Source organism: Tachypleus tridentatus, chromosome 13 (assembly GCF_004210375.1).
Source record: "Tachypleus tridentatus isolate NWPU-2018 chromosome 13, ASM421037v1, whole genome shotgun sequence".
NCBI classification, from domain to species: domain Eukaryota; kingdom Metazoa; phylum Arthropoda; class Merostomata; order Xiphosura; family Limulidae; genus Tachypleus; species Tachypleus tridentatus.
The window spans coordinates 106,695,704-106,984,061 of NC_134837.1; the positions used below are offsets into that span (position 1 = coordinate 106,695,704).

General features: G+C 33.4%; 6 protein-coding genes and 1 pseudogene across 9 annotated transcripts; 5 read left to right on the forward strand and 2 right to left on the reverse strand.

Moving 5' to 3' along the window:
• Positions 1–3,748: 3,748 nt before the first annotated feature.
• On the forward strand, positions 3,749–27,248 carry LOC143238811 (uncharacterized). Its single transcript, XM_076479360.1, has 3 exons — positions 3,749–4,290; positions 15,551–16,134; positions 24,376–27,248. Exons 2-3 carry the CDS (start codon positions 15,590–15,592, stop codon positions 24,473–24,475), a joined length of 645 nt encoding a protein of 214 aa, XP_076335475.1. The 5' UTR covers positions 3,749–4,290; positions 15,551–15,589; the 3' UTR covers positions 24,476–27,248.
• A 3,894-nt stretch (positions 27,249–31,142) lies between these two features.
• On the forward strand, positions 31,143–45,081 carry LOC143239537 (uncharacterized). Its single transcript, XM_076480700.1, has 2 exons — positions 31,143–31,633; positions 43,458–45,081. The coding sequence occupies exon 2, from the start codon at positions 43,656–43,658 to the stop codon at positions 44,394–44,396; it is 741 nt and encodes a 246-aa protein (XP_076336815.1). The 5' UTR covers positions 31,143–31,633; positions 43,458–43,655; the 3' UTR covers positions 44,397–45,081.
• Positions 45,082–71,998: 26,917 nt separating this feature from the next.
• On the forward strand, positions 71,999–110,414 carry LOC143239237 (uncharacterized). The gene is made up of 2 exons (XM_076480146.1): positions 71,999–72,299; positions 106,140–110,414. Exon 2 carries the CDS (start codon positions 106,152–106,154, stop codon positions 106,800–106,802), a length of 651 nt encoding a protein of 216 aa, XP_076336261.1. The 5' UTR covers positions 71,999–72,299; positions 106,140–106,151; the 3' UTR covers positions 106,803–110,414.
• Positions 110,415–117,523: 7,109 nt separating this feature from the next.
• Positions 117,524–176,899, forward strand: LOC143236058 (aconitate hydratase, mitochondrial-like; annotated as a pseudogene). The gene is made up of 22 exons (XR_013019435.1): positions 117,524–117,575; positions 118,940–119,014; positions 133,856–133,935; positions 141,117–141,255; positions 141,798–141,836; positions 144,007–144,087; positions 149,209–149,301; positions 153,996–154,065; positions 154,272–154,412; positions 154,837–154,935; positions 157,126–157,230; positions 157,509–157,600; positions 158,102–158,207; positions 158,793–158,950; positions 159,529–159,602; positions 159,872–160,055; positions 160,197–160,402; positions 167,728–167,825; positions 171,721–171,814; positions 173,123–173,255; positions 175,501–175,622; positions 176,441–176,899. The product of XR_013019435.1 is annotated as an aconitate hydratase, mitochondrial-like (transcript).
• A 53-nt stretch (positions 176,900–176,952) lies between these two features.
• Positions 176,953–179,073, reverse strand: LOC143236238 (hexosaminidase D-like). The gene is made up of 3 exons (XM_076474517.1): positions 179,045–179,073; positions 178,861–178,938; positions 176,953–177,275 (listed from the first exon to the last, which is right to left on the reverse strand). Exons 1-3 carry the CDS (start codon positions 179,071–179,073, stop codon positions 177,092–177,094), a joined length of 291 nt encoding a protein of 96 aa, XP_076330632.1. The 3' UTR covers positions 176,953–177,091.
• Positions 179,074–179,107: 34 nt separating this feature from the next.
• Positions 179,108–228,705, reverse strand: LOC143236059 (hexosaminidase D-like). Of its 3 annotated transcripts, XR_013019436.1 has the most exons (14): positions 228,566–228,705; positions 219,785–219,846; positions 213,215–213,269; positions 208,416–208,525; positions 208,080–208,167; positions 202,691–202,769; positions 195,601–195,686; positions 193,497–193,680; positions 190,155–190,229; positions 186,481–186,679; positions 183,469–183,551; positions 182,227–182,308; positions 179,831–179,905; positions 179,225–179,289 (listed from the first exon to the last, which is right to left on the reverse strand). XR_013019436.1 is itself a non-coding variant. In XM_076474315.1 (13 exons), exons 2-13 carry the CDS (start codon positions 219,820–219,822, stop codon positions 179,166–179,168), a joined length of 1,203 nt encoding a protein of 400 aa, XP_076330430.1. In that variant the 5' UTR covers positions 219,823–219,846; positions 228,566–228,705; the 3' UTR covers positions 179,108–179,165. The 3 variants fall into 3 exon arrangements, 2 of the variants coding, with proteins under 2 accessions (XP_076330430.1, XP_076330431.1); XM_076474315.1 differs by lacking the exon at positions 179,831–179,905 and having other exon boundaries at positions 179,108–179,289; XM_076474316.1 differs by lacking the exons at positions 179,831–179,905; positions 219,785–219,846 and having other exon boundaries at positions 179,108–179,289; positions 228,566–228,615.
• Positions 228,706–240,072: 11,367 nt separating this feature from the next.
• On the forward strand, positions 240,073–266,451 carry LOC143237499 (cytochrome b-245 chaperone 1-like). Its single transcript, XM_076476835.1, has 5 exons — positions 240,073–240,353; positions 251,045–251,086; positions 252,104–252,177; positions 252,513–252,739; positions 262,916–266,451. The coding sequence occupies exons 1-5, from the start codon at positions 240,266–240,268 to the stop codon at positions 263,142–263,144; spliced, it is 660 nt and encodes a 219-aa protein (XP_076332950.1). The 5' UTR covers positions 240,073–240,265; the 3' UTR covers positions 263,145–266,451.
• The last annotated feature ends 21,907 nt before the right edge of the window (positions 266,452–288,358 follow it).

A 288,358-nucleotide genomic window follows, 5' to 3' on the forward strand; every position in this document is an offset into this window, starting at 1 on the left:
GCGTAATAAAAATGTTTTTCTTAGTATCATATAAGCAAGAGTTCTATTATAGTATGATATACATGTACTCCAGAAAAAAATTCTACTTCAAATATACTCGAATATACAAGCAACACAATGGGCTGTTTTCGTATATCGAGCCTCAGTTTTTAACGTTAAAAGCATTCAAGCTTAACATTGAACCACAAGGGACGGACAAGATATTATATATAAATAATAATTTGATTACTGGTGAAATGAGATATATTATTAAATACTGTTAAAAAGTTAATTAATTATAACAGTTCTCGAACTATGTAATGTTGGTTTTATGTCACAATTTCGTTGTTTAACTTTACTGGGAGTACGTTGTGGTATATTCAACTATAATTATTTTTATTATTAAAAAGTGTCAGTAAAAATTGCTTATTATTATGTGAAGTTATTTAATCATTAAAAATTAACATATCATCAAATTTCTTCAGTCTTTTTCGTCATTGATAAAAGAAAAAGAAAAAACATGAAGTGTTGCTTTTATGATTTTTTTTTATAATTGATCAAAATTGTCAACTTTAATTTGAATAATAAGTTTAAAGATAAATATCTATCTATAGCACTAGATGTAATAGAGAGGATGGTTAGGGCCTAATTCAGGTGTATTTTATAATCAAGATTGTCGGTTGCGTGTTGTGCTGCCAAAACAACCCGCTGCAGGACACATTGTGTGTTATTAACAGAATTAATAGTTTAACGGTATTAATCTTCTGTATCTCGGAGTGTAGTAAACCAAACTCTCCCATATTTTCTTTGGATATGCTATACGGAACTGTTACTTCACATACCAAATTTCAAAGCAATCAACTAAGAAATACCTCAGATATAGCATCTTCAATTCTAATTGAGTTTCTTTCTAATTTTTCTTTGCGCCAAAAGTACGGAAACTTTATTTGATAAAAAAATATACTTAACTTTTACGGATTTTTCTCTAAATTTACTACACTGATAAATATTTTCAAATTATAATTAGGAGTCTCCTTTGGTGTAAAAATAAAGTACAGGCGCAAAGTTTTCCAACAAAAATCGCTCTAACGTGATGAAAAATTTTGCACACACCTATGCAAAACGTCACAAGAGCTATCGAAATAACATTTTTACTACAGCTTAATCTAGGAATAGAAGTGGGCCGTTTATAGTTTTTTTTCCATTCTGATTAAAGACGGCTGATTTAGAGCAGCAAAACCATAAGGTGAAAGAACGTGCAGATGAACAGGTAATGGTTAAGCCAAGCAAACTAGATTAGCAGAGTCTGAGTCAAGTTTTCCAAAGAATTATACTAGTGGACGGTTATTATTCATTATTCATTACCAGCCCTCAATCAGAAATTTACTATAATTTTACGAAATTATCCTAATTAAAGATCGTTTAGTGTCAGATGATATTAACTTAAGCAATTAACGTATATAACGATCATTCCCAGTATTCGTTGGTAAAAGTGTAGCCCAAGAGTTGGCGGTGGGTGGTGATGACTAGCTGCCTTCCCTCTAATCTTACACTGCTAAATTAGGAACGACTAGCGCAGATAGCTCTCATGTAGCTTTTCGCGAAATTCAAAACAAGCCAAACCTAACCATAAATAACGATGCTTGATACGGCTGTACCGATTGCGTGGGAGTAATGAAAAGAAACTGTAAATCTAAATTTTATGACGTTACTATAAAGTACGTTTTAACACTGTTTTTCGTCTGAACATATTGACAGATATTTTTTTGATAACATGTAAATGAGTATTCCTCTTGTTACTCTGAGAAACCTTTATATTTTGATATTTTACACGACTTGTTTCAGTATTAGGCCTACGTCGATACCAACTGAGAATCGCTTGTCACTTTGCTGTTAATTGGTGTTGTTCTAAAGTTATTATTTATATCTGGCCCTATTGGTCTTGTGTTTCACGTATTGATCTTGAGAAGTGGTATTCCCAAACATGCTTTGCACTCTTAACTTTAAGTGCTTTATTGAAGTGAAAATCAATACTACTGTTCGATTAAGATTAACAGTTTCGAGAGATAGGCAGTGCCATCTGGTTGGATTTAACAAGTTTATGTGTGTGTTTTCTTATAGCAAAGCCACATCGGGCTGTATGCTGAGTCCACCGAGGGGAATCGTACTCCTGATTTTAGCGTTGTAAATCCGTAGACTTACCGCTGTACCAGCGAAGGACTAACAAGTTTAACGACATATGTAAAGACTAATATTGTAGTAGCAGTGTTGAAGAAACAATTGATATAAATCTGACGTCTATTTTTTAATAGTCGTAGAATTGTAGAAAAAACTTTGTGATATTTAAGAAATTGTTCAATTAATTAAAAAACAAAATCTAAATCTTCATCCTCTTTTGAATTTTGAGTTTTGGTACAAACAGATAATTAATATGTATATTTCAATTTAAAACAAATCATAATTTCTTCAGAGAAGGGAGAGGGGTTAATTCTGACTGTGCTTTTTGTGTGGATCGACAACAGGTTTTACTTGAACAGAGGGACGGTTTTCTTTATGGAATTTGATTAAATTAAAAAAGGGAGGAAGGGGGAAAAGGGGGAAGGGAATTTACGATTTTCAGGTATTTTAAAGATTCATTAAATCAGATTTTTGTTGTTGCTGTTTTTCTATTGAGCGATTAATCCTGAGGAGTAGAAAGCAAGTCTCGACTGTTTGAAATAAAATGAACTTATTTAATGGTTTTATTCCCAAAAAAATTTCTTTTTGCTTTAACTGACTAATTTTCTACCATGAAGAATTTTGTGTAAGTTTCAAACTCTATTATTTAACAAAAAGTGTCTATATAGGCTTGTAATAATTTGAAAAACAGGGTCAAAGTTCAAGGTTACAAAGTTATAGTTTTGCAACGATTTCAAAGCTTGTATTTGCCTTATTTTGCAACTATTCCAAAGCCGAAGTATTTTCCAAGGTTCTACATGGGTAAATATCCATGATATAACAGTCGTTGTTAGCTTTCGAAGTGTGTTGTTGTTGTTTTTTACTTAGAAAAACTAACTAACAACAAAATTCCAAAAAAAACTACTCAAATAAATTACTTTTGTGGAGTACAAAGTAACCGCTACTGTTCTCTTTCTATCCGAACATTTTTCTTTCTTTCTTTTTTAAATAAGTTCATTCACACAGTCTTAACGTGAAGTAGCCCAGATCTCAATAATCGTTGAGTAGTAAAAAGTGAAGATTTCTTTTTTCTCCTAACCGGAACGATAATGTTTTTTTCTTTTGGAAACATAGATTTTCCTGGACTTTTATGTCTTTGCCATAAGAGACTCCATGAGCTCTGTATAAATGTTTAATGTAATGCTGAGATTTGCACTTTTCATTGAAGTCATTGTAAACCCACAAAAATTTTCCTCCTTCTAACAAAGGAACAATATGTTATTTAACGTAATAATTTTGTTATCGTCTCTTAAAGAACACATGAGGTGAAACTATCTTTAACAAGAAAATGGAACACAATCAAACGAATATCTAGATAGACAGAAGAGAGGACAAATGAGCAGACACTGCTTGATTACTCACTACAAGGATGGATTGACAAAAAATTACTTTTCACCCTAGTTACTCATAGATAATTTTTAATATAATCGCGTGTGTGTGTATATATATATATATATATTTAAATGTATATATATACTATCAGATTAATGTGTGAGTCAGTTGGACAAGAGGGGAATTACACACACATGCTGCTTAATGTTTTGTTCTACTACCGACTAGCGTCGATTCGCAGCATAGGTTACCCAGAAGAATCAATAAGAGTCACGTGATGAAACTGAGGTACAGGGGGAGAGAAGGAAGAATGTTTACTGGGGAAGAAGAGAGGGACCGTTGATATTATTCTTCAAAATCACTTCTTCTACTGGTCTTGTTTCCCGCGCTTTCATTGGAAATTACTGAAAGGTATCACTATTGAATCAGAAAAGAATTATTATAATCAAACAAGAGTCGGTAGGAAAGATTCAACTCAACTGTCACAGTCTAGTATGCACGAGCGCGAATGTGTGTCTAGAAATAGAAATGAAGCAGCTGAAGCAGTTCCATCAGATATTGGGAAATAGGAAACTACTTTGAGTATTTTTTGTACGCGAAGTTCTTCGAGAAAACGTATAAGGTGTTAATCCTAGCTTGGACAAATTGCAAATGTAATGGTTAAAGAGATTTCTGACACTTCCTCACGAAACTAATGAAATTGATAAGAGCGCAGTAGCACGCACGAGACCGTCTGAGCAGCTTGTGTGGCATGGTGTAAACGTAAGTCTCTGAATCACATTTAATATATCACCAAGGTATGTTTAGTGGTAACACAATGGAGTTGAATTATGGTAGCTTATTGACAGTATTATGAATTTTTAAATGTGAGAGTGTTTATTCTAAGACTTTTCATCGGAGTGGTTTTATTGATAAAAAATGGAGTTTAGTGTTTAGTTGATGAACTAATGAATATTTAAAAGTACTAAAGCGTTAATCTCAGTTTATCATCGAGATATCAATAACACTGAGTTTGAAAATTAATGTCGGAGTCTCCATCTCCTTGTTACAGAATGGAATTTGAAAAACAGTTAGAATTGAAATCCAGTTTACCTGAAGGGCAAGTTTATTAACTGGAAAAGGGAAATGAGAGAACATTAAGTAAACTTATTATTAGTAAAACAATTACAATGATGTGTCAAAGGAACTTAGAAGTAGAAGATATGCTCTTACAAGAGTGCTTTTTATCCAATGAAGTATCCTCTACTTATTCTGAGACAGGTTTGTGAAATTAGAATAAAAATAATCATTTGTAGTATGCATCAAAACAGTACTCACTACTATGTAACATTAAAATGATGTGTGTTGGTTTTATATCATACATTATGACAACATGGAGAATATGATAAGTGTGTTATTTTTTATTGTTAGATGTTAATAAATTTGTTAGCTTTAGTATACCAGATGTTAATAAGTGTGTTACTTTGATGTGTTCTCTACTAATCCATGGTTAATAGCTACACCGGTCTCTCACAAGAAAACCATATGCAGCCTTCCTCGGGGCTTACTAGAAGAAGGCAGTGGATAAGCAGCCGATGCTAATTATAATTAGTGTCTAGTAATATAAGAGCTAAGATTAAACATAAGGAAGAATGTGAGGTAAAATATCTAAAAACTAATAACGTTTTCCCACATTTACCTTATATGTAAGTACATTTATATCAACGTTTTGAGTAATAAACAATTGAATAATTTGATTAGATTTGTTTTTGTTGATTTTAAGGTGATTGAATGCTTTCGTTATTTTCAGCACACTTTAGACGTTGATATGAAAATTATAATTAACATTGTTTCATTATTCATGTACGAATATTCAAAGTATTATGCTTTTTTTCCCATAATTTAGCTTTCTGTTTGTAGCTTTGTTGATTTACAGAACGGTTTTTAATTTACGCTTCCATTTGAAGGCCTAGCACGAAGTAGTGTAAATTTTAATTTGAAAAAAAAGTTATTTTTGGTTTTGATGTTGGATGGCGTTTTGGTTGTTGAGGCTCAAGTTATTATTTTAGTTCTGTTACTACTGTGTTAATTTCATTTACTGTGTATGTATGCTACATATTAATAATAGTTACTTTTAAAAGTACAACCTGTAAACAACAGTGAAGCTTATAATTTCTATCACATTGCTGTTTACAGGTTGTACTTTTAAAAGTAACTATTAGTAATGTGTAGCATATGTACACTGTACTGTTAAAATTTAAATTAATTGTTAGTGATAAGTATTAATTTTTAAATATGTTTGTTGTTCTTTGTTATTAAGCACAAAGCTACACAAAGGACTATCTGTGCTCTGCTCACTACTGGTATCGCTACCCGGTTTCTAATGGTATAAGTTTGCATACTCATTGCTGTGCCACTGGGTGCTTAAAGATATTCAAGTAACCAGAAGAACTCATTAGTTCAAATGAGATTGTATGTAGCTTATAGATTAAACAATACGTTTAGTGGGATATCAAAATATAAAGAAAAATAATTTTTATTTTTTACTTGTGATTCTTTTGTTTCAAGCTACAAATACACAACGTCTACTTATGTTTAACAAATCGGAAATACAGAGTACTAGCACTCTCTTAGCCCAGTCATGTCTCGCATATTTTCGTCACGTCACTATATCAAAAATGTGCTCATGATAGGTATGCAAAGTGTACTATGAATCTGAAGCATTACACATTACTTTGATGTATTTTATACGAAAAACGTAGATTAGTTTCACATATTTTACACAGAATGCAGTACAATAGTTTGACGTATTTCATACACAATACTGTTGATTAGTTTCTTGAATTTTATCAGGCAGCCAGTAGCTCTGCCTATGCATAGATTGCTCGAACTGTTAAATAGAAATGATATTTTAAATATATCTTCAATATATCATCAGAACTTTACAATACTACACAGTGTTTCCTTTTACAATAATGTTTATTTAATGATTGAGTCACCATTCCTGTGAATATCTGTAAATATGATAACAATAAGTTTGAATTTCTTGCTCTTCTTCTAAATCAGAAACCAAAACAATGGTATCAACCAGTTTCACTGATGTAACATACTTTCAAACGGAGTATCTGCTTATATAAGTATTGTTAACTAATAATACGTTTAAAAAAATCATAATTCTAGGATAAACGATATTACAATTATCCCTTAAAGTAAGCTATCTTATAGAAATTTGGTGTTCCTTAAAAAGCTCAAGTACAGAAATTATCAGCCAATAATAGATGAATAATAAATATTACAGTTGGAATCTCATTGTATTTAGAATTTAGTTATAAATACAACATTCATATTCCTGCATAAAAACAAACAGACAAGAAAAAACTTTTCAAAAATCAAAAAAATATAGGAATGGCTAATATCAATCGTGCAGTAATAATGCAAGCAGATTAGTAAGGATGGCATTGTCATCATCTTTACCAAATTAGTAAGGATGGCATTGTCATCATCCTTACCAGATTAGTAAGGATGGCATTGCCATCATCCTTACCAAATTAGTAAGGATGGCATTGTCATCATCTTTACCAAATTAGTAAAGATGGCATTGCCATCATCCGTACCAGATTAGTAAGGATGGCAGTGTCATCATCTTTACCAAATTAGTAAGGATGGCATTGTCATAATCTTTACCAAATTAGTAAGGATGGCATTGTCATCATCCTTACCAGATTAGTAAGGATGGCATTGCCATCATCCTTACCAGATTAGTAAGGATGGCATTGCCATCATCCGTACCAGATTAGTAAGGATGGCATTGTCATCATCCTTACCAAATTAGTAAAGATGGCATTGTCATCATCCTTCCCAGATTAGTAAGGATGGCAGTGTCATCATCTTTACCAAATTAGTAAGGATGGCATTGTCATCATCCGTACTAGATTAGTAAGGATGGCATTGTCATCATCCTTACATAATAGCACAGGCACGAATTAACATATAGCAATATATATACATACATATATATATAAAAAACTATCTAATCTCAACTGAGTTTAATTTATCCTATTTTTGTCTATTAACATCTTATTACCGTGTGTTTCTGTGCTATTACGTACAGATGATGCATATCTCATTCTTACTATATCTTTTTTTTTTGCATTGTTTTGAAGGATTGATGTTAGCTATTTTACATTTACTTCCTTTTTTGAAAAGTTATTTCTTTACTAAAAACCGGGTCAGAATATCTGTAACGGGCGGAGCACAAATAGTCCATTCTGTAACTTTGTGTTTAATTCCAAACAAACAAATTTCACATGTCCACAATACAGTGCTGTAGTTTGGCGTATTTTGTACACAAAAGTTGTACATTAGTTTTGTATCTATCTACTTACATTGCACTGAATTACTTTTAGTCACCATCCTCGAATTATATAGAAAATATACATAAAGATACGATTACAGTTTTACTTTATTCGGTTACCGTAACTACTGACGTATGTTGTTAATTGTGTTATGAACGGATGAGTAGCCAAACTGTCTTTTTCTTTTCAAATATATATTATGAAGAAAATACTGTATAAACGATGTATTAGAACACAAGGCTTAACTTATAGCATACACATAAGAGGAAAAAGTGATAAAATATTAATAATGAATAAACAAATCTGATCCAAGACTTAAAATAAGTTAGTACCAAAATGTATAAAATTTGTTTTGTGTTAGTTTGTGAAAGAAAATGGGCTAATAATAAAAAAGTTTGTATCTGCATTTCATGAAAGAAAATGGACTAATCCTGAGAAAGTCTGTATTTGCATTTCATGAAAGAAGATGGGCTAGTTCTAAGAAGGTCTGTATTTGCATTTCATGAAAGAAAATGGGCTAACTCTAAGAAGGTCTGTTTATGTTTGCATTTCATGAAAGAAAATGGACTAATCCTAAGAAGGTCTGTATCTACATTTCATGAAAGAAAATGTGCTAATTCTGAGAAGGTCTGTATTTGCATTTCATGAAAGAAGATGGGCTAGTTCTAAGAAGGTCTGTATTTGCATTTCATGAAAGAAAATGGGTAATTACAATAAACATATTATGTACATGTTAAAGAAAAGATTTTTGCACAACATAAGCAGGAATAAAAATTAAAAAAATCCGTGAAACAAAATCATTTAAAGCTAAAGAAATTGTTCCTGTGCAACGTGAAAACAACAACATCTAATGCTTGAGAATTGCATGTAGAACATTAATAAAACAAATAATTCTGAGGAATGTGTTCCTCTACGCGAAAAGAAAAACTGTTATTTCGAAAAAATTCATTGCTGTATAATATGAATGGAAATATTTAATTCCAAGGAAATAACTTTTGTACACGTATACATACATATAATTTTTAGATACAAAAGGTTCTGCTGGCCCATTTAGACCATTTTTTACAGCATAATCAGCCATAAAGTAAGAATAAAACAAACGTTAAAAGCTAGTCGTTAATTTTTATATATTTGCCAATTATTCACTTGGGCTCCTTTCATTAACTGCATCTACCACATCTAAAGGCAACTCATTCCATATAGGTTCAACCATCTAGCTAGAAAAATAAAGCTGTCTTAATAAAGATCAATCTTTCTCTACCACAAAATTTATATACGTGTTTCCTAAATTTACACTTTTTACCATTAAGTATGAAAAAACGTGTTGCATCAATGGTATCAATTATTTTATCAATCTTAAACATCTCGGTTAGATTCTCTTAACTCTTATCTTTCTTCAAGAGAAAATAATATCAGAGATCTTAATCTTTTCTCTTATGACAATCTTTGCATTCCAGGTATCATCTTAGTAGCCCTCCTTTGAATCATTTCTAACAATTCAATGCCATTTCTAAGATAACGAGACCAAAGCTAAACACAATACCCTAAATGCGGCCTAACCACTGACATATATTTTTTAGCCTCTTTAGACTTCTATTCAATATTTACGTAGCTACAATCTAAAATCATGTTTGCTTGGATTGCTTAACAGACAAATCAATAGAACACCAAGACTCTTTTCTTCCATAAAATTGTTAAGATTATTATCCATTAAAATTATATAATTTATACCCTTAATTCATATCGTTTTATCCTACTTGCGTCATCTTGCATTTATTATGATTAAAAGCGATCTGCAATTTATTCACTTACTCATCTAATGATCCAAATCCTTTTGTAAAGCAACAACAGCGTTCTCGTAATCAGCAACATCCAAAACTCTAACATTAACAATAAATTATAATATCTTTACAAGTCTTTTACGTGTCACCTTATAAAACCTGGAAATCGAGATACACCAAATTCGCACCCGTACTATTACCTAAATAATCATTGACCTCTTCGAAGAATGTTAACAAAGTTATTAGTAAAGTAAGGCTTTCTCCTACTGAAACCATGCTAACTGTCCAACAAAATATTGAACTTTGTTAAATGACTTTGTAATGCATCTTTTCTCAGGCTTTCAAAAACCTTTTTCACCACTGATATAAAACTAATAGGTTTGTAATTACTAGATCAGTTTATCACTTCCACCGAAGAGTACTAACATTAATCAACTTCAAATCTTCCGGCCCACTATTCAAGAGCTTAGAAAAATAGGAGCTTTGTTTGTTAGTTAGTTTTGAATTTCGCTCAAAGCTGCTCGAGGGCTATCTGCGCTAGCCGTTCCTAATTTAGCAGTGTAAGACTAGAGGGAATGCAGCTAGTCATCACCACCCACCGCCAACTTTTAAACTACTCTTTTACCAACGAGTAGTGGGATTGACCTTCACGTTATAACGCTCCCACGGCTGAAAGGGCGAGCATGTTTGGCGCGACGGGGATCCAAATCCGCGACTTCCAGATTATGAGTCTCACGCCATGCCGGGCCAAAAATAGGAGCATATAGTTTACATATTCAATATTTAAGCTCTTTCGAAACCCTTAGGTAAATATTATCTAACCAAGTAGCTTTATCATTGTTTAACTTCTCAATTTTTTATTAAAAAGCTCAAAATTAATGTGATTCGTCTTGTTTAATTTTGTTTCTATCTGGAAAATGCTCAAAATGAGGAATATTGCTTAAATATTCATTAGTTAAAATTAAAACAAATTCTAGTCATCTCATAATCATCAGACACGAACTTCCCTTTAATATCTTTTATCCATTTCCTTTAATCAATCCTAACATTTTGTTTGCCCTTATTGTGTCTAAAGAAGTCATTCGTACTAAGTTTAATATTTTCAACCAGACTTTTTTTTCATACAGATTAATATTTATTTCTAATTTTCCGTTTAATCAACTTTGATGATCTTCTATAATTTTCCAATCTCTGAACTTTAGTTTGTTTTGAATTTCACGCAAAGCTACAACAGAGATATCTGCGCTAGCCGTCCCTAATTTAGAAGTGTAAGACTAGAGGGAGGGCAGCTAGTCCTCACAACTTACCGCCAACTCTTGGGCTACTCTTTTACCAATGAAGAGTGGAATTGACTGTAACATTATAACACCCTCACGGCAGAAAGGGCGAGAATGTTTGGTGCGACAGGGATCCGAACCTGCGACTTTCGGATTTGAGTCGAGTGTCTTAACTACTTGGCCTTCTCAATTTTACAGTCAATTTTACCTTTCAAAATTCATAATGCTTGTTTTTAACTTTATTTTTCTAAAATGACCATGCCTTTCTTGAATATTTAAATTATTTATTTTTAATTGGTTTCTAGATTTGATCAGTATTTCCAATTAGTTCAGCAAATAATTAATGTCTTATCTCTTTAAAATCTGTTTGTTTTCGAAATTAGGAAGCAAGATATCACTGTATCTTCTTTCGAAACGACGCAAAACAAAAATTTAATAATAATAGAGTGATGACTTGCACCCATATTCTTTCCAGTCTCCACCCTATCAACCATTTCTATATTACAAGTTAACAATGAATTTTAAATATCATTGTTCCTAATATTTTTCCTAACCAATAAAAAAGAAAGCCACCCTGAAACGTTTTTAAACCCTGACTCTTTCATAATTTATATGCTTGAAATTGAAAACTCCCACAATTATAATTTAACAAACGGTTACATTTTTCGTTTTACTGTTGATTTTCTTATTAATCTCGTCGATTTCTTCTGGTGATCTGTAACAAGTTCTAACTAAACGTCTCGTCCACTTATATTCATTAACAGAAACTCAAAGAGATTGAACTTCATTGCTATTAGCTTTTAACTTTGATATCCTCAACTTGAACAGGCAGTGACTCATATTTAATGTATAAAGTCACTTCTCCCCATTTATAGTGCTTTACCCCTATTAAACAACCTACAACAGTGCATTTCAAAGAAATTAATGTCATGAAATGTGTGTAATTTTAACAAATTTTCAGTTTTTCCCATTACCTGAAATTCTTTCTTTTGAAGCTAGAATTTCAAAGTCATCATTTTATTTCTGACACTTCCAGCATTACAATAATAGCAGTTTAACCCTATCGTAAAATTACTTTGTCACTAAATTATTCAGGTCTTCTCTTGGTATATAGATGCCCTTGCTGTTGAATTAATAAAAAAGAAACGACTGATTTTAAATAATTCACTTCTACAAACAAAGAACGAATACATCGACTTCTGCAGTCCATGAATTCTAAGGCGTTTCAATACAGTGTGAAAGGAGCGATTAGTAATAAAAACTCACATTCTTCGTAACATCAAAGACAAGATTAATTGTAAGAACATTGTTGTGTAGCAGGAAGAAAAGATTCATTGTAAAGAAGCTGTTACTGTTTTTATATGAAATAGAAAAGTTAATTACAGTACAACTCTGTATTTCTATGACAAATGGGAAAATGATTAATTCTAAAACCAACCGTTGCCTTTGTTCATTTTACATATGATTTATAAAACATTTTCAGTAAATCCTAAAATTACACGGTGTCACAACTTTGAAATAGCGTAAACTTGGAAGTATTCTTACCATAAAAAAGGCTTGGCAGTTAGGGCGTTCGATTCGCAATCTGACCATCGCAGCCTCGATTACCCGTCACTAAACATGCTCGCTCTTTTACCCGTGGGAAAGTTATAAATAACCATAACCACGTATTTCAAATATACGGAACCATGTAAATAAAGTAAGTACCTGTTCATTTTTATTGCTGCAAAGCAAGCAGAGGTTTCCGTTATCAAGTGAAGTTTTGTTTGCTTTTGAAAAGCGGCTCGAGGGCTGTCTGCGCTACCCGTTCATACTTTAGCAGTGTAAGACTAGAGGGAAGGCAGCTAGTCACCATCACCCACTGCCAACTCTTGGGCTACTCTTTTACCAACAAATAGTGGGAATGACTGTGGCTGAAAGAGCGAGCATGTTTGGTGCACAGGGGATTCGAACCCGCGACCCTCAAATTACGAGTCGAGCGCCTTAACCACCTGGCCATGCCGGGCCCGATTAGTGAAGCAAAATAAAGATGAGATTAAAAATAGTAAAAAGAAGTCGATGAAGTTAAAACAAAAATAAATAATTATACACAATGATGTAACATTTGGAAAAAAAAAAACGTATCCATCAGACTTACCAGAAGAGAATTAATACATATACAAATAATTTAAACAAAATACATTATTATTATGACACAGCATTTTCAATAGGAATCAAACATATTATCATTAAACAAGAGACATAACGTTTCCAAATGTAAACAAAACAAGATAATTAATTTTGTAGTTCTGCCAACTTTCTTCAATCTAAATCTCTGGTTTATCGTGTTTGGCAGCTTGCACGACTGCCAAAATTTAGTTGCTAATTAGTTACTGTTTTTTATCTTAAAGTTGAATACTAATTATTAATTACGTTATCACATATCGATGATAACCTAATCATGATAAGGAGTGTATGTGGTGGTGAGAGTTGATACTCCGTCAGGGTTTTTCTTGAGAAAAAGCAAGTACAAATACACTCTTCAAGCTTTCGTCCTTTGGAATATTACTCAACTTATTATCTGGATGACTTTAAGAAAGATATCCAAGTTTACTAGTTTCTAGTAGGTTAGAGAAACGGTTTGTCAGTTACGCTGTTGCAGAAACATTGGTATTATGGAGCCTTACACGTTTCTGAATTCTGAGGCTGGTGGTTTTCTGTTTCTCCAATGTGTTGGAGTCCACATTCGCAGTGAATGCTGTGAATGATGTTTTTGCTTTCCATTAGGTTTTCAGGTGATTTGGTATCTACTTACTGCAATCATATTGTGTTGAGGATTCTGAATGCTGTTTTAAACCTATCCTTTGAAAGTGTTCAGATAAAACGTTAACATAGGAAAATATGGCTGCGTATTTGTAATTGTCTTTTTCTTGCCCTACGTTATGTGTTTTCTTTAGTTTCTTTTTTTGCTGAATATTAAGGTTATCTATTCTCTATCTATGATTTTGTTCAATTCTCTTATATGTATTACAAATCTCGTTCATTCTAGAGCTTAAGCAGTCTATGATGCCTGCCTTTTCACTAATAGAGTGTTGTCAGCTGTAGTTCATGGTTTCCTGTTAGCTACTATGTGTGATATGTGAATAAGGTGTATTAGTAATCTACGAACAAGAGTACCTTCTGTGATATATGGATAAGCTATATTAATAGCCATCACTTCTAGGAACGAGAGTTTCTTGTAGTTTTTCGTTTATATCGTGTCGTCAGTAACTTCGCTGGATATTGTCTGTTCAGGCTGTTAATAAATTATGGAATATTATCTGTTGTGTTATATAATCACGTTACAAATATATCGTTAACACATGCGAGCCCACTTCTGGGTTTCAGAGCTACTGTTTTGAAGACATTATCTTCGAAATGTTCTATGCAGAGATTACAAAATACTAGTGAAAGGGCGTACGCATGGCTTGGCCTTCTTTTCGAAATAGTATTTTTTTCTCGTTTAAATGAGTTTCGTTGGTAAGAAAAACTGTGTATACTGCTATCGTATGGACTGTAATAAGACATAAGCAAGCGTATAAAGTACGATATACGACCGTCACAATCTTATATTTCGTAACTCCCTATTCTGGTATGTTGTTGCAATAATCGTTTTCATCTTTGTTCTGGAGAAATCAGACAATAGAATGTAACAAAACAAACTTATTTGATTTGAGCCTGTGTAACAAAATTAGCTTATTCTATTTGACCTTATGTTACAAAATAACTTCTTCTACATCAATTTTATGTAACGAAATTAGTTTATTTTCCATGACCTTATGTAACAAAACTAGCTTAGCTTATTTTGTGCCTTCAAGTGGCAAAGCAGTATGTATGCAGACTTACAACGCTAGAAACCGGATTTCAATACCCATGTTGGGCAGAGCTTCATGTAGCTTTGTGGTGAACTTCAAACAAAAATTTAATTAATTAGCCAGCTTATTTTGTACGACTTTATGTAACAAAACTAACTTATTATATTTGAGCTTAGTTAACAAAATGAGGTTATTTCACATGACTCTTTGTAACAAAACTAGCTTATCTTGTATGGCCAAATGTAACGAAACTAGTGTATTTCATGTGACCTTATGTAACAAAACTAAATTGTTTTATGTGACCTCATATAACAAAACTAGCTTATTCTATATTAACTTATGTAACAAAACTAGTTTATTTTATGTGACTTTAGTTAATAAACTAGATTATTACTTATAACACTATGTAACAAAATTATCTTATTTTATGTGACCTTATGTAACAAAAGTAGTGTATTTTATACGACTCTATGTTACAAAACTTGGCTTATTTTATATGACTCTACGTAACAGAACTAGCTTATTCTATTTGACCTTAAGTAAAAATATTAACTTATTTTATGTAAGCTTATGCTAAAAACTATCTTATTGTATATTACCTTAAGCAACAAAACTAACGTACACATATTATGTGACCAGAGAAATTTCCTTTCGTTTGATTTATTAAAAATAATATAAAACACCCAATCTCTCATTCCAGAAATGCTCAAAGGCTGAGCCAGTGGCAGTAAAGAGAGCAAGAGCTTCACAATAAGTTATAGCTTTTATCTTTTGTCTAATTGTCAATGTTTTTGTAGGTTCATTTCTCCTTCGTGGGTTTCTTTAAATAAAAAAAAATGAATGACAGAGAAACAGAGGAATACCAACAATCTAATGTATCTTGCAAGACTCCTGTTGGGAAAACTCAGCAAAAACCTCTTGGTATGAGAGTACTTTTGACGACGTGGCTGGTGATTGCGGTCTTTTTATTCGCTGCAGGAATCGTTTTACTCATTTTTGGGGCCATTTACTGGAAGAATAGTGTAGGAATTTTCCTAGGAGGCGCCCTGTGCCTGGTCTTAGCTGTGCCTGTTACAGCATTTTACTTTTGGTACACTCGTTGCTACGGTGATAATCAGAAAACTCCACAACATGTGGAAAGCAAGCAACCATCAATGGAGAAGGATGTATCGACGGTTGGAACTCCTGATCTCTACAAACAACAGAGCTCAACAGCACCGAAGACTGAATCTCCCTCGATACCTCATGTCATTATGACTCCTCTTATGTCACTTCAAAAAGCCGATGAAAATGGACGAATTTCTAGAGACACCAGCACATCACGTGAACCAGAGAGCAACAAAAGTAGTCTTACATCAACTCCTGACATTTTAGGTAGAAGGTAAGAATATTCTTTTAGTTTCAATTTTAAGTAGAAATGAATAATATAGTGTAAGTGTCTGTTTTAGATAAAAGGTAGAAATATGGTGTTTCTATTTGAAGTAGAAGGGACGGATATGCTGTTAGTTTCTGTTTAGATAGAAGGGAGAAATATGCTTTTAATTACTACTTTGAGCAGAAGAAAATAATACGAAATCAAGATACGATCCAAAAGTATACAGAGCATGTTGTTCAGAACATTATCTATCTCAGTGTTCCTCTGTCAAAGGTCAAATGCAACCTTACTACTGTTCATTGTCCCCACACATATAAAAGTGATTGTTTATTTCATTTTTCAAGTAGTGATAGTGAAAGCGCATTTTTTTATTGAAATGGCAATCCCAGATTATTAATAATATATACAGGTGTGTAATCAGTAGAAACGAGGAAAGAAAGTCAGAGCAAAAGAAATGTAGAACTTATAGACCTACTGGATCCATAACTAGTATGGCGTGAGCTTAAATAAAACTGATTAGCTGTGGCCGCTTACGATTCACTCACGTGTCAGCGTCAGTATTTTCATATTGAATTGTGTGGTCTTCATACAAAGCAGGCCCGGCATGGCCACGCGTGTTAAGGCGTGCGACTCGTAATCTGAGGGTCGCGGGTTCGCATCCCCGTCGAGCCAAACATGCTCGCCCTTTCAGCCGTGAGGGCGTTATGATAGGACGGTCAATCCCACTATTCGTTGGTAAAAGAGTAGTCCAAGAGTTGGCGGTGGGCGGTGATGACTAGCTGTCTTTTCTTTAGTTTTACACTGCTAAATTAGGGACGGCTAGCGCAGATAGCCCTCGAGTAGCTTTGCGCGAAATTCAAAAACAAACGTTACAACTTCTTGTGCGAGACGAGGAACCGAGTACAAGCTTACCTGCTTCTAGTGGAAACTTTGTACTACTATACGGTACAATAAAATATAAGTTATTGTTCATATTTAACAATGTATTCTTTTGTTAGCAGTGTGGTAAACTCAGATGCCATGTTATTGTCAAAAATCACTTTAATTCAAATTAAACGAATGTTACTAATAAACATGATAATGTTTTTGGTCAAAAGCTCGACAGTAAAATTACAAAAAAAATTGTTTTCTGCAAAAATATATATATATAAATACATAATATATGCATACATACATATGTGACTTGTTAACAAACACAAAACAAGTGAATTATATTTGGACATTCTTTAGTTATTGGATTTTCTCAATCAAAAATATTACAGACTGTTTAACAGAAACGTACAAGAAAGTCAGTATTTCTTGTATCGTTATTTGTTTGTTTGTTTGATATATATCTGTACAAATTTATGAAAAGGAGTTCAGTATAACGCATATAGTTTTAAGTTTGATGTCACAGTAAACCACATTGAACAATAAACTTCATGATATTGTCTCAATACATGTATTTTTGCCTGTATTGTATAAAGAAAGAGGAACATCCACGCAATATTCTACTTTTTCAGAATATTTTCAATATATCGCATTATATCCATATTTACAAATATCTATTCTTTAATCGAATTAACGTTTGGCTAATTGAGTAAGAATTGTAATAATGGTATTTGAAGGAAAATATCTTAAAACTTTATCATGTTTTAATACCCCTATTAAGTTTCGTACGTTCACTAATTGACTACACCGAAGTTTGTGACTTTGTTTACTCTGTCTTTAATATCATATTAAGAGCAGTAAGTTAAAACTGTACAACCACGCAATAGATTGGATAGCTATCTTCATACTAAACAAAGTAAGAAACTGAGCAAAGTTTCACAGACCATTACATTTACGTTTTAGAAACATCCAGTGTTTCAGTTCATTTCAATGAGCAACACCCGTGCAATACCTCAGTTGATAGGAATATGTAGCTCCCAAACCATACACCAGTTTATTTGAATATGTAGTTCCCAAACCATACGTCAGTTTATTTGACATTTAATGTTCAAACTACACTTCAGTTCGTTTGAGCATATGCATTCAAAGTTTAAGAGGTCCTCAAGCTATTCAACAAGTTTTAAAATGTCAACCATAAATGGGTTATTTACAAAAATATTGGTTCGTTATTAACTAAGACAACAATACATACATATATTTATCAACATGATATTCCAGGCTAGTAGATAAAGTACAAATAAACCTCATAAGCCCCTCAGACTTACATATAAATCACATACGCAACAGTGCCGTTTATATATTAGAGTGTTACAGACAAGTGAGTTCTTTCAGCTAAGGCTTCCCACAAACAATCTTGTCTCATGTGGCTGAGCGATCGCTTGTATTTCAAATAGCACGAGACTCGTGGGACTGAAGATTGCATCTGCGCTGTCTTTACCGCATGGCATCCTGAAAAAGCACAAATTTCTCATTATCATGTGACATAAACACTGGTCTACATGAGACTTATCAGTGTATTAGATTAGCTTAACCGGCACTTTAGAGTTTGCTTAATATTCTCATAGTATATATATTTTATTTTATTATTATATTATATTATATTACAAAATCTTAGGTTTACCACCTAGAAAACAACGAGAAATATGGCTTAATAGATGAAAAAGTCTTAATAAATTAATTGCTGTATCATCATTTCATGATGATTTCTCCAAAGAAGTTTTAAAATAGCAATTATACAAAGATAGGAAGTGATAATTACACACTTGATCCTTGGACAGCAATATGTCCGTAGACTTAAATCGCTAGAATCTGAATTTCGACACCCGTGGTGGGCAGAACACCGATAGCCTATTGTTTACTTTTGTGCTTAGCTGCAAACAAACAAACACTTTAAGAGAGAGCGTGTGTGTGTTTCTCTTATAGCAAAGCCACATCGGGCTATCTGCTGTATCCACCGAGGGGAATCGAACCCTTAAACTATTCTGGAGTTTCAGCGCAATCTTGAACTGTGCAGAAAACTAAAAAGAAAATAAGTGTCTTAATTTTATTTATATTTTTTACTCTAAAATGTTAAATTTACTGAAGATCATCTTAGTTTAAACGGGGATCATCAAATAAAGACAACTTAATTAGGTCATGTTATTTGTATGTGTGTTGCCCCATAGTGGTACAGCGGCATGTCTGGGGACCTACATTGCTAAAAGCCAACTTTTCATATTTGTGATGGGTAGACCGCAGATATACCATTGTGTAGATTTGTGCTTAGTTACAAACAAACAGTTAATTAATTAATCAGCAGATTTTGTACAACCTTATGTAAGAAAACTAACTTATTCTATATGAGCTTAGTTAACAAAACTAGGTTATTTCGTATGCCTCTGCGTGCCAGATTAAGAAGGGATTTCACTATACTATCAATAAGTTAATTATTTTAAGTTAGAAGATTGGAACATCTCAGAATTAAAAATCTAGACGTGTTCAAGGATTTTCCAGAAAAAAAAAATCATTAGTTTCTGTCCTTACAAGCCTCTTGTGAAAAGCGAGAGCAATGTACCAATAAACCACACAAGCAACTCAGTTATGGCGCATAGGCTTAGATGCGATTTCATTGTCTGACACCTATATTTTCCTTCATAGGAAATGCGTTCCCTAAAACACTGGTAAAAGACACACAACAGCTGGAATATTATATACAGATGAGTGGTTTTCAGGGTTTTTAGGCTCAACATACCAATTTTTTTAATGCAAAAACCCACGCCTAGTTAAAGAAAACGAAAAACCTAGTAGCAAATGTTAATACTTTTAACATTTACCCGCTAATGAGAAGGATTATATTGTTTTTCTGGCACAACATAAAAAATTGGGTGCGATTTTCGTATATTTGGAGAGAATAAAACAGGGCCAGTCTAAAAATGAGGAGAGTAGTGTGTGTGTGTGTATATTTCCTTATGGTAAAGTCACATCGGCCTATCTGCTGTGTCCACCGAAGGGAATCGAACCCCTGATTTTAGAGTTGTAAATCCGTAGACTTATCGCTGTGGAGAGTAGTGTGTGTGTATATATATATATATATATATATATATATATGAATAATTGTGAAGTTGTACTGCTAATAACAGAAGATTGTGGTACAAGTTGTACGGTATGCGGATTTATAACGCTAAAATCAGAAGATTGTGGTACATTACTATTAAAATGGGATAAACTATATATTGGAAAACAAAATATTTTCTTTTATCAAAAATATTTAGATTGATGTCATTATCACTTATTTTAATTTATAAATGTAAATAATGTGCCTTAATTTTCAATTTCTAATTCTACTGGATAAATAGTATTAATAACAATATTTATTTCCGGATTTTTCATAGTAATTAAATCATTTATGTATCTCTAAATTAAAGCAAAAATACCTGAGATTATGTAATTTTCAATAAATCTATACTCCTAAAATAAAGATACAAATTTGCAATACGAGTAAAATAGTTAGTTCCCATTGGTACTTCTATTACTTGTTTAAAAACCTGGTTATTGAAAAATATATAATTATTATAAATGTAGAATCTTAATGTATACTTTCTGTTCTCTTTCTTCCAGTTCTTTGAAAAGAAAACAGGACGATTGTATTAATGAATTTATACCAAAAATAAAATATTTTAATTGAATTGTGATGTACAGTATGGCGAAATCAAATATTTGAATATTATTTATTTGCTCACAATTTCTTAGATATTCTGAAATAGATAGATTGTTTATTATCCAAAAAAGTATATTTCTTATCTTTAACATTAATATTTTTTAAAATTTTATCAAACCAAATATTAATTAATTAATTTAATAAAATAGCCAGTTTAATAACTGTTCTTATTAAACTAGAAATAAATTTAAATTTAATGGAGATTTATGGAATTTATAATAGCATATAGAAAAGGTAAATTTGGTTTATAATAAAGTTTTTATAAGCTGTAATGAAATTATTAATTACTGCATCTTTAGATTGGTTAATAAGTTTAAATGTTTGTGTATTATTGTTTTATATATTTATCATAATTAATGCATAAAACTTTTTACAAAAATTAGAGTTAATTTTATCAGTAGGAACTATAACATATTTTTCTTGTATTTCTTGTATCTTATTTTTTAAAAGATGGAAAGATAAATCTATATATATTTTTTAATTTTATAAGGGATAATTTAAATTTTATTTTTAAGTACACAAAACTTTGAATCCAAAAACCACCTAGGTTGATAATATATAATATTATATATTATATTTCAAAATATATTCATCAATATTTTTTCAATTGATTTATAAATATTATTACATTTTATGTCTATTCACTATTCAGTGTTTAGATCCTTTTTTGAGTATTTCACTTAATAATTTATTTTTTATAGTTTTAAAGTTACCAGTAATAATATGCTTATGAAAAGTATCAATAAATAAATTGTTTTCGTACTTACAAGGTAAGTTATTAACTTCATCTACATTTTAATTAGTTTAAAAAATTTATAGCTATACAACAGTGGACCATTTGGAACTCCGTATTTATAATCAACGATAAGCTTTAAGTTTTTACAAAGAAAAATATTATTTTTATAGACTGATGAATAATTTTTAAAATATGTTTAAAATTAATTACCAGATATGAAGGTTTAATTTGCAGTTTCTCGTTTTTAAACCTTAATAAATCATTGACTGTTAATCGATAATTTATAACATCTACAAATAAGTGCTTTGCATGAGCGTTTCAAAAATCAACTTTTTTATTATATCAATTAATACTCTTATTTTAGGAAGATTACGTTGATAAGTATTTTACACAAGTAATTTACTTACATTAATACTAGAATAACAATATTATCTAAATTGCTACAAAATTCTGAAAAATCAATTTCTTTTTTTTTCCTCTTATTTTTGAAAGTTATCTATAAGAAATTAGCAATATTAATCATTACTAAAATTTAAAGCAGTTAAACTATTAGAATTTTGGTTTAATCCGTAAGGATATAATGTTCTTAATTTCAAAATATAAAATTTCTTTCGCTGAAGTCAACTGGTATCTTTATTAACAATTTCTAATATGGTTATCTTAAAAGAAGTAAAAAATGGAATTCATTAAATTGTTTTCAACTTGAGATCTATACAAATTTATACGTATATGTAATGGATTTGAAGTCTGCCCTACATATTCCTTATTACATTTAGTACAAGCTAATAAATAAATTACATTTTTTATATTACAGAATGAATTTGTATAAGTAATAGGATGAAAAGTGCTTATATAGGACATGTAAGATATCTTTTGCAATTATATCTTATAAAATTAGCAGCAATATAATCGCTATAATCAGCTCGCTAGACTAAATTATAGTTTACACAATTTGTCTATTAATTAAGGCAATGACACTTGACTGCATAAAAGTCAAACCCATGCAATGGAAGAGTGCGACATAATCAACAACAAATCACATTCATTGAATATATACACATAGAATATTAATACTGAACAGTGAAGTAAAATAAAAAAATCAAAAGAAAGGACGACATTAAAAACAACAAATCAACCATCTGACTAATGATAATTTGTAATAAATGAAACAAGCACAAAAATAAAAAGCGCTGCACCAATCGAAATGATCCTCAAAGTATAGGCTTTGAGGGTATGGGGGGTGGCTTAAAAACGTACGATATGTAATTTGCTAAGCTAGTTTTTCTTTGTAAAACACTTGCATTCAAAGCCTTCCCTTTTGCTTTTAGTTTCAGTTGGTTTTGTTATATATATTTTAGTTTCAGTTGGTTTTGTTACATATATTTTAGTTTCAGTTGGTTTTGTTATATATATTTTAGTTTCAGTGGTTTTGTTATATATATTTTAGTTTCACTTGGTTTTGTTATATATATTTTAGTTTCAGTGGTTTTGTTATGTATACTTTAGTTTCAGATGGTTTTGTTATATATATTTTAGTTTCAGTTGGTTTTGTTACATATATTTTAGTTTCAGTTGGTTTTGTTACATATATTTTAGTTTCGGTTGGTTTTGTTATATATATTTTAGTTTCAGTGGTTTTGTTATGTATACTTTATATATATTTTAGTTTCATTTTGATTTTGTTATATATATTTTAGTTTCAGTGGTTTTGTTATGTATACTTTAGTTTCAGATGGTTTTGTTATATATATTTTAGTTTCAGTGGTTTTGTTATATATATTTTAGTTTCAGTTCGTTTTGTTATATATATTTTAGTTTCAGATGGTTTTGTTATATATATTTTCGATATCACCAAATCTTCATATTATAAATATTGTTTTTTCACTGATTCCTCAGAATAGAGATGATTAATCTAAAAACAAAAATTCCAGATATAAGTGTTTTAGTGCTAATTTTGTACGGTGGATAGCAATAATGTAATTTATTTGTTGTTAAGCACTAAGTTACAGGGTTATCTATGCTGTGCTCGCCACGAGTCCGCCTGGCATGGCCAGATAATTATTGCGCTCGATTCGTAATCTGAGGGCCGCGAGCTGGAATCCTTGTTACACCAAACATGCTCACCCTTTCAGCCGTGGAAGCGTTCTAAAGACACAATTACTCCCACTATTCGTTGGTAAAAGAGTACCCCAAGTATTGGCAGTGGATGTAGTGATGACTAGCTGCCTTCTGTTTAATTTATACTGTTAACTTAGGGACGGCTAGCACAGATAGCCCTCGTGTAGCTTTACACAAAATGAACAAAAAACACTAATAGTATTAAAACTCGATTTGGCGGTGCAAGCTGTTAGACGTACTGCTAAGCCACCGAGGAACAGTAATGTAATTAATCCACTGAAAAAACTAAAATTTCTTTTCAGATAACTTGTGAATAATGTTGATATTTTATGTGTTCGGAAAATTAAAATATTTCTTCGTATACTTTTATTTTTGTATCACGTTTGAGATTGTAAAATAATAATTTAACCACGTTAATAACGTTGTTTTACTTTTTCTAATGTAGATGTGATATTTGTATGTGTTGTAATGCTATGTTTGCGCCCTCCGCTAGTACAGCGGTATATCTACGGATTTACATCGCTACAATCAGAGGTTCGATTCCCCCTCGGTGTGCTCAGCAGATAGCCTGATGTGGCTTTGCTATGAGAAAACACACACACGTTATGTTTGTATATTTTGCATCGTTGGTTTTAAAAAAGAAGTCTAGGCTAAAAACACAGTGCAATTAATCATGTTAACAAAAGTTTAGAATTATCGAACTGTATTAATATTTTGGAACAATATCAACAGCTGTGTTTTTTCAAAATTTTTATTTCTTTTCCAGGTTTCTCTTGAACAAAAACAATCTTGCTCCTCTAGCAAGTGCCGAAACTCTTACCCCATCGCTGAGGTCATCCTTTGCAAGTATTAGTAACGCCATCTAGGGTAGAAAAACAATTTCTTGGTAATTCCCACTCCTCACCCGACTGGATGTTGAGCAGCACATGTGTAAAAGTTTAAATTGTATTGTCAGCGTAAATATTCATACTTTGACAGACCACCTGACCGATACTTTAGAAAATTAGCGATGTTCAAACAGTTCAAGAATTGCCAAACCTTCATTTAGGAAACAACGACAAAAAAACTGTCGTAACTTATTGAATATGAAAACATCAATATTATCATCTTTGTAAATTGTGCAAAGCTCTAAGATATTTTACACTGCTGTTTCGATATCCAAAAATATTTTCTGGAAACAATCCTCATTGGAATTTTTATTTCTTACTGAGCAAACTGAACAAAAAATTTGTAATACTTCCAGAAGTTCATAATGTTTATTATAAGCTAGCTTGTCTGTTGTAAAGGAAAAATTGGGAAAGACGTTTTGTAAATTATCAGACCAAGATTTTGCTGCTTCACATTCATTGAAATTTGCCTGTTAATCGTATTCTATTGAGCAGTTGTGAAATAACAACGTAAAACTTATACATAAATGTAGATCAAATGAGTGAGTAAGATGAATTGTCATGTGTATGTTATTGATTGAGAGCTCACACACAACCGATCAAACGGAAATCTTGGACCAAAACTTTAAATATGATATGTTTATATACATACATATATATACACACACATATAAAAAGCTTTCATGGGTTTCTTGTCTGTTTATTTACTTATTTAGTAAAGAGAAAAATTGTTTGAATTATATGAGTTATTTCGTTTTATCATTAAAATATGAGAGGGAGGTAATTTTCTACCATCTTATAAACCGTCATTTTGTTTGGAGTTATTCAGAATTGCTATGTATATTTATTATTTTTACCTTAATAAGTCTGATAGAAACAGGCTAACTATAATGCTTCTGGAAAAATTAATTGATTTCGTTAATTTGTTATCGTCACAATGATTGTTTACTGTTAAACACAAGCCTGCAAAGTGGGCCTTTTACCACTTCTCACTGCAAGAAAGAAATCACAAAATTTGGCGTTATAAGCGTTGAAGCTTGCGGATGAACTAGCAAAATTTTTATTTTATGAGAACTCACATAAGAAATAAAAGAATACACAAGTTAATATTGTTTCAAAATTATAACTGTGATTCCCCTGCAAATTAATGCTGATTTTTAAGGGATTTCATTTAATATTATTAAAGGATTTCTGGCCTGTCTGGAAAACAATGTATTAAAATATCTGCTATATGTTGAGCCATCAACAAGGATTTTGAGTACCACAAACTGTTTAAAGTAATCTCATTGCTGTGGTTGACAAATAAAATAGGGTTGTAATAAAATAGACTCGTGTATATAAACTCTTGACTGTAATATAGTTTATAACGAACAATGTAAAGCCACGTGATAACATGTGCCAATGTGTAATTTATGACTGTCAGAAAACTCAATTGTAAGTGTTCTCCCTTTGATACCATTATCTCCCAAATTAACCGTAATATATACTTTTTGAAAGTTAGAATCATTATATATATATATGTATGTGTATGTGTGTGTGTGAGTGCATAATGTTGACTAAGAAATATTATATTAACAAAATTCCATTTGATATGATTCAGCTAGTAAGGAGTAAAAATGAACTGTGTTGGTTTTCACTTCTGTAAACTCAAATGATGCAGTAAATATTGAACTGAATGTGGATTGATCTTGTAAATTCAACTACTTAGAGGTAAAATAATGAACTTCGTGGGTTTCGATTTCAGCAAACTCAAGTGGTATGGTAAAAATGAAGCTGAATTTGGTTTGTTTTTAGTTTGTTTTTAAGCGCAAAGCTAAACAATGGACTACTCGTATTGTGTTCACCACTAGTATCGAAACCTGGATTTTAGCGTAATATATCTTCAGACATTCCTGATGCACTGGTGAAGGCTTGATTTTAATAAATTCAAGTCGTTAACGATGGGAATTGAACTATACTTTGGTTGAATTTAGTAAAACGAAGTACGAGACACTTAGTGGAAGAAATGTAATTGTGTTAACTTGATTTCAGTAAACTGACTAGTCACTGGTAAAACCCAATTTTATTTGGCTTTATTTCAATACACTCAGCTGATTTCTTGTAAAACTTCAACTGTGTTATTTTATTTTCAGTGAACTCATATTGGATGTTGGTAAACGTTGAATGTTGCTTGATTTCAGTAAATACAATTAGCGGTAGTAATGAAGCTGTGTTAGGCTTAACTATAAGTAAATTCATGATTATCAGTAGAAATTAAATTGTGTTAGTTTTGTTTTAGTAAACGTAACTATACAGCTGCAGCAGCTGACTTGTGTTTGTCTGGATTCATTAAACTTGTTTTGTAACAAGTATGAATAGTGCTAAAATTAGTTTTTGTACGTAACAAGCTGATTAGCTGTAAGATTTAACCTGTGTATTAGGGGATTAAAATGAAAATATTTACAATAATATATTTCAAAATTTTCACAAGTGAAATGAAATGAGAAACCTCTAAAACAAGTGTAAAAGTTTTGTTATTTATATAAATTATTTTGTTGTCCGTAGAAATAGATATAGTAAAATACATGTCTTACTCGCTTTAATTGAACGTGCATTTTGTAGAGCTAATACGAACAAATAAACAATTTGTAGGAATACTTTTTGTATAAAATGTTGTGTCAATAAATATGTGTTTTTTTGTGTGAATTATATTCTGTAAATCTAGCTATTACAGCAAACAAATCCAAATATCTTCCACGTGTTGAAAATAAAGCATTTGTGTATCGATTTTATATCTGTACGTGTGATATTTTTCTGTTTTTTAACATTTGTCTTTGAAATCTTTTGTTCTAAAACTTTAAGCACGATATAACGACAGTACAAAAAATGAAATAATGTAATAATATATGAGATACATTGTATTAATAACGAAAACAAAAGGGACACTTTGGGCTTTGTTTCAGGAATACGTTTGGAAACTACCACAGAGACATTGCTTTTGGATTAAAGTTATTTGATAGTGAAAAGTTTGGACAAGGTTTTGATTTTAAGTTCACAACATAAAAACGATTCAGTTAGAAGACAGAAACATACTTCTCACCTCATATTTCTAAGAGCTATCCAACTTCACTTATTTCGCACTCATTGTTGGAATACACACTTGGATTTGTCATTGTTGCTAGGGCTTAAGCTACAGTTGCAATAGTCATTGTTACTGGAACGTTTATTTAAAATCAACATTACTGCTTGAAGATGACTTTATGCGAAATTTTCAATCATCAAAGACGACAAGAAAAATAACAGTGAAAGTGGTATTTTACTGGGACTTAGCACTTGACTCGTAATCTGTGAATAGCGGGTTCGAATCCCTCTTACACCAGATACATCTTACCCTTTTGATCGTGAAGGCGTTGTAAGATAATGGTCAATGCAACACTGAAAGACTACCCCAAGAAACCGGGGTCAGTGGTGATGACTAACTGCCTTTTTCCTTGTCTTTCAACGAAAAATATGGATTGACATATAGTCCTCGCGTAGCGTTGTGCGGATTAAAATATTGTACTTTATAACCACTAACATACATTTTACACTGTAATAATTGTTGTATCGAAAAAGTCTCCAATTTCTAATTTCACCTAGTTTACATATTGCTATTTCAAATGACCGAAAAATTTAATTTTAAATTACAAGTAATTAAATGTTAACATGTATCAAATTTATATTTGCCAGCAAAATTGATACACACAATTTTCTTTCTTAACACAAATATATTTTAATATACAAAAAAACAAAAACAATACAACGTTTAATAACGGTTATTACAAATAATAATTTATATACAAGAGTCTAACAGACAATACTGACTCTTATATCTGGTCTACTACTGAATCTTTTATCAATGTTTACAGAAAGCTAATTAATTATTTATTTATACAGCATCATATTTCTCTTGACGGCTAGCTAGCTTGAAACACACGTAAGCTTTCACCGAGGACATGTAATGTACTCGTAGAAAACCTAATCTCCGAAGTTAATTCACTGAAGTTAAATGGTCTGTAATGCTCGAAATCTATAGAAGTTCCTGATTAAATATTGTAAGTACTAAGCGTTACTCACATTTATAGACTCAGAGCCTTATAGTTTACTGACGGTAGTAACCAAACAATATTCTATTACTGTGTCTTGGCACATCAATTTATAATATTCAGGTGAGCTTCTCGAAATTTTACTTGACAACAACGTAAAACATATATTGTTGATTCTTAACTCGAGAATCTTCTACAAATTTGGAGAGCAAGGCGTGACTTGCGCAATGCGCATTTAACAATATACGTTACATGCATTAAACTGAAACGTACGTAGATATTAAAATAAATAATAACAGTAAATCCTTTAACGAATGTAATAACAAGTGTAATTCGGTTGATAGTGGTTTGAAAAACAAGGAGAATGACAACAACGACAAATATAATGGAGCAAATAATTGTTTGTTTTTTCAGTTATTCGCGCACTATTACTCAAGGCTTCTCTGCACTAGCCTCACGTAATTTTGTACTAAGGAACTAAAGGGAAGACAGCCAGCCAACAGCGTTCTCTAGCAACTCGTGGCTACTCTTGTATGACTGAATAACGTAATTTACCCATTTCGTTTGTAATGAACTCACGGTCTTCAAAGTATGGATCGCTTTGTTTTTCTTCTTTTCATTATTATTATTACTATTCTGTAATCACAGGAAGCATACGTAAAACATGTAATACCTCAGACCGGTATGCTAACCACTGCTACGTTCAGCTCACTAAAGAAATTGAACACGCCATGTTAAAGGTAATTCCGTAAATATGAAACATAGCGAAAAACATTTGAACAGTGTTACTTTTGATAGAATTCAGTTGATGGAAGTTAAATCGAATAAGTAATTTAATTTTAAACAATGTTTGCGATACATTTAAAGTGATAAATGATGAAGTTTAATACGAAAAGTATATTGTTATTTTAAGCAAACCATGGTTGTTGTTTATCAGGGACAACCAACAAAATATAAGCGCTTTCAATCAATATGAAAATTGTTGAAACTTTCAATGCCTGTATTATTCGATAATTTGCTTAACAAACTATTGCGTACTTGGAGGCCCAGCATCGCCAGGTGGCACTCGACTCGTAATCCGGGGATCGCGGTTTCGAATCCTGCTTACACCAAACATGCTTACCATTTCAGCCATGGGAGCGTTACATGTGACGATCACGGTGAATCTCACTATTCGTTGTAAAAGAGTAGCCCAAGAGTTGGCGGTGGGTGGTAACGACTAGCTACCTTTCCTCTAGCCTTACTGTGCTAAATTAGGTACGGCTAGTGCAGATAGCCCTCGTGTGGCTTTGCGCGAAATTCTAAACAAACCACATACTTGAAAACATATATTTCTCTAATTACCAACCTCTCTTCTGTTTTTTACAAAGCTTAACATCTATTCACCCAATTACCTTATTACTAGACTAAACTAAACTAAACTAACGTGGCAGGGGTTCAGTTTAGAGAGAGAGAAATCAGAAGAGTTCTATCTCCAACTGGGGTGTTCAGGAACTTTGTAGTTCCTCTTCGTCCCCTTACGTGAGAAATGTTTTAAAATATCCGTGGAATTTTTACTTTATTTTTAACATTTCAAAAAATGGAGTTGTGTATTTGTGAGTGAGAGGAAGGACGGGAGAACTGGACGAAAGCAGCGAAAGTGAAGTGAGCCAGACCTTGGCTCGAGGATGGAGTACCCTGGCGGCTGGCGAATTGGTTTTTAAAATTTACTGTAATTGATTAGATACCCTTGACTGGGTAAACGGCCCTTTTCAGAATGAGGCTGGGACCTACAGGTCCGATGCCAGAGATTTTGCTGTGGGGGGAAACGGGAGTACCCCGAGAAAACCCACTTTCACGGTCTGGGCGCTAACGCCCAGACTATTACTAGACGACGCGTAAAATGTAATATATACACCTTCCGGGGCTATAAGTAAGCAAGATTTCAGTTGTATTTTATGGTAACCCTGTAAATATCGAATAAAACGTAAATACCTTGCACGTTTTCCTGTGTACGACGTAGCAAGAAAAAAGGTGCACAGTAAATTATATTAATATCTTTCATAGGTAAGTACTTCAAAAATATTTTGATTTTCCCTGGCCTACTTGAGAAAGTAATTATAATTAGTTAAACATTACTTGAAAAATTAAATCTTGAGACAACAAGATATTAGCTATTCTTTAACAAAGGCTTAAGAAAATGTTGCATGGAGTTTGTTGCCAAAAACATTACAATTCTAGTCCATGACGTTGTTACAACCAATCTATACTATGATATACTGATAAAAGGTATGCTGATATATTTTAAATATGAAAATTAACCACGTGTTTGATGCGATGAATAAAAATATTGAAACAATGAAATTGTGGTTATCCTAACGTTATATATTTTATGTACCTACAGTACACGACTAAAGACCACTTGTAGAGTCTATTCGGCTTCCTATCTGATTTACGTTAACTGCACAGAAAGTCGCTTCAGTTTCCACGATATGGAGAATACCTGGAATACAGCACTAAAGTACCGTCTTTTTTAGTATTTCCTGGAAAGCGTGAGTCTCGTTATGTTACTGTCTGATTACGTTATGCTGTGACAGTTTCACTGAGAAACACGAACATGATCATGCGCAGCTGACACACTGAGGTATGTGTCAAACATGCGTCCATTACAATCATACTTGGGAAGCAAATAAATTGAGTCTAACAACAGCAGAGGGCAGGAGAGTCTCATACAGTTTCTAAACATAAATCCTGAGTTAACGTTTTCCATGTGTTAATAATCAATAGAAAACGCTAAAGAAATAGTAAATAGAAATTTAAACACGTTCCAATATATATCGCCAAGAGAACAGTTCATCAAGTAACATCCTGGAGGTGTTAAATGGACACCTGCTGAACGTCATGACCTTGATAATGCATCAAGCGCGACCTCCTTTTTTAAGTTAACTCTTTTACGCTTCAATATAAAATTACAAAGGTGCGACTGAAACAACACATTGGACAGGAGTTTCAAACAAGGAACAACAACACATTAGACAGAAGTTTCAAACAAGAAAGAACAACACATTAGACAGGAGTTTCAAACAAGATACAGGTAAGTAGTAAACTGTGCTCGTCCTTTCAATAAGTTTTATTATTATTATTTGGAGAAGTTTATAATAATTGATTAAGAAATATTTTTCAAAAAGTTTATTTAACAAATGAAAATATAAATCGACATATAAATCGGCATTAGGCCAAATAAATATGATAAAAAGCTTGTTTGTTTTTGAATTTCGCGCAAAGATACACGAGAGCTATCTGCGCTAGCCGCCCCTAATTTAGCAGTATAAGACTAGAGGGAAGGCAGCTAGTCATCACCACCCACCGACAACTCTTGGGCTACTCTTTACCAACGAATAGTGAGGTTGACCGTCACATTATAACGCCTCCACGGCTGAAAGGGCGAGCATGTTTGGTGCGACTGGGATTCGAACCCGCGACCCTCAGATTACGAGTCGAACGTAGTAACCCACCTGGCCATGCTGGGCCTAAAGTTTATGCGACAGCCGGGAACCGAACCCTGATAAAAAGCACATACAGTGAGACATAATGCTTCATTACACTTATTAGACCCAAATCTAAACTATATTTCATTGAATTAAAGAATTAAAGAAAAATAAAATAATTGATAAATTAGTTAAATGTATTTTATACATTTTTATGGTAAACGAGTAGGAAATATTACAGAGAAAAAAGCATCTTACGAAATCCAAAAATAATCAAAAAGTTTATCATGATTCAACAACCACCATTGTTGAATGAAACAGCAATTTCAGGATCTGTTTGTTTGTTTGTTTGAATTTCGCACAAAGCTACTCGAGGGCTATCTGTGCTAGCCGTCCATAATTTAGTAGTGTAAGACTATAGGGAAGGCAGCTAGTCATCACCACCCACCGCCAACTCTTGGGATACTATTTTACCAACAAATAGTGGGATTGACCGTCACATTATAACGCCCCCACGGCTGAAAGGACGAGCATATTTGGCACGACGGGGATGCGAACCCGCCACTCTGTCTTATATTTAGCAACTCAGAGACAGTAAAGTGAAAACAAAAAGTTCACGGTGCCTAAATTCTTAATTAAGAATCTCATTGTAAAAATGTAACAAACATCAGGTAATTAGGTTATGCTATTGTCATCCTTCTTGAAACTGAAAAACAAAACTATTTATTAAAAGTACAGTTACCACAAACCATTGTATATCTCTTTGATTTTAACTCATTAGCTGAAAATGAAATTTAATCGTACAAATTAAAAAAAATTGATTAAAACTTAAGTGATCAATTTATTCCCAACTTGTGCTTGTTATATGATCATAAAATTGTCATGTAAACTACTTGTTGGTTGAATCTTGCGAAAAGCTACTCGAGAGTTACTTGTACCAGACGTTCCTAATTTAGAAGTGATAGAGGGAAGGCAGTTAGTCACAATACGCAAATTTAACTTCTAGGCTACTCTTTACCAACGGAAAATGGGATTGGCCGTATCATCATAACCCCTCCACGACGTAAGGGTAAGCATATTCGGTAGCAGGACTCGAACCCACGACTCGCATACACTGAATAGAGCACCGTAATCATTAAACCGTTTATTCAGTGAAGTCTAAGAAAACTGTAAATATATTTTGGCGACTTTTATTAATATCCTATTTTTGAAGTAATAATATAAAAATGTTTAATATAAAGTCTCTTTCCGTAAATACGTATAAAACATTTATTATTTGGAATTAAGCAGAAAGTTATACAATGGGCTATCTGTGCTGTGCCCACCACGGATATCGAAACCTGTTTTTTCCGTGCTAGTGGAAGGTGTATAAAATATTTGTCATTGTAATAAAGAAAGTAACAGAAACTATGCAACATTTTAATGTAAAACGGTCGCATAAATTCAATTACCCTATTTTCCCTCTTATAATGGAAGTTTATAAAGAAGATGTTGATTCTTAAGAAGAAAAGTTATAAGTAAATAATTTCAAGAAATGAAATGGCTGTCTTTTTGAAGAATACTGTTTACAGTTGGAAACATGTAATGCAAAAACAAATACACTGTAATACCTGAAAACATCTGATAAAATGTGGAAAAATAAAACCTACAATACGGAAAAAAACCACTGAAACTAAAAATAAAGCCACTTTTCTGACTGGTGCAGTCCCCCCGTTGGTAAAGTGCTAAGTCTACGGATATATGACGTCAAAATCAGTAGTTCGACACCTCTCGATGGACACAGGAGATAGGCCGATGTGTCCTTGCTATAAGAAAACACACACTCTTAATGGTGCAAAAATATATAATTATTTTTTAAAATATATGAAAAATTAATTTCCTCAAGAAACTATGGACATGTAGTTTTCTTAAGCACACTAAACGAATAATCAATCTGTTGTTCTGTTTTATTTACTTTAATAAATAAGGCTCTGTACAATCATTTTTTGTGTTAAAAGTACTAGTTAAGAGCATTAAAGTAATCATTTTCTAATTCTGATGCTCTCGAGGCTAGTTCAGTGAAATCCTAATAATGTAAGTCGGTTATCTAGACGTAAAGTAAATTTCCAAACGATATTCTTAGTTCTATTTTACTTTTCATACTCGATAACAAAAACAATAAATAAACTCTTTAAAAAAAGAAACGCAAAAGGCAAAATTTGAGACATATTGTTTACAAGTTTATTCCGGGTAGTTCTGTATGACATGTGTGAAACTTTGCACATTTACTGCTGAACATCCAAAGTCTGCAAAGGCGAAGTCCACGCTCACTAGTTGACGTTTAACGTCACTCAACGTCAATAACGAGTATGCCCCCTGTGAGCATCAATAACTGCTTGGCATCTCCTGCCCATGGAAGCGATGAGATGACGAATCACATCCTGTGGAATGGCTGTTTACTCAGCCTGCAAAGCTGCTGCAAGCTGAGGTAGAGTCTCCGGTTGAGGTTGTCATCGTCGCAGACGTCGGTCCAACTCGTCCCAAAGATGTTCGATGGGGTTTAAATCTGGTGATCTGGAGGGCCAGGGAAGAACGTTGATGTTGTGGTGTCTTAAGAAGACAGTGGTGAGTCGGACTGTGCGAGGATGGGCGTTGTCATGTTGAAAAACGTCGTTGACGTTCACCATGATGGGTTGCACATGGGGCCTAAGAATCTCGTCGACGGTTGCGTACGGTCTGATCGAAAATCCTACGCAGCCCTGGTATGGTTGAGGTAGTAGACGTCGCAGTGGTGGTCCTATCCCGAAGGTGACGTAACCGGATGTAGCGATCTTGTGCGGGCGTGGTCACACGAGGTCTGCCAGATCGTGAACGGTCACAAGTTGATCCATGTTGTTGGTGACGATTCCATAGCCTTGTGATGGTGCTTGGGTTGACATTCACAACTCTGGCAACATCTGATCGAGATTCGCCTGCTTCCAAGTGACCAATGGCGTTGTTGCGTTGTGCTTCAGTCAGTCTTGGCGTAACTGTATTGCGTGTCGGTGGCTTAACACTGAGCTATGGAAACCGAGAACCAGTCACTTTTATAGGGATTTTGCACATGTTGCACTTGCAGAACATGCAGATCTCTCAAACAAATTTATTGGACACGCATTCGTTTTGGCGAAAAATCCGATGTTTTCCTCCGTTTTCAAAGTGCACAACTTTTATTGTCATTTTGGTCTGAAAATCAGTGCCTTAACACGTGTAACATCACATACTCTGAGCTTGTAACGTTATTACATATATTTCTCTTTAAAATAACAAAAATATCCCTTTTGCGTTTCTTTTTTTGAAGAGTATATATACATTGTGTTCAAACGTTAGTTTCGTATTATTCATTACATGGTATACGTCTTGAAACTAATATATTTTAATTTTCTGGTATTCGTAATAAGTTTTTGTTTCGTTGGAGAAACTAGAAACATTTTGGTTTTGCTTAAAGTAAGACATGAAGGCGTTAACTAAATTGTACTGGTTTTAGACGTAATGTAAAGAAACGTAAGAGGAAAATTTATAAGAAAAAGAAACTTTTAAATGAATTTTTACTGAAATTAAATATAAGACTGCAGTTATCTGTATTTATTTTATGGAAAATGTTAGAACTAGAATCAGGCAAGATAATGAAAATCGATCGTTTCCTGAATGGAATTATAAACAGTTTGATATTTTTCTTCGTCCTTGAAATGTGAAAATTTAATCAGGATAATATAAGTGATCTCTTTGTAAATTACATAACATATTTATAAAGGTTGAAACTACCGAGAAACGTGATTGACGTGATGATACACTACTAACTAGAGTTAGTACCTGTCACACCCATACCTGACTAGATGACAGAACCAACTGTATTTCGTGTTGCATTCAGAAATATTTAAAGACACGAACTCTCTCTATGCAAACAGTTCCAGAAATATTTATCTTGTAATTGCTGGCATATATGTTGTGAAACGCGTCAGAAACACAGTAGTTGAGAGAATCATTTCTAGAATTCGCATTACTTGTATTGAATAGGAAATTGTTGGAGTAATGTGACCGAAGAAGTTTCAGTTTTATTGTTTATGACGCATATACACACTCTGACGAAGACAGTCACATAGTCTCCTGATACATATACGCATATAATACGTATGATTTATACATAGGTGTGTTTTCTTAAGTACATATTGACTTTCATATTTAACCACGTAATAATGGTTTTAAATAGGTACATATAAGCATCCATGCGTACATTTAATAAAAAGTGAAAGGGATTTGTGACCATTTTAAAATTCGATTTTTATAGAAATATGCATGCACACATATCTATATAAATATAACAGTACTATCTGTTGTATGTTGTATATCCATGTAACTACTTTGCAGATTGTTGATTGAGCTTCAATAGAATTGGTATAGGGGTTCATTAGGTCCATGTGGGGTACGTACAAATTTCCAGTTTTACGGGGTTTCTGGACGTGTTTTTCGTTTTTTACAATTACATTTTAGGAAAGGGACTTTTAAAGTACGAAGATAACCGTTCATTAATCATGAACTTACGTTACTTCCGTCTAGGGGGCGGATAATCAGCTAGTATGTAATAAAACCTTTCAGGGATTTGTGACGACTGTAAAAACATTGTATTCATAGAAAATATACGTACACACGTATATCTAACATAAACTGAAAGGAGTTGGTTACGACTGAGGAAATTTGATACTTATAGAAAATATATATACGTATATATGTATGTGTAATAAAAATGTAAGAGGATTGTGACCACTGTAATAATTTATTCTTTATGGAAAATATTATGTCAGCGATTTTCTGTATCTTACTCAGTTTTCAACCAAGCTTTTCAACTTTTCACAAAGTTTTTTACTAAAGTGTTCTTAAAAACTTGCGATAGTAAACACACATGGTGGGTTTAGTCTAAAAGCAATACTTTTATGTGTTTTTGATATGGCATTTAGAAAATTAATGTTAAAAATAAACATCTAAAATATATTCAAAATATCTCATGAAGTAACAAGTTTAATAGTTGAATAAAGAATATTAAAAAAAAACGTTGTCGTGCGAATTTATCGTAGGTATTTGTAATCCCAAAAATACAGTGATTTACCTGACAAATGATTGTTATTATCACATTATTAGAAATAAAGTTAAATATTTCACAGCCAGGTATTCGATGATTATGACAGACAACGAAAAGTTCAGTATGATATTTTATAGGACATACCGTAGTTGCAGTCATAATAAACATTAACGAAATTACAAACTATATTTCATATTCATTAAACTTTGTACAATTACATATACACAAGCTAGTAAAATCACTTAACGATACACCGGCTTTGATAACTAGTAATTTACCCAGAATAAGATTAGTTCCTGTAAGAAAAATGGTCTTGTATATTAAAAATTTATAACATTGGTTTTCACACAACTGAACTGTTCTAGTTCTAGAAATGTTACGCAACAGTGGATTAATCGATATTATTCGAACAGCCAATAAAAGTCTCAGTTTAATTTCAATGGAGGTAAAGTTTCTATGCTGGTCTAACGTTCTGCTTTATACATACATACATTTGAACCACAACTGTATTATTATTTTGTCGAACTTAAGTATTCAAACTCTAAACAAAACTCAAGTTCATATAAGATAGAATTAGTTTTCCTGCTTTGTTTCGAACTGTGTAGTGGGTAATAAAATCCTCGAGAGAAGGCTGATGTAGTTATCATTAGATAGAGAAGAGTCGATTTTTTTAACCCAATAACTGTAGCACTTTTTTTAAAGTTTCAACTGATATTAAAAACTTTACTATCAAATTTGACAAAAAAGAACAATAAATAATAAACTTGTAAGTATTATAAACAATTTGAGAACCAAATCAACATTATAGAACTGTTAGGACTTGATATTAAACATTGGGTCTGAGAAATTTTATGAAATTGTTCTAGCCCTGCGATTTTTGATAGTTTAATTACTTCTATGGTTTATTGATTTCTAATCTCATGTTTACAGAGATGTTTGTTCTAATCTCATGCTTACAAAGTAAGTTATTTTCCCTTCAATCTTTGAATTGCAGTTCATATCAAAAAATTACTTATTCTACTAACCCGAATTTTGAGTAACTTTTAACCATTCTTCTGTTTTTTATTGTTCATGATTCGTTAGATGTTGTTTTCACATTCAACATAAAACCATCACACATAATTTTAGAATAATGAAAACAAACAAAACAAGATAATTAGATAAACCATATCTATCATTTAATGGAAAAGAAAGGACTTGTTAACTTTCTTCTTCAAATAATTCTTATACAAGAAATGATGCGAAATATTCTATTTTGTGTACGTGTGGACTGCACGACTGATATTATAAAATATTTTATTTTGTGTACGTGTGGATTGCACGACTGATATTATAAAATATTTTCTTTTGTGTACGTGTGGATTGCACGACTGATATCATAAAATATTTTCTTTCGTGCACGTGTGGATTGCACGACTGATATTATAAAATATTTTTTTTCGTGCACGTGCGGATTGCACGACTGATATTATACAACATTCTTATACCATCGATAAGATCCATTAGTTATATGAACTAAATAATATAATGTTTATGAATTTACGATACTCATCCTGAAGACATGATCAAATGTGAATGAACTCACATTTTATGAGTACAATATATAACAAGTTTAGAAAAATGTCTTTTAAAAAGACGATGGTGTCCAGTGGTAATTCTAGTTTGTTTTATATATCTGGATTGGGTTAGGAAATCAGTAGAGAAATGAACAGTAATTTTGTGATATTTAATGAAATTCTAGACAGTCTATGACTGGTTAAACATGACAGCAGGGGGTAAGTAAGATGTTTATGAGTGTTTCACCATGATGATAGGAGTGTAAACAGATCTGTATAGGAGTATTTGTTAGGGGAATATGTGTATCTAATTTATTATATGTAACTTCTAACTAGCTACAAGTTGGAGAAATTTAATCATTTTAGGTGTTTTGGAGTTTGGTAAACACTTTTCCTGCCTTATTTATAAATATGACATTTGACAAAACTGTATCTAAGCACAGAACTTGGGGTCACCTGGTTGAACCGCAATAATCTTCAGATTCTTGTCAGTGGATACAGCAGAACGCCAAAACAAAAACAAAAACTAACAAATCCAGACAAAATAACAAAACTTTGGAACAAACCAAACATCAACAGAGCGATAATTCCATGAACTTGTTAAATCCTAACTATATGTACGTATGTGTGTGTTCTAATATCCACGAAAACTATAATTAATTTAAAAACATTAGAAGAAATTCACCAACGATATCACGAAAATGACGCATTTTTGCTCAGATGAATAATGTTGCTATGGTAACATCACAATGTTAAAGTTACCTCGAACCGTTACGTGTTCGTACTTCAGAAACATGGTAGTAATAGCCCCTTTTAAAATTTATCGATTCCGAGTTTGGTGATAAAACTAGAAAAATTCAAAAATTTCGGAGAACGAATCTCTAGTACTAACAGCAAGTGACGTTGTTGTCAACAGATGGAAATGAGACTGTTAAGTTTACAGCACTGTAACCATAGTTACTATTGTTTGTAAAGTATATTACTTGTTTCTCTCAACAACACTTTACACATACCAGTTCTAAAATTTTAAAGCATTTTATTGAAAGAAAATAGTATCATGTATTTTAGTGTTATATTTATATTTAATTTACTTTCTGTTAATTTGTACCAATACGTTTAGGGCTTTAGGCTAAACAAAACATTAAAGTTTTGTAACTCTTTTTAATATATTTCTTTTTAAAGTTTTTTCAACTTATTTATTCTGTTACTGTTTCTAAAACACTAAATTTGACTCTAATCAATGTTTTATTTTTAGAGGTAAACCTCTAAAATTACTGATCGTAATTCACGAATAAATAACTTCTCTATTTAATAAAATACCTATTTAAACGCTTTCGTAAGAAAATTAAAGGAACTTATCGCAACTCACTGCCTGTCGTTTATTCAATAACAATACGAATATTCCAACACCAAAAACAATATAAGTTCATATTAATACTTATTATATTTATTGTTTAGTAGTCTCGGTGGTTGAGCGCTAATCTGAAGGCTTATAACACTAAAAATTTGGTTTCGGGCAGAACACGGTTAGCCTATTGTGTTGCTTTGCTGTTAAAATAAATAAACAAGAAGTAATTTAGTTCCATGTATTTGTGTCTAAAACATGGTTTCCTTAAAAAGAAAATAAATACAAATGATTAAAAACATTCAGCGTGAAAAACTGATTGATTATCGAGTGACTTCGGAGAAAAAACAAACTGTTCTGTAGTTAGACGGTTAATTTGTATTTTATAATGTCTTTGTCTGCCCTAGGTTCCTGGTGGGTCAGTAAAAGTTTGTCTATTAATAAGTAACTTTATTTAAACATTCACTGCAAAGTTACATGGATGCTTCGTACAATGTGTTTATGTGATGTCTCACCCGTTGTTTCGTCTCACGCATCTGTTTTTACTATAGATGTCCGCTTGTAATATTTCAAACACTGGCCGTACTGTACATGTTTCCGTATGATACCTCACAAACGTCTAATAACACTATGTAACACAAATTTTGTTCCTGGATAGTATGTGTTATTTCTTAATTGCTTATGTTCTAAAAGTACAGAAAATGGCCATTATTCCATTCAAACTTTGCTTTTGTGACCTGGATAATGAAATTTCGAAATTAACCTATTTTCTATGTAAAAACGGGCAAATTTGCACATTTTCATTTACATATAAAAACAACATATGAATCAAGATTTACATGTATTTATACTAAAGTTATAAAAAATGTTTAGAAGTGAGTAGTTTCTCGATATTTGCGACTGTAATGTAAATCACTTTCACGTATCAGCCCCCAAATATAGTCTTCCATCATGTTTTCCGTTATACGCTCCCAGGTCACAAAAGCAAAGTTTGAAGAAAAAATAGATTTTTTCCATTTACTTTAAACATAAACAACTGGGAAATAACACTTTTTGCTCAGGAACAAGAAAAAGTAAAAATTTTGTTGCATAGTGTAACGTAAATGAAAGCTTAATAACATACATGAGAAAGATATTAATGTGCAAGAAGACGTAATACATTTGTTGCCGTGTGATATCTCAAACACTTGTTTATACTGTATCTTTTTATGTGATATCATACACACACGATTAGTTCGTACTATAACTGTTGCCGCGTGATAGCTCACACATTATTTCCTAGTATATCTGTTTACGTGTGATATTTCACAAACTATTCATATAGTATAGTAATACCTTTACCGTGTAATATTTTACACACTTTATTATACTATACTTACTCACGTCTTAAATTTCAGGAACCTGTTCTGACAACTTCCGTTAAGATATCTCGCATATCTGTTTACACTATGCGTGTTCATGCGTAATACCTCACCTGTTCGTAATGTACTTGTTCGCGTGTGATATCTTCGAAGCATATTCACACACACACACACCCATTCGTACTAAGCTCTTTAACTTGTAATATACCACACTAGTGTTCGTAATGTCTCTTGGTGGGACAGCGGTAAGTCTACGGATTTACAACTGTGAAAGCAGGGGTCTTATTACCCTCTGTGGACGCAGCAAATAGCCCGAAGGGTCCCCGTGTGATATCTCATTAACTCTTCCAATTTTTTAAATATTCAAAAGTTAAGTTTTATTCACAAACAACCTTTTCCTCAACCTGAATTTAAAACTTGAACATATATTTAAATTTTATCTTCAAAGATCGAATCCCTGTCACACCAACCATGTTCGCCCTTTCAGCCGTGGGGGCGTTATAATGTAACAGTCAATCCCACTATTCGTTAGTAAAAGAGTAGCCCAAGATTTGGCGGTGAGTGGTGATGACTAGCTGCCTTCCCTCTAATCTTACACTGTTAAATCAGGGACGGCTAGCACAGATAGCTCTCGTGTAGCTTTGCGAGAAATTCAAAACAAACCAATCACTTCAAAGTTGTAAATCTAACTAAATCTTTTATGGGTACTCTCTTTTAGTAACGTCTGTAATTTACCTCATTTGCTTATTATTATATTAGACAATTTTCACTTCGCAAGCCAAAACATTACATCTAGTCGTATGTTGGGACATTGAAAATCTCTTCAAAAGCTGTGTGATGCAAAAGTTAAAAGATTATTCTTGCATCATATACTGCGTCAGACTATCTGTATAGGAAATATGCTTCCTCTAAAGATGTTGAGGATATATTACCGTCCACTGCAATGGAAGACTTTCTTTAAAGTAATTATATCCATAAAGTCAAAATTTACTCTGGCTTTTCCTAGGCTGGTAATTAAATGTGCATTCATTTAGTGTCTCAAAACGATTTTCCACTGCAATAGTATGACGGTATCACAAAATTCTACTCAGCGTTTACCTGCGTAAATGTAATATAGATAGAACTGGGGCTGAATACACTAATTTTAAATGTGAAGAAACTAAAAAATCTCACTTGTGGGAGAAAGTACGATATTTTCCACATATTCATAGTGTTTAAACGTTCATAACTGTTGATGTAATGATATGTGTAAATATTTTGGTTTTCGTTCATCCTGCAAACCTGTGTTCTGTGGTCTTGTTATGAACCCAAAACAAACTGTATTGGAGCTTCGACAATATGAATATAAAAAGAGTTTTAATGACTAACATAAACGCTGTGTAATAAGATACATTAGATATGTACATTATTAAATGAAAGCGTAATAATACACATGAAGAAGGTAATAATGTAAATAAATAAGGTGTAATAACGGACACGAACAAATTGTGATAGTGGACATGATGATATGAAATTGTACGTGAAGGTTTACTAATGGGCATGAACGATATGATGGGCACAATATAATAAATAAACAGCGTGTGATAGTAATTGAACAGAACAGGTTGTAAATTCCTTTTAGGTACAAACTTTAGCAGGGAAAAAAATTAGTGATATGAATATTACTTCAAATTGTATTTTCAGATAATTTCTATTCTACTGTATTCCATCTTTTAAACTTATCCTTGGTTTTGAATTTGTGAATAACGTATATATAGTACAATATACTTTAGTGAAATTGTTCATTTAAGAATGTAATATAGGTTGACATAATATGTTTGGATAACATTAGTTGAATAACATTCAATGTTTTATGTAATCATTCTATAAATGCTTGTTTAGCCTTTCTCGGGAAAATATTTTTATAGTACTGCTTATTTATAAAAAATCCTATTGATTGTGTTTTGTTCTATATGTGATTGTAGGTTTATTTAACTATTACGACTCCAAAATCTAATATTAAAATAGCTGAAGATTAAGCCTTGTTCTAGTTCTTTGCGTCCCAGGTTTCATGAAGAATGTTTTATTTTCCAGGTGAAAGTACCTTACTGGACAGTCAAGCCTTACCGCTTGATACTGAGGTCAATCACCCCTGAGTACTTACTCACGCAGCCAGGTTTGTTCATAACGCCATTTGTGATAACAATGACTCAACATCTTAGCGTAAAAGTTTGGAATAAGATCAACAATAGCCAATCAGTAGCTTGCAGGTAAATTCAACATTGAGTCAAAATGCCACAAAATAGCCAAGTCTCCGATGTAAACCAAGGAACGAGTTCTCCGATTGGTCGATGTTCGTTCAAACGAGTAAATATCGGTTCCAACATTCTTATTATTGTCGGCTTGACCTTGACCTTGATTGGTATAGCGATAACGCTAGCAGGAGTTTTCGCCGAGTTTGAACACCCCGAAACTAGACCGATAGTTTTGGGAATTGGACCTTCACTTATTGGCATAGGATTCTTCTTTTTCATTCTTAGACTATTGTTTTGGCGTCCGAGTTTCTGCCAATGCTGTCAAAAAACAAAACGAACGTTTTCCTCAGAGAATGTAACGAGTACTAACACTAACACTAAAGACAGAGACGCCACCTTGGGGACAACTGTCAATGAAGAAGTTACCGCAGTTGGGGCATCATCACCTGAAAATGCAGATGTAAAAGTGAAACCAGCCTTACGTTCAGCCAGTAAAACTGGAACGTCTGGAAAAGTTAATTTTCTTCCGACAGCAGTGACGAATGATGTTAAAACCTCCAAAGATAAAACAAATCACCCAGCAGACGAAATTAATAGCAGCGAACAATCCTCTAATGAACATTTCCAAACTACTGCTGATGACAAGTTTGGTCAAGTTGACAGTACTAACTCTACACAGGGAGTAGAAAAAGAAAATCAGCCTAAGACGACAAGGTCCAGTTCAATGGATTTTGTAGCAGGTTTCAACAACACCATACTTGAGCTGGGATTGAAATGAATAGCATGATTTCATTTTGCTGTGTTGTGTTGACCAATAACCCTAAATTGTCATATTTGTTTATTGCAAGTATTTTCAGGCTTAACTTAATGTACTATGGGTTAAAGTGTTTTACCTTGAACAATACGATTAGGTATTTGTTTTTTGAACAACTGATCTCATGTAATATATTTTTATTTGAATTAGCGTAATGAGATAGTATTATCTCTTTATGTGTCTTTGTAACGGTTATTTCAAAATGTCTATGGTATTTTGAATTTATTACTATAATATAATCTGAGAAAAGCTATCACCTTGAAAAAGTGTTATTGTAGTTATTTTTCACACCTTTAATAACTGTGGATACCTGTCTTTGTGCTTCTTGTCAATAAATATTTGCCTATTAGAACGTTCAGATCCAGTCAGTACTCATCCCATTTGTCAATTAACAACCGATTATCTGCACTATTCTTGTCATTTAATTATTATATATGTGACCCATGTCAACTGACACTTGTCTATTTCTAAGACCTTTGTCAATTACTACTCTCTTGTCCGTACGACCCAGTTAATACATGTCTATCTACGATCTTGGTAAATTAAGACTTGCTTAAATGTACAAACCTTGTCAGCTAAAACTTGTCTATTCGACCTTTGTCATTTAATACCCTCAAGAAATACAATAAATCGATATTTTTAAACCATATCAGTTTCATGAACATGCTCAAAGCTCGTATATAAGACATTTACTAAAACTCGTTTTCAAATGCTTGGATACTATAGAGAAATGGCAAAGTGATCTCATGTTAAAAGATCAGAAAATATTACATGAATCAACTCCTATTGTCGTCTGTGTTGCAAAACAAATACACAGGTTTTTACAAACGTGTGTCTAAGTATCTCTAAACAACTAATAAATCTACTCCTAAGGAAAGACTATACGTGCCTTAAAACGTTTCCAAATCGAATTGTTCGTAGTCAGTCTGAAAATGGCGTTATAGAATTCAAAAGAAAACTCGAGTACTAAAAATATGTATAAATGTAAACCTTAATTCAAAAAATAAGAACAAAGAATAATACATATAAATGCGACCTTATGCTAAATAACTAAAGTGAACTGTCTCTCTTGAAAGGAATATCAACCCTAACGAATACACGTCAGTTCAATGTTGAGAAAAATAAAATGAAACTCAGTGATACTTACATATCTTTCTTATGATATCATTGTGACAATGATATGTTTCTAAATCCATTCAAAATGTTGAATGCCTTCAGCCCAAAAGGTAAATATAACCAAGGAGACGTTTCGTATCGTAAAATCAGTTTCGTTTAATATCTTTTAATCTGACTGCAAACAGTTGTCAAAAGTAATGATCTTAGCAGTATCCTTTAACGTAATATCTCATAGCAATAAATAACTGCGAATGTTTAGTACAAACTGTAAAACATCGTTATAAACTCGTGATTTCACGTTATAGTCTGTATAAAAACACGTTGTAAACATCTGATATGACGTTATAGCATCAAAACAAAAGGAACTTTCAACACAAATTTTATAAAACTAAACGGTTTAAGTATAACTCTTTTGCTCAGCAAAAATTCATTTTTTATTGAAAGGAAATGTTATTAGAATAACATGATGATATAGTACTAACTTTAAAAAAATCACGGTTAAGACAAGACCATCTAGCTCATCAAAACAACGTAAAGAAAGTTAAAAGTATAATCGGTTATAGTCAACCAGAAATTCATTTCTGAATTTCAGTCCACAGCATGACAATAAAAAAAAAGTCACTACAAACTTCATGAGAAAACGGTTTTGATTATGTCTAGCTTAATTAAACATTTGTTTGTCACTTAATCATAACATTAGATTAACACTTGTGTTCAATACACACTTAATTATAACTTTAGAATAACACACTTGTTTAACATAAACTTCCGTGATTTTTGGAGACATTTAAATCATATTACAAAACAAAATTAATAATTTAATTTCAGACCAGAAATAATTATTTACTCAGGAGACCAGAAATAAAACGTACAAAACAAGTATATATATATATCACAGATTACTCACTACTTCTACGTTTCTGATCCCACACAGTTTACAGGTTGATTTGGAGAAACGAGAAGAGTTCTAACATATGTAATCTATAATGATCACATTTCTCTTTAAAACATTTTAAAATAAATATAATACAATATTTACTGATTACACAAATGATTTAATATACCGCTTTTCTAATTTTCTGCTTTACAGAGTGAAGCGTTTTACCTGAGCCATTCAAAACTGATTGTTCAAACTAATATATGATAGCTGATAACATTAGCAACCGTATCATTCAGTTGATATACTGAATACATTGTAGTTAATGGTAAAGCTACTATCAACACCTAGGTTTTAATTTTTTTCGAATATTCTTCGTTCGACTAATCGTTCGGTCCAAATTAGGTGACTACACATACGTGAGCTGTTAAAATTGTTGCGTGTACTTGGATAATTTCAATACACAAAAAACACAATGATAGTTTGGAAGACATTATAAGCCAAGTATATTGTACAAAATTTGATCGTTTTATGAATGACATCTTTCTTGAGTGTGAAAATGGAACGTTGTTCTAGTCTAAATAACGAAACTTAATCACAGAGATTGAAACGACGTCCACTTGTAAGTGCTTCAGGCAGTAAATAAAATCTGAAATTAAGGTAATAAAAACAATCACAGAATGATAAACTTCTGTAGACTTGTTACGCCTAAATACTTTATTAACATTCATCTATCGTTACAACACTTAGCAGGAGTAACTGTCGAGAAAATCGAGTAAAATTACTACTTTTCTAAGTACAATATACACAAGGTTTTCCCAACCGTATTACTAGTAGCAGTATTCATGGTCATTTCGTTCACTCTTTTTATCATTAGAAGGAACACTATAACGAATAAAGTCGAAGACCTGCAAGCATTTCCAGAGTTACGTTAAATTAGCTCCACCATATTTCAGTGTAAACAATAAGTTATTACTATTGGAAAAAATTTGACACCCACCACTTTTGGATACGCGATTGTGATAATGAAAGACATTTTTCTTTGATGCGCAAGACTGCTTGCCTGGATTGCCTATTATTATAAAATAAAGAGGCAAACATAATAATTTATTGATACAATTAGGTCAGTTCTTAAAACAGAAAATTCATAAGAATAAAGATGATAATTCTTCAAATTTTTGAATGGTGATGTTAAATTTAAGTCAACAAAAATTAATTTAATTGTGAATGAAAATGACTTCTTATAAGGTAAATTAACTAAAATTGCACGGGATTAACTAAGTCTTTTTATTTATATATTTGTTACTAACATATTATGATTTTAACATAATCTAAAATAGATCTTTCTTGTATATATTACAAGCTGAATTACTTGTTCTCTAAACAAGTGTCCAAATTACTTCAAACACATTTTTAAAAGCATAATGAAATTAATTTTAAGAACATCTATTTAATAAAAACGTAACTTTTCGTAACTTGTGCTATTGTATAATTTTGGAGGACCATGATCTCTCAACAATATTGTTCTAACTCAATCTTGGTTTCAGAATGTGACTTAACATTCTGGAATAGTAATGCAGTTGTTTGATTGATTGGAAACTTTCCAACAATAAGTTAAGAAGAAGTTACTGAATTAAATGTTTTGCTTTTATATCACCAAAGTTATTAAAAACAGGGAAAATAAAAATAAACCACAAATTAACATGTACATTAGTGGGTTCAACATGAACAACATTGTTGACCTAGCAACAATGTTGTGATAGTTTTGTTGCTAAGCGACGATGTACAGTGCTGAGTATTATCAAGAAGTTTGTATTTTTAAGGTTAAGCACAAAGCTATACAATGGGCTATCTGTGCTCTCCCCACCACGAGTGTCGAAACCCAGTTTCTAGTGTTGTAAGTTCGCAGACATATAGCTCTGCCATGGGGGGGGGGACATTACCAAAATTAACGTGATATGAAGACAGAAACTGAGCTAAAAGCGAAATATTAGTTTTTCAGAAACCTGGTGGAAGTTTTGCTTCTTCACGTTACTTCTGGTATGAGTCATGTTTGTTGATCAAATAGAGTGCAATGAGTTAGCAGGCAGACAAGCATACAATGTCGCTTTTATATATATAGAAATATTATTGTTATCAGGCGAAGATTTAGTCTAACTAACAGGGCGTGCTTTGGCTCTGTGATAGAATCTGGGTATCAGAGTTGATGAGCAAGACTCGAATCTTTGTGATTGCACAAAACACCCTTCGCATTTTAATCTGTGGGTGTGTTATAAGAATAATAGTCAATCTCTGGCAACCCACACTCGGACCAGTAGTTCAAAATGAGATTTGGCAGCAGAGTGCTTCACTAACTTTACCAAAAACAAAAATATAACTTCTAAATAGGAAAACCTGAAAATGAATTGCAGATTTTAACCTGTTGACTGCCAAGTATTTCAGCTGCTACAATACAATTGTAATGCTTCTTCATTTTGTAACTTTCTTTGTGACGCGATTCTGGATTGAAAGTGAAACATTTTGTAAGTAGGTCAAATGCATGTATGGTGCTGACATCTAGCGTTGAAGTTAGGTATTATTGAGAACGAATTAACTCGTCCGTGGCACTGTGTCACCGATCGGCTTGGACGAGTTATCTCGTCTACGGCACTGAACAGATTAAAGTCATTACTTAGACTGTCATTTCAATGATTAATACATTTGATGCCAAACACGAGAGTTTTTAGTCTGTTTGTTTACCGAAAAAGCTACTAAGACTATGTATCATAGAGCCCTAAATTTTGAACTGGTTATCATAGGGAAGGCAATCGAGTAGAATCAACTATCGCCAACTGTTTATCAACAAATAGTGGAATTGATCGTACGTTATAACATTCCCGCAGCTGAGAGAGCAAGTATGTTTAGTGCAGGGTAGATCTGAATCGACAACATAAATTTAATTACTTATAACTTTCAAGAAGGGTACCTTGTTTTGGCAAGGACAGGTGTAATATAAAGATAATATCTCTTTCTATGACGATTCAAATAAAAACATTATTTCGCATTTTTATTACAATATAATGATCTTACAACTAAAAATTAAATTTCCTGTGACATGTATAAAGACTGCAACTAAACATTAATTTCTAAGAAATATGTGTATCTGTACTACTTAGAGTACCCGTCCCTTGGACAGAAGTTGTGTAAATTCGTGATTTATGAAAGGTGATATATTAGGGTTAGGGTGTGTGTTTAAGCACAAAGCTACATAATGGGCTATCTGTGCTCTGTCCATCATACGGTATTGAAACCACGATAGTTGGCGGTGGGTGATGATGACTAGCTGCCTTCTCTCTAATCTTACACTGCAAAATTAGAGACAGCTATCGCAGATAGCCCTCGTGCAGCTTTGCGGGAAATTAAAAAAAAACCAAAACAGATCACCTTTTGTGTAGTAGTTACGTTCAAAAATATGCCACTGTGAATGACAACAGCACAGTAATTCACTGACACTAGTACCATCTAGTAGCAAGTTTATAACTAAATAAGAAACAAATTTCGTTGTTACCGATTTACACTGAAGATAATTTTTATAAAGATTTAGCATTTTCAGTTATTTTGCTCTATATTTTCACATTTAATTCAACAGCTTCAATGAAACGTATAGGCCTTTAGAAGATATTTTGGTTTGAATTGTGTTTGTATCTCAAATAATAAAATTGTTTTTCAAAAATTATATATATTAACATACAAATGAGCACATCTTCACAGGTAACGGTTATTTCGTTCCTACAGCAGGCGGTACGCAGAAATCGACTGAGGAATTGAGGAATTAGGATCAACAGGAAACTAAATCATGACTATACTCTGAATGAGTTTAATTCTCCAGACAGTGGATATACTAGCCTCGAAGTTGTACGTGTATTGCTTGTTCTCTCACACGAAGGGTAATGGCAGACCCAGAATCAGGGGATGATGGATTCGCTTTCAAAGATTTGCTGTCACAGTCAGAATCGATGGATTTAATATTTGTGAGGTTAGTTTAACTCATACTACAAACTTGCAGCTATATGTATTCCACAATAGTACATTTTGGTTTATTCTTTCAGGTTCTTAACCTTATGTGGTTATTTCACGCTATATAGAGCAACTGCTTATATGAATACAGTAGTTTGAGATTACATAAAGCACGATACTTTAATGTCATTTATTGTTTATGTGTATTATGAAGAAGACTGTACCAATCCTTTTTCATACTACCGATAGGTGGCAACAGGCTGACCCCAGTTACACTGTATAAGAGGTTACGGTCAGTTACCTCTTTCTTTGTGAACCTGACGATGACCGAAGAAGGTCGAAACGTTGTTCGCTCTTATATGTAAAATATTTTCTCAACCCAAACGAGCCGTTTTTGCATATAAACATATATTTATTGTTAAAATATCACTCTCTGTAAGCATATTAAATCTGAATCAACTTAATCATAAATCCTTAATGGCCAGTTTCGATGTTATATCCCTCTTTACAGAAGTTCCAACCACTGAAGCCTGCAAGATAGCCTTAGAACTCTATCCCAGACCCTAACCCAACTATAGAAATTCCCAGTAACCAGTTAGCAACCCTCATAGAATTCACCACGATAAAGACAAACTTCATGTTCAACAACCAAAACTATATACAAACAAATGGCCTAAGCATGGGCAACCCAGTATCACCAGTTCTAGCCAATATTTTTATGACACAAGTTGAAACACAAGCAATTAACACAGCATTACATCCACCACTATACTGGTACAGATATGTAGATGACACGGTTGCGGGATTCAAATCTACAGAACACATACTTAATTTTTTCAATCACATTAGCTCTATAGATCCCAACATTAACTTCACATGTGAACAGGAAAAAAGCAATCAAATATCATTTCTTAACCTCAAAATTACAAGAACTGACACACAATTCAAAACAGAAATCCACCAAAAAATCACCCATACTGGACTATACATTCCTTGGGACTCAGCACATGAAACAAAACAAAAACTCAACATACTAAGAAACCAAATAAACACAGCCATAAAACTATGCTCACCAGATAAAATTAACGATTAATTAGACAAAACTCAGCATACTAAGAAACCAAATAAACACAGCCATAAAACTATGCTCACCAGATAAAATTAACGATTAATTAGACAAAATAAAACAATACTTCATCAACATCAATAAGTTTCCTCCACAAACCGTAGAAAACATTATACGCACACACCTAGACAGAAAGCAAAATCAACCAACTAAAGTAAATACAGCTCACGAATCAAAAAACCACGAAACCATATACTGCTGTATACCATATATTCCTGACATCAGCAAACAAATAACCAACATTTGGCAAAAATTAGTAACAAAATATGACATTCCAGTTAATACCAAATTTATTCAAAAACCCGGCACAAAACTGAGGTCTATACTATGTAAAAACTACACTGACAAACACCACACCAACATTATTTATAAAATACAATGTGATAACTGTCACGACTTCTATATTGGAGAAACAAGTAGAAATATGGAAACCAGATTCAAAGAACATAAAAAGTCACCTTCACACGTTTTCGAACACTGCAAGTCAAATAAACACAACATAACCATAGAAAACACTCAAATACTAAATAAAGAAACAAACATAAACAAACGCAAAATTAAAGAAGCCTTACTTATACAACAACTTAAACCCAAAATAAACCAATATAAAGGAACGCCTTTATACCTACATTAATATAATAAAATAAATAAAATTATATATTCAAACATCTAATACCGCCCTCTACATTTCGACACACAGTTACACAACCCCTTTCAAACATGTGGTCAGCTTCAGGTCAGTTACCTCTTTCTTTGTGAACCTGACGATGACCGAAGAAGGTCGAAACGTTGTTCGCTCTTATATGTAAAATATTTTCTCAACCCAAACGAGCCGTTTTTGCATATAAACATATATTTATTGTTAAAATATCACTCTCTGTAAGCATATTAGAAAGTTATAAGCAAAAAGGAATTAATTATTTGGGGATCATATTAATGAATTCCAATTAGTTTCAGTGTATTTTTACCAGGGTTTTTAGAGTATTTAAACTATTTAATCAAAGTAGATCTCTGTACATTAAACTTATTTGTAAATATTCTATGGATTACACACTATTTACAGTAACTTAATGCAAGTAATTTCCCTTTTTCCCACGAATAACAGCATTAAAGATTACAATTTGTTTTGTAATTTTTTCTTACATAATTTTTATTTTTCAGTTATTTTTATACCAATATATTAAGTAACTGTTTTTTCTCTTGAAATCAGTCATCTGGTAGTTTTAAATAGGGATTTATTTTTAAATATAGTTGCTCTTATTGCTACTAGATGGAAAGGCAGCTTTGAGCAACAAATCGATATATAGATCGATTTGTGTGGTAATGTGTGTTTGTGTTATTCTTATAGTAAAGCCACATCGGGCTATCTGCTCAGCCCACCGAGGGGAATCGAACCCCTGATTTTAGCATTGTAAATCCGGAGACATACCGCTGTACTAGCGGGGGGCTTGTGTGGTAAACAACGTCTTTGTTGCACGCATAATCAATGTTACACCACATGAAGTAAGTTTTTATTTAGAAATGCTTGTAATAAGCAGTGCTTTAACAGCGTGTAACTTGATATTTTTATTTAATGTTATCTACAAAGTTCCTAATTGAGCTATCCGAGATTAAAGCACGGATTTTAGCGATATAAGCTTACCGCAAAGCTATCAGATCAATTGAGACGAAATTTCAGAGCTTTATATTTTTGAACATAGTTAATCATTTTTAAACTATCTCTTGTGAAAAGGATTATCAAATAATATCTAGTTAATTATGCATATGTGTGAGTGAGAGAGAATGATTTAAACACAAGAGCCCCCAGTGACTCAGCGGCACGTCTACGGACTTACAGCGCTAAAAACCGGGTTTCGATACCCGTGATGAGCAGAGCACAGATAGCCCATTGTGTGGCTTTGTGTTTAATTCAAAAACAACAACAAAACACAGGAAATAAAAGTAATATGAAATATAATTAATACATCGTTAACAGCCTTCTGATAGTGTTAGCAAAAGAATCAACAAATGAGTATTCCGTGATTATAGTTCATGTTGGAAACATAATATAACAAAAGAAATGTGCTTAGGCAGTTTAAGTTTCTCTGTTCGAACACCTAGAGAAATTAAAACCCTCAAACTGAACTTAGAATTAAAGTTTAGTAATGCTTATAATGTATAATTAGTGTAAGAGTAAACATTTTTAAACCTAAGCTATGACACTCTTAGACATTATATAATTATTCTTCGCCTAGAACAAACGTAGAAATATGTCTACTTACTTATTTGTTAGTTTTAGAGTTGAGCCACGTGGTTCCACCTGCTCTTTCCACCGCGTGGGATTAAGACCCGAATTTTAGAGTTGATAGTCCATTGGCTTGCCCCTGTCTCACGAAAGGACATGTCTACTTAAAAATCGCAAGTATTTGTGCACGCGCTTGTGTATTATCGTTTTATATATGGTTTGTTTTGTGTAACTATCAATTACTTGCTTTTACCATGGAGTGGAAACGATACACGCCAGTGAAAAGTATCATAAGGCATAGATCTCGATAAAACCCTTTCTTCACGGAAATAAGTGACGTTTGCCAATCTTCCTTTTACTTTTATCATGAGAAGTTCATCGCCAAAGTTTTATCTTTACTTTAATGTTCACGTATCGTCCCTATGAGCAACCTGAAGACCACCCTCTACAGCTAAAAGTGCAGCTGTATTTCGTACAAGCAGCCTCTGTATGGAAGTGTTAACCACGTTATGGTAGTAACGAGCATATTGCACTTCGTTATCTGATTCAAGCTCTGTAGGTTTTCACATCATTGCTGACTAATGTCAAGTTACCTAGGGCGTTTTTTGCACCAATAGCATTTAATACAACTCGTTTTGCTTGAAATTCAGGAGCTTCTTGTTATATCGTGCACTTCAAATATATTCACAATATCGTAGTAACCTATCTTGTAGTTTTATATGCGTTTTTTGAGATTCGCTTGCAAAAACGATTTTTTTCACACCATGACACCACAAGTTTATTTTGTTGAGCATCTACTGAGAGTTAAGAGTTAATAGTATATATTTTACAATCATATTTGTAAAATATTTTGTAACACATACTGGTAAGCCTTCCATCACCACTGGCCAGCAGTAGTTATTGGCAAGTCACATAGCTTAAAACGTTAAAAATTAGATCTCAATACCTGTGTAGTTTTTTATTTATTAGTAATAAACTAATAAATCTGTTTTCACCCAGTGGTATCCACCAGAGATTAATGAAAGCTCTATTACCTTAACTATTACTTTGACATAATCACACAATGTTCATTAATGAGACAATTAAGGTAAGCTCTATTACCTTAGCTATTACTTTGACATAATCACACAATGTTCATTAATGAGACAAGATATAAAACTAATACGTACCAGATTTCATCCCTGTCTCTATATCTTCAGTTAGAATGAAGTCTTTACTCTTAAGGTAGGGTTGAATCCAAAACGATTGCATATTTTGAAGATTTAAATCAACTTGCTTTTAATATAAAATGCAAGGAATGTTAGAAAATTCGATAGCTTGTTCATTTGGGTGATTATAACCAAATAAACAACTGTAAAGGTAAAAGTGGGTGTGAATCAGTGGTGGGGAACTAAGGAATACCAGCCGATTACCCGTGGTGCCATTGCTCACTTGGGGTGCCAGCAATTGGTAAGGATGACAGTGCATGATGACTGTGAACGATTTTCATTCTTGTATAGTAATCTTTGTTGAGTTTTTTTTTTTCTTGTCCATATACAAAAATATGCCAAAGATAAAACAGTTTGCTTAGCTATTGGTAAGCAAAGTGCATAGGCAATGTGCTAATTAATGGTAATGACGCTATTCATTGCTTTGTAACTCTGTAATTCGTGAAAATCAATTAGATCCGCGTGTGACGTATTCATGACCTAATATCTGCACACTGCTTGTTTGTAAACAAATAGTACCGCTTCGAGAATACTTTTCTAAGTTGTTTTTTTTTTCAATTTCTGGCCACAAATGGCAGTTTTTCACTTGAATATTCGGTAAATACTTGAAAAACTGATAATACAAAACTGTTACTGACGCTAATCATCGGTTTATAACTCCATAAACGTCGAATCTGAGAGTGACCTCCTCATCTTTTGCTCCACTACGCGCAGCAGATTCAGCTGCCCAGTTTTTTCTGTACATTCGAATGGAGAAAAGTAACGTTATCCGTGACGGTAAAAGGAGGCAAAACGGGAAATTTGTGACCCCTATTGCAAATCTACACACACACAGGATAAAAATTTCGCCAAATTGGGGATTGCACTTGGCGTGATAAAAATGTTTTTTCCAATATCATATCAGCAAGCAGTTTAGTTATAGTGTGATAATGATGTTATCGATAATACTGTTCAACAGCTGCCTCTGAAAATTGATCTATTGATTTCAATAAAGGAAACACATTCTACCTTGACTTTTTAAAATGTTCTATGTCGATATTTTTTACCGACCAAACATTTATGAGAACTAGAAGCTAATAATGCCCGATCATCAGCCTCCTCAGTAATGGATATGGCAGATGTAGTGTAGTTAACATATGATAACTTATTTTTATTTGCTTTCACACATAACTTATTAGAATATATCAGTGAGACCGTTCCACATTTTTGTACATAATAAATATAATGTTACTAGTTTATTTTTGGAACTTGTAACTCTGTACCAAACTATACCATCCTCATCTCATTGTAATTTCGTAAGAAAACCCGTGTTTTCTTATCAACGATCAAAAACCATTTAAATAAACAAAATCTTACACACACACACACACACACACACATGTACTTATAAGTGATTACTTTCTTAAATGGCCCTACATGGCCAGGTGGGTTAAGGCGTTCGACTCATAATCTGAGGGTCGCTATTTCTAATCCTTGTCGCACCAAACATGTTTGCCCTTTCAACCGTGTGGGTATTATAATGTAATGCTCAATCCCACTATTCGTTGGTAAAAGAGTAGCCCAAGGGTTAGCGGTGGATGGTGATGACTAGCTGCCTTCCATTTAGTCTTACACTGCTAAATTAAGGACGGCTAGCGCAGATAGCACTCGTGTAGCTTTGCGCGAAATTCAAAAGAAACTAAACTTTCTTAAATGCAAATATATACGTATGTGTGCGTGCGTTTCTAAGTGCTTCAATAATCAACGAAAATATCTTTCTTCTAGCTTTCAGTGTAAACTTCGCACTTAATTTTACAGTCTGCATCATTTAAAACGTTTTCTTTTTTCACAGCTTTATGTTTCTTCCATGAGTAACTTCAGTACAAATCTCACGTGTTGCAATAGATCAAAGTTCACGCGAGGTCATTGCAGTTTCATCCAACCATCATTTCGATGTTAGACCTTTTACATGTCTTTCATCGGAACTCAGTACAAGTTTTTCTCATGTTTGATTTTCTTTCCAAAACTTAATTTTTCTTGAAAGAAAAAACCAAAAGTTTCTCGAACGCTATTGATGCTGGTGTTTGGTTCTCAAATGTGTCTTAAAACGCTTGGTGTTTGGTTCTCAGATGTATGACTTAAAACGCTTGGTGTTTGTTTCTCAGATGTATATCTTAAAACTCTTGGTGTTTGGTTCTGAGATGTATGTCTTAAACCTATTGGTGTTTGGTTCTCAGATGTGTTTTTTTGAAACTCAGTATTGTTTATCTCTGTCTACTTCATCTTTTCTTTGAAAACAATACCATCGAATGACTTTTTCATCTTAAATACATTTCGACATGACTTATAGTGAACGATATCAGGGATATCAACACAATGTTTTTATGTTTTATATTTACTGGGTTCAACAAAGTATTCCTGGAGCGTATGAGCCTCAGTAAAATAAGATTTTGTGGTGGATCTACCAGACTTTTTTTAAATTTTATGCAGTTTTTAACAGCTTTGCAGTGGCACAACATTACGCTCAAAACTGGGTTTCAATACCTGTAGTTGGTAGAGCACAGAGAGAAACAAAAAAGGAATATTTCATCACCGTCGTCTCTAGTGGTTTGGATTTGTAACGTTTTAATTAACTTGAAGACAATATATCTTTGAAATATGATTACAAAACAAACCGAATAACTCATGATGAAATTGAAGATTACAGAAGATGGTGGGCAATGTGGTGCCGTTTTAAATAATTTGAAACTTTATTAATGAAATTTCAATTGTATACGACGTAAATAAAATATTAAAATAAACTTTTAATGCAGGACGATAAACAATCAGATATCTCTATTGGCAAATATGTAGACACATGGATTAAATACTACATATCTGGTTGGACTCGTACATAAACAAAACAAAAACGATAACTATTAAAACTAGATTAACTTTTATATAATATCGAGGAATAGCAATGATTCAAAGCTGTATTAAAAGAAATATGATTTGTTGTTATTCTTTTCGGTACGTCTTCGGACTTACAACGCTTGAAATCGAGTTTTGATACCCGTAGTAGGAAGAGTGCAGAAAAGCCATTGTGTAGCTTTGTGCTTAATTGAAAACAAACATCTTAACTTTTCTCTCAATTTTTTACACATCAATAAAATTACATTTACATTCTCTAAAATAAAACAAACACGTGATTATTTGATATCATGAAGGCATGATGAATCTGTTGTAACTTGTAGTTGACTCCTGAGTTTTACAAAAATAGCACATTCAAAACTACTTCCAATTTGGAAGTTGTCGGTTGCACAGAACTCCACATCCAATTTTCAACATAAAAGCTACTCATTAGTGAGTATGTCTGCCCTAATGAGATGTATAGTCTTCAAATGATGCCCAAAACAAAAAGCATTTGTTAAGAATTCGCCATCTGAGATAGTAACAGTCATGCATTCAGGTTCCTGGACTATAGTTTTGTCCTCAATGGCACGCGATAGATATTTTCAAATGGAAAGCCACGCCTCAATTACTAGGTCTTTCGTAGTTCTTAGAGATGTTTGTTTGTTTTTTAACTTTGCGTAAAGCTACTCGCGGGATATCTGTGCCAGCCGTCCCTAATTTAGCAGTGTAAGATCAGAGGGAAAGCAGTTAGTCATCACCACCCACCGACAACTCTTGGGCTCCTCTTTTACCAATGAATAGTGGAATTGACCGTCAAATTATAACGCCTCCATGACTGAAAGGGCGAGCATATTTGGTGCGACGAGAATTCGAATCCGCGACCCTCAGATTACGAGTCGAACACATTAACCCACCTGACCATGACGGGCCATGCTCTTAGAGACAGCCTCTGTTAAAGCTGGTTTCGATAATCGCTTTGCGCACAGCACAGATAGCTCTTTACGTAGCTTGGAGCTTAATACAAACAAGCAAAAATGTCTCATTGCAGAAAAAATATAAACTGCAAAGGTGAATAACTATCATCCTAACTTCACTTTTTCCCTTGTGTCATCACAGATATTTGATCACACTATTTAACAAAAGTTTTTCTTTTTTTTTTTTTGTTTCTGGGTAGTAAGTGTTATTTCCCAATTGCTTATGCCTAATAAAGTAAATGGAAAAAAAACCTATGTTTCTCTTCAAACAATGCTTTTGTGACCAGGAAGCGTATAACGAAAACATGATGGGAGACTATACATAAAAGTGATTTACATTACAGTCCCAAATCTCGAAAAAACTACTCACTTCTAAACATTTTGTTCATTTGTATATAACTTTAGTTTAAATACATGTAAATCTTGATTCATATGCTGTTTTATTCAGACCTTATGTGAATGAAAATGTGCAAATTTGCCCGTTATTACATAGAAAATAGGTCAACTTCTAGATTTCATTATCCATGTCACAAAAGCAACATTTGAAAGGAATAATGACCATTTTCTGTACTTTTACAACATAAGCGATTAATATGTAAAACATATTATCCAGAAACAAAATTTGTGTTACATAGTGTTATTCATCAGGTAATTCTAGCTTTGTTGTGTTTTCATGCTATGTCTATTCTCATTAAATACATCGCCCTCTGCTTGCTTACAATGAGTCAGCATATTTTGGTTACTGCCCTAGAGCCAACAGAAATAGAAACTGTCTTCTGTTTAAGACCCGAAGAAACGAAATGTTTCTCATATGCAAGAAAAACATACAAAAAAGTACGGAGGAATAACTTATATCTATACATAGTGATATAATCAACGTGTGAAAGGTATGTTTGTTTTAAGTATAAGGTTACACAATAGACTATCTGTGAGGCCCGGCATGGCCAAGCGTGATAAGGCATTCGACTCGTAATTCGAGGGTCGCGGGTTCGAATCCCGGTCGCACCAAAACATGCTTGTCCTCCCAGCTGTGGGGGCGTTATAATGTTACAGGCAATCCCACTATTCGTTGGTAAAAGAGTAGCCCAAGAGTTAGCGGTGGGTGATGATGACTAGCTGCCTTCCCTCTACCCTTACACTGCTATATTAGGGACGGCTAGCGCAGATAGCCCTCGAGTAGCTTTGCGCGGAATTCAAAAAACAAGACTATCTAAGGCTCACCACATGTATCGAATCCTGATTTTTAGAGCTACAAGCCTTGATACCTGTTGCTGAACCACCTAAGGGCTAAGAAGTATAAGGAAATAAAAATGTATTCAATGACCTTTTAAACATATCATTAAATAAACGTGCATCTACAAACATCGAAGAGAGTCAGATTAAAGGAAATTGCGGAGGTAAACTTACTTCACTCTCATTTTTCAACTGGAACTGGACTATCGCTACTAACTAATTCATCTGAAATTAATATATTAGCGTGCCCGTAGTTCAGCCACAAAAATATCTGTGGCTAGTCCACTGAAATATCTTCACTTAATGTTGTAAGATCAATATATTCTTTTTATAAATTATTTAGGCAAAGCATTCACGATGAATAAATAAAGGTACAATAGACAACAACTGCCTAGTTGATAATGACATTGCATAGAAGATATTGGAAGACTAATCTACCAACGTAACTCAGGTAAAAATACGACATATTGAAAGCCTTCAGGTAGACTTGAATAGGTTTTACAGGATCCTATGTGATATCGGGTTGGATTGAAATGTTAAAATGTTTTTTTTTTTAATTTCTCGCAAAGCTACTCGAGAGATATCTGCGCTAGCCGTTCCTAATTTAGCAGTGTAATACTAGAGGGAGGATTGAAATGGACGTGACCTGATTGTTTGACGGCTTTTGTAATATGGTCGATGGAATGAGTGGTGATTTGACCAATGGTAGCCACAAACAACTATTTTCCAGGCCCGAGCATCTAGTTAGCAATAGTTCCATTGTGTTTTGTTGTTACTTTTAGAGCAAAGCTATACAATGGGTTTGTTTACAGCAACAGAGTGTTCCATAAATGGCGTTTTTATGTTTATAGTCAGTTGTTCTTTGTTTATATTTGAAAAAAAGTTTATCCGAATTGGTGTTTTTTTTTAATATTTCCAGTAGACGTTAGTGTTGAGTATATTTTTAGTTACGTGTTTGATTTTCTCACCTTTTATATATACGGAAGGTAAAGAATATTGGACTTATTTTCTCGTCTGTTGTATCAGTTTGTATTTTTGTATTCTTCAACATATTGGTTGTGAAACTGTATAGGTACCCTATCTGTTTAAAACGATATATAATGTGTCGGTTTGTGGACTTAGCAGATGTTTCTAACTCTGTTATTCAAGCACATGATTATTCTGTGGTTAACAAAATATGAGTAATAAGACTATAAATGTATTTACTAGTATGAGCTGGTGTCTTCTATATGTTATTCAAGCACTTGATAATTCTGTGGTTAACAAAATATGAGTAATAAGACTATAAATGTATTTACTAGTATGAGTTGGTTTCTTCTATATGCTATTCAAGCACTTAATAATTCTGTGGTTAACAAAGTATGAATAATAAGACTATAAATGTATTTACTAGTATGAGCTGGTGTCTTCTATATGTTATTCAAGCACTTGATAATTTTGTGGTTAACAAAATATGAATAATAAGACTATAAATGTATTTACTAGTATGAGTTGGTTTCTTCTATATGTTATTCAAGCACTTGATAATTCTTTGGTTAACAAAATATAAATAATAAGACTATAAATATATTTACTAGTATGAGCTGGTGTCTTCTATATGTTATTCAAGCACTTAATAAATCTGTGGTTAACAAAATATGAATAATAAGACTATAAATGTATTTACTAGTATGAGCTGGTGTCTTCTATATGTTATTCAAGCACTTGATAATTCTGTGTTCAACAAAATATGAATAATAAGACTATAAATATATTTACTAGTATGAGTTGGTTTCTTCTATATGTTATTCAAGCACTTGATAATTCTTTGGTTAACAAAATATAAATAATAAGACTATAAATATATTTACTAGTATGAGCTGGTGTCTTCTATATGTTATTCAAGCACTTAATAAATCTGTGGTTAACAAAATATGAATAATAAGACTATAAATGTATTTATTAGTATGAGCTGGTGTCTTCTATATGTTATCCAAGCACTTGATAATTCTGTGTTTAACAAAATATGAATAATAAGACTATAAATATATTTACTAGTATGAGTTGGTTTCTTCTATATGTTATTCAAGCACTTGATAATTCTGTGGTTAACAAAATATGAGTAATAAGACTATAAATGTATTTACTAGTATGAGCTGGTGTCTTCTATATGTTATTCAAGCACTTGATAATTTTGTGGTTAACAAAATATGAATAATAAGACTATAAATGTATTTACTAGTATGAGTTGGTTTCTTCTATATGTTATTCAAGCACTTGATAATTCTTTGGTTAACAAAATATAAATAATAAGACTATAAATGTATTTACTAGTATGAGTTGGTTTCTTCTATATGCTATTCAAGCACTTAATAATTCTGTGGTTAACAAAATATGAATAATAAGACTATAAATGTATTTACTAGTATGAGCTGGTGTCTTCTATATGTTATTCAAGCACTTGATAATTCTGTGTTTAACAAAATATGAATAATAAGACTATAAATTTATTTACTAGTATGAGTTGGTTTCTTCTATATGTTATTCAAGCACTTGATAATTCTGTGGTTAACAAAATATGAATAATAAGACTATAAATGTATTTAGTAGTATAAGCTGGTGTCTTCTATATGTTATTCAAGCACTTAATAAATCTGTGGTTAACAAAATATGAATAATAAGACTATAAATGTATTTACTAGTATGAGCTGGTGTCTTCTATATGTTATTCAAGCACTTGATAATTCTGTGTTTAACAAAATATGAATAATAAGACTATAAATTTATTTACTAGTATGAGTTGGTTTCTTCTATATGTTATTCAAGCACTTGATAATTCTGTGGTTAACAAAATATGAATAATAAGACTATAAATGTATTTAGTAGTATAAGCTGGTGTCTTCTATATGTTATTCAAGCACTTAATAAATCTGTGGTTAACAAAATATGAATAATAAGACTATAAATGTATTTATTAGTATGAGCTGGTGTCTTCTATATGTTATTCAAGCACTTAATAAATCTGTGGTTAACAAAATATGAATAATAAGACTAATAAATGTATTTACTAGTATGAGCTGGTGTCTTCTATATGTTATTCAAGCACTTAATAAATCTGTGGTTAACAAAATATGAATAATAAGACTATAAATGTATTTACTAGTATGAGTTGGTTTCTTCTATATGTTATTCAAGCACTTGATAATTCTGTGGTTAACAAAATATGAGTAATAAGACTATAAATGTATTTACTAGTATGAGCTGGTGTCTTCTATATGTTATTCAAGCACTTGATAATTCTGTGGTTAACAAAATATGAATAATAAGACTATAAATGTATCTACTAGTATGAGTTGGTTTCTTCTATATGTTATTCAAGCACTTGATAATTCTGTGTTTAACAAAATATGAATAATAAGACTATAAATTTATTTACCAGTATGAGTTGGTTTCTTCTATATGTTATTCAAGCACTTGATAATTCTGTGGTTAACAAAATATGAGTAATAAGACTATAAATGTATTTACTAGTATGAGTTGGTTTCTTCTATGTGCTATTCAAGCACTTAATAATTCTGTGGTTAACAAAATATGAATAATAAGACTATAAATGTATTTACTAGTATGAGCTGGTGTCTTCTATATGTTATTCAAGCACTTGATAATTCTGTGTTTAACAAAATATGAATAATAAGACTATAAATGTATTTACTAGTATGAGTTGGTTTCTTCTATATGTTATTCAAGCACTTGATAATTATTTGGTTAACAAAATATGAATAATAAGACTATAAATGTATTTACTAGTATGAGTTGTTTTTTTCTATATGGTTGTAATGTGTTTGTTATTGTGTCTACTGTAAACATGTTGAGAAACCATAGACTATTGTCATTCCATGGTGAAGTGGGATCTGTTGTCAATGAAGGTTAAAGCGTTGTGAGAGTTTGATGACAATGCAGCCGGCTGGATGACAAATGTGTCATCAATGTAGCGTCTCAAAGAACTGGGCTTCTTATCTGACCATATAAAAAGACAGAAAGACTCGTTAATAGAATATTAAACTCAGAAACCGAAAACTAATCGAAATACAACCAAGAATCTCAAAATCTAGTACAGGTGTTCTCCAAAATTTTACAAACTGCCTAAGATCCACAAATTCTATACACTGTTCAAACCTATTGTTAGTTTCAAAACATCACCTTGCTACCACTTAGATGATTCTTTTTTCTTTGAACCTATTTTATCACCACTGCGGGTTAATACTGAAAATCATGTCTAAAACTCAAAACTTTCACTGAGCAACCCAGAGGTCTACGTATCAGATCCTAGGATGAACCCTTTAATTTTGATATTACAGACCCGTTCAACAATGTTCCAACTGAAGAAACCATCCGAATCACCAAACAATGTCTATAGAATGATAATTATCTTACATACAGTACTGACATGAAGGTGGAAGCTATTGTTGAATTAACTATAGCATGTCTACAATCCAGCAACGATTTCTTTGAACAAATAGATAACTCTGTTATGAGATCGCCCCCCAGTGGCTCAGCGGTATGTCTGAGGACTTACAACGCTAAAAACCGGGTTTCGATACCCGTGGTGGGCAGAGCACAGATAGCCTATTGTGTAGCTTTGTGCTTAATTCAAAACAACAACAACTGTTATGAGATCATTATGTTCTCCAGTTTCAGGAAGGTTTTGAACAACAAGACCTCTGTCCTATAGACAAGAAATCCAGCTTTTAAAGATGTTCTGTTGACAATACATTTATAATTTGACCCCAGAGCCATGAAACTTACTAGATTCTTATAACTCCTTAACTCCATAAACAACAAAATCCGCTTCACGACGCAAATTACAATTAACCAAGCCCTGTTGATTTTATAAAACTTGAACGGGACGAAGTACGAATTTCTCAGCTTTTGCATAATTGAGACGAATAGAAAGGATATACAGTCAACCAATCAAAATAAAATAATATAGCGCCTAGCAACGACCTTCTGGGAAGAAGTAAATTTCTTCAGATGTATACGTTTGTGTAGTATTTTTATAACTTTCTTGGCCCGTATTAAACTAGGAGATTTAATAGTAATTTATTTTTATTCATTCGTACTTAATTATTAAACATTAGGTCAAAACTAACCAAACACATTCTAAAAATAGTCCGTGTCTTAGTGATTAACATATTCAGTCTGTGAACCTATAATTAACGTTTCGCGCCCTGATACCACAGCGAAAACGTGTTCTGCCCTTTGGAACAACAACGACGAATATAATCGTTCTTTCTAAGCGGCCCGGCATGGCCAAGCGTGTTAAGACGTGCGACTTGTAATCTGAGGGTCGCGGGTTCGCATCTCCGTAGCGCCAAACATGCTCGCCCTTTCAGCCGTGGGGACGTTATAATGTGACGGTCAATCCCACTATTCGTTGGTAAAAGAGTAACCCAAGAGTTGGCAGTGGGTGGTAATGACTAGCTGTCTTCCCTCAAGTCTTACACTGCTAAATTAGGGACGGCTAGCACAGATAGCTCTCGAGTAGCTTTGTGCGAAATTCTAAAAACAAACAAACAATCCTATCTGAGCCTGCAACGTCCGATCGTAAACATTCTGGAAAACTCATCGACTATTTATCAATCTTGCCTTTTCTCCTGCCAACTTCTTATTTGTTCTGGAGTTTTTCTCGGACACTGCCCAGTCATACTTCATCGACGACTGGGTGGTGATTGTGGTTTCTCTCAGGGCACTTCCATTTCTCTACACAGTAAACTTCTCCAGCTTTGAATTTATAGATCCCCGCTGTCCTGAAAAAAAAAAATCCATGTCTCACAGGTGCCCTGTTGGGTTCAAGGCTCTCTGGACTTCTCGTGATTGCCTAAGGCATCTTCAAATTTGTACTCTCACATAAAACTTCAAGTACAACCCACATCATCATGACGAGAGGGGTAAAGAGAAGCTAAAGTCTCTGATCACCCTCAGTAATTCTCCAAGTTTCACCTCGGAAATTATCGTAGCGAAATTCCTGTTACGTATTCATTGATTCACTGAATTTGCGGTCAGACAAAAGTAGTGAAAGTCTTAGTGGCGGTTACTGTTAATATCTGATCTACTAGTTCAAAATTGTGGACGGGTGCTTGTGCACAAATATCTCAAGTGTAGCTTTTGCAAAAAATTCTTAACACGAAAAAAATCAAACTTAATTATGTAATTAAATATTAATATTCAGTGTCAAAATTTTAATTATCTGTTTTTTAAGAATAAATAGCTTAAATATTTCATTGTTTAGAATTAAGCACGACGCTACACAATAGGCTAACTATGCTCTTCCCACCAGGGGTATAGAAACCCGGTTTTAGCAACATGAGTCCGCATACATACAGCTGTGTCACTGGGGGCTAGTTTCAGTAATGTCGCTTTCAAGCTCTAAGATAAAAAAAAAATCAAATAGAATTCTAAAATATATAAACAAATAAGATGTCTTCGAGGAACTGTTTTTAATTCAAAATATAAGTAGTTGTTCCAGTTTTGCTTTTATCATTTATTTTTAGCCTCAGTGGCATAGCAGTAAGTTTGATAGCTTATAAACCTAGCAACCGGTTTTCGATACTCGTGATGGACACAGCACAGATAGCTTGTTGTGAAGCTTTGTGCTTAACTACAAACATACTTTGACATTATTTCTTGTGTGATTAAAAAATAATTACCAAACAGATGTATTCATAAGCCTCAGTTAAAACATGTTTTGACCGGTATTCTAGGTTAAAATGTCTTCTCAACCTTAAAGACAAGTAATAACTATTAAATACTTTGCTATTGATATATACTTTCACGTGTCCGAGATGCAATGGAGTATATACTGAATCAACCACTTGAAGGCTCTGTATCATAGTAAAAAAAAAAAAAAAAAACACTATGCTGCTAAAACCTAAATTCAGGTTAACTAGTTAGCACACGAGATCACCTACAAAAGTTGTAACATTTTCAAAACAAAACCCAAAACTAGAGAGCTTTCTAATAGTTTACTATTCGTCTTCAGGAAAATAAAGGGCTATGTTTAACGAACGTGACTTGTTTGTTTGTTTTTTAATTTCGCCCAAAGCTAATCTGAGGGTCGCGAATTCGAATCCCCGTCGCATCAAACATGCTCGCACTTTCAGCCGTGGGGGCGTTATAATGTGACGGTCAATCCCACTTTTCGTTGGTAAAAGAGTAGCCCAAGAGTCGAACGCCTTAGCCCACCTGGCCATGCCGGGCCATCACTGAATATGGATGCACCAAAAACTTAGATAACTTTCTTAAATTGAGAGCTGTATTTTGTGTATATATTGTATCCACATAACAAGTTAACCTAAAACGTCGTTAAGTTCCTTTTGCTTCAGTTACCTACTGTTCTGTGTCAGTCACCTAGAGTAGCAGCATTTTTTTTTTGGAGTGGGGAAGTACTAATCTTTCCCCGGGCTCTACTTATTGTACATTAACAAAAGTTTGTCTTGTTGCATATTAATTAAAATATTATCACATTGTGTAATATTTTAAATTTTACATTAAACGTCAGTATCAATATACTTCAAAAATCATTAATTTATTTGTAATAAGTTGACAAGTTTGAAGTGTTAACATATTCTTTAAGATTGAATAAACACATTTTATATTAATGTCATAAAATGGTTTACTGGAAACTGAGCGAATAAAAATTGTGATGACTTGTCTCAAATATGTAGATTAATTTACGCTTAGGCACCTTGATTAATTTAAAGGTTTCATTCACTTATTAAACTTTTCAAATTATCGCATATCTTGAGTATCTGGCTGACTGCACAAAAGAACTTATACACCTGGATGACAGGCATTCTATTGCACCGTTTTTACATTTTAGTATTAGCTATAATAATAAAAAATAACAACCTTTGATTATCTCAATTTAATGAAGTCAGTTAGTAGCAAAAATTTTAATACCGTATTAATTACACAGAACCTGAAGTTTTATCAAACCTGGTTTAAAATTTTCTACGATGTCATAACGTAAAGTGTTTGCAATAAACAAAAACACTTATAAATTATTTACTTCCCGATAAAACAAGGTGACCTAAGACAATGGACAAGATTTTCAAATTTGTTTTTTTTTTAAATGACTTCTAAGAAAAAATATTTAAATATGAAACTTGCAAAGTTATAGACAGAAAATGCATCTAACTTTCTCATTTAATTTATTCTTACATCAAACTTTCTTACCATTTGTGTTGAAGAGGTAAGATAATTATATACGTAAAAACTGCTCGTTTGGATTGAAAAAATATTATACGTAAAGGAACTAACTCCATATAAAATTATTTTCTCAACCCAAACGAGCCGTTTTTACATACATATTTTTCTCTACAAGTGGGTTTTCTCGACATCACTGAGGTAAGATAATTGTTTATAATTAATTCAAATGCAATCAGTAGTAACAAGCAATTAGAACTGCACAACTGATACATTTATTCAACAATAAAAACATAAGATAACATAGCACTTCCCACAGACAAACTAAAAACTAACTGCACTGTGACAACAACAGTTGTGCCTAAACATGGAACGAGCAGCTGTTTGCCTCTTTTACCGAATTCCATTAAATATTATTGATTATAGTGTTTAGAATAATTTCGACTAATTGTTGTTATTATAGTTATACATATAAAGATTATTTTGCCTTGTTGACTCACTACATGGACTAACTAACCTAAACTTCCGAAAAAAAGCCGAAATTTGTGCGAAACCATTAAGGTTTCCGGCAATATGGCATCATTAATTCAAAACATGTCCAGATAATCATTCAATGCAGCACGACAATTGCAGGTTTTGGGTTTCTGTAGTACCGATTTACAACATTAAGCTCCTTGTCAGTTTGTACTGCAGAATAATCTTATTAATGTAATTATTACTTTTAAAGTAGTTTCTTTCATATCTGTTTAGTTAGCTTATTTTTAACCTCAAGAAATGGTTTATTGGAAACGGAGCGCATTAAAGATTGTGATGACTTTTCAAAACTTGTAGCTTAGTCACTTTCATTACCTTGAAGTTTTCCATTCAGTTATAACATTTATTAGCCCTTTTTTTAAATAATCGGATATATTTAGTATGAAACAAACTGAATTAAAGAACTTATACATTGTGATAGTTATTTAGCATTTTAACATTAGCTGTAACAACCTCTTCACTTAGGCTAAAGTTTAACATCTCAACATTAGCTGCCATAGTCTCTTCACTAAGGCTAGGCCCAACATGGCCAAGTGGGTTAAGACGTTGGACTTGTAATCTTAAGAGTCGCGGGTTCGAATCCCAGTCGCACTAAACATGCTCGTCATTTCAGCTGTGGGGACGTTATAATGTGACAGTCAATCCCACTATTCGTTAGTAAAAGAGTAGTCCAAGAGTTGGCGGTAGGTGGTGATGACTAGCTGCCTTCTCTCTAGTCTTACACTGCTAAATTAAGAACGGCTAGGGCAGATATTTTTTGAGTAGCTTTGCGAGAAATCCAAAAACAAACAAACACTTAGGCTAAAGTAACTTCAATGATTATCTCAACCTAATGTTTACTTCTGATCTATCTGTTTATTTTAGTTAACCAGAAGATTTTTAAGAAAGTCGTTAGTGTACCTTTAAAGTTTAAGATTTCGTTTCAACACCTTCAAGTTTTTTGTCACTTAACAATACTTTTCAGTTTGTTTCCTTAATATACTTTAAGTATTTCGTAAGTTATCAACAACATTTTTGATTTATCTGTATTTAATAAATGTAATATTCGTTTTGTATAGCAAAGAAAACGATATACTATTGGGTGGTTGTCAAAATACATTAAAAACAATGTTTTAATCAAAAACGTTTTCTGTACAGATAATAAAAACGTGGACAAAAGTTTTGTCTAAATCAATAAAAAATAAAAACGAACGAATAGTGGGATTGACCGTGACATTGTAACGCCCCCACGGCTGAAAGGGCGAGGATGTTTGGTGTAACAGGAATTTGAACCCGCGACCACAGATTACAAATCGAGTGTCTTAACCATCTGTACTAGATATTGATTTGTTATTCTGTGCGATGAAAAATGTTTCCATTGTTCTTTCTTGTTTGATTGGCTGTGATAATTTCTAGTATTTGTGATAAAGGAGAATTTTGAGAATGAAAAAAGTAATTAATTAGTAGAAAGTTCAGTTTTAAAAATAAACCCAACATCTGTTTATTTCTATCAGGATTGAATTCTACGCTGTTGTTGTTTTTTTCTTATTGTTTTGGACTTCTAATCTTAACTCAAACATTTATGGTTTATTTGTTGATAGTTCATTGAAAACGTCAGATAGTGACAAGCTGTGTTTCATTCACAATACTTACCCACATATGATTCAACATAATGAAGAATATATCACGAACTCAAGGGAAACTGCACACAAAATATTAAGGCCACGTGCAATAAAGAACAAGCGAATAGTTTCAGATAAAGCAACCACAGCGGATGTTAAAAACTTATCTGTATTTATTATTGTAGCCCAAGTAATCATTCAAATATATACATTTTTCTTAGTAAATTAACGAAAGTTAATTAGCTTAAAATTAACGCTTTTGTCGCTATTGAGTCTGGAAGTAATGTTTGAGCCTCTGAAAAAGTGTTTTGAATTTCGCACAAAGCAACAAGAAGGTTATCTGCGCTAGCCGTTCCTAGTTTATCAGTGTAAGACTAGAAGGAAGGCAGCTAGTCATCACCATCCATCGCCAACTCTTGGGCTACTCTTTTACCAACGAATAGTGGGATTGATGACTGTGACATTATAACGCTCCCATGGCTGAAAGGGCGAGCATGTTTGGTGTGATGGGATTAGTAATTGAAACCTGGCATACATAAGCACAAAGAATTAGCTTCTTCACATAGTATCAGAAATGCTAACAGCTGGTAACAGAACAATGTGAAATACTCGAACTCCGTGAACACATTTTGCTAATTGGGTTTTGCAGTCTCAATCAATTAATCACATTGTACTTCAAAATTCTGAGGGTTGACCATGGATCTCCATTGTTCTTTATTCTACGTTCCTTCCTCCATGTTTCCTAATTCATACTTTTCGTCTCCAGTTTATTTTCTAATGTTATCGAGCCATTTGAATCTCTTTCTGTTTTTTGCTCTTCTTTCTGTGAGTTTACCCATTAGAATAGCTGCCAACCTTCCCTCGAGCTATTAAAACGTAAAGCAAAAAAATCATTACTCAACTATGAACGCTCTATATAATATTTTGCAGAAGTTTCAACATTTCTTTTGTTCTTTCCAAAAGTTTTCTCATTGTTAAAATAACTACGTCACCTCACTGGTTAATTAATTAAACTGGAACCAATAAATATTGTTTTTGGTAAAAAATAAAGTTCTAAGTTGTTATCGTATGTTAAACATTTTACCCAAGAAGGTAATCGTTTCTCCAGTTCTAACGAACAAAATGTGGACTTTATCATTGTAGGTAAACAAGTTATTATATTAAGTTTGTTTTTAATTTAATCCTATGTTTTATTTGTTGTGATGTGTTTGAGTGGTCTGTACGTCTCTAAACAACATATCACTGTATGGCCTTTAAACACGTACACTAAAAACGTTGGATTTGGCGATAGCACCCTCCCCTCGAAGCATATTTCCAGAGGGATTTTGATCGATGAATTTTCTCAGTGCTTGAAATATCAAATCAACCTTCATGATATGTTATTTATATTTTTTTTATATTTTCTCTTCTTCTTCACCCATAACAACAGCGACATTCAACCAATCATCACTCATTTTGTTATGACATCGGAAAGTTATTATGGCACTGATGCACAGAATTCCCGCCAAGCTATCACGTGAAACAGATAAGATGTAGTTGCTAGGATACGGCCTCATGGACCGTTAAGTTTCGCACCGCGCATGCGATTTTCGTGCCGAGAGCTGAACCTAGTAAGTGCACTGTATGTGTATGCTATACTGAGCTTCTAAGCTAGTAGTTGAATGTTTTGAATACATATTTGCCTAAGGATTAAGAAACGTTAAGTGAGTATAATGAAAGAGGAATGGAACATGCTCAAGCACTCTCTATCTAATTATCAAGTCGTTCACAAGTATTAAAAATGTGCTAAACTTTAAAACTAAACAATATCACATCAATACTCTTCTACTGTGGTTTACAGTGCCATGACTTTTCCAACCACTCCCAAGTAGCTGACAACTTTACTCCTGTTATTTCTTCCAGAATCTAATAAGTTAAAACCAGGTAAGATATTGTTTTCTGGTCCTTTTACAGCTGGCGATTCCTTCTCTCCTGTAATGCAACATCACAAGAAATATTAAAACATAAAGCTATTAAATATATGCGCAAATATACTTTATTTTCAGAATTACATTTCTATTAATGTTTAATACGATATTTTACAGATTTTAAACTTTACAATGACGGTGGTAACTGTTCAAAAATGCACTGGCACGATTACCTGCTGTATTATGACTGTTTTGTTAAGTTGCTGACCAATTTACCTTGGTAACAATTTAGTTATTTTATTACATATAGATTGGTTTATATTTTAGAATTCTGTTAATATCAAGAGTTCATTCCATTTACTTTCATTACGAATAATTCTAATTGATCGTTTTATGATACTATACCAATAGAGGAGTAACGTTAATGTTTACGTTGTTAGTTTGTGGAAAGATAACCTATGGAGAAAACTAGATGTTTACAACTATTGTTTCGCGAAGCGTACTGACGTAGGAGCTTGTTCACTATTGAGAACCGTCTTTGTATCTTTATGGATCGATCCACCTGGGACTCGCATTGTTTTCAACTTTTCCTTCACTAGTTAAAGCTAAACTAGTACTACGGGCTCCAAGGATTCGTACAGAAACTCTTAAGTGTTTTTTTTTTTAATATATTTAGCCGCAGATTGACTCTGAAATCTTTTTGTTCTACTTATTTTCGCGAAATAGCTTTATCACGAGTAGGACTTCATCACTATGACGTATCATGTACAACATTACAAAACCATAACTGTAGAGTAAAAATAAAAACAGTGTAATGTGTGCTGCTATTTGTTACAAAAGAGCATCACTCAAGAGAAATATAGAGCAACAATAAAAACATTTATATATCAAAGATGTACATTTTACAATCACATTTACAGGGTGATAATAGATTTAATGTGATGTATTTTATTATACACCACAGAAAATTATACTCAAGAGAAATATAGGATAACAATAAAATCATTTATGTATCAAAGACCATACACAAGCATAGTTACATGGTGACAAGAACATTCTTATATGTGTGTTTATGCACTATAAGGTAGCAATAAAAGTATTGTTAGATGTATTGGTAATATCGATAAATATTATACAACTCTAGATGAAGGATAACAGCAATGAATATTTTTATATATATTATTTTATATCCATGGCAGAACACAGTTCTAGTTATAGTGTAACAATAAATACAATGAAATACGTGTTGTTATACGTTGTGGATAGACATAACAAAACACAGCTACAGATCACATTAAATACAGAGTTATGTACATTGTTATATATTGTAAATTTTTTATATTTCTATATGACATTATATAAAGTTCAGTATAGAAGACCTTTACTATGCAGAAAGGAAAGTAAAACTTTGATTTTTTTCTATAAGTTTATTTACATGAATTTAGTATTTTGAATTTACTGGAATCGTGAAGGAACAATACAATTTTAACAGTTCTTGTGCTTGTCCTGGTGAAACCGTAATGGCGAAACGCTGGCTGAAATAAACTTTATTATTACTGTTATTATCTGTGTGATAAAATACTTTTTGTCTTATCTTATTGTCAAAGTGTTTAAATCTCTCCAGTATGTACTATAATTTAAAAAAAAAATTCTTTCTCATACTTTATTCAGCTGGCATAGGCGATGACTTAGCGGGAAGAATACTTTTTATTTTGCTCCGTGAGTGTTGAAACTGTCTCCAATAATATTTTAGAAATTATATTACACATTCTATACACACACACACACACACACACATTATCTTTTCCGAAAGGAGATCCAAGACCGCCTGAAGGGATAACCTGTTTTAACCTCTCGCCACCACTATGCACTAATATGATATCTGTCTGACAGTCAGTAGACATTAAAATGATGTCACAAAAGGGATACTTAACGTTGCAATTTGTAGTATCGAGACGTCAGTAAACCACGTGCAATCTGTGAATCACGAGAAGAATGATGCTCTCTGTAAGCTACAACACAGCATGACACGTGAGTTTCGAAAAGAAGAAATAAAAATAGTTTTTTCTTTTAATTTTCATCTTATTTATTTACTGTAGAAACAGAACACTTTCAGGGACCCTGAGAAAGTACGTGTTGCTTAATACAGGGAAATGCAGAAGAAAACACAAGAATGTTTGTTACAAATGAAAATGTTTGCTTTTTAAAAGTTTTACTGGATTGTATTTGTAGCCACATGAATTCAAAATGTACGGTAGCAAACACAGGAATACTTTTGTGATAAACAAATAAGCATCACGTGGATCGCTTCTCAGCAACATGTGAATATCAGTTTCTTCTCCCCAAAAAAACAACAACAATTATTCCATCAAGTCGACGCCTATCGCAGCCAATCAAACTCATAATTTCTTTATCGTTTAGATACAAATAAAATAACCATATAAATAAGTTGCTATATTAGGGATGCTGAAATGCATAATGTTTAGTGCATACCGCTTATATTTGGATAACAATAGTCTAGAAAGCTTTGTCCCTCAGTGAGAGAGCGGTAAATTTATAAACTTACAATGCTAAAATCTGAGGTTCGCTTCCCAGCGATGGACACAGCAGATAGCCCAATATAGTTGCCCTCCAAAGCAAACACTAGAAAGTGTTAATTGTCAGCACAAAAGTTATCACTAATACATAATAGTTGTGAGACATTCTAAAACTTACAAACTATGCAACGCAACCCGGTTAAAATGTTCGTATAATTTACAATCTCAGCATTTTATCTATATGCCGTGTTGTTACCTTGTGAAAGAACAGAAACAGCTGAATTGGTCAAATCCGAAACTTCCAGAATGTAATGTATTAATGTGACTTATTAGTTTGTTTTTGAATTTCGTGCAAAGCTCCCGCGACTGAAAGGGCGATCACGTGTGATGCGACGGGGATTCGAACTCGCGACCCTCGGATTACGAGTCGAGTGCCTTAACCATCTTTTTGTTTATCCCAAAACATGCACGTGCGAAGTCAATCTCTATGGTAGAGACTGCAAGTAATTTTATGAAAAATACTGTATATTATTTCGAACTGTGTCAGAATAATTGGAACATTCGTATGCAAACCCTCTGAAGTTCATTATAATTAAATATCATTTCATTGTAAATTTATATCATATCAACTGTCATTCACGGTATTCTACTGGTTTTTCTATTTATAACTTCGCTATATTTTCTGTACTATAACTGTTATACCTTGCATAATCTCCATCCTTCCTAAGAGCTCTAATAACTGTTCTTTGCGCAGTCTCCACTTCTACTATAAGCTTAACTAACTGTTACTTGCACGATCTCCACCAATCTAAAAGCTCTTCTAACTGTCCCTTACACAGTCTCCACTTCTACTATAAGCTTAACTAACTGTTCCTTGCATGATCTCCACCCATCTAAAAGCTCTTCTAACTGTCTCTCACACAGTCTCCACCTATACTATAAGCTTTACTAACTGTTCCTTGCACGATCTCCACCCATCTACAAGCTCTTCTAACTGTCCCTTACACAGTCTCCACTTCTACTATAAGCTTAACTAACTGTTCCTTGCACGATCTCCACCCATCTACAAGCTCTTCTAACTGTTCCTTACACAGTCTCCACTTCTACTATAAGCTTAACTAACTGTTCCTTGCAGATCTCCACCCATCTAAAAGCTCTTCTAACTGTCTCTCACACAGTCTCCACCTCTACTATAAGCTTTACTAACTGTTCCTTGCACGATCTCCACCCATCTACAAGCTCTTCTAACTGTCCCTTACACAGTCTCCACCTCTACTATAAGCTTTACTAACTGTTCCTTGCACAATCTCCACCCATCTACAAGCTCTTCTAACTGTCTCTCACACAGTCTCCACCTCTACTATAAGCTTTACTAACTGTTCCTTGCACGATCTCCACCCATCTACAAGCTCTAAACTGTCACTTGCAGAATCTTTACACAGCTACAAGCTCTACTAGAGAATATACATCTACTATGATATGGCCTCATGGACAATCAAGTCTTGCTCTGCGCATGCGGTTCCCATTCAGAAGCTGAAACTAGTAAATGTATTATACATGTATATCATAATGAACTTCTAAGTTGGTAGTTGAATGTCTTCAATAATATTGTCTCATATACAAGTTGCACTCTCACTATAAGCTCTAGTAAATGTTCCTTGCACAATCTCCAGTCTTGTTATAAGATTTACTAGCTATTCCTACCATAAACTCCATGAATAGTTATTGTTTTCAAAAGCATTCCTACTTCAAACCCTACTAGTTGCCCCTCTACTAACTTTTCTTTTACTAACAGCCATATCATTCGGCCATCACATAAACTATATTCATACTACAAGCCTCACTGGCTATCCTTTACATAAATTCTACTCCTAGTGCAAAACTTGTTTTGTTAACCCTAATTCAAATCTATTTGGTATACAAAGTACCTCTTTAATTAGAATCCTTGTGACTACCCTTTCCATGAACTTCACTCTGACTGCAAATCTTACCTAGTTTCTTTCTTCCTGCTCCACGGTAGCACAACACCATGTCTGCGGACTTACAGCGCTAAAAAACAGGTTTCGATTCCTGCGGTGGGCAAAGCACAAATAGCCCATTGTGTTGCTTTGTGCTTCACTATTAACTACAAGTCTTTCTTATTTTCACCTCCAACTGCAATGTATCTGTCAACCGTCCCTTGTATTACCTTACTTGTATCGAACTTGCTGTGCATTTAACTTCTGCACGACCTATTTAAGCCTACTGGCAGCGCCATCCGTTATACTCTTTCATTCGGAAGTTTCAATGAAACCGTCTCCTATTATAGCATAAATAGTTAGTAGCAGATCACAAGCTGGAAAAAAATCAACTGATATGCATTTTTCATTGTGATTTAATAATTAGAAGTTGTTAAAAAATCTGTTAATCATAATTTCACTTGTTTGTTTGTGAAGAGCAAAACCACTAAAGGGCATTTTCTGTGGTTATCGCGTGAAATCAAACCCCAGATATTAGCGTTGTAGCTCAGTAGACTTATCACTGTCCCACCAAGGGATTCACAATATCGTAATGGAATATATACTCTTCAAAAAAAGAAACGCAAAAGCTCAGAGTATGTGAAGTTACGCGTGTTAAGGCACTGATTGTCAGACCAAAATGACAATGAAAGTTGTGCACTTTGAAAACGGAGGAAAACATCGGATTTTTCGCCAAAACGCATGCGTGTCCAATAAATTTGTTTGAGAGATATGCATGTTCTGCAAGTGCAACATGTGCAAAATCCCTATAAAAGTGACGGGTTCTCGGTTTCCATAGCTCAGTGTTAAGCCACCGACACGCAATACAGTTACGCCAAGACTGACTGAAGCACAACGCAACAACGCCATTGGTCGCTTGGAAGCAGGCGAATCTCGATCAGATGTTGCCAGAGCTGTGAATGTCCACTCAAGCACCATCACAAGACTATGGAATCGTCACCAACAACATGGATCAACTTGTGACCGTCCACGATCTGGCAGACCTCGTATGACCACGCCCGCACAAGATCGCTACATCCGGTTACGTCACCTTCGGGATAGTACCACCACTGCGACGTCTACTGCCTCAACCATACCAGGGCTGCGTAGGATTTCCGATCAGACCGTACGTAACCATCGACGAGATTCTTAGGCCCCATGTGCAACCCATCATGGTGAACGTCATCGACGTTTTTCAACATGACAACGCCCGTCCTCACACAGCCCGACTCACCACTGTCTTCTTGAGACGCCACAACATCAACGTTTTTCCATGGCCCTCCAGATCACCACATTTAAACCCCATCAAACATCTTTGGGACGAGTTGGACCGACGTCTGCGACGGCGACAACCTCAACTGCAGACTCTACCTCAGCTTGCAGCAGCTTTGCAGGCTGAGTGGACAGCCATTCTACAGGATGTGATTCGTTATCTCATCGCTTCCATGGGCAGGAGATGCCAAGCAGTTATTGATGCTCACGGGGGGCATACTCGTTATTGACGTTGAGCGACGTTAAACGTCAACTAGTGAGCGTGGACTTCGCCTTTGCAGACTTTGGATGTTCAGCAGTGAATGTGCAAAGTTTCACACATGTCATACAGAACTACCCGGAATAAACTTGTTAACAATATGTCTCAAATTTTGCCTTTTGCGTTTCTTTTTTTGAAAAGTATATATGTTAACATATGAGTTTTTGCACACACAAATCCCAATAACATGAATGCTGTGTATTAAACATAATGGACCCAGCACGGCCAGATGGGTGGGGCTATCGACTCATAATCTGAGAGTCAGGGGGATCAAATTTCCATCACACCAAAATATGCTTGCCCTTTCAATCGTTGGGGAGCTATTACGTAGCGGTCAATCCCACGATTAGTTGATAATAGAGTAGCCCAAGAGTTGGAGCTGGGTGATGATGACTAGCTGCCTCATCTCTAGTCTTGCACTGTTAAAGTAGGGAGAGCTAGCGCAGGTAGCCTTCGCGTAGCTTAGCGAGAAATTAAAAAACAAACGAAGAAACAAATATTAAGCAATATGACACACAGAGACACGTGCGAGACTGAAAAGAATAAACCAAATTCAAAAATATTGGAAAATTTATCTATTAAGAGTTTAAGGCTAACAAACTATTTGAGAGTAGCAGACAAACTGTTTAAGTAGTGCAAGAGCATCCTTCTAACATTCTCTTTTTGGTGCAGGAAATAATAGATAAAATAAAGATTGGCTGTAAAAAAACTTGTTTATATTTATTTGCAGTTAAGAACAAAGCTACACAATGGGCTATCTGTGCTCTGCCCAACACGGGTATCGAAACCCAAATTCTAGCATTGTAATTCCGCAGCCATGCCGCTGTGCCACTGGAGGGATATTCGTTAACTGCCTAAGAAATCAAATCATTCAGTATGGCCTATCTTGATTTTCATATATGACTTTGTCAATTTTCTGATTTTTTTCAAGATAGTTCCAGATATTAAAGTAACACCTACAACCCTACGTTAAACTTTTTTCCAGCTCATTAACAAGAGCAATTTTGAGAAACTTCCAAATTAACAACAGGATTCTCTCTCTTGGTTATTAAGTTTCATGAATCCCTCCTCTATGTAAAGAAAACAAATACAAGTTCAGCTTCTATAATTAGCAATAAAGTAACTCTTAACAATTTACAACATCAGTGTTTATAAATCTAAAAATTGCAATAATTAAACCATCACAAAAATTTAGAACATTTTAAATATAATCACAATATTTGCTAAAATACAATTTTTTTTTTCATTTTTACTTACTTGTTGTCAGTAAACTGTTCAGTCAGCAAATAATTTTGATGTTTTCATTTTCTATGCTTTATTAGTACAATGAGATAGATGTTCGGATAGCTGGTGAGAGAATCAAACGGTGATACATTGGTAGCAACTTAAAAGTGGGCTCAGACTCTTTAGAAGATAACTTAGAGCTAAAAATATTTTACTTGAAATTAATTCGTTAGTCTTTCTCATTTTATTGTAGTTCCAAAATTATCCCTGTGGATAATTAGACCAGTTTGAACTATCTGTCTCTATGGTGTCTACACTACTGCACTTAAGAATGGTTGTTTTTATTATATAGTGTTTCCATCCTTGTTGTCACTGAAAGATCAGTTCCTAATGTTATACTTGTATAGTGTACAGGGATTATCTGATCATAAACTATGAAAATGTTTCAAGCAAATTTTGGGCAACAATAAAAACATTATTATCAAGATGACCATTATACAACTATATTTACAGGGTGATAGTAGAATTAGTGTTATGTATTTTATTATATACTACAAAAAATCATACTCAAAAAATATAGTATAACAATAAAATCATTTATGTATCAAAGACCATACGCAACCATAGTTACATGGTGACGAGAACATTCTGATGTGTAAATTGTTTGTATATCGTGTTATGTAATACAGCTTCTCTCAGTGAGGGTGTTTGTGTATCATGTTATGTAATACAATTTCTCTCAGCAAGGGTGTTTGTGTATCATGTTATGTAATACAGCTTCTCTCAGTGAGGGTGTTTGTATATTATGTTATGTAATACAGCTTCTCTCAGTGAGGGTGTTTGTATATCATGTAATGTAATACCACTTCTCTCAGTGAGGGTGTTTGTATATCATGTTATGTAATACAGCTTCTCTCAATAAGGGTGTTTGTATGTCATGTTATGTAATACAGCTTCTCTCAGTGAGGGTGTCTGTGTATCATGTTACGTAATACAGCTTCTCTGAGTGATGGTGTTTGTGTATCATGTTATGTAATACCGCTTCTGTGAGTGAGGGTGTTTGTGTATCATGTTATGTAATACAGCTTCTCTGAGTGAGTGTTTGTGTATCATATTATGTAATACTGCTTCTCTCAGTGAGGGTGTTTGTATGTCATGTTATGTAATACAGCTTCTCTCAGTGAGGGTGTTTGTATATCATGTTATGTAATAGAGCTTATCTCAGTGAGGGTGATTTCTAACTTTATAACTACTAGTTGTTAATCCATCTTTTTCTTCTGTATCTGGAGGGAATTTTTCAACCTTAATTACCATAACAGATCGAACAGTTGGATCTGTAGAATCAGTGTAATTAAGACGCTGGAAGACTTCTTACTAAATCAATGCTTTCTATACGTATAGAAGTTTGCTTTTCCGGTCATAATTTAGCAACAGTTGCTATTTCCTAAAGGCTTTTGGCAGTTCCTAGTAATGCATCCTTTTAAGTTGCAACTGAAACGTTTATATCATGTAGTTTATTTTCTCCATTCTAAATCATTAATTGTCTCATTAATAATGTGAGCTTTTCTACACTTCTTGTGAGGAATACCCTACAAACATTATTACGACAGTTTTATAGACACTTTGAATGTTTTGGTGGCGGATATCTTGCAGACTTTAGTGTAACTGCACTTCTTACACTATCTCATAATTCTATACGGTACATTTAACTGTTTTTTGTGATTTTAATGGATTATAGTTCCACCATCAGCTGATCAGCTTCCATTACAAATGTGTACTTTCTTTTTTTAGTTTAATATAAATATATTAATCATTTAAAATATTTATAAATTGATTACATGCCAATAAATTCATGATTCCATGTAAAAACCCAGAATAAGGTAATATGGCAACTGTTTTAAAGTCTTCATCAAGTTTGGCCAACGTGTCATCCTTTCATCTTACATTTATTCTAAACGTAGTTTTAGTAAATTTCCGTCTGAAGTTATGCTCTAAATAATGTAGTATTAACGCTTAAAATGTATTGCATTTGTCTGTTGGTAAACTCCTCTATGTTGTTAAAACCGGTACTTCAAAATGAATAGCTTAATGTCTGTCATTCCATCCATCCACTTTAGAAATTATTTGATATTGCACCTTATATGCCTCTCATTGTACCTTCCGTCAAAGTCTGTGTGTTTCTTGATTAGCCATGCCGTTGAATTAATCTGCAAAAATCCCTAACGTTGTGAGACAGTAGTCGGAAAAAGATCCTGCTGCAATAGATGGAAAAACAATAATAAAGATAGTTGGATAGTTTATGAATGTTTGAGGTTACAATTCTCAACAGTTGCAGAGGAAACTTTGACTGGTTTTATCCTTGTATTTATCAGTTCAGTGTCCATATTATTTTTTTAATGTTGTTCTTTTACGTCATTGATATTTTTTAACTATAATTTTTGTGTATTATACATTTTATAATTCTTGATTTACTTGGTATATCTTCATGAAATTTGGTAAACATCTAACTAACATTACACGTCTTTTGTGTAGAGGAATAAGATTTTTTTTTAAATTAAGTATTTGCACTAGAGATTTGGCTTTAAAAATTGGAGCCAGTTTAAGTCCAGGATGATTTTCACTCTTAGGTTAAAAATACTCTTTTCACCTTCAGTTTTTGATTTACATTTTCATAACCTCTGGGACCTCTTGAATGAATATTAAACTGTGTTGTTTTTCTCAGTAAAACTTTATATATTTTATCTGTTATTTATTCTACCCTAACACTACATAGGTTCGGTCTATCTTACCAACCTAGTAACCACAAAAAGAAAATAAAAAACGAAATAAATTTAAATTACCTCTTATTAACGTCTGGATTGATTGCAGATTGTAACAGAGAATTACAATAGTTCATTATGTATGGTCACTATGGAGATGTAATATCCTAGTAGAAAAAGGCAATGGTACAGTCATAGAATGCATAGTATTTACACTGCAAAAGCTCATTGAATAACTTTTATTGTAAGTAATGCTACTGAGGCTTAAATGGAGTACTTGAAGAAAATTCTGTGACCAGTCTTAAACATTTTTCTATCTTTTCAATCCTATTTACTGGATAGCATTCTTACTGATCATTGGTAGTGCATTTCCTAGGATAAAGTTAATGGGATTGGGTGTAGCATAACTGGGTGGCATTATTTTCTCTGTAGCTTTCAGTGCATTGATGCATTTTCCTGCTCTGGCTATCATAGTGTTTATGTGGCTGGTGAAGTTGAGTTGCCTGTAAAAGGTTACTCCGAGGTAATTCAATGTGTTTCTTTTTATCTTAACTTTCTTCTCTTCCATTTTGGTTATTGAATTCTTTGTAACATTTTTTTGTGCTTCTTTAAATTCTCTATCACTTTTTTCTGATCTTATTTCCTTTCTTTCATTATTTTCATAATGTTTTGGTTTCAGTTTAATTTTAAGCATGCGTCATCGCCTCCCTGATGTTCAGCCTGGATTTTATGTTATTTTTGCTTAAATACTTATTTTCTTTTCAACAATAAAATGTTTTTTTTGTTGGGTGTTTTTTTATTATTATCATTCAATAGAAAAAATAAAATAAGGTCCAATTTGTTTAACTATAACATAAATATGTTATAGATATATAGTTATATATAAATATGTAACTTCAGATGTCGTTATTAATGTAATCAAGGTTCCCTGACGAGTCTAACTTTCCCAATAAAACAATATGGAATAGAAATTACATTTTCTCATCAATTTTCTCGTATATAGGACACTTTGTTGTGCCTACAATAACTACAAAACTCAAACTCATAATTCACAGCCCTAAACTAACTTATTAACTAACAGACAAACTGAATATATAATGAAATTAATAGAAAAATGGCTGAAACACTCAATCATTTAATATGGTATTTCACAAAATTTAGAGCCATAAGCAGCGAAACATATCTGAAGTTAGAAGAGAACACCAATGATTGAAGGTATCTTAGTTGCTATGATAACCCAAACCAGTAAATTCAAAACTAAAACAAGGACTTTTCCCGATAAGTGTATACAGTCCTATTCTCTATTCAAAGAGGCACTTCTCTACCGGGTCTAAAGTGGTAGAATGTGTCTCAAATCCATTCCCAGGCACTTCTCTATCGGGTTTAAAGAGGTAGAATATGTCCCAAATCCATTCCCAATTCTACCGCCTACGCCTTGAGTTGAAAAGCTTTCTTCATTACTGCAAAATGTCACTGAAAACCTCAGAAATAACTAGTATATCGTTAAAATCTGGCTGCATGCAATACTCTTGATAAGAAACAGATAGATGTGTTTTTAGTGTAGTTGATAGGTGTGTCTTTCTCTCAAGTCTGTGGATTATAATTTTTTATTGTCGCTCTATCATCTGTAGATGCAACTATTATTAACTTTGCTCTGAAACAGAGAAATTTATTTTAGCGTATTTGTTAAATGTGGCACTCTTTCAATGCTATGGAGAAAGAGTTTCTATTGCTGCTTTGTTATCTGTAGATTGTCGTCTTCGCACAAAACATACTCTCCCTTTCAGCCGTGAGGGCGTTATAATGTAACGGTCAATCCCAATAGTCGTTGGTAAAAGAGTAGTCCAAGAGTTGGCGGTGAGTGGTGATGACTAGCTGCCTTCCCTCTAGTCTTACACTGATAAATTAGGGACGGCTAGCACAGATAATCCTCGAGTAGCTTTGGGCGAAATTAACAAACAAATAAATGTCGTCTCTTTTCAAACTGAAGGAGGTATTAACCTACAAATTTGTTCAGTAGTGATAACAGTTCAATTAAAAAGTTGTCTGTGTTTCTTCCAATGAGTAGGTCCAATTTTGTAAAATAGAATTTGACGCGAAATGCGTCCTTTGAACTTAAAACAGTATCATTTGGCTACGCATGATCCAATAAGTTAAAGATGACCAATAGCAGCATCAAAATTCTCTCATGTTAAGAAAAAGGGTTTATACTGGATAAGAGACGTAATTCTGAGAGGGTATTCAAAAAGCAGAATGGCATCCATTAACAAAATAGACGTTTGGTACATAAATAAATAAAAATACCCATGAAGCAGCAAATGGCCTTTGCCGACACAAAAGTCCGTGCATAAGGGGCCATTACTTAATGGAATTTTGTTGGAAAGAAGTGAGGAATCATTTCAAAGCGTAAGTAATAATAACTAATAAGTTGGATATCTTTTGTTTTTTTTTTATTATTAGACTTATGTCGTTCTTCTAGTTGAATTATTAATTTCCAATACAGAGAAATACATGGATATTGTATTTTCGAAAGTCTGTGGAAACCATTTTGGAAAGGTACCCATCTGTGGCCTATAGGCACTACGCCATAGCAGAGGCTAAAATATTTGTTTGTTCACAAATACAATGTATTCACCATGACAGCACGTTATTCGAAGTGTCCCTAGATATTTATCTGATAAGAAAAACTGGTGAAACTCTGACTACGCTAAAATGGAAATAAGTTGATAGTACTTTTGCCGTATTATGAACAGTTGAACAGCCAAACAAGTATTTAAAAAATCAGTTGTTTATGACGTATATTTTTATTACAAGACAATAAGTAGTGTCATCCAATAATGTAAACAAAGTTTTCTATATCTGCATATGTATACTTAAACGACAGTAGGTATGCATATGTGTGTATTTAATGAAGTATTTAGTGTATTACTCCCTGCTGATACATCGGCAAATCTACCGATTTACAACGCTAAAATTTGGGGTTTAATTCCCCTCGGTTGTCTCATCAGATAGCTCGATGTGGTTTTGCTATAAGAAAACACACACATTTAGTATATTTTCATCGAAATTGATTTTTTTACGTAAAATAATACAGTTATATAATTAATTCTCAAGCTGACATGTATTTTCTATAATGATTAGTTGTGGATTTGGACTACGTCCAATTTGATATTCAAGTACTTAATAACGTTATTCTTTCATCAACTGTAACGACGAACTTCCTACGACTGAAGAATTGCGTCATGACAGTTTGAAGCTTAGAAGTCACAAAATAATATAGTAAGTAATTAATTTCGATTTTAAAAACTTATCCAAGACGTTCAGAATTATCCATCTTCATAACTGAGAACAGGATTTATAATAAAGCCTAAACCAGCCAAAAAAAATATATTTACCAAAAATGGTTTAACCTTCTCCGTCCTTTTCCATGTTTTCGGCACAGCGGATATCTTGTGAATTGCAGCGCTAGAAACCGAGTTTCGAAATCCGCGAGAGATATAGCCCTTTGTGTAGCTTTGTGCTTAACTAACAAACAAATGTCCATCTTTTGTTAGTTATAATTGTAGATTTTCCACATTATCTTACTTTATAGGATGTATTATTGTTTGCTTAAGTAAAATATGTTGAATGGAATAAACAAAAATAACATGTTCGATAAAAACATGTTTGATAAAAAATAACATGTTCGATAAAAATATGTTTGATAAAAATAACATATTCCATAAAAATTAACATGTTCGATAAAAATAACATATTCCATAAAAATTAACATGTTCGATAAAAAATAACATGTTCGATAAAAAATAAAATGTTCAATAAAAATAAGGGAGAAACATAAAAAAATCAATCTTATTTTTTATTCACAGTTTCTGTTAATAATTCATTAAAAACTGTGGAGAAACTTTGTAAAACGCCTTTTAACCTAAGGCGAAACACAGTCCATAGGATAGCGTATTGGGCTTCGGAGCTGATAGTCCGACATTCGTATCGTATTACCAAACACACACAAATTTTGCTCCCCTCTTTGTGAGGGCGCATTGTAAAAGTAATGGTTAAATTAAACTATGTAATCTGACCCAAGTAGCTCAAGAGTTGACGATAGGTGATGTTGATATAGGGGCATGGAACAAACGAGATATTATTTCTTAAAGCAATCAAATCCTTCTTTATCCGAATTATCCTCTCTTTCTTCCTCCTCCTTATTTCTTATCACTTTCACAACTCATCACTGTCTTATATATTAACAGATAATACAGCACCTGGATCGTTTTTTCTTTTTGAGAAAACTACATAAATTTAATTTTAAAATACTGTCATTAAGAATTCATTTTTGGATATATTTTCATTCACAATGTTTTTGTTTACTCTACTATAATTATATTGTTTTACTATCCATATTGCAATCTTTTATTGTACTCAATAGTTGCCTCATGCCACACTAACTTAACTTTTTTTTTGTTTAGAATAGTTCAAAAGGTTCCCAGAGATCTGTTAACCAAAGCAAAATGAGTGGACAAATTTTCATTTCAGCACCAAATGATTTTGGCATTAATTCAGATTACTTAATGTCTAAAGCCTGTATTATCTACAATGATTTTTACTCTGACAAAATTTAAAGCATGTAAATTTGATTTTGCAAGTAAAAAATTTAAAACTAGAATGTTGGGGTTAGTTAGTTTGTTTGTTTCTTTAAATTAGAAATGATAATATTTCTTTCTAGCATTTCTGTTGTCTAAGCCTATATGCCGCCATTTCCACTCACATTATGATCAATTTCGTACCTTCACATCACTAGGCACGTAAGAGGATCAGGCTCTTAAACTCTTCTAGTCAATTTAGGTTTCGATCGATAAAAGTATGCTCAACCGATAGAGAAGCCTCATGTCAATTATGGAGCTTGTAAAAGCAAGCATTTCCCGGGTGCTCCGTTATCATAATTCATTATCATTTTCTATGATTACGAGCTGCAGACAAATGAACACCTACTTCGAAAATTTGGGACATCATCTACGTGAGCACTTTAGAAATACTGTCAAATTCCTTGCCTCGAGTTTAGAAGTGGATGAATTTTTGCTTGTTTGTTTTTTGAATTTTGCACAAAGCTACGCGAGTGCTATCTGTGCTAACCGTCCCTAATTTAGCAGTGTAAGGCAAGAGAAAAGGCAGTTAGTCATCAACACCCACCGCCAACTCTTAGGCTACTCTTTTACCAACGAGTAGTGGATAGATCGTAATATTATAACGCCCCCAAGGTTTAAAGAGCGATCATGTTTAGTGTGACGGGAATTCAAACCCGCGACCCTCAGATTTATAGTCGAGCGCCTTAACCACCTGGCCATGTAGGGCCGAAGTTTTTGCTTCTTTGCATAAGCCTTCGTTAGATTTTTTTTTTTTTATTTCACGCAAAGCTACACGAGAGCTACCTGCGCTGGCCGTCCCTAATTTAGCAGTGTAAGACTAGAGGGAAGGCAACTAGTCATCATCACCCACCGCCAACTCTTGGGCAACTCTTTTACCAACAAATAATGGGACTGATCATCACATTATAACGACCCCACGGCTGAAAGAGCGAGCATGTTTGGTGCGACTATAATTCGAACCCGTGACCCTCAGATTACGAGTCGAACGCCTTAACCCACCTGGCCATAACGGGCCTCTTCGTTAGATAACGAAGACTTTTTAAAAAGATGCCTGTGAAACGTCGTCCACTTTTTCAGTCCAACGAACTGTTGTCCTTAAGAACCGCAACTCTATACAACCTAGTTTGTGCCAAAGTGTTCCAAAATAAATAAACAAAATCTCTTAATATTACTTAAACTCGCAATTCGCAAAAGTCGACTTTATACGTTGTTTATATTCTATTTAATCTTGAGTTAGGACAAGAGCATTATAAAGGATTCTAATAAACAATATAAATATATCTGATAATACAGGTTTACATATCAACCTGGTGGTTAAAAAGGAAACAGAGAGTACTATAATGACATACTGTGTACTTCCTTTCATGTTACATTTATTTACTTTAAGTAGCCAACCTGACAAAACAGGATTTTGCCAGCATGACTTGTTTAATCTAGTTGGCAATCAAGACAAACATTTATATCTGTCAACTTATCAGTAAGTACGAATTGAGAATAAGGTCTTACCTTACGGAAAGGTATTCAACCACCATGAAGAATGAAAAGTGAACTTATGTCGGCTTTTTCTCAGTAAATTATTCGAAAGAATAAGATTAGAAAGTATTGGTCAACTGACATCCTGTATAGTAGTCCAGTTTTTAAAGTTTTGAGCAGCATAGAGGCAAGAAAGGGTGTTAACAGTAAAAGAGTTAATTTGCTTATTCTTAAGCGCAAAGCTATACAATGAGATATATCAGAACGACTGGTATGGGTATTAACGCTTTTACTAATAAAGCACAGAACAACCTTCCTCGGTCATCATCAGGTAAACAAAAAGAGTTTCCAATTGACTTTTGCCGGGCACATATGGTGGAGATGAGAGTATAAATGGGTATGGGATCATAGGGGGCGTTGTAATTAGATGCTAGGCTATTAATTAGTATAGGTGTTCCTTTATATGATTTTATTTTTATTTTAATTGTTGTATGAGTAGGGCATCTTTGATTTTGCGTTTGATTATATTTAAACTAATAAACACAAATCCAACAAAAACACACAAAAACCAATGAAATAAAATACTACTGCAAATGAAAAAACAATACAATCTCAGAAAACCTCTATTTCTATCTACGAAAGACCGACTCACGCACACCACAACTATACGGCACCCCCAAACCTCAGAAAGTCGATTGTACACTATAACCCATAATGTCGACCTATGAATAATTTAACTACGACCTCGATAAGTATATAGCGTAGACATTTTCTAAATATGTAACATCAGCCGGGTCTTTTTAAAGACTCTTTTAACTTTAAATCTATTCTTAATCAACTAAATTATCAAGTCTACATGACCAGTTTTGATGTAATCTCCCTCTTCACAGATGTCCCAACGACTGAAGCCTGCAAGATAGCTTTAGAACTTTATATCCAAGACTCGTTAATACACATCCCCAGCAACCAATTAGCAACACTTATAGAATTCACCACCATCAAAACTAACTTTGTGTTCAATAACCAAAACTAACTACAAATAAATGATCTAAGTATGGGGAATCCCATATCACCAGTTCTAGCCAACATTTTTATGACACAGATTGGATCTTAAGCGATCAATTCAGCCTTACACCAACCACTATACTGGTACAGGTATGTTGATGATACAATTGCTGGATTCACATTTACAGAATACACACTTAGTTTTTTCAATCACGTTAACACTATACAACCTAACATTAAGTTCACCTGTGAACAGGAAAAAAACTAACCAAGTAGGCTTTCTTAACCTCAAGTTCACTAGAACCGATACAAAATTCAAAACAAAAATTCACAGAAAAATCACCCATACTGGATTATACATTCCATGGGATTCAGCACATGAAGCAAAACAAAAACTCAACATATTAAGAAACCAAATAAACATAGCCACAAAACTATGGTTATCAGATAAAATTAACGATGAAATCAACAAAATGAAACAACACTTCATCAACATCAACAAATTTCCTCCAAAAACCGTGGAAAAAATTATAACCACACACCTAGATCAACAACAAACAAACAATAATAAACCCCAAGATACAACAAACTAGAAAACCTTACACTACTACATACTATATGTTCCCAACATCAGCGAAAAAATAACCAATATTTGGAAGAAAAAAACTTAAAACACAACATTCCAGTAAACACCAAATTTATTCAAAAACCAGGTACAAAATTAAGCATCTAACTGCAATGCTCCCTACAATTCCATACCCGTTTATACTCTCGTTCTTAGGACAAGTGCTGGGCAAACAATCTTTTTTAATCTGAAGATGACCTAGGGAGGTCGAAACGTTATTCTCTGTTTTATTCATAAAAGTGTTAACACCCGTACCAGCCGTTCTGAGATACATTTTTATTTCAAGTGGGTTTCTCGTCATCAAGAATGAGATATTTGTATTCTGCCCATCGTGAGTATCGAAACCCGATTTTCAGAGGGATATAAACCCTCAACGTACTGCTAAGCCACCGGGTTTAATTAATTAACAAAATAATTAGATAATACGCTTAGAGCGGATTCATCTTAATAAATCTGGAGGGTGAAAAAATGTTAAATGTGTGGTAAATAAAATGGTTGTATTAGGTCATTCTGTAGTATCAAAAATCAAACTTTTATTGGATTGTTTAGCACTTATTTGAACGTCAAACATTATTAAAGTTATATATTTTTAGTTTTCTATAAGCAGCGTGGAATTAGCATTAAAAATATATTGTGATAGAGTGCACTGATCAGTATTTTGTTTTTTAAAATGCAATTTTCCATTTCTTTGAGCATTTAATCTCAAATGTTTCGAACTAGGCCATATGAACTTTTACGAAGCTAGGAAGTTGACTTGCTTTCTCTCCTAACCGCCACTTCATCAGTCGCTATAGAATTAATTAGAAGATTCGAGATGTTAGCGTGTTCGAAATATCTTGTAAACAACTGATTTATAGATAAATAATGATAGAAAAAGTGAAATGTAACAAATACGCCAGGTATAGAAGTTGCCAGTATAAAAGGAAAATATAAACTGCTATTTTTGGTTATATTAGTGTATTATGAATTTAAGGAAAACACATCTACTCTCGAACCTGTAACCGTCTTGAACGTATCCTATAGTTACGAAACTAGTTGGCATAACGAGTATATGTTTGTTACGTTTGAAATAATAGATATTCCTACTTCTAGTCTGAGCGTGACCCAGTGGAAGATAGCGTATCAAACTGGTAATTCGAAGTTTTTAAGGCTTAAGAGGTGATGTTATCGTATACGTCTTGCACTTTCTGCTGTGGGTGCGTTATAAGAGTTGCCAATCAATCATTCTACTTTGTTAAGAATAGCTTAGGCGATGGGTGCTTTTGACTGATTACACAGGCCTGCGAATTTAAACCTTATAGAAGTTGTTTTGGTTTTAATAACGGATTTTCAATAATTCACCTACGCAGATTTCTAAAATAATATTCATATGACTTAGGAATTTGCTTTAGAAATCGAGAAGAGAAAAATGCTCTTGTTTAGATCAAAGTATTATTTCGTTTACTACAATGAACATTTTTTGTTATTACGTTTGGTAACAAAAACACAAACAAACTGAAGAAAAGGGAAGAAAAATGATGTCAAACGAATAATGTATCCTCATTCATCCTCTCCTTTTGTGTGAAATCTGCGTCTTCCAGTCGTAAACTACGTGTTGTGGTCTTTTGTTTTATGTATTACGTTATGATGGTTTGTGAAAAATCTGCACGTGATGGAAAAAAAATGGATATCATTTTCGGATTCAGTGTACAAGAATTACTGTAGAACAACTAAAAATCCAAAGTCAATAAACCGATTTCGGGTCTGCATTATCTTCTTTCTGGTCCCGACTTTTCCCGACTATTTATCACTTTGTGTGTCAATTATGTGTCTTGCAGGTAAACGAACATGAAAGTTCTTACTTCTTATTGCATCCTCAACGAGAGTATTTTGTTTTATTTGCAACCACACTCTGGTTTCAGGTCTTTCCCTATGCGAACCTTCAGGTTACTTGCTTCAACTCATACACCGTCTTCATTGATAACCAGCGGGGGACTCAGCGAACAGTAAAAATCATGGTTTGGTTTTCATAACTGAATAATAAATCATATTTGGTAGTTTCGTTTATGAAATGCCAGCTAACTCGATTACGCACACAGATGTTCATAGCGTCAAAAATAACTACTATATATATTAACGGATGAGACCATATTTATAGGTTTGTAAAATTACATGAACACAATTATTATTCTCAGAAATGTAAAAGGAATTAACACACAAACACGTCTTTTCTTGTTTATGTTTTGCAACTTATATTAAATTTGTTTTTTTTTTTAATTTTGCACAAAGTACCACAAGGCTATCTGCGCTAGTTGTCCATAATTTATTAGTATAAGACTAGAGGGTATGCAGCTAGTCATTACTACCCATCGACAACTCTTTGGCTTCTATTTTACCAACGAATAGTGGGATTGACCGCCATATTTTAACGACCCCACGGCTGAAAGGGTGAGTATATTTGGTGTGACGGGGATTCGAAACCATGACCCTCGGATTACGAGTCGGGTGTCCTAACCACCTGGCCATGCCGGTCACTATGTTCAATATCGGAATGAATAGAATGCGATCCAGGAAAACCAAATTGTAGAACAATATGTTATAACCGTTTTTACAACTGTCGTACAAACCAAACGGTGAGACTTCTCTAATTTTATTTTCACTGTTTTCCCTTTCTTGTCCTAAACATTAGCTCGAAAAGTAAACATTTAATAGCTAACATTGTATGGTGACAAGAGCTAGCAACTGTTTTAACATTTCTTTACAGGATAATGTTAAACTATTTGATATGGTTTACAGAGTCGTTTTCGCTCACTAAGACTTGATTTGTTGGTCGTGTCTATTACTCATCAATAACGTAAGAGTAATCATTATAAACTTTCACACTATTTTGTCATCTTTTGTTTGCTCAGACTTTGTGTGTTAAAGGATAAAATACCTTAAAAATTTGCATAAGAAGAAATGTTACAGGTAATGCAAACATTCGTGAATTCACCTTTAATAATAATTAAGTAATCTACTTCCCACTGTTTGCTTAGATATTCAACGATTATTAAAGATATCATAAGACTTCATCGTAAAGGACAACTGCATTTTTATTTCTAATAAATAATGTTACACACACACACACACATATATATATTGCAGTGTTCGACTAAACAAAGGTAGCATACATGAAAAAAATACCGTAAATACTTGCGTATAGTGTGCAGTATATTATTTTGGCCTTACATCTTAGTTACAAATTAGTTCGCCCACATATATAGTGCGTGGAACAATTCTCACCGCTGATCAACGTTCGTGTAGCGAGTGATGTATTATTGTGTTGATTAGTACACGTCCGCGTGTGAGTATCATGACCAACTAATTAACCTTATTAATGACTGAACAAACAAAGACTGAACTTATAGTCACTTACAAATTGTGTAAACTTGTTTTTAAACATTGGTCTGTACATAAAGCATAGAAGAATAACTTCACTTGAATGTTAATGTGAATGTATTACAACATACGACAGTAAAATCATAGAAGAATAACTTCACTTGAATGTTAATGTGAATGTATTACAACATACGACAGTAAAATCATAGAAGAATAACTTCACTTGAATGTTAATGTGAATGTATTACAACATACGACAGTAAAATCATACAAGAATTACTTCACTTGAATGTTAATGTGAATGTATTACAGCATACGACAGTAAAATCACAGAAGAATGACTTCACTTGAATGTTAATGTGAATGTATTTCAACATACGATAGTAAAATCATACAAGAATGACTTCACTTGAATGTTAATGTGAATGTATTACAACATACGACAGTAAAATCATACAAGAATTACTTCACTTGAATGTTAATGTGAATGTATTACAGCATACGACAGTAAAATCACAGAAGAATGACTTCACTTGAATGTTAATGTGAATGTATTTCAACATACGATAGTAAAATCATACAAGAATGACTTCACTTCAATGTTAATGTGCATGTATTACAATATACGACAGTAAAATCATAAAAGAATGACTTCACTTGAATGTTAATGTGAATGTATTTCAACATACGATAGTAAAATCATAGAAGAATGACTTCACATGAATGTTAATGTGAATGTATTTCAACATACGACAGTAAAATCATACAAGAATGACTTTACATGAATGTTAATGTGAATGTATTTCAACATACGACAGTAAAATCATACAAGAATGACTTTACATGAATGTTAATGTGAATGTATTTCAACATACGACAGTAAAATCATACAAGAATGACTTCACTTGAATGTTAATGTGCATGTATTACAACATACGATAGTAAAATCATCTTACGATCCAGCGCAGAAAAACTTCCGAAGATCGAAAATCTTTTTTTCCGATCATATTTTAACTGTTCATTATTAGCAGGTACCAGCATATAAATCATTATGTTTTCATGGTTCACAAAATTAATCCACTATACTAAACCTAAAAGATGAATGTCGAGTGGTCGGCCTCTTTGTCACTGTTGTTCCTTTTTTGACTTCCGGTGATTTGGTAGCAACAAAGGATGATTACGTTAGAATATAAGATGTGTTCAGGCAATATTCGAACTTAAAATTTCACCTGGTAAATACTGGAAAAGGCCTGTTCCCGAGTATTGTGGGCACTTCATATTTAAGCCCAGAATTTTGGGCAAAAGTGTGCATTATATGACGGTATTTACTGTAAAAGTACTAAAAGAAGAAACAAAATGAAAGGTCGATATGCAAAATAATGTAATAAAACAAACAGTAAAAACTGTTGTTCCATAACTGTTTAAGCCAGAGCTAACTATAACTTAATATTCATATCAAATGAATGTTATATATATATTGTATATAAACTAATATCTCGAACACTATACAGTATACATCATACCATCAAGTTATAAGTGAGCGAATCGTTGTCGATAGTTTGTTTTTTCTGAGGTACTTGCTCAAAGCTACACAAATGCTAAATGTCTCTTCTTTTTTTAACTCTTACACACATAATCTGACAAACTAAACACTTGGCAATGCCTCGTTCCTGACATCAGTTTCAAAATAACTTACAAGTGATACAGCGATATGTCTGCGGGTTTTTAATACCAACCTGTAAGTGGGTTTTGAGACTCGTGGTGGGCAAAACACACATAGCCCTTCGTATAGTTTTGTGCTTCACTACAACTTACAAAAGCGTTATTACCAAACACGTGACCAACAAACGTGGAGTTCGTGAATGCTGTAATTTCGAATACGAATATCGTGATTCTAAGTATTGCTAGTACATTTTTGGATAGACAATGGAAATAAGCACTTTTAATAGGAAAATTAAAACCAAACATCTATCGTAATAAAATTACATTTTACTATCGTAGATAATGCTGACACTAGGCTTCGAAAGACTACGCAATATAACAAAATTTTTACTTTTTCTTGTTCCTGAACAGAAAGTGTTATTTCCCAATTGCTATGTCAAAATTAAATGGAAAAAAACACCTATTTTTCTCTTCAAACTTTGCTTTTGTGACCTGGGAGCGTATAATGTGTGTGTTTTTGTTATAGCAAAGCCACATCGGGCTATCTGCTGAGCTCATTTATCATTTCAACCGTTTCTTGCACTCATCGTCCAACTTATCTTTGACACTCGTAATGTGTCAAGGAAACTCAAATTTCTCAGAAAAAATAATTGTATTAAATATATTTTTGTTCTAAAACCCTTCTTTGTATTACAGCTATAACCATACCACCAGCAGATTTATCCAGCGATTAGCTTGGAGACTTATAACGCTATAATTCGCAGCTCGATCTCCGCAGTTGGCACAACACGTACAGTCCATTGTGTATCTTTGCGCTTAATAAAAATACATATATGTTGGTTCCAAACATAAATAAATTATTTATGAAGTTTTAGGTCTACATACATATATACAAACACACCCGTTTTCCATGAACTTCATAAATTTATAAATTACTTTCTATAAAGTAATCGTTAAATACGATAATACAGAAAATCTAAAAGTTCAATAAAACCGCTAACTAAAAATTTTACTGGTCAACAACTTTCTCTGCTACAAGATAAAACGTAACTGTTTCTAAGTAATTTAACGAAGCTGATTTTAACAATTATGTACAGAATTACTGATCGCCTCTAGTTTTCGAATTATGACAGATTTATTTGAACTATTTTTATATATCATGAAAATAACAATATTTCTTTAATAGTTTTATTTATTCATTGAAAATTACACTTAAGAATGCAATTTGCATGCATTGATAAGTTTCTGTCAGTATCACAATATGAACAACAGTAATTTATGGGTTAATGTTCCCTTTGTGTAAAAGTTACAACATTCACACTAACTTTAGATAAAAATATCCATTCTTGAGGAGATGTTCAGTTAATAATATTTACATTAGTATATGAACATTTGAACAGAAACATGAAGTATCTTGTTTTCTGTAGCTCAACATTTGTATAGAAACACAAAGTATCTTGTGTGCTGTAATTCAACATTTGTACAAACATACACAGTATCTTATGTGCTGTAGTTCCACATTTGTACAGAAACACAAAGTATCTTGTGTACTGTAGCTCAACATTTGTACAAACACACAAAGTATCTTGTGTGCTGTAGTTCAACATTTGTACAGAAACACAAAGTATCTTGTGTACTGTAGCTCAACATTTGTACAAACACACAAAGTATCTTGTGTGCTGTAGTTCAACATTTGTACAGAAACACAAAGCATTTTGTGTGCTGTAGTTCAACATTTGTAGACACACAGAGTATCTTGTGTGCTGTAGCAAGACTTTAATGGTAACTTCTGGAACTAATAAATTCCCTTGCTGTAAACAAGAATCAACAAATTCTCTATACTGCTTTGATAGAGACAAGTCACGAATCAGATCATTTAGCTCTTCTTGTGTGATCAGATGAGGCAGTTTATGTTGAGGTACCACAAAAGTAGAATTACTAGATGAAGAGGATAAAGATGATTCATTGCAATTGTTGTACGATAACTTGTATGTTTTTCAATTTGCTGATGCATGTGACATTAGTAGACCATCCCCATGAGGTACTGGTTTCATTTCAAATTAGATATCTGAATATTTAGTGTACTGTATAATTTTTGCCGAATATCCAGAACCACTAGTTATGCAAAACTATCAGTCAGTTAGATGAGCTTTGGGCTCACGCCATATCTTAGGAACTGTAAATGGCATATCTATAATCTTCCAATTCAGACACAGTGTCAAACCATATACGCCAACTGTACAATAGAAATGTGGAGCGTAGTATGTTTATAGGTTACTTTTTTACACCTAAAGTAATGGTATTAAGTTACATTTACCTTCTGTGTGAAACTGTAAAATATTTCCCACAACTATAGTAATAAACTGCTTGGGTGATTTTTTTTTTACTTTTGGACTTTATTTGAACCGAAGGACACCAGCATTTCAAATGATTTTCTAAAAAAAATGTAAACGAATTTATGTTTACAGAACCAAAGTTTAAAATATTTTTAAAAACAATGTTTTGCAAAATTTGATTTTATTATGGGTATGATGGTAGGAAGAAGATTGGACTTTGTTCTAACTGTGTATGGAGTGACGCGAAGTGGCCAACTGAGTGAGTGAAAGGCAACTGAAAAAGAGTCGTCTGACTACGCCTCTTTTGTGCTCTGTCGGAGAACTTCTGAAATGTTCTAGGAAACTGAACATGTGAGAAATTTGTGTTTCCTGGGCAGAGCACTTGAACAAGGAATGAAGCAAACGTGGTGCAATTCGCTGCAATTATATCGAGAAAAATAACATATGAACACATGAATATATTTGGAATTTTACACCAATACAATACAGTCAAGGTTTGAAGTATTCAAAAATTTATGTCTTTTACCCATTAAGTTGTTCAAGTAAACTTAATTTCACAACATAAATCTATTCTAATGAGTTGATTACATGGTCCTTTGCATAGTATAACAAAATATTACAATAACTCAAATCTAGAGACGAAAGATAAAGTCTGACTACACTTCTGAAATCAGAACCACCAAATTACCATGAAACACTTTAATTTTATCCATGTATCTCAGGACGGCTGGTAAGGGTATTAACACTTTTACCAATAAAGCAGAAAACAACGTTTCAACTTTCTTAAGGGAGGCTTAACCTGAAGATGATATAAGAAGGACGACACGTTGTTCTCTACATTATTAACAAAAGTGTTAATACCCTTACGAGCCGTCCTGAAATACATTTTTAATTCAAGTAAGTTTCTCGTCATCACGAGTTTTATTCAGTAGTATGTTGTTTGCTGTCTAGTTTTATCTGTAAACGCAATGCCTTTAGAATGAACTTTATTATTATAATAACATAATACAAATTTTTATTAAAATTCATATTATTTCTATAGTTTCGAAAAATAGACAATAGGATGACCTTATTTTCTCTTCCATCGTTTAGAAGGTTTCACTGGTAAAACAATGTAATTAAAATTTATCGTTTAAGTAAATGTGGAATCTGAAGATAACAACGAACAACTGTCAGACTTTTTGTTTCGCGTAATTTAAAGGATGTTGATATTCATATTATCACTTTATCTTACTGTGTGGGAAGAGAAAGCATTTCTAATTCAACCAAATGGTCCTAGAATTTCTTAAGAAGCGGTACTTTCCGTTTTAACATGCTGAGCTCTTCTATTGCGTTTCTCAACAGCCCAAATTAAAACCGTGACTGAAAGGTAATTAGTAAGGAAATATAAGTAAAATTATACAGACAAAAATCAAGGTTTTTGAATGTAATGTATGCATAATATGTGAAGTTGGAGACGTCAGTCCCTCGCGTTAATAGATAACCCAATATATAACTTTGAGCTGGAAAATAACAAGACCGACGGTCTATCTTTAATAGGCCCGGCATGGCCAAGCGTGTTAAGCGTTCGACTCGTTATCCGAGGGTCGCGAATTCGAATTTCGGTCGCACCAAACATGCTCGCCCTTCCAGCCGTGGGGGCGTTATAATTTTACGGTCAATCCCACTTATCGTTGGTAAAAGAGTAGCCCGAGAGTTGGCGGTGGGTGATGATGACTAGCTGCCTTCCCTCTTGTCTTACACTGCTAAATTAGGGACGGCTAGCACAGATAGCTCTCGAGTAGCTTTGTGCGAAATTCCAAAAACCAAAACAAACTATCTTTAATAGGTAGACTCAGCAGACAGCCCAATGTGGCTTTGCCATAAGAAAACACACACGCACACTATCTTTAGTAACGCAATAGATGATTAAAGCTAAATTTTATAAACATGAACTAAAAATAATAGAAAACAAAATAAACCCAGTTGCACAGCGGTATGTCTGCGGACTTACAATGCTAGAAACCAGGCTTCAGTACATGTGGTGGGCAGACAGCCCATCGTGTAGCTTTGTGCTTAACTACAAATAAACAGAAAAATAAAACAACGATTGACTGAAATAATAATTTTTTAATAAACAGCAGAAAAGTAATATTAGAGATGCAATGTTCGAAACGTAATACTACTAAACACGATTCACCTTTCATTTGTTACCATGTTACTAAATATCAGACTATTCCGTTATGCAGTTCAGGGCTGAAAGAGCCGAAAAATAAAGCCTTGTGGCAGGGGATGCTGTTTGCTAGTTACCCTCATTCTTGTCAGTAGTTTGAAACCTACGAGGATGTGTTCCTTGGAGTTGGCCTGTTAAGCGCACATATGTTTAAAGGTTGAGATATTCAACTGTAAAATTACCCATGTGTTTCACAGAACAAAAACTCTCAGCTATTGATAGTGCGTTATTTGCAAATTTTACCATGTGTCATTAAATATAAAAATAACCAGCACACACCGCTCGTGAATTTTATAAAACGAAATAAGCCAATACTTACAGGAATACACATGAAAGTTTTTTTTTCTTATCAGTACTGAGTTATCTTATGTTAAAATTATTTCTTTGTCGTTAATCTCGAAGCTACATATATAGGCTATCTATGATTTTCTCACCACAGGTATTGAAAGTCTACTTTTTGTCATATAAGCCTACAAACTAACCGCTGAGCCACTGTAGGTAGATTGATAAATAGATCCACGTTTCAGTTTCAGCTAAAGTCTTATTAAAGTGATGTTATGTTTACTTTGGAGGCCAGTCGACGTCTCATTGTTTAAATTGTCTAGAGTGTAAACCCGACAATTTATGGTGTGTGACTCTATGCTGCAAAAATTTAAAAACTCTTTTTCACAATTTGCAACCAAAAGAGCACTGCAAGAATGTAACAAATTCAGCTGTTTGATTGGACAAATCAAATTCAGCTGTTCGATTGGATAAGAGTAGCCCAAGAGATGGCTGTGAGCGATGTTCACTAGTTGCTTTCCTTTTGTTCTATCAGTTCAAAATTATGGACAGATATTAAATATAGCTCTCTGTTTAGCATTGCGTGAAAATTATAAGGGAAACAAATAAATATTGTTCAGATTTAGAGTAAGCTAGAGCCAAATGAAGAGTTTTTTTTTTTTGTTCTATCTGTTTTTGGTTTTTCTCATGAAAACCGTGTAAAATGGAGTAATATACAAGGAGTACTCTTTAACAGATGTCCTTAGAAACAATTTTTTGTAAAAGGTATGATTAGTAAGACTAATTATACATACACTTTATTATACATCAGTATTAATACTTTTGTTCGTGTACCCAGTAGAGATCGTAAACAAAGAGTTTCGAGAGCAACTAGACTCTAAGCTTATTTTTGTTTTAGATTTTATTAGAGTTATCTTTCGATATTTCCTGACTTTTGCAGATATCTTTGCTACAGTATTTCTTCCACCTAGTCAGACGGACAGCCTTTCTTTTAACTGGGTTAACGGTTAAGAGTTGTTTCGCATATCCAACATTATTGTTTTAACCTTATCTTTATTCTAACAGTAATGTTCTCTCTGCTGAGACGAAGACTTTTCAAAGTTACCAACACAAGATTTTAGTTAGTTATTAGCCTATGTTTTTATCCATCAGAAACAGATGCAGGTTGATCACGTGAAATGAGAACGGTGTGTTACTTGGCAACTCATAGAGTGTGCTCGTAATCATATAATATGGCTGCTAGTGTATTGTTAACTCGTTAGTTATGCTGCAAAATGGTTGTTTTTATTACCAAAGTTATAAGTAAATCTGAGAAAGATAATTTTAGCGAAGAGCGTAATTCAAACATATGCATAAGGATTTACATAAAATGAACATTAGTCTGTCAATCAGTCTGATAGACGAATTTATGTTTTTTCTTAATTTTTGTTTTCATTCTACTGGCTTTCTCGAGTTATTGGGAGCTTGTTACTCTGAAGTTAGTTTGTTTACTACTAAACAATTAGTGTAAAGTGCTTATAGTGTTGTTGTTTTATTATGTTGTTTATAATACTATTGCCATCTATTGACAACTTTGTTAAATATTGATCATATATTGATGAAATGTAAAAAAGACGTGTATAAGTGATAGAATAGTAATTGTTCAGCTGACAAAGCTCCCTCGATGGGCTATCGTTAAATTTAAGGACTTTCAACGCTAAAATCCAGTGTTTGATTTCTCGCAGTGGACGGGGTACAGAAAGCCCGTTGTATAATTTTGTGCTGAAAGCAACACTAAATAAAGCATATATTTCAGTACTTTTTAAACTTGGGATGTTGTTTGAAAAAATGTAAAAACACCATTATTTAAGTTTTGAATATTGTAAAAAAAGAATTTTGCGGAAACGAAGGTAGACGTTAACTTTAATAACGAACCAATAGTTCGTGCAAACAGAAAACATATACAAGCCTTTTTTACTTCAATTACATTTTAATATGCATAGAGGTCCCAAATTTATGTAAGTTTTATGGAAAAAGACTTTTAATAAAAAAACCTCATTTAATGAATTTTAGCAAGCATTATTAATGTGGTACAAGCCTCTGAATGTTCGCTTCCTTAATTAAGACTTCTTTTTTATCTGGAACATCACGAGAAGTAGCCATTTGGTTTATTTCAAGAAAAATAATCGATATGAAAGTACATTTCCTAGCATTCTCGATATTTGTCTTTTAAAGTAATCAGTGAAGACAATAAGGAAGGTTCGAAAACTTGTTAATTAATGTTAATAAATTATCAGTTCAAAGACACACTCATTCGGAGACGCATTGCAGATTGTAATTCTATGTTTTTACGTCTTTCCTACAAACATCGCGAACAGTCTAAGTTGTGATCATGTCAGGACTGTGAATTCGAGAATTCATGGTTCGCATCTCGCTATCGTAAAGGCACGCCCGCACTTTGAATTCATGGGCTCGCTAAAAGAATAACAGGAAAACCCGACTATTCGGCCAGACAAGAGTAACTGAGGAATTGGATGTGGGTGCTGTTTTTTTTTTTTTGTTTGTAGTTAAGCACAAAGCTACACAAGCAAAGAAAAACAGGGCCTAGCATGGCCAGGTGGTTAGAGCACTCGACTCGTAATCCGAGGGTCGCGGGTTCAAATCACCGTCACACCAAACATGCTCGCCCTTTCAGTCGTGGGAGCTTTATAATGTGACAGTTTGTAAAAAAGTAGCCCAAGTGTTAGCGCTGTGTGTTGATGAATAGCTGCCTTCCATCTAGTCACACACTGCTAAATTAGGGACGGCTAGCGTAGATAGCCCTCGTGTAGCTTTGCGCGAAATTCAAAATACCTTCCCCCAAAAAAAAAAAACAGCGCTCACCACGGGTATCAAAGCTCGGTCTCTAGCATTGTACGTCTGATGTGCCATTATAGGCAGGGTACTGTTAATTAACTTTTTCACTCTAGTCTACCAACTAAAACGTAAGGATGATTATACTCAGATAGCCCTTGTGTAGCTATATCAAAGATCGGGAATAAACAAACAAACCTACCTAGTGATGATACAAATTACCAATAGATCTGTTTTACGTTTTTGGAGGGAAAAAATGGTATTCAGTGCTTTTACATGAACAACATATACGAGTACCAAATAAATATTTTTTACAGAAACAATATTAAAACGTCAGTATTAAATTCTGAAAAGTTTATCTATAAATGTAATGAATGATTTTTTTTTTTCAGAAAATCTCTAGCACTTGAAAAGCATGCAGCTGTTCAAATATACTAGTTATTTTCAAACTGCCTCACATTACATTTTATGGTGTAACTATTCAAATATAATTTACAAACACTTATACACTTACTTAAATAAAATATCAATAACTTGTTAAAGAGTTTTGAAGCTATAAAAAGTTACAGGACTGTAAAAGGTTTGTGTATATCATTTGAAGCACTTTTTACTTAACTAAATAATATACTTTAGTAACTGGAGAAAGAAAGGGTTTAGAAGCAATTATATAATTAGATAAAGCGTAAGACTTACAAAAGAATGTAAAGAGGTAAGTGGTGCGCAATTTTTGTAATTAACAGCTTTGTTGTTGAGTAAAAGGCTTCACAATGGGATGTGTTGTGTCTGCTTTTTCAGATTTTCTGACACGAAGTTTTCACTGATGAAGTTTTTGATATGAAGTGTTCAGTGATGGTATTTTCACGTGCTTGACAAACTGAAGTCGTCATCACTAAATATTTATCAGATATCCGTTTGATAACTTTTGTTTATGACTCAACCTAAAAATAAGGTTTCTTTTATGAACGCCATATATTTGAGTAATACAACACATCACGTGATAAATAAAGCTCGTTCAGGCTTCTCTGATGTATCTTTACAAGTAAAGGTGAGAAGTTCTCGAAACGTGTAATTTCCTGTTAGTGTAGCTACAACGTGATCGCACTTTTGACGATAACAGAAGGGAAGATCTCAGGCTGATTTTACTTAGTAGAACATAAGGCAGAAAATAGCCATTGTATATTATACAAGACGTAAAAAAATCACGCGTGCACGTGCACCCTCTCAAATCCGCACGCGACTGAGGTATAAGAGAAAAATTATTATTGCTACATTGTCTTCACTCAGGCTTACATGTTTCATAAATTATACACAACCTTTGATACTTCGAAACATAGAAAACAAAAAAATATTTTTTCATAAAAAGTAGTGTTATTTATCAAGAATATAAATGTTTTCCGAGACATATTAATCTTAAAATATTGGAACGATTGAAACGTGTGTTTTTTTAACGATTTTAGGCTTATAATCTCATTATACGATATAGATATATGAGGGGGTTTCTGTTTATCAACTGTATATGTATAATTAATATACATGAACGGAGAGAAAAGAGGATGTTGAATGTAAGGCTGGGAACCGATCTTATAGGCTCCCAAATATTGTAATGTTGTCTTTTGCAAAGCTAGTCAGTTCTTCTAAAAATGTTAAGTTGATGGTAATGGTATTTCTTCCAGTAAACACATTACAATCAGTGTAATGGTCTAACCTTGAACTGAAATTGAATACGTAACTAAAACGTCAGTAACATAAAATGCGTTTAAATCTTTGTCTCACACACGTTTACCTGGTAGACATAAGAAAACAAAATAGTGTATTATTAATCTAGTGTTAACGCTGCAGGGCGAGTGTGGTCAAACGAAGTACACAGCTTCTTCATTAGCTTATAGCATTGATACAACGGGAGAAAACTTTCTTTGATGACAAATTGGACTTTTAACAATAAATATATAATTAACTTTAGACTGTAGCGTTTCAGTACATAGTTTATGTGTAGTTTTTCATGCATAGTGGTATTTGTGGACTGTATGTAGAATTACCTTTAATCGGGTATTAATACAGATTTATATTCAGATACTCGTTTGAGCTATATGTCCGTATTTCATCAGGGATGGGGTGACGTAATAAATTGTGAATCCAAAGTTTCGTCCTGTTACTGCAAAAAAAAACAACAAACAAACAAGTATTTAATCAGGGAAAAGTGTAACTGAAAAGTTACTGATGTATACTGTTGACTAGCTGCCTTCCTCCAATCTTTTAATTCATAATTAGAGACTATTATTCATACATGGATTTTAGGTAGCATTGTGCGAAATTCTAAAACATACAGACGTATAATACAGAGTCCATTCGATTTTTATTTTTAGTGTTAACAAATTGTTTAGTGTTCGTTATTATCTTACTAATGTAATGCTGATCTGTGTGTGAACAAACCATGTTTTGGAAATTGAATCCTAATTATAATGTATTTTACACTCTATCTCACTTGGAATTAAATTATACTTGTAAAACATGTTTATGAATTTTTGGTTAGTCGGTAGTTTAAACATTTCGTTATTTCTATATTTTGGAATGTTATCAAGTAATCAGTCGTTATAGATGGTATAAATATGTTTGTTTGACAAAATAGAAGCATGGAATGAAAATTTGAAATGTGCCTCAGAAACATAAATATGACTTTATTACAATTTATGTCATACCAAATGTCATGTAAAATATATTACAATGGTTTACAACAAGATGCAAGCAGTAGAAAAAAATTAAGTATACTTTAATTAGGTTGTCACTTATGAATATTAAAATACATTATTTCATCAGTTAGATATACTATCGCCGTTAGCGATATTTTCAGCCATATGACAAATAATTATAATTATTCTATTCCAAATGTGAAAGGCCTTGTGGATTGCTTGGGACAGGACATAGCTCTCGTAGAAAACAGGATTGCTCTTAATGTTTCTATTCTAAACGTTCAAGCAACATCGTTAATCGTTTAGATAGAATACGTAGATTCTAAAAAACATTAACATTGTTTTCCCCTCCTGTATCGTAAGAAAGAGAATGAATTTGTTGTGTCATCGAATACATTTCTGTTTAAACGAGTAATTTTCGTAAGTTTTTGTTTTTACTATATTTGTTATATATCTGAGTTATTTATAAAGGACTGATACTTTGTTGTTTGTGTCCTTACACATAACAAGTTTACTTTAAAAGCAACCTTTAAAACTATAGTTCGAAATGCTTTCGTATTTTTAGCTGGTATGCACACTACGTCATGGACTAGCCCTTAAGCTGAAAAATTATCTCAGGGTTTTCAAATAATATTCATAAGGTGTAACTTTCTTGTTTAAAAATCTAAACCATTGTTGTTTATCTCTTTCAAATTAGCAAAGTTTCAAGATGATCTCTGCTATGCCAGCTGTTGCTGTTCGTCGGGAGAGGAAGAAAATCAAAGCCATGAGTTCTCACAGCAGTGTTGCCTCCTCGCCCCGGGGACGTCGGTTCACCAAACGTTCACGTACGCAAAGCATTAGCACTGTATCCAGTTTGGCAGGAAACCATTTCGATATGAAGTACCGAAAGTCTCGAGGTAATGTGTGTGAAAACAACCAACAAAAACTGAGATTACTTATCTATGTCGGGACCGTATTGTTAGTAGCAGGGATAATCCTAGTTTTCATGGGAGTTGGCGCTGGAGTAAGCTCTGTTCAAACAATAGGCCTGGTGTTCATCGGAATGGGTGCCCTGCTTTGTTTTGTGAAGGTGTTTGTCTCTGACCAACAGGGAACGCATGTCAAACGACCTAATATGGCGAGTGCTTCAAAAGACTCCCTCTGCAACATGGCTGTGTCTGCCGAACCTACACCACCTGGTGATCAATCAACAGAATTTGAATCACTACCAGTACAGAGGCCACCTCTGTCACCAGAAGAGGAAAGTGGTGTCACCACTCAGAGCAACCAGAGCAGTAGCTTGACTCCGACAAGCCTCAACAGCATTCCTGAAACCCAGGTTTTGATCGTGAACGAAGAAAAGAAAATCAAGTTTTGAAACACTTATACTATACATTTTAATTCAAGTTAGCGTTGAGAAATAGAACGTTTCGGAGTGTCGTTTGAGTTACCTGTCAGTAAACTAACTATAGGCGCCTGTTGGATCTGAGCCATCCTAAAGTCCAGAATTGAAGCCTTTTAAAATGTGATACTATTTGATGGTACTAAATCGTTCTTGTCAATAAAAAAGGTAAGAATAACAAATATGATTCAGACTTGTGGTTATCTCCGACGTCGGATGCTATAATTAGCTGAGAAGTGAAAGATAGCGATTCTCTATGCATGTTATATTTCTACAAGGCACAAATGCACTATTTTACCAAGAGTTTTTTTAAAGATTTACATGAATTACTATTTTAATTTTAGCAATATATATTTCTCAATGAAACACTGTTAGAAGCTTTAGTAACGTGTAATTTTAATTTTTTGCTCATTTATCATAACCATTGCACATGCTATTTAAGTTTTCTTTGGTTTTCAGTTTTGTGTTCTGTAAATTTTATCGTCTTCTCTGACAAACTTAATCTTCTTAGTCTAGAATAATAACCCATTGTTGTTATCTGATCTTTGTAATTTCAATATACGTTTATCAAATAAGCGTTTGAGAATTAATTGTATCGTGTAACTTTCATGTCAGTGTTTTCTTTAGAAATGTGTATCTGTATAGATATTCCACAAAGAATGATAATTTTGAAAAGCTTTTGTTAATTAATCAACATGCACTTTTGAATAGCTTTAATAAAAACTTCAACTCACTTCGCACATTGTCACCAAACGGTTAATTATTCTTGATGTTTCCACGGTATTTGTATAATAAAATATGCATTTAACGTCTTTTAATTACCGAATTCAATTTAAATGTTTCATTTTTCCCTTGCTGACAGCATTGATAAAGACTGCTACTTTGCATTGTATGTAAAGTTTCGATACAATACTTATAAACCATCAAATCCTTCAAACTAAGTTGAAAACCACACACATTGAAAGAAGAAACTTATTAGATGAGTTCATTAAAATTTATCATTTCTGCTAAACGTGCCCATTGAGACATTTTGTTGAACAAACTTAAAGCAGTATATATATATAATAACATATGTCATTCAAGCCCAGAAAAATAACTTATACAAAAAAAAAAAAACAGTTTCGTATGATAATTTAATGTTAAATTACAATACTCCCAAATGAACTGTAGTCCTGATTTTATATTTACGAAAAGCATTAGTTGCACATTATTTAGAACAATATCTCAAAAACGTGGGTTGAGCAATGAAGCACATTGCGTCTCAATCCTATAACCGATATACATTTCTTCAGTGTGACGTAAGATGGTTCCACAAAGTGGAATGGTGGTCATTTTGCCTTATGCCACTTAAGAGTAAAGCAATCGGGCGTTATATAAAACTTAGCGATCTTGAACTGTATTTCTTTCACGGCATATTTGACTGTTTATAATTCCTCATTATTTGAAATCAGTGAGATGAAATTCATTGAAATATCTACTCTGTAGACGCAAAAAAAAATAGTTCTTATTTCAAATCAAAATCGTTCAAAAGCTAACACTCAATGCTGCATTTTGATCATTCTGATTCACGCTAGTGTGCCAGTGTGCACGGGGACACATAAATAATAGTTACATACAGTTTACACAATATGGCGGCATATTTTACCTGGTAAAACTCAAAAGTGGTTGTTTTAAAACAGGTGGCCGTCTTACCTCACATACCACCACGTGTAGTATAGCGCCTCCAATTACATATTCTGGTAAAATATGTGAGTATCTAGTCACCACCAACCAGATATCCCTTTTAGTTGAAATAAAATCAAAATGTAAAGAATACGGACAATTATAGGTTTTAGTCAATCTCTTGAAAAAATGCAAAATTTGCTTCAGTGTATGTTCGAATATTATTGTGAAATCTATTTAAATATTTAAAACATAATGCTAACTCGAAGACTGAGTGAGTCTGAGAAAATGTTTAAGCGCTTGAAAACAACAGTTATTGAGATGTGAAATATTTTGATTTTTTATTAATAACAAAAAATAACACAAAAAGTAAAATATATTACTGAGGTACAGTTTGATGAAACTATTTCACGCAAATTCATTCACGGTGTTAGTAAAATACAAATATTTAAAAAATCAATTTAAGACAACACTGCAAAATTCTACAGGTCACAATGCTTTGTAATTTTGTCTCAAGACAAATGTTAATTAACTTTATGAAATTCTTTCCAATAATTTTTTTCAAAAGTTGAGCATGTTATAGAAGTTGAAAAATACTGGGTTAAAGAAAAGTAATTGCTTTAATCACCTTTGGTAAGTGTTTCAAAATTGAAAACGGCTACAGTTCAGATTAAAAATACCAGTACTACTTATTTTAACTCTTTTTTTTTAATCTACTAAAATCTAAGACAAGAAATAAGCATATATATATAAATATAGAGTACTTCTAGAATGCTAAGAAGTTATACAGAATTAAATTTATATGAATCATAAAAGAAAGCCGATACCCAAAGAGTTTTTCGAAATATAAGCTTTGTTTGTGGAGTAACGATTTGTAATTTACAAAGTACTAAAGGTGTGCTACCTATTTAAAACACAATCTTAGACTGTGCTACTTGTTTAAAACAGTTCATTCTTGCTTAGCTAATTTTAAAACCGTTACTGTATCAACTTCAATAAGTGATTTTTTCTTCAGTTTTTCTTCTTTACTTAGTACTTAGGGTTAGTTAATACGCAAAAAACAGTAAATCATAACTTAGTTAAGTAATCCTAATTATAAAAATAGTTTTTAAGTGTTTGTTGTTTTGTACGTCATATTCAAAATAAATAACTTTTGAGGGTTATTTTGGGCATTTAAATGGTAATTTATCTTATGTTGAACTAACTGCAAATTTTGTGAAACCTCTGATTACATTGTATTCTATCTTTCGAGTATGAAAATAGTTCTCTTTATTTTAGCTAGGGTATTTTATTGTACAAACATTTCTATTTCTAATATTGATCTAACTATTGACCTTCAGTGAAATACTTGTTAATGTAAATTCAAGTTATGACACTATAATACCATTTAATATAGATGGATTAATTAATAATATCAAAACTATCTACCAGGTTTTGTTGAAATAACTGCTGTTTTTAAAACACATAATTATTAAACAACCATGGATAGCTTTAGTCTGTAGAGTTGACCTTACGCCATTACTAATTTATACTATTATATACGTACTGGAAATTAACTAACACTTTATAAACATTACGAATCATTACAAGCTACCTGACCGTTTTATCGTAATATAGAAAATCTAGACATTAACAGACGATATTTTCTCCTAAGAGTCTAAGTAAATTAAATGCTGGTTTATTTCTTTGGAGTTATAAAGTTTGAATGGATAAATAACACTTTGTTACTAACTTAATATAGTGACAAATGTACAACGGTTCAACAGGTCATCTTCAAACTTTATACTTTCAAAGTGAGCTTTTGTCATAATTTCTTTAACAATTTATTTAAGAAAAAATATAAGATTTTCTTTCCAGTTGTTTACCTTAATCGAAATGTAATATTCAATGTGCAACTCGACTCTATTTATTCGTTGTACTGTTCTTCCCTGCAAAAATAAAATTTTATAACTAAAACATTGTATTTTTCTTTATGTGTCATTGAGTAGTGTTTATCTTACTCATTTTTGAACAACAAAAGAGTCGAAAACGGATGATTTTTCTACAATTTGAACTTAAAATAACGTGCTAAGCCTAGTATACTACCACATGGCCACGAAATATACTGAGGGTACTAATTTAGACATTTGTTATAATATATCATCCTAGGCACAAAAATTACATACATTGGTCTCTAAATGAATAAGAAATTATTAAAGAAAAAAGGCAATTACATATACCAGTATCATCAGACAACAAGACAAGTGGAAACACCTGAGAAGGTATTATATTTTAGAAATAAAATTTTGGATTTTTTCCCGATCTCTGAAGCCTCTGGTACTCTGCTCACTGCGTAAATAGAGAACGTACGTTTTAATCATCTCACAACGCCACCTTATTCTGCTTTTTGTTTTCTATAAACGGCAACAGCATGAAAAAAAATCACATTTATTATTTTTCTATCTCTCATGATTTTGATACATTATTCTTTCTGTTTGGGGCCCGGCATGGCCAAGCGCGTTAAGGCGTGCGACTCGTAATCCGAGGGTCGCGGGTTCGCATCCCCGTCGCGCCAACATGCTCGCCCTCCCAGCCGTGGGGGCGTTATAATGTGACGGTCAATCCTACTATTCGTTGGTAAAAGAGTAGCTCAAGAGTTGGCGGTTGATTTTTCTACAATTTGAACTTAAAATAACGTGCTAAGCCTAGTATACTACCACATGGCCACGAAATATACTGAGGGTACTAATTTAGACATTTCCGCCCTAGGCACCAGCCGTGGTCTCGTTATAATGTGACGGTCAATCCTACTATTCGTTGGTAAAAGAGTAGCTCAAGAGTTGGCGGTTGGTGGTGATGAGTAGCTGCCTTCCCTCTAGTCTTACACTGCTAAGTTAGGGACGGCTAGCACAGATAGCTCTCGAGTAGCTTTGTGCGAAATTTAAAAACAAACAATCTTTCTGTTTTGTTACAGAACACGTGATATCGCAAATCTCTCCCATATAGAGTATTATAATAAAATTGTACTATGTTTTAAAGTTTTTGAAATAACCAGTTTTTTAATTATTACGGGTTTAGTTTATAGTCAGTTTTCTAGTAGAAGTAGATTTTAAAATACATTAATTATTAAACAACTATGGATAGCTTTGGTGTGTGTGTGTTTTCTTACAGAAAGCCACATCAGGCTATCTGCTAAGTCCACCGAGGGATAGCTTTGGAGTCTGAAGAGTGGACCCTGCGCCATTACTAGTTTAACTAATACACTTTGTGTTACACTGAAACTTTACTATTCATACAAAACAATAATATAAATTTTAACTAATAGCTCAGAAACAATAACAATAATCATCTTAGTGAATAAGAGTACAAGTTTCTTCTTAATCAGATGTGGGAATCAATACAAGTAGTATTGGGAATTTCTCGTAAAGCTACATGAGGGCTATCTGCGCTAGCTGTCCCTAATTTATCAGTGTAAGACTAAAGGAAAGGCAGCCAGCCATTACCACCCACCGCTAACTTTTGGACTACTCTTTCACCAACGAATAGTGGAATTGACCGTCACTTATAACGTTTTCACGGCTGAAAGGCCAAGCATGTTTGGTGTGACGGAGATTCAAGCCTACGACCTTAACCACCTGGCCATGCCGGGTATCAGCAGTCTTTCTAAAATAAAATGAATATAAGAACAACTATTTAAACCTTTTATCAAGCATATAAAGTTTCTAATTTATTTTGTTCCCTTAGAAAACCGTAAACATTTACTTAAATCTTTTAAAATGAAGCAGAAGAATGATTTGTTTCGCGGTCCGGCTCGACTCGTAATCTGAGGGTCGCGGGTTCGAATCCCCGTCGCACCAAGCATGCTCGCCCTTTCAGCTGTGTGGGCGTTATAATTTGGCAGTCAATCCAACTGTTCGTTGTGTCAGATCAGAATTTATGCATTTTTCCTACCGTTTTGTTTGCATTACAAGAAGTTCTTGTTAGACAATTGTAGAAATATTACTAATACGGAAATGAATATACTTCAGTCACAAAACTCAAATAAAGTAAGAAAAACAAATTTCCACGAAACTTAATAAATCTCAACGAGAAACAGTTTTCCATACACAAAATACAAATCATTTACAAATGTGTTTTACCTTTTAAATGGAAAAAGAATGCTACATATATGATTTGCTATATATATGCTACCTATATGATTTTTATATCTGATGACGTTTCAGTAAATGTTGGTTATTAAAATAAGAAACGTGGGTGGTTCTTCTAACATAAATTCAAATTAAAGGTAAGGACACCTTTAACAAAGAAACCATCGTATTCAACATCATCGATCATTTTAGCTTCCATTGTTTCTGTTATTTTATATGATACATAAGTTGTTATTTTCTGGATGCTTTTTACAGTGGATTTAGAGTGAAGATATTCAAAGAATTCAAGAGAAATCTATAAATTTACGCTTTATATAATCCTGATTTGAAGTTATTTCAGGGATAGAGATATGAAATACTATAAAGTTTCTTTAAATGCTCCAGAATCTTCCTGTAACCATAGAAACGTGCTGTATCATAATTTAAAACTTTTAGGCTTGTTTTGTAACCATACAAACTGCTATATCAGAAACAACAGTAACCACAGAACCGTGATGTGGCAGAAGCTACACCCTTCTGGTATGCTTATAAGTCTTAATATTTGTTGACTGCATATTTAAACATAATGCATGTTTAAATTTCATAGTTCGTTTCATGTTTTTTTCATGAGCAAACAAACAAAAAATTAAAAGAAATGTAATATATTGAGACACATTTTGTATTTCACTAAAATGAATTATGGCAACAAAAAACATTTTTTGTCTTTCTGAAAAATGTATTGGACTAAAACGTCGTCTAGGTATAAAGGATTTTCTGGTATAATTGAGTTAATTCTGTCCTATAAAGAAATATTGGAGAGCAAGTTGTTCTGCTTTATTTGTGACATTGGAGAAAGTGGATTCGATTTTGTGTACAAACCTGCCGTCCAGTTTATTAAAGCAGAATAACTAAAAAGGAGACTTGGTTCATTTTATTTTAAACGCCTTCGAAGTTAATAATATAATAAAGCCATTTAAAAATAAATAAATCTATCGTCTGTAAAATAAATCACTAGTCCCATGCTGTTCAAAACTGCATCTGCCCACATCTACCTTGATAATTGTGAAATAGCTAGGCCCATACGTACGCCATTTTGTATATTTAACAAAATCTCGACTATATAATTCCTATGAGTGTTAAGGCATGCGACTCGTAATCTGAGGGTCGCGGGTTCGCATCCCGGTGGCGCCAAATATGCTCGCCCTTTCAGCCGTGGGGGCGTTATAATGTGACGGTCAGTCCCACTATTCGTTGGTAAAAGAGTAGCCCAAGAGTTGGCGGTGGGTGGTGATGACTAGCTGTCTTCCCTCTAGTCTTACACTGCTAAATTAGGAACGGCTAGCACAGATAGCCCTCGAGTAGCTTTGTGCGAATTTCAAAAACAAAACAAAAAACATATTTCCTCTGAAAATGTTAAGTTAGCTTTTCTTATGTACATCATGCAGTCATGTCATTATATCACATTAATGTTTCACATATCTTGTATATGATGGTAAAACTTTACTTTTTATTTTATTCTATTGTTGGGGTCAAATTAAAGACTACTACTGGTAATCAACCCCAAAATTTTAGCACTGTATAAAGTGCATAGGGATTTCCTAGTCATAGACTGTGAACCTAGTTGAATCTAAACTCGCATCCATTTCTCCACATGTGTTTAATTCCCAATATGTACTCTTGTTTGATGTAAATTACCCACACATAATGAGATATAAAGAAACTTTACCCGAAGGACAACTTCCAACTTTACTCTTGCTAGAAATTGTCCACTTGTTGTTAGCATCAATCTTTTTATTTTCATCTCTGGAGGCAACTTACAATGCTCCATTGTCATATCGGGTTGAAACATTGTATATATAGAACCAGTGTTACTCATCATACTTAGGTCTTCCCATCAATATACTCTTTGACTCGTGAAATAGTTTCATTAAGTAATTAGCTTATTATCGTATTCTAGGCAGATAAACTATTTTCAACTGAACTTTGACCTGTAAGTCCAGCTAATTCATTTTTTTTGTGTTGTTTCTTACATTTGATTAGCTCCTTTTGTTGTCCTTTGATCTGGTCAAAAAACGAGACTCATTCTTAATGTGTTTTCCTTGACTGATAAACAGTTGTTGAGTATTCACACTTTTAGTTTTAATGGCCACGGCTCTTACATTTACAACAGTTCCAATTTTTGACAACCTTTGGAAGATTTTTAATTCCCAACATACTTTTGTCAACAGTTCCTGGCCAATTACACTTGAAAAACTTAATGCCTTCTTGCTTATTTCCTACATTATGTGCAAATAATTGTCTGATTAAACATTTCATTTTTTCTAGACTGTTGACAGGTGGAACTAATGTTTCAATACTATTTGATCTGATAGTGCAGTAACTTGTAGATGGCGCCTTTAATTGTTTATGCGCAACTTATTGATTCAAGTGCCATCAACAACTGGAACACTTCCTTTAAACATACAGTCCTACTTTGTTCCAGTTTAATTCTCATACACTCATCTATTATATCATCTATATTGATAATGTACTATAGAATCCATTACGTAATTTAGAACATCTAGATAATACAAATGGAGAACATTTTCCAATCTTCCGCTATTTCAGGTCTTTCATTTTCTCCATACATTGCTTCAGGACTCCGCTTTGGATACTTACTTCTAGTTATCACTTAAAACCTACTGTATAAGGCTGCTACCAGTGTTTAATAGTTTGTCATTTCCCTCAGCTGGAAGGTTACGTAATATCATTATAGCTTGTTATTTTAAATGAGCAGCAAGATAAATATCTAGTTGTTCACTATTCCACCCTGGAAATTATTTCACACCAAACAAGATATGCCTTGAATGTTATCTTTTCTTCACAGTCCATTGATTTCTTGATGGTTGATGTTGTTGAACCGGTCAAATAAATTCTGAAACTGGATTTTGTAGTTACAGAAAGCTTTTGTAGCCATAGATACATCAGTAGTTATAACATGTGTACACATTAACTGTTTTAACACCTAAGAGGAATATATCGTAACATCCCTTTTGGCTGAATGGACACTATTTGCCATAGAGAACAAAGAGACGAAGCAAACTTCAACGGTTGAAACCAAATAAACAAAACATCTTGCTTTTTGAATTCCTATATTACTAAAAGCAAATATAAATACATATTATTATATGCTGTTGTTCAAACTCATACAAACAACTAATTTATCAACATTTTTCCCTTCGTTAATTTACCTGTTTTTATAACATTCTGACAGATTACCATCTACACTGTTTAATTCAACAATACGAAAATTTTAAACAGGCAATAATAGATGAAGAAGACCAGATCATTCTGTGTTTGTATTAAATGAGTACCAGAAAAGATGTTATTTTCTCTCGAACCGTTTTAGAATAATGACAAAAAAATAAAAATCTAATGTAAAAAATATATTACAATAAAAACTGTACTCCTTATACTTAAAGTTATTTCATTCTCAAATAATATTTCTATCAAAATACAAATTAACATAAGTCACATATTTTACTTTGTTTTTTTTCAGTCATCGAAAAATATCAAAATTTCTAGTTTTGTTGCTGTGCTAATATGGTAAATGAAAATAACAACGTTTCTAGCTATTATAATTTGCTGTTGAATTAAAAGACTGGCTTACAGCTACTACAAAATCAAGAAAAAATTCCAGCTAGGTGAGATGAAAATAAATAAAAACGTTAATTGAAAACTGATTTGATTAATTCATATTTTTCTTTTAATAAAGTGTCTTCCTATTAAAGATTTGCTCATAAACATTATTTGGAATTAATAATATATATATATATATATATATATGGTACCATCTGTTCCTTTCGGAGGACTATATTGATTACAACATGTATCCGGACTGCTGAAAACTAATATTATACGATGACTAAATGTGTTTTAGTTTTTACATTTACTAATTTTATCACGAACATACACATACATATATCATATGATTCTTACAGGTAATCCATTTTTGACATTTTCCATATGTTGGTCAAAGAGTTTGGTTTGCTTTGAATTTTGCGCAAAGCTACACGAGGACTATTTGCGGTAGCCGTCCCTAATTTATCAGTGTAAGACTAGAGGGAAGGCAGATGTATCTCACAACGGCTGTTATGGGTATTAACACTGTTACTGATAAGGAGAAAACACGTTTCGACCTTCCTAGGTCATCTTCAGCAGTATAAGACTAGAGGGAAGGCAGCTAGTCATCACCACCCACTGCCAACTCTTGGGCTACTCTTTTACTAAAGAATAGTGAGATTGACCGTCACATTATAACGCTTTCACGGCTGAAAGGGCGAGTATGTTTTGTGTGATGGGAATTCGAACCCGCGACCCTCGGATTAAGAGTCGAGTACTTTAACCACCTGGCCATGCCGGGCCACAAACAAACGCTCTTTATCACTATCAAGAAACAATTTTTATACTTTTGAAGTATAATATTTGCTCTACGTTTAAGTGCTTTCTTATAGCAAAACCACATCTGGCCATGTGCTGTATCCACCAAGGGGAATCAAACCGCTGATTTTAGCGTTGCAAATCGGTAGAATTACTGTTGTCTCAGCGGAATATCTCGACATTTAAATAAACCTCCTAGTATTAATTGATAGTTATTTTGAAAAAAAGTATCACCGTTGATACGATAACTCTTATTTTATATTAAAAACACAGCAATAAGAAAACCAGTATGTTATTTCTTTTGTTTTTCAGTAATTTTGGCGGTGGTTGTTTGTACACCTATCACTATCTTTTGAAGTAGTTCAATTTGAATCTTACTATTATAATTTCATGAGAAAATTTAAGATGTTTTATTTTTGTGAACATTGATTTTACAATCTATCATTCAGCAAGAGACTTACTACATGCTGAATTTCGGAGTTTCCAAGTAAGTTTGTTGTACGCATGCGCTTTACTTTTTTTTTGTAAGATGGCGTTAGTAAGTCGTGTAGTATTTTGCCGGGTAAGAGTATTGTTTGAATTAATTGTTCGAATATACAACAGTTTGAATAAAATGTAATAATATGTAGTGTATAATTTAAGTAAAATTAAAATGTTTATATAGAAGCTTTATGAGGCAAAATAAATAAAGAAAACGAAGTGGCCTTGGGTAATTCATAATGTTAAATAATGGTTTGTTATTTATAGATTACACGTTTCACTTTATCGTGGCACGTGCTTTGTCATAAGCCCGAGGTCTTTCACATCAGGCGTTCGCAACATATTGGATTAATATAAATTTAGTATAAAACGTTACTGTTGAGTAATTCAGCTGCGACTAGATTATTTATTAATTCCAGAAAATAATAATCAATCTCCGAAAGTACACGTTATATTTTTTATTACTTTAGAAAAAAAGCCTTACATTTTCAGTTGTAATTATGTGCCTTTGTTTTTAAAAATAAAGCTTGTACAATTTACACTCGTAAGTGATAGAGTACTATATGCTTGTGTACTTCCATATAATTATAAAAATTATAATTATTGATTGCTCTGTAGTGTAACCAATTTTTATATAATAGTGTTGAATACATTGCGCTTATGAATGTGACATTGAGTTATCAAAATGGATGTGGATGACATAAAACGTAATTATTTAATCATCAGCTTACTATTTAAGATATAATGAAATGTAGTATGTGTAGTTTTAAATATAAAAACTAAACATTGGAAAGTGCTCATAAAATCAAACTACTATTTTTTTCACAACTTGAAAACCTGATGAAAAGATAAGTTTTTAAGCATTCGTGTAGCACAGTTACACAACAGAAGAATCACAGTTATTGTGTGATAAATGGATAGTATGAAAAATCAAATTTCACACTAGTGTTCATGGCCCATATCTGTGACAACATATCATTGCATTAGTATGTTCAAGGCATTTTTACAATGTGTCATTAATCTTATGTATTATGATTATGAAAAATATATTTTAAGGAAAACTGTATGTGTGACTGTTTTAGTTATAATGAATAAAATATCTCAAACGTTAAATTGAACTAGTTAGGTGTTTTTCTGTTTTTGGAATCTTAATTCACAATATAAGGAATTATTATTGAGCAGATTACAGCTTAACTAAAAATATAGTGGATCATTGTTAAAAAACAGTGTGCAACTAAGAATATGGAAAAATATTGAAGAATTGTGTAGCTAAGGCTAATGAGAAGTAAGATAACAGAGTGCTGTTGATTAATGTGAAACTAAAGAAATGGAGCTTTTTTTCTTTAAGCTAAATAAATTATTGAATGTTAACTTTACGATAGAATCTGCTAACATTATATAACAAGTTCTGTCCTTGGTTTTAATTTGTGATATTATATGTTTTAGGGAGAGAAGATTATTAGTGTTCGATCCCAATTTCGACTCTTTCATGTTACTCCAACAAGTACAGCTCTTAATAAGGTGAGTTTGGTATATATAGTACTTATTAAACACATTAGCATGTTTCTCCTTTTCTGATCTGTCACAGACCTACAAGTTGAGTTTCTGCTTCTGAACACACTAACCCCTCCTCTATGTACACCCCCACGTGCACACACACATATTCATTAGTTTTGAAATAAAATTAGGCTAATTTTGATTGTGACCTTAACTAAAATTTTTAGTCTGTTTTTGTTCTTATATTATGGAAGTCAGTTATATTCAAATATATTTCTTTATGCTATTTTTCTGTTTATGCTTTCATTTTGAAATATTTCTTTCATTCAGTTGATGGAGAAAGTTCAATGTTTTTGTAAAATTCTTTCACAAAAGAAACTTTTTGTTCTTAATAATTTTTTTTCTCAGATTCACCATCAGCACATATGAAGACTGATGGGTGGATGTTGATATTGAATTTTAGGAAGTGCAAAAAATGAATAATTTTTCTGCAATGTACTCTTGACAGAAGAGTTTATCCCTACAATTAATATTTCAGAAGATACAGAACATGACAGACATTTCACTATTATGTATATATATGTTTGTCTGTGTAGATAAGGTTGCAACAGTTACAATTACATTAAGAATTTACAAGCATCAACACACATACTTTTACTTATATCTATTTTTTCTAGAAAATCCAACAGTAACTGCATGTAGAAGTACAAATAATTGCCTAATTTTTTATTTGTTCCAATAAATGGGGGACACAATCTGTGTTTCTATTGCATTTGAAGAGCATAAGCTCTTCATACCTAACATCTCAAAGATCCAAAGTCCTTTCCAGCAATTAAAAAGATATACTCACTGAGCCAGGTGAAGGGAATATTGCATAATATTTGTTGGCCAAGTGAGCAAGCTGGGAAAAAGTGATTTAATATTCTTGTCAGAAGATTAATGGGTCTGCATCCTCAAGGATATTTTACTGTCTAGTGTATCTTCAGAAATGAGATGTAGGAGTTGTTTGAAGCTGAAGCTGTGGAATGTTGAATCTATGAGCTGGACAACTTTGTCTGCCTTTTTCAGAGGTGGAGAACACTTATGTATTATTCCTGGCTCTAATGAAGCCAAAGCTATGATTTCTTAGGTAAGCACCTACTTGATTTTTTAGCTTCTGCATGGATTCAGTGCTGCAGCCAAGGTGAAGGCTTCTTCATTCTTTGCTAAGCAGTTGATGGTGGATTAGTTTAGTGCTGAGACCATTTAAGGCTTTTAGCTGTTTGATAATTGAGTCCAAAAATGCAAGGCAGGATGCAACTAGTAGTGATCTGGAAATTGTCTCCAGTTTGGTTAGTGACTAAGAATTACAATAAGTCCTTTTACAATGTTTAAATAATATTTCGAAAGCTTACCAGGGAAGTTGCATTGTTTCATGTTGGTGTGTTTTACCTTGAGGATTAACTTTAGCATCTTCACTTGGGTGTTTTATCTAGTAGTATTGGGAACTTGTAGATCATCACCTTTTTTTTCCAAGTTTGAATGGTGTCTATGACTGCAATTTTCTGACTGATGATGGTTGAAAAACTATCCTGCATCCTATGCTACCAGCTGGAGAGAGTGGACAGAGCAGGTAAAATGGCAAAGGAGATAGTTGAGGTCATATATATAACCACAGTACTCATGTTTTCATCCTCACTATGAACCTCAGACCCACTGTATAGGTGCAGGTCAGAAAGAGTAATAAAAACCTTCAGGATATCAGCAGCACTGGGAGTTACTGTGGTTACAACTGTACCCTCCAGTCTAAGCCAGGAGGTGATCTCCTTGTGGTAGGAAAGGATGTTACATATATCATACGACCCTTTGAATTTACAAGCCAGTATGACACACTTTGTTTTGGAGTTTTGGATATATTAATGAGAGATACTAATGAATAAGCATGTATCACTACTTACTTACTAGATCATATGTCCACAGTAAAACAATGATCAGTTGGTTGAGAAACCTCTAGGAATAAGCTATGTTAAATGTATTATTAACTTCTGATACACCCTTCTGTGTGGATTCCTGTACGTGGTTAGGGGACCTCCCAGGGAAGGTTCTGTTCTTTCACTTTACCTCCTCTGGGATCTAAATATCTATCCACGTGTTTGCCATACATGGTAACCCATGAAGGGGAGGAAGAGGATCCTGGTGGTTGAGTGGTCCAATCCTAACACACCTCTTTGGCCTTGAATTCCTATAGATGGGTGCCCCCCTAGGGTCAATCTGCTGGTCCACTTGGGCTAGGGTCAACCAAGTACCAGTACTGGATGTTCTCAACAGGAATTCTGCACATTGTATCCTGATCCTGGTGTTTGGATATAGTGCTCATGAAACCTTGGCATTGCTGCAGTGTCCTTGTTTGGCATTGTAGTGTGTCCCCTCATAGGGCTCCATGTTGGATGGGGTTAATGGGTACTGAAATATTCTTTTTTTTATCATGGTTCCTCCAAATAAAAACTTGAATAAAATAGTGAAAAAACAGTCCATAGGTAAATGACTACAACTTGAATATTTTGAGCAGCAATCTTCAACATCTGTAACACCTGAACCTCATTTTATTATACTACATTTTCTTTCAGACAAACCTTTAGGGCAGATGTGTCCCTTTTTCATTCAGAAGGGACAAAAGGGACTAGTTGGCTCTCCAAAGTCAGTAAAAAAGCTTCGACCTTGTGATATATTGGTGGAGACATCCACATCTCAACATAGTGAACTCCTCTTGCATTCAAAGGCAGTTGGGAATATACCTATTAAGGTTATGCCTCATGCTATTTTGAATTTGTTATGAGGAGTTATTGTTGATAGGAATTTGAAGAACATCCCCGAATCAGAGATTCTTGCTGGTTTCTCCACCCAAGGGGTTTCTGCACTGAGGCATATCTCCACTCACAAAGATGGAATTATGATGCTGACCAGTGTCCTCATTCTGACATTTACATCATCGCATCTACTTGCCACCATCAAGGTAGGTTATTGTAATTGCTAGGTATGGTCATACATTCCAAACCCTCTCAGCAGTTTGCTCACTTGAAGACATCATATCATGGTTCCTTTATGTGTGCTTGTAGTGGTGGCAAGGACCACAATGCCTATAAGTGTGAAATGGACCCTCATTGCATTAGCTGTAATGGCTCTCACCAATCCTACTTTTGTTCTTGCCTTAAATGGTTGGAAGAAAAAGAGGTGCAGCATTTGAAGAAAACTTAAAACATTACTTACTCTGAGGCTTGAAAGTTGCTGTCCACCACTTCCTCTTGGACTTATGCTGCTGCACTTCATTCCACTACTATAGTGGGAGTGCAGACAGATCTCTCTCTGCCTCCAAAAGAATAGTTCTCAAACCAAATGAAAAGTCTTTTGACCTTCATGGTTAAAAAACGTTGATGAATCAACATCAACACCCATCTCTGTCCCTTCTGTCCCTAACATACATTCCAACAAACCCCAAGGTCCACTACCTTTGGTTCTGGGTACAGGCATTTTGTCAGGTACATCTTCTTCTCCCACCTCAAGATGCACAACAATCATTCATTCACACCCTTAGTTGCTGGAATCCTCTTCCAAAAACAAAGACCTGCCCAATTGACCTAGGTCGACAGATTTCCCTTGAATAAAGACAATAAAGAAAAAAAGACATGGTTGTAAACAGAAGGGTTCTCCACTCAATTCACCTACACACAAATAAAAATGGCCACCATGATACAAGGAACTATGACCTTCTTAAGGTAGCCAAATGCCTCGTTATTTAATTAGTGACACACATGAATGGATTAACGAGATTTCCACTGTCTTTATCTACTATCTAGTGAAACCACAGCCAATACAAGCCAATTGAAACTGGCAAGAAATGATAGACTGTGTGATGGACGAGTGCATAGAGGGGTGGCACTGTTGACTGATCAGCATGTGCCCACCCTGTTTTTACCACTTGACACACCCTTGGAGGTCATAGCCATTTGTGTTTCCTTTGGTTGTACCATCACTGTTTGTTCTCTCTACCTGTTACCTGGAGAGACCTATGATCAATCAGACCTTTACGCCCTCATTGATTACTTACCATCTCCCTTTTTATTTCTGGGGAACTTTAATGGACATCATCCTCTCTGGGCAAGTGCTGATATGTATCCCACACTCTCGCACTGCATTGCTTTTGAGCAGGACCGTGCACATACTCAGTGGGTAAGACGTCAAAGCCAGTCGGACTCTTGGATTAAGTTCACAACCCACACATCTTCTACCACTAGTTCCAAAGTTGATTTGAAATAAGAAAATGGATATAACATCAAATAACTCAAAACCAGGGCTGGAGAGGCCAACTTCAGGTGACTGATGCTGCTGTTTGAACTACCTGCTAGTCATCCTTTTGAGTTATTATTAAAATTTTGCTACAAATCTTTTAAAACTTGTATTACTTTACCTGCTGAAAATGCCCATAACATCAAATAACTTGAAACCAGGATTGGAAAAGCCAACTTTGGGTGACTAATAGTGGTTTTTGAACTTAACTGTTAGTCTTCCTGGCGAGTTATGATAATTACAATTGTGCTACAGAAAGCCCTTTACAACTTGTATTACTGTAGTTTTTTCTGTTACTGCTGTAGACTAGATGTAAAAATTGGATTTAATGCTATTTATGTTTTTAATTCAAAAATTAAACTTTGTTTTGTTTTACCTTGATTTCCTTTTATGAATTTTAATAATTTTACTTTAACTTTTTACTGTTACAAGTAATCATTATTCAATAAGGTTTGATGTTTTGCTGCAAACAGAAGAATAATTAAATTTTGGTTCCAAATTTCAAAAAAGCAAATTTTGTATAAATGAGATAGGAAGTATCTGCTGTGAAGTGGGCAACTTATTTAGTTGAAGATATTATTCAAATGTGGAAAAATATTAGAAATAATTCTTAAATATTAAAGATAGGCTGCAAATTTAAAAAAAATGAGGTTAACTCACAAAGGGTATAAAGGATTGACTGCAATGATAGAGATTTGGAAGATTTTAGATTAAAAGGATTGGTAAAATAAGAAATTAGAAAATTAAAAGGTATATGCAGAATGTTGGCTGAAAATGTAAAAATTAATGGTAAGGATTTCTTAGACTACATTAAAGGTAAGCAAAATTCTAAGATAGAACTAGGGCCTTTGAGAGATGATAAAGGAAAGTAAATATCTGATGAATACAGGATGCTTGCATTTTAGAATTCAACAATTTCGTCAATTTTTAAAAATTAAGATATAAGCAACATTCCTCATTCTGAATAATTGTTAGATGGAAACAAGATGGGCACATTAATTTTGAGTGTATTAAGAAGAAACTGAAAGTTTAAAGATAAAGAATGATAAAGGTTATGGACCAGATAATATTCACCCAAGAGATTTGAAGAAGGTTAAGGATTTGACATGTGAGCCACTTTCTACTATTTTATTTCAAGTTATTAAGTGAGCAAATGCTAGAAGATTCAAAGTTGGCTTAAGTTATTTCACTTTTCAAGTAAGGTAATAAACATTGTTCCAGTAATTATAGGCTTACTAAGTCTTACATCAATACTGGAAATGTTTTTTGAAAAGTCTGGTGAAAGATGCTTTGTTAAGTCATTGAACAAAGTTTAAAACTTTATTAGAAAATCAGCATTGTTTCTGTAGGGGAAAATTTTCCCTTACTAATCTTTTAGCCATTTTATGAAAAGGTACTACTTATGTAAATGAGGGCATAGATGTAATTTGCTCTATCTAGGTTTCCAGAGTTTACAAGGTGTCATATGAAAGGTTTGTTAAAAGTTATCTCTGTAGCTATGAGTGAAAGGTTGGCTCATTGAATATAAAACTGACTGGATAGTGGAAAGCAAAAGGTTGTTATAAATAGAGTTCAATCAAATGTGATTAATATTATGAATTAGTTACCTCAGGGTTCAGTCTTAGGACCTTTGTTCTTTTTGATTTACATCAATGACAAAGATGAATGAATGGTCAATAAATAACTTAAATTTGCAAATGATGTTAAGGTCTTGGGTTTTACTGGCTGTGAATAGGATACCTATGCTTTACAGTAGGATTTAAATTTTTGGTGAGTTGGGCAAATAAATGATAGATGGCTTATATTTATAATAAATGCAAAGTAATGCATGCGAGATATCACAACATGAATTATATTGTATACTTTTGATGGGAGTGACCTTAACAGCACTGTAGAAGGTAAGGATTTTGGTGTTTTGATTGGTCAGTCTTTTAAGCAACCCAAGCATTGTACTGTTGCTAGTAGCAAGGCAAATATGATTTCAGTTTTATCTACAGAGTTATCAAATCCTAAAGTAAAGAGGGTATAATGTCACTATATGGATCATTGGCCATGTCACTTTTAGAGTACTATGTTTAGTCTTGGGCTTCTTACTTTAGAAAGGACCTAACATTATTGAAACTGATTCAGAGGAGAGCTACTAAGATGATACCTGGTATGAAAAGTTGTTATTTGAAGATAGGTTAAGACCACTGAATTTGTGTTCTCCTGATAAAAGAAGAATTACATGTAATCTGATTGAGATGGTTTGCTATGATTTGGTGGTTGCACACAGGGTCCCCTCTTTAGCTTCTGTGTTCACTGCCAATTCAATGTTTGTATGGGGAGTAGATCGATGTTCTATGCTCAAGATCTATAGTGCCCTAAATCAGTTGAAACTGGACTATGATTCTGTGGTCTATAGCTCTGCCTTAACTTTGGCCTTGAAGATGTTGGACCTTATTCACTGTCTGGGGCTTTCCACACTTCTCCAGTCCAGAGTTTGTACACTGAGCCTCATGAACCTCCTCTACACCTTCACTGTATGCAGTTGTCTTTACTGCATGCTTAAGAACTTTGATTCTTACCAAAGCATCTTACCAGGGGTTGTGTTTCCCTTCCTCATTGGGCCATGTTTTTTACAGAATAGATGGTCTACAATTGTTCCTTTTGACCTTCTTATCCAGGTGTGGTTGGTTGAATTGTTTGTCTTTGAATGACATTGCTGTCTCCACCATTCAGTCCACCCCACCATGGCTTATTACCATCCCCAAATGTGACCTTTTGTTGAGTCATCTGAAGAAGGCAGATACTCCTGATTGGAAGTACAGTCTTCTATTTGCTGAATATCTTTCAAATCATCATTCCATTCCCATTTATATGTATGATTCAAAATTAGGTGACTCTGTGAGCTCTGCCATGGTTTGTTGTGATTTGGTGGTTGCACACAGGATCCCCTATACAATTTCCGTGTTTACTGCTGAATATTATGCCATTTCTCTTGCTATGTATCACGTAGAAGCTTTTCAGTACATGAACTGTACTATTCATACTAATTTGCTTAGCTCTCTGCTGGCCCTGGAATTGCTTCACTTTAGTTCTCACTGTATTCTCATCGATATATCAAAACCAAGTGGCCCATTTCTCTTTATCATCTACATTTATCCAGTTTTTCTGGATACCAGGCCACGTTGGTATTCAAAGGAATGAGCTCGCTGACACTACAGCTATATGTGTCTGCTTTGGTGCTGTGATTGCCATGCCTATTCCATACATGCACTATGGCCCTGTATTTAAGGCTTGGCTTGATGAAAGATGGCAGGCAACTTGGAGTGAGCAACATGATAACAAGCTTTTCTAGATAAAACTTTCTGTTGGACTTTGGTCATCTTGCTTCTGCAAGAATTGAAAGGAGGAAATTGTTCTAACTAGGCTATGCATTGGTCACAGTATTTAACTCATCATTTTTGTTTATCTGGAACTGATGCACCAATGTGTGGTCTGCATGACAGTCAAGTCACAATAGCCAACATTTTATTGTCATGCCGTCATTATGACTGCAAGTGATGGTGCCATTTTAGACATGATTTTACCATGGGTTTACCCCTGTCTTTGGACACTGTCATTGGCAATGGTGATACTATCCACCCTACAAATTGGACTTTTTAATTCTATTTAAGTTTTTATCCAATGTTTGGCCACTATTTTTGTTTTAACTTAATTTCCTTGTACCTTTTATAATACTTTCACTATTATTTTATTTTTTTACCAAATGTTTGGTGCTGATAGCCTTGTTGCTTTGTACCATAAAATGTCAAATAACAAAAACAACATCTTTTGACAAGGTGCCATGTAAAAGACTTGTAAAACAATTTGTTCTTCAGGTGTGAGGGATAAGTTAGCAAATTGGATAGAAGAGTGAGTTGAAGAAAGCACAGAGTTGCTATAAATGGAGTTCAGTCAAACTGAATTAATGTCTCAAGTGGGGTTCCTTAAGGTCCAATCATACGACTTTTGCTCATTTTGATTTAAAACATGAGCAGTAAATCACAAATCTGCAGATGATATTAAGTTCTTGTATGTTGTTAGATGTGAAAAGGATACTATTGTTTTACAAAGAATTTAGATCATTTAGTGACTTCAGCACATTGATGATCAAGGTGTTTCATGATGATGAGAAACCCACTGGAAGTAAAAACATATTTCAAGACAGCTGGTATGAGTATTAAAAGTTTTATTAAAATAAAGTAAAGAACAATGTTTCGACCTTCTTAGGTAAAGAAAAAGAGAGTTTGCAACTGACCGTTGCCAGGCACATCTTAGGAATTAGAGTGTAAATATGTACAGGATTGTAAGTTAGATATTAGGTTATTAATTAGTATAGGTGTAAAGGTGTTCCTTTATGTTGGTTTAATTTTGGTTTTAGTTGTTGTATAAGTAGAACTTCTTTGATTTTCTGTTCGTTTATGTTTGTTTCCCTTATCTGGGTGTTTTCTATGGTTATGCTGTGTTTATTTGATTTGCAGTGTTCAAAAACGTGAAGGTGTTTTTTTGTGTTCTTTGAATCTGGTTTCAATTTTTCTACTTGTTGCTTCAATAAAGAAGTCATCGCAGTTGTTGCATTGTATTTTATAAATAATGTTGGTGTTGTGTTTGTCAGTGTAGTATGGACTTTAGCTTTATATCTAGTTTTTAAATAAATTTGGTGTTTGCTGGAATGTTGTGTTAAAGTGTTTTCCAAATGTTGGCTATTTTTTCACTGATGTGTATTGTTCTTTCAATGGTTTTTTGGAGGAAATTTGTTGATGTTGATGAAGTGTTGTTTTCATCGTTAATTTTATCAGGTGAACACAGTTTTGTGGCTGTGTTTATTTGGTTTCTTAGTATGTTGAGGTTTTGTTTTGTTTCATGTGCTGAGTCCCAGGAAATGTATAGTTCAGTATGGGTGATATTTCTGTGGATTTCTATTTTGAATTGTGTATTGATTCTTGTGATATTGAGGTTAAGAAATGCTATTTGGTTAGTTTTTTTCCTGTTTACATGTGAACTTAATATTGGGGTGTATATAATTCACTTGGTTGCAAAGAAAACTGTGTGTGTGTTCTGTAGATGTAAATCCAGCAATTTTATCATCAACATACCTGTACAAGTATAGTGGTGGGTATAAGGCTGAATTGACTGCTTGAGATTCAATCTGTGTCATAAGAATGTTGGCTGGAACTGATGGCATGGGTTTGCTCATACTTAGGCCATTTATTTATAGGTAGTTTTTGTCATTGAACATAAAGTCAGTTTTGTTGGTAGTGAATTCTATAAGGGTTTCTAATTGGTTGCTGGGGATGGGTATCAATGGGTTGGAGTCTTGTCTACATGTATTATACCGACCTGTGATCAGGTTGTTTAATTATAATAACTACAAGGTAATTTATTTAGGTTATAATAATTTAGATGGGAATAACTTTAACAGTGTTATGATAGAAAGTAACCTTTGTGTAAAAGTTGATCAGTCTCTAAAGTCATCAAAGCAGTGTGCTGTTGCTAGTGGTAGGGCAAGTAGAATTTTAGTTGAGGGGGAGTTGCTCATAGTTGAGGCTGTCTGTGACCTTATCAGTAGTGAGATGGAGATGTATATAGTATATTCAGTCTGGCAATGTTTCTCCAGGGGACTCTGTGGCTAAGTTTGTGGGTAGTCCTGGACATTTCTGTAGAGAATTTAGATTTGCTTCTTCCAGAGGTTTTCGTTATTCTGTTGGGATCAGCTGCCTCTGGCTCCTTTATTCATTTGGTAAATCAAGCATGTGATGTTTTAGAACTTTTTCCAACTGCTTTTGAGACTTAACCTTTCTTGATGGCAGAAAGGTCTGAAGGTAAATACTTAGTTCTTCCTCTATTCCCTGATATTGCATTTAATTTAGAGAGGTTTACTGCTAAGTTACATGAAGGGATAACTATCCCTTGTTTGCCACATTTGTCAGAACAACATGATTTAGCCTATCACCACTCCTGGAAATTTTTGGAAACAGAACAGGATCACAGTCAACCTGAATATTTGGCAGTTTTCTAGGATTTTTCTGACCCTAACTGAGGTATTAAAATAGTTATCAACCTTCAGAAGCATCTCAATGATCACCACATCAATTTGACAACAAGTTTAGACTAGTGTTAGCATTTATCTGGGTTAGATAGTCAGTTTCTGCACTTTCACTTCTCTTAATAAGTACAACAATGGAATTTATTGGGTAGAGAGGCATTTTTGGAAGGCATTCACCTACTGGCTGCCACTCTCTGTGAGTTGCTTTGACTCTTGATTTTTATGACAGTTCCAATGTCTTTGGAATCAAGGGTTGATATTGCCCATCTGTATTCATCCTTGTCATCATTAGCTTCTCAGCTTTCCTCAGCTCCTATAGGGGGTCATGGTTCTGCACCTGTTTCAGGGTTTTGACCTCCAAAATCATTCCCTCTTTTCACTTGTATCCAGAATAGATCCTTTCCCTATCCACAAGATTCTTCTTCTCAGTTGTAATGACACCAGTAGTAGTGATGACTACTGTATGCCTTTGGGATCTTGGCTCCAAGAATTTTTGGGCATGTAGAAAACCTTTACCATAGGCCAATGAGTATTAAAAGTCCTTACATTAGGATTAGTCATTCATTTCACATCTTCACCACCATTATCCACCCAACCTGTAGTGTTTCTGCCTCCTGCAGACCCTCTGATTTTGGAACTTCATTCCAGGACTATCAGAGATTTGTTAGTCAAGGAATAGTGCAGAGTTTTTCCACTTCTTATTTTTGTGCACAAGAAGACAGGGGATTACTGTCCAGTCATCAATATTTTTGTCTAAATCAGTTCCTAGATCTTCCAAGGTTCACATTGAAGTCATTTGTCATTCCATTTTGGCATCATTTATCATAACTGCAGAAAAGACAGATAATGGTTAGATGACTCCACTACAGGAATGTGCAGACTGGCATCAGCAACATTGAATATGGGCATCTGCAGTTGAGAGCTTTTCCTATCAGAATGGCATTGGCATCTGTGTTCTGCTGAATTGTATGAGCTTTTACTCATCACATCCATTCCATAAGCCTGTGCACACACACCATTATATGGATGGCTGGTTGTTGCTGGCACCATCTCATCAGTTGGCAAAATGTCACAACCAGATTATGCTTTCAGAAGCAATAAAGGCAGACTATTATCAGAGCTAAGAAATCTGTTCTCACTTCAACACAATATATGGTCCATCTGGGTGTCTTTTTCAGTATGTTTATCAGCTGACTTTCATCTGGCTCTATGCTATGGTACAGGCAGTCTGACTCTTACTTATTTCCCCAATGGATCATGAATGCAGATTCACTGGATGATGTCATTTTTGTGGCAGGCAAGATTGTAACCTGTATGTTGCACTGCATTATAGCCAATGACTGTTAAAATTTATGTTAACTTACAGTTTCATATTTTTTGTCACACAGCACTTTTTTATTGTTTGTTGTAAATACAAAAAAATAATGTTTTTAAATGATATACTTGTGTATGCCAACACTTAAGTGCATTTAACTGTAATATAATGGTGAATTTTCAATGGCATCAAGTTTTTAACAGTCATTTTTTTAAAATGCCCATGTTGGTAAGATAGGCTTTTTTCATGATGGTTCCATTTCTAAAAACATCTTCTGAGCCATTTTCTACAACTACACCAAATTTTATGATTGTGTGTATAAGCCCACAATTCTTTGATTATGTTGCACATATTTGCTGGATTATCTGTCTCGTTAGCTAACTTAAACCAATTCAACCCAGTATCTTACCTCCTCTCATAAAAAGCTTTATCAACTTATGCTGCTTTCTCTATGTGCAAATTTACTTGCCACTAGGCTTGTTACTGTCACTTATTACTGCATACTACATTGCACTCATGCAGCAAACCTCCATTAACAGGAGTGTAAAACTACCCCTATCTTAATTAACACCTGCACTAATCGTGCATATGTTGATACTTTCTCAATTGGTATTCTTACTGATTAGATGTGCTTTTCATTTGTGGTTTAATTGACCTATCCAAATGTTTTTACTTTTGTGAATTTCTCCTTCAGTTAATTTGTTATTTTACATTTTCATTCTGTTTCTTGGAGAGTTATAAATTAATTTATTTACCCCTATTTTCTTTTAATTTCAGGAGCTGTAGACTCACAGTTTTGGGTGTTTATGACTATAGCTGCTCTTATTGCCACAAAATAATTTGTGAACACATGTAACAGGTCAACACTTCATTTCTTAGCCCGATGAAATGATTGCTCAAGAACATTGGCAAATGACCACTTTCATGCTACAATCAGAACACACTGATAACTATCCATACAAGGGTTTCAGTGATCTTTTAGTTTTGGATTTGGATAGCCTTCTATGCTACCCCCTGAATATGCCTCTTGATCAAGTGTCATTTAAGGGGAGTGTTTTACAGTTATGTCATATTCTGTACTTTTCTCACATTTCCAGTGTTCCACCATTGCCCTTCTAAAATATTGTGATCACTCCACCTCTTTTGTCAGGTCAGGGCTCTCCAAAGGTACGTAGCAAGTACTGCTTTTTTCCATGGTTCTTGAGCCAATGTGTTTCTTTCATGAAATATTTACCTTCCCATGACCTTTTCCTGTCAGTTCCATCATGCCTTGCTTGGGGGACAGTATAAGAGCTGTAACTGTTTATCTAATGTTATAAGTATTCCATTTTTCTTTGCAGGGGTTTTGCTGGACTTGGTATACTTAGTCTTAAATTGACACTGTATTACCTCTGAATATGTTACATAACTGTGATGTTGAGAATCTTCCTGCCATGGACATTACGTACCATTCCAAATTCCACAAAGTATTGTTTGATTAACTTCATCCAATATGTTCTCTTTGCATCACTATCAAATGTAGAAAAAAGCAGAAGCAAAATCACATGTCACAGTTCATAGGTGTACCTTGCAATCATTTGCTTCATAAATGTTTTTTCTGGACCATATGTGATCACTCTGCTTTTCATTATAGGGTATCACGATCAGCCTTTGCACTGTCTCTGATACTGTTGTCCTCTACTGGGCTCTCCAGCTCATTTTATTTCCCTTCTCCTTTTAGTAAAGTATGTGAGTTCTTGCCACTTACCAGTTGCTAGTCATTAGAGTGGTGGACTATGGAGGTCTGTTCTCTTGAATGTGCACTCTCAGTTTGACAGTAGAATAATGACATTTTGCAGGTGTCAGTAGTATGATGCACTTCTTATTGCAGACCTGATGTACAATTCCAGATACTGCCAGGTATTGGATGTAGCATTACACCATATGTGTGTGTGTGTGTTTATAAATGAAAAACTAACCAAAGAAAAACAAAAATGCAATTTGTTCCTCAAGCTGAGACATTTCTCCTTCCCACCATCTTCTGGATGTCAGTTCCTGGGGATCGGGTGTTGGTCAGAGATGGTTCAGCCACATGAGTTATGTGTGTGGCTGGTACCCTTCTACTATGGACTGGATGGGCAAATTCCTAATGCCACCAGGTTTGGACCTGAGATGGATACTCATCTGGGCTCTCCTTCTTCCTGCCATCTGCTGGATGTTGGTTCCTGGTGGATCTAGTATTGGTTGTGTTGGAGATATGCACATGCAGAGATGGGTTCTGGGTACAGAATCTTCTCTTCCCGGATGGTATCCATTTTAGAGGTGAAATTAAAAGAAAATATCTTCCTACTACAGACCCTATGTACAATTCCAAATGCCACCAGTTGTGGTTGGGAATGGACTTCTATTTACACTTTGTTACACCCTATCCAATAAACATCAGGTGTCCCATTAATTTTGTATTTTTGAGAGTACACTACTAAAGGCCAAAGAGTCTACTTGGTTCAGAAGGGGTGTAGTCGTCCACTGGTATGCTTTTTGTTTTTATTTCTTATCGTACTTCATTGATTTTCCTTTGGGCACTTCCTAAAGTGGGATCATCTTGTTGCTGGCTGTCCACCAGTTCAATGTATAATTCTAGCTTTTTGTGAAAGGATGCAAGATATTGCATCAGAAGTTAGCATTTTCCTAAACTGAAAATTTGTTTTCAATAGATACTAACCTCCACTCACATTTCCCACTTGCCAACTGGTGTGACTTGTTTTAATTAGTTATGATCAATCTTGAAGTGATTAATGTGCATGATCAAAGAGGGTGCTAATAACAATAGGGGTAGTTTCATGCTCCTATTCATGGAGGGTTGTTATGTGATCATTTATATTTTAATATGCTGTAATAAGTGGAAGTAACTAGGCAAGTGGCAAACAAAATTTTATGCCAACAGAGGGCAGTACAAGTAGAGAAAGTTTTTTTGTAAGAGGAAGTATCTATCAGAAATTCATCTTCAGTTTAAGAAAATGTTAACTTCATTTCAGTAGTTTTTATATCAATACATCTGTAAGTAATTCATATAATATTTTACTGGCTGTGTGTAATATTCTGTTCTTTGATGTAATGATTATTACTTTAAAAAGTTATTTTTTCTAACAAATACTAAGGTACTTTTGTCACTTTTCAGGTTGCTATGAGTAAATTTGATAAAGAAAATTTCATTCCATATGAAGGACTAGCCAAAAATCTAGATATTGTCAAAAGCAGGTTTGTGGCAGTTTCTTAACATTTTTAACCTTGTTATCTTCTGTAAAATATTCTTTTCCTTTGAAAATAGAACACATATGTGAAACACCTAGTATTTCATTATAACCAAATATTTAATTTTTGTATTACTTTTTAAACCTATTTAAAATGGTAAAAATATTTTAAAATCATTTCTTTACCACTGGAATACTGATGACTTTCCTTATAGAGTGTACTCTCATTCTAAGAATAATCATATGACTTTTAAATGTTCTTGACATAATGCAACTCGTGTATCAACTTAACCAGAGATGTCCCCTCTCTTACCTCTCATGAGACTTATTGCACATATATCAAGATAATGTTAATACTTTGCTCTTTTGCCATAATGTAGCTGCATTGTTGGATCTTGTTGGTTAAAATATTCAGACTATTAATTTCAAATTGTTTGCTGGTTTCCCTGCCATATATCATATACATATTACCATGATATTACTAAACACATTAAGAGTAAATGTTTTGCATCTCAAATTCACTATTTTGCTATATCTTTAATATCCTGGTCACAGTATCCTCCACTTGAGGTGTATTCCTGTATGTGGTTAGGGGACCTCCCAGAGAAGGTTCTATACTTTCAATTTACCTCATCTGTGATCTAAACATCCACCCACGTTTGCCATGCGTGACGACTTGTGAAGGGGAGGAGAGGATCCTGGTGGTTGAAAGGTCCAACTCCAACACACCATTTTGGCTTTTAATTCCTGTAGATAGGTGACCTTGGGATAGGGTCAACTGAGCAACAGAGTTGGATGTTCTCAGTGGGCATTGTGGACATTGTGTCTGATACTGGTGTTTGGGTAAAGTGCTCATGAAACTCTGACGTTGCTGCAGTGTCCTTTTTTGGCATTGTAATGCATCCCCTTGTAGGGCTACATGGTGGGTGGTGTCAATGGGCACTGAAATGTATCATCTTTATTATGGATACCCCCATTTGTGAAAAAAATAGATAAAAATGAAAAAATAGAAAAAAAAATTATTTGAAAACAACAATGCATGGATGACTCTGTTGTACAGTCAATGTCACAATCAGATTCTGTACCTTGATTTCTAATCATATATTCCTTATCCAAAAAAATCCTTAGGGTAGATGTCCCCATTTTTTATTCAGAAGGGATTAAAGGGGCTTGCTGACTCTGCTAAGTCAGTAAAGACGTTGTGCTCTGGAGACATTTTGGTGGAAACATCTTCACCACAACATGCCTTACTTCTCTTGAAATCAAAGGCCATTGGGGATATACTTATTGAGGTTACTCCCCATGCAACTTTGAATTCTTCCAGAGAAGTTATAGTTGAGAAGGATTTAAAGAACATTTCTGAGTCAGAGAACCTTGCTGGGTTTCCACCTGAGGTGTTTTTGCAGTGCACCAAATTTCTAACGTTCTGATATTGACATTTACACCACCACGTCCTCCTACCACAGTCAAAGCAGGTTATCTGAACTGTAAGGTACAGTCATACATTCCAACCCTCTCAGATGTTTCCAGTGTCAATGGTTTGGTTACTCAGAAACATCATGTTGTGGTTCTTTAACATGTGCTTGTTGTGTTGGTAAAGCCCATGACACTTACAAATGCAAACTAGAACTACTCTTTGTTATCTGTAGTAGTCCACACCCCTCTTACTCTATTTCTTGCCCCAAATGGGTGAAGGGGAAAGAGGTGCAACTCTTGAAGATTATAAATATCTCCTACCCAGAGGCTCAGCAATTATTGTCCCTAACTCCATCTCAGACATAGCTGCTGCATTTCATTCCACTGTCACAGAAGGAGTGTAGACAAATCTCTGTGGGCCTCCAGCAGAGTTGTTTGCAAAACATCTGAAGAATCTTTTGCCCTCCATGATTAAAAGAAGTAACAAATCTATACTTACTTCCATCTCTGTCCCTGCCACTCTTTCCAGTATCTGCTCAGTTTCACTTCCTTTGACTTCAGGTTCAGGTGTTTCCTCCGGTCCATCCTCTTCTACAGCTTCAAGAAGTAAAATGACCATTCATTCATATCCTTAGTCTCTGGACTCTTTGTTCCCATACAGAAACCTGCCTACTCGACTCAGGGCAGGATCCATGAAGGTTGATAGACCTTCATCCAATAAAAAAAAATGTTGAAAACAGAAGGGATCCCCACCATATTTTTTTACATGTGGATAAAAATGGCCACTCTGATCCAGTGGACCTGTCAGTGTTTTTGTTCAAATATAGATGACATTAATGATTTGATTGATTCTTACCATCCTGTATGCATGTCTTTTTACAGGAAACATTTCTGAAACCTACAGATACAGTCACCTTTCAACAATTTTTTTGTACAGAAATGACAGGTTGTGTGATGGACGAGTGCATGGTGAAGTGGCATTGCTGGTTGATCAGCATGTGCCCACCCTGTTTTTGCCACTTGTCACACTCTTGGAGAGCTGTAACCATCCGTGCTTCCTTAGGTTGTACCCTCACTATTTGTTCACTTTACTTGGCTCCTGAAGAGACCTATGATCAGTCAAACCTTGATGCCCTCATTGAGCAGTTACCATCTCCCTTCTTAATCTGGGGGAATTTTAATGTACATAATCACCTCTGGGGCAGTGCTGATATTGATGGGAGGGGTTGTGCTATAGAGCATGTGCTCTTGGACCACAACCTATTTCTCTTCAATACTGGTTCTTATACCTATTTTCATGCACCTAGTCAGTCTTTTACTGCTATTGATCTTTCTATCTGCTCCCCTTCACTTTTCTCTTACTCTTTTTGGAGAGTTGACAGTAACCCATGGAGGGTCATTTTCCTGTCATTTTGAGAGAGATTGGCTGTGCCATCCGACTCATGTGCTTTGATGATAGTTGGACCAAGCCAACTTGCCCTCTTTCACTGCTATCTCAGAACTTGATTCTGCCATCTTCTGTAAGTCACCAATAGACGACTGCGTGGCAGCAGTGATTGACTGTATTGTCCAAGCAGTTGCTCAATGTATACCTAAAACCTCAATATGTTTCTCACAGTATCCTTGCCCTTGATGGAATCTTGCCAGCCACATGGCAGGGAAAGCTCAAAAATGGGCTTGGGATACCTTATGTAGGTATCCCACACTTTTAAATCACATTGCATTTCTGTAGGTTCATGCACATGCTCATCAAGTCAAAAGTCAAAGCCAGAAGGAATCTTGAAATAAATATACCTCTGACATCTCTCCTACCACCAGTTACAAATTCATATAGGACAATATTTGAAAGGTCAGTGGACGGTATACCTCTGCCCTCCTTTCAGTCTTGCTTCTGATGGTCAGGAGGTTGCTGATGCCCAGAACATCCCCAGTATTCTTGGTAAAAGCTTTTCTCATGCATCTAGCACTTCTGTTTTATCCTCCACCTTCTTAGCCATCAAGACATGGGCAGAGTGATTGCCTCTTTCCTTTTGAACTGCTCGTCTCTATGACTAAAATCATTTGAACCCAAGGATATTCATTATCAGATGCTGCACTATCTCCCTTCTGCCTCACTTGCTATTCTTTTGGTTGTTTTTAACCAGATGTGGCAGAAGAATGTTTTTCCTGTTGCATGGCACCATACTATTATCCTCCCTTTTTCTAAGCCTGGGAAGGATCCCAAGATTTCTTTGAACTGCTGTCTAATTGCTTTAAGGAGATGTCTCTCTAAAATCTTAGAGAGGATGGTTAATTCTTGACTTATTTGTTTTCTTGAATCAAACAAACTCCTCTCACCCATTCAGTGAGGTTTCTGATAACATCTTTCCACCATGGACCACCTGATTCAACTTCAAATGTCAATCAAGGAAGCCTTTCTCAAGTGATAACATCTTGTTTCTGTATTTTTCTTACCTTGAGAAAGCTTATGATACAAGGTGGAGGTATGGCACCTTGTGAGACCTCCACTTGTATGGGTTGTGTGGCCATTTACCCATTTTTATTAAACAATTTTTAATAAACTGGCAAATCCAAGTCTTTGTGGGTTTGACACTTTCCTTTTCTTTCCCACAGGAGCTTGGAGTTCTTTACAGCTATGTCTTGAGTGTTACACTTTTCATTGTGAAGATTAATGCCATCAGTGGACAACTCCCCCTCACAGTTGCAAATGGTCTCTGTATCGATTACTTCCACATTTCATGTCAGTCATTGAGTATGAGATTTATTGAACAGTAGCTAAAGACTGCCCTCAGTCAGTTACTGAAGTGGATCACATCAAACAGTTTTACCTTTTCTTGCTCCAAAACTGTTTGCATGTACTTCTGTTGCCAGTGGGGTATTCACCCAAATTCTGAGCTCCATATCTGAGAAGATATGCTTCCCTTGGTCCTTTAGACAAAGTTCTTGGGGTTTATTTTTGACTGTAAGCTGACTTTTATTCCACATATTACACAGCTACACATCAAGTGTACAATTCACTGAACATCCTTCGTACCCTCTCTTCCACCTCTTGGGGAGCAGATTGATGTTTTGTGCTCAAGATCTATCTGACCCTCATTCAATCAAAACTGGACCATGGGTCTCTGGTCTATGACTCTGCCAGAACATTGGCCTAGAAGATGTAGAACCTTATTCACCATCTGGGGCTTTGGCTCTACACAGGGACTTTCCATACTTCTTCAGTCCAGAGTTTTTACACTGAGTCTTGTGAACTTCTCCTGCACCTCTACTGTATGCAGCTGTCTTTACTGTATGCTTGAAAACTTTGATCCTTACCACAACACCCTACCTATGGTTGTGGTTTTTTTCCCTCAATGGGCCATGGTTTTCAGAGTATATGATCTACCATTGTTCCTTTTGGCCTTTGTATCCAGGAACAGTTGGCTGAATTGTTCTGTCCTTGGATAACATAGCTGTATCCATTGATTAACACATCACACCATGGCTAATTACCATCTCTAAATGTGACCTTTCTTTGAGTCATTTGAAGAAGGCAGATACTCGAGATTGGAAGTATCTCCTTCTATTTGCTGAATTTCCATTTTCATTTATATGGATGGCTCAAATTCAGGTGACTGTAGGCTCTGCCATGGTTTGTTGTGATTTGGTTTTGACACACAGAATCCCCACTACAGTTTCTGTGTTCACTGCTGAATTGTATGCTATTTCTCTTGCCCTGGATCACAGAAAAGCTATGCATTACACAAACTGTACTATTTATACTGACTTGCTTAGTCCTCTGTTAGTCCTGAAATCTTTTCATGTTAATTCTTACTCTGTTCTCATCAATATTCAAAACCGACTGGCCCAGTCCATGTCAGTATTCACAGGTATGAGCTCGCTGACATTGCAGTTTAGTCTGTCTGCTCTGGTACTATCATCGCTGTGCCTGTCCCATACATGGACTATGATCTTGTATTCAAAACTCAACTCCATGCTAGTTGGTAGTTGACTTAGAGTGAGCAATGTGATAACAAGCTTTTCCAGATTAAACCTTCTGTTGCTCTTTGGCTGTCTTGCTTCCATGAGGATCAGAAGGAGGAAGTCGTTCTGGTTAGGCTGCATATTAGTCACAGTTTTTTAACTCATTGCTTTCTTTTAACTGGTACAAATGTGTGGTCTGTGTGACAATCAGGTCATAATAGCTCAAATTGAGAGCAACAGCACCATTTTAAACATATTTTTACCATGGGTTCACCCTTGATGTTGGACAGTGTCATTGGCAAATGTGACACTGTCCCCAGTTTTGTTTTTAAATTTTTAAGGACCATTGGTCTTTTTAGCTCCAAGATTTTAATTTGAAAATTGGACTGTGTTTTGTTTTAGCATGACTCCTTTTTACATATTTTAATGATTTTACTTTTTTACCTTTTTACTGGTTGTTTGGTGCAGATAGCCTAGTTGCTTTGTGCCAATAAATGCTAAACAACCAAACACAATATCTTGTAGAAGATATTATGCAAGCCAGCATGTAGACAAAACTAAATACATTCTTAAAATTTTATTTTACATCACACTGCTGTCTCTTCAGCTTCAGTATTTTGTCTGCCTACAATTGTGATTTTTCAAGTTGATGGAATTTTTTGCAGGTGAGATTTTCTTTGTTATCATCTTAGTTATCACTTTTTGAAGGGTGTTAAGGGTGATGGGGTACTGTGCTGAGAAGAATGCTTTTCTCTGTAGGTCATCTTTATTTTTATCAGTTTCATATTTTCTAACTTTTTTAAATTAAAGTTCTTTCACTTTAATCAGTCCAATTAATTTCAATGCAACTCTTCAAGTCTGTCATTTTAGACTTGTGAGGCGATTCTACTCCACTCATATCTCCCATAAATTCACTCTGTTTACTTTTACTCTGGCTCTGAATTAAAATGGAAATCACTTGTACATCTTTCATTTGTTGTGGTTCAGACTGTTTAAACATCTTCCTGCCTGGGAACCCAATTTTAAGTAAATCAGTGTTCTTCACAATACTTTGTAGATTCTTCTTCCACCTCAGTGTGGATATTCTGGTTTATAATAATTCAGAGTTTAATTTATCCAATTTCAATTTTCCCCTTTTTTTTGAGAATTGAAATTTATTTCAAGCAAGTTGTTTCCTCTGAAATACATTCACACTCACTTCCCTACAAATGAGAAATAGGTGAATTTTTCATTGTAACTATAACAAAGAAGTCTATATTATGTTGAGAAATCATAGCTTATTTGCATTTTCTGTAAGTTGTGTAGAACATTGGAGAGTGGAGAACTTTGCATAGCTTGATGCATGCTCTACAATGTATCAGGAATGTTTAGAATGTAATTGTTGACAGCATAAATTAAATAATTGTTTAAAATTCATTTTAGATAATTGATGATGAGAAACCCTCTTGAAATAAAAATGTATCTCAGAACAGCTTTTATAGGTATTAACACTTTCACCTGAATATGATCTAGGAAAGTTGAAACATTGATCTTTGCTTTATTTGTGAAAGTGTTAGTACCCATACCAGCCATTCTGAGATACACAATTCATTTTAGTTATAAATATTTGAAGTTTTAAACTAAAAAAATAGAAGGTGTATGTTTAATTATTTGAATAAAAGTTTTATTGATATGCAACTGTAATATTTAATATATTCTAAATGATTTTATTGTTTTTTCAAATTTATATCTTATTGCAGTAGTAAAAAAATTAAAAGAAACTTTGTGTTTAATTCTGGTGATAGCAAAAATTCTGTTTTGCTTGTTTAGGCTTAAAAGACCACTGACTCTATCAGAAAAAGTTCTCTATTCTCATCTTGACCAACCAGAAATTCAAGATATAAAGAGAGGAGAAAGTTACTTAAGATTACGACCTGATAGAGTAGCTATGCAAGATGCTACTGCCCAAGTAAGATACTGTACGCTTTAACACTTTTTTCATTTCAAAAACTAGTGTTGATGCAAGTCATCTGTTATCTTCTCATGAAATTGATCTGTGAAATAATTAGTTACACTTATTGTGCTTAATATTTTATATTGTTTTAATTTGGCATGCTTAAAAGTTTGGAAGAGATGTTGAATGCTATGAAGTTGCTTTTTATATCTTGTTTAAACATTAGCTAAGATACTGAATTTTAATTATATATCAAAATTAACAGTGACTTAGGATATTTTAAAATCTGCTATTATCTCACTGTAACTCACACAATTTAGTTGTTCTATTACCCATAAAATTTCAGCATAGTTTCTGAAATTGGCCATTGTTTTGAGAATATGTTGGCAAGTGGTCCAAACATAGTGTTTTGGTGAAATGTTGGCTACCTTTTCAAATGCATTGGAACTTCTTGACCAAATATATTTTTCTAATTTAACAAGTTATAGCTCACAATTACTTTTTGTTACATATTAGCTGTTTTTCCTTATATAACTCATTATTAATATTTCTTCTAGATGGCTATGTTGCAGTTCATCTCTAGTGGACTTAAGAAGGTAATGTTGGCTTATTTTGTTGTTTTAAAATGTTGAAGTTGTGCAAAATACTAAAACAAATAAAATGAATTTCACAAGGCCTGGAATTGTAATTGAAATCATATTTGACAACAAAGGTTTTCTACCATGTACAAAGATCATTTCAGTCACAGCTGTTCAAGCCTATCAAATTTTGAAGTTGCTTCTTTAAAGGTAGATTTTCTTATTAATTGGTATGATTACTCACATACTCTTCTATTTATGGCACTTGATTTGCATTATGTTATGGTATACACCTGGTACAATGATTTCAAAAAATGTACACAAGTACTTTGATAATATTTTTCTTCTTTTTTTACAGCCAACATCAAATTCACAACTGAAATAAACTAGCCAGTAAATTGGTATTATAATGCTTTATGATTAAAGTATGTTAATAGCTTTGTAATCGTTGTGTTCCTGTTTACTATGTGCATACAACAATCTAAACATTTTATTTTTTTATTGTTTGGATATAACTGTGATGTGTGATAATTTAAAAGTAACAGAAATCTTTTTACATTGTTTTAGTGTTACTTAACATATAAAGTATTATGTGTTGAAAAACTTGGGTGCCAGAGATTGTGATTCAGGAGGATCATATTATGTTCTATTTCTAGTTTCATTTTGAAATATCAGAAAAACAACACAAATTATTTCTATTATTATATTTTACAGATATGAATAATGTTATTACAAGTAGAGAAAATTCATATTATATAAGGTAACAATAGGTAAAGCTTCAAAAATTAGTGTCTACAATTGATAAAAAATATTTTTAGGTCACTAATAAACTTACTGGGATAACAATGTGGGTTTTCACACCACAAGAGAAGTGCTCATTGGTTAAACCTTCTTTGTACACATTTAAGTGAGCTGTTTTTAAGATATTTTATTTTAAATATTTACAGAAAATGTGTGCAGTGATTTTAGTGGGAAATGCAGTAAAATGTACATCATGGATCACCTCTTATGATAGTCCAATAAACTTAGCTTTTTTTTGGTGTTTCAACACAAGTAATGTGTTAAGTAATGTTAGAATAATGTAAAAGGATTTTATTTTGTTGGTTATAAGGCTTTTTTTATGTATAGAGTAAGTATACATATATATATTATGTGTTGTTGTTGGGCTTAGGATTCACTTCACTTCTTTTCAAAATAATATACATGTTTGCAAGTAGTTAAGCATGTGTACAACAAATTCTTTACGCTGTAGAGATCAGGTGTATGATAAACACTGTGTAGTTCTTTTCTTCTTGTCAAACATCCACTTAGGCCAATATAATTGCCTTAGAATTGCAGTTGACAAGCCAAACTATTTTTTCTATTACTATTCCCAAACTATCCAAACATAGTTGACCAACTTCATCATCAAGTTACAACAGTTGTATCTTGTACTTTTAAAATTGTGTTTCTTTTTGTTTTGTAATTTCTGGGAATTGTCTGAAGCTTGCTCAATTACTTTAGAACTTTATTTGACAAATAAGCTATTATTGTTATATGTATGTATATTTTTCCTCCTGCTATTTTTTCTCTAACATATTAGACATTAAGCTTATATTAAGTGTTAGGCCTTTCCCTCCTACAACATGTAACTTCACTTTGACTCCTTTTTGTAACTTTAATTTTCTGTCTGCTCTTTTTCCCACTCATCTCACACTATTTATATGTTTATTACTTGATTATCTGTTGCCTGTATTTTCAACATCAATGAGCTACAAACACAACTTCTAATAATTACCTGCTTTTAACTCTCTTATAATAAAAAACTAAAAAATCACAAAATATTTATTCACAAGATAAACTAATTAATATGATCTACACTAAACAGTTTTTTATATCATGGCACATATATTGATATTTGATGTTTATTCTTTGTACTGGTGCCTGATTATATGATTTAACTATGGTGCACATTTCATTTAACGTTTTGGTATGTGATTGTTTGAAGTTGTATTCGATTAATATCACTTGGTATGATTTTAATTTGTTCCAGTTTTAATAAATTTTTTTTATGATATACTAATTAACGATACTGTACATTTTAGAATTTTTATTATTTTGAAGAGATTATACATAAATGTGTGTATGTGTGAATACATACACATTATATCTGTACTTGAATAACTTATGATACAAGATTTTTTTGCAGGTAGCAGTGCCAACCACAATTCATTGTGATCATTTAATTGAAGCTCAAGTTGGAGGAGTTCAGGACTTGGCACGAGCAAAGGTTTGTCGCTATAGAGTTTATGCTTAACTCAAAGCTTCATAGGTTTGTTATTTTAAAAATAACTTATATATCTTCTCTGCATTACACTTAATACTTGTGTCACACAATGATATTTGATTAAACACTGCATCAAATGAACATTAGATACTATAGTGCTTTAAAACTTCATAAGATCTATCCTTTTATTTGTTGTCATAGAAGATGGAGACTTGACAAAGTAGAGAGGAATACTGGCTATGGGTGAAGTACGTTAAGGATATCACACAGGCCTGCTTCAGTAAACATAAAGGGTGGCTTTGGTTACCTCAAAATGTTCTGGATAATGGGTCTTTGGAGAAGCTGTGACAACCCAGTAAGCTAAAATTGGATTTTTAAATGCTCAAAGGATATGAATGGGGATATATAAAGTAAATTATAAATTTGATGAATTCAAAGAAGTATCAAGATTGCAACTTGAAATATCTATGTATTGAACAATAAAGAGAAAAATGGTTGAATAAAAAGTACAAAATCAAGTTGCTAGTGATATCAGACACAAAAGAAGTGGTCAGGTAGTAAGAGGACACATGGAGATAATGCTCTTGTGACAGCTAAAGTTGATCAAAAGACAGGGAAAAACATAAAGCAGATTTTGTATTTTATCTGAACATAGGAAAGTATATTCTAGAATAGTATTTCTCAACCATTAGTCTACAGGCCTGCATCATTTGTCACAACTATCTTACCTTTCCATGGGACTTTATGAAATTAAACAAAACCTGACAGAATATTTGTATTTAAATTAAGGTTTTCATTATATACTCTTCAAAAAAAGAAATGCAAAAGGCAAAATATGAGACAAATTGTTAACAAGTTTATTCCCGGTAGTTCTGTATGACGTGTTAAACTTTGCACATTCACTGCTGAACATCCAAAGTCTGTAAAGGCGAAGTCCACGCTCACTAGGTGAAGTTTAACGTCACTCAATGTCAATAACAAGTATTGTGCTTCAGTCAGTCTTGGCGTAACTGTATTGCATGTCGGTGGCTTAACACTGAGCTATGGAAACCGAGAACCCGTCACTTTTATAGGGATTTTGCACATGTTGCACTTGCAGAACATCCAGATCTCTCAAACAAATTTATTGGACACGCATTCGTTTTGGCGAAAAATCCGATGTTTTCCTCCGTTTTCAAAGTGCACAACTTTTATTGTCATTTTGGTCTGAAAATCAGTGCCTTAACACGTGTAACATCACATACCCTGAGCTTGTAATGTTATTACATATATTTCTCTTTAAAATAACAAAAATATCCCTTTTGCATTTCTTGTTTTGAAGAGTATATTTCGTTTTGGTGGTCACTAACAATTTAGGAAGGCAGTGAGCTGGTTGATTGATAAGGAAAAGAATGAGAAATGCCATTCTAGAAGTAGCATACATGTCAGAAAGTCTTATCAAAATAAGGATTAAAATGAAAGATAAGACTTGTACATGTCCATGCATCATATAATGATGTACACAGTAAAGGAAAAGAAAAAAGAAGAATTCTGTGACAGCCTAACAAATATGCTAAATGAAATTAAGTAAGAAGATTAAGTTGTTGTTATGGTATATTCCAGTGGGAACCTGGAACAACAAGATCAATATGAGAGGAATATCTAGGACTTCTTATAGACAGTGAAGAAGAACTTTACTCCTGGAACTGTGCACACAATAAGGTTTTTTATTGTTAAAAAATTTTCCAACATTGGCAGAATCAATTAGTTACTTTATACAAATGGAATAACTTATAAACAGCAGCACAAGTAGGTTACATTCTGACTAGATTGATCATAAGAAGGATAATTGATGGAAAAATTATTTCCAACATACACATAGATACTGATTATAGAATCTTAGAATTGGACATAAAGAAAAGCAGATGGATAGTACTATAAGATTATGGCATAAAGGGCAACTTAGTAGAAAACATAACAGCTTTGCAGAAGAGTACCACATGTGCTGTCAGATTATCAAATGGACTGACAGATTGGATAGACGTAACATTTAGTGTGCATCAGGAATGTTCTGTCACTCTTACTGTTTGTACATATATATATGTATGTATGAAAAAGATCACAAAAGAAGCAAATTTAATTCCATAAAAAATAATTGAAATCATATTCACAGATGATCAGTCCTTGTTTGACAAGAATAAGGTTGTGGATCTGAATTTTCGTTACTGAACATGCTTGCCTTTTCTACTGTGAGGATTTTCTAATGTGACAGTCAATTCCTTTGTTAATAAAAGAGTTGACAGTGGATGGTAATGACTAGCTGCCTTTTTCCTATTCTGCTGCTACTAAATTAGATACGGATATCATACAATATCCTCGTAGCTTTATGCAAAATTCATAGCGAACCCAACAAAGTAGAAAGAGAGATATAAATCAGAATCCATAAAATAAACAAGGTAACATCCCAAATACACAAGATTCTTGTTTAAACTTCATTCTAACAGCATACAAACATTCCAATAAACAAGGATCTTGTTTAAACTTTGTTCCAATACCACACATGCTCCAATTGTGTAACTGTGTTGTCTGCTGTTGTATGAAAGCAAACTGCCTTTACACAAGTAGTGACTCTTCACTCTTCCAGCAAATGTACCACAGCAGAAGCAGGAGTTTCTGTAGTGCTACAAACAAATTTTGAAACACCTAGGAGTCGGTTTACTTTTGCTCCAGATAGGATCTCTGGCAGACAGTTCACCTATTCTTTCCATGTTAGATCATTAAGTAGCTTACTATCCTAGTTTATTACTAGTGAGTCTGTGGGTTTGAGCTTTTCCTTTGATTTTTTGACACATTATTCAATTATGTGAAGATCTTCAGATTTGGGAATGCTTGATGGTTAACTCCAGCATGTCATTACCAAGGCTATGAGCACTAAGGACAGATGTCGCTTTTCAGTCATTGAACTTGGTTTCGTCCCTAGCTGCTGCAAAATCAGAAGTGATAATATTTCTTCTTACTCTAGTTTTAAGTTTAGAGGATAATGATTCTGCGGTTGCTTCTCTGTTATTGGCAGCATATCCACCAACCTTACCATTACTACTATAAGATGAAACCCAACAATTGACAGTTTCATTTAAGGTCTGCCATTCTTACTCTACATGCTGTTTCCCTATCATACGTGCTTTACTTCTTTTCTCATCACTTGATTCTTTTAAAGAAAGATCCTTATTTACCTGGACCATGCACCCATGGCATCCCTTTACCCTCTGAGCATGAAGAAAGTCTTCTATGATCTTGATCAGGGTCAGTGCAACTCTATGAGTGGTGTCAAAAATGTCCTCCAGATTATTCACAAACTGTGCTTCATTAGCTCACTGTGTTTCAGTTTTACTTTGTTAATGTTTCCTTAGCTTTGTTCATTTTTGAGAAAACTTCTCTATTTTTGTAGTGGCATAATTTTCTTGACAAATTGGTACTCAAACCTTGTTCCAACATACTGTGGTCTCCTTAAGCACAACCTTTGAGCTTTCACAAACCATCTTTAATGTTTTGCTAGATCTTGGGCTTGATTTAACTTGCTACCTGTTAGTTCAGTTTGTTTTGAAACAAACAGCTAAAGTGTAGTCTTTCTTCTTGTTGCAATATCCATTTACAGTGATATCCTAATACAATTTCAGCTTAAATGATACAGAAAGATCTGCTTCAATGCTTAAAAACTCTTACAAAAATTCTAAAAATAGGCAGAATATTTCAGAAATAAAAAGTGACAACAGGGATTACTTATATAGAATGTTATAGAACATTATGCATAATGTGGAATACTCTGAAATATTCCAGAATGTGTTACGATATTTTAAAATGTTCTAGAATATTCAATAAAAATATGCTAGAACATTCCAGAATAATCTTGAACCTTCCAGAAGCATTTAGAATATTCTGAAATGTGCTAGAATGGTGTTTCTCAGACAGATTTGCCAAACAAACCGTACATCTTGGATATAGTTGTTATATTTCCACATTATCTTCACAAGAATGAAAAAAAAAAACAGTTTGTCATAGTTCATAGCAAAGATAATATGTGCACCTCAAAGACTCAAAAAAAAAATTTTTTTTGATTCAGTTCAGACAACCTGTGTCTCCCCTGCAAACTTTCTAACAACATACAAGGAGGCTGTAACTTCTGAGAAATACTGTTATGGAATATGTAGCTATAATATGAGCTAGAAGATAAAACATTAACTTTTTGAGCAACTTGTAATTGTTATTCAGCATGGACAAAATTTGGTGTGAATTGCTTATATATTAGAACAAAATGAAAAGGTGAGAGTGTAATATCAATAAATCAAAACTTAAAAAAATACGGACCACATTAATATTAACAATTTAGTGATAACAGACTTTAGGACCAGTGTAGTTTCTTATTTCCAGTCAAATTGGTCCTTTTTTTTTTTATCAGAAAGCAACTACTGCAACATTATTATCCTTGATGATACTTTAAAGTTGTTGGTAAATATGAGTTTGAAGATTGGAAGAACTGCTATCTAAACTGCAGTAAAAGACTTTTCTATTAAATCAGTAAATAATTCTGGAAGATTTGATATCCAGATTTTCTTTTAGGAGTTTGTGACAACTGTTATTGTTATTTTAATGTGTATGGACAGATATAGAAAGCAGAATCACATCAAACTATACGTAATACAGTCACTTGTTAAATTTAATTGATCATTTTTCAGTCTATTTAAGAAGTATTTGGTATTATATATTACTTGGTTCGGTACCACAACTAAAAGTCTGTGTAAAGTTTCTCCATTAACCAGGACAAACCTTCTGTAGATGCTATATATGCTGAAATAATTGAAATTGCAAGGAACTTAAATTTATAAAATGTTCTTTGGAGTTTATATCTCATTTAATCATAATTGTATGCCTTGCATTCCAGTCCTTGTAGAAACAAATACAAAACTCACCATTTTTCCTGTTGAGAAACTTAACTATTGTTCACAAACTTAAAATACTTCATGTCTTCAGAAGTTAAATTTAGGTCAGTAGTTTTGTTTTTAACATGAAAATAAATGTATTTTTTAGATTTTTTGTTGTTGACAGTTTTAAATTGTATTTTTTTTCTTTTAATTAAACCAAATTTAGGCTCTTCATAAAGAAGTTTACAGTTTTCTTAAAACAGCAGCAGCAAAGTATGGAGTTGGGTTTTGGAACCCTGGTAGTGGAATTATTCATCAGGTAGCTTACAAAATGTGCTGTCTTTAACCTTAATAAAAACTACCACTTAATAATTGTTCTCCTTGTTTAAAGTTTCAATTATTCTCATATTCATATCTTCAAATTCACCAAAAGTAAAGTTTACAGTGCAGCTATGGTTTTTTTGTATAACTTGTTTGTTCCTTGTGATTTATAACAACGTATAAGAAAGAAATGTTAGTAAAAAAGAAATATGTTAGGTAGTTAAGGCTCCACAGCATATTTTTTTTATTCTCTGGCAATTGTATTTTATGGTAGAATATTGTAAAGGTAATTATTAGGTAATTAGGTTAGTTCTTGCTAGAGTTAACTACAATGTGATAGTTACATGATTCAGAGAGAACTTTCTCTTGCTTGAGAGGTTGAAATTATAACCAACTTTCAGTTAGTGGACTGATACTTTACAATATTTCACACATAATTTTTCTTTGCTGTGAAAAGTGATACCAAACCTTCATTAAAATGTTTCAAAAATTGGTTTAGTTTTTGTATACAAGTCTATTAATTAATAGATTACACTTATTTAGGCATATTAAAAGAAATAATTCCCATAAGATACCTTACCCCCTATTGTGTTACAGCCTTTCTTGTTTAGTGCTGCCCTCTATATGCACAAAGTTTCACTCACTACTAGCCTTGATACTCCCACCTACATTACTTGTTTAACCTGGTACAGCTGCATTGTAGCATGCAACTAATCATGTGATAATCCTCTATCAATAAGAAACAAACTTTCTTGTCACAGTTGGCTCCCTCTGTTGTGTAGAACCCAATCTTTTCTTGATTTGGCACAGTAGATTGCAAATTTTACTTGTATTTGCTTAGTATTTTGCATTAACAGTTTAATTTGTTAAACAACTTTCTTTGTTTCTAGTTTTTTAATTTTTTATTTCTACATCCAGACTTGATAATATAGGTTGATATTTCATTATCCACTTTCAGTTGAAACTTAATTTCCGAATTTAAGTTCACAAAAACTACTTTCATTACAATTGTTGCTTAGATACTTATGTTAATACAGTGTTTCACAGTTAAACAGATTTATCACTTAGTACATTTTGCTCTATGAAGGCTCAGTAAAAGGGCTGAAAGCTCACAAATAAAAATATTTTATTATTGAGAAATGTCCGTGTATAATTCTACTTAGTAATTTATCTACATTATGAATCTTTTTAAAGACAACAACTACTACTAATGCCCTTTGAGGGATACATCTGCAGGAAGACTAATTTGGATAGCCTGTTTCCTCCTCCTTCCTCAGCAATTCTGAATTCCTTCTATGGAAACTACTGGTCTGTTTTCAGTCGTCCAAGATATTGTGTCACAGGTATGTTATCTTCTGTCTATATTCCCCATGTCTAAAGCTTTTTCTTCCCTCGTGAATTTAGTTTCTTCCTCGAAATAACTTTTTTTTTTACCTTCTTAAAGGTATAGTTGCACATGGACCTGTTTATTGCACAACTAAATTCTGGGATCAACATACCTCAGATGCTTATGAATTAGTGTACTAGCATGCTGATTTTCCATTTATGGACTCTCAAATCCTGGAGTTTGTGATTCCAGTATGGAGATCTGTCCTTAAATACCATTTTGAAATATTTTACAGGCCCAAATTTCTTATTTTTGTTTCATCCTAAGAAACCTGCATTACCTCTCCTCATATTCTTGGCTCCCCTGTGGTGTTGTTGAAGGATAGTCACTCCATCATGTATTCCAAATTTTCAGTAATTTTCTCTTATTTTTATTTTGCCCTTTCCATAAGTCCTTGGCTTCTCTGTTTTTGGAACAACCTGGGTGGGTATGCACTTTTAACTCATGTGCCCCTACCTATGTCCTTTTTTTGTGGGTCCAATCTTTCCTTTTTGATCTTTGATCAATGGCTTTCACTGCTCTCATACTTGTTTTCTATTCCTGTCCCTTTCTCCAGACTTTTGGTAGTTCATCATCAGATTTATTCATTGCCAGATATCCCACCTATTCATCATCAGATTTATTCATTACCAGATATCCCACCTCTAATAATACTGGTAATCATACCAGAAGTTCTTGCAAGTTCAAATTACATTTGGTCCAATTTTATGCATCTAGAGTGTGATTTCACCTTGGTTCCTTGGATACTTCATGGGTAATTGGAAGGAATTTACATTAATTCATTTTTTCACTCCATTCTCTGATTTTTATTTCTCATTCCTTTCCCTTTTATTTGGGATCCAATTTTTTTACTGGCATCTTTCAAAACTATTTTGGGCTATTCTTCTCAAGGATACTTCATTATTCACTTGAGAGGTCCTTCAGTTTCTGTCTCAGTCAAGCCCAGCCTTCTTCTCTTCTGTTGAGATTGATGGAGCCCTTGGTTCTTAATTTTCAATCCTCTCTTCTTTCTGCATGTAGAGTTCTTTCTCTTTTGAGGACTTGGGCTTTCTTGGAAACCCTTATTCCCTAGGGTTGTACTTATTTGCATGCCTTTTATGGTGTGTTATATAATAAGTGGAATCTTTGCTCAGGATCATTTGGACTCAGTTTTTCTTTTCTCTTTCTCATGATGCATCTGTTTAGCCTGTTTAGTCTCAGATGGAGTCATCACTGTGGTGGACATTCCTCTTTTCCTTTCCCATCCCAAATTGCATCTTTTTACAACCTTTTCTCTGTCTGGTTGGAGAGAAGTTTTGCATTTTCTGGAAATTACAAGTCTTTCGTCTTGTCAATTGACAAAAGACATAAATGTTGAAATATTGGAATGGAACATGATCAGTTTTTCCAATATGAAAATTCAGAAATAATCCAAAGCCCAAGGAAAAGCAGGGAGCTGAAGAACACTTATGTGCACAAAACAGAAGTTCTAACATTTGTTTTCAAATGTTAGAACTATTCTGAGCCAATTCACATTTTGTACACCTTGTAGGTATTCTGTTTTTGGTGCTTTGAATTTTGTTGGAGATCACTTGTTCTTATCTTAACAAGATTATCTCCATGGAGAGGTCCATGATTCCTCAGGTGTATCTATTGTCATATGCCCAGTTGGTTATTCCACATCTAGATGCATTAGTCACCCACCTTATTTTCAAACCAACCATTTTTTAGTCCCTGGTTTCTCATCCCTTGGCTTTAACAGTAGATGTCTTCAGTCAGAATTTGTACATCCTCTGTTTTTATGTCTGTCCTCTTTTCCTTCTCTTTCCTTGAGTTTTGTCTATTCTCATGAAGGTGGGCAGTGAAGGCATCCTTTTGTATGTGCTCAATCCCTTTCAGTTGAGAGAAGAGTGGTGATGTTCTGTGGGTGTAGATGGTGTGAACCTTCTTACTGTTGAGGACTAGAAGAAAAGTACTTGATGCTATGTGGTTGTGGATTGCAGATAATTGAGCTAAATGTATTTTACCCCTCTAGCTGGGATTCCTCATCTTACTGCCACCTGGGTGCTAGTTCCCAAGTAATCTGGTGGTGTAGAACTGAACTAACTAGCACAATTCCTCACATGTGGTTAGTAGGGATATCTCGTCCTACCACAGAGGGATGTAAATTCCCAAGGCTGCTAGGTTTTTGTATTTGAGTAAATCACTACATTGCATTTCTCTTTCCTACTGTCACCCATACATGTGTTTCTGGGTGGCACGATATTAGTTGTGAACTACATGTGCCCTGACTAGAATAACAGAACAGAATCTGTTTTTCCTTTATCCTTCATCTTGAAGGGAAAATTGTAGGGACCCTATAAATGCCCTAAACTGCATAGGTTTGCAGTGGACATGACCCACTGATTACATTCTCATTCACATTAATCACTCTGCACCATTTGACATGTCCAACTGGGTATTTTATGTGCTCATTTTGACTCGAATTAGTGACGTGTATTTTCACAACAAACAAAGAGTATAACTGGTCCAGATGTGGTGTGGTCTCTCATGGGTGTGTTCCTCTACCAACAGATGTTAAACTCCATAAACATTCTCTGGAAACTTTCTGAAGGGAGCTTACCTAGGTGCATTTTGCACCAGTCTCTTCACTATGTCAAAGCGGGATTCTAACTATTATGTGAGAATAGAAAAGATATTATATCAGAAGTTAAAATCTTTGTGCACTGAAATTGAATTTCTGAAAGATACCTCTTCTTACACTTTCTGCCCTACCCCCCACTTTTGGTGCTTCTTTTTTGCCTAATCTTGAAGTGAAAATTGGATTCTATTATATAGAGGGAAGCAAGTGTGTGTCATGCTCTTATTGATGAATGGTTAGCGCATGATTATATGTATTCTTTAAAACAGCTGTATCAGTTTATATACATAGTGTAATGGGAGTATCATGGTTAGTGGTGAGCAAAAATTTTTACATATAAAGTGCAGCACTGAATGAAAAACACTTATGTGAGAAGCAGTATCTATCTATCTGAAATATATCTTTAGTGTTGGAAAATTTTAACATCTATTGCTCATTGAATAGTTAATTTTAATCATTCATGTTTGGTACTAAGGCAGTGATATTTGTTAAGAAATATAGAAGAAATGTAAAAGCTTTTTCAAGTACCATTTTATAATCTGGACCTACTGATATTAGTCATTAGAACAATTAATTAACAAGATTTTGAATATTTCTGTTCAGCTTTCTTGTACATTGAATAACTAATTGATTTTTAAGTATATGCCATCATTGTTTTGTTTTTTTATGAACCATTCCTGCCCAGATTGTATTGGAGAACTATGCATTTCCAGGGGTGCTGTTAATTGGTACTGACAGCCACACACCAAATGGAGGTAAAATTGTAACTTTTGAAAAAGAAAAAAAGAGTATAATGGTTTGGTTTGTTAGTATGTAAAAAAAAGTGCAAGAATCCAACAACATGTTATGTGATTTAAAAACAATGCTTTTATAATAATTAAAAAAAATGAAAGATGTGAATAAAATATTATTTGAATTACCCACAATTTAAATTTCCTGATGCAGTGATTTGAAAATGCAGGTGGCCTAGGTGGTGTGTGTATTGGTGTGGGTGGAGCTGATGCTGTTGATGTCATGGCTAATATTCCATGGGAACTTAAATGTCCTAAAGTTATTGGAGTCTGTTTGACTGGTAAAATTTCTGGTTGGACCTCTCCAAAAGGTAACTGTATAATCTTCTAATGATTAAGATTTTTATTTTATCTTAAAGGGAATTGCAAAATATTTGTATTAAATTTTTATTTACATATTTAAGAATTCTTAAAAATATGTGTGGTCTTAAGTGTTACTTTCTCATATATGTGATACTTTGGCAGCTTATATTTTAAGCACTATATTTGCAGTCTTTAAGGAGATGGGTATGTTAAGTTTTATGGGAGAAATGGAGGGGTAGCACTTTATAGAATTTTATTTTTCTGTTTAGTATGTGATTCTCAAGATAGATAGTATTAAACATGCCAAGAGAGAAAAAAAGAAGCTATAGTGCAATGGTACTATTCCAGTTGTAATTCTTAAAATACCTGATATCTTAACTGTTGAAGGAGACATTGAAACTGTTCTTGAATATCAATTGTTTCTTGTTACAGATGTGATCCTTAAGGTAGCTGATATTTTAACTGTTAAAGGAGGAACTGGAGCTGTAGTGGAGTATTTTGGACCTGGAGTTGAATCAATATCTTGTACAGGTAAATATAGTGTTTTTCATTTAATTATGTTTATTTAATAAAATTCATTGTCGTATTTACAGTAGTTTTCGTATTTTATATTTGAATTAATCTATGTATATATATTATTGTAGTTTCATTTAAAAACAAATATTTGCTTCTTTTAATTTAAACCTTACACAGTGATAATTAAGTGTAATATGTTTTATCCTATACATGGATAATAGGACCAAACCAATCAAAACCTACAGTTGAGTGCCAGTTAACCATTTCACGACAGGTCACAGGTCTAAAACCATGTTATTTGTGTTTCTTGACTTGCATTCAAAATTTTATTGAACTACTATTTTATGAATTTATGTCAACAAGTTTGAAATCAAATTGTGGATTATAATTCAAATGTTAGTATTATATATGGGTTGATTTCTTAATTTAAAAGTAAATATTAAAAGAACACACCTAAATATAGATTTTAGTGAGTCATGTCGTATAATGAATGCAGCATTGTTTAAAATTAGATGTTTGTAATGTTAAAATACTAAGTCTGTAGTTTTATACAAATTAGAAACTCAAATTACTAATATTATCAAGCTAGAACAAAATAAGAACCTCGTATCATTTTATTTTGCTGAGGTATGGCTTATGTACTGAAACAAACATGGTGGCCCCATTCACATCTCCATTTTTGAAAACTGTTTCTTGTATACACTTACTTCAATATATGACATGTGAATAACCAGTCAGTAGCTTAGAATGACCCCTAGTGGTTTCCCTGCCAGTTTAATTTTTAAAAATACTACAACTTTTTTCGATCCAAGATTTCAATGAGTTTGTTAAAAGTGTCATTTTTTTTTAATCTAAATTCATCTTAGTAACTAAGCTTCATAAATTATAGTGAAATTTTGTAGTATCAGTGTATTTATTTAAGATTTGTTGGTTATTCAACTTTATATATATATATAAAACCTTAAAATCATTTTGTTTGGTATCATCCACATGCAAAATTTGAAAAGGCGTAGCAACCTATGTCCAGCAGCAACCAAGTATGAAGGCCATAGCAAGAAGAGATAATTGTTTGCTTTACATCTTATAGAACTTATTGTTCTATATTTAAAAAATAAGTTTAATAATTTATTTCTAAATACTAATAATCTATATACATATATAGTGTATAACAATTGAAATGTGACTATATGTTACAAAATACTAGTCTACTTAAACAAAGCCAAGACGGCAAAGAGTAAAGGTCAGTTTTACATGACTGTACATGCACTATGTCAATGCAAGTCGTGTAATGACAGCTAGGCATGACTGGAAGGTCAATATAATAAAAAAATATATATATATACATGTAATTATATAGAATTATGAGACGTAAACTACTTAGTCTAAACATTTGTATTTTTGTTATAATGTGTAGTCATTATAGTATAAAAAAAAAGCATAATTTATATTTATTTCCCAATTATTTTATGATGTTTACAAGGTTGGTCAAGTGATAGATCCCACATAGTTAGAGTGTAGAAAATAACATAAAATATAAAGTTTTACTGAAAACAAATGTTTGAAATGTATTTAGGAGGTTTTAGAGATTATGCAAATAATAGTTTTTTAATCATAACTTGAAATTACTTTGCACTCAGACTCTATTTTCACAAACAAATCTTTTGTAAAGATATTCAATTAAATAATCAGAGTTTTGGTATACAAAATACTTGTAATCTTTTCTAAAAGTCTGCCAAAATTTGTGAAGATACACATCCTGTATCAAAAGGTATGGTGCAAATACTTAATGTGTGTGAATGTGTAGATGAACTTGTGAGCCTGTAGTGAAAATGGTTTGCTGTCCACTACATATCATATTGTTGTGTATCTGTTATGAAAAGTGTAGTAGAGTATAAATATAACAATTCAAACAGTTTAAAATTTATTATGAGAGCTCTGGTTCATCAACGAAATGTTTGTCTTATTCTAGAAGAACTGAATCTTGATGATCTTAGTCTTTCTACATAATCTAATTTTGGAACGCTACATAAATTGTATTAGTATATATTTATTTTTTGGACAGTTTTAACATTCCAAAATTATTTATAGTATTTATTCATTTTGTTAATGTATTTTTAAAATTTGGATTTTTTTTCAGTGGGTTGCAAAGCTGTAGTTGTATTTGTTTCCTCCTCTCCAGTTTCATTTGTTTTTACTTATATGTAGGAATGGGAACAATCTGTAATATGGGTGCTGAAATTGGAGCCACTACATCTATGTTTCCATACAACCCTAGGATGACTGACTATATGGTAGCTACTGGAAGAAAAGGTGTTTTTTATTGCTTGTCCTGTATACTTTTGTAATTATAGAGTTAATTTGAGGTATTATATTCTGAGTATAATTCTGAAGCTTACATTTATTTATTTCAATTTTTAGGATATTTAATAAAACATATATGGTAAACAGAGAATTATAGATTTCTGTGTTGTAGTTTGTCAAATTCATCAGATTTGTCACTGAGATGATTTGTTAATTATGTTTTCACTTTTAAGTGGTAGTGAAATTCTGAAAGTAATATTTTTCCAAATAAATGTTTTTAAATCTAGAAATAGCAGATCTGTCTGACCAATTTACATTTCTACTGACACCTGACAAGGGATGTGAGTATGACCAACTTGTAGAAATCAACTTGGATGAGGTTAGTGCATTGTTAGGATAATTGTATGAAATAATCTTATTCAGACCATTTTGGAAAAGTATATACAGAAAATCTGTTTCCTGTAATGGGCATTATGAATTTAAAGCTGTACATGATTGTTGTACTAGTACTGCATTTCACTAACTTAATCAAGTTCACAACAGAACAGTTGTTGTTCAAATAATTGGTGATATTAATAGTTTTTTTTGTTTTTTTATACCACTGTTATGTCTGTCATATCCCAACTGGCCTGATGAATTCTGGTATTAATTGAAGAGTTTTGTTAGCACCAAGTATAGTGTGATTGAGATGTTAAATTTTTCATTACTTTCACCTTGAAGTTTGTGTGTAATTTAAGTCATTGAAATTAAAGATTGTTTTCATTAAGTGGTTTTGACAACAGATGAATAAAGTAACTTGAGTTTCTTGATTATAATATATGATAAACACATTAAAAGACATTTCCAGTGTGTTACTTTTTAACTAATTTTGTTATTACAGTTGGAACCTCATATAAATGGACCTTTCACTCCAGACCTTGCTCATCCTATCTCTAGGTTTGGGAAGCAAGCCAAAGAAAATGGATGGCCATTGGAAATTAAAGTTGGTAAGTTTAAGTTTCTTGACATCACTGAAGGTGAAGCTTTATTAAGCTATACCAAATTAATCAAATATGAACTGTTTGATTGTAAGTTATTGAATTTTTGTTTTCTTTGTGGTGGATTGGGCATTGACTAGTGGTCAGCTTAATCAGACTGTGAGTCCAAGAATTCACAGGTTTGTAGTCCAATGATGCAGAATCATTCTCCATAATATGGGACAATGGGTGAATTATGAGACTGAATTATGAATATAACTCATGAATTGTTGGTGGGTGCTGTTGTATTTTTTGATTTTTTCTCTAAACTGTCAGTTCAAAGTAAGAGGGATGGTTATGTGTACAAATGTATCTTAGTGTAGCTTTGCACAGAAATTCATAACTTCCAGTATATAAAATAAAAAAATATCACAAAAAGGATGTGTTTACTTGTTTTTGTGCATGAATCATTAAGGCAGTATTCCTCAGCATATTTACCTTTAGTACAATAATTGTCGTCTTAAATGTTGCTTTCTTAGTTTTTTTTTAAATATGCCAAAGATACTCCCCCTATCAGGGAATTTTTCTTAAGAAATTCTGATAACATTTTCTAAGGTTTAATTGGGAGCTGTACTAACAGTAGCTATGAAGACATGGCTCGAGCCAGTAGCATAGCAAAACAAGCCCTGAATTATGGACTAAAATCCAAATCCAAATTCACAGTCACTCCAGGCTCTGAACAAATCCGTGCTACTATTGAACGTGATGGTCAGGTAGGTGGTATATTTAACTTCCCTAAAATGAAATGTTGAAGATAAATTTATTGTCATCGAGACTGCAAAGATGTCGAGGGCTAAATGGGCTGAGAAATGCAATATACCAAGTAAATGTTTCAAGGATGAACAAGAATCACAGTTAGTTTTGTAATTGAAAAGGTTACTTTTTGTTGCTGAGTTGTTCTGAATATTTAAATTCAAGTTTTCCTCAAGTTCACTTAAATGATTTTGTGATATCTGGTAATTTTCTTAACCAAAAGTAAGTAATATATTAGTGCAAGCTTATCACAATCATAGAAGTGGTTTGTTAACTTTAGTTGTAGTGAAATAGTTCTTTTACTTCACTACTGTCATTAGACAGGCCTCAGTGACAGCTGATTTAATATTTAAGTTCGATTATCTATAAAGAATTCATGTTTTGCTCTATTTGCATAGTGTAGAAAAACGTGTTTCAAGTTATGCTAATAACAACTGATGAAAGTTTGTATGCAGCTCAAAACTGATTGTAAGTTTTTATTTATCAGTATTTTGATTCCTACAAACTAAATTTTAATGGTAGCTTTCTTTGTTTTTAGGCTAAAGTATTTCAAGAATTTGGAGGTGTTGTGTTAGCTAATGCTTGTGGACCTTGCATTGGACAATGGGATAGGTTTGTGTTATGTTTAATCAAATGCATTGATTTTATTTCTTGAAATGCCAAGTATATTGTTGTTGTTTTTTATCTTATCTTGAAACTAGGACCAGATACATTCCCTCATTGTTGATTTTTTTAAACAAAATGTTAAGTGCACACTTAATATCTATTTCAAAATAAAGCATGAAATCAGTAGTGTACACAGGTATGTGTGAGTACTTTTGTAAACAGTATATCATTGCAAAACAAAGATTGCAGTTATGTCTTTTACACTACTTTTACAGGAAAGATGTTGCTAAAGGTGATAAAAACACCATTGTTTCATCATATAATCGAATTTCACTGGACGAAATGATGCCAACCCTGCAACCCATGCTTTTGTAGCATCACCTGAACTTGTTACTGCTTTGTCTATTGCAGGAAGATTAGATTTCAACCCACTAGCTGATGAGTTAACTGGAAGTAAAGGTATATTATTAAATTTAAAGCGTATTCAGGAATTGGGAATCGTTTTAGTTAATTTTGCTAGAATTGCATTCCTATAGAGTTATTTCATACAATTCTCGTCTGTTAAACTTTAAACCATAATCAGTATTTGGAAATTTTCAGGAGAAAGATTTAAGCTAGAAAGTCCACAAGGTGATACCTTACCATATCAAGGGTTTGATCCAGGTCAGGACACCTATCGGTCTCCTCCAGAAGATGGCTCTTACATTGATGTAGATGTTGACCCCAAGAGCCAAAGATTGCAGTTACTTGAGCCATTTGATAAGTGGGATGGCAAAGACTTAATAGATTTGCTGATTCTGATAAAGGTATAGGTTTTACTTGTGAATTTTAATTGTGCAGACATTCCCAGAACTGCTCAATTATCAGTAATATAGTAAAATCAACCATACACCTGAAATGGGGAAGTATTGCTGTGATAATAGTAATTTGGAATTTCATAGATGTTATCACTTGGTGAAATTTAAGTTCTTGCCTGAAAATAAAAACTGATATGATGTATTGCAGAAACAGAAAATATAACTAAAATAAAAGAGTAAGAAAAAATTTACCAAAAGTATAGGTATATGAAACAAAGGAAAATAATGTACTGAAAAGCTAGTTTATCACAAAGTGGAATAGAGAAAACAGAAACAAGTCTTTATCAAAATTATTTTCCTCCTTATTTTATTTTCTCTGTTTCCTTAATTCTTTGTTAGTTTAGACTTATTAATTTTTGTCGTATTTTACCTTTTTTTTATTTATTTTTCTTTGTATGTGTACTTTCAAAGACAATACACATCTCTTCTAACAGAAAGCTATCTTCCCCTTGCATCTGCTATAAAGATTTGCTGCCACTAGCCTTTAAGCAACTCCAACCTAAACTCAGAAGATATCTCATGAATTGTTCTATGGCATAAGGATGCTATTATGCAGTAAAAGCCACCTATTAGTAGGAGGGTGATACCATCTTTTGCACACTAGCTTTCACTATGCTTTTGCACTTATGAGCTTCATTCCTTTTTTTCAGGAATAAGCATACAAGACATTTTTGTTTTTTCTCCTTCAATCACAATTTTCAGTCAATTAAGGGATGTTGTCTCCTTTTTTCTTCTGATTATGAACTTTCACATTTATGAAACATCCATTTCTTGCATGACTGAGTAATATCTTCACATTAGTCCAGCTTCAAAGTGTACGATCTGATGGGCATAGTGTAGAAGGTTGTGGGTTCTATTGTATTCATCCATTCACCTGGTGTTCCTTCACCTCATCCTGAGTAGTAGAATGAAAAGGAAGACAGCTTTAACCATGTTTGTTTTTATTGTTTAGAATTTTCAGACTTCCTCATATTATCAAGATCTTATAGCTCATGTATGTTCTCTTCTACCCTCCTTCATAATCCTACCTCTAAATAATTTTACATTTTTCCTCCTTTCTCCTGATATTGGTATTCATGCAACTACCATATCAGGTCATCTATATTCCTGCTATCATATGCCTTGTTCTCCTCACATTTCTGGTTCTTTTATCCTGGCCTACAGTTATTCAAACTTCCGCTTTCTAAAGTCACCAACCATGGAGTCTCTTTTGCTTGTTTGAGAGACAGGTCCATTGGGGTTGGTTACACTTTTAATTGTCCAATTCTTTCATCCTCACCTAATCCCCGTGTCTGTGCTTTGTTGCCTTTCTTCTCTACACCTCATGTCAGAAGCACTTCATTGAGCCCCATGTTACTTTACTGCTTGTTCTCATTCTCTTGTTTTTTCTACCATTGACCATACTACTTTTTCTACCTTTTCCCTGCTCACTTGGATCATTTGTTGTCAGATAGGGAACCTTCCTTTCCTATGTTCAGCTTACTTTCTCCTTTTTTTAAAAGACCTCTGCCTCACTCCCTTTCTTCACCCTTTTCTTTGTAAGACATATCAGATTCAATTGAATTGTGCAAATAACCTGCTCATCATCAGTCCTCATTAACTTCCTTGCTTATTTTACTTCATCCCTCCCACTCCTGAATTTCACCTAATCTTTCCTACTTTCTGTATATCCTTCTTTTCTGCTCAACTTATCTTCAGACTCACCAGTCTCTTAAGTGAATACAGAACATTTTCAGATCTCATGAGGACTCATATGTTGTGTTATGCAGAACCTTTGGGAAAAACTACCTGTAGACAGATAGGCTAATCTAATTCTCAGTCACAGATTTTCCCTTCATTTCTCCTCTTTTCAGCTCATACCCAGTTCACTTCACTCCTTCTTTCTATCTCATCTATCTTACACATCTGTTAGATGCTGTATCAGATCTGTTGGTGTATGACTCTTCTTCAAGGTTTAACTCTTGCTGCTTCATGATAATCAAAAAGACTATGAACTTTTGTATAGAAAATTTCTTTTCCCTTTATAGTTCCCTTTGTTTCACCTGGTTTATAGGTGATTAAGGTCAATGTCTTGGATGTATTCCTTTATATTCCTATTGGAGAGTCTTCAAGACGTTTCTCTTGACTCGTATCAGAATTGTATGATACAATTTCAGGCTTTTCTACCTGACATTGCTTCAGCTTCCTATTCTTTCAAGAGAGTAGTAAAGACTTTCCCTTGCCATCTGCATTGACTAGATCTGCAATTACATTATTTTACATATTATAATTTATCTCAGAGAAGTGTTCAATTTTAAGTAGCTGAAAATTTTAATGTAGAAGTTAATTAAATGTCAATATTTATTAAATTTAAGATACTTGCCAACAAGATTTATATTTGTAATTTTTCTTTCTTAACACATATATTTTAATCTACTAACAACAATACAGTTTATAACAATGGCTATTTTAAAGTTATTAAAAATATTGGTTTATATACAAGGGTTTTACATACTATATTTATATTTAGTCTTCTATCTGATCTAGAATTGAATATTTCATCAACATTTCAAGTCCATGATAAGCAAATTAATTCTAAGTTGATATTGTTACACTTTGCTTAAGCTAATTAGCTTAGTTGGCCTCACTTCCTTACAAGCTGACTTTTTACTGATGAAGATATTTAGTATCCTTATAGAAATACTAGCATCCGAAGCTAGTTTGCTGAAGTTTTGTGGTTTGTAATGTTTGGAATCTATAAGCATTCCCAGTCAAATTCTGTAGGTTTCTGACTAATAAGCATTAATCACAATTATAGCTTTGGAGGCTTACAGTATACTGGCTGTAGCTGACCAATAATAATAACAACTGTTTCTTGGCACATCAGTTTTATGTACCAACCACATGAGAATCTTGAACTTTTAACAATATTCAAAAACATGCTAGTGTTTTCATAAAACAAATATTTTTTATTCTTACTCTCAAGAATATTATACAGATTTAGAAAACAGGCAGGACTTGCACAATACACATCCAACAATGTATATCATATGCATTAAAAAAACCTATACTGAAATAAATGTGTAACAGTAAATCTGTTACAATTATTACATCTACAATTAGTTTCTTCTGCTCCCCCCCCCCCTCACAGGTAGTCTTTACTTCACAATTCTCTTCATTTGCTAAACTTCCAATCCTTTCTAACCCTCACCAAATATCTAGCTCATATGGGACTATTTTTCAAATTATTTCTCATCTGGGCTTAATGTACTCCTATCCACCTGTAAGCTTTAGAGCTTTCTACCAAAAAGACACAAACCTATCCTACTTTTGCTGCATGACAGGTTCTGTTGCTTTTGGGGACCATGACTTCACCAGAAGTGTTTATTTCTTTTGGCCATGGTTCAATGTACTTCCTCATTGATACATTTGGACTTGGTGGTTCTTCTGTTCTCTCTCTTCTTTTCCAAGGATCTTTCATGATTGCTGGATGTCTCTACTTCCATCCAAATTCGACTTTCACCTTTTCACTAACACTTCCTTATCAAGATGGAGAGTATCTCTGAATAACTTTCTTACATTTTTCTCCTTTGCTACACCAACGTTTTCATACTTTTGATAGCATATCAGGAAGGGTACCATATCCTGGATCTTTGTTTTTAACCCTAAACCTTCTTTATTGTTCCTGTACCCCTGTCTCTCATCTTCATATCTTTCTTGGGACATTTCTTCTAACAGAGGCTGGGTCTATCACTTGTTCTGTTTTGTTTGTTAATCATTAGGGGTTGACACCTGCAGAATGATGAGTATTTCTTTTCTTCAGATTTGCCACCAATTCTTTCATTTCTTATTTCTGACAGCTGCTGGATGAGATCCTCCAGAATTTCATGTGAATTATATCTCGCACCTTCTTCAGCCACCATATTTACCGGCTACTGTCTTGTCTCCTGTGGGCTCTTGCCTGTCTCTGTTTAATCAGTGTCCTTTCATCTTAATTTATGTAACATTGCTTAGAGAATCCTATCAGGTGGCTGGTGGTACCTTTCAGTCTTCATGTATGTTCACTGTTGAGATGTGATGTTCAGCAAGACCACTCAAGGTATATTCTGATGTCTATCTACTGTTTGATTCATACAGTCTGGATCAGACAGTAGATAGACATCAGTAAAACCATCATCCATCAAGTGGTGCTTTGCATACTTCCCTGGTTCATACTTGCTGAGTTGTCAAAATAGGTTTATGTGGTCACATGTTGCACTGTCTTCAGTAAAAGACCTTTCTGGCTGAAACAGGACTGATGGGGATTTGTATATTTACTCTGAATCTCTCATCACAAATTCCTCTTTTTTTTTTTTTTATCAAATGGAGCTTGGGAGACTCTTATTTATCACTTACAATTTTCTAGCTTCTGGGGTGGTGGACTATGAAAAACACCCACTGATTGTGACTGACCTAACTGCCAGAGCTAGAACAAGGGGTGTCACTTAGAAAGAATTGGAACAGTGATGACACTGTCACTGTAGACAGGTCATCCTTCATATAATTATGCTAAAAACATGCCAGAAGCACTTCACTGTGCCTTCCTGCAATCTGCATCTGTACAGCAGAGTTTAGGCAAGTACATCAAAAGTCTGTGCCTTATACCTGCGGCTTGGAACTGTCCAGCAGAGATGAGGTGAGCTCATTCCAAGACATGTGACTGTCAAGTTGAGGTACAGTTACGACAGAAAGTGTTCGTACCCCTGTGTCCCGAGTGTTTTTTTTGCTCATAACTTAAAACGTGTCACGAGTAGGCTAATAGAAGTATAATATATTATAAATATTATACCAACACAAATCTACATAAATTTTTATGTAAATTAAATGACAAATAAACTGTTTATAAACAAATGATCAAAAATAGGAGGAGCAGAAAGTGTTCGTACAGTTCAGAATGTGTGAAACAACTGATATTCCCATACAAATTTTATTTAGTTTGGCAAATAAACTACATTATACCATTCCAAAACTAGACAGTGTGTTCATAGTTATTAGAATTTAGCTGGCAAAAAATGTACTTCTGGCAATTTAGCACTGTCTCCGTCATTATCTGCTTGGTCATCATGGCGAACAGGAAACAACTGTCCAGTGATTTAAAAAACCGAATTATTGTAAAATACAAGTCTCGTATGTCTCTTTTTGGTATTGCTACACAACTTAATGTGCCAAAATCTACTGTTCAAAGCATAATTGCCAAGTTTTAGCTTACATGATCAACTGCTAACCTCCCTCATTCCAGACGCCCCACCAAAATTCCAGAGAGAACCAAGAGGAAGGTTCTCAGAGAAGTTAATAAGAACCCTCGTTTAACACGTAATGACATACAGAAACTGGTAAGGGAAATTTGAGTTGAAGTAAGCACCTTTACAGTTACGAACATGTTACGCTCTTCTGGGTTCAAAGCATGCCGTCCTCGTAAAACTCCATATTTAAAGCCTGTTTATTTAGAAGCACGATTGAGGTATGCAAGAAAGCATGTAGATAAACCCTTTACTATTGGAAGAGTATTCTTTGGTCAGACGAGACTAAAATTGAGTTTTTCGGCTACAATGATTTTTGCTATAATTTCTGTAAGAAGGGGAACAAAATCTTCCAAAGAACACCGTCCCTATGGTTAAACACAGAGGTGGCTCAATCATGCTATGGGGTTTTTTCAGCTCTTCTGGTGTAGGCAGCTTTCACCGTGTCAACAGAATCATGAAATAAGAAGAGTAGTTGATATATTAGGCACTTATATCAAGAATGATGCTCGGAACTTGCGGCTTGGACATCGTTGGATCTTCCAGCATGACAATGATCCTAAGCACACATCAAAATATGTGCAATCCTGGTTGCAGAGGAACCATATAAGCGTTCTAGAGTGGCCATTGCAGTCACCCGATCTCAACCCAATTGAAAACGTTTAGCATGAGTTGAAGACCAGGTTTATCAGCATCATTCGAAAAACTTGCAAGAGTTGAAGGCCTTCTATAAAGAAGAACACTTTCTGTCGTGACTGTATGTACAAGTATATCATTCCCTACTTCTGCAATAACATATCCCCAGTACTGTCAAAATTAGCACACACTACATGCTTAATATTACATAATTAGACAAATTTCTTTGCCCTCCTCCTGCAGCTGATGTTGGTATGAGAATCTACCAAAAGAGTGAAGACAGTCATATGCTATTAACCTCTGAAAGTTTCCCAACCACTATATGCATACTAGTTCTTTGACCTCTTGTGTGCAAGTACTTTGGCCATATTCTTATTCTTCCCATGTTTGTTACACATACATCTCCTTTGCCTCTTCCTTCTGTTTACTCTGGGCAAAGAGTATACCCTGGAAGAGATGAGATGCAGTTTTTCACAAGTATGCCCTTGTGGAGATCCCACCATTGTGTGTCATACATCATAGGCTTCCTTTGAATGTTTTCTGAAGAGAGCTCATCTAGGTGAAGTTTTAACCAGATCTTCCATTATACCAATGTGATATTCTAGCTTTCCATGTGAGAGGTGTGTATCCTCACAGAAGTTAATATTTGCCTAACCAGAAAATGTATTTCCGATAGACACTCACCTTTGTTTACACTTCATACTTTTTCTCCACACTTTTGGTGCAACTTATTATTCCTTTCCTCTGCAAAGAAAGAAGATCACAAGTACAAAATCATAGAGGGAGCTAGTGCATAAAGAGTTTCTGTTGCCTTCTTGTTGGTGAAGGGCTTTTACTGCATAATAATATATTTATGTAGCAGTGCAAATCACAAAAATCTCATGAATAGGAGTAGCATACAACTCTTTTAGGCAGATATATGGGGAAGATAGCTTTCTGTGAAGAGAGGTAAGTGTATATATCAGAAATACATTTTCAACAAAAGAAAATGTTTTCTTTTGTGTGAATTATAACTAATAATCTTGATGAAAGTATTAGAATTTTCATTAAGTAAACTTGTTCTTATCTTTCATAATGTTCTTTTGAGTAGTTAACCTACATAAAAAGAATATTTTTAATATTTTGGAAGTAACTTAAAATTCCAGTATGGGTGTGTTAAGGATATATAAAATAGCATTCTTATTCTGGAATATTCCTGTAACAACAATAACAAAAAGTCTCATATTTCAAAAGCAGAGAGCCTTTACTTTCGCTTTCATTTTATTTACTTCTAAAACTTGTTAAACTTTATCAGTTTTGAAAAACCCCCAAAACATCTTATTGGTTAGCTTGTGTTCTTTGAGTGGCAGTTTTATTTTGATTTTTCTTGTATATTTAAAGGTTAAAGGCAAGTGTACTACTGATCATATCAGTGCTGCAGGCCCATGGCTGAAGTACAGGGGTCACTTAGACAATATTTCAAACAACATGCTTGTTGGGTACGTTAATTTTTTTGGAAAATTACAAATGTTAGACAGTTTATAAATGTCTGAAATTTTATCATTCATGCTTTTAAAAATATCTTCAAAGCTGGAGTAATCAACTTTAAAGTTTTTGAAGAAAATGAAGCGAATACTTGACAATTGGTAGCTATGATTGTCTTCTTTTTTTTAAAGAATTTTAGTTAATTGAACATATGCTTTTTAGGAATTTGTAGAGAAATCTATTTTGAGTAAGAAATTATAAATGCTTTAGCAGAATACTTTTAGCCGTGTGTTTGCACATAGAAGATACAGTTCTGAGTATCTTTAGTATACTCAGTCATATGGGACAAGATTCGAAAGATCGGTGGGCAATATAATTCTGTTCCCCTCTTGATCTTGCTCTCTGATGGCCAGGAAGTAGTTGATACCCAGAGCATTGCCAATAATCAAGGTGAAAGCTTTTGCTGGGTATCTAGCGCTTCTGCTTCTTCCTCCACTTTCTTAGCCATGAAGACTCAGGTAGAGCAATCACCTCTTTCCTTTCGAGCTGATTGTCTCTGTGATTATAATCATCCCTTTACACTGGTGGAACTCAAACTGGCCCTTCATCAGTCTGGTAGTATATCAGTTGGATCTGATGATCTCCACTATGAAATGCTGCAGCATCTATCTCCTGCTTCTCTTGCTATTCTTCTGATTCTTTTTAACTGCATCTGGCAGGAGAATGTGTTTCCTGATGCCTGGTGCTAGGCTATTGTCCTACCTTTCTCTAAGCCTGGGAAAGATCCCAAGATTCCTTCAAACTAACGTCAAATTGCTTTGACGAGCTGTCTCTATAAGATCTTAGAGGATGGTTAATGCTCATCTTGTTTGATTCCTCGAATCAAACATTGTCCTTTTGCCCAGCCAGTGTGGGTTCTGACGACATCGCTCCACCATGGACCACCTGATTCCACTTCAAACATCAATCAGATGACAATATCTTGTATCAATATTCTTTGACATTGAGAAGTCTTATGATACAACATGGAGGTATGGTATTTTGCGAGACCTCCATATATGTGGGTTACGTGGCCATTTGCCCATTTTTATTAAAACTTTTTTAAGGGATAGGAGATTCCAAGTTTGTGTGGGTTTGACACTTTCTCATTCTTTTCTAGAGTCCCTCAGGGCTGTGTTTTGAGTGTCATACTTTTCAGTATAAAGATTAATGCCATCAATGAACAACTCCCTCTCACTATTGCAAATGGGCTCTATGTCAACGACTTTCACATCTCATGTCAGTCATCGAACATGAGATATATTAAACGGCAGCTACAGACTGCCCTCAAATGTTTACTAAAGTGAACCACAGCAAACTGTTTTAACTTTTCTCTCTCTAAAACCATTTGCATGCACTCTTGCAGCCAACGGGGTATTCACCCTGATCCTTAACTCCATATCTGTGAAGTTGTGCTGCCTGTGGTCCCTGAGAAAAAGTTCTTGGGGCTTATCTTTGACTAACCTGTATACCATACATCAAGCAGCTACAAGTCAAATGTACAAGAGGACTGAACATCTTCCATGTATTCTCTTCCTCCCCTTGGGGAGCAGATTGATGTTCTATGCTAAAGATATATTGTGCTCTTATTCAATGAAAATTCAACCATGGATCTCTGATCTATGGCTCTGCCAGAACTTTGGCCTTAAAGATGCTGGACCCCATTCATCATCAAGGACTTCAGCTCTGTACTGGAGCTTTCCACACTTCCCCAGTTCAGAGCTTATACATAGAGTCTCGCAAACCTTTTCACCTCTGCTGTTTGCAACTGTCTTTACTATATGCTTTGAAACTTTGTTCCTTACCAAAGCATCCCACCTGGGGTTGTATTTTCCTTCCTCAGTGAGCCAAACTTTTTCAGAACAGATGATCTGCCATTGCTCCTTTTGGCCTCAATATCCAGGCACAGTTGGATGAATTAGGTCTGTCCTTGTATAACATTGCTGTATCCACTGGTCAGCCCATCCCACCATGGCTTTTTACAGTCCCCAAATGTGACCTATCTTTAAGTTATCTGAGAAGAGCAGACACTTCTGATTGGAAATACTGTCTGTTATTTGCTGAACATCTTTTGAACCATATGGTTTGATATCAGGTGACTGTGTGGGCTCTGCCATGGTTTGTTGTGGTTCGGTGGTTGTGTGCAGAATCCACTCTACATCTGTACAACTGTATGCCATTTCTCTTGCTCTGGATCACATAGAAGCTAAGCAATACTCAAACTGCACTATTTATACTGACTCACTTAGTTCTTTACTGGCCCTGGAATCGCTTCACGTTAGTTCACACCCTGTTCTCGCCAATATTCAAAACTGACTGGCCCATTTCTCTTTATCATCTGCTTCTATCCAGTTTTTCTGGATACCAGGCCATGTTGGTATTTGTGGGAATGAGCTTGCTGACACTGCAGCTAAATCTATCTGCTCTAGCACTATTATTGCTATACCTGTTCCATGCATGGACTATTGTTCTGTATTCAAGGCTTGGCTTGCTGGCAGTCGACTTGGAGTGAGCATCATGAAAACAAGCTTTTCCAAATAAAACTCTATACTGGACTAGACTATGCATTGGTCACAGTTTTTTAACTCATCATTTTTTTTTATCTGGAACTGATACACTAATATATAGTCTGTGTAATACTTGGGCCACAATAAGCCATGTTTTACTTTCTTGCCGTCGTTACGACTCTCAACAATAGCACCATTTTAAACATATTTTGTCCCAAGATTTGTCCATGAAGTTTGACAATGTTATTGGTGATGATGACACTTGTCCATCTTGGAAAAGTTTTCAGTTTCTTAAAAGCCATTCATCTTTTTAATGCCATTTAAGTTTTTTAATTTATACATTAGACCTTTTTTTAATGTGATTCCCTTTTAAGGATCACAGTCCATCTTGTTTGATTTAAAATAGGAAAATGGCCATAACATCAAATAACTCAAAACCAGGACTGGAGAGGCGAACCTCAGGTGACTAACGCTACTGTTTGAATGACCTGCTTGTCATCCTTTTGAGTTATTATTAAAACTTTGCTACAAGTCTTTTAAAACTTTTATTACTTTACTTTTGAAAATGGCCATAACGTCAAATAACTCTAAACCAGGACTGGGAGGCCAACTTCAGGTGACTGATGGTGGTTTTGTACTTACCTGTTAGTATTCCTGGCGAGTTATGATAATTACATTTATGTTGCAGAAAGTCCTTTACAACTTGTATTACTGTAGTTTCCTCTTATTGCTGTAGACAATATGTAAACATTGGTTTTATGCTATTTATGCTTTTTTTTAAACTTTGTCTTGTTTTACCTTAATGTCCTTTTATGAATTTTACTAAATTTACTTTAACTTTTTACTGGATGTTTGGTGCAGATAGCCTAGCCACTTTGTGCCATAAAACACCAAATCAACCAACCAACCTACTTGTGATGTTATTTATTACTAATAATGAGTTAAATGAGAAGAACAGTGTTAAATATTGTAGTGTTTTCCACACTTAAGTTCTGAAACTTTTAAAAAATGGTCAATGAAAATGCTGAATATTTGATGATTTTTCATGTCTTGGGATTAGAGTGACAATGTATGAGTTTCCAATTCTAGATTTCTGCATGTTAATCTGAATTTAGAAAATAATACAAAAGTGCAATTTAAGATTAAATTTGTAATGAATCTCTCCAACTTTTCTTCATAAGTGGAGATTACATTTAGAAATATTAGCCCAACACTGTCATCTCAAAGATAGCAGTTTTATTAGAAATATTAGCCTAACATATCCTAATATATCAGTGAATAAATTCTCTGTTTCTATAATGTGCAACATGTCCTAAAGATCAAGTATGAATTATAATATTGTTTCTGAATTTGCTTTTCATAGAGCTATTAATGAAGAAACGAATGAGGCTAATTTTGTTAAAAATCATTTAACTGAAGATTATGCAGCTGTTCCTGATACTGCTAGAATGTACAAAGTAAGATTTATTTTATACCAAGTTTCTAATTTTTCCCACATGTTTGAAGAATTATATGACTATTTGGCATGTAAACTATAAAACTGTGAAATATATTTTAATAGTTTTTGGAATTTTTTACGTGTTTCAGCTTATTCAATATAAAAACTTTGAATTCTTGGATTCTGCTGTATATACTTTTAGATATAAACTTTTTGCTGTTTGAATATCCTGTGATGTACAAAATGTTCAAGTATGCCATAAGATGTAATTAAAAGTAAACATTTTAAATTAATGCACACAAAATATTAATAGATTTGTTGTCCTTTTTTATTTTGTTTTGTAAGAAGCTATGAATCATATTAGTTATCTGAAAAATTAGGACAGTTTTTTTAATAGGAGTGATTTAAAATGATTATTAAAAAGCTGACATACGCAAGCAAATGCAGTGTGTGTCCACCAGAAAATTCCACCACAGCAAGTTTTGTCACCAGCAAAATAAAACATTCTGTATATCATTGTTTGGAATCTGCAAGAAGGTATCTTTGTACCAAATTCTATGCAAGTTGGATGGTGTGCACACAAATTGCTCAAAAAACCCCAAATTGTACTTTCCTTTCTGACAAATTCAGCAAAAGAGAAAAATTTTTAAATTGTGTAAAGCTCTGTTTTGGATCAAATGGAGAAAAAAAAAAAGTATATTTGTATTAAATCCAACAGAAATTGGCTAAAATACAGCAGAGTATTTGTCAAAAAAACCCTAAATGTATGATTTTTGTGGCACCTTGAATCCTCTGTTATTACCAAAAATTGGGAAGGCCACCATTTTTGTTTTTCAGTGTGTGGAAACTGCAGAAAAGTGCATTTGTACCAAATTCCTTGTTAATTGGTTGAACTATAGCCATGCAAATCACCAAAATGTACTTCTTCAAGTCTTAGTTTCCCTCGGGAAAAAAAAAAAAAAATTAGAGAGACTTAAAATGGGCAAATCCAAATTTTGTTTTGTATGTCAGTGTGTTGGGCACATGAAAATGTATATTTGTGCTAATTTTTGATTTGATTGTTTTAAATATGACTGCACAGAACCCCATAGTATATAAAAGGCCTATCTCAAAAAAATGTTAGATGTCCAGCATATTGGAGACCAAGGTGTAATCCTACAAAGTTTCAAGTTGATTTGCCCAGAAATGAAGGAATAAAAGTCAGTTAGAAAGAGTCTGGAAGAAGGAAGAAGAAAAAGTAGAGACACAAATATAATTCAAAGTACTTTTTGCTCTTCATCACAGAATGTATCTGTGTCTGTATGTTAAAAAGACTTGTATTTTTCAGGCGAGGGGAGTCAAGTGGTGTATTATTGGAGATGAAAATTATGGTGAAGGAAGTTCTCGTGAACATGCTGCCTTAGAACCTCGTCACCTAGGGGGGAGAGCAATTATTGTAAAGAGTTTTGCCAGAATACATGGTAAGGCAGTTTTTGCCACATATTCATCATTTAAGCTGAGAGAGTATGTTGGTATTAACTGATAAGTCATCACTAGGTACATAATAAACAACAAAAAAGTGTGCCTGTTGGCATTCTTTTTATATTTTCACTTTTAATAGTTTTATCAGTGCTGTTCAAAGAATGTCATAAATGCATTGTTATTTCTATAAGTATATTTAAGAATAAACTCATAGTAAGGAGAATGTGAATTTTTTATTTTTATAACTGTATATATCATGAGCTTGGTTTGTATCTCAATTATCATAGTGAGAAGTACACGTAATAATAACTTTACAGCTAACATGTTGAAAAATATAAAGTACTATTTCTGTAAAATCTTTCAGACTGTGTTTTTAAAGGTTCATGAGTCATGCCACACCTTTCAACTGTACTTAGACAAAAAGTGTAAAAATCTTTCCCATTATCCTGGCTGCCTTCTAACTTGGTCAGTAGTTCAAAATTAGGATGGCTATGCTGTGAACACCAGATGTCTCCAATCTGACCATTCAGGTTGAAAATACCAAATCATGTCTACTACCTAACATTGCAGCTTTATGGAAGGTTTCTGATAAAATTAAGTTTGAGTTTGTAAGACATTTTATTTTTATGGTAAAGATACTTCAAAGCTTCTGCAATGAATGTAAGCATTGTAAGTGGACCACGTTTATCACAAGTACATTTACCAAAACATTTTTATAACTTAAAGAACAGTTTGGGTCAAAGATGTAAATAAAATTAAGATAAATGTATATGAAAATTGTTTGAAAAATATTAAAACAAGTAGAGAAGTTAAACTATCATTTTAAAACAACAATTATTTAATACAATAAAATACAAATAACTTGATATACAAGAATAAAATTACTAAAAAAACTTACGAGACTGGAAACTGTACTCTACATATTTTGACTTATTAGTACATCATCTTTAGGAGTGTAATCGTTTGCAAAATATAACCCTCTATTTATACATTTGGCAGAAGACTAACATTCTAAAGAAGTTCATGCCATCTACTGACAACATATCCATTATTCATCCTTATTTAGTAATTGAAATTTACTTTTTTATATTTAATTATCTTAGTGGATTCACATATATTCATACCAAATTAAATTTCAAGGTTGTGCTAAAATAACATTTTTTTTCCCCATTGAATTTATCTTTAGTTTTACTGATGTGTTTTGTTAAAGGTGAAATAGTAATATTATTATTTTTAACACTTTTTGTGTTCATTAATTCTGAATTTTAAATATCTTCTAGTATGTCCTATGTAAGTTATTTTACATTCATATGATGTTTTTTATACACCAGATTTTTCTCAAATAATCTTTTATTTTTAATTGTATTAAGCATTTGACTATGTTTATATGCCAAAAAAATATTTTCTTGTTTTTAAGTTTTTTCACTGTTCTGGCAAATGGCTTCAACTGTATATTTGTCCTGTTTCTTAATAATAGGATTAAAACCTCTTTATACAGCTATGAGCTTATTTAATAATAACTCATTGTTAATATCATCTTGTTTACAACGTAATTTTAATATTCTATCCACATAAGAATAAAAAAATGGTAGTTTTTGCAATTTTTCATGTGGCAGAATGATTACAAGAAATGGTTTGTAATAAATAGTGATTTCCAATTTATTCTTATTGTTATTCACTAAAACATCCAAGAAAGGTAAACAATTTCTGTCACTTTAATAACTGAATATTATAGAATTATCAATGGTATTAAGGTAATTAGCAAATTTAACTAGTTTATATCATGCTGCCAAATTATCAGGCTTGTTTTTTTTTTATTGACTTTAATCTTGTATAGTGAGTTATTAGTATTTTACTGTATTTGTGAGACTGGAAACTGTCTTAATTTTAGAATTGTGTATTAAATAATTGTTTTAAAATAATCATTGAGTTTTTTAAACATTGAACATTACAAAAGTGCAAAGGGATTTTAAAAAGTACAGAAGTATTAAAATTTGTTGATGTGGACAATTTACCTGGAGAACTTGTTATACATTTCAATGTACTTGCAGTCTTCTAAAATAAGTTCACCATGCAAATTGTCTAAATGAAATCTCTTAAGTAAAATTATGCAAAAATAGGCAGATAATGTTTGAGACCTTTGCCTACACTTTTCTAATTCCTATTATATAGTGTTTACTCCTACAGAATTCTAGGATTTTTTCAGAGTAAATACATTTTGATATAAGAAACTTATTTTTGTAGAAACTAACTTAAAGAAACAAGGTGTGCTTCCACTCACTTTTGAAAACCCAGAAGACTATATGAAGATTAGACCAAATGACAAGGTGTCTTTATTAGGCCTTAAAAATCTTGCTCCCAACAAGGTAAGAGTAAACAACCTTCATCATAGAAAATGTGACAGTAGATTTAACCCTAAAGTCCTAATCTAAGCAGAGTTTAGTACCATAATATGACAAAGGAGTCTTAAAAGACTTAATGTATTAGTTTTGTGAGAGAATGTTTGAGAGCTCTAAAAAATCAATTACTGTTGAAAATGATTAGCCTTTTTAGCTTGGTTCTGTCATGTTTCACCAGTCCAATACTGCAAGGAAATTTCTTATCTAACCTTAATAGATTTTATCGCTTTAGCTACAAATTTTTAGGATGGTGGAAATTAAATTTCTTCACTGAGCAGATATATAATGTATTGGTGTGAAATTTATAGAGGTTTTACTCACTGGTGATGTTTGAATCTTTAAAGTTCAGTTTTCCCAAGCCACTAAAATCATATGTATAGAGTTTAAATATATTATTTCTTTACCAGAGGAAAGGTATGGGTTATCCTGAGGGTGTATTTCATTGAAGTACTATAGCAATTCATTAACTTTGTACAAGAACTTTCACTGGTGTAACTTTATATGAAATCAACAAAAATAAGATCAGAGATGTGATTTTATATTTTTCACACTAACTGTAATGCAACATTATCTTTTGAAAAAGCAGTCTAATGCGTCTAGTATAATAATGTATGAACAATTATTTAAGTCAAAGTGTGCTGTGTTACAAAATGGTTTTCATAGTTTCATAAATTAACCACAGGAAAAGAAAGTCATGTTAAGATTCGACTTTTAAAGGAACAATTCTATAACTGTTATATAATAAAACGACCATCATTTCTTATAAGTCCGTTTCTTCCTTTCAGCCCGTGAAATGTGAGATCAAGCATGACGATGGTTCCAAGGAAAGCTTTAACCTTCTGCACACATTCAATGAAACTCAAATAAACTGGTTTAAAGCAGGTAGTGCCTTAAATTATATGGCAGAAGTCACAGATGAAAAGGTGTAGAAGAAAAAATCTTAATGTATCATAAGTGTTAAACCTGTTTCTTATATTTTGCCAAATTTTAATATAAGACTTTTTTTTCACAAAACTTTACAATAAATACACAGCTTTTAATACATTTATAAAAAAAACAACAACAAATCACTCTGGTACAAATAATGACTTTATTCCACAAAAATGTACAATACGTGATTACCTGGTATGTGAATGCTGTAATACTCTACTATGAGATAAGAGGTTGAATTCTTCTTAACTGACTGAAAGATAGATAGAGATGATCATTGTTGCTGTCACAAATAAATCCTACTACAACAGAAATTTGTCATTATTTTATTATAGACTGTACACTGTTTCCTGAAGAACTTAATATTAATAACTGTTATCTAACACAGCAACTCACTTGAAATGCTCCCCACACAGTTTTACTTTAAAACTTTATACAGCTATCATGGACATAAAAGATCTCAAAATATGCCCATAATAGAATCTTGTTTTATTTCTCCATCATGGCTACCTTGTGGAAATACAAGCATTTAAGACATTTTGTTGTTCTGCGTCCCGTACTAAATGCCTCAGTTTCTGGAGACATGGAAGAACATTAACAGCAAACCACTCTTCCACAGTTTTTACATCATAGATGTGATGAAGACTGTCACTAAGACGTATATTAAGTGCTTCCATGTTTACTAACAGGCTGTTACAAAAAAATAAAAACATGCATTATTTTGTTTTCTGAATAGTTCACCTTAGAAGAATCAAAGTTATGAGTAACTCCAAATCTATAGTTTTCCTGTTACTTAAACTTTGAAGTAAACAATAGTGTAATACAATAAAGTATATTTTCTTATATGAGAGCCACAATAAGCCTGTCTGTTGTGTCTACTGCAAGTTTGTTTTTTGAATTTCATGCAAAGCTATTTGAGGGCTATCTGCACTAGCCATCCCTAATTTAGCAGTGTAAGACTAGAGGAAATTCTTGGACTACTATTTTACCAATGAATAGTGGGATTGACCGTCACATTACAATACCCCACGGCTGAAAGGGCAAGCATGTTTGGTGTCCATTGCAAAGAAATCCAGCTCTTGACTTTAGCATTGTAAATCTGAAGGTGTACTGTGGTCCCACCAACCCTCAAGAAAGTATAAAATTTTCACTGTTCAAACAAATCATATTTATTATAGTCTTCTGCTTTGTTTGGGTTACAAAGCTACCAAATAATAAAATCAGACCCTTTTTGCCCCACCCACCAAATTATGTTCTGAATGGTTAAATGTTAGTTTTACTCAGAATACCAACATCATTTCCTTGTGGAATTTAACCAAATAGCATGCATTAACTTATGACAATTCTTGTTGCAGAGTTTGAAGGCCAGGGAATTTTGTCTACATTGATTGATGTACTATTTAATTAAGTACAATATCATGATAGTATAAAAAGAGTGAACTCTCCTCAACAATCGAGAGCAAGAAAAAAAAGGTGAGCTAAGTACTTTGTTTCCTATTTTGATAGCGTGATGCAAGTTGCATGTGCTTCAATTGATTTACAACTTATAATGGCATGGCAGGAGTTATTATCAAAGAGCAATGAACTTAAAACTAATGAGGGTGGTATCATGTAACAATCTGAAGTAATTCTATAAAGAAAAAAATGTAATTTAGATTTTTTTTATATTTTTGGAGATTACAAGGTTTATCAAATTGACAGATTCAGTTTTGTGATAGGCTAAAATAAACTGTAAAGTTGTACTGAATAAAAAATGCTTAAAATGCATTTAGGAGATCATAGGGATTACAAAAAGATTATTCATGGACTAATCTTTATTTTATTAAAAATACTTCACTATGAAATGTGACTTATTGTATGTTAAAATCTTGTAATATGAAGATATACTCACTATATTGAAAGTTAAAAGTGTTAAATCTAAAGAGTTCACATGGTCAGTTATATTGAGAGGTTAACTGGGCAGTACAATCAATAATATATATATTATGCCAACAAAGTTGGTTGTGTTTTGTTTCAAAACAATTTATAAAATAAGTAATTGTGTGACTTTACATATGTGTATACATACACACCTACTCCATCAATTTAAACTTTTAGATCATGAGTTATCTGTGCTCTGCCCACCACAGGTACTGAAACTGTTTCTAGCATTGTTAGTCCACAGAAGGACATTAAGTAGAAGATCATTTATTTTTATTCAGGTAAAATTTTATCTATGAGAAAGAAAAAAAAATTTTTTTTTTTCACTGAGAAGAATAATTTGCTGGATACTTACACTCGAGCTTTTGGTAAAAACTGATCAATATGAAGTGGGTTTGTTCGATTATTGGCCACATGATAGTCTGTAAATGCCCTTCAACACTGTAGAATAAAAACAAAAATGTTGATATTTTCCCTACACAACAGAACAGTTAATAATATCCATTTAAACTTCTCACAACAATTGAAAAAAAAGTTACAATATTATGTAAAGCAGGGAAAACACCATTTGGATATGGAAACATATAAAAAGAAATTTGTGAACCTTCACTTACATCTTTGAACAACAACAACAAAAAGTTTCCAATTAATGTGTATTTCTTATCTGCTATACCTAGGATGATGCATTAAAATTTGGTATTCTGTGATGATGTTTGTTAAGTGTTGCACATCCACATATATTTCCCCTCCTGGAAATTCTGGAGTTGACACCACAGGTTTAGGCCTAATGAAAAGAAGTTGTATTATGAAACCTTGTAAAAGACCAACTTTCTTCTACTTAGAACACTAAATGAAAGTGATTAATGAAGTGATGTATTCTAAACTATTATGATGACCTTTACATTCTTATTTAACTTGTTTGAAACAGTGAAAACCAGATTGGCTTAAAGTTTGTAACTGTCTAAAATGACCATGCCACTACATTGGTACCCAAACAAGGACTTTTTCATAAAGGTTGAATTGTGACTTAAGATATTTGTTTTCAAGTGATTAAGTTGAATATAAATTACCTAGTGAGGCTGATGTGGCAAGCACAAAGTAATCTGGGTCAGTATTGAAAGAACAGGAGGAAATATTAAAACCCCATGTCTTCTTTCCCTAAACCACAAACAAGAGTCCACTATACCTACAGAAAAAATCATCAGTTTATATCCCCACAGTCAACCCATTAACCCTTCCCACTAAAACATTTGGTAGTAAGCCAAATTTTAATGTCTTGGAATTTCTTAAAAGTTTAGAAAGAGATTTTTAGATGTATCAAATACCTGAAAATAATGGGTGGAAACTGTGGCTTCTTGTTTGAGGGGAGGGCCATTAGAATGGTGGAAGGCTTTCAAATGCTGGAGAGAATTTAAAGAAACACTGATTAGTTTGTACCCAGTAGTGTTAGATAATAGTGAATTGGTTTTCTACAAGCTGTGTACAACTAATCTTACTGTAAATGTTTCTAAAAGCACATTTGCCAGTTAGAAATATATTTAGGATTTACACTTTTCTGAGGAAATATAAACAAATGATGATAAAGTGAAAGCTGTTACAGACTTTCTAACTCTGAGCAACTGCAAATATTTAATCATATTCTTGGGCATGTGTGTCTGGTTAAATCAGTTTATTCCAAAATTTGCTACAATTTCCAAATCATTGTATCCATTGTGAAGGAAGCATATCAGGTGAACATGGACTCCCTAGCATGAAGATGTATTCCAGAAATTAAAACAGGTTTTATGTGCATCTCATATCTTGCAACTTCCAAGAAAAAGTGAACATTATTTTTTATACACTGATTCTTCAAGTGTTGGATGAGGAGCAGTTCTGTTTCAAAATGGTGTCACAGCATATGCCACTAAAACACTGATCTCTGCAGAAAGAAACTATACTACTACAGAGTTTGAACATTTAGCCAAAGTCTGTGCTAGAGAAGAATTTACAGTTATAACTGACCAGACAGCTCTGAATATAACTGGTAGACTGATGCATTAGTCACTAAATTTACAAGACATAACAGGAAAGAAAAAAAAAAAGGGAGTCATGAGATACATAGTTATTGCTGTTTGTCACTCAGTATTGTATTTGTGTATTTTCTTTCTGGTTTTTTTCCTGATTTCATTATTATGGATTTACTAACATTTATGATAAAATGTTTCTTAAAGTCCTGGCCAGTTTGTTAACTATGTTGAATTTATCTTTAAGTGTTTTTATTGCAAATAATTTTTTTTAATTGAAACCTAATTGTAGCAGCATGTCCATTTTAAACTGTTACAATATAATCCTTCAAATTAAGTGCAAATAAGATAAAAAAAAATCAGATGATGCAGCAAGTGTTAGAACTGTTCTTTACCCATCACAGATAACTCCACTGCATGACTAAAAGTATGAGGACACCCAATTAGTGGGTTCATCTAGTTCAGCCACACTCATTGCTAACATAAAATCAAGCATATAGACAAGCACTGGCAGAAGAATGGGGTCATACTAAAGAGTCAGCAACCTTCAACGTGGCACTGTCATAGGATGCCACCTTTCCAACAAGTTATTTCAAATTTCTGCCCTACTAGAGCTGCCATGGTCAACTGTAAGTGCTGTTATTGTGAAGTGGAAACGTCTAGGAGCAATAACAGCACAGCCACAAAGCGGTAAACCACACAAGCTCACAGAAAGGGACAACCGAGTGCTAAAGCTCGTAGTGCATAAAAATCGTCTGTCCATAATTGCAGCACTCACTACTGAGTTCCAAACTGCCTTTGGTAGCCTCATGAAATGGGTTTCCATGGCCAAGCAGCTGCACACAAACCTAAGATCACAATGTGCTATGTAAAGCACACTGTCAATGGAGTCTGTAGTAGTGGAAACTCATTCTCTGGAGTGATGTATCACACTTCACCATCTGGTAGTCTGATAGACAAATCTAGGTTTGGTGGATGTCAAGAGAAAGCCTAAATGCAAACTGTAATTGGAAGAATAATGCTCTGGGGCTGTTTTTCATGGTTTGGGCTAGGGAAATCTTAATGCTACAGCATACAATGACATTCTACTGAACAGTTTGGGGAAGGCTCTTTTTTGTTTCAGCAGGACTGAAAATGCCTCCTCACACAAAGTGAGGTCCATAAAGACATGGTTTGCTGAGGTTGGTGTAGAAGTACTTGACTGGCCTGCACAGCCCTGACCTCAACCTCACTGAATACCTTTGGGAATTGGAATGCTGACTGTGAGCCAGGCCTTCTCGTCTGACCTCACTAATACCCCTTTAGCTGAATAGAAGTAAATCCCTGAAGCCACATTCCAGAATTTAGCAAAAAGTCTTCCCCTTCCCAGAAGAGTGGAGGCTGTTATAGCAGTAAAGGGGGACTAACTCCACATTAATGTCCATGGTTTGGAATGTGATGTTCAACAAGCACATATGAGTGTGATGATTGGGTGTCCACATACTTTTGGCCATGTAGTGTATATTCAGTATTGAAAATAATTGCTCATTTTCTTTGGTTTGCTCTTGCCAAAGGTTACTTATAAGGAGTAAAGTTTCCAATAGCTAGTCCAACTAACAAAGATGCATGCCAAACTTAAGGACAGGGTATATTTATTTATTTATACCAAAAATTACATGAAAATTATTTACTATTCATGTTTTCTAGTATTTGACAAATGATGGAAAGATATTCCTCACCTAGGGTATAGCTCTAGAGGAACAAGTTCCTTGAAACCTAGCAATTTTGAGGCCTTCTCATGAACTTCAGAGTTGAACTGACCTTTAAAAACGATTAAAGCATAATCAATATGAAGCTCCTTCAAAAATAAATATGTATTGAGTCTTAAAGAGTTTTAGTCCCAATGAGAGAAATGTTTGAAAAAGTTTAGTACTTCTAAATGAAATTATATCTTCCCCTTTCTGTTAAAGTTTATTGTTTTACAGTCACAGGATCTACTATTCACTAAACTATGTGGGCTTCATTTTATCTGAAATGAAAGAACATTATCTTTAATATAGATGAGGAAAAATATGTTATCAAAATAATACAACAGAACATCTTGACAAATGTAATTTTTTATAACATGAGTATATTTCAGATCAGATTAGACAAAATAAAAATTGAAGCTGCGTGGGAAAAATTTTTTTCTCCACAAATCATTTACTTGACCCTAAAAAGTATTTAAAAACTTCTAGCAAGATAAAGTATAAAAAACTTTTTATCCAAAATATAGACTTTGCTGTTCCTTATATTAGAATGTACTCAAGTTGATAAAACTCCTACAAAAATAAACAATCAGAAATTTCCAGCAGATCACTACAGTTTCTTATAACTAAAGTGGAAAAGCATGCTGGATTTTTTTTAATGAGTTTAGTGTCCAGTTATTAGTGATGCTTCATTAAAGAATGTGATAACTTATGTTTAAACAGAAGCTACCGAGATCTGTTTCACACATGTAAAACCTACTAGTATAACTACAAAACTGTGCTGATTTTACAGAAAAATGCAAATCCCAAGTTGCTGAAACCTACACACCTTCAAGCACTTTTTCTCTGAAATAGTACAAAGTTCTGGATATAAATAAAATGTTCCCCAACTAAATGTCTAGCATTGAACTCCTCTATGGAATTTTTTTTAATCTTCTGTGAAGATGAAGAACACCCTGTAGAAAAATATGTTTTACAGACTTCCCCTAAACTGCACATCACAAATGACTGAAGGATGACTTAACACGAATCAGCCAGTAAAAAGATACTAGGAAAACTGCACATACACAGAATATTCCATATTGTTTAAGTTGCTACGAGGAAGTTCAAAGATAAAGAATATTAACTCATGGATTTACCATAAGCTGCAGCTTTAAATCAATAAAATTCTATGTTATTGGTTTGCCAAAAAAAAAAAAAAGTAAAGAAAATAATACTCTACATTTGACTTACCATGAATAATTGTCTGTAGACACAAGGCCAAAGTTGGTAGAGCTACTGGAAGCAGCTCACATAATACTGTAAAGTGGTCAAACCTGGAACATCACAGCATTTAAATGCAATTTTGATTAGAATTTTTATTTATATATAATTTGACTAGTGACATATAGCTAATAAGACAATAAAATATGGAACAGCAGGAAACCTGTTGTTTCTTAAAAAATTAAAAGCTTATTTTTGTTTCAGTATAATGTTTTCTATCACCTAAAAAATAATATTTTTAAGTTCTTATAAATGGTAATCTAAGGGTCGCAGGCTCAAATCCCCATCGCACCAAATGTGCTCACCCTTTCAACCACGGGAGCATTATAATGTTATGGCTAATCCCACTATTCCTTAGTAAAAGAGTAGCCCAAGAGTTGGCAGTGGGTGGTGATAACTAGCTGCCTTCCCTCTAGTCTTACACTGCTAAATTAAGGACAGCTAATGCAGATAGTTCTCATGTAGCTTTATGTGAAATTTAAAAACAAACAAACAATTATTATAAATCTTCAACATAATCTAATGATATATCTGTATTCAAATTCAGATGTTCCCAAATTCTGAAGCTACAATATCTAACAAGATGAATTCTCACAAAGATAATAAATGAATATCCCATTAATACTTCTGCCAATTTTTAAGTTGACATAATTAAAAATTTAAACTGCTACTTTGTATCTAGCTCATTATTTCTTCAGCACAACACTTTAATTCGAGAATAACTTGTAATATGGAAATGAAATTTTTATTCATGGATAAAACAAGTACTTTTTTTAAAAACTTATTTGTGACCGTATCAACCCTGGTATTGTTTACTGCATGTGACACAAAGTTTTATATTCAACATTTTACTAAACTACTTTTTATTTATGTTATTCTATTTAGAATACCATAAAATCTTTCCTAATAATCCATATTTCAATAGCTTTAAATTGTTAGTTCTTCAAGGCAATGTTTTAAAACATCCTGAATTTCCACTACTGTGACACATTTTCTCTTAGCATGTCATCATCTTTATTTTATCCATCACTCCATGAAAAAGTACGAAATGAAACATAAATTACTCTCTACAAAACCATCATTCCTTGAATAAACCATAATTCTTAGTCTTCAACTTTGTTTGGCAATGAAGCTATTGAACAGAAAATCGGACCCTCCTGCCAAACCTATCTGTCACATCCTTTCCTTCATAATTTGTTAATAGTTCACTATACATTTAATTATATATTACCTATAACTTATAGAAACACAAGGTTTTCATCTATCAAATGACATGTTGTGTAGCGTTATGTTATGAATGTTTAAATTTGAATTTCACTCAGAGTATGAATAGCTCTCCCGTAAGAAGGTTAACAGCTACCTTGGATGAATTTGTAATGACTTGTCACAGAATTAGAAAGTCAGAAAATTTTTGAGAAGTGAGAAAATATGTCTACTTTGTGCATGTTATTAGTCTTCATTGTTTTGAGCATTATTTAATTAAATAATAATTATTAACAATAATACTATGAGCAGTATACAAAAATTAGGGTTAACTCTCGTCAATATCCAAGAGGAAGTAATAAATATTCTATTTCTTGTTAATTTTTCATGTATAAGTAAAATAAAACAACTAAAATGTAAAAGTAAGGATATTTTAAGTTATTTAAGATAGGATTAAGTAACAAATAATAAAATATTAGTTGTAGTAGCACATGGGTAACGTAATTCTACAGCGCAATGCAAGCTGCATCCCAGAGTGGTTTACAACTTATAAGCAATCAAACAGTAGTTAGCCACAGTTCAAAGGGCAATAAAATATTATAAATACATGTAGACTGTTACAAACTTAGAGATAATTAGGATAAATGAATGTAGTTTCACATTACAATATGAAGTCATTATCGAAAGATAAAAAGGTTATTTAGATTAATTTCGATTTTTTTTTATTTTTTTTTGTGGTTATGCGGCCAGTCACATTTATCATTTGCATATTGAGTTCAGTTAGAAAAAATAACATATAAACTATCAAGCTTTTCTGGAAAAAGACATTTGAGATATATTTAGGAGGTATTAAGGATTACACAAAGGAAGTTTGAGATAAAAGTATTTTTAATTTTAATACAAAAATTACCTTGGACACAGACTATTAAAAACAAATACTCAATATACTTATGGACAAATCTATTTTATTTTTTAAATAACTTCTCTGAATAAGATTATTTTTTGCATGTTAAAGACTTATAATATTAAATCAAATACTGCCAAATTTTGTGAATATACACATATTACATTGAAATTTAAAAATGTTAAATCTACAATAACTTTAAATGAGTGCAAAGAGGTCATGTTGTAGGTCGACCCTGTATTGAAAGAGTTAAAGAATATTATGTTTTGCTAAGTTTGTCTGGCATGATCAGCTCAATACAACCGAAAAATGAAGCAAAACCAGCATGTGCTGCAGTATCATAAATAATACTTCATTAACAATGCAATAAAGGCAATCAAACAAAATTTTAAAGACTACTAATCCTTATCTTGGATTAATCTGTGAACAAACATCTACAAGATTAAAAGAACAATAAAAAATTTCCTTCTTTGTGTTTGAATACATGACCCAAAATAATCAATTTCTATTTTTCATACGTTAAAACCACTAATAGAGAATATAATATAAACAAAAGAAAAATTATATAATCTCCCAATTAAAAACCAAAACGTTGCATTAACCAGTTTTCAAGTATAAAAATTGTATTTGTTTCAATTTTTTCCCCATTTAGAAATTGTGTATGAATTTGCTCTTTTTTATTACTTCACAGTGTAGCATCTTTGCTGCTATTACATGTACCAGTTTTGTGCTATCATTCAAATACATTTAGCTGTGATGATAAATAAATCCAATGAAAGTATTTTTACCAAATAAAATAAAAAATAAGTCTGTAAAAACAATTACTTGTCGTTTCTGTAAATAAAGCTTTATATCAAGAGTTTCTAAATACTAACCTTTGCCAGCCAGTCAGAGCAATACCTCGAATACACTTAAAAGCTGTAAAAAGTTCTGTTGTCAGCAACTGCAGCCATGCTTGATGGTTTAACAGATGATAGCTAGGTGGTGTTAGCATCTGTGTCATGTCTGTTGCCCCTTTAAAAGCACTAGCAATCCATATGTTAGGAAAGATGGAGGCATACTTCTCCCAGAAAGCTGTAATTTGGTAAAAAGCATTTATTTCAATTTCATGAGTAAATGCTGCCATATTTTGTTGTCTTCAAAAACAACAAAAACCCGTAATAAGATATATTTGGTTTTAGTTATCATGAACATTTATAGTTGGCTTTAAATGTTGATTTATAAATTGTACATTAAAATTTCAAGCATCATTTATTTGTTCTGTAAATGTTGTCTTAACTTTTTTTTATCATTGTTGAGAAACTTCATTGCATGCTTACAATGAAATTAATATTTTTTTTTAATCAGTGCCTCTAAAGTCTTTATTTTCTTTAAAATAGCTTGGAAGAAAAGTCTACTCATTTCCATCACTCATACTGAAAATACTGCCAAATACCATCACACAATAATATTTGGAAACAAATGAAAAGGAAAATTATATTATGTTGCATGGGATCATTCATATAGACAAGTATATAAATTATATGCATAGGTCAACCAAACGTTAAATCAAGTATATACTTAATCTAAAGTGTACCAAGAACAAGAAATAGACTTTATCATTTTCTTATACTGAAAATAGATCTCTGATAGATACTTACCTCCACTCACATAACAGGTTTTTTTTCTACCTTCTATTGCCCAATAAACCCATTGGAATGGAATTTATCTCATTTGATGCACTAGCCTTTATATCCCATAAGTTCAAACAGCTCATTTAGCATGCAACAACCCTTAACCAACAGGAGCATGACACAACCTCTTAGACAAGCTGGCTCCCTTTGTTTTTATTTTGCATGTATTTCACTTTCAAAACTGAGCAAACGAGAAAAATAACACAAAAACTGAGGAAAAGAGTGAAAGGTATGTGAAAAAAAGTAAGGATCTATCCAATATTTATTTATATATTATCAATGTAAAGTAAACTGTATTTTGATATGACACATGCTTCCTCTCACATAACAGCTGAAATCCCACATTGAATAGGTGGCAGGACTGGTGTAATACATAAAACAAGAGACCCCATGCAAAATGCATCCACAGAGAATTAAACATGGATAATTTGTAATAGAGGGGAACACACCTGTGAGAAACTGCACCACATATTGAACAGGTATGCCTTTTGCCCTCAAAAAAAGAGAAGTACCAGGAAATGAACAGCATTTAGGCCAAGAATATTAAAAGAAAAGCCATTAAAAAAGAGAACAACAACATATATCTGACCCCAACCAAACAACAGAGTTTCCATTCTTGGTATTATGAGGTGGAACATTGCCCAAAATAACGAAAGTAGTATTGTGGCCAGGGCAATCAGACTGCGAATAATACATATATTATACTAACGTAAGCCCCAGAATGTCATATTGCAAGTAAATGGAATTATAATGAGAAAGTAACCAAAGGGGAACCTCCAAACAACCTAGCCTCATCCCAACCATACGAACAGGGAGTCATCCTGAATCAGGTATTATGAGCAGGAAAAGAATGAATTCAATCATATGAGCAGGGAAGAAACTTGCACCTGGTATTACAAGGAGTATGTAGAGCTTCTGCTCAACTATAAGAAAAAGGCATCATGTTATGAGGCAGAGAAAGTCTCCCAAGCTCAGAGAGAAACGAGAATTACAATAGGAGCAGGGTACTATCTATCTTAACCCAATATTACAAGAAGGATCCAGCATTGGCTGATCCAACTTGCATCTACATCAGCACTTTTGGGGAAAAAAAAACTCCAGGAGTAGGGGTTTCCAGCTTTCAGCATTTCTCAACTGAGTGTAATGATATGTAATGTTATAACATGTAGTTAACACTCATGAGGAAGCCTCCATGGTTTACCACCCCCAGTAGTTAGGAAATGAGGAGTGTTAAGGACTCCAAAACTCACAGAAATGTCACAACTGAGGAAATACAAAACCCTATTTTGAAAAGCAGACCACTCCTAATATATATCCAGTTGAAGGAGAGTCAGGGATAGATAGCAATCTCATTCCACTTTACTCATGAAAATCCATGAATAATAGTCCACCAAATACTTAACATAATATTATGTATAGAGAAATATATATACATATATACCACTAGGTAAGCTGCTAGTGATCTTGTGGAACACCCCATCTCAACATTGTGCATTATAATCATAAAGGTACCTGATACATGTTTAGAGGAAAGCATAGAAGACCATGCAATGCATGCCACCTAGCAGGATCCAAGTAGTTATCAAAGAAAAAGAAGGTATCTGGAATAAAACAAAATATAAAAAGACATCCAAATTAGAGTCAAACCTTTGCATTACCAGAGAAGGTAAATAATATTCATCAGTGAAGAATACAACCAGATGGTGCAGGTAATAGGAGACAAAAGTATGGGTAGTAGTCAACATTTCTGCCTGGACAATCTCCTTCAAAGAACGACAAAAACAGCAGCTAGAAACATGATGATATGGCAAGCCTGATGAAACAAGATACAATAAGATGGAAACAAAGGAGATAACATTTGGAGAGGGAACAAAGCCTAAGCTGGCCAAAGCAGAGACACCAAGAAAACCAGACATGGAGTTGTGTGGATAATTAAGATAACTTTGGGGAGAAGATGTAATAATAAATGTGGAACTGCAGAACAGAAGTCAACAATTTGTTATTCAGATAAGTGACAAAAACCTTTATGTGTGATGTACAACCACTGGGAAACATCAAGATTTGAGAACCACACCATGAGACAGAATTTGTATGGACACAATAAGCAATCACAACAAAGTTCAAAACACTGGAAATAAGGCAAGCCAAGAGATGTTTCCAAAACCATAGGCCTAAAATATTATCTCCAGTAAAAACATTAAAAATGTGACAAATCTGTACAGTGAATTGGAGGAAAGGAATAGAATGGTGAAAATCATTGAAAGTTGCCTGAACTGGAGGCACAAGAAATGAAGGAGCAGGGGATATGCTGTCCAAGTTATCCTCATCCAGCATATGTTCATCAGCTGGAAGTAGTGCTAACCCACATGAGGAAAAAGAAGGCCCTACATACAAAGCTAACTGCCAACAAGCCAAGACTTTAATCTTCTTGGCAGATAAAATCATCCCAAGGCAGTTGCAGGAAAAAAAAAAAATCCAGATACTTGAAAATGTAATAATTATCCAAGCAAACTTAAAATCAGTTTGGTTGTAATGAAATACAAATAACGCAATGAACTGAAAACCAAAAAAAGGCAAGTGAGAAACACATGAAACTGAGAAAGTGAGGTATGCATGGTTAGAGGAAGTCAGCTACTCTAGAAGGATGAGTCATGCTTCTCCTCTTGGTGGAAGGTTGCTGCATGCTAAATGAGCAGCTCAAACTTACGAGGTATAAAATCTAGTGTGAGAAAATTTCTGTGCAATGAATTAGAGGGCAACAGCAGACTGAGAAAAACTGTTATGTGAGAGGAAGTACACATAAAACATTTATGGGCATGATAATATCTTATTGAACAATTACATCAAAATCTTCATATGAAAATATAAATACAAACATTTTCCAAGACGAAACTCATCTGGTGGAAGATAATGCCACACCATGGGTTCCACAAATTTTGCAATTTCTGACTCTGTGGACAGATGGAAGAGAAAATAACAATAAAATGATATATGAAACTTATCTTATGAGAAGAAAAGTAACAAATTTCTCAACTTTATTTTAAAAATAAAGCAATGATACGTCCAAATGAATGGGCAATTGTCATACAAAATGGTACAAAACTTTATTTCAAAAGTTATTGAAAAGAAAAATCCCAATTCTGTACATTTCATTTAGCATTCAGTGAGCAATTTATCTCAACTATTACAGCTATTACAGTGCAAGGTTTCAGAAAATCTTATTATGTCTGCAATGAGGTACCTTGGAACTACTGTTGCACAAGAACAATATAGAAAAACCATCAGTATCTAAGTACAATCTAGTTTGATATTAGATTTTATTTCAATAGCATGTGTTAAAGCTGTATTTTAAATCTGTTCAAATTAAAATCTATTTGAAATACTTGCATTGTGGTAAATAATCAAAATGAAATGTTTTCCATCAACTATGATACAATTATGGAATTTCTGTGTAGGCAAATACAGAGTGTTCAGAAAGTCACTGTGCAGTTTTGTAATCATATGTTATTATATTTCAGATTTTGATCCCAATATGGTTTTAACAACTGAAGAACATGTATGGCTTGTTGAACACATATTCCAAGAAGGTGGTAGATACACAGATCTGGTGTGACAGCGATTTGCTGAAAAATTCCCAGATACACCTGTTCCACATCGCAATGCAGTTCGTAACCTTGTTGATAAATTTCGGGAAACAGAATCAATGATGATGCCAAACGCTGTGGAAGGCCAGCAAAGCTATCGAAGGAGAAACTGTTGAATATTTCTGACAGTGTGATGCAGAGTCCATCAAAATAATTATGAAAGTTAGCTCAGCAGCATAATATTGGTCTTGGAACTACTCATAAGGCAATCAGAAAGAAATTAAAGCTCTTCCCATACAAAATAATGGAGGTACAAGAACAGGAAGCAACTGATAATGAAAAATGAATATGCTATTGCAGATGGTGTAACCGATTTATCGAAGAGAATACAGCTAATTTGTTGGATGTGACCTTTTTCACCGATGAAGCATGGTTCCATCTCTTTGGTTACATTAATTTCGATAATCCTCACAGTTTGCACGAAACACCCGTACATGATTTCAAGGTTGGTGTGTGGGTTGCGATTTCCAGATACCAAATTGTTGGCCCTATTTTCTTTATGAGCACAATAAATAGCGAGTGCTATTGTTCAGAGATTCTTCACACCTTCATTGGTCAGATGACAAGTGATGAAAACAATTACTCATGGTTTCAATAGGATGGTACTACTGCCCACACATCTCACAGATCTGTGCAGTTATTAAAGGAATGTTTTGGAGACCGCATTATATCCAAAGACGTGTGGCCCCCACGCTCACCAGATCTTAATCCACCAGACTTTTATCTATGGGGAGCAGCAATATCTGCAGTGTATCGAGATTGTCCATGCACGCTGGATGACATGAAAGCAGCTATAACAGCATTCATTCAGTTTATTTCAAGCCAGCAACTGATAGCGATATTTAGAAACAAAATAAGAAGGATACAGGCCTGTATTGATGCCAACAGGGATCACTTTCAACATTGTTTATAATTGTCATTCATATTTACCTCCTGTATTCTATATTGAAACATGTCTGTTAATAAATATATAAGTGCACAGTGACTTTCTGAACAACTTGTGTGTGTGTGTGTGTGTGTGTGTTTTTTAAAAGAATAATTTTACATATTTCAGCAGTCCTTATCCATGAATATTGAAACATTTTCTAGTCATACTTATCTATATTTTCCTCTATACTTCTGCTTACAGGCATTACTTTTTAAATATATTCACTGAATCTCCCTATATTAGTTTCAAAGAGATTAGTTACTAATAAAAGCATTATTACTGGAGTTTTATATATTTTAAAAAAACATTTAAGACCCACTCATACTATTCTATAAGCTGATCTTGTTCCACAGCTGTAGAGAAGGCTAGTATGTTGTACTATACCACATATACCCATTACCTATCAGAGATACATATATTCATAATTACAATAAAACAATACATTTTGTCATGTTGCTAGAAGTATATTGTCCATTCACATTATAAATGAGACCACAAAAATCAAAAGTAGATTAGAAGAGGGTTTTTCTGTACTGCTATCTGGTAGTATATGTCAATAATATGCCTCATTAAAAAGAAATAAAAAATCACTTATTTTTGTATTTCATGAAAACTATAAAAGTATCATCTTCAACTGAAAAAAATTCAAACAAACTAGTTATTCAGACACATCTCTGTTTGCTTTTACACAATTTATTTCTTCCAAATAAAAACATGCTAAACTTGTTGTATATGATATACAACATATACAAAATGCATCAACAGCACTTATATAACAAAAGAAAAACATGAGATATGGTCATTTTATTACTGTATTTCTTTTTCATAACAATTTATGCATACATACACTCATATTTTTGCAAAATGTAGTACAATATACCTAATTAATAATTAAGGTCAAGACAATACTAGAATACATTCATTAAATCTCTGTTTATGAGAAACAATGTTGTTAATTTTTTGTACATATACAGCAATCAAAACTGTTTTAATAAATGTTACTCTAGAATATGTAACATAAATTTAGAAACAACACAAAAAACATTCTTAAAGAGTGGTTCTTTCATCAATAGGGGCAAAAAGTGCTAATATGCAAAATATTTGAAGATAATACATTTAGAAATATTTACATGTTGATCTTAGATATGATGTAAGTCACCAGAAAAGTTACAAACATTTCTGAGTTTGTCTCTGTATTATTAATTAAAGTTTATGTCAATTAGAAAATTTATAACATCTTGTTAGTAAACCACAAAAAAATTTGTGACTTTGTTTCAAGTTTAAAATGCTTCATGATTGAAGAATATAAAACAAGCGAGAATACAACTATGTGTATCTTTAAAGTACACTAAATTCTCATTACTCTATCAGTGTTATTGAAGTTGAGTTTCTAAATTGGTTTATTACAGACTGAAACTGTACACACAATACAATTTTATTGCTTAAAGTTTGCAAATATCCCAATATGTTTAGCAAGTGTCAAAGACTACACTTCACACAATTGCAAATAGTAAATTAAACAACTGAAACATTATACAGGGTGTTCGGAAAGTCACTGTGCACTTATATATTTATTAACAGACAAAACTGCACATCCTGTACCAACTGTGTTTTAGATTAATATTAAATAACAGAACAAAACATACCTCGAATAACTTTTTCTTCTAAATTGCGCATCATATCATCCCACATTATTAATCTAACATTAGGGTGGTGTTTCTGAAGATTTTGTACCACAGTCACCATGTGGTTTAAAAAGAGGTAACCTTTTGTCCATGCCATCTCTTTCATCTTTTCCTCACACCTGAGACATTCAGCAAGGTGCCAAACCTAATGAAAAAGCTCTTGTTTAAAATGCCTGTTATCATTCATCAGTCTCACATGAGGGCTTTTTTATAGGAGCTTAAGGTTAGGACATTTACTCAAATTTTCAATAAACTACAAAACATTTAAAGAAGCTCAACTTTTATGAAACACAGAGGCATGCAGCAGGTAAATGTCCTAAAAGGAAAACAAAACACATAAATCAGAAAAAAACATACTTCAAGAAATACTTCCAAACATCTGCATAGCAAGAATTATTACACATAGTTTTAGAATAAAAACATACTTATGTGGTATAGTAAAATAATATTTTAACAGAATTATGAACACAACATTAGAATGGCTTTTTCAGCTCAGAGAATTATGACATGCTAAAGTATGCTACTGAAAAAGTTATGCATCTGAAATGAAACATACATCATCAATAAATGTAGCTATTAAAACTAATATAACTTCCACATGTAATGAGTAAAACCTAAATATGATGGCATACCATACTTTATACCATTATCATTGTAATTGATCCAAAGACATTGACACCTGAAACATCCTACCACTATCCTTACAGAGTGTATGAACACATCACTTGAGACTTCCTACCACTATCACCCCATCACATGCAAACACACTGGCACTTAAGACTTCCTATTATCATCACAGCACACATATACAACAAACTGGCACCCAAAACTTCCTACCACTATCACCTCATCACACACAAACATACTAGTATCCAAAACTTCCTACCACTATTATCCCAGCACAACAAACACAATGGCATCCAAAACTTCTTACCACTATTACAACAATACACAAGAATAGACTGGCACCCAAGACATGCTGCAATTAACATATATAATTTTTTTAAATATAAATGATTTATAGTTGTTTTCTTTAATAGTTTATTTTGTCTATTTACTTTTTACATTATTTTCTTTCAAAATATAATAACCATGATCCAGAATGATTCACTTTTACTACAGGTATAATTTTAAAGAATACTACATATCACTAAGCACTGTAGTGCTTAGTATGTAGGGATAGGCCAGGAAAAAAAAATGGTCAATGCATATTATGTATTGCTCATCATAGTTTATTATAAGAACCTAAAAAGGCTTTTATAAACACCTAACTTGGGTTTTCAAGGTTTTCTAAAAGTATTACAACTTTCATTTTGGTCAAAAATCATTGTTAAGGTAAAAAAACAACAAGTAGCGTAACATCTAAATGATTTGCTGATTATTCTGATTCCGACATCAGAAGGAAGGGCTAGCTTACCATTACTTAAAGTTGTTGAGATGATCTACACACCAAAATGTTGCATTTTCACTTGAGGAATGCAGAAACAATATAAAGTTTCACTAACTTCAACATGTAATGTTCATCAAGACAACTCATCACACTGAGCTAAAATTGCTACCTTCATAAAATATTCATTGGTATTGTTTTAACAAAATGAGAAGAAATAGGTAATAAACAATTTTGAAAATATATAAATGATGTGAGAATAGCAATGTCAAGAAATACAGAAACATGATATTGATGAATACACAAAACTGTACAAAATTTCCTACATAATTAGCCATTGAGTCGATGTTTCATGCTTAAGGAAATTAGCCATTGCAAGACTTTGATAGCATTACACAATTTAAATGTTACTCAAACCTGAATTTATACAAATGAAAGGAAGTCATCATATAGTCATAAGTAAAAGTCATTCTTGGAAAGCTTTGGCTACTTATGTAAAAATTCTTGTATGTTTTGTGTATTCATCCCTATTTCTGTAATTTATAATGTTGCCATCCCTACATCATCTTATTTTTGAAAAAAATTACTTATTTCTAAAACAATAACAAATATATGTAGATGACAATGATGTCCAGTAATGTGTATATAAAACATCCAAAATAAGCGGTTTTATCTCACCTCATCTGCTCCCAGATGAAGCCACTGTATGTCAGGATGAAGTTCAAGGACTTGATTTAGTATTTGTAGAATAAGATTTGATGCATCTAAGAAAATACAAAAAGTTTTATGATCATGATCCATCATTTATAAGAAGCATATTAATATTAAAACACTAGAAACTTTGTACATTATTTAATATAACACATCTTATGTCAAGTAAACATATATGAAGACCTCCCTAGTACAGTAGTTGAAATTGGATATCAATTTTTGTTTTATTTAAAACTCTGTACAATAACCTACATTTTTGTTATACATTAGTTTTGTTTTTTTCTGTTAACAGTCATTAATTAACAATTAGTTTTACCCTATGTTTTTACTGCTAATCTACTGTAATTATTATGAAAGCACAGATAAAGATTGTATGTGGTGACAGTGCAATGATCTAAAATAAACATGCCCATACATTCAAGGTTCAGTAACAACAACAACAAAAATAAAGGCAATCTATTCAATAATAACAATACTTAGAAATAAATTCAACACTTACCAAAACACAGTTAATAAACACATGCCTAGTCAGGATTTGAAGCTAATGTTAGTGAACATTATATCATAGAGAGCTATATTATTTCAAATAATAGAATCAGGAAAAAGAACCAGAAAAAAACAAACCAACCTAATTCCAAAATTACCCTTCAATATTAATAAAAATATCAAGGGATAAACAGCAAAAATTCACTTAATGTGTCATTCACTAATTACCTCATGATTTTATCTATGTTCAATATAGGAAAATTATAACATCCGATACGGTACGTTACCTCTTCTCACATAAATAGTTACCTCACATTAAACCGGTAGATGACTCGATGCAGAAGAAAGAAAGAACCATTCTTTGAAAGCTTCCAAGAACCTATGGAGTTAAAAATCAAGTATGAGAGACTGCACCACTTTTGTACTAGTTACATTCTTTCCCCAGTGTGAAAAAAGGTGGTGCAGATATAGGAAGAAATCAGAAGTAGCACATCCAGTAGGGAGGGAACTACAGTTGGATAGTGATATGAACCACACTGTATATAAATATCATTCCCATAGTACAAAAATGTGGACTAAAGTAAAAGTATGTGTCTCCAGGTGTATAGTGGCTAGGGTATAATGAACCATACACAGCATGTCAACTACACCCAAAACCCAGGCTGCCAAGAACCAACATCCATGCAAGAGTAGGATGAGGATCACACCATTGGTAAGTCAATTACTATCCTAAACCCAGACCACCAGGAACTTACATTCATGTGGAGGTAGGAAAGGGGATTATACCAGTTCATGAGACCAGAGGGAATCTCATACCCCCTAACCTATGAACAAGATAGCAATGTGAGAAATCGATTGATCAATCTGCAAACCCAACATCTGGATCAAAAAGATGTCTGTGTAATGTAAACCACCTCACTCAAATCAAAATGACAGGAACCACGAGAAGTGCAGTAACATTCTTGGAATAATGAGAACATCAAGGGGTAGCAGAACAGAAAGAATTGTTGTAATCTGCAAGTACCTCCATGATGACACACACCACAGATGGAGTAATAAGGGTATAAAATGAGTGAGGGAATAGACATCTGTAATACACATGTGAAGAATTATGTTGACTGGTTCAACTCTATATCCAAAACCCAGTAAATGGGAACTAACATCCTTGTGGAAGTAAGATGAGGGATCCTAACTGAAGGGAAGAACTGCAATTTTAACAGTTCACTCCAATGTCACATAGTGAAGGACATCTCATCATCTACATCAGTAGAACACTACCACTATCATACTCTCAACTGAATATTTTTATCATCATTTTTGTGCATAGTATATTTTATGTATACTATATAACTTGCTTTTCATTAACACATTCAGGAGGATGCCTCCACAGTCTACAACCCCAGCAGCTTGGAGCTGGGAAATGTTAAGGAGTCTCAAACTCCACTAGAAGAAAATAGGGGAGAAAGAATGAGGGAGAGTCCAGAGGAATGACAACACCTAAGACAGTAGAATGGATGATCACAAAACCATATTTTAAAAAGCAGACACACTGATTTATGTAATACTAGTCCTGGCAGAGATGGATAGCTATCCTCTTCTGCTTTACCCATAAAGTCCATGGGTGTATACAGTCCAGAACTGGCATATTAATGAAGCAAATATATTTCCAGGATAAACCTACAAGCCACATCTCAACAATGTGCATGCATGTTCGTGTGTGTGTAGTCACAGAATTATAACTGTTAAGTCATCTTGACCTTATAGTGTGGGATCCATGAAGGAAAGAAAAAGAAAGAAATGAACCTGAAAAATAAAAATAAATATAGTTTACCCAGCCCCAGTCTTACAAAAGAGTGAAGGGTGGCAACAGGTGGATGACCATACCCATTCAAGGATGAAACAGCTACCCAAAGTAAAGAATGGGAAAGAGGTGTAGTCACAAAACTTAACAAATGAAGTACCTCCAACAGACAACAAATTTTATATACAGGGAAAGGGAAAGGTACATGACTGCACTGAAGACACCAGATACAGATGATGGGAAGAAGAATACAAGGCATAAAACAAAATGATAATCCACTTCCAATGGGCCAGGGAGGAAGGGAAAAGAAAATCATATACAAAGCAGTCTAGTAAAGGAAGAAAATAATGGGAAATGGATTCAATGAGAAAAAAACAACCTTAAGAACAATGAAGTAATGTCAGGAGAAGGGGAATACTGTGTGAAATGTGTCTAAAACAAATAAAAAACTGAGATAAGACAAGCAGATTTAGTGAAGGCCTGGAATACAATCCATGATAATTTGAAGAAAAAATGACAAAATCTGAGCGATATTAAAGAGGTACGTCAGTTATAGGATGTAGACGAGTAATATTAGGAGCAGATATGGTGGATCCCAGTCCCCAAGGGCCCACACAAACATAATTAAGGGTAAGAAGAATAAAATATAAATTGAACAAAACTGATGGTAAGAGATTTGGTAGTGAAAGAAACATATGTAATACATGTTATGTGTTGAAGAACAAGAGTGTTAATCAAACTAATGAATAATCCAGAAGTATAACCACAGTTAAACTGAAAATAACAGACACATGTTAAGCCTAATTGAAGAGTGCACAAAAAATATCACTAATCTCTAATAAAAATCTTAACCTAACAACATGCATAACAATTAAAAATTAAATAATGGTAATTTATAAAATGAAATGTGTGAACTAACAATAACTATGTATGAAATGTGATTTATGAAAAACAAATAATACACTTCAATGAATGATATGCCAGCAAGATGAATGAGAGGTATTCCTAAAATAACAAAAGCCCCTATTATAGGTGATATAGGAGAAAGGAAATAATTAAGCCTAATTTCTAGCCTGAGCTGGACTATGAGCATTGACCAATCTAACAAAAGTTAACCTTTTTCTAAATTGAAAAATATTTCCTATAATACTTACTTCTACTGCAACTTACATCTGTCACTCAAGTACCAGAGTTTCCATCTTTACCTAACTAAGCATTGATCCAATTTTTTCTCAATTTTTCCAGTCTTTTATAGCCCACTCAACTGCCCTTGGTTATATACTCTCTATCTATATCAATGCATCCTCTGTCGTAGCACTGTATATAAGCACCTCATCTTAATAATTTTATCAAAATAACTTTTTCAAAACTAACACCATGCAGTCTCTAACCATATCTCTTAGTCAGGAGGAAGGGCAGAAGAGTGTAAGTGGATGGTAAATATGTTTTGGAAGTTAATATTTTCCTAAACTGAAAATGTATTTCCAATTATACTTACCTCTGCTGGCACGTATAGCTAGAATCACACACTAAAAAGGTAGAAGGGTCAGTGAGAACATTATCCTTACAAAAAACATCTGCATAGGACAGAAACATATCAAGATAAGAGTAGTTCTTGAGTAAGAGAACAGGTATGCTCATCACCCAGATCTTAGTTCCTATATTAAAAATGGAAAAGTACATGAATAATCATCATTACAGACCAGCCTCAACCTATCTAACAGAGGTTCCACAACTTTGGCTTGGAAATAAGGGGTCTTGGTCCCTCTATCCCATGTCAATGGCTATGGCAATTGGAGAACATTATATATATTTATACTTTTGTTTGGATCCCAATCTGTAGCCATAGAGTAATATATTTCAAACCACTGGAATTACAACAACAAAGTAGCAACACCAAATGGACAAACTTTGTGGATTGTGTATGCCTTACTCAACCAAAGGAAGATAACTCATCTGGTCTGGAATTATAAACATTCATCCTCACTCTCCAACTGAGTTGACAAGGAGCATTCCACTTGGAATTATGGAGAGAATGTGGAACACTGTGCTCAACCAAAAACCCAGGATGGGACCTCTCCATGTTCAGAATAACCAAGAGATAGTGAACCTACTTCCATGAATAATGTACTAACTGATATCGATTGGAGCTCGACTGGAGTTGGCTGAGCCCAGCTTAAAACACAATGAAAAAGACATCTAGATGGACAGTATTTTAAGTCAGCAAGAGAATGGATTTTTCAGCTTTGATTAAAAAGGCCAGCCCTGGCAGCTTCCGAAAGAAGAATTTGGGTGTATTGTTTTGTCAACTGATGATATGGTGACAGAAGCAAACAGTTGTGCAGATAATGGAGTGTATACAGGCTCAATGTATAAAGGTGACAAGAAACACCCTTATGAATCTACAGAAAAGATATAATATAGGCTCTAGGCCAAAAAGTAGATCCCTGGACTGCAGAAACTGACACCAGTGCACAAAACATAAAACAATGACAGAATGACTTCACTGTAAGAATGTGTAGACATACATCAACAGCATCAGACTGTCATCCACAGACCTGGTGAAGAATGCCAATATAAATTGAGAAGGGATTCAATGGAATGCATCACTCTATGGCTTCAGGTTGTGATCCAATCAAAATTATATATATATATACATTTATATAATGTTGTGGTCCAATTGTCCTAGCCACCAACATGGGATAGAGAGACCAAGAACCCTTATTTCCAACCCAAAATTGTGGAACCTCAGCTACATAGGTTAAGGCTAGTCTATAACAATAATTACTCATGTAGTATTCCATCCTTAATATAGGAACTAAGATCTGAGTGATGAGCATATCTGTCCTGGATGCAGTGCAGTTCTCTCGTTCAAGAACCACTCTTATCTTGATACATTCCTGATCTATGCAGACGTTTTCTGTAAGGGTAATGTGCTCACGAGCCCTTCCACCTTTTCAGGGTGTGATTCTAGCTATATGTGTCAGCAGAGATAAGTATTATTGGAAATTCATTTTAAGTTTAGGAAAATATTAACTTCCAAAACATAATTACCATCCACTGCCCTTTCTCCCAACTAAGAGACGGGATTAGAGACTGCATGGTATTAAGTCTTGAAAAAAATGATAAAATTATCTAGGATAGAGGGTGCACTAATGTAGACAGAAATTATGTAACCAAGGGCAATTGAGTGGGTTATAAAAGACTGGATTAACACAAAAAATCAGACAAATGCTTAGATGAGTAAGGATGGAAACCCTGGTGGTCAAGTAATAGCTATAAGTATTAATAGAGGTAAATATCTTTTGGAACTTGTGTTATTAGACTCAAATACTTACAAATGATAATATCAAAAATAAAATTATTCCAAAACCATAACAACATAATAACATCTTTCCAACATTGGCAGACTATATGGATCCCCAAACTCAAGGCAAAACTCAACAAATATCAGTTCATTGGACAATCAATCACCCAAAGAATTAGAGCCAGAAATCTTTCCAAAGAGTACTGCAACCTGAAACCTGTGTAAATGTACTGATAGAATATATATACTCCAAAGTGGTGCTATAGAATTCATAATGCAAAATTGTTATCTCACATCAGGAGGTGTGGTTCAATCCTAGTGACTACAAGGTAAAAATAATCAGTAATAAAAACTTTGGTAGTTGTATTAGCTGTTAATTATGGCAGCAAAGCATGATATGCACATATAATTTCTCTAGTTAATTTATTTTATTTGTCAAAAATAAAAGGGACAACTTTTTCCAAAAGGATAAGTTCCCTCCTTTATCAACTGAAAACTTCAAAGTACGTATATAATTGTTAAATGGTTACTAATTTCTGTAGTTTCATACAGTCACAAACGTAAATTACTAGATATAGTCATTTCCTCTTGCCTAACCATAACAAATTTACAATATTAAAGATCTTTTAAACTACAAACTTTAAAATTTCATATTTTGAACATCAATTAGACATAAGGTGAGCTATGGTTAATCTCATAGAAGGCATCCAGTTATCAGAAACTGCCAAAAAACAACATGGCTACTCTTACTCGAGTAACAGGACTTACTTTCTTAGTTATAATGCTCTCACACTTGAAAATATAGAGCACATTCAATGGCACATCACAGCTCAACACTCTAACCTGTATCCTGAACACAAACAACTAGGATACACCTATATCCAATTTCACAGAACATTAAATGCCAACTTATAACACACAGATTGTACAACATTTATTAAATTCAATAAAGGTTTGTTCTTTTGTGCTTTAATTTCATAACAATATGAAGCTTTACTATTCATTTTACCTATGAGATATAAACAGGACAATATTAAAAATTATGAATGGAAAAGATTTCAGTATATAACTAAATCAGATTTGCATTTTATCAAAATTTCTTTGTTAATTTTTGATAATAAAATTAGAAAAAAAAAACTATTAAACTCTGTGCCAATTACCTCTATAACAGGAGTGCTTAGATGTATGATTTAATATAATTTTAGTTCAGGCGTTAAAAATAAGATGTTGAAACAACATTAAAACTAGAATTTTAATTGCACTAAAAAAACAGTTTAAAACTAAATACCTGAATGTTATAATAATAAAAAAACTAATACTATTTATGTTACCTGTCTTAATGCAAAAACTTTCTATCAAACACACAATTAAGTTTGGTTGTTGACAATGTATTAATTACAAAGCTAATTCTAATACTTTTCTGTTATGAAACCTTATATGATTATAAATGAGAATTTACTTACTGGAATGAGACAAACACATTGCATTGGGAAACCTCTCTACTTCACGCATTTCACAAAATTTTTGATGTTTCAAAACAAACTGAAAAGTGAAAAAGGTTGTTTCTCTATATTCCTTGTCTCAAAGAGATGGATATTACTATATCAACATAAAGTTTAAAGAATAAGTATATCTGATCATGTACTAGTAACTTTATCCTTTTATTTCTTTCAACATGTATTCAGTCAACTTGATCGCCCATGTGACCTCTCTGTACTCATTTTAGTCCTTACAGTCGTTACTAAGTTTTAATACAGTATGTATATCTTCACAAAACTTGACAGTCTTTCAGTAAACATTACAAGTCTTTTACATACAAAAAATCATAATTTTTGGTAAAGAATTTTTAATAAACTAAAAAAAAAGATTTGTCTGTGAAAGCTCGAGTATTTGTTTTACCTAGTCTGTGCACAAGGCATTTTTCATGTTAAGGTGAAAAATACTTTTCTTCATCTGAAATATCTCAAAATGTCATTTGTGTAATCTTTAAAACTTCCTAAGTATATTTCAAATGTTTCTATTCAGTAAAACATTATGTTTTATCTGTTATTTTCTCTATCCTTACTCTATACAAGGCTAGTCAATTTGACCAACCTTGTAATCACCAAAAAAAATCAAATTAAATGTAAAATACCTTTTTTTATTTCTACAATTACTTCAAATTATAACACAAAACTAAATTTTTGTCATAAGTATCTATACACTTGTAAGACTATACTTCTATTTATACTTAAATTTCATTGTTTTATTGCTTTTTGAACCAAGTCTAACTACTATTCATATCATTACAAGTTGTGATCACTTGGAGAATGAGCTTACATGTATAACATTTATTTATTTTATATAATCTAACCTTAACAAACCTAAAGAAATCTCTATTTTTACATTTTAGTTACTTCTATAATAATAAATAAAGAATAAACATGAAAAACAAAAAATAAAGTCCCTGCACAAGTCTTCTTTCTTTTTCTGTCGACTGTTAATGACATTTAACCCTTCTTTTTATAATAATGGTAGTAATACACTAAATAATATTTACTTAATCCTTTCTCAAAGAGCTAGGTATAATATACATGAGTTCATCTACACATTTGCACATGTTAAGTATTTGCACTATAACTTTTGATACAGCATGTGTATCTTCACAAAATTTGAAAGACATTTAGTAAAGATTGCACATTCTTTTACACAAAAAATATTTTTAATGAAATATTTTTACTAAAGATTTGTTTGTGAGAACAGAGTTTATTTTGTTACTAGTCTGAGTGCAAAACAATTTCATGTTATGATTAAGAAAAACTATTCTTCATCTCAAAAATTTCAAATATTATTTACATAATTTCTAAAACCTCCTAAATACATTTAAAATATTTGTTTTCAGAAGACTTTATTTTTTATGTTATACTTCTATACTCTAAATATGTGGGGTCTGTCACTTGTGCAAACTTGTAACCATCATAAAAATATTAGGAAATTAATATAAATTATGCTTTTTCATGCCAGAATGACTACATATTATAAAATGAAAATACAAGTATTTAGTCTAAATAGCTTATAGATGTGTATGTCCAGACATGCTAACCTAATATTACATAACTTGCACTGATGTGATGCAGTAATATAAATCTGACCTTTAGTCTTTCCTGTCTTAGCTGTGTTTTAATGGACTAGTATTTTGTAACATACAGTCACATTTCAATTATTATATGTTACATATATGTATATAGATTATTACTCTTTAGAAATAAATTATTAAACTTATTTTTCCTAAAATATAGATCAATAAATTAAGAAGTAAAGCAAATAATTATCTCTTCTCACTATGACCTTTGCATTTGGTTGTTGTTGGACATAGGTTGCTAGGCCTTTTAAAATTTCACACGTGGAGGATATCAAACTCTAACATTTTACATATACAGTTGAATAACTAAAAATTATAAATAACTATACTGATACCATAGAATTTCACTATAATTTATTAAGCTTAGTGAATACAATGTATTTAGATTTTAAAGAATATGAAACTTCAAGCAGACTAAGAATGCAACCTTCCTCCCTGAATTTTGGTTTGAAAGAATGTGTTAGTCTTTCTGTGAATTAAAATGGCTGCAAACACCACTAGGGAGACATTGTAAGCTGTTGACTGGTTATTCACATGAAGTAAATGTATGTAAAGGACTGTTTTCAAAAATAGAAAGAGGTGAATGGGGTTACTGTGTTTACTTCAGTACATGAGCCACATTCCAGCAAAATTAAAAGATACAAGGTTCTTATTTTATATTCTAGCTTGATAATATTAGAAACTTGAGTTCCTAATTCGTACAAAACTACAGGCTTAGTATTTTGATATCACAAACATCTAATTTTAAACAGTGTTTTATTCAACATACCACTAAAATTTATATAGGTGTATTTTTTTAATATTTACTTTTCAAATAACTAATTAAATCATACATAATGTTAAAGTTTGAATTATAATCTCCAATTTGATTCCAAACTTATTGACATAAATTCATAAAATAGTAGTTCAACAAAATATTGAAAGTCAATATGGAATGACATGACCTTTGATCCATGATCCATTGTGAAAGGGTTAATTAAATGATGCATGAAGGAACAGAGAACAGTAAAATGTAAAAAGAATACAATTTCCGCTAACTATCACTATTGTTCTGACTTTTTAACTATGCAACAAGAGCCATTAAAAATTTATCTAAGCTTTCCTGTGGGAATGAAATTAGTACTAACAGAAAAATTGAAAATGTTCTGTTCAGAAAATAATGTAACATAATACCTCATTTGACTGATGGAAACCTTGATTTTTTATTGGTTATATATAATATAGAATTATAAACTAAGAGGGAACTATTAACAAATCCTGAAACAAAGAATGTGACAGGTGGGTATGGCAAGAAGGATTTGATTTTCTATAACCAAACAAAATATAATGAGAAGAGGAGATGTCCAGAGAAAATATGTCACATTTCTCACACTAAGAAAAATTCTGAACTTTTTTTAAGTATTGCCTTGTAAACTTCAAGAACTTAAAACTTATAAAGGATTAAAATATGGATTAGATACAATTTTATGCAATACTAACTGGTATGACAAACAAAAAGTAATTTAATGAAATTTTGAATGTAAATCACAAAAGGGTTGACCATGGATGCACAATAGGGGTCAAAGAGAGCATGCCACAGCCTTTCACAATATCATTCAATGTGGCATTATATTCATTTTACCATATTACTGCTGATTTAGCAACAGTTTATGTAGAGGAGAGTAACATGAGATACAAATACAGGAATATTAAAAGAAACTGTGAATATGCACTTTAATCATTCTAGAAGTTATGGAAATACAACATGTAAACTGCATCCTGGATTTTTTCCTCCACACAAACATCATCATGAATTTGGAACTGACAGAGTCTGAGTCACACTGGTGCCATCAAATCACACTTGAGCACAACACAATTGTATATTTTACCTAAAGCTTACCACTTTTGGTCTAGATATATGTATTAAATTCTGAATTGTCAACATTTCTCCTACAATAAAGTGTTGGTCCAATGAACTGACTGCATGGGCATTTAGTTAAGCAATAAAACTGTGCATTTCTTTATGGTTAATATAAAATGATCTTAGTTTTGATAGTAAGAATTAAAGCATCATATCCACTATGAGATTACTTTAATAGTTAAATAAGCAATTAAACCTGCATCAGTACTCTAGCTGAAAGAAATGATTGCTTTCTATATACATAAGAAATGAGTTATGTCACAGAAAAGATTAGATTTCTCAGATGTTGACTTACATAAATAAAGATCTTAGTTTTCTAAAAAAGAAAACAAAGCAACCTCATAAAGCCCATTATACATTGTATCTTTGGAAGTTGGATAACATTATGAGAAATTTGAGGTTTTTCAACAAACAAGAACTCCCTTAAACAACAGAGAAAATATGTTTCTCAGATGTTGTCTGAAATAGATCCTAGCTTTCTCACACATAAAATATGAGCTAATACACAGAACCTTATGTTTCTTAAAATATGTAAATGTTGATCAACAGTAGCAGATTTAATGTTTATAAACAGATAGAACTTAACTACTTAATTAAATCAAAATGTTTCTTAGATATCAACTAAGACACTATAATTTTTGAAAAGATAAAACAGAGTTACTTCATGAAGTCCACATGCTTTTCAAGGGCTGGTTAAGACCTAATAGAGATTCTAAATGTTGAATGTGGATGTCAACTGAAAACTTTTCTTTTTTAATTAGGATATTTATGTAATTCTGAAATATTGTTATGGATGTCTTAATTGAATTATTTTGTAAATACATATAAGCCTGCTATTCCTTAGTATAAAAATTAGTAAAACATGTTAAGACTCATAGACTTCTGCTAACATTAATGAAGAACTATTAATACAACTTATGCATGATGGGAATAATTATTTTATAGACTCAACTTTGTGTAACATTGGTATCTACTGAAATATCCTTTTTACTCAGTGAGGATTCTACCATATGTTAAACTGCCATTTACTGGCTTGTAGCAATATTCATGTATAACCAAATTATGACAAAATACATTTTATGAGATATATATAAAAAAAAACAAACTGAAAATATGTTCATGTCTTGAGAACTTAAAACGATGTTAGCAAGAGTAAATTCACACTTGAAAGCTACCAATGCAAGTCTTTAGGCTTAGTTTATTTTCATATGATATTTTGTTACAAAAATGGAAAGCTTTATGAAGGTGCAATTCCAGTATTTTTGAAATATGTTCTAGATATTTTATGTTGTTGCTTTATGATCTGAAATGCTATGGCACAGTGTCTAAGGTGTTTTTTATTTAATTCTGGCTTACATTAAAAAATATCATCTCTTTGTAAGTTCAGACAAACCAACAAACCTGGAATGTTCAGAGAAATATATTAAACTTTCCTGCTCCAAAAAGGGGCTAAATATGCAAATGACAGAAATTATGGTTTTTATTAACCTGAGAAGCTTTTTTTTTATTTTATCATTTCAAACTGTAAAATCTGCATCAAATACGTTTTTGTACAAACACAGCTCTTGTTAACTTGTATAATATTTCAGTCAAAACCTTGTTCTTACCTCCAGGTGACCAACAAACCTGGAATGTTCAGAGAAATATATTAAACTTTCCTGCTCCAAAAAGGGGCTAAATATGCAATTGACAGAAATTATGGTTTTCATTAACCTGAGAAGCTTTTTTTTATTTTATCATTTCAAACTGTAAAATCTGCATCAAACACGTTTTTGTACAAACACAGCTCTTGTTAACTTGTATAATATTTCAGTCAAAACCTTGTTCTTACCTCCAGGTGACCAGATGTTTGTATTAAAGGAATGACCATCAAATCCTGTTCTTTTGCTAATGTCAGAATTCTCTTAATCTCATCTTTACTGAAACAAAATAGAAATATAAAATTGAATGCAAATAATATTTCATTATTGCTATGATACATTAAAAATGTGGCTATGTTAGCACTTACAAGCAAATAATTAATAATTTAAGCATTTTACAATTAATACATGCATTAATTTGAAGTTTCAGACCTCATTGATTTTCTCTTTTTCATCATTTTTTCTTGTCTGAATGATTCAAACAGATTGTTTGTAAAGTTTTGTAATATAAACAACAGCTAGTTTACCTGTAGGCTTCTGGTTTGGCTAAAACTTCAAGGTCTCCATGGTATGGAAACATATCTTCATACTCTACCAAAAGACCTGTTGCTCCCAATACACGAAGTAGTGGAAACAACTGCAAAATAACAAGCAAAAAGTGCACTTTCTTATGCATATATTTTATTAAAATAAAGCTAACAACTTCATGTGATTCCAAGACTGAGTATAAGAAACACACATACCATAACAAAAACTAAGAGGTTTATGAAATTATACAAAAGCATAAGTCCAGCAAGATTTTGATGCTAAATAATAGAGACAAAACATGATTGAAATTACAAATAAAACACTACACACTTTCATAATAATGTACAATTTATGATATAAAAAGGGTTGTGATTAATTTAAGTAGATATAGAATAAATACATGAGCAAATAGACTATCTATGACTAAATAAGGAACCACTGAATTTGATATACAAATTAAACTACTACGGGTGAAGTATGTTATATTAATGTAAATTCCAGAGCCTCATCACATCTGTTCATGCTCTATCTGATAATTATGCATGACAATGTCTCTGCAAAGTAATTTCTGTTGTAAATTACTGTAATTTCCAAAGTACATCAACCCTTTGCATAATTTCCCCAACACATCTAATGTACAAAAATGATGGATTCTCAGTGTCTTTTTCAACATTACAATTACAAAGAAAACCAAAGGCACAGTGTCTGGAGACTTAATCACTATACATTTGTATGGAGTAGCATTAATACCCATTTCATTCTCTACCTGCCTGAGGTATGTGATGGTTTATTAGGAGATATAACTGGTAAACTTATTATGTTGTGCCCACACCATATGGCCTCACATCCAAAGGTAGATCCTTCTTGATTATGTTGCTTAATTTCACTTGGGGTATGTAAAAGTAAAAGCTATTGCCTACCATAAATGGAGTAAGAATTGTTACAGAACTCTTTCTGAATAGTACTGGTTTCCCAAATTGATCTACATTCTTTTTTCTACAATGCCATTAAATTTCCCTCCTTAGAAAACATAAATCCCCAATTTGAAACACTTTGAGATCTTAGTGTATGAATATACTGTGTTGTAAAATGCCATTACATACCCTTTTTAATGTGTAGTGGCATCATACTTCCTATTGAATGCCAAACAAAGTCAAATTGTAGTTCTGATTCTTTCCATTCCAGCTTCATAATGACTATGGTTGCTGTGTGACTTGCTAATTTGCATATAAAAAATAATTTACTTAAATATACTCAACCTGGCATCTTAGCAAGTAAATAAAACTGGATTTAGAATGGCTTACTGAATGAAAACAGATTCAACAAAGAAATATGTGGTCAGCAGTAATTTATAATTACTATACAAAAAACAAAAACAGATTTACACAATTTAGTCTTGGCTCTTTGAAAGACAGAAAAGTACCAAGACTACTTTCACAGTCCCCACACAGTGAATTATAAGAATCTGAAAATAATGTAACAATCTTGGAATAATCTCAAATGCTTGATGATGTTGTATGCACTACAACTACCCCACATTAAACAGTAGACATCATCCTTAACCAATTTGTACCATAGAGTATGTCACTGAGCTGAATGATCATGGCTTAAAACTAGATTTACCTCATTCTGAGCTAGAATGGTCAATCACTGAACTTTAAGTACCATATTTTTCAGCATATAAGATGCACTTTTTGTGTTTTTAAAAAAAGGGGTTTCAAAACCACCCTGCATCCTATACACTGAAGGTCAAACATTTTGTGTTTCCCTAGTAGACATACAGTACCTTGTAAAGCAAGGATTAGAAACTAGCGTGATCAACCATTACACTTCCCTGGGCTTGTTTTCTTTCTCTAATAGGCTAAAGAAAATGGGTTATTATGGGAAACAACTGTAGAACTGTGTTCCATTAGAGAGACCTTCCTTTAACTTAAACTAGATATTGTACAAACATACTAGAGTCATATCCATAAAGAATGCAATAAAAACATATAAGTTTGGAAATTCAAAGTAATTGCCAGCACAAAACTATATGGGCAGCTAATGCGAATTCAAAATATGAGGAGAGAATATGCACCAAGATGACTGCCGGGAGAGAATGAACTTTCAGAACTTGTTTTCAGTGATGCAAAAGATTTTGAAAGTTTTCATAATGAATGAACAATGTTTTGATGTAAATGTATGAGACAACCATATTTTATTTTATTATGGACACTACTCTTGAAGTATTCTAAAGAATAATAAAAGATGTTGAACAAATAAATAAATGATAACTGTGAAAAAATATTTTTTTCATGAATGTAGCCTTGAAAATATGGGTGTGTCTTATACACAGAAAAATACAATACATACGTTTCTATATTACATAAAAATTATGAGAAAATAAGACATATCCATACCTAACACACTTTTACATCATGGAGAAAGTTATCTAAACAACTCAACTAAGTCAGGAAACAAGTACCAGTAAATACAACACACTATATATATATATATATATATATATATACATATATAGAAAGAGAGATAAATAGGTAAATAGCAATATCCTTTAGTAAGTTTCAACACAAATACCAGTAAATACAACACAATCTATGAACATATATAGAGTAATACAATACCCTTTAGTAAGTTTCAATACTCATACCAATGAATACAACAATCTATAAACATATATATATTAGGTTGAGGAATAATTTGTGAGCGTTTTTAAATAATTTCATTCAAGCATTACATGCAAGACTATACAATACTTCAATGCATGAACACATTACACCCAAAACATTTATTATGATACTTTATTTCATGTAATACCTAGGTATATAGTATGCATTGTTTTAAACAAAATTGCAAGAAATTAAATGTGAAAAGCAGATGGTGTCGAAAATGCTCGATTTTGTCCACTTGACAGTCCATTTAATGAGCTGAAAATGAAAGCAAAAAATTAAAGCCATATGAAAATCAAACACACCATCTATTAGAGCAAAAAATTATCTACCAAATGACATGAAATATTTTGCGAAAGCGTTTCATTTATGAATATATTTGTTTAACTTGAAAAAACGCTCACGAATTATTCCTCAACCCAATATATAGTAATACTTTTTAGTGAGTTTCAACACTTACTAAATACAACACAATCTATGAACATATACAGTAAAACCTATCTAAGTCAGAATCACATGGGGCCGAGTAAAATCTCTGGCTTATAGCAGGCTTTCCAGCTTAGACATAGTGAACATGCATTTCCTTAATTATATATAATTTTTGAGCAGAACATTATATTTGCTTGACTCAAAGGAAGCAAGACATTTGTGAATAAAATTATTATACTGTTTTTGTTATATTTATATGAATAAGAACAAAAATAGACATTCAAAATATACATAAGTACACAAAATCTTAATCAAATTTATTTGAAGAAAGTGTCCAATTTCAACTATTTTTTTATGGGCTTTCTCTTGTGGTTAAAAGAGAATGCCAATTCTATGGCCTTTTCATGAAGTTCATTTTCCCCCTTCATTTTTGCATACAATTTGATAATGTTAATATAATTTAACACTTGCGATGAAGTAGGAATTTCTATTTCTTCAATCTTTTTCTATTTTGTTCATCTTCTAAACCTCTCACACTGTAACCATCTTGCGATTCTATTATAGATTTTAAATCAATTGCATTAGTTTCTGTTAAAACATTCTTGTCAATGTTCATAGAATCATCTGCATCAATCAGAGTTTGGATTTCACTAGAATCATCATAACAAACAACTTCTCCACAACCTCTGCCTTTATCAAGAATAAATTCACAGTTTGGAATGCACTTTATTACGCATTCATCTTTTACGCATTTGATTGAATGACTTAAAAATGCAATTGCACCTAACACATCAATTTTCAAGGTCATTTCAGATGCTCTCTTACAGTCGTCCATATTTGCAATAATATGGTAAAGCATCAATTTTCTGTCCTTCAATTTTATACATTGTATAAATCCATTACTAGTGGCTGTAGAACTGATGTTATACATGGAAGTAGAAAAACTAAATGAACATTTGAAAGTTGAACTTTTGAATGACAAGTTGCATTATCTAGGAAAAGTAGAATATTCCTATTTTCTTGTTCCATTCTTTTGTTTAATTTAACTGCAAAAATAATGGCAGCAGAAAAAAGAACAGAATATATTTAACCAACACTTACTGTAACAAAATGTCTGAGAATGTATTAATATTTAAACAAATTATTAATTAAACAAGAATTTATTAATATTTAAAGAAATTATTTATGAAATAAGAAATTAATATTTAATCAAAAATATTTTTTCCACCTTACTCAGGTTCTAATCCTACTTGTTGATAGATGAGATAGGTGAAAGATAGTTTTCTGTCCGTGTTACACAGATTCTGCAATATAGAGGGTCTTTTATAAGAGAAATCTTAAGATAATGCTGCAAAACTTTGATATTTCCAGCTTGTACAGATTTCTGCCTTATGCAGTTTCTGGCTTAGACAGGTTTTACTGTATGTGGTATTACCCTTTAGTAAGTTTCAACACAAATACCAATAAATACAACACAATCTCTAAACACATATATAGTAATACCCTTTAGTAAGTTTCAACACAAATACCAGTAAATAATACAACACAATCTATAAACATATGTATAATAATACCCTATAGTAAGTTTCAATACCAACATCTGTAAATACAACACAACCTATAAACACATATATAGTAATACCCTTTAGTAAGTTTCAACAAATTGTGTAAGTCAGAAAGATATATTACTGAAAGCCACTTACCTGTTCATAGTAGTTGACCTTCGGAGGAGCACCTTTCAAATCTAGATGAACCAACCTATAAGTAAACACAAAGTCTAAAAATCAAATAAAAAATGTTGGAAGAGATATTAAAATTTTTGTAAATGAGTAAAAAATCTAATGATATTATTATAGTAGTATTTACAAAATTAGTCTGCTCATGATATTCAATAAGTTGGTTGGTTGGTTGATTTGGTGTTTTATGGCACAAAGCAGCTAGGTTATCTGTGCCAAACGTCTGGTAAAAAGTGAAATTAAATTCAGTAAAATTCTTAAAAGAAATTAAGGTAAAACAAAACAATGTTAAAAAATAAAAAATAAATAGTATAAAACCAACATTTACATCTAATCTACAATGTCAAGAGAAAAACTACTGTGATTCAAGGTGTAAAGGACTTTCTGTAGCATGACTGTAGCAATCACAACTCACCAGGAAGACTAACAGGTAAATACAAAAGCCACTGTCAGTCACCTGAAGTTGGCCTTTCCAGTCCTGGTTTCAAGTGAATTAATGTTACGGTCAGTTTCTAATTTCAAATTGAACTAGATGAACTGTGATTTTTAAAAGGGAGCCATATTAAAAAGGTGTAAAGTATATATTAAAAAACTTAAATGGCATTAAAAAGATTAATAGCTTTTAAAAAACTAAAAACATTACCAAGGTGAACAGTGTCACCATCACCAATAACACTCTTTAACGCTATGGAGAAACCTTGGGACAGAACATGCTTAAAATGGTGTTGTCATTATGAATCATAATGATGGCAAGAAAGTAAAATGTGGTTTATTGTAATCTGAGTGTTACACAAACTACACACTGGTGCATCAGTTCAAGATAAAAGAAAATGATGAGTTAAAAAACTGTGACCAATGCGTATTCTAGTTAGAACAACTTCCTCTTTCCAATCCTTACTGGAACAAGACAGCCAAAGTCCAATATAGGGTTTTATTTGGAAAAAACTTGTTTTGCCTTGCTCCCTTCAAATCAACTGCCAGCTGGCACAGAGCCGAGCCTTAAATACAGGACCATAGTCCATGTATGGAACAGACACAGCAGTGATAGTGCCAAAGCAGACAGACTTAGCTGCAGTATCGGTCAGCTCATTCCTGTGAATACCAACATAGCCCGGTATCCAGAAAAACTGGAGAGAAGTAGATGTTAAAAGAAATGGACCAGTCGGTTTTGAATATTGGCAAGAACAGGGTGTGAACCAATGTAAAGCGATTCCAGGACCAGCAGGGAACTAGGCGATTCAGTATAAATAGTGCAGTTCGAGTACTACTTAGCTTCTATGTGATCCAGGGCAAGAAAAACGGCATACAGTTCAGCAGTGAACACAGAAGCTGTAGAGGGGATTCTGTGCACAACCACCAAACCACAACAAACCAAGGCAGATCCCACAGAGTCACCTGATTTTGAACCATCTGTATAAATAGGAATGGAAGGATGGTTCGAAAGACATTCAGCAAATAGCAGACAGTATTTCCAATCAGAAGTGTCTACTTTTCTCAGATGCCTTAAATATAGGTCACAAGTGGGGACTGTAAGAAGCCATGGTTGGATGGGCTGACCAGTAGATACAACAATGTTATCTAAGGACAGACCCAATTCATCCAACTGCACCTGGATATGAAGGCCAAAAGGAGCAATGGCAGACCATCTGATCTGAAAAAGCATGACCCATCGAGGGAGGAAAACACAGCCCCAGGTGGGATGCTTTGGTAAGGAACAAAGTTTCAAATGCATACAGTAAAGACAGTTGCAAACGGCAGATGTGCAAAGAAAGTTCATGAGACTCTATGTATAAGCTCTGAACTGGGGAAATGTGGAAAGCCCCAGTGCAGAGCAGAAATCCTTGATGATGAATAGGGTCTAGCATATTTAAGACTGATGGTCTGACAGAGCCAAAGTCCAGTGATCCATAGTCGAGTTTTGATCGAATAACAGCATGATATATCTTTAGTACAGAACGTTCATCCGCTCCCCAAATGGTGGTAGAGAGGACACAGAAGATGTTCAGTGCTCTTGTACATTTGACCCACAGCTGCTTGATGGGTGGCATAAAGGTTAGCTTATGGTCAAAGATAAGCCCCAAGAACTTAGTCTCAGAGACCACAGGCAGCACAATTTCACAGATACGGAGTTCAGAATCAGGGTGAATACCTCATTGGCAGCAAAAGTACATCCAAACAGTTTTAGAGAGAAAGAGAGAAGGTAAAGCCATTTGCTGTGGTCCATCCACTTCAATAAACAATTGAGAGCATTCTAAAGCTGCCACTCAATATACCTCATGTTCGACAACTGACATAGATTTGATATAGAGTCTGTTTGCAACAGTAAGAGGGAGTTCAGCGATGACGAGAAAACACACTTGTAGAGAAAAATATATGTAAAAACAGCTGGTTTGGGTTGAGAAAATTTTTATGCAGAGGAGCCAACAATGTTTCGACCTTCTTCAGTCATCGTCAGGTTCACCAGCCATTTTTACATATATAGTAAGAGCGAGTTGTTCGGTGATGGCATTATATTTTATACATTTTATAAAATGTAACACTCACATCACAGCCCTGAGGGACTCTAAGTTCCTGTAAAAAAGAATGGGAAAGTGTCAATCTCGAACGAACTCGGAATCTCCTGTCTTTAAAACTTTTTTAATAAAAATGGACAATGACCTTTCGAATCTTGTCCCAATTGACTTTGGAACTGGTGGTAGAGGATATGCTGCTTCTGGTTTTGACATCTTACCCATCGAGCATGTGCACGGGCCCGCTGGAAAGTGATGAGGTTTGAGAGGGTGAGATATCTACGGAAAGTATCCTAGGCTCGTTTTTGAGCCTTCGTGCCATGTGGCAGGCAGGATTCCACCATGAATGAGGATATAGTGGAAAATGTGTCGAGGTTTTAGGAATACACTGAGCAGCTGCTTCTATAATACAGTTAGTTACATACAATGGCAAAATCAAGTTCTACGGGCCCGCTGGAAAGTGATGAGGTTTGAGAGGGTGAGATATCTACGGAAAGTATCCTAGGCTCGCTTTTGACATGTGGCAGGCAGGATTCCACCATGAATGAGGATATAGTGGAAAATGTGTCGAGGTTTTAGGAATACAATGAGCAGCTGCTTCTATAATACAGTTAGTTTACAATGGCAAAATCAAGTTCTACGAGAGTAGTGAAAGAGGGTCAGTTTGCCGGATCCAGCATCTACCAGGGCATGCTGGTTGGATGGCATTGAGAATGCCCAGCCTCTCTCACGATTATAGGAAAATGATCACTGCCTCATGGATTATTGTCAACCCTCCATGAAAAATGGGAGAAAAGTGATGGGGAGCAAATTCACAGATCAATAGCAATAAAGAACTGACTAGATGCATGAAAATAAGTAGAAAAGCCAGTATTGAAAAGAGAAAGGTTGTGATCAGACAGCATAGGCTCTGCAGAGATACCCCTCCTATCAATACCAGCACTTCCCCAGAGGGGATGATGTCCATTAAAGTCTCCCAGGATGAAAAAGGGAGACAGCAACTGTTCAATGAGAGCATCAAGGTCTAATTGATCATATGTCTCTCCAGGTAACAAATAGAGAGAACAAACAGTGATGGTATGACCCAAGGAAACATGGATGGTTACAGCCTCCAAGGGTGTATCCAGTGGCAAAGACAGAGTGGGCACATGCTGATCCACCAACAGTGCAACCCCTCCATGCACTCATCCATCACATAGCCTGTCATTTCTGTATAAAGAAAACTACCAAAAGGTGACTGTATTGGCAGGTTTCAGAAGTGTTTCCTGTAAAGAGAGGCAAACAGAATGGTAGGAAGCAATCAGTGTTTTGATGTCATCCAGATTAGAACGTAAACCTCGACAGTTCCATTGTATCATGGTGGCCATTTTTATTTATGTGAAGATGAATTGAGTGGAGAACCCTTCAATTTATGACCACGTCTTTTTTCCTTACTTTCTTTATTCGAGGGAGGTCTATCAACCTCCATGGATCCTGCTCTCAGTCGATTGGGCAGGTCTCTGCTGTTGGAAGAGGATTCCAGAGACTGAGGACAAGAACAAATGATCGTTTTGCATCTTGGGGTGAAAAAGGAAAATAAATCCGAGGAAATGCCTGTACCTGGAATCAAAGGATGTGGATCTTGAGGTTTGTTGGAATGTATAAAAGGGACAAAGATAGGTGTCAAAGTTGATTCATCAACTTTATTAACTATGGAGGTCAAAAGACTTTTCATTTGTTTGAAGAACAATTTTAGGAGGCACAAAGAGATCTGTCTGCACTCCCACAGTAGTTGTGGAACAAAGCGTAGCAACATACGCCCAAGATGAGGTGGTGGACAGCAATTTTTGAGCCTCAGGATAGGTAATGTTATGAATCGTTTTCAAACGCTGCACCTCTTTTTCTTCAAACCATTTAGGGCAAGAACGAAAGTAGTATGGGTGAGAGCTATTGCAACTGATGCAATGAGGGTCCGTTTCACACTCTTAAGCATCATGGTCCTTGCCACTGCAACAAACAGATTTCAAGGAACCATGACATGATGTCCTTCAGTGACCACACCGTTGACACTGGAAACATCGGAGAGGGTTTGGAATGTATGGCTGTACTTTGCAATTAAGATAACCTGCCTTGATGGTGGCAGGCAGATGTGGTGACGTAAATGTCAGAGTGAGAATGTTGGTCGGCACCATAATTCCATCTTTGCGAGTGGAGATATGCGAGAATCTCAAACTCTGGGATATTCTTCAAATCCCTCTCAACAATAACTCCTGGTGATGAATTCAAAGTAGCATGAAGTATAACCTCTGTAGGTATATCCCCAATTGCCTTTGAATGCAACAGGAGTTCACTGCGTTGAGATGTGGATGTTTCCACCAATATGTCACAAGGTCAAAGCTTTTTTACTGACTTTGGAGAACCAGCAAGTCCCTCTATTCCCTTCTGAATGAAAAAGGGAGACATTTGCCCTAAAGGTTTATCTGAAAGTGAGTGCAATATAAGAAAATGAGGTACAACAGGTGGTATGGATGGTGAGGATTGCTGCTCAGAATCTTCAAGACATGGTCATTTACCTAAACTGTTTCTTCACTACGTTATTAAGAACTTTAATTGGAGTATCCATAATAAAGAAAGGGAATTTTTGGTGCCCACTGACCCCACCCACCATGGAGCCCTATGAGGGGATGCACTACAATGTCAAACAAGGACACTGCAGCAACACCAGGGTTCTGTGAGCACTATACCCATACACCAGCATCAGACATAATGTCCACAACACCTGTTGAAAACATCCAACACTGGTACTTGGTTGACCCAAGCCTGAGTGGACCAACCGATTGACCCAAGGAGGGCTACCCTAAAGCCGCCCATCTACAGGAATTCAAGGCCAAAATGGTGCATTATGGTTGGACCCTTCAACCACCAGGATCCTCTCCTCCCCTGCACAGTTTGCCACCCACGACAAACACGAGTGGATGTTTAGATCTGAGAAAAGGTAAACTGAAAGAACAGAACCTTCCCTGAGAGGTCCCCTCACTACATACAGAAATCCACACCAAGGAGTATTAAAAAAAAAGATGATAAAAATGTTAGTTTTATAGCTATACAGGGTGATGCAAATGTCATGTCTCATAGGAATTGCAAATAATAATAAAACAAAAGTAATTACTTTTTTGTTGCTTACTGCAGTAAATGGTCAACCTACTGGCCATGAAATCTGAAGCACTTATTAATTCAAAGTTCAAGGCCAGCAATTCTAACATGTACTTTAATAAAGAGAAAGTACTTTATTGTTACTCTTATCCTTAATCCATATGAGTGATGATACTCCTTGAAAAAGTTATTTAACACTTGAAGAGCTCCATTACAATTTATTTCTGTGTTAACCAAAATAATTAAACTTTTGCTTTAAACTCACTCAATGTTGCATTCCTTTATTTTTTTTATAAAGCAATGTTATTCAAGACTCTATTGATATCGACACATACTTTATTCTTGTTTCCAAAACAGTAACAACCCAAATTTCATTCATCATACCTTTCGATATTTTGTTTGTTTGTTTGTTTTGGAATTTCGCACAAAGCTACTCGAGGGCTATCTGTGCTAGCAGTCCCTAATTTAGCAGTGTAAGACTAGAGGGAAGGCAGCTAGTCATCACCACCCACCGCCAACTCTTGGGCTACTCTTTTACCAACGAATAGTGGGATTGACCGTCACATTATACACCCCCACGGCTGGGAGGACGAGCATTTCGATATGTTACAAGAATTAAACATATTACAGTCTTTAAATTTATGCTCTGAAATTTTTGAAATGGATGAGATATTTGGACAACTCATGTCACAGATGACTAAATCTGACAAAATGAATGGTAAAATGTTCATTATTTTAATGCATTTTACATCCATATTATTTTTTCCACCGATGAGCTTTAAACATACTTGGCAAATTTCTAACAGAAATATTTGCAGAGACTATTTATTTCTTTTTAAACATACTATTTTATAAACACCAATTAATAAATTTCATCTTCCCATCAACATCTTACCTTGCAAGATCAATGAAACTCTTAGTAACAGTATCCATATCCAACTTTTATAGCCTGCTCTTCTGTTATGATAAAAAAAATATTAGATATCAAAGAATGACTAGAAAACACAAAAGATTGTTTTAACATTCACAACCAAAAGTTAATGTAGAAAACCATGAATCTGCTGAACACTTCAAATCTATACTTTCTTATATTAAAAGCTCAATCATAACTAGAATTGAGAAATTAAAATTACCTATAATCAACAATTAGTGTTATGTAACATAACTGATTAATTAAAATTATAATTGAATTTGTTAATGTCAGAAAAATAATCAACTCATCAAAATTAGAGTTTCTGATTATTACAACAACAGAAGTAATCAAAATATTGCCACAATGGTTTCTTATGTTAATTCAGATTAATCAGTCAATGTCAGGACACACAAAACAAATGATGAATCAGCATTTTGCCAGTTCTAAATAATACATATTTAGCTGACTTTGCACTGGAATAAAGCTGTATGTTGGAAACTACTGTTTAGTATTGTATATGGCAATGTAAATATATAGATGTGTTGGGCTAAGGATTCTTCTAAAGTAGATTTCTGTGATTTGTGATAAACAGTAAACAAACAGCACACACTCCACTTGTTTTTAAAATAACATATATATGTGGAACAAGTTAAATACAAGTACAAAAATTATCTACACTATGAAGATTATAGTTGTATCTTAAATGCTTTGCAGTTCCTTCTTGTCAAAAGTTCACTTAGGCCAATTCAACAGCATTAGAATTCAATTGAAATGTCATACTGTTTTCTCTATTTCTATTGCAATAGTAGCAGTGTATAATTCACTTACACTGTCATATGAGTTACTGCAGTTGCATCCTGTTTTAGGTACTTCCAATAATCATCTGATGTTTGTCAAAATCCAAGCATGGGGTTCAGTAAGTTTAGAATACCCTTTTGAGGAGACAAAATATTCTCCTTATCTCTTTCAAACTGTTTATCTCACTTCAAAATATCAACTTTTAGGCCTTCATTCCCATGACTGTTTTCCAACTTTTCTCTGACCAAAATTCTCTTTTATGTGACTTTATTTTTACTCTGTTTCCACGCATCTGGTCACAGCTATTTATACCTCTATCACTCAGGTCTTCTAGAAATCTCCACAGCCTCAACATCAATAAATTAATAAATAGTACCAACACAAAACATTTACATTTTTTTTTTCACTGTATATAAAGGCTCTTTTCAGTTCATGTACTAAGTTTTCTAATTTAGTCTACATCAATATCTGCAGGTACTTTGTCAGTCTCTTCTTATGTAGGGCTTCCAACAGGGCTTCACCTTGACAGGATCCCTCATCTTCACCTTGATCTTGTGTTGCTGGAGGTCTGTATTCCCAAATCTATCTGTATACTGATACAGTAGATTTTGTTCCTCTTTCTTCTTCTTACAAGTCGGTTCTTCACTTATGTCAACATTTCTGTATGTCTTTTCTCCATCCAGTGCTCTTAGGCTTAGTAGTTTCTTATCTTCTATTACTAAATCGTCTTCAGGTTCTGCTTCTCTGACAGACACACCTGCCATATCCATCTCTGTACACATAAGATCTTCTCTCCTTCAGAGTACCACTTCAACAGATTGGCATGGTAGATCCTGGTCTTTCTGTTCACAATAGAGACCATTCTGTTGATTATTTCCTGTACTTTCCACTACAGGGAGAGTTTATTGTGGTCTGAAAGCAACACAACAAATATATTCTGTCTGACTTTGAAATGTTGATCCTTGGCCTTCCTGTCACAGAAATACTTCTGACTGCTCTGAGCTGCACACAAGCTTTGATGGGAAGTTGGCAGGTTTCCTCCAGTAATTTTTTTTAATTCATACTGATATGTATTCCTTAATTTTGACTCTCCTTCTCCCATACATAGCTTTTTCAGTATTAGCATTAGACCTCATACCACTCTTCCATACAGTAAGTTAAGGGGCACAAGTTCTATGCTTACTTGTGGAACTTCTCGATAAGAAAATAACACTGTCCGAAAGTACATGTCCCAGTCATATGGTTTCTACTGGTACATTTACTCTTTCACAAAGTCCAGTAAATCTAGGATTTTATGAGGTCATAAAGAGCTTCTGAGTACTAAAGAGTCTGCACACATTCCTACATCAGTTCTGAAGTAAACTAGGTCCCTCTGTCTCTCAGAAAGCTGCTCTGCAAAATACCTCCAGGAAGGTTTCTGCTACTCTGTCTCTGTCAGTGCTATGGATTCTGAATAGCATGTCACATATACTGGTTACCCTTGTCAGAAACAGGTGTTACCAGTCCAATTACGTCCACAGGTATTCTCCTGAATGGCTCTATATGAGAGGCATCTACCCCCCAGTGGCACCTTGGTTATCTTCTCTCTAGGTATTGACATTTGGCAGATGTCACATGACCTCCTAGCCAATGAAAGTTACTGGTGATTCTGTGCTGTCTTCTTTGTTCCTAGATGTTTTCTCACAAATGATTCATGAGCTAACATCATTATTTAAATCTTGTACTCTGTCAGTACTAGGGTCTGTTTAACTTCCCTGTATAACTGTCTTGATAGATCCAATATAGCACTCCTTTCCAATCCTCCATTTTATAAATATCTTTTCCCATTGCCTTGTGTTCAACCTGCTTCCAGGCATTGCCTCGAAGATTTTGCAGTGAAAGGTTTATGTTTCTTCAGTTCCTGCAAATAATTCAGGACACTACCTATTGACACTTGCAGGAGCTTGATGTCTTATTTACTCTTCTTTTCTTGAGTTCTGCTGGTAACTACAGATGCCACGTAAGTCTTTCTGTTTAGCTCCTTCAAATGTATACAACCTGGTATGTTTTCAATTAGTAGATCATAAATTGATGCCTTGATACATATGGTTTCAAGGACTCATACATAATAAGAAGTATCTACCTTTATTTTTTGCTATGGGAAACTTCTGTACAATCCCATCAATTAACACACACAGGCATACCTTTGCCTGTCATCTGATCTTCAGGTACTAGACTGGTTCTCACTGCTGTACTACTGCACCTAGTGTCTCACAAAACCTTCACTTTCTTGTCCCCCACAAAACTTTCACTTAATAGCATGTTTTTATTTGGTGTGATTCCACCTATTGATGTCAGTCACATGCTCCAAGAGCTACTGACACCATTGATCCATTTGCTAACTTGAGCTGACCATTAATCATGCACAAATCAATCATGGAATTGGCACTTCCTACATGTGGTGAATCTAACATATTTTTGTCAGTCTGTTTCTTCTGGCATTAGCATCCACAGTGCCAGTCACTCTTTTCTTGTTTCTTACTAGCATTATCTTTGTAAATAGCTATAACTACTTCATGTTTAGATTTATGCTGTTACTTGTTAGTAATGGATTTGCACTCCTTTTTGATGTGTCCCATTTTATAACAAACATATCATCTCTTCTCCCTTCTGTTAACCTCCTGTTACCTTTGGTAGACTTTTGTTTTTGGTCAGCTACCACTGGTTTAGAATTTAACTAGATATTTTTTAACTTGCCAGATATACTACCTCCATGGGCTTTAATATACTGTTCTGCCAGCTTGATCATCTTCTCCACATATTATATATAATGTGGATCAAAAAATGTACCCATTCTTTAAGTCATATAAAGTAATCTCCCTGATCACCTTAATATAACTGCATATGTATAAAATCATACACTCAATCCTCAGAACTTAATATAATAACTTAGGTTAAACAGTATCAAAAAGTAATCTTGCTAGTCACTGTGATCATGAACTGTTCTCATATTAGTAAATCTACCAGTCTCTCAAAACTATTTTCACTCTTCGTTACACCAGTACATCTAATGAAGTATCACTGTAGATGTATTGCAAACTGAAAAACAGTTTATTCAGCATCAGGTTTAACTTCTCTGAACTTCCAGCAAAAACCTTCTTCAGTTAGTTTATGTTGTTTCAGTAAAGCCATTGTTAATTTTTCATAGTCCATGGCATCTTCTGATATCATGCCTGCATACACCTGTAGGTCTTTTCCTGTTATAAGTGGTCCAAGACAGACTGCCCAGTCACCTTTGTGCCAGTTCTAACTTTGGGTGAATCTTTCCAGGAAATCATACACGTCACCTTTCTGCTCATCAGATTTGGGTAGTTTGAGTCACCTCTCCCTGACTATATTGTCATTCTTTCTGTTGGGTGAGCTTTGAAATATTAATTTGTGCTCTTATCATCTTTATTTCTGGTCTCTCCTCTTTTCTTTTTCTATTAATTTGTATTCTCATTTTCCTTTTTCCTCTTTCAGTCTTTCTTCTCTGCTTCTCTTCCCTATCTGGTTCTTGTTATCATTTAACAAACTCTTATAGTTCATTGTATTTTTACCCAAGATACTCTTCTTTTTCTATCCATTCACAAAATTTGACATGGTTATATAGAGTGATTGTAATCTTCACACTATCTGCACTACTACTACTACAGTTGTGCATATATAGGTCTACTTATTTCCACTGTCTTTCACATTTTCTTCTGCCCTTGTTTACCACAGTATACTGCATTGACAGAAGTGAGGTGAGCAAGCAACTTTTTAATTAAAATAATCAGCTACCTCCATTACCTATGAGCATTAATTATATTATTTGATGTCCAGTAATCTATCAATTGAATGAAATTATGATTAAACTGATTATGTAAAGAAAATAATGAACCAACCAAAATTATTTTTTATTCCAACTATTCAAGTAACCAAAATGTTACCATCATTATTTCTCATTATCACTTTCAGTTAATTCAAGGTTGTTTACTTTAATTCATTAGTGTCATGAATCATGAAAATAATCAAGCAATTGAAACTAATGTTCCCAATCAGTACTATTATTTATTATTCCAACTATCCAAGTCTTGTGTGAGAATGACCTATTTACAAACTCAGCAATTAATTAATTGTCAAAATCCACTAATCTTCCAGCCCTACATGCAAACTAAATCTTTCTTTTTATTCTGATTTATTACAACATGAAGTTTTTCATATGAAGGAAATCCATTAGCAGCAAATGGAATACTGCTTTCGTTAGTAGTAACTATGAAGCAATTAATGCTGAAATCACATTCATTCAGCACATCACAAACTAACATACACATAAGACAAAAGAATACAGGCCATAAATATAACACTATTTACTAAGCATACTATTAAAATATTTTTTTTACAAAATAAAATAGTAATTGGAGAACTTTTTTCAACATTCAAACAATTTAATGCCAATATTTTTCCTAGACTGCATGGAGCTAAAAGAACACAAAATTCCCATGCTGGTGTAGCATTACATAAATGTTTCCAGCTACTATGTAATTATTTTGTGTATTAACTTGTATGTTACAATTTTTTTTAACAAATTACTCCCATTGTAATATTCACATCTTTAATTCATATTTAATATTTTAACATTTCTTACTACATGAGCACCTGATCTGTGTAACACATGGAAAAAGTAAAAAACTTTACAGTGTGTGACAGTTGTAAATATTTGTGGTTTGTCCTTACTAATATTCAGTAGCAAAAAGACAAAAATTGCACAGCCTCTTTATTTATTAGAATAATTACTTGTGAAAAATAGTTAATGAAAACAATTGTTGTACTAAATAATTTAGATCAATTAACAAAACAACATCCAAAATGATAAACACTAATCACAGAAGAATGATAAAACAAGTAAAACATATAAAACCAATGTAAACAAGTGATATGTCTAATGCAAAATTTGATTTATTACACATCAAACCCCTAAAATAATTTCCCTGAGGCTCATCATCAGCTTAAATATAGTCCCTATAATCAGACTTTTATCAATTAGTACCACTGAAACCTGTGATTTTTAATACACTGTTGAAGTATATGTAGTTTGTTTTCCCATGGTCATTTTTTGTCTGAGGAAATTGTATTGAATTTGTTTCATCTGTCACTGAAGCCACAGTTGTTCCAAAAAAACATTAAGAATTTTATAAATCACACTTAGTTTTAATCTAATTCAGAAGATACTCTTTTTTTATATATTAAAATCTTTGCATAACTTAAGCACTTACTAAAATAAATATGCTTATTAATTATACTCATCCAGCTTAAACCAAACTACATTGGCAAGTGAAACTTGTAAAGTGTGTAGCAGATCTAAACTTAAAGCCAACATATAAATGTTTTGAAAATTAATTATGTTTGTCAATGACAAAATGTAAAACATTAGTAGTGATGACCCAACATAAAACTTGACTCATTTGTAGCCACATAATGTATATTCTGTCCAAACTATAAACTACAAAACCCAATAAGGTTGAAAATTAGTAATTATTACTAATATGTTGGAGAAGTATCTTTTGTAATACAAAAATTTTTAGTTCCAAATTAAATGAATGTTCAAATTACTTTAAACTATAACTTTCCCAAATTATTACACATCACTGAGTAAAAATTCCAAGATTATCTGCACCACTATAAAAAGACTCAGAATATAACAAATGTAAGTCTGTGGCATGTCTTTACAAGGTATATGAAATTACTATACTTTTTCCCAATATGTATTCATACATATATAATAAAATCACTGTCTGTATATGTATCGTCAGAAAAAAAATCTAATAAAATGTGATGTTTCTAAATTTGTTTTATATGTATGATCATTAGAAATGTAATATCCATGTACAATTACAATAATAAACAAACCTGCAGTGAGAAGTAAATCATTCTGCTATAATATTATATGCAAATGAAACTCTATTGAATGTGTAAAATAAATGCACAAACTTGTTTCTGATGTTAAAATATGGAAAACAATGGACAATTTGGTTCTTCAAGATTACCCCTGGTGCTTATTAAATACCCATCTTTGAAGAAATAAAAATATTTAAACCCATCTTTTATTTTCAAGAGATTATTGGTTCCCCCCTCTAACTCCTGCAAAGTGATAATCTTCATGTATTAGTTTGTTTTGTCTTTAACATGTTGAAATTTATTATTTGGAATTATTTAAAAATACTTTTAAAGAATTCATCATTAATGGATACAACCTAAGAAACTGATTATAATAATAATATTTCACAACACATATAACACAGAAATTTAAATAAAGAACTAGACTGGAGCACACTTCTCAATGAAAGTTTATTAAAATGTATCCTATACATATCTTGTAATCTTGTTTATGTATTTATCCAAATGAACAACTCAAGTACTTTCTACTGATGTTATTTAACCTTAAATAACAAAACAAGTTTGATAAACTGTTTGATAAAACATTAATATATAAGATTAGATATTATGTTTTCAGTGAACAAGAAACCAACATGCATAAAAACCAGTTTAATAATTTGAAACACAGATATTGTAAATAAACATTCAGCTCTGGATATGAAGAATATTACTACTGTCATATTTCAGGAGTTATCTATGCAATGAAATAAAAGGTTGTTCAAAGTTGGGAGTGGGTTAAAAGTGACCAAATATGCCCAGTTGCATGTGCACCTACCATCAAATGGCATGTCCACTCTTACATCACATTAATTCATTCTTTGATAATAATTAATTCCAAAGGCAACACACAATCTGCTTTTCTTTCTAACTGAAAACAAAAGTTGTTGCCTCCAAATGAAAACTATTAGAGGGTCAGATTCTTACTCCACTGTTTTGGATTCCCCTTAATCATTCTTTTTACATAAATTGGATATAGTATGGTCCACTACATTTAAAGCTCTGCCCCATCCCCACTATAAAAACCTTGGTTCCAATGACAGGGGTACACATATTGTAACCAGATATGTTTTTATTGTGGGTAAGGGGGAAAACTGTGTGAATTTATAAATAACTTAAATATATATTACACAACTAAGCAGCAAAAAAAAAAAAAAGACACAAAACAACAAAAGTATACATACAGAAATCTTGTCTGTTATTGTGCCAGTAACAGATAAAAAAATTCTTCCTCCAATTTATTCAAAATTGTATAATATTATTTAATTCATCTTTAGCTCTATTGAACCAATATTGAATGTCATAAAGTATCGTTGAATTTGTAACTTGTATGCTAGAAAGACTAACACAAGTACTACGTAATACCAAAATAAACAACACATCATCAAGTATAACCACTACAACAATTTCGATTATTTGTTAACCCAGAATTCTACCCTCTGGGTTTGCTTATGAGTTCTTTTTTTTTTCTTTTTCATTTACCTACACACTAATACTTTCTAAAAGTACGTCAGACCAAATGATTTGTACAAATGATTTCGTTTCAGCGAATTTCCAACAAATAAAAATTATTACAGATGAAGTTCAACATGAAATATATAAATCACGATTAACTAGTAATAGTGTAACTTTAAATTTTATTTTTACTCGTTTTGATAGCTTTCTGTTTCGTTGCTTCAAAACTCCTTGAAATATTTTATCTTTTCAAAGCACTCGGCCATACTATATTTCTTGAAATATTTTGTTCCGGTAAATGAATAATAGTAAAACCAAAAGCATATTTATAGCTTAAATTTTGGGATAGAAGCTTGTATTTCTCTAACGCTAACGCTAACATTAGTGTCATTAGGTCTGAACCAACGTTAGTCTACTCTTGTCTTCAGGTTTATGCCATTTACGTAGAAAAAGGTAAAAAAAAATTATAAACTTATATATACTGGCACTATTTACCATCAGTTATTTTAATGTTTGTAAATATATAATTAGAAATCCTGGTTAAAAGCTACAAAAACAAAAGAGAATTCCACTTACTAATAGAATAAAACACACAGATAAACTTCCTTTCTATTTTCCTGATTCGGGATCTGTATGAAAAGCAATATCGACCAAAATAAAAACTTTCTGTCATAAATGATATAAGTAAATTGGGTTGGGCTTTGAGCATTTTGTAATTAATGTCGAAAATTATTATATTGGATAAGAAATCCTCTAATAATTATGAATTTCGATTACAGTTTATCTTCAACAAAAATGAACAAATGATACTTTATTGTATCAATATATTCTATAATTCTGTCATTAAATTTATACAGAATTAAACTTCGGTCTAGTCTTAATGCTTCAAACAATTTCTCAAGTAATAACGGATGAAGAACTGTTGCAATGTATTTTGTCTGTTTTGTTGCAATTCATTCAAAACAAATCGGGAACTATCTGAAAGGTGAATTTTCAACAAATTTGATAATTGCCTTAGATACTTTGGTTAGGTATAATTCCTGTGTGGTTGCCATATTTTTAAACACTTTAGTTTTTGAGTAAAAAATGAAACAAAATATGCGGGTCTTCGAACTCAAGTTCCTCTCGGTCGTTCGGCTGTTTCAGTGACGTTTTACAACGATGACGTAATAGTTGCCAAACACGCTTCGTTGCGCGCCTATCATTTTGTTCCTTTCAGTGCTGGTGTTTTATGTAAATCTATCGGTGCTTTTTCGGATTACATACTTTGTGAGACTATATTTTATCTTGATATTGCTACTTTATATTTGTTTTATGATAACATGGTTTACTGCGTTGCTTCTGGTTGTAAAAACTGTTCGGCATCGGGCAAAAGCTTCTTTTCGTTTCCATGCAAAGCTTTGTCAAAATCACTTTGAACGCTCATGTTTTGTGTTGGATCCCACTGTTTTGGATTCCGTAAGTTTCAATCCAGGCAGGTTGAGATTGAAAAAACCATCGGCAGTAGACAGGATTGTCCCCACCATCTTTCCTCGTGTAGAGCTGAGGACTGATCTCAGCTTGCAGCGTACAGATTCCAACTCTCTGAAGCCATCCCTTGCCATCACGAAAAGAACAAACTTAAAGGTATGTGTGCAGTATAAAGTGATAAACAATAACTAGTATATAATAATTTAAAAAGTACAAGTTTTTGAAGAATGTAACTAGACATACACATTTCACATTCATGAGCGTGTTTTACATTTGTGACACCTGAAAGTCAGTGAAACCTTGATTTACTAGTCTAAACAGTGGACAAATCTATCCCAAATAGAGTATATTCCAAGTTTAAAAGCTGGTAAATCATTCTGTAGATGTTTTTGTATCATTTTTAAATGTGGAAAAGTTTGAAGAATTCCATTTTTCAAATTTAACATTTCAAGATAAATTGAAATAAGACTATGTCTTGAACATGTTGAAGTAATCAAGTACATGTTATGTATTTTTAAAAAAATGTAGATTTGTAAAAAATCAAATATAAACTCCATAACATATTTCCACAACTCATCATAATAAAATTAATCTTAACACAGTACTTTGACATTGTCATATTAAATGTAAATCTCATAAACCTCATAAATTATGTTGTTTTAATATATAATCTTATATCTTCAGCTTTTAGAGGAAAGTACTACTGATGACACAGTGCCAACTTCTGTAGAGGAAGTTGTGATTCAGCCCACCCCTGATGATGACTGCCAAGACTCTAGAGCTGACTCATTTCAGAGTGTGTCTGTTCAAACCGTTGTAAGTAGATCATTATTGTTAGATTAAACATTCATAAGTTGCAATAATTGATGTATAATTTTATTTACATTAATTTGAATCTAGCCGTGAAAGAATGTTATTATTTCAATACCTAAATAAAAACCCATTGTTTCAGCCTATCCCAAGTATTCTAAGAGGGTTACAAACTGGCTGGTATTCTGTTTCCAGAGGTGAAATACAGGGCCGTAGATTTTTTTACACCCGATGAGGGGAATGATTTTTGCAACCGCTTATGTGGACTGTTCAATTTGCTAATTGGTAATCTCTGATTACGTGAACCTGAAAGCTGTAAACATGCAGTCACAGAGTAATCTTGTTGCCACGATACTTCAAGGTTTCCATGTAGGTTTGTATAAGTGAGGTGTTGTGAACAGTTTTAAAATGTTAATAGAATAAAGACAAATGTGTCACAAATTAACTGCCACATGAATTTATTCCTGCACACTGCACAGTATAAAAGATGGTCATTATACTTGACAAGGTTACTAACAACTTTCATTGCATGAATTACGTTTTTAAATATTAATAAAATTAGTAATTACCATTGATAAGTTTGTATCTACTAAAAAACTGTTCATGTTGTTTGATAAAAATAATTAAAATGTCTTTGCGAACTCTTGAAAATTACACATCAATACAATGTAGCACATAATTATTTATACTTTACATTGAAGTAAGATTCATTTAGTCCTCTAGTCTACAGGTTCCCAAACGTAGACCTCCTTTGTGATGATCTGTTTATGAATTCTTTCATAAGCTATTCTATATTTATGACTGTGACAAACTGCCACATGGTTGAGGCGGCACTGAGACATAGTTGACCTTAACCACGTCTTCAAACTACTTAATGCAGAAAAGCTGCGTTCACATTCGCAGCTAGATACTGGACATACAAGCAAATTTTTCATGAGAAGAAACACTTCACTAAACATCTGCTGGCTTGTTTCATGGATTTTACAGTAAACATCCTTCGCACCTTTCAGAGATACTGCTTTTGTTGTTCCTTTAAACATGGGCAACTGAAACTCGAGCCGTTGTGCAGAGATTTCTTGATGGAAGTTTATACCCGAGTTGTCAATCTTGCCAGATGTGATCATGTTCTCAAGTGCCAGATATTGCCTCAAGTCATTGTTGTCTGCATTGAATCTAGTGGTCAGATGTTCTATGACTGTGTCTACAAATTCAAAATATTGTCTTCTGTAGTAATCTCTAGCTGTTGCAGAATGGTATGCTGAGCCATCACCTGTGATCCTTCTTGGGGGTCTGCGAATGCGTGGTAGTTCAATCGGCACCAGATCTAGGGAAGTTACCTTTTTCTCAGCTTCAGCAAATATCTTGTTGTAATTTTCGTCTGTTCGCAATATCTGCAACTGCTCAACTGTCATTGCAGATGCTTCAATCATGCCAGATATTGTTGCTGATTTTGCTTGGAATGCACGGTTTAGTTCTTATGATGCAGCTAATGGATGCTGAGCCATCAACAATCCTAAAACTGTCTTTCCTTTGTCAAATCTGTCCAGCAGACCTCGTGCTTTCACTGCTACATCTGAATTTTCATTTGTTAATTCAGACAAAGAATCAACAATGTCACTATAGTGATCATTATTAGCACATGTAATTGCAGATAGGCGGCACAACCAAGTGTTGGACACAGTGGGCAGATATATTTAACTGGACCATTGTGGCTGTCTGACGATACAATATTTTCAAAGATTGTCTTGTATTTGCCTGACCTCTGAAGCAAGACACCAAGATCATGTACCCACTGGAAAGAATCTCGAACACATTTACAAGCTTCAACTGCATGTTGCATTATTAAATTAGCCTTGTGTGCTCCGCAGTGAAAAAACAAAGCTGACGATTGCTTCTCTTATTTTTGCCTGGCATCCACTGTACGCACCATTCATGTTAGCGGCTCCATCATAAGTTTGTGCTCTTAATTCTGACAGTGGTAAATTGAATGTGGTCAGTACATCAGGTATAGTCGAGGATATTGTTTCACCAGTTGTATTGGAAACACTGTACAAACCAAGAAATGTCTCATGGAAGTCAAGGTTCTCATTTACGTATCGTACACTTATTGCTTCGTCTTCGGCACCTGTAACATCTTGAGTGCCATCAACCATTAATGCAAATATTTTACTTTGCTGCACTTCGTGTGCTATGTTCCTCAGTATTTGATGGCCGAACATCTCCATTATTTCATTCTAAGCCTGGGGTGATGTGAATCTGGTTTTCTTTGACAAGTAGGCCGTCAACTCAGGATTTTCCTCTTCCAGGAGCTTCATTAACTGCAGGAAGTTCCCCTCCGTATCAGTATGTCCACGTAATGCTAAGCCTAGACGCAGTAAGAAACGTAAACTTCTGAATATATTGGCTAGACTTCTTTTGCATTCTTCCTGCTGCTTCTTATTTCCATCATGTAACTGGACAGTCACTGGAGTTACATCAAGTGAACCTTCTGGAGATATAGCGAATCTGTGCTGAGAGGAGGATTGGTGTTCGTTGAATTTCTCTTTTGCCTTTTTTCAGTTGCAAAAACCGGTGGATATGAAGGTATACTCCACTGGCCTCTCCAATTTCCCTGTAAAAAGGCCTCTATTTTCCGCCTTGGCACAGTGAAAGCATATGACTTTTTGAGTCTGATTGTCGAAGTGCAGCCATGGGAACTCATCAAACCACTTGCCCTGGAAGTTGATATTTTGAGATTTTGCTTTCTCTCGTGGTATTAGTTGTGCGTCTGGATGATATGTCTTTCCACACTGTATCTGTGGAGTGTCAGATTTTTCATTACTGCACAAACTGCAGATGTGCGAGAAAAAGCCTTGGCATGGCCAGAAGAAAATTAAAAACAAGGACTGGAGAGTATTAATATATGTTCATTTTGAATAACATCTAAGTTTGATCAAAAACCTAAGAAAATAACAGAATTCTGTTTCCAGCCACTACATCAGTTGAAAAGGTTTTAGACCAAGACCTTCTTTCATTATACATTTCACAAAGCAATAAATACATTAAAATAAGAAATTTGCATGCTTGCTTAATATTGCTTTTCGTATAGATCACGAATGTGGAAAATATAAGTTTGTTCAGCCTGGTTACAAAAGCCGGTATTCCTGAGTAATAACCCTCGCCTTCATTGGCATAATTCGAACTTTCACCATTACAACTTTAAGGCGAGAGTTTTCGCTTTAAACGTGGTTGGTACCAAATGGTAGTAGTGGCAGGCGTTATAAAAAGAGAGACAAAACCAACAACAAAATCCAAGTGTCAAATAAAACAAAAACATATCTTTATACACATTTTCTTCAAATAAAGACTTAAGGAAGAAACAGACTGTGGCTGTTAAGAGATAAAAACTTGCATTTTAAGAATAGATAGTCGTATATGAGTAATAATTGGGGTCATGTGGCTTCGCTGACATTGTTTATGAGTGTTTATATAGATCTAATGCGAAACAAAAATACATATTTAATTTGTAGGTTATGTTTGAAAGCATTCATTAAAATGCACACATAATACACTATTACTGTCGTATTAAACTAGGCCTATCTCAGTTTGTGTTAACGTTCATTGACTGGATGTGTAATAAACGATCTATAGGTCTCTCAATTAACTCTAGACCAATGAAAATGTGGGTTTTTATAAATAGGCCTAAAATACAATTAATTAAATTTGCTTTCCTACCTGTAGTGTTTTGATCTATGCCTTTGTAATATCGGACTTTTTTAGAACATGACTGCATATATTCATGAACGTGTAGCTTAACTCTTAAGTTTCGTTCTGTTATACTACGTTTATAGAGAGCTTATAACATAGGGCATAACGGTTAGTGTTTCAAAACTTTTGACAAGTTTAAACCAGTTTAATTTTATTTAAGAACATAATAATCCAACGCTTGCCCCTGAAGAAGAAATGTCTACTTTTTGAAAACGCTCGGGTTATAGGGATTTATTCATTTCTATCAAAACGTCTTGAACCCACGTGTTTTCTAAAATCATAAATATATAAAATATTCATATGCACATATATAAAAGCAACAAGCAATGTAGGCCTTATTAACTTTAAAACTTCAGATGAGTATATATACTGATATACAATTTTGGTTGACATGTAAGTTATCATAGCTACCGGTAATCGTAAGACTGTATCTGAATACATACATAGAAAAGTTCGTCAACGAAGTGTTACACAAACAGGTTTTTCAACATGGCATTTAAAATGTTACCGATGGTAAATCTATGAAATCATAGCTATGATAAAACCATATCATCCCATCGTTTCTCTAAAAGTGTGAAAATATACGCTTAAGTCATTGAACTCATAACTAGTTTCAACAGTCTCAATCAATGTCGGACCGACAGGTAATAATGAATATGAATTTAGCATTCTAATCTATGAAAAATTTAAATGCTGTAACTCCATCGAGTGATACAAACTGTCTTTTGTTTAGCGATTAGGACCTCGATAACACTTGCAAGAAGTACGCTTAAATTTGTGTGCCAAAGGTCAAGCGTATATATATTATATATGATATACTCGTTCTATTCATACCGGTCGCAGTATTTACGGTAGCATTGCTTCGATGTTTAAGTTTTATAGACCTGGGATGGTCGGTGTAGATGACTCCCCCCCCTATTAGAAGACAACTGTTTCAGGCGAATACGAATTTAAATATTACAGAGAATCAAAGTATCTCGCATTTATTCCTACCTTTTTTAGGGCCATGTTTTTATAAGTACTTAAATTTATATCCGTGTGATTGTTTTGTTTGTTTTGGAATTTCGCACAAAGCTACTCGAGGGCTATCTGTGCTAGCCGTCCCTAATTTAGGAGTGTAAGACTAGAGGGAAGGCAGCTAGTCATCACCACCCACCGCCAACTCTTGGGCTACTCTTTTACCAACGAAGAGTGGGATTGACCGTAACATTATAACGCCCCCACGGCTGGGAGGGCGAGCATGTTTGGCGCGACTCGGGCGCGAACCCGCGACCCTCAGATTACGAAGCGCACGCCTTAACGCGCTAGGCCATGCCAGGCCCTATATCCGTGTGAATAAATGTATCTTGTCTTTATTCGCTGTTGCAAAGTCTTGTACATATATTCATTTTATATTAATCGAAAATATTCGGATATATACCATTTTAATACTGTCGTACCATCTTAAAACTAATGCTACACAATAGACTATCAGTGCTTTGCTCATCACAGGTATCAAAACCCAATTTCTAGCCTTGTTAGTCCGCAGACATATCACTGTGCCACAGGGGGGTATGCATGTGATATAGATTTTAATCGTATTATCTGCTGAAGTTTCCTTGTTTTTGCCAGTTAAACTTACATATTCGTACAATTGCAAACTTTGTTTAACACACGTTAATTTCGAATCGTAGGTTAATCCGAGGAGTCTGACTGATTTTGTGGTCTGGAGAAGTGTTCCATTCATATATATAATTTGGGTGGGTCCTTTTTTGAGTTTCTTTACTTTTGCGAAGACTACCAATTAATTTTGGGGCACATTTATTTTAATACGCTATTTTTGACAACATTATACGATATTATTTCGTTTGGGTTGTAAATTTATTGCTGCTATCAAGGGTGTAGGAGCACTTTTCCAGACTGCAACACTATCAGCAAATTGTGAAAAAAAGCCTAGGTTTGGATCCTTAAGGGGCATATTGCTTACATACATAATGAATATCATAGAGCCAATTACACCTGTGTTCCTCCAACATTTATTTTACATCTTCTGTTCTCCAGAAATTTTGATAGCCAGTGAACATAGCATGTTCCATTTCTGACATACGAAACCTCAGACCAATTTGTTATACAGTGTCGAATATTTTCTAAATAATGAGAAAATATAGGCAATGCAATCTTTCTTATTAAAACTATCTATGATTGTTTCTACAACAAATCAAGCCTCATTTTGAGCTGACGACACTGAAATCATGAATAATACCCATCGTTATAAACTATTATTCTCAGAAAAGTTCAACGCCATCTATGGCCCGGCATGGCCAGGTGATTAAGGCACTCGACTAGTAACCCGATGGTTGAGAGTTCGAAATCCCGTCACACCAAACATGCTCACTCTTTCAGCTGTGAGGGCGTTATAATGTGATGGTCAATCCCACTATTTGTTGGTAAAAGAGTAGCCCAAGTGTTGGAGGTCTATGGTGATAACTAGCTGCCTTCACTCTAGCCTTACACTGCTATATTAGGGACGGTTAGCGTAGATAGCCCTCGAGTAGCTTTGCGCGAAATTCCAAACAAAAAATCAACACCATCTGTAGTGTTTGGTTCTGTTATGTTGTTTTTAATTTGGATACAAAAGTGAAATTCTGTTTTTGTTTTTAGATTCTTAGAATGTTCATAAATTAAAATAGTAACGTGTTTTTGATCTAATAAGCCATTTATTCATAACAAGAGAATGCTTTAAACTGGATTTTACTCTTATGTCTATTTTTGAGTTACGACAAAATATTGAGTAAGAAGAACAAATATATCATTACTAACTAAATAGCTTTTATATTTTTGTAGTTCTTAATGGATCAGAAGTCTAGATTTCTTTCTAAATATCTGAACTTTTAATTGTTACCATCTGCTTTCACAAATGATCAACAGTATTCCTGACACTAAACATTTTATAGAAGTCGGTTATAATTAGTAAAATGACTGAAAGATTAAAAGTTACATGATAGTGCAATGGAGGGCACGCATACTTAATGGCATTGTAGCGTGTCTGTGTGAGAGGAACAAAGGGGTTGTTGTTTAACGAAGTTCAATCAATTTGTACCATTATTAATAATAGTGTGCATCAGGGGTCAGTCAGTTTTCTTGGCATTTTTCATTAGTTGGTTTCCCAATGGCATCAAACTTTTCAATATTCCTAGCTTTATGGAGGATCCTGAGCCACTGCAGATTATTATGGATCGATTAGTAAGTTTAAGAAATACTTCACATATGATATTTTAAGTGCAAGATAATATACTTGGATTATATGAATAATACAGATAGGATCCTGATTAATGGTTAAAGTAGGTTTAACTGAATAAAATGATCTCATTGTGATCATTTTTTTTCCATGGTAAATATAAATTTCTTTTTCTTTCTTTCGGGGGGCCTGGCATGGCCTAGCGCGTTAAGGCGTGCGCTTCGTAATCTGAGGGTCGCGGGTTCGCGCCCGAGTCGCGCCAAACATGCTCGCCCTGCCAGCCGTGGGGGCGTTATAATGTGACGGTCAATCCCACTTTTCGTTGGTAAAAGAGTAGCCCAAGAGTTGGCGGTAGGTGGTGATGACTAGCTGCCTTCCCTCTAGTCTTATACTGCTAAATTAGAGACGGCTAGCACAGATAGCCCTCGAGTAGCTTTGTGCGAAATTCCAAAACAAAAATTTTCTTTCGGATTTTAACCCCAGATATATCCTACACCACTGGCTCTATCAAGTAAGATTAACCAAAATTTTGCTAGTAAGTCGCTTTATTACACTTTATAACTTTTCACATGCAATGCAGCTTTATTATTTAAGTGTTGGATTGTGGATTAAGGATCCGTGGTTTGCGTCCCGTTACGTAAAAAAACAAATCCTGTGTCCCCCAGTGGCTCAGCGGTATGTCTGTGGACTTACAACGCTGAAAACCGGGTTTCGATACCCGTGATGGGCAGAGCACAGATAGCCCATTGTGTAGCTTTGTGCTTAATTCAAAACAACAACAACAACAAATTCTGCAAAGGATACTTGTACTAGCCATCCATAATTTTGAGCTGATAAATTAGAAGGAAGGCAATTAGTCAACATTAGCTTACCGTTAACTCTTGAGCTGTTCTAATTCAGTAGTGGGACTTGGCCTTTCTTATAACGCATCCACAGCTCGAAAGTGTGGAGCACAATTTCTTGAAGACAATAGGACGAGAGGATAGAAGTCTGTGATTCGAAAAGATAGGACAATCTATTTAAGAGTTGTTTTTTAATAGAGTGATCAATCTGTGGAATGCATTACCATCGACAGTAATGGAGGTTGTCAACTTACAAGATAAATTACAGAATAAAAAAGGGTGGTTTTACATTATTTATATATTTTCCTCGTGAGAGTAGGTGTGTAAAGACAGGCTTGAAGGATCAAATGGACCCTTGTTATCCGAAGAGTATGCTTTATTCAATATGTCTACAGTTCATTTTTTTTTGGTTCATGACAATAATTTGGAAAGATAAATTTCAATTGTAGGGGGACATTATACCACACTATTCACGACGAGTTACCGCAACCCAATCTACACTTTGGAGACATGGATGTACTTGAAGAAAGATGGCCAAATTCTACTGTTCGATAAGACATAAGTTAGCAGTGGGTAATGTTGAATAGCTACCTTCCCTCTGGTGTATCAGTTCAATACATTGGGTGTCTATGCACAGATTGCTCTTTTGTAGGTTTGCGTAAAATTTTGAAACAAACAAGCAAATAGTTTATAATACACCCCATCCCTGAGAACACAACACTTTAAGTCGATTTACACATTATAAAAATTACAAGATATAACTATTAAAAACAGGTTTTTATATTGTTTGTATGATATTAAGAGATATTTTTGTAGCTTTTTGTATTCTTGTAAGCTTCTTATGATTACGCAACTGTTTATCTTTTTGTTATTTTTTATGTTAGTGCTATCACTTTTAATTACTATTGATGTGCTTATATAGATTATTTAAATGTGTTTAGTATTGATAGGATTTCTGGATATTATTTATTGTAAACGTCAGTTGTTATTATTTAGAACAAAGCTAAACAAAGGTCTATCACCGGTTTATCCACAGTGTAGAGTCGAATCCCAAGCTTTAGCGTTGTAAGTCCGTAAACTTTCCGTTATCCATTAAAGTACACTAAACTCCAGAATTACGTCCAGTCAGACCTAATTATATTTCTAAAATGACGTTTTCTTAGTGTGTTTATATTTAACTTGTAGTCTTTCTTTCAAGTTATTTGTTGGATTTTTCTTTTTGTTTCCCTTTTGAAATCATCGATCATATAATCACACAGAAAAAAACTGTTTTACATCGAGATGAAGAAATATTGAATCAAAAGGCATGTGAGATAAACGAAAGAGTTTGTTTGTTGGTTTTTTTAGTTTCGCACAAAGCTACTCGAGGGCTATCTGTGCTAGCCGTCCCTAATTTAGCAGTGTAAGACTAGAGGGAAGGCAGCTAGTCATCACCACTCACCGCCAACTCTTGGGCTACTCTTTTACCAACGAATAGTGGAATTGACTGTGACATTACAACGCCTCCACGGCTAAAAGGGGCGAGCATGTTTGGCGCAATGGGGATGTGAACCCGCGACCCTCAGATTACGAGTCGCACGCCTTAACACGCTTGGCCATGCCGGGCCAAACGAAAAGAATTCCATTCAATATCTTGACTATCACTTTTATTAATATAAAATAATATAAAAGTAGGCATTTTCCCTCTCTGTGTATTTTTTACGCAATGGTTGATCGTTATTTCCCAAAGCATTTTCAAAATAGGTTTGTAAAAAGTAGTTTGGGCTCATAAATGTATTATATATATACGTATAAAACATCTAATATCGCTGTAAAAATGCCTAACAATTTCGCTCCCTTTCTGTCATCAGCAATAAGTCTAAGGGCTTTTAATGCTAAAAATCAAGTTTCAAAACCCGCACTAGGCCAGCACAGATATTCCAAAGTGTAGCTCTATATTTACAAAGCAACATAATTTTTACACGTTCTTATTTTAATAAAAAGAGACAGTTACTGTGCTGTCATCTATACCATGAAATAATATATCGAAATTTCGCACGTAAGTAAACAGTAAGCATGTGTTAACTTGTCAGGAGTGATACGTAAGTTATTTGGCTAGTTTTGGTGGTTTTCTTCATTGCATGCTGTTTTCACACATAAAATTGTAAAAATATATTAGTTTTGTCCGAATACAATTTCACTTGATCTGTAATGACACGTTTAAGTGTGAAATTTAAGTCACATGATAGAATATATTTATCCAAAGTCCCAGGAATTCGATCGTGGAGTATTCTTGTTGGTAAGTGCATATTCTACCGGTATGTGCATGTATATTAAGTTTTATTTTTAAACTTTAATGTTTAAAATTAAACTCAGAACGTAATTGTTTCCACATATTTACAACGGTAAGGAAACGAATACTTTATAGTTAGGCTTAAAACTTAAAATAAAAAAGTTACTTCCAGTGTCTTATCTAAATACTAAAGTGTTTGGCTGCTAGATAATTATAATTGTATACAAATTTGTACTTTTTAATTGACGGTTTGAAGAGTAGAAACTTAAAAGTTGACAAAAATTTATTAAAAATCCAATTTCAACTATTTTTCTGTGAAAACAGACTCAAAGATAAAGTCAAAGATTTTAACTTGTTCTATCTGTTTGGAGTATAAACTGAAACTTGAATAAAATGTTTACCAAATAGAACAATTGATGATACGATTCAAATGTTCAGCACTTTTAAGGGCTTATATTAAATGCTTGTGGAATTTTTATTGAAGTGCTGACTTGATAATAAAATAATTAATATTTATAATAATATCCTAAAATTAGAGGCTTGAAACCTTATGTATATGTATCACAAACAAACTGGTTTCACTGTTATTTTAAAATATTTTTAACTTGTTGAATGGTTTGATATATGCTTATCTGTACTGGTTTTTTTGGTTACCATTAAATATTGTATAATTTTATGCATTTGAAGGACTCTACTTAGGTTGGGCCCATAACTTTGTTCAATGATTTTGATGTACCAAATCACTTTTTATCATTTAGTCTTTGTTATGTTCTTATGAATTGGATAGAAATTGGTTTAATAGTGGAAAGTGAAAAAAAGATGATGAATGGGAAGTTTTATGACTAGAAGTAGTGGTTCACACAAGTCTATTCTGGGATGAGTTTTTAGTCATATTTATTAAGAGTCAGATGAGGTTATTCTTCTACAAATTAATTGTTTAGCTGTTAGGCCTTGCTAAAAATACTACATACAGTTTTGGTCTTATCAAAGAAAAGGTACTGACTTATTAGAAAAGGTTGAGAAGAAGGTTATTATGATTATTTCAGAGATGGAAGAATTATTGTAGAAGAATAGGTTAAAATCTCTTATTTTGTCTTTAAAAAAGAAGTCAGACAGCTTTGTATATTGTGTGTAGCAGCTGTAGAATTTATAAGATGAAGTATGTCCCAATTTATTAATAATAATTCTTCATTCACGGCCTCAAACTTGATATTCTGATAATGAGGGACTAAAATTTAATTTCTTTTTATCTGAACATGCAGTAAAAACATTAAATCTAGTTATGCAGTGATCAGTTTTCCAGGTATTTCCTACCTCAATTTTTAAGGTTGTATTCTCATTAGTGGTTGACAATAAACCTAAAATGGTATATTTCTGATTCTTTGGTATCGAAAAACCATTCTTCATCAGTTGTTAATATTCTTAACATTAGAATAACAGCAACTACCTTTATCCATGATCCTACTATCCTTATTCTCAAAGGACAGACTTATCTTTATTATTTAACTTGTTATACTTTGTGCTAAATTCTTTGTTGCCCTAGCTTTTCTCTTAGTTTGTTTATTTTCAAGATACCAAGCTCACTCCCCACTTCTCAAGTTTAGTTTAAAATACTGTGGCATCTTTGTAACTGTTCTTGCCCACACATAATTGTGAGCTGCTCATTATATTTTATATTGGATCCTTCTCCAATATTATACATGATGGCACTAATTAAATAGGTGTTTTGCAATTAACATGAAAGTGATTAAGGTAAGGTATGTTATTATTGGTAAATGTAATGGTAGTAGAAAGCAACTTTAACTTTTATGTATTGTTTGAATGAAAGAGTCAGTTTGGTATATTATTTGGGATGTGCATAGAAAAAAGGGTCTATGAAACTTGTCAGTGAATAATGTGTTAATTGCTTCCAGTATAATAATGTTCTTTTACAATAATTAATTTTGATTGTATCTAACTTAAACTGTGAAAGGATTAAAAATTGAGAGTGATCAAGAAAGGTGAATTAGTTCAAGTTAGTGAAAGAAGTGGACAATATGTTATAAATAATGTTGAGACAGGTGAATTGTTTTATATTGATTAATACTACAACAACAGTGTCAGTAAGTTGAATGAACTTCAGTTTGGATTTCTCTGTATGGGACTGATCATTCTATGGGTCAACTTTCTTCTTCTGAACTTGCCCCAATAACCTTCCTGAATATGCTAAACCTGTATGGGCCAATGAAGATTTGATAGCCTTTTTACACCAACAGATTTTCTGTGTCTTTCACTACCCATTCTACATAATCAGCTGGGCCTAATATTGCATAAATTCTCAGGTATGTGATATTTTATCCATTTCCTTGCATTTCTGCGATTCCTTATGACCTTCAGGTTAGTCATCTTAATCTCTTACTTTATACACATTTTCATTGTTGTTGGGATCTTCTGGTTTGCAATGCAACCTTGTTCTGGGTTTGTTTGTCACCTCTTTATGGATTTACATCTGGTTCTTTTCTTTGGCACTATGTTTTTGGTCATATATCCGAGACACTTGAATGATGTGTGTAGTCTGTGCATCAACACTACCCTTTCCTCTTTGATTGCATGCTGGTTGCAATTGAAGCAACAAGACCCTATTCCTGTTTCCAATCCTGGTTTCTTGTCTACCTTTCCCTGTTCTTCCTTCCAGGGGTTTCTCATCCTTTTATTCAAGGTAAATGGGCATGATGCCAATAGTACTGGAGACTATTTGGGGATTCCAGTCTGGTATGAGCTTGATTATACAATATTGTTACCATTTGGCAATCTTTCATTACAAATCCCTGAGTTCTTCATGTTCTATCACAAGGACTTGACCTACTACTTCTCATCTTACCTTTATTGTCTCAAGTACCCTTGATTTAAGATCCTGCCATCAGTCAATGTTGGTCTGAGGTAGTACAAGATCTGTCTCAACATGTCATTGCATTTGTTCATCATCTTTCTCCAGGCTTTTATTCCAGGCTGTTTGTTGTCCTCATGGAAAACTGGAGATTGACAATCAGCCTCAGTATATTTCCAATCTGCTCTGTTTTACCTTGGAGTCATTTTTCACCCTTAGGCTTTTTTTTCTTTCTAGTTTTATTCTTAACCATGATAAATGTTGTGAATGCTTATTTGGATATCCCAATATCTCTTCATTCAGTATTCTTTCTTCAGATTATTTTCCATAGGGTGATTTATCTGTTTCTTTCATTACCCCTCAGACTTGCTTCAGCCCTGTATGTTTAGTCAGGTGGTTGGAGCATTTGTTTGTCACTTATATACTTTCAGGCTGTGTTTTCATCTTTCTTTAGATGACAAGCTACTGTTAGCTCATCCTTAACAGAAGCCTGCATGTTACCCTTATCAGTTACTCCTTGAGACAAAATTATTGAGTGAGTTCCTCAAGTTGGAGGAGTGTTTACTTCAACCCAACCAATATTTTGTCCATTTGGATGCTTTTCTCTTTTAACCCCTATCTCAATCAGGCAGACCATTCACATTTTCAACTTTGTTTGATGAGGCTTTCAGTTCGCTTGCAAGGTTCTTTCACTTCTTTAGAGGATGGGATTTTCCTCCTACCCTTGTTGATGATCTTCATTGGTGGTTAAACATGACTTGCACTTTAGCAGGTGTCAGGCTTCCTCCTTCTTATCTTGATTTATAATTTCAGGAAATAATCTCTGGCTCTTCTTATTGTATGTCATGTTTTGGTTTACTTTCTCCATTTGGATAGCAATTGTCTGGAAATGATCTATTTGGTCTTTTTTCAATCCCATTGTTTTGTATGTTAGATCTTCTTTTTGGGCCCATGTGCTCAATATACATGTCATTGTGTGTTATGTTCTGAATGCTTTCACTCTTATTGTGGACTAGATTCTCAACAAGACAAAATCTATCTAATGGAATGGCCTTTTGATCCTTTTATTATCTGGAGGCCTTTTTCTTTTAGTGAGTTTTCCTCAGATCAAAGCTTTTGATGTGTCCCTTAGCCACAAATTGCTTTAGTTTTGATCTCTAGTTTTTTGTCTTCTTGCTCTGGCTATTCATGTTTTCAGCCAGAATATGACAAACACAATTTTTTGTCCTTCCATACTCTTTCTTCTCTAGGTGATATTGATCATCCTTGACACTCTCCATGCTTAGTTCTTTCAATAGCTCCTTCCTGGAATCTCAGTTATGATTTCCATGGCTTTTCCAGTTCCAACTTCCTCCATTACTGCTTCCTCTGCTAGTACAGCAATAAGTCTATGGACTTACAACACTAAAATCAGGAGTTTGATTCCCCTTGGTGGACTCAGCAGATAGCCCACTGTGGCTTAGCTATAACAAAATACACACACACACACACACACACACACACACACACACACCGTTACTGCTTTTTCTGACTGCATCCATTCTTTGTTACCAGTGTTTCATCTGCTCTCCATCTTTATGCCTCGTTTTTCCTCTGGTCATTGGGGTGGATATTTGGCTTTTCCTGACAGTTAGATTGTTTTCTTGCTACTTTCATTCACTATTCCTCTATGTAAGTTCTCAACAGAAATGGAATATTTTCTTCAATTGATTTTTGAGTCCAAGTTTTTCCCCCTGATCAACCCCATTGGCTCTTGTCATGTGGATTTCCTCACTTTTCATTTGAATTGGAGGTCATCTGTCTTCTTGATCTTGGATATTTAGATAGCCCTGTCCCACATGTTTTGTTTTTCCCAATACTTCAGGTATTAATCTCTCCTGCACCTTACCTGTTTATGTGTTCCTTCTGAATTCATTGTCCATTGTGGTGGGCTGCTTTTCTGAATGGGGATATTCATGTGCTCCTGCACTGTCTCACTCTTCCTGTGCTCCTGGTTTCACCCTTCCCTTTCTTCTTCCCTCCTTCTCCTATTTGTCTGTGAATGTCAGTGGTCTGTTTATCTTGCCATTGATGTTTCATGTATTTTTTAATTCTTTTTCATAACTTCTCCTTTTTCCAGATAATTTTCCTCCATAACTCTTCAGTGGCTAGTGTAAATAACACCTCCATTCAGTTGCTTTTCCTTCCATTTTCCACCAATATCATGGGTCTAATCTGGATAGGCTGCTTCTCTGTCTTGTACATGTGCTCCTCTGTAATATTGCCCACATGGCTTTCTTCTGTAATGTCCATTCCTACTTCTTTCTACCTTGGTACCTAACTTTTCCTTGATGTTTCATCTTCATTCTACCTTCAATAGAGCATGTAGACTACCAATAATACATTTTTCTCTATCACTGTTTGCATTGGATCATGGTTTCTTCCTCTTTAGATCATTTTCTTTCTTCTGTAGCCATACTCCATAACTCATTAAGACTTTGACTGGGTAAGATTTTTTTATTATTTCCTCTTCAGGGATCCCCTTTTATTATTGCTCTGCTTTGTGATGAGTGGTGCTTGATTAGGTCCTCTTTAACAAATCGAATCAGCATTGTGTGGCCATGTTGATTTATCTATTACATTTCCACGGCTACACAATGCACACTGCAGAGATAGTGTTCCACAAGATTGCTTGTAGGTTGATCCTCTCAGTGAAATTTTTGACAAAAACTTTACTTGTTTCAGACTGCTTTACTCATGAAGTTCATGAATAAGTATAGAAGAGGATAGTTGCCCATATTTGCCATGTCTTGTATTGAATAAATCAGTATAGTATGCTTTTAAAAATAGGATTTCATGGTCATCCTGGTGGTGTTGTTTCTCTGGACTTTCCACTGAATTTCTCTTCCCTTTCTTCTAATGAAGTTTGAGAGTCCTTACCACTTTCTAGTTCCAAACCACTGGGGTGGTGAAACATGGAGGTATCCTGTTAAATGCTAAACACAAACAAAATATAAAAAAGTGATTGTACAGCTATCTAGAGAGTATGATGGTGGTGTAGATAACATGATATTCTCCATTATGAAATAAATATAAATGGGAGTGAGCCATCAAACTTGCAGTTTACCCCTTTGATTAGGATCCCTCATCCTTCCTCCAAATGGATGTCAGTTCTCAGCGACTAGGTTTTGGATTGTAGTTAACTTGCTGGTGGTATGATCTGCTTTCCTACCCCCACATGGATGTCAGAGTGGCTGGGTTTTGGATTGCAGTTAACTTGTAGACAGAATGATTCTCATCATACCACCATGTGGTTGTTGGTTCCAAATAGCATGGGTTTTGGATATAGTTGACTTGTCACATAAAGTCCATCACACCCTAACCACTCTACACTTAGGACTCATTCTTTTACTTTTACTCACTTTTATATTTTATGGAATATAATTACATAAATATAATATCGTTTGGATCACTATCCATTCTTAGTTCTCTCCTGCTTGGATGTGCTCATTTGTTTTCTGCTCATTTTTGTGACATTTTTCTATGGTGGGTGAAGAATATGCCTGTTTTAAAAGTGGTGGGGTACCTCCCCACATCAAACCTTAGAATCTTACTGCCTCTTCTTAGGGAGTGCCCTTCAGATACTTTTGAAGGATACTTCTTTTGTATTTCCTCACATAATTCTCTCCATTTATTCAATGTGGGATTCTAGTTATTTATATAAGAAGAGATAATGTAACATTTCAGATGTTATAATTTTCCTACACTGATAATGTATTTCCAATGGTTTCTTACCTCTTTTCACACTTTCCACACTTCCTCCCTCCCTCCTGAAAGCCTGTTCTTCCATCTTCTGCCACAATTCGAAGTGATACTTCAGTAGATTTGAATAGAGGGAGTCACATGCCTCATGAGAGTGTGTTACACTCTTATTGACACATGAATTTTTTGCATGAAAGAAGCATTGGAAACAGTCAGTTCCAATGTAGGAGATGTAAAGGTTTGTAGCATGCATAAAAAATTATTTGCATATAAAGGGTAGCACTGAATAAGAATAGCTATTTATGTGAATGGATATAAATACCTATCAGAAATATATTTTCAGTATAAGAAAATTATAACTTTTGAGATAAAGCAAAGCTCTGAAGCTATCTGTCACCATCTTCAATTTTGAATTGCTAACCAGAGGGAAGGCAACTGGTCAGAAGCACCCACAACTGCCACTTGGTCTACATTTATTACTAATGAATAGTGGGATTGGCTGTAACATAATAGTTCTCTTTCATCTGAAAGGGTGAACATGGATGGTGGTACTGAGTATTGAATCCATGACCCTCAATTCACAGGATATTATAATGTGATTATGAGTCAGTCTTATTCATTGATAAGAAGAGTGAGTGCTTTTGGACAATTTTGTCTTCTTTCTGCTCAGAACTTCAAAAAAGGGATACTGTCAGATAAACTTAATAACTTCACCATAACTTAAAAACAAAGAAACAAATATAACACCCCTATGGCTGAAAGAATTTGCATGTTTGATGGCAATGGGACTCAAATCCATGACCTTGAATTATGTATCTTAAAGTAGTAATCAGTTTTCAGTAACAAAACCAATAAATTACTTTATCATTAAAAATTTATAAACATCAATCATTTTATGTTGTATAACAAAACAAGAACACAAAATATATATAGATAAATATTCTTTTTTTTCTAAACTGTACTTTTAAAATGTATAAAACAATGATATAAATCATACCAGGATATATTATGCATAATTATAGTGCAGTTGTAGTTTTGCCTTCATAATGTGCAATATGTGAGACTTCTATGAAAGTGTTTGCATAAAACTAGTTATTTCACTAGTTACTTTTTACTATTATGTTTAGTATTTTAAGGTTTATAATCAGCCAGAGTCACTAAATAATGTTTATTTTCATTCAGGAAAATTCAGTAGTTTCAGTACAGTAATGTTCTGAAAACTTGTAAGGAGAAAGCCCCATAATAGTATAATGTGTATTTTCAGTTTGTTGGCTATGTACCTTTTAATCCTAACTTAAAATCAAATTTTTTACATAACGTGAAGACACCTCATATTAAATAAAGGGTACTTTGAAAATACTTTACAAAACCAAGATGAAAATAGTAAGATTAGTGTTATGTGAGAATAACTAATTAGTTGAATGTAATTGATTAATGAGCTAAGTCAAGTGCTTTCCATACTTTAAATAGCAAAGCCCCCCCTCAACATTAAAATGATTTTTGCAAATGATAACATTTTCATTGCTTGCTTTCAATAAATTTTTTTAGGAGTGAAAAATGTTTGGAAGGAGTGAGTAAATGCAAGAACAAATGAAAGCTCTGAAAACAAAGTGCTACTTTTATTAGGTTATCATAAATTCCAACTCTTCTGTTTCTTCTCAGTAGTGGGGGCATCCCAACATTTGGAAGACACTAAGCTGAATAATTCTTTCCCACACCTAGTTCAAGGGAATACTCTGAAAAGAGCCACATGACTGCTTGTATTTCTAAACCCTTGAAAGAGTTCTTTATACTTATTAAGCAATTCCTTCAATTAAGTTTCCAGTATTGTTTGCTCTTATTTGCACAGTGAAATGTTCCTTGGCATCAGCAACTAAATTATGAGCACATTATAATATCCTGTTCTTATACTTCAGCTCCTGACAACCATATTTTAGTATGTCCTTCTATTTTTATACCACAAATAACTTTATCAATGACACTTAATTACACCCTTGTGCAAATTAATTGAAACAAATGGTCATTTTACAATATTTTCAGCATGGCAGCTGGTGTAGGCTTGCTGGACCCACTGATTTCCTTTAGTAGTCATTTTTTCACATAAAAAGAGATTTGGAGGTCAAAGGAATAAAAGTCAGCTCTTCAACGGTTTGTCGTAGGCTTCATGATATCTGTCGAAGGACAAGGAGACCAGTCAAAAAACAACTTCTTACCAACTCAATGAAGAAAAAATGGTGTCAATGGGTTCTGAAATACAAGAACTGGATGCAAGAATAATGGAGGAAGGTGTTATTCAGTAAAGAGACTCACTTCTTTGTACAGGGTCAAAGGAGTCTGCATGTTTGCAGATCTCCAGGTGAGAAACTTCAAGAATCTCACATCAATCAGTTTGTAAAACATCCCTTGAAGAAGATGTTTTGGGGCTGTTTCAGTTACTATGGCATCAGAGGCTTACATATCGTAGAAGGTATGATGCGAGGACCACAGTACATCGAAGTTTTGCAGAGAAAAGTCATTCCAGAATTGAAAAAGAAATTTCCAGATGGATCTGGCATTTTTCAGCTAGATCTGGCTCTGTGCCACACATCAAAACTTGTGACGAATTTTATGACTACAACACGAATAAAGGTGCTGGATTGGCCTGGAAACTCTCCAGACTTAAATTCTATTGAAATCTTTGGGCGATTTGTAAAGAAAGACTTTGGGGAAAAGACTGTACTACGAAAGATAAACAAATTGAGGTGTGGTACCGTGATCCAAAAATTAGTAAAGATTGCAGTCAACTCGTGGACTCGATGCCAAAGAGGATTAATGATCTTCTGAAAAATAAAGCCGGCCATATCATGTATTAATTTGTGAGTAATTTTTGGATTCTCAGAAATAAAGTGCAAAAAATTGAAAAAAATTATAATTTTTCGTCTTGTTTCAATTAAGTTGCACAAGGGTGTAGATAGCCCCACTTTCTTCCACTAGGTAAACCTTTTCCTTATCTCTTTCTTCACTGTATGCAGTACCTTAAATCTCTGTACAGGGATGTGTAATTCATGTCTCCTGTTGCCTGGGGCTAAAATTTTTATTGTTATACTATGGCTGTTATACATGCATCTTTTTTTTTCTTTCACATCATTTGATCTATTGTTAGGAAAAAAAACATTATAAAACATATATTTTACTTTTTGTGTTTGTTTTATGGGGTGAGGAGGGGCAAATGAGTTTTTGAGAAGGCCAAGTGGATTCTGCTATCATTTTATCCCTTAGAGAAGTATCTTTAAAAAAATTAATACCCATAAATAGAGAGTAATTCATGAATGCTGATGAACTGTGTCTCTGTAGCCTTACATTTTATTACTGTGTTCTGATACTTCTATTCTCATCCACATCAACTCTTACATTAACTATATGCAATTCTTGTCTTGCCACCTACTATTTTGTTTTTATAATGGCAAGTATTTGCCAAAGCCACCTAGAACTTTTTTTCTCAAGTAAACAGTATCATATAGTACTGTATCATTCTGAACTTTCTTAAAGTCGTAATGAAGCCCACAATTATCACACTTAACCTATTTCTTGCATTTGTTTCACCTAATAAATCTCGTCCTGCTTATTCTTATATTACCTCTAACTATGATGGAGTTAACTAGTCTGGCTTTATTCTCTACTTCCAATCTATCCACCCAATATTTTTTAAAACTAAAACCATTTCACTCTATAGATTAATTGAACATTAAAATCCACTATTGACTAATTTTAATACTATTATCTACCAGTACACTCCCTCTGGTACATATAACTAATTGCAGATTTAGATAATTCACTAATGTATTAATTTCTTTAAGATTAACAGTTATTGAAACCAATAATTTCACCTCTTAAGATGAGTAACTTACCCTTTTTATCCAACATTTATGATCCTTCTTTGTTTTGATCAAATAAGTTTAGAAACATATAACTACATGAAAATAACTAACTTAAGCTATTGTTTTTTTATTTTCATTTATAGAAATTGTGTATCAAATAAACGCAGCTATAGTTATCTAGATGGCGTTTTGAGATAAGCAAGGAAAGATAATTGTGACCTTTCTCTTTTCAGGAATATTGTCATTAGGAATAGGTGCTGGATATTATGGTTCAGGTTAGTAAATTGGTGTAATTCTTACATAACATAGCTAGTCTAAAAGTTATATCAAATCTTCTCCTCATTGTTATTTTACAGCTGTATATCTGTTAAAGTTAATAAAAATGATTAGTTTACTCAGTTTAATTAATCAAACATATATTTTAAACTCATGAAAAGAGTTTTGCATTGCATTGCAAACACTCTTCACAATTACATAGTTTTTATTTGAAGGTAGTTGGTAGTAATATTTTATCAATGAATAAAATTTGTTTTCAAAAAATCTAGGTAATAACCATAAGATAGACATTTTCGTTTGTTTTTTTACTTTTTTACAGTTTTACAGTTTTTCTCATTCTGGTATGTGAATTGTCGTTTTCAGTAAAATATATTTACTCTTTGCTTACAGAAATACACACACATAAATATATATCTATATCAGTTTTCCTTGAGTTTATTGAGTGTTAAAATATTTTTGCATTACTTTTTTATGTTTAGCATTGAGCAAAAAATATAGTTTGATGATCAATGTCATTATTTGCTGATGAGAGTAGCCCAAGTGTTAGTTGTGGGTAATGTTACATAGCTATCTGTCTTCCCTCTGGTCTGCAATTTCTAATCAGGGATTGCTAGCACAGATGGGCTTGGAGTAGTTTTGTGTGAAATCTGAAAGAAGAAAAAATCTCAGTTTTAATTGGAATTTTTAATATTATATGTTTTTTGGGTTTTTCTTTTTGTTTCTCTATTTACAGTTTTCAGGTAAGTAAGCACTGTTTCATAACTGAACTTGCAGTGGCACTAATACACTAAATACCAATGATGTTAACTGTATTTGATTGCTTAAAGTGGCATCAATAGAAAACAATATGTTAGAACATACTAACTAATTACTTTAATTAGTACAAATGTAGTACTAATATTACTAGCAATTATTTCAGAACATTCTAATTAAATATATTAATTAGTTGTTTTTTAATTAGAAGTGGTAATTACAAGTTTAATTGCTAGGAATCACATTGTTTCCCTCTGTTTCAGACCATTTTATTTTGAAGACTGGATATATACTTGGCTGTTTGGTTATAGGACTGTCATTCTTAGAAGCTTGGGAGGTAATTTATTTTTAGGTGTATCTACTTTTTGGGTAGAACAGTAATTTATGTATATGTACAGTATTCAAAGCAAAGAGTGAAAGAAATAAAATATATAACTTGTATGTTGTTAGTGTTTTAAGCAAGATGCTAAATTTGTCAAAAAAGTGCTTTTTTAACTTGTATGTGCAGCACTTTATACATGTATAATTTGCATTAAGGTGTTGAATTTTCTAGTTGTGGAATTTTTATATAGTTTTAATCACATTAGGACTGTTAGAGTTTTTGACTTCTCTTTTACAAATTGTTTAGCCAGTCATGGAACCTCTGTGTAAAAACATTTATGTTAAATTTAGAAATGTGATTTTGACAAAACCAAGGGAAATGTAGTTCTTGAGAAGAGCAGTGTATTTCACAAACTGCTGTGGCCATTTGTAAACCCTCCAAGAACTGTGCTGAGTATTGAGGACTTACTGGATATACGTGTAGGCCAAGGACCAGCTAACTCTTCTCAAGTTGAGTTGGTTTTAAAATCAGGGATAACACTACCCCTGACTGATACTCCTACAACAGAAACTATAAGGTAAGTTCAGTAGTTTTAATAATAGTTTGCAAAATCTACACAGAGCATACTGGAGGTTGGAAACTGTACTTGGAAGTAACTCTTAATAAAACTTCAAAAAATAAAATATCCTATTCAAATGCTAAATCTTACAAATGTTGTTTTCAAGAATTCACAGCATCATAGAATACAAGGTCTGTCATTTTGCTGTGAATTTATGATAAAGGTAATTTCTAAAATGTTAGTTCTAATACATTACAATACCACTACTCACATTTTAGCTATTTTCAATTTTATGTGTGCAATTTTTTTGTGCACCATAAGCATTGAAGTTCCCACCTATGTTCATGTTTTCACATCATATCGCTGTGGTGTAATGTGCAAATGAGCATATAACAACCCTCCTAGTGCATTTGACTCCTATACTGATTGTTCAATCATTACATGGCATCCATGTGTCATGAAGACTCTCTTTTTCTTTTTTAAATTTTATTTTGTAAAAATATCCACACAAACATTACCTGTTGTGAAGGCCTTTATTATTGGATTTTCATTTTTCAACATTTTCAGTACTTTCAAATTTTGTGGTATTTTATTTCCATATTATTATTTCATAGGCACCAATAACTTCTATTTTCTCTGGTGGGAGACAAGGGAATATTATTCATGCTATTCTAACAATTACATTGGCATTGGGTTTGTCTTTGGCTATTGGGAGAAATGGCATCCTTTGTGTGGCAGTTGGCAGAGTTTTGCATGCAGCCTGGGGTTTATTTTGTAACTGACATACCTTTGCCTGTGTTTCCCTTTCATGACAGAAGGAATTATGTTAGTTTTTCCATCATTCCTTTGCCTAATCTTATACCAATGCTGTCTTGTGTTTATTTAAGCTTTTTCTGCAATTTGGGGACTGTGTTTCTCAGGAATATTTTTTCCTTCTCTTTATCATTTTTTCCCTGCTGTTTCTTTTTATATTTTTTACTTCCTATTCAGTTACATATCCATATTTAATTCCTTCACCACGTCTTTGGTACATTCATGCCTTGTCCTCCTTCCTTTGTTACCTCATATTATTAGCCAAAGGTATTGTTTTTTCACAAACTCCTACTTGCTGGAGTTCTTTTGATAGACTTGGGAACCAGATTCTCTGCCTTTTGTTCATTTTTCTCAGGTTTAAGCTTTCCAGTCTTTTTTGTCTTGCATTTAATTTCTTTTTCTGTTTTTTTTTTTTCCATCCACATTGTTTTCATGGTAATCCACCATTCCACTGATGGGTTTTGGCAGTTTTTTGTTAACATTTCTTCTCTACATTGGCATATTTATCTTCCTTGGCCTTATCACTTCATATTTGATTAATTTGTTGTTAAAGTTTGTTGGAGTGTGATGCCCTTGTTACTCAGATATTTTGCCTTTTTTTCTCTTATGTGCCTTCACCTGGATCCATTTGTCCGTTTGTGTGGTTTTTATTGGGGTACTTGTTTTCCCTAGTCATAGGTTGAGAGTGCATGTCAAGATTATTTCTTATCCTCATTAGTTTACCATTTCTTCTGTGTCTCTTTCTGTTTCATGTCCTCCTGCTTCCTCATCTTTCCTTGTCACCACTTGCTGTTCCTCTGTTCACATCCATTCTCCCACTGCTTGTAGACTTCAGTGCTGTCCAACTTGGTAATGACTCTCCAATAGGCTCAGGATCAGTTAGGCTTGTTTATTTCATTCTACAGGTATTTGCCCTCCACTTGTGGCCAGTTGTTGGGCATTGGGAGTTCTGTCAGTGAACCTTGCCCTTTATGTTTTTCTCTTCTCCCTTGTCTCCTGTTAATTTTTTGTTTTCTCCTCTAAGGGATCTTGTTTGCTGTTAATGTTGGTCCATGACAATGGTGAACTAATGGTTTAATTCAGTGTTGGATGGGTTTATTATTCTTTTCCATGATTTCATTTCGATCTTATCATGGTTCCCAAGGAATCCATAGATGTGTATGGTCTTGGATATTTCATTTCTCAGTTGTTTTTCAATCTCCATTGACTTGTTGGTTTTCCTCACTCTGTGGTGGTCTTTTGTCCCAGGTTTGGATGACAGAAGTGGATATCTCTTTATGCTTATTTTATCATTTGGCTATATCCCAACAAGCTTCTTACAGCCATCCTCTTTTCCACTACATCTGGGTTGTTCAACATCTTTAGTTTCTTATTCATTTTTGTGTTTGTTCTGTTCACATCTCAATTGGGCATAGCCCTCTCCTCTTCTTTTAAAGGACATGGAAAGATTAGTTTTCTCCCTATCTTTTCTTTCTCTCACTTTATAATTGGTTCTCTTTTGAGGACTTAGTCTACCATGGAATCTCATATCCTATTGGGTTGTTCCACCATGGAATCTACACAATGATAGACATGATAAAATAATTACCATAAAAGACATTCTTTTTCCAGATGCCTTCTTGACAGGATGGGGAGGATGTCTTGAATGTCACGTGGATAATGATTGGTTGCGCCACAACACATTGTCCCTTTGTATCCATCTCTTAGAACTTTTGGTGTTACATCACGTTTTGAATAATTATTTATAAGTATATCTAATAGCTTGTTATCTTGAGCTCTGAATCTTGTGGATTGTCTCTTGAGGCTTTTGAAGGTACTGCTTGTGAAGTATTCCTTTGATTCTCTAGTGTTCAGGTGGTATGCTGTCATCTAGATATTCCTTTTCCAAATGTTTTTTGCCACTCATCTCATCACCACACATTTTTTCCTTCCTTCACCTCTAGCTGTGGATGTGTTTAGTCAGTACTGACCCAACATTTTTTCTATTTTCTCTCTCTGTTCATAGGAGACCTGTATGGGGCTGCTGCTTCATGTGTTTTTTTCCAACATTCTTCTATTCTTCCTTTTTCCACTTGTGCTTTTCTCCCTCAAATACCTGTTGCTAGTAAAGAGGACAATGCATTCACTTCTATTTCATTTCCTTTCTTTTATAATTTTTATTATCATCCTGATCTCGATTGTTTTTAGTTCCATCGGTAGGGTTAATTTTTGTTTGACCTGCACTACTGCAGTTTTGTTCCCATCTGTTTATTTTTTTAGTTTCTCATCTTCCCAAAATATATTTCTTCTATTACCCTCAACCTGTCTGCTGCAGCTCACCTATCTGGCCTATGCTTCATGCTTCAATGGATGTAGATTCACACTGACTTTTTTTCTAGTGTTCCCTCTCCTAATCCAACATCTGACTGTCTGGCTGTTCATTTCTATTCTTCATTCGAGAAGGTAGTGCAGGTTGGTGTGTGAACTACTTTGTGCACTTTTATTGCACATTATTATCATCATCTGGCCATTTCATTTTCTTTGGGATAACCACCTCCTTTTTTTGCCATTCTACATAAACCTTACTGGTTTTTACTATGTAAGTTTTTTTTTCTTTCTTTTGTACCTTTATAACTGCCTTATTTTACATGTTGAGATCCTACTGAGTGGCATGCAGTGCTGACAAAGTTATAGTTAAGTTTAAATCTGCACTATGTTGCCATTCAGGTTTGAAAAACTTACTTTCTTGTGTTATATTATTCATTAATCAAGGCCTAATTCAGCTCACACTTACTCATAGACTATTTCTCATGAGTAGAGCAGTGTTGGGATAGATTACCATCCCTTCCATCCTAGTTAAATTAACCTAGACAAGCCTGCTTTTAACTATAAGGTTTCATGGTCACCCATTCCACAGTCTTATGTTGTAGTGTTCCTCTTGGCTACCCAGTGCACTTTTAACCCCTTGTTTTCTTGTGTGCTTTGAGAGTCTTTTACCACTGACCAGTTCTTAGCCATAGAGATGGAGGACCATGGAGGAATCCTTCAGAGTGTAACCAGTTCAAATCAGTAGAGAGTAGGATGGTGGTGTTCTGTTAGTGTAGATGATGTGAACCCTTCTACTGCAGAACAGACGAAACATTCCTGACACCACCCGGCTTTAGACAAGAGATGATCCATTAGATACATTTTATCCTTTTAACTGGCTTTCCTCTATTCTACTGCTGCCTGGTAGACTTTCCTGGGGTCATAAGTGCTCTGGATGAAACACATATACCATTTCCAGGACTGCTGTCACACAGGAACTTGTACATTAAGAGGAAGGGATTCCCCAACATCCATCTGCAAGCTATTTCTGACAGCAGCATGAAATTCGTGGATGCATGTATAGTATTGCCCAGATCTCTGGTGAGACTCGGCATACCCTTCAAAGAATTTCCTTTTGTTACCACACACAGATAATGGACATATAAGTGAAATCAAGAAATCTTGTGGGAAGAATAATACAATATGGAAATGATACATTCCACAGCTTTTTGTTGTAAGCAAGCTCTCAACTTTGTATTATCTTTCCTTTGCTTTATCAAGTGTACTTCTTGTTTGCTGTGATTTACTTTATTGTACTTACTAATAAATTTATTTAATTGGAACTGTCTCTGTAGAAGTTGTTTTTCTAGGATTGATACATTTGGGGCCTAATTTTCCCTGTGTACAAACTAGGAAAAATTCCCACTCCATAGTATATGAATTACAAAAAAATCATGCAACTGACATGTCCAGTTAATTGCTTGTAATAAGGGATGAAAATGAATGAAATGAGATAATTTTTTTAAAAACTGTTGTTTTTTCAGAATCCCTGCTTGTTTCTTTCTTTCCCAACATTCAATGCTTCATTTTACTTATTTATTATAACATTGTTCTGTTCATGCGTAAAGTCTCTGAACATGATAAGAGTTCATTGTTTGACTCTCTTCTCCTTTTTCTGCCATGATACTCTCATCACTTGAGAGTATTGTAGATGTATCACTCCTCTTCCTCACTGATGTTGAACTTCTTGATGGCATTTCAAATGCAAATGAATCATAGACTAAATATAAAAAACTAAAAATTTCTCCTGGGCCATATTGATTTTTTTGTTTTTTACATAGTTATAGCAATAAAATAAATTGATTTGCTTGTCAGGAGAAATTATATATATATAGTACACAAAGTGCAAATTTTTACTTAATAGATTTGTATGTTTATTAAAATAGGTAAGCTGTAAAAATACTTGGATTTCTAGTATTTGAAATCCATATTATGGTGCATGAAACCAAACATATAATAAGAGAAATCCTTGGCTTGTTTGGGAAGTTAGCAATGATGATACTGTCCTCAGAAGTGTGGCTGCTTGGTAACCAGCCATAAGGTCCTGCATGACTTTGAAGAACTCTACAAAGTATGACCCCTGCCAGTTTAAATTTATTGTTGCTTAGATTTTGGAATATATGTACTTTCACTATAAACATGTAACCAATATGTGAAGCATTTACACTTTCTGTGAAATATGTATATATTAAGGGTGAAAATTTTGAATAAGTAGATATTCAATTACTCTATGACTAAACATTTTGTAGTTGAATATTGGAACAAAAATTACTTTTAACAGTGACAGTTCCTCAGAAAATGTTAACAGCACTTCTACAATCATATACATTACAGTAAATAAACCTTTATGTGTATTTGACAAGTTTAAATAAACAAACAATTGCTTTAAGCTCTGAGTGAATTATATTTTGCACAAACACATGTCTGAACTTTAATGCTCTCATTTCCTTGTCATAGGTTTCTGGGCTATAGGTGTACCCCTTTGAGACCAAAACCTTTTTTATTCTAATGACTGAGGACTGACAATCACCATTATGGTCCCTGCAGGTCTCAATGAGAGGCAGGTTTGTCTCTTGAGACCAGTGGTTTCTTGAATGTAAATTTCTATTACAAATACTTAATTTAATGAAAAATAGTGAGTGTATGGAATGCAGTTTGTAATTGGTGTGGTTAATTATGTTAAAGTGTAGTAGTAAAAGATTAACAAATAAAACATGCAGTTGCATTCAATTCTCTTTATACCCAGATGGCTCAGTCTGTAGTTACATGACTGTAAAAACTTTCACCAGACTAGAGTAATATATGTTTTTCTCGTATCTTTAGATTTGCTCTATAAAGGTAATTTACACCTTAATTCTTACAAGAAAGTATGATTCCAATTTCCCTGCATAAGTATTAATAAATAAGAAAACTTAGTAACAAGTAAAAGTTAATTACATTCAATTTTTAAATAAATCACATTTTAATATATTAAAACAGTAAAGAAAAACATGCAAGTATTATTATGTTAAAATTAACATATGTTATTTCAATCACAAGTGGAATTTTCTGCTGGTGCAAATCCAGGGTATGGATGCAGTATTAATATGACCAAGATATTGAGCCTTACCAGTGATGTTTGTGGAACCATTATCTGCTGACCTTGTGGCTGGACCTACTGTCTTTCTGAACACCAAATTAAACGTTTTAAAACAATATTCATTGTTTTATATTTTTTATATTCTTGTTCAAGCAATACTGAAAATACAACTCACAAAAAAAGTGTCAAACTGCTGTATCCAAACAAGTCCACCATACTAAAAACTACTACAACTACTAAAGTAAAATTTACCATGAAGATGGTGGCATTTAAATTTCAACTTATTTATCCCAGCTTTTCTACTTGATGACTTTCAAATTTGTCAAAATTAAACCGTGTTTATGTTTGGCAAAGACACACAAGTTTAAGAACAAAAAAGCAAACTCTGTATGAAAGCTGAAGCATCATACACTTTTATATCAACAGAAAGTTACAGTTCATTAAACTTACAAAGTTTTCAAACCTATTATGGCTAAAGTTCCACTCACACAACAAAGCAAAATCTCATTGAAAGTGCATGGGTGTTTTAAAATGAAGCTAAATGCATTTTGTTCTGACACCACAATATACACACTTAAATAAAATTTGTGTCTGTTTCTGTATAAATAGTATATTTGGAAAAATAATATCACAATTACTGCAATGATACTGAATCTCTGCCACCTTGAAATGCTCTGACATGTTCAGTGAGGCAGCTCCTGAGACTGTTAGCTTCTGTTATGAAATATCCATAGGTAACAGGTTATTCAATAGAAAGAATTATATAGTGCTGTGTAGCATTTTGCCTATTCAACATACCAAAGATGAAAAATTCCTAACACTGCCTGGTTTTGGACTGGAGTTGACCCACCTTGTTTGCTTCTCACCATCCCACTGTTGCCTGGAAGCTGGGATCCTGGGTAGCCTTGCGTTAGATGTGTTCAGGGTCAGCACACGTGCACTATGTAGAATGGAAGTTCTTTTACTTGATGTGGTGGTGTAAATGGTCTGGATCCTCCTTTTATTAGAGAACAAATGAAAAAAGCAAAGGCCGACTGGTTTTAGAATATAGCTGACTCACCATGTACGATCTGATGCACTGTGGTCATTCTACTCCATACAGTTTGTTCATTTTCCATACTGTGTTTTTGGACTTCCTTCTTTTTTGCCCAATTTGATGATATATCTTCACTATGGATGAAGAGTATACCCTATACTTTCATAGTATAGGGTATCACATTCTATGGGTTCTCTTCAGGCACTTTCTGAAGGGTGCTTATCTAGTTAACTGAAGTAGTGGAGGGATTCTAGCTAATAATAATAAGATATGATATTGGAAGTTAACATTTTCCAACACTGGAAATGTATTTCTGATAGAAAACTCTGCTCATCCTACCACTTCTGATGCATTTTTTCCAGTGTAATTTTGAAGTGATAATTGAACAATCAGTATAAAGGAGTCAGCTGCTCTAGGGGAGTATGTCGTACTTATACTGGTAGAGGGTTGTGACACACTCGTGTACAATGCAGTGCAACAATACTATATAGAAACATTAGTTTAGGTGGGAGCCTTAAGGCTGGTGTTGAGCAAAAACGTTTGCATATAGGAGCAATTCAAAATCACAAAATTAATATGCAAGAGAGAAAAGTATCTTTTGGAAATATTATACATTTTCAGTGTTGAAAAATGTTAACATTTTAATACATTACCTTATTTCCTGACATTTTATCAGGCATAATCTTTAGGTGTAGTAACAAGAAATAGCATATTGTATTTTAAAGAGATACACTAACTGCTGAAATTATTCAGTGAAAAATTGTTCTTTTATGGTAATGTTTATGGTCAGGCATGGTTCTGACGAGCTGAATGGCCTGTTCTCATTTTGCTCATAAATGTATTAAAATTCTGAATTATAAGTTAAACTAAAGATATATTTTTATTAGTACCTAATACTTTAAATACTAAGATGAATACAAGGGCTTGGTGTACAATTGAGAATGATTCTAATGGAAAACAGTGCATCACAGCCTGCATGTAATTTCTTGGAGTAGCCAGTCTCTGTCAAGATTATTTACTTAGGTCATTATGTTATGTGTGACAGAGTTTGTCCTTGTAGTTTTTTCTTTTATTGAATACTGGAAGGCTTTTATAATCACTTTTATCAGTAAGTTTTGGTGAATTGTTGACAGCTGTGTTCATTAAATATTTGTCTTGTTAAAGTGTAAAAATTAATTTCTAAAGTTGTAGAAGGACTTAAAGAAGTTGGAATGAACTGGAGAGTACCTTTCAGGTTTTAAGTGCATATCTTCTTATTAAATCTTAAACTTTAAGTAGAAATAATCCTTTAAGGTTTATTTCAACAATTTTTAACTCAAATGTTTTAAAATTGATATTTTTGTCATTGGATTTGCAAAGAAAAATTTAATATTCAAACTTAAATTTCTGTACAGCTCTGGGGAGCCTACTGTAAATAACATACTTATAGATTTATTTAAATAATTTTCTATTTGCTAAGAAGTTATCATTCTTTTAGAACATAATTGTACATATTTTGTTTCTCATTTTATTTTCCTACTCTTTCACTAACTTTATTAGTACACTCTTTCTTTTTTACCTTTTCGTGATCTCACAGTACAACTACTAATGAAGTTTAAGTAGCAGATATTTAGAAAGAATTACATTTTCCTAGCATTTTGTTATCAGGTTTAATTATTTGTTTGAAAGCTGCAGAACATTTATTTTGTAACATCTTATAGGTTTAGAGGGCACAGTGGGTCACAGAAATATATTATGATATTTGTTTTTCACTTGTTTAATGTTATTGTTAAGTTTATAGTCCTGAAACAATTCACATCAATAAAGGAATTAATAATTCATTGATAAGAAGAATATATTTATTAGATACAATTTAATTTTGACCAAGAATATTATCAGTAAAATATTTGTCCAGTTTAACCTGACACAAAATGACAAAAGGTCATTTTTTTAGGCCACCAATAAATCTTTGTCAGCTTTTGTGACATTTTTTACAACTTATAGCTATAAATGGTGACTACTACAATCACAAAAATAATTAATCAAAAGAAATATATTAATGAATATCAGTCAAGTTGAACCTGATATATAGAATGATATATTCTAATTAACATTTTAAAAAATTTAAATTCTGGGGTGAAATATTTTCACTGTTTTTTCAATAGTATTTACAACACAATTTGAAAATTTTCATGAGAAAAAATTGATAAAATTAAATCAAATTACATGAATGTATTTAAGCCAAAACCAAATACTTTACAGGAATTTGTTCTACTTTTCATGGAATCTGGTAAAGTATTTTCATTGTAAGAGTAAATACTTGAAGGGTATCTGTAACAATCTTTCAGTCTGGAAAGTGTTAAAATAGAGATGAAATGATAATTCTGTTGATACTTACTCATCTGCTGTGTTACTCTGTCTATTGTCATTTTATCATATGCATTATTTAAGATTTTGTGTACATGTTTAAACATTTTGTTCCTTAATTTATCAGTTCTAAATCATATTCTTGATGTTGGTGGTTGGTTTTTTGTTCACAATCACTTGCACTTTTGGAAGTATTGCTTAAGTATTTCTTTAGACAATTTTTCTTTGTTGTACTGTAAAAAATGTTTCTTTAAAAAGTCAAAGCATAGCCTCATTTGTGTTTTAGAATTATGTAGATAATGAGGATGATATGAAATGATAATGGATTTTTATGTATTATATAAGTTTCTATCTTTGTATGGAATATAATATACTTATTTTTTTCTTTTTGACAAAACTCAAATGTTTAATGTTTTAGCATTATTTTATACCTGTATTCATTACAATAAAGGTTTAAGAATATAAAGGTTTTAGAGTAAACAAAATATCACATTAATTTTGGGCACTGTATATCTAAAATATGTTTTTGTTTTAGGGAAGTCATTGATTTAAAAAAAATATTACTTTCTTGCAGTGAATTAGAATGCCTTGCTGATCTGTTAAGATCATTCTTAAAAATTGGCCAGGTTGAAAATCTCAAGTACCAGTATTGTGATGATGATATAAGTTTTTTTGACTCCAGTAGCAGTAGTAATGGTGCCTCTGACATGGAACAAAATAACTTGGAAGATGAACATGAGCCTCAGGTGACGTGGGCTGTCCGAGAACAAGTTGCAACTGTTAATCTTGCTAGAGAAACTTAAGCTTTAAAGGCAGTGTTATGTATTATACTCTTCATGTTCACTTAAAGTTGTGTATAGTACACACTTCATAGAAGCCAAATGTAAGGCAGAAAAGTGGGAGAGAGGGTTATACTAGCAAAATATGTGACATGCTTACACTACATGAAATGTAGTTATTCATTGGGATTTGATTTGGAACTATGGTAAAAAAAGATTGATGTAACTAAGAAAAAAAATGTTTTTCTTTCATTTCTTTTCAATTATGTGTATTTATTAATTGACTGAATTATAGACAGTGCCATTGAATTTTTTCTTATGCAATGTATATTGTTTTAATTTTTCTGGGCAAATAAAACATTAATAATTGTTTAATCAGTGAAAAATTGTAGAACTAAAGCTATAAAAATATTACAGGCCATAATATCTGAAACATAGTGTGAGTGTTCATTTGGAGAAGTTTTTATTTTCTTCATAATATTTATCAGCAGTTAAAAATACAATTAGTAGTTTAATGGTAGTCAGCTTTTAAAAGTTAATGTGTCACTAGTACTTTTGTGATGATAAATGGTGCATGCTTATAGCTAGTGAGAATTTTTTTATGTTTACAAAAGAAGAATAATGTTTTCGAATTATATATTAAGTAAGCTAACACAGTAGAGATTATTGTATGTGGGAGTTTAAGAAACATACTTTTTAATGTTTTGTGCATTAACTTAGAATGTATCAAATATGTGAATGAAAGAAATTATATACACCAAGTTGCTAATTCAGTCTGTGTCATGTAATTTCATTTGTTGTGTATGTAAGGAATATTTTATTTTAATGAGTTTTTGCATATACATACATAGACAAGAAAGTCATGCGACTTAGGCCAAAAATTAACATTAGAGTACTACTTTAAGCCCATTATCAGTTAGAATCTAATTAATATTTAAAATACTAATTAGTGCACATTGAGGAATTCAGTCTAGTATCAACTGTATTGGAAACACCAATTTTGTGTTTAAAGCTGATGGAATCTTGTTAATCATGCATGTGTGATTTTTTTAACACCATAATAATGGGTCTGCCATGAACAATGAGTTGAAGCCCTATTAAATGTTATGTTTTTGAATATTTCACATGTAATTACACATTTTGGGTTCACCAGTTCTCTTTATCTAAATCTGGAATTCCAGTTTGGCAGGTTCTTTTTGTAGGACAGGAAACTCAAAGTATTCACATAATATTGTTTGAATTATTTGATACAACAGAGTACAGTATATTGCAATAAACAGACACAATTGTTACCTTCTTCAGCAGTATACCATGATCTTTAAATATATGATACTTTCCTAAATACATTAGCATTGTATAAAATCTTTAGTTTTATGATCTTTAACAGAAAATGGAGGAATTAAAACCTATTTCAGATATCAGTTATGTATTTATTAAAATTTATTTTGTTTATGATTTGTTGAAACATGTTTGTTCAGGTAAGCTTATATTGTTTAGAATAGGAAACCTAATCTGCATTCATAGTTTTTCACAATAACATGTAGTGAAATATATTTGGTGTTTTTGATAAATGGTGAAAGTGTCACATGATTAACTTCTGATCAAAGCAAGTTTACCAACGTAGAACTAATAATTAACTCAGTAATGAAAATAGGTAGTTTAACATACTGCTCTTTCAAGGAGTATGAAAAGTCATAAAACAAAAAACTTATATGGATTGGAATTCACTGATTTATCATTTATGCAATCTTGCTGTTAGTGATACTTTCAACTAGTCCCAGTAGTATGTAATCGTATAATGTTTGGTAAGGTGAAGGTATGTATGTTAGTTCCAAATCTATATTCTAAGTTAACAATACAAAACTAAGCTTTATAACAAAAATATACATAATAAAAACAAATATGTTAAACATTTAAATCTATGAGATTAATGAAAGTAACATAAGAAAATAATTAATTAAAATTCCACTGTTATTAAGACTGGAATTTTATTAGGAAATATTGTAGTTCTGGTTTTCGACTTGCAGAATATTTACAGTAAAAGTAGTGTGTTTATTGCTTCAGTACTTCTTTAAATACAGGATTTATAGAGTAACACAAAAGAATTCTAATTACAGAAATCAAATTTATAAGTCCATTGGCCTTAGGTCTATCACTAGTCAAATCTTTATTAAGTATGGGCAATATTTGATAAAGATAAATTAGCACTCTAACTTGCACACATTTTTTCTCTAGTTTAGGTGAGACTATACCTTACTATACTTAATACTATCAATAAATAAACTTGTAATGTTATTGTACAGCCTAGTGTCAGAACTTCTTAAGTTTGATAAGCTTTTAATATGTAATGTTGTACAAAATGTCTATTAGTGTATATTTGTCTGTCTTTTGTTTGCATTAGTTTAAATTGCATACAAGCATGTGTATTTAGATAGTGAGGTGCATACACACATTTTCTTTGCAAACAGAATTGAGTATTTTGATAATAGATAACTTACTAAAAACATACAAATTAATGGTTTTCTTCATACTTCTGTTGTTTAAAGTGTAAGTGAAAAAAACAAACATTTTCCTACAGATGCATGTATAACGTATGATACAGATCTAATTTGTATTAATAGATATACCCTTTGTGTGAATAAATAATATATTTGTTTTACTTTAGTTTAGAATCATATATATATGTATGTGTACATAAGGTTATTAGGACCTGTTCTTAACCAAAAGTAGTAGACACCATTCAATATGCGTAGGTCAAGAGTACAAATCAACTATAAAAAACATTACACATTTAAACCTCACAACTTATACTTGTTTGTTGCTGCTCTTAATGATATTTCTTATTGTGAAAAGTAGAGATTAATTAAACAGATTTTCATTAGTTGAAAAGAGGTAGAAAAATGTTCATGTTTATGGTTTGGCTGTCATTACTGTACTTTTTTTATTATATTTGATCAGAGTTTGTCATCTTATTTGTCATATACACATGATAACAATTAGACTGTAGTTTGTTAGTCTGTACTTTTATGTTGTTCAATTTCCTGTCAATTAATGCAGTTGTGTTATTGACCACAATATTTCAAAGTCTCTTTTTAAGTTATTCAAGTTACTTTAGATTCTTGGCAAGTCAAGTTTAAGATGCCAAAATTTAGGGCTTTAATAATATCTATGAGGACCTAACATAGGACTGGTTCAGCAGTTGTGAAAGGTTTGCTAATTTTTTAAGACACTTTTATAAGTTATCCAAATGCAAATTGGAAGGATTTTTGATATTAAATAACTTTGTAAACCTTAAAATATGATTAATAAACAGTTATTAAATATTTTTGAACTTTCTTTTCAATGTAGAATGTTTTTTCTGCAGTTACTGATCATTTATTGAAAGGCAAAAGTATTTAAATTTGTTAATTTCAGAAATAATTTCTGATATTTTAATGCATTAATCATAAAAGTAGAAAAAACTAAACAGACATCTATGAAAAGAATTTCTGATCCAAAGAGTTTAATTCACTTAAAAACGTTTAAATGCTAAGAATTCTTGAAATAAATTCTTATTAATGAGAAAGATACGGATAAAACTTTGTGATGGCTAGTATTTATGGAGGCTATAAGTATTAACTAGCAAGAAGTTGCATCTATAGCTTCATGTAGGAAAATTTAAATTATTGATATGTATCCTGAGAGTGACTGAATGTAACATGTTTAGAGAGTGAGTTGATAAGCTATGATCTGAGAATGAAAGTGTGGTTGTGACTGAATGTTACATATTGCTCTATGAAGTGTTTACTGAGAAGAAATGAATGATCTCTGCTCTGAGAGTGTACAACATGTGTCTTGAAGGGATGTGTGATTGAATGATGCATCTTTTGTATAGATGGGCTTCATATTGAGTATTAGTCTGCTTTTTTTTTCTTTTGTCCTCTTGATCTGGCTCCTCAGTGGGTCAGTGGTAAGTTTGCATATTTGAAGTGCTGGAATCCAGGGTTCATTTTCCTTTGGTGAATAGAGTGCATGTAACACATTGGGTGTCTTTGTGCTGAAAACAACAACTAAATCCTTTGCATATAATGTACAGTGTATATAATGTGAAATGTTATAGACCATATTGCGTAAGCTATGTGGTAAAGTATGAGTCATGTTTTCAATATAACTTGATTAAAGTTAGTTTTATTGTCTCTCCTATTTAAATTATATTACAACATGATGTATTACAAATGTTTAGAGCAGGTATTTGATGAAAATTCAGTAAGTTCAACCTAAGAATCTTTAATTGTGATCTTTAAACATGGATGACCCACTTTCTATACCAATTCATGCACAATAACAAAAAGTATGAATAAAACTGTGCATCAGGTTTCTTAATTTTTGACTGCTTGTATTAATCTTAGAGTAGTTATCAAGGTATACTATTATGTACAAGCTTGCATTCTTTTATTTCTTTTGGACATAATGACCTCAAAAATTAATATTTAATTGATATATCTATTTAAGAGTCAGTTAAATGTTTTTTCACCTCCCAAATTGGGAAATAAGTTTTTTGTAGGAGATATGTCTCAACTTGTATTTTCCGTTGTTGTTTTGGAAATGTGTATTTTGCTATCATGTAATACATTTTTGTTTTGACAAAATGTTATAAGACATTGGAGTGATATTATTTATATAAAATGTGCCCTTTTAGCAATTTTATAAAGATTTTACTTTGTAACAAGCAGGACATAACACCTTAGAACAATAGTATTATTTTCTGTGTTGTCTTTCCCAACTAAACAAATTTTAAAGTTTTAAAGCAAAACCACTTTCTCTTTAATTGCTTTTTAGCCATTTTGTATTTTCTGATATTTTTACACTATTTGTTTATGTATTGTTTTACTACTTTTTAGATGTAACTTGAGTAAACTAGATTTAATGAAATTACATTTTACACGTAAAAGTAGTTATTTTAAGCCAATTTTCTAAAATCACTGGTGTGTAAAAAATGACTTTTTTTCTGTATGTGTGTAAATTGTTATGCAGGTATGACCTCTTAGAAAAATGAGCATTGACCTTATAGTTAGCATTATTGTCATATTTTGTAGCCTGTATGATTATGTAGGCCTAACTAGTAACTAATTCTTTCCTTTATTTGTTAGAGGCATTGAGTGACCCTGTGATTAGTATGTGGAATTGTGTGTTTGTTTTTTTCACTTCTCTTTACTATAACAAACTTTCATTGTCACTACTCATTTGGAAGCATTATCGTTGAGATGATTTTTGTTTGTGATCTTTTTCCATGTTTGTTTTTTTTAAATATCCTACAAAGAGGAGATATTTCTTTTTTTGTTTGTTTGTTTTTCATTAAGGCTTATGTTTCCATTTCAAAAACGTTTTTATTTAATTCCAGCACAATTATCTAGGCTTCAGGTGGTGGTACTCAATTAAGGAATTGTTAGCTTTAATATATTTGGAAATTTATTGTAATATGAGTCTCAAGTTGTCTAGCTTTGAATTTGGTGGCCCATACATTTGGATCTCCCGACTTTGGACTGATTAGCTGTTAATGTTGTATGTACTGTTATAGCTTGTTGAATATTCTGATATTAACATTATTATTTGTAGTTATTTTATATCAATAACATAGGTATAGTAAGGTTTGTAACTACTTCTTCTAAGGTTAGGATTTTTAAATTAACCTTTTGTGATATCCTTTTATATTACAATGTTAGTTTAGGCTTACCTGACATTCATCTTACTGATGAATTGTAAATTTGGTTAAATATATTGTTTTTTCAATAAATACCTTCCACTAAATTTTTTATTGTTAATATACACATCCTAAATTTTACAATATAACAACTTTATATCTTTGTTATTATTACTTACTTACAATTACTTTCATTTTTTAGGACCCCTAGGTACAGGTCTGCCCAACATTCTTCCACTATTACTTGCTTTCTCAAACTGCTGAGCTTGTTTGGGAGGTCACATATTTTGACAACTTGCCTACACTTGATTATGAATTGGCCTTCCAAGTCCTCTAATGTGGAGCCTGCTAAGCTTATCTTAGCCCCTTTTATGTACGTTTCACAGTTGTTTTACCCTTTTTACAGACATTTTAGTTTTTTAGTTCATGCCAGGCCTTTTTATCTCTTTTTAGAGATGGTGGTGTCATACCTCACTTTCTATTGGCTCATTTTACCTTAGCTTAACATCAGGCAGATTGTTTATTTTTTCTTGCATGTATGAAGGATTCTTTCCATTGGTTCATTTTCCTGCTATTTCATTCCTTGGCACTGCTCCTTTGTGACTTTTTCCTTCCTACTTTGTATTCTCCTTTTTACTTGAAAAGGTCTTTTCATCATTGTCTCTTTTTCTACCATAATCAATTCCTGATGTTTTTACTGTGATTAAACACCTCAATTTTACTTTATCTTCATTGTACATTGGAGGTTCTGGGACTACAAACCTTGTGTTTGTGTATTTCCCATTATCTGGTGGGGGGTGGTGATGACTAGTTGCCTTCCCTATAGTGTTACACTGCTGAATTAGGAACAGCTAGTGCAGATAGCTCTTGTGTAGCTTTATGCAAAATTTAAAATAAACAAAACCAAACCCATTATCTGCTTTAGGTAGCTGTTTCTTCTTCATCAGGGTACTGGCTTTAAGCTGTTTTGCCATTCTTTGCTCTTTGTGAGACTGTGACTGAGTAAAATATATATATATGTATATGTGTGTATTTGTTATAACTTAAAATCAAGGCAAAACAAAAATGAATTACAGCTTGTGCCCTGGTATCTTTTTAATTAGTGCAGCATTTTTTTGTATATTATTTGTTAATTTATTTTTGTTTTGGCTTGATTTTGGATTATAACTAATATAATTAGTCAGTAGTTTGGATTTGCTGTTTTTAATGCAGTCATTCCTTTTGATTGTATTTACTTAACTTTATAAATATTAATTTTCTCTAAAATATATGTATGTGTGTGTGTGTGTGTATATATATAGACACTTATTTTTCAGGGGCATGCTCCTTTTTTCTGTATGGATCCTGTTCTTTGGCAACTGGTGCCTGTTCAGTTATATTTAAACTTGTCAAATTTGTACTATAAGTCCATGATGACTTAATAATTTCCATGACCAATAAAATGCACACTGTTAATTTCAGGTGCTCAATAAAATTGCTCATAAGTTTTCTTCACTATATATTTGCTTCATTCGTATGCTCATTTTGGATTGTACTAATCCACGAACTTCATGGTTAAAGCAGAAGGTGATATCTGCCCAACCCTGCCATTGCTTAAATAAATCAGGAGTGGTCTCCTGCCTCTGATTTTGATGTTCCTCCATATTCTTCACTGCATTTTCTCACTCCTTTTTCTTCTAGTTGAGTATGGGAGTCCTTATCACTTTGCAATTCCAAGCTGCTAGAGTGTTGGTCCAAGAAGATAACCTTCTGAATGTGATACAATACAAATAATAAAAATCATTCAGTTGTGAGAGTAGGGCAGTCGCATTCTGCTGGTATAGGTATGTTCTCCAGTCTGATGTTCCATATCTGTACATGTTTATCTGAGGGGATGTTATAGCTTTGGAGTGAGCTGTCTAAATTTTATTTCACCCCTTCAGCCTGGATCCCTAATCACACCCCCACATGGATGTCATTTCCCAGGTTTGGATTGAGAGCTGAACCAATTAACATAAGTTCTTACACATGCATTATAGGTGCCATTGTTTCCTCACTCATTTACAATATTGTTCCTTCCATCTGTGTTGTGGGTCACATTGGTGGAACTTGTAGATTAATACAGTTCATCCTTTTACACTATGGATGTTATTGTACTGACAGCAGTTTTTGTTGGATTGGTTTTGAGTGAAATAGTTTACATTAAAAGAAACATCTTTACTATACTGATCATCTGGTTGTTATGTTCTCGGATCAGTCAAACAATTTATGACATTGCTGAACTTGAAGTGAAAACTTTGGCATGTGAAAATGTGACTGTGTTTTCATTTTCTGTTTTAAGAGAACACTGACACTAGAGAGAGAAAGAGAGGTTGCTGTGTGTCTTCAGTGTTCAAGATGTCTATTGTTAAGACTTATAATGCTGAAATCTAGGATTTGATTTCCTGCAGTGCACATGGCAGACAGCCCAATGTGACTTTTTTCTTTAAAAAAAACTACAACAAGCATCTTCAGTATAACAAGTCTTGTTTGTTGTGGGAAGATAGGCAGTCCACAATGCTGCCTTTATATTTTTCGTTAGTTTCATCTATAGTCAAGGAATTCAACCATACCTGCAGGTTTTCTGAAAACTTATACCACAGGAAGTGGCTGTTTTGAAACTGTTAAACTTTTGAGTGTTCCCTTCAGAGGTTAGTTAGTACTGATCATGGAGTAAATCCCAACATTAGGTCTTCTAAATGGATGTAGTATTTATTATCTGCTAGAAGTGGGTTGTGTTGATGCAGAAGGTTGTGAGTTATAATATTTTAGCTGATTGTGGATTAGATATATAGTTTTAAGGATTGGATGTTAGTGATGAACTTGAATACGCACAAGCTAATTTTATCTTTTATGAAAGAGAAACAATTTAAAAGCATCGATACACTTTACTGATATAAACTCTCTTATCCTTCCTCAGAAGGCATGAAAACTTAAATGTCTCTCTTAAACATTCAAATAGTTATTTGATTCAAGTTTTAATGGAGGAGCTCCCACTATAGTAATCATACACGAGGCTTGGTGTATGTATAAACTATAAAACATGACAACAGTTGGTATCTGATTTCCACAACCACTTTAAGTACTTTAATCAAATAGGGGAACTAGGTCGATATTTTTACAATTCATCCACTGTCTCACAGGGCGAAGCATTTTTAGCTGGTACACTAATTGCTTGATCATGCCCGGCTTCTGGCTTTCTTAATAATATTGACTGTAACCTATTCTATTTTTGTTTAACCAAAAAGCTACGCAATGAACTGTCTTTACTACTTCTTTGGCTGATACCTAACTTCAGGTTTTAGGAATATAAGCCCTCAGCTTTGTACTTAACTACAAGCAAAAATTTTTTTTAAGCATTTGATCTAATGTAGTACTTTATTTTTAGATTTTTTTTTCACGTTGAAATGGTTAATCGTTTTTAAGATAGAGGGAAGTCTGGTTTAAATGTATAGTAATGATTGGACTCAGTATGCATTTATAAAAAAAGTGACTATAAAGGCAAAAATTTCTTTTATTTTAGCATATTAAAATTACTCAAGGGGTACATCCCTAATTTTGAATTGATAGATTGGAGGGAAGATGTTAGTCAACAGAAACCATTGCCAACTTTTAGGCTACTCTTCTGTGACTGAATAGTGGGATTTGACTGTCACCCTTATAACTTACCTACAGCCCAAAGCACACAGCATGATGATTTTTTTTTTTTTTGTAGTAACGGGACTAGAACCATGAGCCGTATTCAGCCAGTAGGTAAAAATGAAATTGCAATCAGTTCTGAATCATATTTGATACCTGTTCAGTCGACGGAGATCTTACCACTAGTGGATCCAGGGTTGGGTGTTGCGGGATTGTAATTCCACCCTTTTTACAATGACCTGTCAAACAAAGGTACCCTTAGATTTAGTGAAGAAAGCTATTATTTTAAAATGTTTTATGATGTAGTGGAAGACCTCTCCCCTCCATTACCAAAATTTATACATCACCTAGTGACTACAATAAACTCGATGATAAGGTGAAGTTTGTCTGCTGGAACCTAGAAAACAGTTGATGTAGAAAGCCGTAATTTGGCGAATGTGTGAAGTTGCTAAACCTATATAACAAATAGTGAATATTAAAGTGTAAAGTAATAGAGATTCTTAGATAATTACAGAACACATGGTTTAAGTAAAGCAAGAGGCCCAGCATGGCCAGGTACGTTAAGGCGTTGGACTCGTAATCTGAGTGTCGTGGGTTCGAATCCCGTCGCACTAAACATGTTCGCCCTTTCAATCATGGGGGCGTTATAATGCCACGTCAATCCCACAATTAATTGGTAAAAGAATAGCCCAAGAGTTGGCAGTGGGTGGTGATGACTGGCTGTTTTCTCTCTAGTCTTACACTGTTAAATTAGGGACAGCTAGTCTTTGAGTTGTGTTTCGCGAAATTCAAAAACAAACAAACAAGTAAACTAGGAACTGATTTTGCGAAACCTTGTTCAGTTTATTTGTGATAAAATGGGCAAAAAAGTATTTTGTTTATACTGTTAAAAGGAAGATTTGAAGCCGCTATTCTAGACATAAGTGTTAAACGTGAATCTATATAAATATAGTATATTGTCAGTTGTAACTACTCGCAGGTATGGATGAATGGATCTTCCCAACCAAAACTGGTTCGAAGGTTCGTAAAGTCTATGTGGGAATACATATAAAATTTCAGTTTTGCGGTTTTTAATGGACTTTTTGCGTGTTTTTATCGCTACTTCATTCCAAATAAATGGATATTCACCAAATTTGATATGGAGGTTCATTGGGTCCATGAGTAGTGACATACACATTTTCAGTTTTGCGTTTTTTAGGATCGTTTTTAACCCCATTTGCCCCAGCTAAAGGATCCACAGATTTGGCATGCAGGTTTGTTGGGTCCATGCGAAAATACATGAAAACTTAAGGTTTATCATTTTGTACTTTTCAATGTTTATGACCATTTTGCGGGTTTTTTTTTATAATTACACATAAAGGAAGCAACTTTTCGTGTCCTAATTTCATTAATTTTGAGTTTACACATATTCCACCCAAGGGACGGGTAATCCAGCTATTGTTGTAATAGAAGTACCAACGTTTCATCATCGTAAGAACGAAAACGTGGCCTAGTAGTTAACGTTCCTGACTAGGGTAACTGGACGTGGTGTTACCAAACGCGCTTCACGTTGTTATCTGTGCGTGTTAAAAGAACGAAAATGAATTCCGTTATTCAGTTGACAGTAGCCTCATTAGGGAACGGATGCTGCCAAATGGTGCATATCCTCCAGTTTCTGTTTAAAATTAAGGTTGATTTCTACTTAACGACTGGGACTTTGTTCTGGCCTTCCACTCTTGTACACATAAAGTGCCGTTAAGGTATAAAGTATCGTGTTTAGTTTTAGGTTGTCTTTTCCCACGTGTACTTGGTAATTAATATAGAGATATAGGAAAACTTATCAAAGGTGTCGTAGCTTTCATAAATTAACTATGCCTCTTAAGCCAAGTTACTTTTTGAAATTTACTTTGGTTCATTACTGAAAGTTGTTAAAGACAATTTAGTGATGGAGATGGTAAACAAGGCACTACTCTTCATATTGGAAGCAACGTTTGTAAGAGAAGGAAACCAGATAGTTTCATCATTATACTAGCCATCCAACGTCCTACTAATTAGGTGAACTCAATAAAAGTTAAGTGTATATGAAATACTGTATTTTTGTTATAAGCCTCCGGTAGCTCATTAGTAAGTTTGATAGCTTACAACGTTAAAAACTAATTTTTTGTTTTGTTTTTTATCTATTGCTTAGTTTTAGACTAAACAAGAAACAATTTTTATAACAAACTCCTCGTATCAGGCGTATCTAATAAACCTAGTGTTATCATATTTCTTCTCTAACCATTTATTACCGAGTTCTATTTCTGTGGCCACGTGGTTAAGGCACTCATAATCTGAGGTTCGAGGTTCGATTCTCCGTCACACCAAATATGTTCGCCCTTTCAGCCGTGGGGGCATTATAATGTGATTGATCAATCCCACTATTCGTTGGTGAAAGAATAACTCAAGAGTTGACAGTGGGTGGCTATGACTGGCTGCCTTTCCTCTAGTCTTACGCTGCTAAATTAGGGACGGCTAGCGCAGATAGCCCTAGAGTAGTTTTGCGCGAAATTCAAACCAAACAATTCAATGAAGTTCTAAAACTTAAATAATCCAGGAACTCTAGCGTTATTTTTAAATAAAGTAATTAAAATTATATTAGCCTCACACTTGAAATCGTATAACATCGTACATATTCATAACTAATCAGCAGAAAATCTTAATTTTAAGTATGTAGACGCAAGATACTATTTTAATAAGCCTTTTTAGTTATGAGTTAACAGTAAAAGATATAATGCAGTCATACATAGGACTACTTGTGTTGTATCGGTATCACAGAGATACAAATATCAAACTGAAGCAACTTTATAAAACTCTCAACAGATGGTAGCACCTTGTATTCGTAATATTTGGTGTTTATAGTTAGTTACCTTCACCTCTAATAAATTAATTATTTCTGTAACATCTTATCACATAATTTGTCAAATAATTTACTGTTGTTCAGTATTATGTTTCTGTGTATGTAAGGACTGAATTTTTTATAGTAGATGTATGCGACTTGGCGATAAATTCAAACAATAAACGAACATCGCACAATCCACTTGTTTCAAAATATATTCAAACGTATGTCAAAAAGTTCTTTACGTTATAGAATATCACAGTTTGATTGAGCACACTAAATAATTTTTTGTCTAAACTCCATTCAAGGTTGGCCAGTTACTTTAGAACCCAACTAACAAGACGAATTATTCTTCTCTTCTCTGTTATCACAATACAATCAGTGATAGATTCACTTACAACAACCCGTGGATTATTACAGTTGTATCCAGGACTTTAAATAATTGTCTCCTTTTCGTCCAAGTCCACAGTGACGGGTTCGGTTACTTCGAAACACCCTTTGAAAAAATGCATTATCCTCCTAATCTACATTAAACTAAAACTTGCTTTAAAATGTCGCCCCTTTATAACTAAACTTGCAATCAAACCTAACTTTTCCTGACTTGACTTTTGTTCGCTTGGTTGCCTACATGTATATATTGCTCAACTGAGGCCTCGAACTTCTTGCAAACTACAAATTGTTATGATGTTACAATATTTACTTAAGGCAATAATAAAAATACAGAAGGTTCGAATAACGCGACGTCAAAGTACAACAACTAAACTACACACGCAACATACAACTCCTGCCGAGTTATGTAATGATACTTGTCATAACTATCGCCTCTAGAATAACTTTATCATTTAAATGTTAAATCAGTAAATGAACTAAATACGAGTCGAGTGCCTTAATCACCTGGCCATGCTGGGCCAACTTGCATTGTAACTTTACATGGGTTTGTATCCCCATCACACCAAACATGCTCGCCCTTTCAGCCGTGGGGGCGTTATAACGTTATAGTCAATTCCACTATTTGTTGGTAAAAGAGTAGCCCAAGAGTTGGCCGTGGATGATGAGCTACCTTTCCTCTGGTCTTATGCTGCTAAATTAGGGATGGCTAGCGCAGATAGACCTCGTGTAGTTTTGTGCGAAATCCAAAAACAAAAAACAAACGAACTTTACATATTTATATGAAGTTTCTTTGGCCTAAAAGAAAAGTCAAATCTCATTCCCTACAAATATAGCCTCATCTGAAAATGTGTTTCCTGTAAATAAAGTCTTAGACTATAAAGCCAACGAAATAATTAATCATTACCTAGGACATTCCTTTCAGTGTGTTTTCTTGTAGCAAAGTCACTTCGGGTTATCTGCTATATCCATCGAGGGGAATCGAATAGTCTAATTTTAACATTATAAATCTGTGGATTTACAGCTGTCTTACCGAGAAACAATTTTTTTGACCATTTTGACAATGTATTGTGTGTCTAATGGACATGTGGAGAAAATTGAAATATTTCTCTGCAGAACTTGAATATAAGACAGTTTTCTATGCATTTATCTGTTATATATTACAATTTATCATGGATAAGTTATGTTATATAAATTACGTATAACAATTTCAAGTAACAGGAAATTTAAGTTGAATTTAGAAGTTAATTAAATATCGTAATTATTAAATTTATGATGTTTGCCAACAAGATTGATACTATTGTTTGCTAAACAAAAGTATATTTTAATATACAAAATAATACATTTTCTTATAACGGTTATTACAAGTAATGGCTAAAAAACGAGTTTTACAAATTATACCGAGTTCTATTTGGTCTAAAACTGAATATTTTACCGAAGGTCTAGTTCCACGACGAGCAAATGAATTCGGAGTTGATATTGTTACATCTTCCTTAAGACAGCTAGCACTTCATTATTGGCTGGTCTCACACCACTTACGAGCCGAAATTTTATAGCGACGAATATATTTAATATCCTCGTTGAAATACTAATGTCTGAAGCTAATTCCCTGAAGTTGAATAGTTGGTAATGTTCTTTCCTGGTCACATTCTGAAATTTTCCAACTAATAAGCGTTAATTAGAATTATGGCTTTCGAGACTTATTGTTATTCAGCTACAGTCAGTATACTATATTTTATTAGTGTCTCTCGGCTAGTTTTTATACCAATCACACGAGATTCTTAAACGTTCATCAGTGTTTGAAGGCACGCTAGTATTTTCGTAAACCACATATTGTTGAATCTTGCCGTCGAGAATCTTCGAATTTAGATAACAGGCAGGATTTGCGCAATACACGTCACATGCACCAAAAAGTATACAGAAAGAAACGTAAGTATTAATATAAATGTATAACATATCTGTTGCATATCTAAAATATCTGAATTTTAATATATTTTAATCGGTGTTTCAGTACACTTCTGGATTTCCAAAGATATCAGGTTGAAATATTTAAATAAAGTCACCATTATTGTGGTTGATGAGTTTTTGTTTCACTTAAAGTCAAATTTTATTTTTATTTCTATAAGGTTGATATGAATTTAGTATATTCGAATGGTTGAGTGAAAATTGTTTGGTTGGTTTTAAATTTCGCGCAAAGTTACACCAGGACTATCTGAGCTAGCCGACCCTAATTCAGCAGTTTAAGAGTGGAGGGAAGGCAACTATTCATCACTACCCACCGCCAACTCTTGGGTTATTCTTGTACCATTCCCACCTGGCCATGCTGAGCATGAGTGAAAATAGACTTCAGGCGCTTAGTTATATGTTTATATGAGAAAACAATGAATTCAGCTAAAAGCGAGAAACTGGTTGAGTTTCTTTTCAATAAATTTTAAGTAATGTGCTGCTTTCATAAATTGTATATTGCTAAATTCGTATTGGCTAAACAGTTTGAAGACTCAATTAATGTGTATTTTAATTTAAATATACGTGAAATATAAAAGCTATTAAGTTTTAGGATAAATAGTTTCAAAACTGAATTGATTTTTGGAAAATAAATTTGATCACTTCCAATAAAGTAGTCAATGAAAGAAAACTGGTAGAAGTAACAAAGTGTATTTTAGAATGATCGTATCAGTGACAAAAACGTCGTTTCTGTTTCAAAAATATTCTTCCTTATTGTCAAAGTTGTAACTTGTAATAAAATAACAAAGACACTTTCTGTGATTTGCAACGCATTTAAAATATTTAATATGTTCGAGCCAATTAACATGACGTAAAATAATTGTTACCTTGATTTATTAAATATAATTAGATAAATAATCCGATTAATTTATGCCAAACATATGTTACATAATATTCTATACACATACAGAACGTTTGTTTGCTGAGGACAACTGTAATATCGAATACAACAAACACAAAGTAAAAAAAATGCTTTGGTTTACTGAATGCGTATGTAGAATATAAGCGTTTACTGAAACGGAAGTGTTAAAACTGATGTTGCTGTACTAAATTAAATTTGTTAGTTACTGTGTGGGCTAGCAAAGCTGTTGTAATGAAATTAGTTCCTGACTTTAGTCTTTGTTTGTTTTTTTGTTTTTTGGAATTTCGCACAAAGCTACTCAAGGGCTATCTGTGCTAGCCGTCCCTAATTTAGTAGTGTAAGACCTGAGGGAAAGCAGCTAGTCATCACCACCCACCGCCAACTCTTGAACTACTCTTTTACCAACGAATAGTGGGATTGACCGTCACATTATAACGTCCCCACGGCTGAAAGGACGAGCATGTTTGGCGCGATGGGGATGCGAACCCGCGACCCTCAGATTAGGGATCGCACGCCTTAACGCGCTTGGCCATGCCGGGCCTACTTGAATACACTCTTAAAATAAAAGTGTAGAAAATTGTGAATTAGGCCTATTATTTTAACATGAAAGCATGGAACGTTTAAACATTTGAAACAATTCGTTTTTTGCTTCACAGTTTGAAAACCTTAAATTAAAGAAAAGCGACACGACTGTTACAGTTTGGTTCATTTTTTTCCAAAAACGTGCTAGAATTTGGGATTATTTATATCACATAATTGAAAAATAAAATAGCTGCGATTTACTCCTGGGGGTTGGCTATATATCTTTTGATAAGTTTATGAATTCTGACTTTAAAAATGGTGATTATAAACACACATTTTTTCCCACCCCTTCAAAACAGAACTGAAAAACAACCCAAAAACTGCATTTATTTAGGCGTATAGGTTTTCATTTTTCATGTTTGCATAATCGCATTAAATAGTATTTGGTATGTCTAAATTGAAACACACAATCAATGCCTAATGGTAGAGGACAGCTTTTAGTCATATGTAAATTTAGAAAATCTTATAAAGAGAAAAAAACTGGTTGTCCATGTTCATGTAATCGCCCGCACATTTGAATGCTTCACAGCATCCCAAATGTTTTTCGACATTGCATCGCATTGTGGAACATCGCATCTTGCGCTGACATGTGATCAGTTCTTTTTGTGTTACTGGAGGTAGAAAGGACAGAACTGGCTGTAACTGACAATCTTCAAATACCCAACCACAATCGGTCACGCGAGGATGATCTGGAAATGGAATGTGTGCTTATAGCCAAACCAGAGCCGGGTAATATATTGTCATGATATGAAAAGTAAAAGAATCATAAGTTGGAGGAAGTTTTCTAAGTGCTAAACATTTTTGAACTGGACCATTCTTATTTGGTCAATGCTATCAGTTCAAAACTCGGATATACAAAATTTTAACATTCTTTACTTTTTTCTTGCTTCAAAGGGCAATGCCAAGAACATCTAGAAGTGTGCTGCACTCAGAAAAGCATCTCAAAGCTGATTTCTTACTATGGTCTGCCAAAGCGAATGTTTGCTCACTGCTGCTAAGGGCGTGAAATGGTAGAAGGTTGGACAAAGTGCATGACAAGTTCATGAAGTGGAATTAATTTGTAAAACTACTTTCATCCATATCTCTTCACACTGAGTTTTCTCAAAATAGGCAAGTAGCACGAGCAATGTATCTGTGTCTCGATATTGTGCATAATGACAGAAGTGCCATAATAGATACAGTGCAATTCTATACGTCTGTCTACTTCTTCGTGGAAGCTTTGAAGGAATGTCACAGTAACATTTGATTGGCTACAAAAGACTTGACTAATGAATTAAACTTACACACACACACACACACACACACACACACACACACACACACACACACACACACACATATATATATATATAAACACGAGTATGTATTAAGTTCTATTTATTAAATTGGGTTAAATTGTCTATTTGTCTTTTTATATATCTATTGTATATTCTTAAAATCTCGGTACTAATGACTGTTTACCGAGTAGGTTAGGTGATGTGCTACGTTATTTAACTCAGTAGGTGAATTGCAGTTTTCTTTATTTATGACCATGGTATAGTCTAAAAGTTAATGTGACGAAATTTTGAAGTTGAGAGATTTTCCGCTGGTGCAAATATGTGTCCCGCCATGGATGCCAGATAAAAATAATGGTCAAATCACTCTGTTCAGTAGAACAAGAGTAGCCCACGAGCTGGCGATAGGTGCTGTTTACTAGTTGCCTTTCCTCTGGGCTATCAGCTCAGAATGAGAAGAGGCCGTATACAAATGATTTTTGAGTAGATAATTATACAAATTCTAAAACGAATAAAGCAGTTATTTCTTTGCTTAATAAGTTTTATTATTATTATTATACTTACTTGTTTGTTAAGTTTTTCTAAAAACTGCATGAGGGCTATTTGCTCTGTAATCCCTAATTTTGAAGTGAAAGACGAGAGGGAAGGCAACTAGCCAACACCACCTACTGTCAACTCTTGGGTTACACTTTATCAACGAATTTTGGGATTAGCCGTCATATTGCATGTTCTCTCCCACTACGGTTGATAGGGCGAGCTTGAATTATAAATATATGATAATAACAAGCTAAGGTGTTTAACCTTTAAAAATGTTACTATTTTATTTAACAACATGTGTGCCAATGAAAAAAAACAACTGACTCTGGCAGTGTATTGTTCTTTAGTTACTAGTAAAAAAGTCGTCCATATTGCGTCGAAAGGAGGTATCTAGGAGGGTTTACCAAGGTGTAGGGATCATGCAATGCCACGAAATTTGAGTTTTATAGAGATAAAAATATCACGACTTAACCTCACAGATATTAGTTCCACACAATGCCACCAGAAGATGGATAGTTCTATATAATATCAGAGGAAGGTAATAGTTTATTTATAAAGTTCATGCTAGATCTTTTAAAAGTAGTGATATTATAACGGATTCTTTAGCGTCATACTGATTATAATTAATAATCATGGATTTTGATTAGAATAGTAATTGACCTTGTGGTTATGCTATAAATATGTATCAATTAAGTTTTCATAGTATAACGCCCCCACTGGCTCAGCGGTATGTCTGCGGACTTAAAACGCTAAAATCCGGGTTTCGATACCCGTGGTGGGCGGAGCACAGACGGCCCACTGCTTTGTGCTTGGGCCCGGTATGGTCAAGCGTGTTTTTTATAATGAAGTAAATACATGCATAAAATATATATGTAAAAACAGCTCGTTTGGGTTGAGAAAATTTTTTATGTAGAGGAGCGAACAACGTTTCGACCTTCTTCGGTCATCGTCAGGTTCATTTCTCAACCCAAACGAGCCGTTTTTACACATATATTTTTCTCCACATGTGGGTTTTCTCGACATCACATGCATAAAATATTGTAACTTTATATCACATACGGATTATTTTTATTCGATTTAAAGTGAAAAAAATTGGAGTGTGAAAGCTAAAACGTTACTGGTAATTAAATGTAATGCTGTTGGTTGGTTGTGGTTATACACAATGGGCTATTTGTGCTTTCACAAACACTGGTATCGGAACCAGATCTTTAGTGTCGTAAGCCTGTAAAATTATTTCTGAGCCACTGGAGGGCAAAATGTAATGCTTATCAAAATAGTTTGAACATATGGTTATTCTAACTAAATGGGATAGGTAATAATTACCGTTTTATTTCTATATAAAAACAATGATACTATCTCTATTCGAAATGTGTAGGCCCGGCATGGCCAAGCGTGTTAAGGCGTTCGACTCCTAATCCGAGGGGCGTAGGCTCGAATCCCGGTCCTATCAAACACGCTCGCCCTTTTAGCCGTGGGGGCGTTATAATGTGACTGTCAATTCCACTATTCGTTCGTAAAAGAGTAGCCCAAGAGTTGGCAGTGGGTGGTGATGACTATCACCTTCTCTCTAGTCTTACACTGCTAAATTAGGGACGACTAGCGCAGATAGCTCTCGTCTAGCTTTGCGCGAAATTCAAAACAAACAATCGAAAATGCAACAACACATGATTTTTGTAAACCAGATAAATTCATAAATAATATTTTAAAATACATTTTTCATTTATGTAATAAACAAATATGCAAAACGTAACGTTTCATGTTTTACCAAACTGTAGCACCCTCTATGTTAACAAAATAGCATGTTTTACATAAAACACTAACATGAAATAATTAAAGCCTCTTCAATTCATTTACAAATAGAAGCGCAGAAACTAGTTAATATTTTATTATAAATTTCACGCAAACAGTAGTATGTTGCAGTATGGTTCTATTCGAGTGAATGTGTTCAAAATAGAGGTCGTAGGCTTGTTTGTCTGTTATTACAAAATTAAGCTTTGACGTCATAAGAATTTGATTTGACGTTGATTACAAGACTTCAGACACAGTCTTAACCACTTTTCTATCATGTAACTTCATTTTAATATCCAAGTATCCAATATTAAACGAAGGTATATCAGAATCTGTCCTCAAAATATTAAGTAGCTGGAGTTAATTAACCGTCAAATTCACAGTAAGAAAACATAAAGAGAAAAACTTGTAGAACTTTCTAGTTTGATAAATGAGTAGCTAATGAAAATGTGGAAGATTTTCTTTTTTATTTTAGTAGTTTTTATTGTATAGATTTTTTTTGTTCCACTGGAGTCATATAAGTTGTACCTGCAGGGTTAATTCATCATTTCGTTTGAAAACAAGATGAAAGGTTTCTTACTTAAAACCTAGCTGAGACAAAAAACAAACAAACCCAGGAACAAGAGTATTTTCAGTTTTCAACAATGAAGCTTTGAATCGATCTTCACAAAAGAAAATTACAGGCTCAACTTTTTATTAAAAACTTTGGCAAAACATAATGAAAAATCTGGATTACTTAGAAATTAAGAAAACTATCATAAATAAAAAAACACATTAACAAAAAAGTTTCTTATTGGTATGATAATTTTTATTAATAAATTTAAAAACTGAGCTGAAAGTTTTTAAAATCTAAGATAAATGCCATGCAACTGTTTTAACGTTATAAACAGTTACAGGTTACGTTATAGGCTCAAAACTTTCAAAATGGGCCATGTACAAAGGTCGGTCCGGCATGGCCAGGTACTTAAGGCACTCGAATCGTAGTCTGAGGGTTGTGGGTTCGAATTCCTGTCACACCAAATATGCTCATCCTTTCAGCTGTGAGGTCGTTATAATGTGACGGTCAATGCCACTATTCGTTGGTAAAAGAGTAGCCCAAGAGCTGGCGGTGGGTGGTGATGACTAGCTGCCTTCCCTCTAGTCTTACACTGCTTATCAGAGTGGGATGAAGAAGTTCAGTAATAAACGAGTAACATCTGATTAATAGTTCGCCTTTCTTTGATAAGTTAGAACTATAGGATTCGGGGCTCGATTTCTGAGTTGACAAAACACGGAAAGCTCGCTGTATAATTTTAAACTTAAACAAATTAGGTTTGCGTTTCACCGCAAAGCAGGAATTTAAATATATTTTGTATATGAATATTAACCCAATGAAAGCAGTATTGAAGTCAACACTCGTTAGTTAACTATACTTTCTTTTTTTTAGGGAGGTTGTAATTAGAAGGATCTACAATCTAATGGATTCTTAAAATTAGATATTAGGTTTGATGGACCCAAACCTCAACACCTTCATAAGCCCTAGTTGACAAATGCTCCTTTAATATTCCATATGTTTCCAAAGTAAACCTAAATCCAAGTTATAGACAAATATTAGGATTTCATTCATATAGCAATATGTAATTTGCTTTTCTATAGATTTTATTTTTTATTCATTTGCCTAATTCTATTACTAATGTCAGCGATGCTTCTAAGCATTTGGTAATTATACAATAATCAACAAAATAAAGGTGTACAAATAATTTAAAGTGTTACCATTTTAACAACCCAGGTGGTGCAATACAAATCACGATACTGTAAATTAATTTCTTTGGAATAAAAAAAACAACCAAAGGTCTTTGAAAATAACAATACACAACTTCACTTTGTTTGTAGTTCAGCACAAAGCTACACAATGGGCTATCTGTGCTCTTCCCACCATGGGCATTGAAACATAGTTTATAGCGTTCTTCGTCTGCAGAAATACCGTTCTGTCATTAGGGGTGCTTATGTCATAAAGACATGATAGAAATATTAAGGACAAATTACGCTCCGTATTATAAACTCAAAATACTACATCTATACAAACACCCATGATCCGACCATGCGGAAAAAGTATAAGTTTCACTAGCAGGTGTCTTAGAATTATCTCAGCCAATCATTTCATGTAAAGAACCAATTCTTTTACTTCTCAGAATGAATTTCATGTTGAGCTTGTTGTAAAAAAAAATATTGTAAAGGCTAAACCACACGGAGATTAGGTGATAGATTTACACAATATATTCGACTTATTCACAAGGTTACCAGTTACAGTTCAACCCTTAAACGTTTAAATTCTTTAAACTGACGTTGGTATGATGGCGTGCCCCTAATTATACGTTCAGTGTGTTTCCCTTTGTGAAAAATCCCAGAGCTAAATCTTAGAACACACTTCAAATCACTCTTACCTCATGGTTTTGTTTAATTTGGCGCACATCTTCTCGAGCGCTGTACACGCTGACCGTTTACCCACCGCCAGCTCTTGACCTACTCTTTACTAGGGAATGAAGAGATTGAGTGTCACATGAAAGGTCAAGCATGTCAGGCGGCTAGTCTCAATCCCACGAGTCGAACGCCCTGACTGCGAGGCCATGCCAAGTTTTAAATCACTCCATGATGTGGACAAAACTATAAAGGAAATAATACACTCACAAATATTAAATTATAAGTCTTATTTTTCACTTGCTTGCTCAGCAGTCTCCCTATCCAATCTATTTTTAATACTATATCATCCAGAAACAAGTTGAATTTTGTTTTTATTTTATTATCATTGTTTCTCTTACCTATAAAGTTTTATGAGGCTCACAGCTTATTTATCGAGCTTTTTTTCTCTTTCTACATCGATCCATTATTTCTTATAGATTATTATTTTTATGTTTATGTTTTCTTATAGCAAAGCCACATCGGGCTATCTGCTGAGCCCACCGACGGGAATCGAACCTCTGATTTTAGCATTGAAAATCCAAAGACATACCGCTGTACTAGCGGGGGGCATTTTATGTTTATATAGACGTTTTATGTTCTACTCTTGTTTTATTAGAATTGCCTAAGTTCTTCACAATCGTAAATTTCTGTTAGGCAGTTAAGCCTCACGAAAGGAATTTAACGAAGCACAACGAAAACAACAATAACAAAACACGTTTTTGTTAAGACTTGTGTACAGTAAATTAAGCCCGGCATGGCCAGGCTGGTTAAGGAGTTCGACTCGTAATCTGAGGGTCGCGGGTTCGAATCCCCGTCACACCAAACATGCCCGCCCTTTCAGCCGTGGGGGCGTTATAATAATACGCTCAATCCCACTATTCGTTGGTAAAAGAGTAGTCCAAGAGTTGGCGGTAGATGATGATGACTAGCTGCCTTCTCTCTGGTCTTACACTGCTAAATTAGGGACGGCTAGCGCAGATAACCTTCGTGTAGCTTTGCGCGAAATTCAAAACAAACAAACAGTAAATTATTATTTTGTTTTACTCTGATATTTTATTTGGTGTTATTTATTCACACATCTTGTTGTAATAAAGGTTTCATCTGCCTGAATCTCAGAATTGTTTACAAATATACACTAATTATTAACCCGTTTTCATTCTACCTTTTTGCTGCTGTGTTCAGGGAATATTCGATCCCAGGTCTTTTTGATAGAAAATATAGTAAGTAATTTACTTTACAGAGGTTTCTGTCTTTAGAACATCAATCACTTGACCATTATAATGTTTTCAAGAGGGTTGTCCAGTCATTGCTGAATTTTGTGCTAGGTTTACTGAATGTGTTCTACATTTCATTTTATCGTGTGTATTTTATATTTTACTAATGGAGTATATTCCCAATTTATCGTATGGTATTTTTCTCTCACATAGTAGATCGATATTACTGAACCTTGTTACGCATATTGTCGTGCCCCTAAATTTTAATTATTATCCGTCATATTGGAATCTATATTCACAAGATAAGTTTTTCTTGTATTTTTTTCAAAAAAAGTGTTTTTCTCTCCTCTGAATTTCTAGGTGATTTTGTTGTACTAAATGTTATTATGTTACGTTGTGGCTTCTGAATAAACTTTGACTTCATGTGTTTTTTGTTATATAACCTTTGTATGTTTTCAGAAAAACCTCTGAAATATGGTTACACTTTTCTAAATTTCTCCCGTTTATTTTTCATATTTAATTTCTTTATCTTCTGATTTATCCGTGCATTCGTTGATAAGAATTGTTGTGGTGATGCGTTTTTCTTCTATCTTTTTAGATTCTTCGGTATTACAGTTCTTGTTTATACCAGTTATTAGACAATTTATGATACATTGTTAGGAGTCATCTGATTTATAGTTGAGGTGTTTACTCGTATCTCCGAGTTTCCTGTAAACTTTTATTGTATGAGAGTTATCTGTCTTGGTAACCATCACTTCAAGGAATGGTAATTTGTTATGTCTTACTACTCCATTGGAAATGTATTGTGCGATGTTTTCTATTCAGGTGGTTCATGAGTCACTGAATCTTGTTTTTAGTGTGTGGCCATGTTACAAAGGTATTATAAAGATATCCGAGTCAAATCTGCTCAGAGCAGCTGCTTTGGTTGTTTAAAGTTTCTTTGCATAGAGGTTATTGAGTACTGGTGTTAAAGTTGAGCCCATGGCTAGGTCTTCTTTTTTCTGGTAGTGTTTATCTTCATATTGGAAGTAAGCTGGCTGGTACAGAAGGTTTTGAGTTCTATTATTGTTTAGGTTGTCAGATGGTTGCGTTCCTTGAGAGTTCTATTATTTCCAAGATATTAGCAGACTATTTGTATTGTGTCGGAGGTTGATATCTTATTAAAGAGCTTGGATGTGTCGAAGGTGATCATTGTGTCGTATGTGGTTATTGTGACTGCTTTTATAATCTCTACAAAACTGACTGACTTACTAACATGTGAAGATGTTTCGTATGTTCATGTTGATATTATATCTACCAGATATCTAAGTAAGGATAGCATGTCAATTCTGGAGTATCCCAAAAGGGTTTATTAAGTAAATAAAGGATGAAAAACCCGTTAAGGAACGATTATAAAAAAAAGGAAATGAAGTAAAAAATATAAGTAAATTAGGACTTTTTGTGATTGAGTTTCAAGTATACATCAAGACCTAGTTGTAGCTATTCTCTTTTCAACTTGAGTTCATTTTTATTTGATAAAAAGTTGGGCTGTTTCTTCACTATCTAATATGCTTTGTAACTGGTACACGCTAATGGTTGGATCTTTATGTAAGTCATAGATTGTTTAGTGTAAAACTTGTTAATGTTGTTGCTGTTATTTTTGTTATAGTATAATATATATCTCACTAAAGGTGAAAACGTTTACTACGTATTAAGAATCATGTTCCATGTTTAAAAGTTAACCTCGAACATCAGTGACAAAAATTATTTCCATAAAAGATTGTAGACTATTTCATTACTTTGTTTCTAACTGATCTTAACAAGAGTACCCAGTAAAGCCTAAAATAATAACATTTCGGCTGTGCTTTAAGTCTGTGCTAAGAAATGTTTCGGCTAATCATCAAAGTCTATCAAATGAATCAGTTAAGAAAACGTTTTGCTCTATACGGAAGTAATAGAGCGAATCAGCTAAGCACAATTT

What these genes read in the sequence shown, in the direction of transcription:
- LOC143236238 (XM_076474517.1), bottom strand. Translation starts at nt 179,073, where the DNA reads ATGGTGTTTTCCCTGCTTTACATAATATT. An exon ending in TCCCTGCTTTACATAATATT is followed by an intron (nt 178,939 to 179,044) that starts GTAACTTTTTTT and finishes ACAGTGTTGAAG; the next exon opens with GGCATTTACAGACTATCATG. An exon ending in TTTTTACCAAAAGCTCGAGT is followed by an intron (nt 177,276 to 178,860) that starts GTAAGTATCCAG and finishes TTTTTGTAACAG; the next exon opens with CCTGTTAGTAAACATGGAAG.
- LOC143239537 (XM_076480700.1), top strand. Translation starts at nt 43,656, where the DNA reads ATGCCACAAAATAGCCAAGTCTCCGATGTAAACCAAGGAACGAGTTCT.
- LOC143238811 (XM_076479360.1), top strand. Translation starts at nt 15,590, where the DNA reads ATGAATGACAGAGAAACAGAGGAATACCAACAATCTAATGTATCTTGC. An exon ending in CCTGACATTTTAGGTAGAAG is followed by an intron (nt 16,135 to 24,375) that starts GTAAGAATATTC and finishes TTTCTTTTCCAG; the next exon opens with GTTTCTCTTGAACAAAAACA.
- LOC143236059 (XM_076474315.1), bottom strand. Translation starts at nt 219,822, where the DNA reads ATGGATACTGTTACTAAGAGTTTCATTGATCTTGCAAG. An exon ending in AGGTCAACTACTATGAACAG is followed by an intron (nt 208,526 to 213,214) that starts GTAAGTGGCTTT and finishes GTTATTTTGCAG; the next exon opens with TTGTTTCCACTACTTCGTGT. An exon ending in AATGTGTTTGTCTCATTCCA is followed by an intron (nt 195,687 to 202,690) that starts GTAAGTAAATTC and finishes GTATTTTCTTAG; the next exon opens with ATGCATCAAATCTTATTCTA.
- LOC143239237 (XM_076480146.1), top strand. Translation starts at nt 106,152, where the DNA reads ATGATCTCTGCTATGCCAGCTGTTGCTGTTCGTCGGGAGAGGAAGAAA.
- LOC143237499 (XM_076476835.1), top strand. Translation starts at nt 240,266, where the DNA reads ATGACACGTTTAAGTGTGAAATTTAAGTCACATGATAGAATATATTTA. An exon ending in TGCTGGATATTATGGTTCAG is followed by an intron (nt 251,087 to 252,103) that starts GTTAGTAAATTG and finishes CCTCTGTTTCAG; the next exon opens with ACCATTTTATTTTGAAGACT. An exon ending in CCTACAACAGAAACTATAAG is followed by an intron (nt 252,740 to 262,915) that starts GTAAGTTCAGTA and finishes ACTTTCTTGCAG; the next exon opens with TGAATTAGAATGCCTTGCTG.